Genomic DNA, 233438 nt, shown 5'->3' on the forward strand with positions numbered 1-233438 from the left:
TATTGTAATTCCTCGTTTAACGAGGTTGATACGTTCCTAAAATGGGTAGCATTAGGTGAAAATCGCCTTTGGTGAAAACAATTGCCAGTCTTACGCGATATTATCATTGACTGTGAGGTTTGTTACATTAATCGTGGTTTGTATTCACGTTGTCCAGCGAAACGTCTATTACTCTTAACCTTTGGTATAACGAGTGTGATGCCACGCTCGTTCCATGCATCAATGCACCGTTGCCTCGCGGCGACGTGAATGAAGATGCTCACCGCAACTCCTCCAAATGCCGTCCTCCCTTGGCCAGACTCTCCGCCAGATGCCTCATGCCGAGGTCCGCAAACTCATTCCTGTCCAGGCTGTAAAGAATAATATAGTGGACAAAAATTAGTGTGAGCTAGCCGGGTGGAAGTATCTCATCATCAACATCATCATCACGATCCATGGGCAGATAGCCCGTAGGTGTCTACTGCACATGTTGTTATTTGGCGGTATCTACACGAATGCTGAGATTTATTTACGCGCTCCCATTCCACATTTGGCCAATCCGTTCCCTTCCACAACTCCGGGTCCCGGGTTACAAACCCCTCACTGTTCCCCTCTGGCCTGAGTTTGGGTCGTGCTGTATCGGTGTTATTTAGCTCCTAGGACTCTCCGGGTCAAACCCAATTATGGTTGACACAAATTAGATTTTTGGGTCATGAAGTTGTCGCATGATGAACCAACGCACCAATGTTTTACTGCATCGGCAGCACCGGCACGTTGGTGACCATTCGAAGCATCCCAACATCAATTAAAAATCGTAATATTGCGTCGCAAAAGCCTATGGTTGAATTTCAGAATCAAAATGTTTACTTATCCTGGAGAAATCCGATGACCTATGAAGCTCTTTTTCATAGGTGTCCAGTAGGGGGTAGAAAGTTACTCGAGGTGGGTCGAAAAGTGACCAAAAAATTAACAAAAAGGGGGCCGTCATCACATGTCCATGTCAAAGCAGAAGATTCGTGCTGGATACAGCCACATCTGCCAATGTAATTTCTAAAATGTATCCTTAACAATGTAATGAGAATTAAATTTTAACGTACAATTGTTATTGAGTGACTGTGTGTTATCTTTGTGTGGTTTGGGACTGCTTTTGCTGTTATTTTACTGCCTTTCCAAAGCTTGGGAAATGAGGATGCAATGTGAACTTATATACTTGATTTATCTAAGAGGCACCATGGTGGTGAGATGTTATCTTCTTCGCCTGGAATGTAGGAAGTTGGGGGTTCGATCCCGAACCTGACCACCTCTATGTTTGGAGTTTGCATGTCTCTCTCCCTGTGGTCGCGTGCTATTTTTTCTCTGTGTCCTGTTTTTCCCTCCACATTTAGAAACATGCATTTAGTCTATTTGGATAATTTTGCTGCTATAAATGTCCAAATGATAGGCCACTTTGTTGAGCTGTTATTTGCGGCCAGGTCGCTTTTGAAACATACGTTAATACACCAGTGGGCTTTTGCTTGGTAGGATGAGGATGGTTTAGTTTTATTTGTTTGTGTTTGGGTGATTTGTGTACCTTTCTCGTACTTTGCACTCCGATCGTGTTTTTGTACTGTTTGTTGTTGTGACGTTCTTACCCTGTGGCCCTATTGGACATCTGTGAAAAAGAACTTTATAGCTCATCGGATTCCTCCTGCAGAAGTAAATATTCTGATTCTGAAAAAAATATTCTGAGGTGGCAACCCCTATTTGACCACTTGTGTGGTTTGAGTGCCGACAAAGTCGCAAACAACGCAGGGAGGGCCACCTTACCTCAATTCCTTGCACATGTTCATTGCGGGAACAAGTTCCTTCACCTCCCGTTGCCGGAGGCCACAGTTGTTCAACGCGAGGGTCTCCAAAGGGTTGCTCCGGCTCTTCACGGCGTAGGAGATCGTGGTGCAGTCCATGGGGGACAAACGCGTGTTCGACAGGTTAATCTTTGCCGTCACTTCCGCTATGTTCTGTGCGGTTTGTGGATCCTGCAGCTCAAACAGGCAATGGAGCAGATTAACCACCTTGTTGTTTTCCTCTTCAAATTCCTTCACTCCCTCCGCAATCCAATTGAGGGTGTGTTTCTGGGATTCCTTAGACGGAGGTCCAATACAATCTTTCAGGATTTTCCAAGGCTTTGGCGATGCAAGGCCACAAATAAACCTTTTGACCATTTCATATCGGCCGTCACGGGAAATCTGAATCTTCTTGATGACCTCAGATGCTGTGTGCTGAGGAATGCTTTGTTGCTTAATTAACTTTGAAGAAGGATTCCGATGAAGGTACATGGCCAGTGATGCAAAGTACTCCTGAATCGTCAGGTGGGAAAAGGAGTACATTTTGACTGAATTAAACTCCTCATTTTTGAACAACTCACTGATGAATGTGCCTTTCAGGCTACTGACATTGACGTTAGCATCTTGCAAGTCGCGATAGCTGAACAATTGAATGTGCTTTTCAATTCCCCACAAGGCGAGTTTTGCAAGTTCTGCAACAGTCTTCCTCGGATTAGTAATCTTTCCCCTGTGATGAGTGATGAGCACATACAAAAACTTGGAGAAGAGATCAGTCATTGTCAGTGTAGCAGACTCTGAGTCGAATTGTTTGTCTCGGCTTATAAAAGGCTTCAACGCTGTGCCGGCTATGTAGCAGAATGCTGGGATGTAGCACAGATTAAATACATTTTCATACTTTTCCAGCGATGACGCAATCTCTGACCCAAGACCATCTTCCGGATACAGTTTGCAAAGGTACCCTTTGATCTCTGCCCTTGTAAAGCCCGAAATTTCCACAAATCGATCGACCTTCACACCGCGCAACTGGTCAATTGCAATGGGACGAGTTGTCAGCAACACAGAGGCCTCGGGCAGCAGTTTTCCTATCACTAGTCCGCCAACAATGGCTTCTATGCTTCCCTTGTCGTCGAGGCCGCTGCAGGCATTTGCAATGTCGAGGGGGTTCCTGAACTCATCCAGCCCGTCCAGGACCAGGAGGACGTCACGAGGGTCGTGAAACATGCTGTTGGCCATACTGCCCAGGTCCGAGTGCTGCCTCCGTAAAATTTCACGAAGTGAAATGATTCGGGGATAGCTATTCAGCTCTCGCAACTGGATGTACACGATGATCTTAAAATTGACGTGAAAAAATGTTTCAACCGACAAGAGTTCGTTTATCATCATTTTAGTCAAGGTGGTTTTCCCAATGCCCGGCACGCCAACCAACACAATCAGGTGGGGAAGCTCTGAACTGTTTTTACATGGATCAAACAGTTGCCTACAATAGAACCCAGTATTCTTCAAATCCTCCAATATACGCTCCTGATTCTTCACCGCCGTAATGACCGCGTGATCCTTGGCGCTGTCTTGGTAGTGATAGTCGAGCAGGAGAGGTTGCACAAATCTCTCTTTGATGAGCGTGCTTTGTCCAGGATTGGAATTATAGTCGATTATGTATGACGTTCGTCGTTTTAAGTACTCATAATATATCTGCAGTGCATTATCTGAGGGAAGATCGAAAAGGAGTTTAAAATTGTAAGTCTTATTATTACGGCAAGTAAATTACATTTACAATTACAGTGGACTTCTGATTATCCGCGTGCGGTTTATCTGATTTGCGGATTAACCGCGCACCTGAGATTTTGACGTAAATTAATAACTCATGGATTCTCCCTTCCAAAGTAATCATCTAAAACACTTATACATTGTTATTCTTGGAAATATGTATTACAAGTCACATGATTAAACCAAACAAATGTGTGCTCCGGTTAATCCGAAATACACGTAATTGCCTCTACAGTACAGTAGTTGCATGACAACAGTGGGCGGAGTTTGATTTTGATTGGCATGGCTCTGCTATCCACTCGTTGGATGATTCTTCTGCATGGGAGCAGGAAAGTGTTATCACTGAGCAACTCAATTTTCTTAACCTAAACGGAATTTATAACAACACATTTATATATTCACATGATCTAACCCCAAAAAAACCTGTATTATGAACAATGTATACCTATATTAGTGTTTTTTGACAGAGATTCGCGGTAAATGATTATAGTTTTGGATTATCCGGGATTTTGAATTACCCACGGCCATCCTCCCCGTCATTAGCGTGGATAATCGAAAGCCTACTGTACAATATGCACGCATTTCTATTTTCGCACATTGATTTGCAATGCAATGTTGACGAGTGTCAAGTACCTCGTTCGTTAGTTGTGTAATATTCCTAAAGGACTCTATACTCGTTCTCTCCAATGTCGATGTTTTTGTGTGTGTTGTTGCCGCTGCTGCTGCTGCACTCACGCACCACGCTTCTCCCTTGTAAGAAAAAAAGCTGAGAAACTGGCTAAACGGGAGATCGTTCGTGCAACAAATCGAATGCACTTCAACTTTGTTGTCTGGGGCCTCGAGGAAAGGTCCTTATCAGGTTGCAGACTGTGCAGAGCGCGAGCAGCCACATGGCGCTTGCTTGTACCTCGTCGCTGCAGCAACGCGTCTCTCTCCTGTTTTGGCACCGTTGCTTTGGCTCTCCCCATCTCTAAACCAGTCGAATTTAAAGCCGCGTTGCTCATATTTAAGGCCTTGCGAGGGGTTTGCTTCACTTCATATTCAGGAGCTGATGTAACCTTTCGCCCCGGCGTAGTCTTTTTAAGGTCTGCCGATGATGCCTCTTTTATGCAAACCCTCGATCTCGGCTGCGTCCTTGCGATGGTCTGAGAGTTTAGGGCGGTGGCCCCCGAATTGTGGAACTCCATATTGGTGCCCCCCCAAAACCCGGTTGTGGAACAATCGACTGGCGCCCAGAGAAAACTCCACGCATTCGAGGGGGAAATACAACTATCCCATACATTTTTTGCTGTGCCGCTTTCTCCTGGCAAGCCAGCGTTATGACACCTCCATGCCCACAGGAAGAAAGCTTCGCAACATTTTGTGCGCTCCACCAACACTCCCCTCCTCAGTTGCTCGATTACAGGCATGCGCCACCCACCACCACCACTACCACCACCCGGCACCCTCGGTAAACAGGAGTCGTGAAAAGTCGGTGCAATAACGGAACTGACCTGCATTGGGCATCGGTCCATCTGTGTGTGAATCTCTTCCAGCAGCTTTGTACGTATAGCGGCCCGGTGGCTGAGAGTTGTTTTTCCGTTTCCATGCAATGTAGACTCCGACCAGCAGGATTCCAGCAACGACAACAGAGCAGATGACGATGACCGCCATGGCTGCTTTTGAGAGTCCTAATGAATAAAAACAACTTTGCGCTATCTCACCGTTCATTGTCCAACTGCACAAGCGGACACAGAGCCTCGTCCAACTAAAACCTTTGAGGGCTTTTTTTGTTAATTTCACGAAATAAAAATACTAAAGTTCGCATCAAATTAAAATGTGCAAGAACATATAATATGAAACGCGAATACATTCTGGGGTGCAGTGGGGGCCACAGCGCGTTGTGTATTATTAGCCCAGTGAATGGGAACAACCAAACGACAAAGTTGCTTAATGGAGCTGGCGAGAAATCACCCAACCCCCCTTCCCCCAGTGAGGAGCTCGCATCTGGCTCCAATTCCAAAGGCTTACATGGCAGAGCCTAAACAGACTGAGAGTGGGTTTTCGGCAGATGCAGCTCTCTCATGAAATCATGGGGGGGGGGGGGTGGGGGGGGCTTCTACACAACCGACCAATGTGTTTGTCAGGAAAGCAAACCGTGGACCAGCTCCTGAGATGCCCTGCAGCAACCACAATGCACTACCTCAGGGAGACGTGCGATGAGGGGTGATTGATGGCCTGACAGGCGCCAGCCTGTCTGGCCCTAAAGAGACACAAGGGAGGAGCTGGACAATTGGGAGGGGAATATAAGGACGTGTGTGAGAGTGGAGCGGGAGTTCGTGTTGCTGGGGACAAGAGAGAGAAGACGTCTCGCCGCTGCCACTCAAGCTAGGGATGGACCGCAGCCCTCACGAGTCGCCGGGCGGGTGTTGGCTGATCCCCCCCCGCCCGGATCGGACGAGTGAGTGGGTCTGAGGGAACGTAGGCGAGGGCAGCGGCGCTGGAGGAGAAGCTGTGTGAGAGCTGCTGAGCACAAGCCTCTGTGTGAGCGTTGCTGTGTACAAGCCTCTGTGTGAGCGTTGCTGTGTACAAGCCTCTGTGTGAGCGTTGCTGTGTGCAAGCCTCTGTGTGAGCGTTGCTGAGCACAAGCCTCTGTGTGAGCGTTGCTGTGTGCAAGCCTCTGTGTGAGCGTTGCTGTGTACAAGCCTCTGTGTGAGCGTTGCTGAGCACAAGCCTCTGTGTGAGCGTTGCTGTGTGCAAGCCTCTGTGTGAGCGTTGCTGTGTACAAGCCTCTGTGTGAGCGTTGCTGTGTACAAGCCTCTGTGTGAGCGCCGCTGTGTGCAAGCCTCTGTGTGAGCGTTGCTGTGTGCAAGCCTCTGTGTGAGTGCTGCTGTGTACAAGCCTCTGTGTGAGCGTTGCTGTGTGCAAGCCTCTGTGTGAGCGTTGCTGTGTACAAGCCTCTGTGTGAGCGTTGCTGTGTGCTAGCCTCTGCGTGAGCGTTGCTGTGTGCAAGCCTCTGTGTGAGTGCTGCTGTGTACAAGCCTCTGTGTGAGTGCTGCTGTGTACAAGCCTCTGTGTGAGCGCCGCTGTGTACAAGCCTCTGTGCGAGCGCTGCTGTGTACAAGCTCTGTGTGAGCGCTGCTGTGTACAAGCTCTGTGTGAGCGCCGCTGTGTACAAGCCTCTGTGTGAGCGCTGCTGTGTACAAGCTCTGTGTGAGTGCCGCTGTGTATAAGCCTCTGTGTGAGTGCTGCTGTGTACAAGCCTCTGTGTGAGCGTTGCTGTGTACAAGCTCTGTGTGAGCACCGCTGTGTACAAGCTCTGTGTGAGCGCCGCTGTGTACAAGCCTCTGTGTGAGTGCTGCTGTGTGCAAGCTCTGTGTGAGCGCTGCTGTGTGCAAGCTCTGTGTGAGCGCTGCTATGTACAAGCCTCTGTGTGAGCGTTGCTGTGTGCAAGCCTCTGTGTGAGCGTTGCTGTGTGCAAGCCTCTGTGTGAGCGTTGCTGTGTGCAAGCCTCTGTGTGATTGCTGCTGTGTACAAGCCTCTGTGTGAGCGCCGCTGAGTGCAAGCCTCTGTGCGAGCGCTGCTGTGTTTGAAGCCTTGAGTGCGGAGCTGCGGAGAGCAAGAGCTGCTGTGTGTAGGTTAGCGAGGTGTAACGTAGATAAGAGTGGGAATTGGTTAACAGAAGTGACTGTAGCAACAGTGATAGGAGTGCCTACAACTGGTGCAAGAATAGGCTAATAAAGTGTAAGCAGGTGACCTGCTTACACTGAGCGATTTTACACGATACTACACTACTATAGACTTAGTAGATACTACTGTAGAGTCAGAATATACTACTGTAGTCAATAGATACTACTATAGAGTTAGTAGATACTGCTATAGAGTCAGTAGATACTGATATAGAATCAATAGATACTACTATAGTCAGTAGATACTACTATACAGTCAGTAGATACTACTGTAGAGTCAGTGGAGACTACTATAGAGTCACTAGATACTACTGACTCTATTGTATGTAGGGTGTGTAGGTATATATGCCTACAAAATAAAAATTGGCTGGGGGGTTAAAAAGATGTTTGGAGTGGGGGGGGGGTTGACAATTTTTGTAAATCTTTTAGATCAACTATGTACCCCCCACTTTCTATTACTTTTTGATTCAGGACTTCTGCAAGCCTCTTATAATTTTGTTGACGGACAAATGGACAGACAAACGGAACGCCGGGCTTTCACAATAGCTGAGTATTTGTGTATGTATATGTTATGTTTTTAAGAGAAGGCAAGTTTTGAAAAATCTACGAGAAGAAATTGTTCAATTGCTGGGTTTGTAAGATTTCACCCCATTCACCTGTGGCCTCACAGGTTGATGAGGAGCTGGAACGTTGGAACCCCTCCTTACAGTCACAAGTAGTGTCGTGTGTACTGTTGCAGGGTGAGAGGATCTCTTCATCTGTCGGGAAATAAAAAAAAACAGAAACATTCCAGTGGTGAAGCTCCACCCCCCCCCCTAATCCCTGAGACTCACTGATGAATGGGCCGTAGTCCCCAAATCTGCCCTGGGACTTACTGATGAATGAGCCCTAGTCCCCCCAAAACTGCCCTGGGACTCACTGGCGAATAGGCCCTAGTCCCCAAAACTGCCCTGGGTCTCAGTGGTGTTTCCCAAGGTTGCCCAGCTCTTTCTGGGGAACGTTGATGGCGGTGATGTGATTTTTGGTGGCATACGCAGCAGAGGGCCATACGATTCTGGACGCATGACACTTATGGAGTATCATATGGACACCGGGGGAATGTGATGCCAATTCGTCTGAACTCGTACAAGATGAGTCAAATTGAGAGAATCCATATAAAATTCGACACAAGGCTGATCTTGCGTCGAATTTTCCACTGGCACATCTGAGCTGAGGCAGTGCGGGGCCTGCGCATTGTGACGTCAGTTCGTATCGTCTAAGGCACGGCGGCTTTACCTTTATACATCTCTACTCTTTCAATGCAAGTGACATCAGTGGCACAGCTCAACTTTTGCAGTGAAAAAAAAAACAACTGTGCGCCTCTGCGTCTGGCTGACTCAGCACGGCTCGGTTGTGCGGTGGAACCCGTGGTCAAAGTTATGGGGGAAACGACGAAAACTTACTGGCACCACACGAGCTGCACTTTTTACATTGATGTTCCTGGGTGGGGATGTCCATGTAGTAGCCATCTTCACAATGAGAACAAAATGGGAAGTTTCCATTCGACGTACAATCACTTACGAAAGATTCACCTGTAAAATGAAAAAAATAAAAGAGTAAACTTTAAATAAAAAAAACAACAAAAAACACATTGTAATCAAGCAAGTGGACGATGACCCCGCAAAAGTGGATTGCATGGAGACAACGCCACAGTGACTTAACACTTAAGTCAGTAATGGGGCCCACCAGTAACAGAAAAACATCTGAGATGCGCAATTATTACACAAAGCATGGACAGGAAGACGGGTTAAAGGCCCCCCCTCATGCGTGCAGGTTGGGTGTGGAAAGTTGTTCATGCAGATACGGTCGATGACCTTGGCCCACGGATCCAGTTTGATTGCCGAGCGTTCAGAATCAGAATATGTATTTACACAGGAGGAATCTGTTGAGCCATTAAGCTCTTTTTCACAGATGTCCAGTAGGGGTGGGTAAGAACGTCACAACAACAAACACAATGCTAAAATCTAATAGTAGTGCAAAGCACAATAAAAGTTAACAAATCACCCAAACACATGCAAATAAAAAAAACCATCCCCATCCTACCAGTCAAAGGCGAGCTGGCCACAAGTGATAGCTCAACAAAGTGGCCCATCATTTGCATATTTATAGCAGCAAAATAATCTAAATCATCTCAATGCGTGTTTCTTAATGTGGAGGGAAGACCCGGAGGACCTAGAGAAAAAATCCACGTGACCACGGGGAGAGAGACATACAAACTCCAAATATACAGGCGTCAGGGTCAGGATCGAACCCACAATCTCCCGCATACCAGGCGATGTAGTTAACATCTCACCACCATTCACTACAGCGGGCAGCTCTCAGGCCCGGTCTCGTTACTAACAAGCCTAAATCAGCATCGCACGAGTTAAGCAAGTGTAGTGTAATAGCGCTGGATGGTGGACAGCGGCGGCAACTGTGGTGGACAGACAGTACACACGCCGGTGAGGGTGTGCACAGTGTGTTGGCAAAGAGGAGGAACTAGGGCAAGGGTCACGGCGGACCCCATCTGGAGGCCCCTGGAATCTGCCGGCGGGTTCGAGAAGAGGCGCGGTCAGGGCGGAGCCAGGCCGCGCTGGGAGCATAAAAGGAGTCGAGAGCGGGAGCTCGAGGTTGCTGGTTCTGGGAGTGGACTTGTTTTGTCGTTGCTGTCATCTCGTCGCCATCGTCGCTAACGTTTCCGCTAGATATTGCGCTACGAAGGAGAGTAGTCGGCTGTCTCAGTCAGCGACGTCAGTGTTAGACCGCTAGTGTTGTGTACAGGTTAGGCTAAGCTGCTGTGGAGAGTGTGTGGACAAGACCGTGGAAGTTGTTAATAAAGAAGGTGCCTCCTATAAACTCTGTCTCTGAATCGTTGATACTACACAAGTATAAAGTGTGCCCTTGAAATACCGGGATAATCCAGGTGGTGGGGGTTTTACGGTGGTATCGGGCATTTTCTCGTACAAAATCCCATTATTTCCATGGAGACCGATTTGCTCATGTGTAGGGGATCTGCGAGCCACCCTCACGCACCACGCAAACACGACGTCACCTGGACCAAGGCGTGCCAGACGGGAGTGTGTATTGGAGATGCGTTAAAGGGCGGAATGCGCGGGACAGGGGTCAGGGGTCAAAGGGCAGTGACGTCACCCGGACCAAAGCGTGCCAGACGGGGATTTGTATTGGAGATGGTTTAAAGGGCGCTGTGGGACGAGTGTTCGAGGTTGGTTGTGGAACGAGTGTAGCTGTTCATTGGTGAATTAAAGAAGTGCTTCAAACCATTCTCGACTCCTCTTCACATGTATAATTTGTGGGATTTCTCCTCCAGGGTCCTCCAGTGTTTCCCCTCCACACTTAGAATCAATATCACACATTTAAAGTATTTGGCTGCTGCTATAAATTTCATACGTGATGATGATAAGCCACGCCATTGAGCCTATCATTTGTGATAGCCAGGTTATTTCTGAAAATAGCTATGGAGCCCAGTGGGCCTTACCTGGTAAAATAAAAACATAGTAAATAATAATGTTACCTATTGATTTTTAATACGAACAAAAGCGTAAAAAAACACCACTTAAACGACTGAAAATCACAATCCAATTGTCGAGTATATAGTCCCATCGACTGCTACAGTGGTTAACTGTGCGGTACAGGACTGAGCTGGGATTGCCTGGCAAACCAGCCATGAAAGACGTAACAAGAGACCAAAAAATGTATGAAGACATTAACCCACTAAGTGAGCGTAAAAAGGTGACTTTTTAAGTTGGTCAGAGAGGCAGAGACTGAGAGAGATGCCCCCAGGGTAAGTTTTAGCAATCGGAGTGAGGAACAAAGAGTAGTGAGTTCACAACCATTCTGGCAGCTATGCGAGTTGTGAGTGAATGTGTGTAGTTTCCCTAAGTGCTGCTACTCGCTAACAGCACGTGCCCCAACGGTATGTTAATACAATAGGTGGGACCTTTGCCTTTTTTGTTTTTCATAGGCGCTTCTCACTAACAGCACTTGCCCCAACAGTCAGTTGAGGCGAAGCGGGGGATCGTTTTCGCTTGTATGTTCCTCCCCTATGTTTTGCGTGCATTTCCTCCTCCCATAGCTAAACAAACAAATAAACATACAATACAGTGTAACCCGAAAATACCCGAAATAGCGCCATGTTGAAAAATGTACCCGCAAATAACTCAATTGGGTTTTTACACGTTTTAGCGACCAATATTATCCATAATAGAGGGGTTTTTATTGGGTTAGATTGCGTAAACAAAACGTGCCAATTCGTTACTAGTTCAGAACACCGGTTGTGTGTTGGAGAGTAAACCCACAACATTTACAATTTGAATACGACGTTTCGCTGGTAATTACATCAAGCAACTTCTTTCGCACCATACGTAGCCAACCGTGCAAATCGGAGGTGCGGTGTGTATGTACGTTGAACTTCTTTCGCACTGTACGTAGCCAACCGTGCTAATGAGAGGTTGCGTGGGGTGAACAGGATCACACACTACTCTTCATTCAGCAGGCTCAAGCAGGGTTTGCCACCTGTTCTGATTTGATCTGGACAGTCTGGGATTTCAGGTTATGTGTTTGGATGGCGGCAGCAATTGATTTGTAACCAAGATCTGGTACCTTTATTGTGTTGAACTTGCATCAGTAAACTGCACAGGTTTAACAATGTGCCTGAGAACTATGTCCCGTGTATCGTCAGTACGTTTACAGCCTCCAGCTTGGTCCATACGGCGGTCAGTCCAGGTCATGTCGTCTTTAAGAATGTGTTGTTTTGTCAGACTTGCACTAGCCTGTTGTAACTCACACATGCATGAGCATTCAATCGATGCACAAAAGTATCCAACACGTTTCAAAAATAACGTTGATGCGTGAGACATCATCATAAATTAGCAAAATATGGACCAAAACAAATACAGCCCTACATCGGTCGGACATCTTCATTCATACGAAATTCAGAACATCTTGTGAATATGATTAAAGATATTAAACTTAACCCTAATGATGTTCTGTTAAGCTTTCATTTAAGTGATCTATTTACGAAGTTTTTGGTTAACGAGTCAATTACATTATTCGATACACGAGTCAATAAGACAGGTTTACCAAAAGATATTCCAAAACTAGCTGACAATTATCTAAATAACACTTATTTCCTATGGAGAGGTCATTTCTTTAAACAAAAGGAAGGAGCAGCATTGGGCTTTCCTTTGTTTCCTGCTATTGCAAATCTGTACATGGAAAACTTTGAAGCAAGAGTACTTGCTTCAAATACACTAAAACCATCTTTTTGTCTTCTTCTTGGTTCTTTCGGTAAAGTCACGTAGAAGGGAAATAATAAAATAATAAAAATAAAACATAATAAAATTATTCTCACGACGTTTCGGCCACAACGCAAGCAGCCGTCCTCAGGTGAAGAACAGGTCTGTCGGAAAGACAGCGTCTGAATGGGCACCACCAGGCTTGGCAGCGTATATTTAAGCTGGGTTGGAGGGGGAGGGGGCGCCTTGACAAAGGAATTTGCATATCAAGAGGAATTTAGCATATTTATGGGAAATGCAGATATGGGATTAGTCACTACTTGTGGAATGCGTAGGAGGTGGGGGGGAGGGGTTTCAAAGTCATATTATGCCCGTGCATTATGCAGTATGCAGGATTAGCAGCATCAAAGGGAGGGAGTAGGGTTAGCAGTAATAGAGGGAAGGAATTTTAATAGTAAGGAGCTGCAGCAGCTAAACCACCACGTAAAAAACTAAAATATGAACTACATCAGTATCATCAATATACTAAATATACTCTCCAATAAGCTGTTTAAATGCATGCCTATACAGGGCAGCATACTTCAATACGGATTACCGTTGGTACGGCTATTTTAATTTCTCTCTCTCTCTTGTTCATCCATTATAGTTGATGATGACCATGGCACGTTTGTCATTTTGTTGGGTTTTGACGAGTGCGCAGATGGTTGAACAGGCCAATCCGAGCCCGGAATTCCCTGTGGCACACTGGACAGGTCAGGGAAGATGTAGAGCTCTGAGGTGCAGCCACAATTCCTCCCCTGGTAGTTCTCATCAAACCAATCTTGATGTGTACGTATGGGAACACCAAGTAATTCAAGGGCTGTAGAATGCAACACGGTCCTGAGAGCAGTCCAGTCTGCCTCAGCGTCTGTATGCTCGAAGCTTAGAGACTCCAGGTGATGGTTTAGAGCAGGGGTCCTCAAACTACGGCCCGCGGGCCACATGCGGCCCACCGAGGGCATTTATCCGGCCCATGGTCACTAATTGGGCTGCGCTTGTGAGCACTAATTGGGCTGCGCTGGTGAGCACTAATTGGGCTGCGCTGGTGAGCACTCATTGGGCTGCGGTGGTGGGCACTGATTGGGCTGCGGTGGCGAGCACTGATTTGGCTGCGCTGGTGAGCACTGATTGAGCTGCGGCGGTGGGCAATGATTGAGCTGCGGCGGTGGGCACTCATTGGGCTGCGCTGGTGAATGGTTCAATGGGCCAATTGACTGGACTTGCCCCCCAGGCCTAAGGCTGCCAGCCCTCCCCTGGCTGCGCTTGACTGGCTCTCCCTCCCTCAGCTCCCTCACTTGCCCCTCGGCTCCACTCCCAGTGATATTCCCGTGTGCTGAGTAAATGATAGAGGGGTAATAACAGAGTGATCTCTGATCCCTGGAGGGGCTGCCTGCTGTTTTCCCATGCTGGTCAGTGACAGACAGCCGAGGAGTAGGAAACCCAATTTAAATGACAGTAAGTGCATTTATATTCTGATTGCTATTCAATTATATGAGGTTATATGTTGTATGTTGTGTAAGCCCCGGTTCATACTGTTGCGATCTCTGAGCAGTGCGAGTTCAGCCATATGCATGTATGGCTGAACTTGCATTAGATTCGGAAGAAAAAAGGCACATGTGCCTTCTTTTTTCCTGCAGTGGAATCGGATCGCATGGGTCTTCTCCCCCATGCGATCAGATTCCTATGCGAGTTCGCAGATCGCACTGCGATCTGTGAACAAAACTGCAGGTGTAATTAACTTTTTAATGGCACCCGCACCAGTGTGAGCCTGGGGTAAAAGCGGAGTTCCCCCAATCAGACTGCATTGATCGGCAGTGCAGTCTGTATGTCTCTGTGTGGGCAAAGTTATTGCTGGTATATTGTTTTTGTAGCGCTGTATATATATTGGTATTTTACTAATAGCAATTTTGACTCCTTAGGAAACAATGATGTCAAGAAAGAGAAAAATTTATTCGGAGTGTAGGATATTCAAAAAACAGTGGACTTATGATTACGTTTTCATGCAGTACAAGGAAAGAGCTGTGTGTCTGATATGCCAGAATATAGTGTCTGTGTTCAAAGAATACAATTTACGTCGACACTATGAAACTCAACATAAAGATAAATATGATTGTTTGGTCGGAGAAGTGAGAAAAGATAAAATATTAAAACTGAAAAATACATTAACAACTCAGCAAAATACTTTTGTGAAGCAGAAGCAGCTAAATATTTCATCACTGCGAGCAAGTTTTCAAGTTGCCAAGCTAATAATGTGCACTGGCAGACCATTCGTTGAGGGAGAATTTGTTAAAGAATGCTTCTTTCTGTTGCCAAAGAGATGTGTCCAGAGAAGGCCGATTTATTTAGTACAGTGAGTCTTTCAGGACCTACAATTACACGGAGGATTGAAGAAATGGGAGACAATTTCCATCAGCATTTGCAAAACTCCACAAAAAACTTTCCTATTTTTCCTTGGCACTCGACGAAAGCAATGATGTTCGTGATTCTGCACAACTTCTAATTTTTATTCGTGGGACGAATGACTATTTCGAAGTCACAGAAGAGCTTGCTGCACTGCAAAGCATCAAAGGAACAACTACAGGAGAGGATATCTATGAAAAGGTTTGCCAAACTGTGAATGGTTTGGAGCTGAACTGGGCTAAACTAGCCAGTGTGACAACTGATGGTGCTCCTAGCATGGTGGGGTCTAAGAAAGGAGTAATTGCTCGCATTAACCAAGAGATGGACAAACATAACCATTCTCATCCAATAGCCATACACTGCCTCATCCACCAACAAGCGCTGTGTAGTAAATCACTGAAGTGGGACTCTGTTAACTTCATTAGAGCTCATGCACTAAACCAGACAATTTCAGGAATTTCTGTCTGAGCTAAATGTTGACTATGAAGATGTTCTGTACCACACAGAAGTCCGTTGGCTGAGTCGAGGGAGAGTTTTGAAACGTTTCTATGACTTACTTCCACAGATTACAGCTTTTCTGTTTTCAAAAAACAAAGAAGTACCAGAGCTCAATGATGCAGAATGGAAATGGCACCTTGCCTTTCTGACAGATGTAACAGAGCTACTCAACAGTTTCAATGTGCAACTTCAAGGAAAGGGGAAGCTCATCTGTGATATGCAATCACATGTCAAAGCATTTGAAGTAAAATTAGGCCTCCTCATCAAACAAGTGAAGGAGGAAAACTTCTGCCATCTCCCCACAACTCAAAATCTGTTAGCGGAAAAACCATTGGTTGCATTCCTAAACAAAACATGTGTGGATTCACTGGAAAAATTGCAAAAGGAGTTCCAATTTAGATTTAAAGAGCTTCATCTCCATGAACATGACATACAGCTTTTCCGTAACCCATTTTCTATTGACATTGAAAATGTGGATACAATTTACCAAATGGAACTGGCTGAACTGCAGAATTGTGACTCTCTGAAAGACGCATTCAAGTCAAGCAGCCTTCATCATTTCTATGCATTTCTCCCCTCTGAGACATATCCTCATCTCAGGAACCATGCACTCAAAATGGCAACCATCTTTGGCAGCGCTTATGTCTGTGAACAAACTTTTTCCAGAATGAAACATTTGAAATCTCCAACCAGATCTAGACTAACGGATGCACACTTGCATCACTTGTTATGACTAGCAGTAACAAATATGGAACCGGACATTGACCATCTCATTAGCCAAAAGCAGGTCCATAGTTCCCATTGAAATACTGGCAAGTTTGTTGATTTAACTTTACTGTTCTTCATTTTAAATATTGTATTTGTTCCCGTTTTGTTTCTTCACTTCAAAATAAGATATATGCAGTGTGCATAGGAATTTGTTCATAGTTTTTTTTTAAACTATAGTCCGGCCCTCCAACGGTCTGAGGGACAGTGAACTGGCCCCCTGTTTAAAAAGTTTGAGGACCCCTGGTCTAGAGCCTCAACAAAGGCCAGTCTGGTGTGTTCCTGTTGCAGGCGAGTGATGTTTAGACGCTTGACACGTTTTTTTCCTTGTGGGCATCTGGGAGGCTGAATCCGGATGTTAAGTTTGGAAATGATGAGACGATGGTCAGTCCAACATTCAGCAGCACACATTGCCTTGGTCACCCTGATATCGTGCCGGTCGCTCCTCCTCATGATGACGTAGTGAATCAAGTGCCAGTGGTGTGAACGAGGATGCATACATGAGGTTTTCTTGCGCTTTGGTAGTTGGAATATCGTGTTGGTGATGAGCAGGTCAAATTCAGAGCATGTTTTCAGCAGCAGAAGACCGTTGCTGTTACAATTTCCAATGCCGTGTGCACCTATGACTCCATTCCATGATTGATGGTCACTTCCAACTCTGGCATTGAAGTCACCAAGTATCAGGAGTTTGTCAGAGCTGGCTGTGACGGCAATAATGACTTCCAGGTCATTATAAAGCTTGGTTTTGATCTCGTCAGAGTTGGTCATGGTAGAGGCATAGGCACTGATGATGGTGGCCGCCTTTTTACCCAATAGGTGGAGCTTTAAGGTCATTAAACGGTCGTTTATCCCCTTGGGTTGGCTTGCCAGTTGGTTGATCAGGTGTTTTTTTACTGCAAAACCAACACCAGCATCACGTCTCTCCTCCTGGGTTCGTCCGCTCCAGAAGAATGTGTAACCTGCACCCACTTCAGTCACCTGTCCAGTATTGGCCAGTCGGGTCTGACTAAGGGCAGCAACATCCACATTGTATCTGGCGAGCGCTCTGCCCACGAGGGCGGTGCGTCTCTCAGGTCTTTTTGATCCAGATGTGTCCATCAAAGTGCGCACATTCTAGGTGCCAACAGTGAGTGGTATCACTTTGGTCTTTTTAATTTTATTTGTTTTTCTTTTTGTTTTTCGACCGCAAGTATGGGATCCCGCCAGCTGCGGTAGGCTGGCCAGGATGTTTTGAAGCAGGCAATGTTTAGGGTACCTTTTCTAACCCTTTCCTCACTACAGAGGTGAGCAGTGTGATCCTGAATAGGGCTGCTAAGTCACTCAGGGTGCTGCCGGACTTCACTGCTGCTTCGGTCCAGTGAGGGAACGACCAATAACCTGAGCCGCCTGCGTGCAAGTTTGCGGCTACAGCTTCCAGCATATCCGTGCCTGCTGCTTTGTCGCTCACCCATCGCCACAGGACTTGGATAATGACGATTGTAAATAAAGTTCCATGACTTGCGCAGATAACTTGGATTGAAGTGAGGGTGATTTGCGCAGCGTAAACCTCACTCTCTCGACCAGCCGCATCTGTACCCAGTAGCAAGACGTAGTCAAGACGACTGGAGATAGTCCTGGTTGCAGTGGAAGGTCCAAAGACCCTTTTGGTGGAATTTTCTCCACCAGGGGTTCCACACACCCAGGCTCAGATAAGCTGAGTTTTCCGGGTTAGTTAACCGCCGCTCGGGGTTCGGCGTTGGCAGCTGCTGATTGTACCGACTCACCAGGGATGTTGAGCCTGGTGTGTTGTCAGCTGCTGACTTTACCGACTCACCAGGGATGTTGAGCCTGGTGTGTTGTCAGCTGCTGACTGTACCGACTCACCAGGGATGTTGAGCCTGGTGTGCACCTACGGTGGCAGATAGAGGGCCGGGCCAGATGGAACAAGCCTGAGGCACAACTAGCTGGTCAGACAACAACGGCTATTTTAATACAATAGACAAAAAGCACAAGGTCAAAGGGGTCGCATAATGCGCATGCATAATGTACGTTGACCCATTAATCCCCCCCCCCCCCCCCCCACTTTGCGCAAGATCGCAGAAGGGTGTTCACCACATCTCTGCCTCTATATAAGGAACGAAACAGGTGGACTTCTCCACAAATCTGGCTATCGCCTGATGAAGCTAGTGGTAATTACTGGCGAAACGTCGTACTCTGTAAATGTTGTGGCTTGGCTCTCCAACATGCCGGTGTGCTGTACTAGTAACAATTGGCACGTTCTGTTTACGTGACAAACCTTCCTAGTTGGCTGTGTCGGGTGGTGGAGGTTTTTAACGACACATTTATATATTTATGCGATCTAACCAATATAAAACCTCTATTATGGCCCAAAAACTTTATTATGAATGCGTTTATAGCGTCTGGCGATTGCTATAAATGTCCACGTGATAAGCCTCTGCATTGGGCTATAATTTGTGATGGTCAGGTCCTTTCTGAAAAAGAGCTCCATAGCTCAGTGGGCCTTCTCTGGTAAGATAAGACATTGTTTTTTATTTAAAGGCGTTGCTGGGCCTTGTTTATTTTATGCAATGAAATGGATGTAAAACTGGAAGCCTACATTCAGAGAGTCACATGTAAGGCATTATTTTTGCTGGCACGTGGTGCAGTAGCTAGCACAATGTGCCCTGAACCTGGACCATTCCGAGTTCGATTCCCTGTCACGGCCCAACATCTGTGATGAGCGATATCTGAACCGGGTTCTTGTGCCTCGCTTGCACCAACCCACACTGACCAGTATGGTGAAGTATGGTCAAAGAACCCCCTTAACTGCTTCGACCAACAGTGAATTAAGAAAGGGTTGCTAAGTTACGTATTATTACGGGGTATGGTGATTATGTCGACTATGTTTACAATTGAAAATGTCCGTATTGGGATTGTCACAAGACGTATTAGCGTTGCGATCGCGCTATTCAAAACAAAACTTGTATTTAAAAGTGTCAAATTGTCACATACATGCTTGTTTGTGAACATTCTGCCTTGCTGAAACACCAAATCGGTTGGGATATATTTATCCACATTAAGCGAGAAGCACCCTCCCCGTCTCATTTCCTCTCCTCCCTCAAGACCCACCTCGTCTCCCTGGCCCATCCTTCCCTTCGTCCCGAGGTACCCAACATAATTCCCGTACCCACTAACTTTCCTCCCCATACCTCCATCCCTATTCACCATATCACTTTTAGCTACCCTAATTGTACCACTCATAACCCTTGTAAAGCACCTTGGATAAAAATGCTACGTGATAGCAGGTACCACCACAGTCAGTATGCACTGCTGTTAGATTTTTAGGGGTAGGTTTGAATATTTTTTTGACCCGGGTACTTCCCGCTAGTATAAGATAAGATGTGACAATTGGTTTTGACTGGGTTCCATCAGGAGGTAGAATGTCTATAGAGGTTGAAGAAAGACAGACTTGACACGATCTGGAAATCAAAAGAAACCACAATTCTAAAGATTAAAAAAACCCCGTGTGGTAGTGAACTTTACCTGGCGGGCAGCGCATGCAGCAGAATCCCGAGGAGGAGGCCAAGTACATTCCATCAGAGCACGCCTTCACTGCCGCTGAAACTGCAATGCCCTGTAAAACACAAGATATGTATTTAGACTGCAGGAGCAATCCGATGAGCTATGAAGCTCTTTGTTCACAGATGTCCAGTCGGGGCACGGGGTGAGAACGTTACAACAACAAACAGTGCAACACACACGATAGGAGTGCAAAGTACAAGAAAGGTAAACAAATCACCAGAACACAAAAACATACAACACTAAACATCCTCAACCTACCAGGCAAAGCCCACTGAGGTATTAACCTAATCATAACAACCATTTACAGCCTTCAGCCAGGAAAGTCACAAAAAAGTTGCACACTAACGACGAATTAGATAATTGTATTTCTTCATTAAAAGCTCATATCGTTTTACATCTGGAAGACTGCATTGAAAAGGACATTTCGTGTGAATTTTGGTGAGCGTTTGTGGTATCGATTAAACGGTAATTGGCCGATTCTAAAGCAATCTACATCCTTCGATCCCTTTTCGCGCGATTTAAAGAATGGAATCTTGGCGCGCGAGCGTAAGTTTTTATTTCCACCGCGCGATGGGTTTTATTTTAATTGATGAGGTAATGATACAAGTTTTATTTTCATTTGTCTATGTTATGTTTTTAAGAGTTTTGAGAAGTTTTAAAATATATTCCCCCCACGGGCAACGCCGGGTACTTCCCGCTAGTAAGAGTATATAATATGATGCTGGATGTAATTACCAGCGAAACGTCACAGTACTCAAATTGTAAACGTTGTGGATTTACTCCCCAACACACCGGTGGGCTGAAGTAGCAAACTAATTGGCGCGTTTTGTTTACGGGACAAACCTTACTGGCAATGTCGGGTGGTGGCGGGTTGAACGACACATTCATACTTACGCGATCTCACCCAAACAACCGATATCATGGATTCTCATTCCGATCTGCCGACAGCTCAATCCCAGATATTCATTCACCAGACTAACAACCGCATGGCTCGCTCGCCGACCCGACACGCACAGCCACCGCAAGCAGCAGCAGCAGCCACTCACCAGGGAGAGGAGCAACGTGTACGAGGCGAGGGAGCACTTGATGATAAACCTCTTGCCGTGGAACTGCGTCATCGTGAACAATCATCGGGTCGCAGGTCCGATTAAAGCACGCGCGAGACGGCGCCAGACGGATAAACTTTGTTGGCGAGCTCTTGGGTGAGCCTGCGAGCGTGACTCACCTGCTCCCTCTCAGTCACTCGGCAGCGGTAAGAAATGCGGTCGTGATGTCAGACCTCACCACCCTGCTGGGCAGGCAAGGTGAGTCTGTTTCGGGCTCTATTGTTGAGAAAAAGAGGAAGCGTGGGTGTGTGTTTTCGCTGGGCGGGTGACGCCGTGCCGCGATTAAAGACGGACTGCGTTTCGTCCCGACAGAGAGCCATTCACGTATAACTTGAGAAATTAGTGGAAGACGCCTTGAAAATACAAGAAATTTAATGTATTCTTAATTTACGCAGAGTTTGAGATGTTTGGGCACTGCTATTGTAAATAAAGGAGCGGGTTTACTTCGTGTTGGAGGAAACCACACACACACAAAAGTCCAAAGTTCACATACTATTGTCCATACACACACACACAACATAAAGATGCCTAATATAGCCTGCACAGACTGATGGGGCAAGTGCTGTTAGCGAGCACCTACGAAGGGTAGGCACAGCACTAAACTGAAGTATTTATTGTTTCACCAGGTCAGCCCCACTGAGCTATTTTTTAGAAGCGACCTAGCCACAAATAATAGCTCAACGAAGTGGCTTATCACGTGGACATTTAAAGCGGTCAAATACTGAGGGTCCAACACCATGCACGGCCGCCTTTGTCTCCCCGGTGCTGATATTTGCACACACCATCGAGTGTAGGTTAACTGGAGGTTTTGAGAATGTCTTGGCCACTGGAGCAGCAAGCGTGTCGATGGACAGCAGAGACTAGCGAGGGGGGCAGGAGTAGGAGGGCACGAGTTCGTGGAGAATCTTGAAGCTGTTGAGGGTGAATATTGTGGTTGACCCAGGACTGGATGGGGAGCCAGTGGTGGGACCTCAGGAGCAGGGGGTGGGGGACATTGTGGTTCCCTCAACGGGTGCGGGTGGGGTGTCTTGTGGTGACATGGCGTTTTTCAGACGAGACTCGAGAGAGGGGGACACAGGGGAAGGCATTGCTATTGTCAAGGTGATGGATGATGAACGCACGGGTAAAGGGCCTCTGCAGGAGATGGGGCAAGGAAGCTGCGGATGCAGATGTCGCATAGGTTGAGGTCCTACAGAGTTTGAACAGTCGATAGGTCTTTCAAGTACTGCCCCTTAACCTCCTCACCACCACCATCAGGCTTGAGATCGGTGGTTCTTAACCTTCACTACAGCCATGCACCCCTTTGGTTCTCGGTTAAAACATGTGTAGTGCCGTAGGTCTCTTCTCCCTCGAGGCGTGTGTATGCGGGTGGCGTGCGGCGCACACACTCGGAGACGAGGTAGTCGCAGGAGGCACCGTCTTTTGTTAAGTTCACACCACCAACTCCGGCCTCCTCTCTCACGACCACACTGCCGTACGGCCCGGCCCAGACACGACCCTGTACGCGTTGCACCGACGGCGTCGACCGAGACAGCCAATAGCTGTCCGGCCGCACAACGATCAGGCAAAGGTGACAGCGACGAAGGCGGCGACGACAACGAGACGAGACCACTCACACAACTGGCAGCCCTAAGCTCTCGCGCTTCACTTTTATTCCCCTCGGCGCTGCTTGGCTCCGTGTTAGCCGCGCCTCCCATCTCGAACCCACCAGAGGGTTCCAGGGGCTTCCCCACAAGGTCTATCGTGACCCTTGCCCCAGTTCCTCCGCCCTGCCAGGACACACACACACCGTGGATATGCTCAGCGGCGTGTGCGCCAAGTGTCCACCTGCAGTTGCTGCTGCTGTACAGCAGTCGGTGCTGTCACTACACATGTATAATGTTAATGCTGTACATAGGCTTTGGGTCTTTCGGTAAAGCCACGAAGATAGAAAAATAATAAAATTATCACGTTTTGATCGCAACAATCGTCGCTAAAGAATATGAATTCCTGCAGTCACGAAAGCTTTAAGATTAACTGTACAAAGGTTGGATTCAACAAAGTAAGTTGTACTTAGGTGCCCGTGCTGAATTTACGTTGATGATTTACCTTTAAAAATATATGGCCATGTCTCGCACTCCCAGGGGGTGCGTGCAGCCCAGGTGAAGAAGAACCACTACTTGAGATCATGCCTTCGTTACACAGTCGACCCCGTCCTTAGTCTCATCTCCACGACCAACAAAGTGAGGCCCTTAGGTTCAAGTCCCGCATGAATCCCTCCACACACACACACACGGATACGCCGCACACAAATGCATAGTTGCGAGTTTTTTATTACATCATGCAATTTGTCATCGCTGTCTGTACCATTGTTACCAACATTTTCTGCCACTGGAATTGCGACCAAAAGCCATTGAGGGAACCGGCACGGGTAACGTTGGTTTATCTGGCTGGGTCAGCCAATCCCTCATCCCATCCTCGTCCTTTGCAGCGAGCTCTTAAAATAATGTCGCTCATTAAAAAAAATCATCACCGACTCTTTTCTATTGTCACAACTTTGCTACCAGTACTGTTTGTTGCTGGCCGCTTGACGTTTTGGCTGTTTTTTTGTGCCCCGTGCCGAACTGTTCTAAAATCAAAAAATATTCATCGTTAAAACAAAACTGGAATCTTTAAGCAAGAGCAGATAAAGTAAACCGCGTGTGCGTGCCGCTGCTGCAGCATCAGCACACGGTGCATTAGAGCTTCACCTCCCTCCTACAGCGGAGAGCGAACTTTGGTGCAGCAAGGGCCCGCACCAGCAGAGCGAACTATCTGGTGCAGCAAGGACCCGCACCAGCAGAGCGCACTACCTGGTGCAGCAAGGGCCCGCACCAGCAGAGCGAGCTCTCTGGTGCAGCAAGGACCCGCACCAGCAGAGCGCACTACCTGGCGCAGCAAGGGCCCGCACCAGCAGAGCGAACTATCTGGTGCAGCAAGGACCCGCACCAGCAGAGCGCACTACCTGGTGCAGCAAGGGCCCGCACCAGCAGAGCGAACTCTCTGGTGCAGCAAGAGCCCGCACCAGCTGAGCGAACTATCTGGTGCAGCAAGGGCCCGCACCAGCAGAGCGAGCTCTCTGGTGCAGCAAGGGCCTGCACCAGCAGAGCGAACTCTCTGGTGCAGCAAGAGCCCGCACCAGCAGAGCGAGCTCTCTGGTGCAGCAAGGGCCCGCACCAGCAGAGCGAGCTCTCTGGTGCAGCAAGAGCCCGCACCAGCAGAGCGAGCTCTCTGGTGCAGCAAGAGCCCGCACCAGCAGAGCGAGCTCTCTGGTGCAGCAAGGGCCCGCACCAGCAGAGCGAGCTCTCTGGTGCAGCAAGAGCCCGCACCAGCAGAGCGAGCTCTCTGGTGCAGCAAGGGCCCCCATCCGCCGTGTGGGCCGGCGAGGCGAGAGGTCAGCGGCAAGGCACGCACACACACAAGACAAAGATCCCCCGTATAGCCTGAACAGACTGTAGGGGCAAGTGCCGTTAGCGAGCACCTATTAAGGCCAGCACGCCACACGAAGGGGGTGGGTGGCCAGCACCACGCCTTTGTCTCCCTAGTGGCGAAGTTTACACACCGCACCAGGTACTCATTTGAGGCTGAGTCGACCTAGCAGATGCCCAAGACCGGTTCAGATATATAATCGTCACTGGTGTTGGCCGTGCGTGGGGATCGAACTCGGGTCGCCAGGTTCGTAGTGCGGCACGCCAACTGCTACACTACCGCTCCCCACACACAATCGGAATCAGTCACACACCTCTGTCATACACTCAAATATACAACAAAAGACAATAATCCCCTGTAAAGCCTCAGACTTTTTTTAGGAAAGTGCATCTGCCCACACACTCATTTGCACACATTCACGTAAAAGAGAGATTCCGACACGCAGCCTCCACACACTGTTGGGGCGAGTGCCGTCACGTTAGTCTCCCCCAGCGTCGATGTCCACAAGTAGAACCCCTCTCAGCGGCCACCCTGTTGTTCACGACCAATCCCTTCACGACGCGCCTCCCGAGAGCCCAATGTGTTCGCATACCGAACACTCCCCGTTAACGATGGGCTGTTTAAGGTGCAGTAAATATCAATGAATGCATTGATTAACCATGTTTATTTTTATATTGTTTATCACGTCGTTAGTATCTGTATGTATTGATATCAATTGTTTAAGTATTATAAAGTATGTTTTTTGGGTGAAAAGGGTAACTTTCGATGCTATCGGAACGAATTAGGCCTTTAACGTGCATCTCCTATCCTCGCTTCATGACCGAATCACTTAACGACCGATTTCGTGGAAACCAATTACCGTCGTTGAGAGGGCTTCTTCTACACACCGCACCAGGCACCCATTTAAGGCTGAGTCGGCCTAGGGGAGGGCCCGGGACCGCTTCAGTTATCCAGCACCGATGTTGGTGGCCGTGAGTGGGGGGAACTGAACGTGGGTTACTGGGTTTCGTGGGGGGCAGTGTGCGCTCGTCACTACGCCACCGCCGCTCCCCCACAGTCGCGCACATTGCAGGGTCAGGCCAACAGATTAGAAAAGATCGTGATGGGGGTGGAGCTTGGAATAAACATCTTGTGTTTGGGTGAAATGAGTATTAGGTTTTTAGATTAGGAATAGTTAAGCGTAGGGTTTGGGGTTTCAATTACGTCTAGGGGTAGGGTTAAAGTTAAGCTTAGGAAAAGCATTTGAGGTGAAGTAAAGATTAATATATCGGGTTAAGATTAGGCACAATTTGAGAGGACGAGTATGGACTGGATTAGGCGGTCACAAGGCTCGGCGTGGGGTTAACAACAGGATTAGCGACAGGGCGAGGGGAGAAATATAGATTTTTTAAGCAGCACGCTTTTCCGAAGGGCTCCGCCCGGTGGCAACAGACATTCGTCTGTTACACACGAGTCCTTCCCACGACCAGAACACAGCAAAGTTCTACGCATCGATTCGTTCTGCGAGCAAACAGAAAATGAGGGCTGAACATCTGGCGCTTGATCCCATCACCCAGAGCTGAAGCATCTGCAGCAATAATTATTTGTAGTCGCGTGACTACGTCAGGCGGTTGTGGAGATGCGCACACCCAACAGATGAAATGCACTTCATTAAGGGTACACGATCGTACTAAATTACAGCAACGTGTTAACAGTGGTATAGCTCACTATTATATTGAAACCAAAGGTCACGGAGCTTTACGCTCCTTTTCAGAGGCGACCGAGCAACACGTGATAGCTCATCCAAGTGGCTTATATCGTCACTTCGGGGAATTATAGCATCAGCCAAATAACGGCAAAGCATGTTTCGAAATGTGGAGTAGAGGGTGCAGGACCGAGGAAGCCAGAGAACAATTCACGCAACCACCACGGGAAGCGAGAACACGCAGACGCCAAATATACCACAACAGGCATCCCCAGATCGGGGATTGAACCCATGACCTCCTACGTGCCAGACGAGCGAGATAACTAACATCTCCTCGCCAGCGTGGGTGCCCTGCTTCATATTGCGGGCAAAGTCAAGATAAGATGTACACCATCTGCTTCAGAGGAGACTTTAAATGTCCTCTGACATCTTCCGAAAACAAGTTGGCCAAGTGTTGCCCCCTGCCGCGGTGACAAGAAGGTAACTACCCTACCTGGTGGGCAGGAGGTCGTGGGTTCGATCCTAACCCTGACACCTGCTCTATATTTGGGGTTTGCATGTCTCTCTCCCCGTGATCGCGTGGATTTTTCTCCAGCTCCTCCGGGTTTCCCTGCATATTTAGAAACACGCGTTTTAGAGTATTTGGCCGCTCTAAATGTCCACGTGATGATACGCCGCTTCGTTGAGCTGTCATTTGTGATAGCAAAGTCGCTTCTGAAAAATAGCTACATAGCTCAGTGGGCCTCACCTGGTGAAATAACAAGTTTAGTTTATTTTTTATTTGAAAACATAACGTGCAAATGAGTTAAATTTCGATTTAAAGCTTTCGTGACTGCAGGGATTAATCTTCTTGGTTCTTTCGGTAAAGTCACGTAGAAGGGAAATAATAAAAAGATGCAAATGAGTTGTTTGTAACGTTACAATGCAAGCTCGACAACGATGCGTCGCACGCATTTCGGGGATGCGTTGTTGGACTTTGCGTGCAATGTCAAGCTGCGGGAGCTCCTGGACTGTCGGCGCGACTACCTGGGGGATGCAAGATCAGCATCGCACCTCGGGGCGAGGGCGTCTGGCGTTAACGGGTATCTTGCTCGAACTGAACGATGCACATTTTTCATTTCTTTAAAACTGATTTTTGTGTTCAGTTGATTGCGTTTCCCCCCGCCGCACCTCCGATTAGCACGGTTAGCCACGTACGGCGGTGCGTAAGAAGTTCTACGCACCCACGTACGCACCCACGTACGCACACACGTACGCACACACAGGGCTCGTTTTGGTTTTAGGGCCTGCGGGCACTCACTGGGTGCGAAATCGTCGCCCGTGGAAATGTGACGGTAACTAGCCCAGCGGCGAGGACGAAATGAAAGACAATTGCCCTCGGACGTTGTGAAATACCCTGTCAGAGTGGCTGGCTCTCTTGCACCCCCAGAACTTAACCTGGAGGATGCGTTGCGAAAAACGCGTAGGGTGAAGATTAGGGATAGAGTTAAGCATAGGAATCGGCTTAAAATCAGGATTAAGATTAGGAATAGAGTTAGAGGTAGGATTATGAATATGGTTAGGAATCAGGGTTTAAGGTTATGGATCGGTGCTTGTTAACTTTGATGAAGGTTGTGCTCAGTGGTGAGGGGACAGATGAGGTATATGGTTATATCTCAGAGAAGCCAAGGTGCAGCTTTGTACTGGCAAGTGCAGGTGAGTAGAGAGGAGTGAGGGATGGTAACTGCTGGCATGTGAGTCAAGGTGAGTCAAGGTGAGTTCACGCGAGTGTAGGCAGGTTACAGGTGAGTGGAGGCGATTGCCAGTAAGAGCTCGTGAGATTATGACCGTGCAGGTAAGTTAACAGGCATGTGGATGCAAGAACAACAAGTCACTGGCGAGCACTAATCATTACACAGGCGAGTGCATGTAAGCATAGCCGAGGTCCGCTGAGTAGAAATGAAAGGAGTGCAGGTGACTCACAGGTGAGTACTGGCTGCCGGGGGGGGGGGGGGGGGGGCCTGTGAGACGGGGGGGGGGGGGGGGTGCACGCAGCACGATGCCTCTTCACGATGATGCCACGGCGGTTGTGGCGGAGGTCGTGGTCGCGACGTCGCCGGGTTTGGCAGAATCCTCCGCGCAGATGATGCGCAGGTACTCCTCCTCGACGCCTTGCTCCTGCCAGAAGCAAATACAGTGTCCTCCGTTTCACTGACGAGGCCCCAAAAAACACTGAAACGGCTCTTCGCCTTCATTATAAAAGGCAACACTATTGAATGAAGGTGAAAAGTCGTTTTCGTTTTTGGTAAAATATCACAAACCCCATTAAAAACGGGACAATCCAACGAGCAGGCTGGAAACAGTTTTAATAAACACACAACGGTGTGCTGCTGCTGCTGCCGCCGCTGCTTGCCGCTCCCAAGCGGCAGGCAGGCGCGAGACTCCCATCCGTACGCTTTGCGTGTGTGCGCCTTGTGAGCACCGCATTGCATGTTCAACGCTCTCAGCCTGTGAAACAGTGACGGGTCCCCGAAAGAGGAAATCTCCAGTTCACAGCTGTCCCAATGATTTGCGACGGCCATATTTCCTATTTATTTTAGTGTTGGTGCTCTTTAAACAATAATAAAGGCACACACGTTCGGCTCTTTTGAGTTGGTGGTCTAGACGAGGCCGAGAGCATTATGCGTGCGATGTGGGGCGGCGGGTCGGGGTGGGGGGGGGTCACGTGACGGGCAGCGGTACCAGGGCGCATCTCTCGGCCATGTAGAACAGATCGGTGAGCGCCCTCTGCAGCTGGGGGAGCAGCCTGCGCCTCAGCGGCACGCTCCCCTCCTGCTCCCGGTGCTCCCAGCCGGCGCCGTCCCCCGTGCCGCGCTCCTCCAGCTCCAACAGCAAGCTCCAGAGCGGGCGCAGGTGCAGCAGGTGGCAGGTCCTGGGTGGCACGGGGAGCGGACGCGGGCGTGAGTGGAGCGGTTGGCCCTGCCAGCGATCCGCCCTCCCTCCCAGTGATGAGAGGAATTGTCCCGGTCTGGGATCGTGGTCGTGGTGGCGGTGGTCGTTACGGCAGTGGTCATGGCGGTTGATGCTAGGCACCCTGACGGTGCTGCTGTAGTTGATGGTGGTAGTCGCGGTGGTAGTGGTCATGGAGGTGGTAGTGATGTTGGTTGTGATGACGATAGACACACTGACGGTGGAGTGGTAGTGATGTAGGTAGTAGGATTGTGGGTTCTGCTGCTGTGGTTGATGATGGTTGTTACGTAGGTGAAAGTGATGTTAGTATTGATGACGAGACACACTGACGGTGGAGGTGTTGATGGTCGTTATGACAGCAGCAATGTCGGTCATTGTGATGGAAATGGTGGTGGCGGTCGTGACGATTCTAGACACACCGACGGTCGTGGTCGTGGTGGTGGTGGCGATATTGGTTCTGCTGCTGCCGTTGCTGTAGGTCTATCCGGGCCCCTGTGGGCCTCTTACCCTCGCTCGTGCTGCAGCATCTCCAGCAGCCCCTGCAGGAGGTGCACGGCCTGCAGCCGCTGCTCGCCCGTGTGGCCGCACGCCGCGGCCGCCACCCAGGCCCACAGCTCGCCGGCCACTCGGGGCACCAGCGGCGCCACCGCTCGCAGGATGGCGAAGCCTGCAGCGGCGCGACAGACATCGATGCACCGGCGCACGTGGGACACGCGGCACCCCATGCCGTACTACGATTAAAAACAATCGATGCCTCGAGTTGCCTGGCTGGCTGCTGGCTGGGCTACTCTCCACCCCAACGATAACTCTGTTGTTAGTGGCTGTGGGCCCTTGCCTCCGAAACTAGCTGGGTAAGTGGCTCCACGAGATGTTCTGCGCAACGTATTAAAAACACTTGGATTGTAATGGCGGAAGAAGTTTGGAAGACGTTAAATAATCGATAGCGATGCCACAGAGGTGGGAATGAGGAATGCAGAAGGCTGACAGGGTTAATTTGAAATAGCTCTAACTTTTACATTTGGGGTCCTATTAATGGAATAATTTCACCCTGCATCGATTGTGATGTTTCTGGAACCTAATTTTACTATGAACGGTTAATACAAGTAATTTTACCAAGCCAGGTTTTTTGTCGCACGAAATGTATTCCATTTGTTACAGATTTATATTCCTGCATGCCTGTAAATGTCTTCTGTAACACACGCGATTGTTTTTAGCACTCATTTCGATTTACTTTATTGTCTTTACACAAATGCTTTTGCCACTGTGGTGACCCGGGGTCACTTCTTGCAAAATGAGACTCATCATCACCTGCGTCTCTAAACTTCTCGACCGGTTCAACAAAACCTGACACCGCCATCCGCGAGCCGCACACACGCACTTGCTCGCCGTAAACATTGCCGAAATGGACGGCGGTCTCAAGGCACGGCGTGGCAGCAGTACCTGCGTAGAAAAGTCCGTAGGACTTGGCCACCACCGTGAACTGATAGCCCCAGTCCTGCTGCCGGCTGCCTGTGAACTTGTAGCACAGCATGTCCCCTGTAGGGGGAGCACGAGGGTCAGGATCCCACCCTTGTGAACTTGCACGTGTTGACGGGGGGGGGGGGGGCACGTGCTGTTAATGCTGGCAGGGCGCACGAGCGGGTGGGGTGTGGCCGGCACCACGCCCGGCCGCCCCTCGCCTCTCCAATTCCGATGTTGACACACCGCACCGACGATGATACGCCGCACCGACGATGATACGCCGCCCCGACGATGACACGCCGCCCCGACGACTCGCGGAAGTCCGAGTCGACCCGGGGAAGGCCCATGACCAGCTCGGGTAATTACCGGTTATGTTAAACCCTGAGCGGGAATCGGAACTCTGTTGGCCAGGTGTTATGCGCTAACCACTGCACCACCAATCCTCGCTCACACACACACCCCCATTATTGGCACATCTGATGGAGCAGAGGTGGACACCCATCAGTGTGTGCCCCACCCCCCCACACTGACTCCCCCCACCCCACCTGATGGACCCCACAGACCCCACTGTGGCACCCCACTCGGCCTCACCCCCCCTAATGAGCTACTCAACACACCCTTACTTTAAAGCGAGATTGAAAACTCATTTCTTCAAAAGTGATTTTGTCTTTAGTTTGTTGTCCTTCCCCCGCACCTCCGATTAGCATGGGTGGCTACGTATGGTGCGAAAGAAGTTCAATATACACACACACACCTACTGCCACCGCCACCGTCAACCCACAACGGCACCGCCCACTCCACCCACTAGCACCGCCCACCCCACACTGGCACCGCCCTCCCCACTCACTCGGCAGCGCCCACCCCACACTCGCACGGGCCTCACCGGCGATGCTGAAGGGCTCCCAGTAGTCTGCGGGGCCGCAGCGTTCGTGGCGGTGAAGGTCGTGGGTTGGCACGGTGGAGACGATGAGCTGGTCGTTGGTGGAGCCAGTGCTGCAGCACGGGTGCAGGCACACTGACAGGAACGCCGCCCCCGGGAAGTAGAGACTCTCCTGCGAGAGGAGGGAACAGCCGCAGCAGCAGCAATAGCAGCAGCAGCAGCTTCTGTTACATTTTTTATTTAGGATTTGTCTCGCGCGCAGTTTTCGGTCACTGTTGGAGAGAGCGATGGGTTTCGCGGCGCCTCTGAATCGGACAAGCTGGAAGCGGCGCCAACAATTTCCCAAGCTCTGCGGTCCCAACATTGTGATGATTGGGTTGTTTACGCATGTGGCAGAAAGCCGCAGTACCTGCAGAAAACCCACGTGTGCAAAGGGGGGGGGGGTGTAACACAGATGGAATACAGGTGGAAATTAATCCGCTTGCTGGGCTGCGATCGTACCCTGGCAAGCCAGTTGGTGACCGACGCCCATGGGTAGCGGAGAGAGTTTCACAAATCTGTGGTGATCCACCAACTCCCGCTGCCTCCACAGTGCTGGATTACAGGCCGCCGGTTCAATCTCCCGGCACGGCAGTTCAAACTACGGAGCAAGTTTCTTAAATCTCCCCAATCCGGCCACTGCCTGCATCTCTCCAGCAGCACAAATTGGTCCACCAGTCGATCAGCGACCACGTCGAATGGTTCGAATGGTTCCACAGGTGGACATTCGGTGGCAGGGTCGGTGAGCAGGTGAATGTGTGGCTGGGCGAGCGGGTGAGTGAGCGAGTGGGTCAACAGAGTGAACAAGTGGGCGTGTGAGCGGGTGGTGGATGAGAGGCCGAGCGGGCGAGCGGGTGACGCACCTCACGCTTGTACTCGCTTGGGTAGGGGTGCGGCGATTCCCGCATGCGCTGCACCACCACGGGCTCCGCCAGGAAGCGAGCGGCAGTAAGCGCCAGGGCCTCCAGCAGGGGAGGGTCGCAGTGTGGCACCACCTCCTCCAGTATCTAGACCCCCACCATCGTCATCATCATCGTCGTCGCCAGCCATTGGCATCAGTGACAACATCACCATCTCCCATCAACAGCAGCACGAACCGCAACCACCATCATCGCCGCCGCCGTCGTCGTCGTCATCATCACCACGACCACAACCGTCATCACCACTTACGGATCATTATGTGAGTAAATGGATCTCTATGCGAATCTCTGTGTCTATGTAAGGCTGTCTAAGCTATTGGTGACTGGGCTAAGACTTTTTTAGCTAAAAAAATTAGTAAATGTTGTGGTTTCACGCTTAAACACACCCGTGGGCTAAAAAACACACCCGTGGGCTAAACTATTTGTCTTTTGTCAACGTGACACTTTTGTTGCTGATTGGCCGTGTCGGCTGGTGGAGGGTTACGACACATTTATAAATAACGCGATCTAACCCAAAAACGTTGATTACGAGTTTATTTTGTTTAACGGTTCAGAACTCAAGAGACGCGGATGAGTCTCGTATGCAAGTGACTTGGGGTACTACTCTCCCAGTAGGGGGCAAAGATTACTGCTGTGGGTATGATCCAAATTGAGTAATTTGCAGTGTAATTGTCGAATTTGGCCAATTCGGACCCTGACGCCAGCACACAATGGGCTACCCTTGCCATCTTTACCGTCCACTTCGAAGCAGACGCGGCGTAGTGTCAGTACGATTAACGCGCACCGCACTAATAACCAGGGCGGCCTGCCGGATTTGAAACCGTGAACCTCCGAAAGCAAGCGGCGAACGCGCTACCGCTGGGCCGGTGGTCACCGCCAAGTTTCAGCGGCGGATTTATCGGACCAAAACCCGGATTCGAACCCAGGGTCTCCGTGGCGCCGGCTCCGTGCTCCGACCCCTGGACCACCTTCAGGTTATAAGCTGACAAGACATTTTTAACAGGGGGCCCACGACGCCGGGCGACGTCATCGCAACAACCGCCTCACCTTCTGAAGCTTCTCCGGGCCATCTTGCTTCAGGAGTATATCGAGCAGGTAGGCCATGTGACTCGGCTCGGCCAATCCCAGCGCTTCGTGAACGGCTCGGACCCCGAAGGCCGACCAGTGGCACAGCAGGTGCGAGATCATGTGACGTGCGCACAGGGTGGCGAAGGCGTGGGTGATCTGCGAGCGGGAGGACCCCGCGGTGGAGCCCGAAGTCGCCCCCTTGCGTGGTTGCAGGGCCCTGAGTGTGTGGGGACACAGGGAGGCCAGGTCAACAACAACAACAACGACGACAATGGGATCAACAATAACAATGGGATAAACAATGGGATAAACAACGGCAGAGGAGAGGAGTAGAGAGTAGAGGAGAGTAAAGTAGAAGAGTGCTGTAGGAGAGAGTAGAGTTGTACAGATTACACAGGTGGGGGAGGAGAGATGAGGAGTGAATAGTGGTGGAGTGAATAATAAAGGAAGGAGTACAGTTTATGTCGACCTGGGATTTCCCTCCTCCACTCACTGCTGCAGGGCATGGTAGAGTAGGCAAGTGGACAGTAGAGTAGAGGAGAAGGTGGATAGTAGAGTAATGTAGATTAGAGTGGTCTAGAGTAGAGTGATGTAGGGCGATTCAGATCTGGGTGCCCCCTCCGCTTACTTGTGCAGGATCTGGAACACTTGGGTAGAGTGGAGATCAGGGTACAGAGAGTAGCGGAGGGTGATGTAGATATTGGTGCGACACTCTCTGCTGCAGGAGCTGCACGAGTACAGGCTGGTGGAGAGTGGAGGATTGTGCAGAGTACAGGAGAGTAGCGAGATGGGTAGAGTGGAGTGATGTCGACACGTGGCACTCACTGCTGCAGGAGCTGGGCGCTGCGCTGGCGGACGATCTTGCCCGCCGTCGCGGTGAGCACCGGCTCCTCACTGCACACCGCGACCGGCACGGCCGCCACGGCGTTGTAGGGCACCACCCGGCGGCATACCCCCGGCACCGGCTACACCGCACACACAGGATTAGCTGCTCGGATAATCCTCTCATCGCTCGGCATCGTCAGCAGCGTCATCGTCGACAGCATCGGAATCTTGGTTAAGTTGCATCAAAACCATCATCATCGGTGTCATTGTCGACATCGCCACCACCATCAGTGTTATCATCGGTTATTGTCACGATCATCATCGTCGTCATCAACAACAACGTTGAGTGTAATGTTTTTTTTTTTACAGCGTCGTCAATTGCAAAATCGCTGTGGAACCACAGATGCCGAGCTGGAAGGCAGCAGCCAGGCGGTGAGCCGGCGCGACCAACAATTGCCCAAGCTCCGCCGCCCTCTCTATATTAAGATGATTTCAGGAAATGAATGACGAGCGTGTATACATGTGGGAGTAAACCAGAGAAAACCCACGCGTGCAAGCGGGCAACGCTCGATCCCGTGAGAGAAGCGACAGATGGAGATCAGCCCGCAATTTGCTGTACCGCCCCCGGCTCGTGGCGACCCAAGCAACAATGCGGGTCACCGTCTAGAAGAAGGCCTCCCCACGTGTCACAATGGGTAATGTGCACCGATTGGCAGCATTGCTGCACGGCCACAGCGGCTCACTGCCGTCAGGGACCCCCCCCCAACCCCCGGCGGGGCTCACCTTGGCGGGCAGCACCACGGCGCCGCGGTCCAAGTGGGTTTCCCAGGGCACCTGGGGGGCCGAGGCATCGACAGGAGCCGCCCGCGCCATGCCCTCCTCCTCCCCCCCCGTCAGCGATGAGCCCCCCAACCTGAACCGCGTGGCGACAAAGGCAAAGATCCCCCGTGTAGCCTTGAACAGACTGTTGGTGCAAGTGCCGTTCAGCGAGCGCCTATGAAGGCCGACAGCACGTGGGGAGGTGGTGACTAGCACCATGCCTTGGCGATGTTTACACACTGCACCAGATACTCGTTATGAGGCTGAGACGACTTAGGACTGGTACAGATCATCATCACTGGTGTTGGCCATGAGCGGAAATTGAACTCTGGTCGACGGGTTCATAGCACAATGTGTTAACCGCTACACTACGGCGTGGTGACAGGGAGGCAGGCGGGGCAGGCGGGGCAGGCGGGGCAGGCGGGGCAGGGGAGGGAGTTTGAGTGGAGGAGGATGAGCTCACTGTTTGTGCAGCTCGAGTGCGAACGAGTGGAGCGGGCCGGAGTGGCGCTCCCACAGCGCTCGCAGGTCATGCGGCTCGGCGCCCAGAGAATCCCGGCACAGCTGCAGGCGGGGGAGGGGGGGGAGAGAACCGCATGCTTCCTCACCATTCCCAATGTCAGAGCTTGCACAACAAGCGGCTGGTTGTCATGCCGACGACGATGGCGACGACAATGACGACCAAAATGACGATGGCAAAGACAATAATGTTGAGAAAGATGAAGACAATGATGACTTTGATGTTGATGACAATTATGACGAAGATAACGCATATGATGACAGACACAGGTTGAAGATGACTATAATGATGCTGCCAAATATGAAGGCACAGGCGCACAGATGACTGTGATGAGATCAATAATGATGCCAAGGATGATGATGATTCATGATGATAACCGATGATGGCTAAGACCATCGTCACAGGCTAGCGACGCCGAATGCGCTGAAGGCACCGTGCGTGCTCCAAGCGTCCTCACACACCTTGAGTAAGACTTTGGTGGGCTCCGGCAGGTTCTCCAGGGGGTCTTCAGGACTCGCACCAGCACTGTCCACCTCCTCATCGTCTTCCTCCTCCTCCACCCCATCTCCCTGTGGTCTCCCCTTGGGATCCTGCTCCTCCGCAGGCTGGGCCGAGGGGGTCACTGGAGAATTCCCGGGGTCCCCTACACCGGGGTCCCTTACACCGGGGTCCCTTACACCGGGGTCCCTTACACCGGGGTCCCTTACACCGGGGTCCCTTACACCGGGGTCCCTTACACCGCGATCCCCTACACCGGGGTCCCCTACACCGGGGTCCCCTACACCGGGGTCCCCCCCTTCACTGGGGTCTCCTTCTCCGAGGTACTGCATCAGGGATAGCATCTGGGGTAGAGAACAGCGAGAGGGACACTCCCCATTAACGACGCGCCACCAGCAGCAGCGTCAGTAACAACAGCATCAGTACCAGCAAAGCCAGCACTACCAGCACCAGCTGCCAAGCCGCAATAATCAACAACAGCCTCACCACCACCACCACCACCCTCGTCTTTCTAACCACCAGCATCCTCGCCACCCTTACCAGGCTCACCACCCCTCCCACCAACCGTATCACCCTTGCGAGCCTCACCACGCCAATCACTCTCTCCGCCATGCTGACCACCCGTATACCGGCCTCGCGCCACCCTCACCGCGCTCACCACCCTCGCCACGCTCGCCACCCTCGCCACGCTCGCCACCCTCGCCACGCTCGCCACGCTCGCCACCCTCGCCACGCTCGCCACGCTCGCCACCCTCGCCACGCTCGCCACGCTCGCCACGCTCGCCACGCTCGCCACGCTCGCCACGCTCGCCACGCTCGCCACGCTCGCCACCCTCGCCACGCTCGCCACCCTCGCCACGCTCGCCACCCTCGCCACGCTCACCACGCTCGCCACGCTCACCACCCTCGCCACGCTCACCGCCCTCGCCACGCTCACCGCGCTCGCCACGCTCACCACGCTCACTACCCTCGCCACGCTCACCACCCTCGCCACGCTCACCACCCTCGCCACGCTCACCGCCCTCGCCACGCTCACCACGCTCACCAGCCTCGCCACGCTCACCGTGCTCGCCACGCTCACCACCCTCACCACGCTCATCACCCTCACCACGCTCACCACCCTCGCCACGCTCACCACACTCACCACGCTCACCGCGCTCGCCACGCTCACCACCCTCACCACGCTCACCACCCTCACCGCGCTCGCCACGCTCACCACCCTCGCCACGCTCACCACGCTCACCACGCTCGCCACGCTCACCACCCTCACCGCGCTCGCCACGCTCACCACCCTCACCGCGCTCGCCACCCTCGCCGCGCTCTCCACGCTCACCACCCTCGCCGGGTGGCCTCACCTGGAGCTCGGGCAGGAGCCAGGCCGAGCTCAACCCCGTGCCCCTCAGCGCCAGCGGCCCCAGCTGCGGCAGGAGGCTGGATCGGAAGATGGCGGCCAGTGCCTCGCCCTGCGCCTCACCGTCCTGTGAGCTCTGAGTCGGCATGGGCACCACAGAATACATGTGATGTGTGTATAGATGTGTATACTGGTGTGTATATAGATGTGTATACTGGTGTGTGTAGGGTACGTGTGTGTGTGTGTAGGGTGTGTGTGTGTGTGTGTGGTGGTGTACAAGACACGTGTGTGCGGTGGTGTACAGGACATGTGTGTGTGTGTGTGTAGGGTGTGTGTGTGGTGGTGTACAGGACGTGTGTGTGTGTGTAGGGTGTGTGTGTGTGGTGTACAGGACACGTGTGTGTGTGTGTAGGGTATGTGTGTGGTGGTGTACAGGACGTGTGTGTGTGTGTAGGGTATGTGTGTGGTGGTGTACAGGACACGTGTGTGTGTGTGTGTGTAGGGTATGTGTGTGGTGGTGTACAGGACACGAGTGTGTGTGTGTGCAGTACAGCAGTTATGTTCTTCGGTCCCCATATCCTCCATCACCCCTCTACCCATTGCCCGCCGCCCTCCCCATCAACCATCAACAACAACGGCCACCATGCGCCACCAAGTGGCGGTGACATCATCATGAAGCTTGTGCCAGGCTAGGTGCACTTTGAGGCCACGCGAAGTGTTGAAGGCTCGCTGGCAGGTCACGGGACACACTCAGGTGCCGTGGGTTGACCATCTCAAACCACCCACCCCACATCCCCCTCTGCCCTCCCCCATCGCCCATCTCTCCCAATACCCTCCCCCATCGCCCATCTCCAGTGGTCGCCGGTTCAGTTCCATCATCCCGACGCAACAGCTGAAGCAATGGAGCAAGTTTCTTAAATCGCCTTCTCCTCCATATACCCGGCAGTACAATTTGGTTACACCACAGCTTGTGATGTCAGCTTAGCAAGAGTACTCCAAATACCCTCCAGAGCTCCTTCCAGCGGATGCCTTTCTGTCAGCAGGTGGCACGAGCAGGGAATTGTCGGGCTGCGCCATCACCGCCTCTTCATGTGAACCCTGCTGGTGCCTCGTGGCTACCTGACCTGCAGCAGGTGCAGGATTGCCTTGAGGCTCAGGGCCAGCACCAGGGACTCGTTGTAGCTCAGCGCCACCCCCTCCGTCGCTCCCACAATCCTTTGCGGCAGAGAGGGCGGCTTGCCGGCCCGCTGCAGCAGGAGGCCGGCGATGCCGGTGAAGAGGAGGAGCCGCTCGGTGTGCTCGCTGACGCCCGGCGCCGCCATCACCACGTCCAGCGGGGCCCGTCCCTGCGGCGCCAGCTTCAGCGAGTCGTCGTCCACTGACGGCGCCGGTGGCGGCAAGAAGACAACGGGGTCGGCGAGAAACACGGTGAGAAGCCGCGAGCAAATCCTCGCCGACCGCTCACCATTATCCCCAAGTCCAGTATCCAAGCCGATCTGTATCTCTATTCCCGGCCCTAACCGAAACCCGAACCCCATCCTGAACCCCAACCCCCAAAGATCAGTTGCTTATCTCTAAGAAGACAAACAGAACCCAAACCCTAACTCTTCATAACCCTGTCGCCAAGCCTCTCCACATCCCTATCCAAAACCATAACTGTATCATCCCTGACCCTATCCATAACTCTAACCCTATCCATATGCATATCCCCTGAAGATTATCCATATCCAATTCACTAACCCCAACCCTATCACTGACCAACTCTTATCATAACTCTAACCCTATCCTTAACCCAAACCCCAACCTTTACCCCAAACCAAATCCCAAACTGATTCCCTATCCCTAACCCACTGACAACCCTCTTTTGTGAGTACGAAGACGAGTAAAAATGTTACATCTTGCAAATGATCCCAAAATACAAGGATTCAAAATTATCCTTAAAAATACGAAATACAATTTTATTTATCCAAAACTCACCCCCACCACACTGCATTGTATCATCTACCTGTGTCTGACCATAGGCTTTAGTATGTGATATTAATTTAACACGTAAAATATCACGATTCATAATTAACTTTTGGGTCAGGCCACGTGATGATCTGACCACTGAGACCGCTCCCACCACCCGACACGGCCAAAGCAAATTAAACGAGTCACTTTTGCGTGCAATCGTTTTAACGATGCGCCAATTGTCATCTTTTCAGCTCGCCCACCGAACTTGATCGATTTGAAAAGCGACGTTTTGATCGCAACTGCACAAAGCACATTCAGGACGAGATCCGGGAAGTGAGAATGAGCCGCGTGGGTGGTAGCGGCGGCGTGCACTCGCTTTCTCTCACCCTTGCAGAAGAGGCGCGTGCGACAATCCACTACGACGCTCTCCCGCTTCTCCGTGAAACGCCTGACCGCGACGACGTCATGCCGATGGCCGCTCGCGTCCTCCCGCTGGGCTCGCACGCCCAAACCCAGCACGCGCAGCTGGGTCACGGGGTCATGGGGTCACAGCGCACGTGGGGGTGGGGTCGAGAGGTCAGCGAGCAGGGTCACCGGGTCCGGGATAAAGGATCACGGCGTTAAGGTTGTCGGCAGGTGTGTTCACAAGGTGAGCACGTGAGGTCACAAGGTGAGCACGCGGGGAGACAGGGTCAGTAAATGGGGTCAAGGGGTCGGGGCAGATCGCACGTCTGCCTCAACTGCTCACAATTGGTTGTTCACGTGTAAGTAACGTCACCTCGCCAGCCCCATGAAGTTGCCTCCCTGACTTTACCTCCCTAGCCCTCCCTAGCCCCGTGACGTCACCTGCCTAGCCCCGTGACGTCACCTGCCTAGCCCCGTGACGTCACCTCGCTCGGGATGGCCGTTAAGAGCAGGTAGCTGATGTTGTCCCAGGAGAGGTCGCTGGGCAGACACGAGAGACGGTCGCTGCAGAACGAGCAGAGCGCTGGGCTCCAGCGGGGCTGCGCTGCGAGCGCGTGTAGAATAGCAGTGATGGCGCTAGCCCAGTCCAGCCGGCCAGTCCTGCGGGCATCAACCACGCACAGGTGGAGTCGGGGAGGTAAAGATACCGCTGCGGTTGGCAATTGCTTCATAACAGATTTTTGGGCTATGCCACTTAGCCATCTGGGCCAAGTTTGCATCGTAAGACTCTCCTGCCACCCAATATTTTAAAATTAAATTGCCTTGTGTACAAGCGTTTTTGTTTTTTAGATCACACCAGATAAAGAACAATTCTCTGAACCAAATGTCTCCATGAGATTCGACATTTCGTTTGAATCTGCCAGTGGAACGTTTTGCACGAGGAGAGAGCTCTGGTGCTGGCCCTTCCCAGGCGTCCAGGAAGAAGTGGGAGTACCCACGCCTTACCCCACCACACGCGACGGGCACAAGCGACTCCCTGCGGCGAACCCACTGCTGGGTGGACAGAGGCGTCGCGACGGACTTTAAGGAACTTGCACCGTTGTTTCAACTGTCGCGCCGGGAGATGGAATTGCCCTGGCGACCTCTGGTTTTATAAGTCTGGTGCTCTACTGACCGTTACACCACTGTGGAAGCTGCCCAGAGTATGGCAGAAGCGTGAGGCATTTATAGAGCCGCCTGCCAGGTGGCTCAAGAAGTCAGAGCGCCGGACCGGTACGCCTTCGATCCTGGTGCACACTCTGGGTTTTTGGCCGATTGTGAGCGAACTGAGCTCGATTCCCCACCACGGCCAACACCAGGGGCGATTGTCATCGGAGCTGGTGCTGGATCTCTCCCCCTCCCTTCATCATCCTGCAATGACCAATGTGGAGCATGGCAGCGACATGGGCCAGCGGTTCACGGGTCAAATTCGGCAGGCCACCAGAGTGAATTCGACGGTGTGTAGAACCCCTACGCAGCAGTGCCAATCAAAATCTGCTTCGGACACCAAGGTCATGTCGGTTCTCTGCCATCGCCCCCTCCGTGTGGAACTCTATCCCTTTGCACATCCACAACATCAAATGCACTCAGACTTTCAAGAAACATCTAAAGGCCTCTATCTGTTTGGTCAGGCTGATGGCCGCCCTGAGCGTGGCTCCGTGCTTCTGAGTTGACTTGTCTGCAAAATCTGACACGTTACGTCATTATTATTAATATATACGCAGTCATTTGCTTCACAGAGGAGATCAAGACCCTGTGACGTCGTTATGAAAGAGTAGGCCCATCGTGTGCCGCCATCACGGACCAAATTTTACAAAACTTGAAAATGTACCAAAAAAAAACTCAATTTGTAAACGCATAGCAACATATCACCCCCCCTTACTGCGAAACTACAGCAGACTGCGTCCGTGACACACGGCACCGTCGCTAGAGATGGCCTTGCGCCACAAAAATGACGCGAATACCGAACGTGCCCACGACGATTATCGCTCCCGTAGCCGCCGGCGCCCAACCCACCCACCCGTTGGTGACGGTGGCCCCCAGGCCGATGAGGTGAGCGAGGGCCGCCCATCCGTCCGGCGGCGACGGCGCGGCCGACTGCGCCGTCGTCGTCGCTGCCGCCGCCGCCCTCACCGCCGTGGCAGAGTCGGCCTGCGCCGGCGCCACGAAGGGCAGCGTGCGTCCCAGCAGCGCCAGCGCCATGTGGGGAAGCCCGGGCCCCGAGCGCCAGCCGCTCCTGGGGGACACCGCGTCGAGCAGCAGCGGCACCAGCGGAGACAGCGCCTCGGGGAGCGGCTGGGAGTCAGGAGAGGAAGTGTTGGGTGGGCGGGGGGGGGGGCAGTCTTAATTGTAGTCGCGATGCCATAATATCATTATTTACGATACGATACCCCAATTTATTATGACAGTTATCGCGATAGCAGTAAGCCCAAACTTTCCATTCTACATTTTATTGTATTGGTTTTGCACTTTGCTGTACTTACAGTATGAATAAAGATTACTTAAATCCTTTAACTGCAGTTCATGCGACGTAAGCCTGGAATACGGCTGCTGACAGTTTTTAACACTCCTAGCGCCCGTGGCTGTCAGTTACACGCAAGAAAGAATTGGTTTAAATTAACTTCTGCAAATACTCTCGGCTCACTTTAAGTTGTGATGTGGGAAAAGAAGCGTGGTTATAGCTATTTATTTACAACACAGTACAACCCGAAAACACATCGGACAGCTGTAAAGCGCAACTGCGGACACCTACTTAGGAATGCGAATCTTCCAGGGAAGGAACAGATTAGCCATGGGGGAACACAGATTTCTCTGACACCGACACCAGCAGGACATCGGCACTGCAAAAATCGGCGCAGTCTCACACGGGCCTGCGGCGTCACCGCCGGTCAACCGTTACCTCCGTGGGTGGTGGCAACATGGCTGCCAGCAGTCCCAGAATCCTCTGCTGCCGGCTCTGGCGCACGAGTGCCGCCGCCTCGTCCCCGTGCTCCTCCTCCTCCTCGCCCGTGCTGCGCAAGCGCTGGATGAGGAGCTGAGCACAGCGGGCGGAGGGCGCGGGGAGCCGGGAGGCGAAGCCGCTGGGAGTGCCCCTGAGCGCGAGCACGGAGAGCGCATGCCAGGCGAGCGTCTGCAGGTAGGGCCAGCCCGACTCGTCGCTCGTAAGGAACACCGCGGAGTGCTCCGTGTCCACCGCGTGCTGCGCCGTGTGCCTGCGGGGGCAAGGGGGGCGAGCAGTTACGCTCTGTCTGTCTTGAATCATTTCCCACAAACGTACAGGATGCTGCCACAGCGGTTTAACGTTTAGACGCGGTCGACACGCAATCCATCTCGACTCCATCTCATCTACCAGAGTTAACGTGGTGGGTTTTTTTCTTTCCCTCCACCCTCCCCCCCGAGTCAGTTTTTATTTGGAGGCCTGGCTGAGACCATTCGCACACGCATCTTACACCGCGGAGTGGGGGGGGGATGGGTCACGAGGTCCGCTACTGCCGTTACCCAGGAGGGAACTTGCTGTGGGTCTGGCAGCCCAGGCAGAGCAAGAGGCCGGGGCAGGAGAAGCAGGAGACGCGGCTGCGCAGCAGGAGGCCCCTGCACGACGCGCACGCCGCCTCCAGGCGCAGCAGCTCGTGCGACGAGTCGTGGCCGCTGGGCTTCACCCCGCCTGCGTGAGGACATGCACGGCGCCACCGCCAAGTGTGGGTACGTGCACACACGTGTATGTGTACACGTGTATGTGTACACGCGCAATGCCACCACGCACAAGTGTGCGTGTCTGTACGCGCGCAGCATCACTGTTAAACGTGGGTACATGCACACACACGGCGAGAGAGATAATTCCGTTTTGGAAAACAGTATAAGTTGCTCAACTTGTAGGGATACATTTCGTTTCGAATGAATCAGATTATTTTCTCTCACTGTTTTAATCTTTCCTGATTCGCATCTCAATTGCGCAATTGGCGTCACATCACGAGATGAAGATTCCATTGGCAGCTCGCGCAGAGCGCTGCCGACCCTTCGTTTGAGAGGACGGCCCGCAGAACCGGATATCACAGAGCTACCTCTGAGAGAACTCTTGTTGAAGTGTGAAGACTCGGGCCCACCACATCGATCGCTTCAGCTCATCTACACGGTGTTCAACCACCACACTGCAGGCCACAATACTTATGGAGCCACTCATTTACCCACCCACTCAGTCACCTACTCACTCACTCACCACACTGCAGGTCACAACACTTATTTTCGTGCTTCGTTCCTCACACTGCTCCACTTTTGAATTCCCTCCTCCCATCATCATCATCATCGTCTCTTTGCTCAATGCAAGGAACGTATTACATTCTTTATCTGTGACAAATTATTTGACAGTGCCGTTTGTAGCTGGCAGCTTTGCAATTTAGCCATTTGTCCAGCAAAAGTGACCTCTGTTCCACGGCGCACTCTGCCACTGCGTTACAGCGTATGTCACGTGACATTTTTAAGCCGACATTTTTTTACTTAATATTTTCTCCCACGGGTTTACAACAGCCGAGTTGCGGCTCACCGACGAAGCAGTCGATGCACAGGGTGCAGTCGGTGCACTGCAGGCAGCGGAAGCAGCCGTGCAGCGGCAGGGAACGGCACGCGCTGCAGAGGGTCTCGCGGTGCAGCCGCTCCCCGTACTTCACCAGAAACGCCTGCTCGCAGCACGCACGCACACACACACGCGCGCACACACACACACGCACACACAAGCACTCTTATACACGTGTATAGATCTACCCCTAATCCTTACCACACAACCTGAACACCTCGAGCTCTACCCATAACCCTAACTGTACCCCGACACTAACCCTACCCCCTAGCTCTACCCATAACCCTAGCTGTACCCCAACACTAACCCTACCCCTATCCATATCCCTTGGTTCCCCCCCCTGGCTCTACCCCCAACCCCTAACGGCTGGGCCGAGCTTCTCCCCCCCCCCCTCACCTTCTTGCACTTGTCCGGCTTGGCATCGTGGAGTTGGCGGAGCCAATCGGCGCTGTCGGACGAGAACTCCTGGAGCCAGCGCTGCTCCTTCTCCCAGGCAGCCAGCTCCTCCGCTGCGTCTGCCGACTCGCTAGGTGAGGGGCGGTGGGGTGGTTGTGAGCGAGCGTTAGGCGCAGGTTCACGTGGTGCTTCAACGAGTCCCAAGGTTTACAGAGCGGCCGTGACACTCGCGATCCCTTGGCGTTTCCCCAGGTCACCCCCCACGGCCCCACGTTACCATGGCAGCGAGAGGACGGTAGCGGTGGTCCCGAGGGCGATGCCGACGAGGATCTCGGGGAGTTCGGCCTCCATGAGCAGCGAGGCCTCGCTGGGCTCCCAGTCGAGGCACAGCAGGTGCAGGGCGGCCGTAGCCAGCGCCACGCGCGAGCTGCAGGGAGCAGACATCCAAGCGTCACCGCAGAGACGCGGCCGGGGTCACCGCAGAGACGCGCGTGGGGCGGCCGAATCGGTGGGCGGGCGTGTGACGGCCACGGTGGCTGACCTGTCGGCGTGCAGCGATGGCAGTCGCAGCGTTTGCGTGAGGGTGCCGAGCAGCTCGCGGTACCGCTCCTGCATGGCGGCCGCCAGCTCCGGCCCACACGTCCTCACCCCCTCAAGTGGGTACCTACGCCACGACACACAAACCATCATCACGGCAATACAACCCCACCGCTACCACAACTTAGCCACAGCCATCAAGACATCCACAACATACAACCATAAACCCAACCACAACTCTACCGCTACCACAAACGGTTTGTCTGAGAAGGGGTCACCAATTTATGAGGGGGGCACAAAGTTAAGGGAAGATTAAGAAAGTTCAGGAGGAATTGGGGGGGGGGTGGGGGGTAAACAAAGGTGGGAAACAAATAGTGAGCTGTGAGGTTCCCGGCGTCCTGGCCAGGGACGTCACTGCGGCAGTCGGTGCCACTGACGTTTAACTCCTTGCGAGAAGGGGAGGGAAGGGAGGGAGGTGAGACATAAACCGTGGGACGGATTCCGAGGGGGGGCAGCCAAACGGCTCAAAGGAGCCGGGCTTGTACCGCGGCAGCGCGAGCTGATGAGCAAGCAGGCCCTGCAGGTAGGCGAGCGCCGGGGCCACCATCTCGAGATCGTAGAGAGCCGAGCGCAGGCTGCCATTGACGCGCGCCAGGGACGCCGCGCGTTTCTGCGCCAAGGCTGCCTGCTGTGTCACCGCCTGCAGCACACTGCACGCACGCACACACGCACACACGCACGCGCGCGCGCACAGCACGGTGGTGAAATGTCAATGTCTGGAACCTATTCGTCCTGCAGCAGCTGACGCTCACTGACAACACAAAGAGAAAAATCCCCCCGTGTAGCCTTAACAGACTGTTGGGGCAAGTGCTGTTAGAGAGCACCAATGACACTCGCTCACACACAAGCACACCCTCACTCGCGCATGCACACAGCGACACCAACAGCCACCTATTCACTAAGTGGTGGTGACGTGAAGTGTGGAAGGGTCCGCTGGTAGGAGGTTATGGATTCACCGAGATGACTTACAAGAGGCATCACGTTTGTGACCACCCTCTTGCCCGCCTACCTACCGCCCCTCGGCCACACTCTCCCTGCTGTGCCCACCGCTGCCCTCACCCGTCCGGGGTCGCCTTCTTGTCCTTGACGAAGGCCAGGATGTCACCAACCCAGGGGTAGAGGCTCTCCTCGCGGACGGCAGGGCGGACGTGGGCAGCGCCTGGTGAAGTTTGGGGAGAGGGGCGACGCCGTGTGAGGTTGGGGGGCCGCCTGTGCCGGCCGGTGAAACCCCGGCAGCGGCGGTGGCCTGGCTACGACGGCGCGGCCGGCACGGTCCCGCCAAGGCCCATGCGGTCACGGTGGCCAGAACAGAGCGTGTTTCTTGTTTTATTGTAATTGCATACGTCTTATTACAAGAGCAAACATCATCATTATTATAACGCTTGTTTACCCAGGAGAACCTCCGGGTCTTTTAAGAGAAGGGTCCTGCCACGTTTTGCCAGAAGTAGAGCGATGCTGCCGGTGCTATTGCTTGTGATCCCAACTGAGTGATGTGCAGGTAATTTTCAGCACGTGGATGTTTGGCTAACACCGGCCAACGTTGCACGTTGTGTGTGTGTGTGGGGGTTTTCAGCTACTAATGAAAATGGGAAAGGGAACAAGCACCCCCATGTGGATTCGGTGACTTCACCATGGTTAAAACGCGGAGACATTTTAGATTGGTACATCGTGGAAATTATCTGTAAAAGCAAAAAAGAATGAAAATTCTTCTTAAAAAATCTAAAACAAATGTCACCCGAAAATCATAAACTCATCCCTGCTACCCAAAGTGCCGTCCCTTACCCACAACGCCCCTCGCTCACCTGCACTGCCCGAGGCTGAGTCCTCGCACGAGTCTTCGGCGGCATTACGGACGCCCGAAATAAAATCGCAGCTGGGGTCGAAGTTCACGGGCGGCAGTTTCAGCAGGAAGAGGCATTTGCGGATGGATATTTCGGCTGCGAAAGTGTTAGCAAAAAATAAGAAATTAAACAATAATAATTAACCCATTCACTTTTCAACAAGTTCTTGTCATTAATTGCACATTGTAAATTATGCGTAGTTTATCTTCTTGGTTCTTTCGGTAAAGTCACGTAGAAGGAAAATAATAAAAATAAAACATAATAAAATAATTCTCACGACGTTTCGGCCACAACGCAAGCAGCCGTCCTCAGGTGGAGAACAGGTCTGTCTGACTCTGTCTACTTGACAGACCTGTTCTCCACCTGAGGACGGCTGCTTGCGTTGTGGCCGAAACGTCGTGAGAATTATTTTATTATGTTTTATTTTTATTATTTTATTATTTTCCTTCTACGTGACTTTACCGAAAGAACCAAGAAGATGAACCCCTGCGGTCACGAAAGCTTTAAATCGAAAAATTATGCGTAGTTTTTTTCTGCGACACAGAAAAAGGCAGAGCCCACACGAGTGAGAAAACTTTGAAGCAGTCGGATTTGTTCCACATTCTGACGACCGCCACTCACCCAAGGAGTCCAACTTCTGTCCACCCTTCTCCTCGCCATCCTCCTCCTTGGCATCCTCCTTCTCGCCACCCTCCTTCTCGCCACCCTCCTTCTCGCCACCCTCCTTCTCGCCACCCTCCTTCTTGGCATCCTCCTTCTCGCCACCCTCCTTCTCGCCACCCTCCTCCACGCCACTCTCCTCCACAAGCTCCACAATGCTATCCTGCCTCTGTGCCAGCTGACACCGCCGTCCATGCAACGGTGAACAACATGCATACATCATGCATACATCATGCATACATTGCTGACACGTTAAAGATGTGGGTTGTCATTGGTGGCGTCGTGAAGTGGACTTTTACTCGGCCATAATATTTTGTGGGCAGGAAAGGGCAGTGTGGCAAAATCAGTCTTGAACTTCCGTCTTTGTTAAGTTTTCCGCAACACCACGCATCACACATCAGGGAATCGCTCCGTTCAGGCGCCACTCCGAACCCCCTACTATCCCTCCTTTTATTCTCTTCACCATCCTTTCTGGAACAATCCATGACTCTTCGCCAATCGCATGATTTTATCCTAACGGTCTCCCAACCAACCCCCGAAACTGATTGAAACGTTGCTTGCCATTTTTTTGCCAGCAGCAAAAAAAAAGGAGTTAAATACTTTAAATAAAATCGTCAGCACAAAACTGTAATATATGTTTGCCTTGCAAAGGGGGGAAATCGTTACATATGCTTAATGGCTTGGTCATGACGTGCGATGCATGCTGGGAGCCGGGACGACAGTTACATCACCACACGCAGTGCATGCTGGGATCCTGCACTATGTTCACCCCTTGGGTTGAACTCCAGGCGACCCTCCCACCGTCCCTCCCTCCGAACCCTCCCTCCTCCTGCACTCCCCCACCATCTCCCCTCTCTCCCCCCCCTCTGTTATTCCTTCCTGCACCCTCCTCTCCTTACCAGCCAGCTCCGGACGGTGCGGGCTTGAGCGTAAATCCAGCGCAGGTCCTCGGTAACCACCGCCGGCGCCACCTCACCCGCTGCTGCAACCACAGGGAGGCGAAGCGCCTCGTGAACGGCCAACTTGGAGAAACGCGATTCGGGCCCGAGTCACCGAGCCGTGGCCTCGTTGCGGGCAGCTATAGAAATATTGTGCCCAACATAAAAAGCTTGATATTTTGGGCCTGCTCCTCCCCTAACGCCCCAAGCCTTCCCCTTGACCCACCATAAAAATGTGTTTTAATAATGTGGTGAAATGAGAAAAAATTGATTCCATAAATTAGTTTATAAAATACAAAAGTGGATATTTTTAATAATTTGATAATTTATTTGCATTTCGAATCCATTCGGATACATATAGAACAGAATCAAACAAAACCGAAATATGGGGCCGCTGGTTCTCATTGTCCGATTCAAACCATTCCCACTGAATGCCACAATGAAGCGAATCATTCCGGCCCTGCCCAATAGAAAGCTGCCGTTCCTAGTTCACTGGCATAGGGGACAGCTCCACACACAAATGGACTTCCCACCTCCCTCCAACACTACCCCATCATCGGTCGCCCCTCATCCACCACCCCACTAAAAATGTGGCCGACCGGCCGTGCGCGCGTATGTGCGCGTGTGTGCGCGTGTGTGTGCGTGCATGCGTGCCTACGTGTGCGCGTTCCCACGCGCGCGTGTGCCCGCGTGTGTGTGCGCGCGTCAACGCCTCTCCTGCCGCTGCTCTCACCGTACGGTGCGAGCTGCTGCTGCAGCGGCCGCGTGTGGTGCAGCAACGCCGCGAGGACGGCGCGCGTGGCCACCTCGATGGTGTCGGTGGCGCCAGCACCACCAGCGCTACCACGAGCGGCACCCCCCTCGCACGCCGAAAGCAGCGCCAGCGCCGCCTTGGAGCCGTGCGCCGACGCCAGCGCCAGCAGCAGCTCGTGAACTTGCTTGTCCGCCGGAGCGGCCTGCGGTGAAACCCGGGCGGTGTAGCGATGAGGGTTGCCAATCGGTAACCGGACACAGTTTTGAGAATCGATTATGGGTCTCTGAAAGTCAGGAACCAGATAAATCCATTGCCGTGTAGTTTTAGGAGGAAGAGGTGGACGTACCCACACTTTACCACAAGTGTGGTGAACCCACTCGTGCTTCTGGGCGGAATGGGTTGGCGAGGGCGATTTGAGAAACGTGCACCGTTGTTTCAACTGCCGCGACGGGAGATTGAATCGAACCGGCGACCTCCTGGTTCCAAGTCCGGCGTGATAACCATTCCACCGTAGCAGCAACCCATTGCTAATGGAATAAATGATCACAGTCCCTCTCTGGGCTGTGTCTTCCCTTTAACGATGAATACAAATCTGTTACGTTTGGTTTTTTCGCGATTCTTAAGAGCGCAAGGCGATGGAAGGCTCCGTCGTGTTTCATAAACATCGTCTGGCAAGTGCCTCACAGTAGGCGGCGATGTTGCCACGTGTAATCTCAATTCGGTGATTGTTTCCAATATGGCAAAAATGTAGACTATTGTGCCGACATACACAGCAGGCAACTGTTTACAAATTACATCACGAAGTCTTTCACGTGCGCTGCGAAACAGATGGCGCGCAGTATTTTACGGCAAATGGACCGGCACAATTAACCAGGGCGGTCAGCCCAGTTCGAATGCAAATCCTCTGCAACCAGTGGGGAAAGCACTACTGCCAAGCCACGCCACTGCCCACGATAGAAAGGCAATTCAGCCCTGACGCAGACTTGAACCCTCCTCCCTGGGTGCGAGGATCACCGTGTATTCCACTCCCGCGAGGTGCAGCGCCTCCGACCAGTACGTCGCGCCCAGAGCTCCCAGCATGCACGGCATCTGCTTCCCACTCTCGCCGGCAGCTGCTGGGGAAAAATGCACAACACAAGGGTGAGCGTCTACGTCGCGTCCGTGCGAGCGGTGAGCGTCCGTGCGAGCGGTGAGCGTTGATGCTTTGTCTACGCTAGTGGTGTCTATGCTTGTGGCGAGCGTCTATGCTACGTCTGCGAGTGGTGAGCGTTGATGCGAACGATGTCTATGCGACTGGCGAGCGTCCGTGCTACGCCCGTACGAACGGCGACGATCGACATTGCGTCCCTGCGGTCGGCGAACATTGCGTTCCCGCATGCGACCCCGACCCCCTAACCTGGGGCCCTCTCCACCGTGGTGGCGACCTCCGCTCCGTGCAGCCTGCCCAGCAGGCGCAGGCTCAGCAGGTGCAGATCGTGCAGCCAGGGCACGGGCCGGTGGTGCGGTGCCCCACGAGCCGTCACCGTGAAGCGGTAGTACATCTCGCTGCCGTGCTGCTGAAAGACCAGCGTGGGCCCGCACTTCATCGTCACCCCCTTGGAAGTCGCCGCGGAGGGGAGGGGGGGGCAATGGGGGGGGAGTTAGAGGTCACATGGGAAGGGTCACAAACGGTTTAGGGTCCATGGTTCATAACCCATGCACAAAAAGCAGCATTTCTATAAACTATTTGTAGGATGGAGCACAGGCTGCGGAATGGATACCGTGCAGGATAATGTTTTTGAATACGCGTGGGGAACGTGCACCTAACCACATCTCTCCCCCAGTCCTCTGCTGTGTTCCTCAATCAGCTCATCTATCCGGCCACCAGACCTCTGCCCCTACCACCCTTCACCTACCCTCATCCATGCCCAGCCAAAGCACCCATCTATCTTACCACTTCATGCACGAGCTCCATTCCCCGCTGCCTCTCGTCCACGTTGCACCCACGTGTCGCCCTCATTCACCATTATTCTGGTTGTGTGTTCAGCTTGAGCCTCCCAGAAACGGCAGGTTTGCTCTGCTCACCATCAGCAGCTGCTCCTCGTTGTAATTGTCGGAGAAGCGCAGATACGCGCCGTGGCCGTCCATGAACTCCATGCAACTGTTCCTGCGTGACGGCACGGATGGCGGAGCGTCGCGACGAGTTACGCACGGACCCAGCCGGGTCGAGCGCCGTGGCAGAGAGCCAAAACGAGGACTAAAATCACGCCGGGGATTCCGTAACGCCTTCCCAATGCTGTGTTTGTCCTTACAAAAGTTTTTTTTTTTATGATTATTATTTAGTACCAGGAACCCGCACACGTCCTTTGGATGCGGCTATCCTTCCCGGCCATCTGTCCCAGCCAATAAGCCAGGTAAGCCAGGCAAACTGTTTTGTATGTAGTATGATGTGGAATACATGCAGGCTAATGCAAAACAACAAAATTATTTCAACAAAAACAGTGTGTGCAGCCTTAAAAGAAAAACATGTGCAACCGGCAACGTTTTGGGCAATAGCCCTTCATCATGATGCAGTGTTATTGACGAATGTGTTCCGTTTCTTTCTTTGTAGTGCTTGCGCATCAACGCCAACGCAGCAGCAACAACAACTTAATTTTCTAAGTTAATGACGCCATTCCCATGGTTGAGAGCAGGGGGCGGCTCAGGCAGGATACGACGCTAGAAGTCACGATGGCAGACGGGTCGGTGTTGCGGTGTTGCCGCACCGCGGCGTGTCGTGCTGTTGTGGTTTTGCGCAGTTGTGCCAAGTTGTGACGTTGAGGTTTGTGATGGTGTTGTCCTGTTGCTGTGTTGTGGTGTCGTGCCGTGTTGCGTTGCCGTGTGGTAATATTATAGTGTTGTGCAGTTGCCGTGTTGCGGTGTTATGCCGTGTTGTGACGTTAGTGTTATGCCGTTGCCGTGTTGCGGTGTCGTGCTGCGTTGTGTTACCGTGTGGCAATGTTATCGTGTTGTGCCACTGCTGTGTTGCCGTGTTGTGCCGTGGGGTTGTGTCGTGTTGCGATGCGTCTGGCACCAATACGTGGGCGAGTGTTTGTCGAACTCGATGGTGAAGGAGTGGGCGCCGGGGCAGAGGAACGTGGCGGCGTTAGTGGGGAACTCCACCAGCCAGCGGCCCAGCACCACCGACTCACCGCCACCACCACCAGCATCCTGCTCCTCACACTGAGACACGGACAATGGGACATGGGGACACAGGCACACCAAGACATTGGGACATGGGGACACAGGCACACCAAGACATTGGGACATGGGGACACAGGCACACCAAGACATTGGGACATGGGGACACAGGCACGCCAAGACACAGGGACACGGTGATACGGGAACACAGACAAGGTGACAAAGAGATAGAGTTAAACTGGTAAGGGAGCACTATGCATGTACAGTAAAACCTTGGATTGTGAGTAACTTGGTCTGCAAGTGTTTTGCAAGACGAGCATTTTTTTTTTATAAATATAAATTTGATAAACGAGCGAGGTCTTGCAATACGAGTAGCACGTGTATACGCTTTGTCTGCCGAGCGTCACGTGATCCCAACTGATATACGAGTACTTTGGATTACAAACACGTTTCCGGAACGAATTATGCTCGCAATCCAAGGTTTTACTGTACTATGGTTTAACTTCTTTCGCACCGTATGTAGCCAACCGTGCTCATTGGAGTACCTCCTTGAAGTATCCCTTGTGCCGATTGGCCAGATCAAACAGGCAGGTGACCAACGGCATCAGCTCTTGCTGCAGCGTGCACGAGAATTCCAGATCCACCAGCTCCAGCAGGAATGCGAGCTGCAAAAGTTGGGCAGAAATTGTAAACACCGCAATGAGCCGGTCAGCAACCACCTCGTTTCCACCGCACGATCATTTGAGTCGTAGACTGGCATTCACTCAATTGGCCCGATCGCTCAATTGACCCGATTTCTCCTGTCCCATTTTCCACTCGTGGCACATCCGAGCCGATCCAGCGCAGGGTTGGGGCCTTGCGTTCTCTACGAGCGTATAAAAAAAAGCTCAAGAAATATTACCGGTGACAACTTATTAAACTTCACTATGCTAGTCAGTTGTCTTTCTTCATGTGGCCGATGTAGGTGCAGAGCAACAGATATGGTTTACATTGAGGTGGTTGAGCCAGATAAATGGGTCAGGAGTAGCAGAGTGCACCGCTGGATGAATGCCTCACCACAGTGTTTGTGAATTGGGCGCCGAGTCGTCGTTATCTATTCCATGGTGTGCTCTGGTGACCAGAGTCACCAGAGCACACTGTCGGAGAGTTAAAATTTCCATCTGTGCACCAAGTGTCTGCATCTGCCGCTGCCATGGGTTGTGCAGAGGATGCGGTTTAGGGCTGTGGTCCATGAGCTGAGTGGAAGCTCAAGGCGAGGGATCGCCTGCATTGGGTCTTTGGAGAAGGGTGAGGGGGAGGCACAGGACCGGATCAGACACCACTCACCACCCGAAGTTAGCCGTGGCCGGGAATCAAACTCATGTTGCCAGGTTCATAGCAGCAAAGTGCAGTGCACTAACCAATGGAGCGCCGCCACTCCGACAGCTTTGGGAGGCCATCGTGGCCAATCATAATGATGACGACGATGATGACGACGATGATGACGAGGACGACGATCGTGTTGCTCACCAGGTGCCTGGTTGCCACGGCAACAAACGAGTGCTGGAGGTGGCTCACGGAGTCCGCGAATCGGTCCGAGGGCAAAGCAGCGAGGGCGGTGAGAGAAGCGACCGCCATCACCACCTGCCTCTTCACGTCTGCATCAAGCATAGACAAAAAATCCCCCGCTTAGCCTCCTCAAGCTGTTGGGACAAGTGCAGTGCTGTTCACGAGCGCTTATTAAGGCCAGAACGGCGCATGACGAGATGGTGTGGCAAACACCGTGCCCGGCGGCCTGAGTCAACCTTGAGTAAGGCCTGGGATTAGTTCAGATATCACTTGTCAGCTATGTCAGTCACACAAAGGATCCCCGTATAGCCACAACAGACTTTGCTGTGAGCGAGTAGCACCTATGAAGGCTGGCACGGCACAGGAGCCGGCGAGTGGCCAGCACAACAGCCTTCGTCTCCCTCGTGGTGATGTTTAAACACCGCACCAGGTCCTCATTTGAGGCCGAGTTGACCTAGGGGAGGCCCAAGACTAGTTCAAAGTGTGCTGTGTAGATGGCACAAGCAGCGCCAGTGTGTTGTGTATAGTTGGCACCAGCAGCAGCGTCAGTGTGTTGTGTATAGTTGACACAAGGAGCGTCAGTGTGTTGTGTATAGTTAGCACCAGCAGCGTCAGTGTGTTGTGTAGAGTTGGCACAAGCGGCATCAGTGTGTTGTGTAGAGTTGGCACCAGCAGCGTCAATGTGTTGTGTATAGTTGACACAAGGAGCGTCAGTGTGTTGTGTATAGGCGGTGGCGCCAGCAAGGCAGAGGCTATGCTCACACGCCAGCATCACAGCCCGGGCCACATCGGCCACCCCTTGGTTGCCGCCCTTGAGCGCCAGGTGGCACCAGCTCATGTGCTGGCGCTGCACCTCCACCAGCAGCTGCAGCAGGGCGGATGGCTCGTGCCAGCGGCGCCCGCTCTCCTGCTGCACGCCCCAACAACAAAGTGTGCACAGCGCCAGCCAGCAAGTGAGTCGGTCAGCAAAGGGGGCGAAGTTGATATTGGGTCTTTCGGTAAAGTTAAGTAGTTAGAAATAAAATAAAATAGAACCAAAGAGTATAGATTCCTGCAGTCACGAAAGCTTCAAATCAAGATTGATATTGGGTTTTTTCTAATTTACGAGATATCGAATCATTTTATTTGGTAGTCACGCTTTTCTCAGAGTTCAAGGCTATCACAAAGGAAAGCGCTGTTTCACAGATGTAGTCTGCAGTAGATTTCCAGGGAGGGGGGGGGGGGAGCAATGTTGCTTTGCATAACCTCAAACGAGTCATTAAGCCCAACCCATTTACGAGTGTATTTTTAAATTGGCAAACCTGGACTGTGACACGAGCACACAATGGCCGACTCTCTTTCCAATAACGCCACAGGCTCCTTATCATGCTGCTGTGAAAGTAGACTGCACGTAGTATTTTAGGGCTAATACGCAACGTGGTATAAACCAGGGCAGCCCACTGGGCTCGAACCATGAAACCCCTCATCAAAGGGGCGACTGCTTGGCCCTGACGTTACCACCCCGGCGATGTACAAGAAGCGCGGTTCGAGCGTAAAGTTACGTCAGCCAATTAGACGGTCCACAGATGGTCGGTCCAAGAATAGAGCAGTCGGAGAGTTGGTCCGATGCTCAGTTAGTCAGTGAGTCGAACAGCAAGTCAGATGGAAAACCAGTCAGACCGTCACTCAACACTTCAACAGTAACTTTATAAGAGGACAAAGTCAATCAATATATTGCCGTGAGTTACTCGGCTAGTCAGCCAGGCATTCAGTCAATCAGAAAGTCTGTCAGACACAGAGTAAATGATCGTCAGTCAAACAGGCCGACGGGTCAGTCAGACTCAATCGCTCTATTGTGTAGGTTCTCAGTTGCACCGTGTGGCTCTGCTGTGTTTTAGAGTTGATGTGTTGTTCGGTACGGGGAGGGTGGAGTGAAACGTTGGACGTCGTGCGGAACAATACGCGGAGAGAGCTGGACAACCAATCAGCGCACGAGTCCGTACACCCCGTTGCGTCGTTAGTCCCAGACCTCACGACCCCCGCGACCCCCGCGAGTGACCTCTCACACCTGTGCCTGCGCGAGGTCGAGGAGCGTGTGGATGACCCTCAGCAGTGGCTCCGAGCGTTGGGACTGCGTCGCCGATGGGGGAGGCAGTGGGCAGAGCAACTCGGGAAACCTGCTGCTCCGCGTAGGACGGGAAGAACGGATCAGCGCACGGCGATCCTCCCCACCTCTCGCCCCATCGCAACTCGAGGTCGCGACTCAACTCAAGCATCGATTCTCTGCCATTTGACGGTAGTCCCTCGGTTTACGATGCCATCGATTAACGATATTTCAATTTCCGATCCGCCTCCCATAGGGTCTCATTGTTTCTATAAGCAATACATATTTTAACGATGTTTACAATATCACGCGGCCGCCAATTTTGGCCAATCGGAGCGCTCCTTTAGTGGACTCGGCAGCAGATTTCAGCCAATCAGCGACGCCCTTTTATTAGCGTTTTGAAACCAACAATCCCTTTTCAACGATTGATGTGCGTTGCTTATGGAAAAAGCTTTCTTGAATACTTAATTGATATTGTTTTAAACCTCCAGAGATTCTAATGGAAGCAGAATCTCCTTCTAAAAAGTGAATTTCTCCCAACCCAACCTCTCCATCAACCTCTTAAGTCAATCATCTTCTTAGCCTAAGGTTATTATTTGTATTTTATGCTCTATTTATGCACCTTTTTATGCTCTATTCATTATTTATACATGTTTATATTAATGCTTTAAAGATGTTGTTATAACGTTCATTTATTAAAATTGCACGTTTAACTATTATAAACTATGTGTGTAGGGTGAAAAAGGGCAACTTCCAATCATCTTGGAACAAATTAAGCCTTTAATATGCATTTCCTATGCTCGATTAATGAAAAATTCAATTAACAATGGTTTTCGTGGAACCAATTAATAGCGTTAACCGAGGGACCACTGTATTTTGTTTCTAATGTCTCATCACAAATATTCTGTTGCTCTTGCTCTGTCTTGCAATGTCTGTTATCTGTAAGGGTCTCATCTCGACTATCCACACCATCTTATCTGTACCGTCTCATCTGTACCGTGTGTACTGCCCTGGTCCACCTCCGTCTCTCTACCTGAAGCGACTGCAGAGGGAGCGCAGGGTGAGCGACACGGACTTGGGCAGCCGCTCCTCGTCCCGCGATGGGGCACCCTGCACAGCGACACGGAGGGTGAGGGTTAGACTCTGGGCGAGGGTCAGGGTCCGGCTTATAGGTTGAGAGCCTACGTCAGGGTTTCAAAGTTTGAAGCTTATTTTGTTTGAGTCTCATTCGCAAGAGTAGCCTGCTGGGACATTAGCGTGCCAGACGATTGCTATGCATAGCCTCAATTGAGTTATTTGCGATGTGATTTTTTTTCTTCTAAAAATGTTGTCCCGAACGCAGGAACACAACGGGTCGACTATTGCAGATGACGCGAGGAGATCTCTCACGTCCGCCGTGGAACAGACTGCGCACAGCGTTACTACCGCGGTCACTACACCCCCCAGTAATAACCAGGGCGGCTGCTGCTTGCGAACCGTGAACCTCTGTAACAAGGGATCAACACGGCAAGGCCATGTCACCACCCGGGTTAGAGTCTGGGATACTTGTAAGCGCTAGGCATTAGGGGTGAAGATTAGGGTTAAGAGCTAAGTGTTAAGGTCAGCGTATAGAATAGGGGTTAGAGTATGAACTAGGGGTTCAGGATAAGAGCCAAGGGTCAGGGTGCGAGTCCGAGTTCGGTGTGCACCAGCATCGTGAAGAGCTTCTCTCGCGCTTCTTCCCCCGGGAAGAAAACAGCGGTGGCATCGCCCAGCGTCTCCTCCTCCTGCCGCCGCTCCGCAGCCTGCAGCTCCTTCAGTGGCCCCTCGTTCTTCGCCAGTTCCTCCTGCGGCTTCCCAGGCGGCAACGCCGCCTTGTCCACAGCTATGCGGAGGAACGAGCGCAACGATAATTAACGATTCACCGCCTGGATTCTGTGACCAAGATGCTCGCGCAGTTGCAAGCAAAACACCGTCGTGTCCAACCGCTTGCCATACTCGGCTGCGAGAATCGATGTTCAACTCTGACGCACCGTCGCACAGGTGCCGGTAGAACTCGGCAAGGCAGGCGCGTGCCGCCCCTTTGTCGGGCCCCGCGAGATCGTGGGTAGCCAGGACGGGCGCCAGGCAGCGCAGGAGGCGGAGGAGGATGATGCGAGCTGCGGTGCTCTCCGCAGAGTGGCTACGGCAAACGTACGGTGCAGAAGAAGTGCAACATACATAGGTACAGACAGGGAGGAGCAAGTGGCACCATCAGGTGTGGCACAATCCCACGTGGACCCATAGGAGCCACTGGCAATTCTCAGTCATTCGCAACACCCCCAAACAAAGCAGCCGTGTCAGAAGTAATGGAATGTTTCTGCCACTATTCATAGGATCTTTGCTTTGTTTATCTGCAGTTCTAGAGCGATAGGCAATTTGCAGCGACCCATAGTTCTTACATGCACAGGTTGTCAAGGGATCTTCATTTTATTTTAAACGTTTTATCGTCATTAGCAGTATTACGCACATGCAGTGTGTGGATGCGTAATCGTGCTCCCGGTAGATTCACATCTTTTATGAGCATTTGGATGCAGTGGAAATGTCTAAAGCGTGATACTAAAACTCGACAGATGTTTATAGGCAAGGACCTTCTATGGTAAATGTGGGCCATAGTTCGAGGCTTGGGCGGTGGCATCAACTCAGCTGCGCAGCTTCTGACATTGATAACAACTCACCTGTGATGAACATCACCCGTGAATGTTCTCACCTGGGCAGCAGCTTGCTGTAGAGCAGCCAGAAGGGCTCAATCGTGAGGTCAGACACGTCCAGGAAGGGGCAGGGGTCACGCTCACTCATGGCGCCCTGCACGGCGACGAGACACGTGGAAGGAGGACACGGGCAGGGAGACGCGGGGAGGGAGGACGTAGGGACGAAAGAAGATATAATCAAGTCCTCGCTTAACGTGTTTTCATACAAAGCGTTTTTGCTATGACATGGTTCTTCAATTCGGGAACACTTTTCGCACAACGTGGAATGCACACCATTATAACGCGGAACACGTGCTGTTATAAACATGAAACGTACCACCGTTATAGCGCGAAGCATGCCTCATTATATCACGAAACACACACCGTTATAACGCAGTTTCTGGGCGGTCGACGACTAACTACTTTCGTGAGCTGTGCGGCTGAGCGATACAGGAATTCAGGGTAACCGCACGGAGTAGGTACAGTACGCGGTGGCGTAGCCTCATCACTCACCCCTCCAACTCCACCCAGAAACACAACAAGCAACCACCACCACCATCTCAGGTAAGTGACATTTTGTTGCATTCATAATTTTTATATATATAAAAATAATAATCGTTATATGTGATATATTTATCTTCTCTTCCCTATCTCTCTCTCTCTCACACACACACATAGCATATTCTTAAAAGCCACTCATGTGAAATTCTGGCCCAGAAGGCAACCCCCCACCTTTAACATTATTTATCGGGAAAATGTTTTCGCTTAACGTGGCATTTTTGAGCACCGAGTTCTACGTGGAATAGCCGCGTGAGACTATTTATTTAGATGGTTGTGGCATCGGCGTCACGTCACAAAACAAAGAACCACTTTGTGTGAATGTCGTGGGGAACGGAGGCTGCGTCGGGTACCAGGTCGTCCTGAACCAGCAGCAGGAACCTCAGCGTGGCCTCCACGAGCTCGGCGCTCCGTAGGGGCCTCCCGTCCACCCAGCCTGGCGGTCCCAGCGGCCAGCACTCACTCTCCGACCTCAGGGAGCCGTGGAGCCGTGACCCCTGAACTTTGATCCCCGTGCTACCGTGCGGGCACAGGTACTTGATGAGGATGAACTGTGGAAAGGGGGGGGGGGGCAGGGGGGAGTAGGAAGCATGGATAAGGGTCAAAGGGTGGCTCCTGCGATTCGCGTGGAATTGCGAGATGAAGAATCCGTTCGGAAATCTCACAGCGGTGCCACATTCTGTGAAGATGATAGTCCACGTTAGCGGATACCACAGAGCTACCTCTGAGAGCTCGAGTGACCTCTGACCTACACGATGAATACACAGACAATACACGCCTACTCTCCTTATTTGTCTATCCACGTAATAGATGAAGGCTGTTTTTTTTACTTACACAACCCATAGGCCGCACGGCCTTCCGAGTCCATGTTTTCAACAGCAAACACTCTGGACCAGTTTCAATATTCAGTGTCTTATCAGCCGGGGCAGGCTTGCTTGAACCAACCCTTGTGAGAACTCCCAGAGGCTTCTAGGTAAGGACCTTCTATGGTAAATGTTGGCCCTAGTTCGAGGCTTTGGCAGAACACGCGATGGAATGCCTGGATGATGACCGGTGCGGGTTGAGACTAATGTGGGAGTGGCAGCCAATGGGGGGTGGGGGGGGGGGGCAGAGAGGACGTCCATCACGGAGATGGAGCAATGAAATCAGTTGGTGTGCAGCTGCTAGATTAAGATTCTGACAAGGCTTGGGGAGGCCTTCACCCAGCGGTGGGGGGCTGAGCACGGACGATGACGATGACAATGACGATGACAATGACGATGACAATGACGATGACAATGACGATGACGATGATTGCACCTTCTTGGGTAGGGGCATCTCCAGCTCCACGTATATGTCAGAGTCGGTGAAGGAATCTCGCACCACGGTCCAGCCAATCAGATCACTGTACGGCCACACGCCCTGCTCCCTGAAACACGGCACGCGCGCACACACCGATAGACAACGATCGCCCCCGCGTAGCCGTACGGACCGGCAGTTCCCAGCCTGCGGTACTCGTACCCTCCATGGCCCAGCCTTGGCGCATTCCGAGTACGTATGCATGTTAAACTTCGTTCGCACCGTACGCAGCCAACCGTACTAGCGGAGGTGCTTGCCGCTCGTTGCAGAGGTTCGCCATTCGGATCTGGCCACCCGCCTTGGTTAATACTGCAGGCACACCAATTGTTAAATTTCTACGCGCCGCCCTTTCGTGGTGGACGTAAATGATGTCCGTGACGTCGTTCGGAAAGTCGCCCGTTGTGCCGGCATCATGGTTAAAATTTGCCACATTAAAAAAATTCGCTCCGCAAACTACTACAGCTTTTGTCTGTGAAAACACAGCGGCTTCCTTGATGAGAGCCGTTCGATATATGAATGGCGCGAACACCAATTGTATTCAATTATTAATACTACACGTGGAAGCTCGAGGGGTGAGACAATTCACTTCATGGCAGTGGTCACGTGGGGTTACGAAGCAGTTTCGTTTCGTCTCAACCAGTGTTCACGATCGGGATATAGGGGTCAACACGCGGCTGGTAGGGGAACGTAGTAGGTGACAGGCCTATAGGGGTACACAAGTAGTAGGGGGTAAATAAATAGATGATACACTTTTTTACTGATTTTAAATCAAAAGATACATCGAAGAATCGCCACGACGCAGCACATCTACAATCGACCAACACAGGTGGATTGTGGGTAGTAACACCCGTACTAAAAAGCCACACAATTCCCAGCATCGCACCTCTTGCTGGAGGCGTCCGTCACGGCGGCGGGCTTCCACGCGTCGCACTCCGAGTAGCGCTGCAGCAGCTCCGCGGCCGAGAGCGGGCCGCCGTCGGGGCCGTCCGCACCGTCGAGCGCAAACACCAGGCACAGCCCCGGGTAGCCGTAGTCGTTGGCCGTGATCTGACGCACCGCAGCGCACCACCACACCGCAAACCGCGCCACAACGCACCAGACACGTTGTCGCGCCACGCAACACACCACGCAACGCGTCACACCCCATGGCCAAGCCTTCGTCCGGTAATTGATAGGTCACGGCGGATGACGATTGGCTGCTCCCACCTGGACGTGCAGGCGCACGGCCTGGGCCCTGAAGCCCTGAGGAGCGGCGAGCAGCACCGTGGCTGCCATGTCCTGCTCGCCTGCCTGTAGCGCTGCAGGGGCAGGACGGCACACGAGGTGTCAGCACCAGCAGAAGCACCGCCAGTGTCACTACCACTAGCAGCAGCACAGCAGCACAGCAGCAGGATTACCGGTAGCATCAAACATCACCAGCATCATTATCACAGTTCGATCTCCAGAACCAGCACCAGCAGAAGCATCACCAGTAATAGTAGAAACAGTCCATAATCAACGTTTTTGGGTTTAGATCGCCTACGTGTTAACTAGAAAAAGCGCCAGCATCCGCAACATCATCACAAGCAGTAGAGGCAACATCATTAGTACAAGCAGCATGGATATATGTTGCACTTTTTTTGCACCGTACGTAGCCAAACGTATTAATGGGGAGTAGAGCAGTACCAGGAGAAGCACCAGCAGCAGTAGCATGACCAGCAACATCATCACCATCATCATCAGGACCAGCAGCATCATCAGAATGACCATCACCAGAGGTCAGTGTGAGAATGACCGTGTGCCCCAGGGGCTGAATGCCATTATGATCCCACAGAGAGGGGATTGGAAAATTGCAGCCGCCCCAAACCTTTTGGAGCTACACAGTGAATGTATTATTACCTAACACAGTTAGTAGGCGTTCAGCAGCCACTATTACGATTCATAATTGAGGTATGGGGAAGTCCACGTATCATTGGCTGAGCTAAATTAGAATTAATGTGTAAAGGTTAAGATCTAGTTTAAATAGGATTGGCTGTCCTGGTGATGTCAATTTATTTTGTTTCATATTTTTTTTTATGTAAGAAGCCAAGTCAGGTGACACTGTTATTCAGACTTCCTGGTTTGCTATTCTGACTTCCTGGATCTCGTCCGGATGCTGTTTGACACAGTTTAAAACTAAATCTCGTGTATCTAATTGCTGATAAATTTGGTTGTAAGAATCGTTCTTCAACTCTACCAGCGAGCGAGCCGTGATTTAAACGCTCGTACACAAGGTGGCAATTGTATTGGTTAGGCAGTGTCAGGGGGTGAAGGGTTCTTAACGGCAGAATTTGGCCGGATCATTAATTGGCCTAATGCCAAAAAAAATCAACGATGAATCACGTATTGTTACAGACGATGATCATGATGATAATGACGATGATGATCGAGTCACAGGTATTTATGTCAAGCAGGTGAGAAGTCAAGAGACGATTCTGATGATAGTGATCGTTTTGTGCGTCAGTGCGACACCTCCGACGTTGAGAGGTCCGATGAGGAGGTCGTCGGTGTCCGAGATCGGGCCACTGTCCCCAAATGACCAGCAAAGCAGCCGTAGAGGCAGGGGGTTGCCTGTAACACACAACAAACACAGACAAAGTTCACCCCTAGAGCCTCAACAGGCTGTTTGGGGCAAGTGCCGTCAGCAGGCACCTATGGCGGTCGGTACGGCACATGAGGGGGAGGTGTGGCCAGCACCACGTATGGCCGCCTTTGTCTCCCCAGCAGGCGATGTTTACACACCACATCAGGTCCTCATGTAAGGCTGAGTCGATCTAGGGGAGGCACAAGACTGGTTCAGGAACGGTTCATTGATTACCGATGTTGGCCATGAGCGGGAATCAGACTTAGTTTGCTGGGTTTGTAGCGCAGTGCGCTAAAACGCAACACTGCCGCTCCCCTGTAACAACTAAAACAACAACAACCATCGTCACACACTAGCATACACCACACAAATATACTATATACTCACCAGCACACACATAAAAATAATACTAAGAATGTTGTGTTTCTATGCGGCATCACAGTCATAGTGATAATTATAATGATGATAACAATGCTGTCATAAGGATGATAATGACAATGACCACGATGTTGGTAATGATAATGGTTGTGAAAATGATAAATGACGATGCCGGTGATAATGATGATGCTGATGGTGGTAGGTAATGATCATGAAGATATTAGTGATAAGGATGACAATGATAATGATGGTGATGACAATGATCACGATGATGACGGTGATAATGACAATGATCACGATGATGACGGTGATAATGACAAAGGTGATGACGATGATGGTGATGACGATGACGGTGATGATGATGTGAAGCACCCACAGACGCGACGAGTGTGCCCGGCCAACGCGGAGCGCAGCGCCGTAAGCGCCCACCCCGCGTCCAACTCCTGGCGCTCGCTCTGCACCACAAGCGCCAGTCCCTGCAGCGCATGGGCCACGTTGCCACGCGCCAGCGCCAGCGCCAGCACATCCAGCTTCACCTCCCCGTCGGGACGGCGCCTGCGGGTACACCGCGGCGGGACACGGGTCAGCGGTGCCGGCAGCACCAGCGGCGGCGATGCCCTCGTCATCGTCATTATCATCATCACCGGCAGCAGTCGGAGCAGGTTCATTGTTGTCATAATCATTACCATCGGCAGCAGCAAGAGCAACAGTGGCAGAAGCAGATTCATCATCGTCGTCATCATCATCATCAGCAAGGGCGGTCTCATCATCGTCATCAACAGCAGCTGAACGAGCAGCAATGTAAGTGGTCTCAGTCTTCATAACCAACAGCAGCCGCAGTAGAAGCAGATTCATCGTCGACATCAGCAGCAGCAAGGGCAGTCTCATCATCGTCATCGTCGTCATCATCATCAACTGAATGTGCAGTACCATTTTATATTTTATATATATTACGTGCGCTTACCCAGGATAGCTTCACCGAGTCTAATGACTCTCTCACGAGGGTTCTGCCACGTTTTTGCACAACTATCACCACCATCAGCAGCATCACTACCATCAGCAGCATCACTACCATCACCAGCAGCAGTACAACCAGCGCCACAATGACCAGCACCATCAGCACCACCAGCAGCAGAAACATCACCACCATCGACATCATCACCAGCACCATCAGAACCAGCAGCAGCAGAAACATCACCACCATCAACATCATCACCAGCACGACCAGCGCCACGATGACCAGCACCACCAGCAGCAGCAGCAGAAACATCACCACCATCGACATCATCACCAGCAGCAGCAGAAACATCACCACCATCAACATCATCACCAGCACGACCACCGCCACAATGACTAGCACCACCAGCACCAGCAGCACTAGAAACATCACCACCACCATCAACATCATCACCAGCACGACCAGAGCCACGATGACCAGCACCATCAGCACCACCAGCAGCAGGGCCACCTGTGTAACGTGCGGAGCAGCTCGCCGAGTCGGTGCAGAGCGGAAGCCACGGCGTCGTCTGGCGCAAGGTCCATGGCCGGCAGCAGCGCGAGCGGAGGCAGCTGCCGCAGCGCCGAGCTGAGCGACACACGCACCAAGGGGAGCCATCGTTGGGCTGCCTTCATCATAAACTTCCTCTTAAACAAATCCAGCAATTATCCAAAGTACCACTTAGAAGTGCCTCCTCATTCATAGACAAAAAATCATCCGTTTGTTCGTGACATTATTTAGTACAAATTTCATTTGTCACTCTTCCTTTTGTTGGTCCCTGAATAACCCCACACAGAGCTTGCAAGCCCCTGTTCCGAACTTGTTTTTCTGGTGCCTCTTGCTCTCATTACATTAGCACACTGCCTTTTTCCCCCATTCACGAGTGTTTCATTTACGACCGTTAAAACAGCTTGTTTTTTTTGTGCAACATTCCTTAAGGACCCGGGACTCGTTATCCGCAATGTCGACGTTATTCTATTTTGTTTTTGTTGCTGCTGCTGTGCTCACGCTCTACGCATCTCCATCGTAAAATAGCTGGGCAACTTTATAAATGGCACCATCATCCACGTAACAAATTAAATAAACTAAAACTCAAATAAACTCCGCCATTGGACTTACGTAGAGACCCATCACCTGACACTGCGATTCATAGACTTACACAGAGATCCAATAACTTATGCAGTCTCGTATACTTTCAGAGACCCACAGACTTACAAAGAGACGCACAGACTCACCAATTAAGGAGGCGGTAATCCTATTATGAACCATGATTTCCCCCACATGCCTTTGACATTGCAGATCGCAGATTTTCCGATTGAGCCATTCTCAAGAACGTAACCCCCGCAATGAGCAAGTTTTTGTGTACATATATTTTTTTCCTTTTGAGGCGATACAAACTGTGTTACTGACAGATGTGTTGAGCGTTTTTGTCAACTGCGTTTGTGCACCACCGCCAACGCAGCAACAGCAGCAGCATCACCGAACAATCTGTTTCTATTACTAAGTTCACTTTGCCAAAAAAGTGCTCTTCCACCCTCTGCTTGTACACCTCGATTTCACGGTTCTGATCCCGGTCCACATGAAACAAGTGCCCTCGGTGCATATAAAAAGACAAAGATCCCCCCCTATAGCCTGAACAGACTGTTGGGGCAAGTGGTGTTAGCGAGCACCTATAAAGGCCAGCAACGGCACACGAGGGGGTGGGTGGCCAACAACACGCCCGGCCGCCTTTGTCTTCCGAGTGGCAATGTTTACACAACGGACCAGGTACTAATTTAAGGCCGAGTCGACCTAGGAGAGGCCCAGGACCAGTTCAGATAATCGTCACTGGTGTTGGCCATGAGCGAGAATCGAATTCAGGATCCCGGGTTCGTAGTGCTGCGTGCTAACCACGTATGTATGTGTATGCACATACATACAGCAACCACGTATGTATGAGTATGCACATACAAACACATGCGCTCTGCTTTGGTTTCCAGGCTCGTGTCTGCCAAGGGAATTAGCAGCCAGAATGCCTGAGCTGATGGCAACCTTGGCAGTATTGGCTTGTACATACTGATCAATAGTTATTTCCGCAGCCACTAATATATTGCAAAGTAGATATTAAACAGAGGTAAATAAATAAATAGAGACATAATTCAAGTAAAAATTACAGTGAGGCACAAAAAAATGGTCACACGTGGATTAGAAAACGTAAGTAGGCTCAAGATATCATCTTGACTTGAAAGCGGTGGCTGAACATGGGCAGTACCGAGTGTCTTAACTACAGACGCGACACTCACCACATTGACATTTACCACATTGACACTCGCCACACCCATCACCTTCACCTTAGCTGTGTGGCGAGTGTTTGTGCGTGACACCACGCTCACCGGAGCTGGGTGGCAAGTGCGTGGGCAGCGTCGATGCTCTGTTCGGCGCTCTGCGACGCCTGAAGCGCCAGCGTGACCACACAGTGTGCTGTCACAGCCTCGATGGCCTTGGAGAGGGGGCCCGGGCCCCCCATGTGGCCCCCCACCAGCAGCCCTCGCACCCTCATGCGGCCCTCCGGGAATGAGTTCTGCACTATCTCCAGCTTCACCACTGCTGAGACAAGGGGGAGATGCACGAGGGGGGAGACACGGGCGGACACATGGGGGAGAAACACGGGTGGCAGACGGGGGGGGGGGGGGGGGGGAGACACATGGGGGAGAGACACAGAGGAGGTGATATCCTCTTACTTGGGTCATTTCTACCATGAAAGTTCGCACTGCTCTGATGACATTCTGCCAAAAAAACAAATGCCCGGTCCTCCTTCCCCCTCTCTCCCACTCCCCCCTCCACTACAACCACTCTTCTGCTCTGCACTACCGCCCCCCGCCCGCCTGCCCCACCGCTGCACGCCACCCACCCTCTGCGGTGATCTCCTTCCCCTGCAGTAACTCCACGTAGCCCGTGCTGGCAAAGGGGACGAGCGTGGAGGTGACGGGCTCCAGGCGCCCCGGTCTTCCCGCCAGCACCTCCACTTTGGCCGGTATGCTGGAGCCGTCGCTTGCCACCACGCCGATGGCCAGGCGCGTGAGCACCACACCGGGCCACGGCCACATCCTGCCGGGTGATTGGGTACAAGTACAAAAGGTAAGAGACAAAGATCCCCTGCTTAGCTTACACCGACTGGTGGGGCAAGTGCTGCTGGCGGGCACCTACGAAGGCCCGGATGGCGCATGAGGAAACGGTGTAGGCCACCTCTCCCCCCACGCCACGCTCGGCCGCCTTTGTTTCCCCAATTCTGACGTTGGCACACCACACCAGGTACTCATTGAAGTTTGAGGCTCAGGATCAGTTTAGATCAATCACCAGCCGTGGCAGGGAAAGGAACTCTGGAAGCTGGGTTGGTAACACAGCACGCTAACCACTATGCCACTGCTCTGCACACACAATGAGCACTAAAGCTACTTAAGTTGAAACAATTAGCTGTTTAAGTAGACTCTGTAAAGTTTAAAGTGCAGTCCTGCTATTGCTTGTTCATGTTCCCCACTCTTCCACGCTGGCCGGACATGTGAAACGAGGTGGGTGCACCCATACTTCACCCCACCACTCTCATTTATGCTACCGGATGGACAGAGGTGGTGGCAGCCACCTTAATTCCTCAGTTAACGAGGTGAACACGTCACATTTGGTGCTCGACACATTTCTGTACGTGCGACAAACAGTTTTTTCATTCATGCCGTTTACCGGGAATGCAAAAACTAAAACGAACGTAACCAGCATCGCCATCACGTACCCGATGGATAAGCTATGCTCAGTCTTCCAAAAGGTCTGCAGTGTCCCATCCGTCAGGTTGTCCAGTGTCAAGTTGTTGCACGAAGCCTCCAGGCGGCTGAAGCACTGGGTCAGCAGCCTCCTCCCTCTCCTCCTCCCAGCACCAGCGGTGGAAGCATCATCATCGTCGGCGCTAGGGTCACCGTCCCCTTCCATTAACTTGGCCCAAGCATCATCCTCTGTGGGGCACGGGCGGTGCGGAGTGTGCAGAGGTGTGTCTTGATTCGTCAAAATGTGTGGTTGCAGATTCCGTTGTGCAGTAGGGTGCTCTGGCTGGGGCCACCTCAACGTGTGAAGCGGTGGGAGTTCAGTAAGTGTGGTGTGACAAATGTCACCCAAAGCTGTGGTGTGGCCAATGTTCAGCGGCGTGGCCGTCGTTGTGGTAAGAAAAAATTTCACCCAAACGTGCCGTGTGGTTGGCGATCAGTAGTGTGATGCGGCTTGGGGCCATGTAAACATACGGCGTGGCTGACACCACCTACACACGTTGCATGGTGTGGCAGGATTCAGTGGCGGTGTCCCGGGTAGCCTGGCCACCGCCACGACAACTCGGTCTCCTACCGGCCTGGTCGAGTTCGGCCTGCGCCAAGGTCTCCTGCACCAGCGTGGAGCGCACGAGCCACAGCGTCTCGGCGGCCGTGGCCGGGGCCCACTGAGAGCCAGGGCCGCGGGGAGCCACGTGGTCGCCGGGCACGCGGTGCTGCCACAGGGCCTGCGCCATGCGCCCCACCAGCTCCTCCCGGAACGTGGTGGTGCAGTCCTTCCCGTACACGTCCACTAGGCCTGAGGGTGGCGCAATAATGGCGGGCGTCACGCGACGGCAGATGCAATCGCACCGCGCCGGACGAACCCGCACCGTGTAATTCTGCGCCGGCGACAGAGCACGTCACATACCCTTGCCACGCCACAACATGCCACCGCAAACGAATGTTCTTTGTTTTTAACGCATTCCAACGAAGGTTTAAAGTGTCAATGCATTTGCTCTGTCCGTCTGTCTGCCATCCTGAAGTGATGGTGGGACAGGGGACGGGCTTATGATAATTCTCTTAAAGATGATCGAACATCAATTAACTTTTTCGTAAAATAAAATTTTTATTTCTATTTAGAGCTTACCCAATAGAAAACTGGACAAATTGATCAAAAGGTTGTCTAAAAAATTGTAAACGCGGGTTAACATACTTTTGGATAAAATGCAAACATACTTTGTGCTGACAGCCACCCGTCAGCTCCAGTCATTCGAATTAAACACTTCCTAGGACTAACACATGTTGGGATGGGTTACAGAATCCGTGCGTAATCAAAAGTGAGTGTGTGCTAGTGCGGGACGTGTCATGCTTAAAAGTAATGATGGCCCGTGCCCGAGATGACATCCACAGCACACATGGAGCAATGAGATAAGCTCCTGTAGAGAAGGGAGATGGATTTTGATTTCGCAGGACTCTAAGTGGTTTGATCATGGCTGACGATTACAATGCTCAAAATGTCCAACTATAAAAATCCAGCCCTGTAAGAGACTGTGCGTGCCAATCGGTGCATTACTTCCTTGTGCACTCCGATATGATAATCCCTCCGGTGACTCACCATTCGATATTCGAGTACGAAACCAATTACAGTATCGACTTATCAACAACTCTTTAACGACCATCGTCCCTGGGCACAGCGCCCACCGGTGGAGAAGGTGGCGCGGCTCAGCATGGCAATGGCGCGCTCCTTCTCTCCCAGCGACGTCGTCTCGTACGCCAGCATCATGGCCCCGTACAGGGCCTGTATGTCCACGCGTCCCTCCAGCTCCAGGTCAAAGCTGCTCAACGCCTGCGTGGGCACAGAGAGACATGGCTCCGATACCCACAGCGCTCACACCCAAGATGCAGAAACTACCCCCCCTCTAACACAGCCCTGGGCCTCATTGGTGAAGTACCCTCGCCCCACATGGATGACCTGGTAATCATTGGTGGATAGGCACCAACCCTTCATGAGATTAAGATGCCTTGGGACTAATTGGTGAAGGAAGCCCCATTGCCCCAAAGACTGCCCTGGGGGTTACTGGTGCTGCCCTCGGGGTCATTGGGGTTGTTGTGGTTTTTGTTGATGCTGGGCCCCAGTTGCTTTGACTCGGGCTGTATGGCGGTGTTGTTCTCTTGCAACATTATCATATTGCCCTGTCCTCTCCCATGCCCCCCCTTGCACCTAATGAGAACCAAGTTAAACACAACTATGGGTCTCCATAAGAGTTATTGGTGATCAGGCTGATAACATCTTGAGAACCTGGTAGTCAAGGGTGGCTTAAACCCAGAATCAAATCCAGTTGCTCAGCAAAGCCGGCTCAGCGTCTCAGACCAGTGGGACCACACAGGCACCACCTTATTTTCGTTAAAAATTATAACTTTTTAAAATGATTAACTTCACATTCATAAATATCTGACAAATCACCATAAACGTGCCCGAATCTCGTCTCAATACCAACGAGGCTCAAAAATCCTGATGAGTTTCCGCGACCTGACCGAGACTGGATGAATGATTTTCAGGTTTATTCGAAACAACCGCTGCATGCGCTACGCATGGCCAAAGGTGGCAGGGCGTGCTTCCTCGGTCTCGGCATGTCACAGCCTCCTCGCCCACAACCCGAGGGCATTGGGTAACATTTAATTAACTCGTTTGACTTGCGCCGACTGAAAATAGCCATCGAAGGAAACTGCACCCACAATTTATTTGAGCCTGCTGCATAGGCATTCACAGTTGCGCTCCTGTGGAGCTCTCAGACATGCTTTCGTGTTGTTGTTGTTGTACCCCAAGTTGTTGGTCAGCACGATGCCTGCTGACGTTTAGTTCGACGTGCTGGCCGGCAGCTTCCTCACCAACTCAATAGCTTTCTTCTGAAACCAATGGTGCCACGATCCCTCTCATCCACGTGTCCCCTGGGTGCCCACACCCCCCAGTTCCTTCTCACTCCCTTGGGTGCCCCCCTTAGCTTGCTTAGTCCCCTGCCAGGTCCCCTCATTCCCCCCTTGGTTCTTTTAGTACCCTGGAAGTGACAAGCGTCCCAATTCAACCCCTCCATCTTCAGGAGGTGAAAGGTGCCCCCCTTGACATCGTAAGTGACAGATGGCCTTCCCCACCCCCTTGGTCCCTTCAATGCCCCCGCGGGGGTCCTCTTCGTGTCAGGAAAACACATTCCTGCGGAGGGAGCTGGTCGGAACGTTGGGTTGCTCGGTCAATGGCCAGGGTCAACGGCGGCGTGGAGTATTCCGCAAATATGCCCGACTGTGAGGGCGGGCACAAGCCGGCGTGAGTAGGTTAAACGTTGCGTTTTATAAGGGCACCACGGGGTGACCAGCCCCTCCCCACCCAGCCCCACCCCACTCTCCCCTCTCCACCCAGCCCCACACCTCCCATTTTTGGATGCACGACGGACACAATAATCCCCTGTGGGCTGGTGGAACCATGTGGTTCCTACCCGTACGAGAAACTCAGAATCTGAAGATGTATTTATACTGCAGGAGGAGGAATCCGATGAGCTACAGAGCTCTTTTCTACAGGTGTCCAGTAGGGGCGGTGAAGAACGTTACGTTGTACTATCATGCAAAAACATGATAACAGTACAAAGTACAAGAAAGGTAAATCAATCACTCAAACAAAAACAAATACAACACTAAACCATCTATGAACTTATTTTTCAGAAGCGACCTGGCCACAAATGATAGCGCATTAAAGTGGCCTGTCATTTGGGCATCTATAGCAGCAAAAACATCTAAATAACCTCAATGCATGTTTCTGAATGTGGAGGGACATACATGAGTTTCCCATGAATCCCCACGGAATTTCGAGATGAACTAAACTAATTTAATTTGACCAGGTAGCTCGACAAATGACAGCTCAACAGAGTGGCTTATCACGTGCAACTTTATAGCAGCCAAATACTCTTAAACGCACGTTTGTAAACAAGGGCAGGGGTGAGAAGGAAACACGCAAACTCCACACACGTGGAGCAGCAGCAGCAGCGGCAGCGGGCGTCGTGGTTGGGATCGAGCCAACGACCTCTGGTACACCACGAGAGGCAATGAACATCTCCACCCACAGCGTGGCGGTGACGGCAAGTGTCTCCCTCTCTCACCACCACCACCACCCCTCACCACCAGCCCTCACCACCACCACGACCACCCCTCACCTCCACCACCCCTCACCACCACCACCACCCCTCACCACCACCCCTCACCACCCCTCACCGCCACCACCACCCCTCACCACCACCCCTCACCACCACCACCACCCCTCACCACCACCCTCACCACCACCACCACCCCTCACCGTCACCCCTCACCTCTTCCACGTCCCTCATCTGCACCCGGTCCAGCTCCACGCTCCTGCAGCGGCCGAGGATCTCCCGGAGCGGCAGGGCGACGCGGCCACGTCCCAGGGCCTCGTCCAGCAGGTTGCGCACGCCGTACTCGCGGCCTATCGCGAACAGCAGCTGCTGCGACACGGACCGCCCGCCTCGCAGGCCGCTCGCGTCCTTCAGCCGCAGAGCGCGGCGGGCCGAGTTCGTGTCCAGTGCCGGGAAGCCGCCGCCGCCGCCGGCGGGCGAGGCGGCCTCGTCCGTCTTCGCTTTTGGCGGCCGCGTCGCCCCATCGGCCCGGGCCGCGCTGCCACCCGCAGCGGCGGCGGCTGCGGCGGCAGCGGGGACGGCGGCTGTCTGCGCGGGCGGTAAGCGCGCTCTCTGAGGAGCCCATGACGGGACGGGGGGACGTGCGAGCAGACAGCGGAGGGAGAGAGACGAAGGCGGCCGCGCTGTTTCAGTGACAGGCGCTGACGGGCGGCGGCCAACCCACGGGGATGGGCGGGGGGAGGTTTGTTTGGTGTGGGGCCTGACGTCACGGTGGACATGTTGGGTGGGGGTTGCGGTCAGCCAATGCGAAGGCGGTGAAGCTGTGGATGGCCATGTTGGGTAAGGAGGGGGGTCAGGCAATGAGAAAGCGGTGACGCCGGGGCGGCCATGTTGAGTGGGGGAGTCAGCCAATGAGTAGGCAGTGGAGCCGTGGCGGCCATGTTGATTAGGGGGCGGCGGCGCGGGAGTTGCAGGATAAGCAGCCTATGGCATGATTCAGACTTCTGCCTTCTCGACAGACCTGTTCTCCACCTGAAGACGGCTGCTTGCGTTGTGGCCGAAACGTCGTGAGAATTATTTTATGTTTTATTTTTGTTATTTTATTATTTTCCTTCTACGTGACTTTACCGAAAGAACCAAGAAGATGATTTGGTTCCATTGTTAATTCCTAAAATTTATGTTCGATGTCTCCGGTAATTATGGGCATTAAGTTATTTAATTACGTCGATAATTGAACATGTATTGAACACGTTTTAAATAGCGATTATTTGGTTCTTTTGGTAAAGTCACGTCGATCAAAAAACAATAATAAAAAGAAAGTGAATACAAAAAAAATAACACATAAATATACGTAATAAAAAACACGAACGTCGACTGTAGCCTGGTTTTCTTGTCCACCTCCACCGTCAGCAGTGTGGCTGTGTGGAGCGAGGTGCAATGCTCTGATTGGTGTAGACCTCCTGCCGGTGTGGAGCCCGCTCCCTCATTAACATAAGCTGCCCCGCCCCTCTCTGAACCTTTATAAGCAGCTCTCTGATTGGTGTAGACCTCCTGCCGGTGGTTGTGGAGCCCTCTCCCTCATTAACATAAGCTGCCCCGCCCCTCTCTAAACCTTTATAAACGGCAATAGATCACGAAGTTTCGATCGCAACACAAGCAATCCCACCTGATGACGATTGCTTGTGTTGCGATCGAAACGTCGAGATATGTTGATTATTTAGTATTCACTTATTTTTTTTTTATCTACGTGACTTTACCGAAAGAACCACCGAATATGAATTCCTGCAGTCACGAAAGTTTTAAGTCAAAATGTAGCCTGGTTCTTAATCGAAGTGAGTGTACTGGCAGTCTATAATGTAGACTGTAGCCTGGTTATTAAGCTGAGTGAGTGTACTGGTAGTCTATAATGTAGACTGTAGCCTGGTTATTAAGCTAGGTGAGTGTACTGGCAGTCTATAATGTAGACTGTAGCCTGGTTATTAAACTGAGTGAGTGTACTGACAGTCTATAATGAAGATTGTAGCCTGGTTTTTAAGCTGGTGAGCGTATTTGCAGTTTATGACGTAGACTGTGTGAGTTTGTCTGTTACTCTGGCCAGATATTTTATTTAAAGCCCATCCTTGAGCGCATAACATTTGCGAAACACATTCAATTAAGCATTGCATTTTTGGTATTTTTAAATGTCAGTAAAAATGTTCATTTATAGTTTGAGAAACATTACATCCGGTTTATGACTGTCAGATTTACCATATACATTTATGACGCCAATATAGAGGGACTCCTCTATTTACGAACACTCGACTTACGAACTTTCAGAGATACGAACAAACTTGTCCGTATGTCGAGTTGCCTGTTCGGACCGAGAGTCATAAGTTCAACCGCCCGCGCAGTAGATGGCGGTGGTGACATCTACATCTGCAGAAGATGAAGAAACAGTGCCATCTACACCTACGGGAGATTATACAACCTTTGAAGCCATTTCCCTTGTTTCGTGTACGTGTTTGGAATTGGCAGGAGTAAAGTTGGACTTTGGAACAAATTAACTTATGATTCATAAGTAGAGGAGTGCCTGTAAGCCCACAATCGATCGACACAGAGACGTAATGTACGACCCATCTTCCAACACGACTTCAAACACATTTGAACAGCGGTGTTTCCACCGTGCGACGGAGTAGAAAGTCCGTGATTTTTTTTCTCAATAGGCCAAGTCACTTCAGCAGAGGAATGAAAAATACAATGTAAGAAAAAAATATTTTTTACATAAAAATAGATTTGTGTCAATTTCAAAAATAAAATTCATGTACACTTTGCACTATTGGCCCTATTGAGAGCACTAACGGATTGTTATCTAACATGTTATTAAGAATGGTTCATACGTTGTTTTTAAATTAAACAAAGATTCCTCAATGCTTTTGTCTTTTCATTTCTTAGAGTAGGTTAGATGTTACTATTGCATACCTCCACAGGACCGAGGAGATGTGAGGGCTCATAAGGCCGGAAATCTTCAAGTTACGGTCATTCAGTTGTTTTTGTTTCGTTTCTATTTTCCTCATTGCTGAACTTTGTTTTGTTGCTGTTGTTATATTTGGTGACTCGGGTCACTCTTGCAAATTATACTTATCCTCGGTCTCTTGAAATCTCACCTAATTAAACAAAATCATCTCGAATTAGATTTGTTTTGGTTAGTTACTCTGCATGCTTTAAAAAATGTCGGCTTCACCAACACCCTTCAACCCAAAGGCAGGAAACCCCCTACAAGCCACTCCCAGTTAGACACACCTGATGATGCCGATGACATCACGAAGCCCCAAGCATCACCTCCCGTCCAGTGGCACACAACTATTTCACTGTTATCCCATTAGTCTGGTAATCAAATAGATGCTCCATAGAGTCATTGATAACTTAGGCATAGGCAATGTTATTTATGCTGGAAAATCCCAATGAGCTGTGAAGATATGTCCACAGGAGTGAATAATTCAGCCTAACTCCTTTTACACATTATACATGCAAGATTCCCATCGCTGCTGAGCTTTCTGAGAATCTATAGGCTGATTTGGATCAGCTTAATTTCAGCCGGGTTTGTCCGACTCACTGCCCCCTGGCCTTGGCCTGGCTCCCCGAGCCAGATTGAGATGTCCTTGTGTGGGAGCAGCGCATCACGTTTGGTTTCGTTCCAGTTTGGCACGTAAAGTATCCAGTCGAAGTCAACCCATGCCGTTGGCTCCGCTCGGATGTGCCGGTGGGTAAGGGTTTTGTATAGGCGCACAAGCACACACGTGGCTTCAGGTTTATGCGTGTAGGTTTATTAGCGTCAAACCAACCGACTAGACCGCACCACCAAACCCCACCGCAGCGCAAGCAGCCGACTGCCACAGACCACGTTCACAATCGCGGAGCACCGGTCAGTCCGTATCAAGAACGCGACAGAAGTGAAACGTGAACAGGAAGGGGAGGTGGGCCCATGCGCCAGTGGTGCAGCTGAGTTAGGGTTTGGGATAGGAGTAGCATTAGACCCTGATTGACTGCTTAGCTCGTGTGGATAGAGCTAAAGGTAGTCCCAGTGTCTGATTGGCTAGCGTCCTCCGCCCCCTAATTGCTTGTCCCCTCCTACTGTTTACCAGCTATTGACGTTTCACTGTAGCTCTTTAATTGCTCTTTGCCTTTCAGTGTTTGGTGGCGAAGAGCTCCAAACGTGGTCTAGTGGGGGCGCAGCCGTCGGTGGTGTGTGTGGGGGGTAAGGTGCCCCCCCTCCTGCCACGATCGGCGTAAAACATGTCCCCCCTAACCCCGGACATGCGGACCCAAGCATGTGTATATTAGCCCCAAGTGGAAAGGAATTACACATTTCGCTAATGTACATGCTGCAGGGAGCCTTGAGCTTTGCGTTGTCGAAGGAAAACTCGGGTGGCGTTTGGAGTGTTTGGGGTTTTCACGTTGCGTTAATTTGATCGATCTCCGAAACGTTTTTCCTTTGTTCGTGTAAAAAACAAACGGGACGACGGCTCGCGGTCAAAATCCGTTCGCCGCTCATCCCATGAGGGTCGACGAGAGCGCTGCGGAAAACAGGCACACACAACAGAAAAACAAGGTCATCGTCCAGCCATCGTTCACGCCCCCAATGCCACAATCATTCCAATAGGAGAAAACAAGAGTGCGTCCCTAACCCTAACGCACTCATGTTAGACCCCTTCCTCCCTGCTCCCTTGAATGTACCCTGGGTGTTGCAGGCGTGCGTCTTACAGCAACAAGGACCTTGGTTCCTGATTTGGGCGCATTTCTGCATGCTGTTAGTAAGCTGTACACCTGCCCTGCACGGGTTTTCCCTGGGTTCTCTGGTTGCCTCCCATAGCCAAACACGTACAATGTCCTTGGTGATGGCCAAACATCCCAATGCTGGACCCTCCTGAAACTTGAGTCTTCGGGTTGAGTGTGGCTTTCCTGGGTAGATGAGTAATTATTATGAGTAGAGTTTCGATAATAATTGTTCCCGTGGTCTCGGGTCATGAGACGAAATGTCTGTTTGAAATTCTATCAATGAGCAGGGCATCATCCCGTGCAGTAGAGAAAAGCCCGCTGAAGCAGATATCACAGAACTGCTTCTGACATTTCTTCGAGATGGTGGTAAAAATGTAATATCTTTTAAGTCTCAGAGCCAGATTAAGTGACAAAGCAAACTACATATTACTTTTTTGGAACAGTCATTGGTGACCGGGCTGAAACCATTAACTCCACTACACTTGAGAATCCAATTCAACCACAATTGGGCCCAGATCTCAGCTGTGCCGATTCAGCGTCTTTGACCCCCCAAGCCACACCCAGGCTATACAAAATTATCTTCAAGTGATGCCCTCTTTAGTTAATAAAAATAATCATCACATTCGTCAGTGTTTAGTTTCAATGTTTGCTGGTTTACTCTTTTGTCCCGGTGTTCATCTCACCGTGTCCACCTCCAAAACTGGTGCTCATGCTGCTGCTGCCTCCACCGCTGCTGTAATTTCCGAAGGAGCTACTTCCACCACCGCCGCCTGAGCTGAATCCACCGCCGCCAGAGCTGAATCCCCCACCGCCAAATCCACCACCGCCAGAGCTGAATCCACCACCGCCAAATCCGCCACCGCCACCACCACCACCCAATCCGAGACCCAGCCCGAATCCGCCACCGCCACCACCGCCGCCACCACCACCACCACCACCACCCAATCCGAGACCCAGCCCAAATCCACCACCGCCACCGCCACCACCACCAGACATGGTCGTGGACTTGGACATGGAGATGGTGATGCCGCCCCCGCTGCTGATCCTGCGTGGCCACGGGGAAGGGTGCGGGTTAGCAGGAACAGTGGTAGTGGTGGAAGGTGAGTCGGTTGTGCACACCCAAGTCGGGGAGAGCACACTGCATTGATGTTGGAGCACAGTACAAAACAACAATGGGATTTGCAGCACTGCCCTCTGCTGATAATATAGCCCTACAGAACATTCAAGCGCTACCCAGGCTCAAGCCTGTTAGCTTCTGAGATCAGACAGGATTGCGTGCATTCCAGGTGATTTGATCACAGGCTATTAAAGAATGACGCTGCACTGGTGACAACTGCAACCACTTTGTCCACATCTGAGTAAGCAGTTATGCAACCAGATAACTCTCGAAATCACACAACTCAATCATCGCCTGCAACTGCTTTGTCCGCGTCTGAGCGAGCGGTTGCACAGCGAGGAAATTCAACAGCACATTCAGGATCATAACGACCAATCGTAGTTCGCAAATATGTCACATGACGATGAACCGCAATCGATGCAAATCGCTGAGCAGATCGCTAGGAAGTGGCCGCTCGGCAACTGTTTTGCAGAGGCTTCCACATTGTTAGCAACTTGGTTGCATGCAACTGAGTTATACATGGTGCAATGTACATTTTTATTACCGCTTTAGTGGAAACGCAACGAGAATCTGGACATTTCTGCTGGTGAGCTGGGTGGCCATTTGACTATTGGCGTCAACACTGCCAGTGGAGCTGACTGTCACTTGAAGATAGCAGCAGAAAGATTCACAACAGCAGGGACGCGTCACCACGATAAGCCCGTCAAGGGGACCTCACCTCGCCTCCTCGCTGTCCAGGAGTTTCCTGTAGGCCGCGATCTCAATGTCCAGCGCCATCTTGTTGGCCAGCAGTTCCTGGTATTCCTGTGCGTACTGCGCGATTTGCTGCAGGGGGGGAGGGGTTCAGACGTCACGGAATGCCGTTAGACAAAAAAAAATCTACAAGTCCAAATTGGATAGTTATTCTATGGGCGTGTGGCAGTGGTCACTCGGCATGAAGTCATCACTCGCACTGCACCAATCGGCTGCAAGCGAAACAGCCTCGTGCAAAATGGCTAGTGTGACGTCACTCGTGCAACATGGCCGCCGGGACGTCATTGTTTTATGCTTCAGCCAGTCTGTGGCTGAGGTAAGTGCATTTGCGTTATCAATATTGATCATATTCGTCAAGAATAATTGGTAATAACATTAATAATCACGAAATTTAATTTATTATCGATTAACTTTTTAGCTACTTTGACAATCGACACAAGAGTGGTCCTGACCACTCCAAGGTTCTCTGCTCGTGTCACGAGCTTCATTTGTCTTAACTCGCGAAAGGAATTGGAGTTGTGGCAAGTCGTCCCGAGGCTATAGCGCAACGTGCAAAAGTGATGCTGGTTGTCGCAGACACCCCTGCTCACCTTCTTGATGTCGTCGAGCTCACGTTTGAGCACGGCCAGCTTGTCCTGCCACTGCTCCAGCTGCGCGTGGCCGTTCGCCTCTGCCTCCTGGATCTGTGTCTCCAGCTCCGCGTTCTGGTGCACGCGGCGCGGAGATGGAGTCGGGATTGAGAACCGAGACCACCAACGATCAAGATGGCAATCTAAACTAAACTGAAAACTAAGCTATTTTTAGTTTACCAGCTAAGGCCTACTGAACTATATAATAGCTCTTTTTCAGAAGCGACCTGGCTATCACAAATGATAACTCCGCGATGTGGCTTATCACGTGGAAATTCATAGCAGCCAAATACTCTAAACGCGTGATGTTCATTCTAAACGCTGAGGGAAAAACCGGAGGACCCGGAGAAAGTCCACGTGACCAAGTGGATAACATCCAAATATACAGCAGCAGGCGTCAGGGTCGGGATCGAATCCACGACCTCCTGCACACCAGGCGAGGTAGCTAACATCTCCTAGCCACCGTGGTGCCCAAATCAAGACTGAGATCGGAGGAGGGGGGCGGTAGGGGGTGCACGCACGTCAAAGCGATAGCGAAGGCATTGGGCCACGATGACGCACGGTGGCGCCGTCGGCTGAAAAGGTGTCTCCGGCCCTTTCCTTACCGAGGGCTGAACAGGACTTTCAAAATTGGCCAAGCTGTGTGACCCTATATTGGGATGTTAACAAGGTGTTTTGTGCATGTGGGAGAAAACTGCAGTTTCCAGAGAAAACCCCATGCTTGCCGAGGCGGGGGTGGGGTGTAACACTCAATTCCCCTATGTATGGAATGCAGAAGGGAATTAATCCACATGCTTTACTGCCATAATGTCCCTAGCCAGCCAGGAGGTGGCGACCTCAAGTTTGAGGTGTGTGATGCACCAAACCTCACTGCATTCACAGTGCTGGAATACAGGCCACGCATGGCCACCACATTAACACACACACACACACACTTAAGTCACTTCTGTCACTGCTAAGAGGCCCTTGCAGATGTATCTGCTGTTTGGTCAACACGCGAATCTGGCCTGAGATATTTTTTATTTTGGGGCTAAATCCGTTGTTTATTTAATTATTCGCAACGTTAGAAACCTCGGTTGTTCGTGCACGAGTCTGTTGGTCAAAGTCCCGGCGCTTAGGCAACTTTCAAATGACAGAATCGAGTAAAATCGCGTTGGGACTGCAGGGAACTATGGTACTGAATATGACCATTGAACTTCTTACGTTCTTTCACCTGCATCAACAAGAGAATGACAATTTTTTGTGGTGCCGATCTTATGCCGTTTTTTGTTTGTTACAATTCTCTTAAAACTGCCGTGAGAAGATAACGACGTTTCGTTTTACAAGTGGCTCAACGGCAGACGACCCCGGAAGGGACGATTGTGGAACGCGTGTCTGGTCTCGCTTGGGAGGAGGCGCGCTTACCGCCTCCCGGATCTTGTCGATCTCGCGACGCAGGCCATCCATCTGCATCTTGAGCGAGCGCAGCTCCTGCTTAGCCTCGCCGAGGACCTGGTTTCCGGGCTGGACGGCGCCGACCACCTGTATGATCTGCGGGACAAGGGTGGTGACAGCAACAGCGAGGAGGGGGTAGGAGGAGTGAACATCAAAACGGACAAATGGACGAGATGTGAAGTGACCGGAGTCTCCCGTCCGTTACTGAAGCAGCCCCGGGGGTGCGGCCTGTATCACAGAAATGTTAAACTGGGACATCTAGATTTTTACAAAAGCCTCATGGGGGACAGAGGGATGGACATCCCTGCCAAACGGGGATGTTTGGCAGCTTTGGATTCAAGTGCAGAATCAAGAGGCCCTTATGTTTCCAAGTGTCCTGGATAGCGAAGATTCTTCGCGGCTGCACTTAGCAAGGATTGGAAAGTGCTACCCCTCATGTCCCTGTGTCCCCATGTCTTCCCGTGGTGTCTCTCCACGTCTCCTCGTGTGTGTGTGTGTCCCCGCGTCTCACCCGCGACTGCACGGATGAGAAGGCGTCCTCCTTGCTCTTGGCGGCCAAAGCCTCGTAGTGCCCGCGGACCTCGTTGAGCGCCGTGGTGAGGTCCAGTGCCTGGTTGTAGTTGTCCACCGTGATGGAGACGGCGGCGTTGGTCGAAACGCCCATGAAAGCTGACTGCACCTCCTTGACGCGCTGCACAGATGGATTGAAGGAGGAGGAGAGGTTTCAGGAGGAAAGTGGTAAATGGGGGGGGGGGGGGGCTTCGGGTGATGAAGATGACTATGATCTCATTCACTACTAAGCAGATAATAAAAGTCATATTTACACATCTCATCAGCCACGTGCCCTTCCGTCTGGGAGTGCATAATTCCAGCAGAATTGGTTAAACAAGCAAACTCTAGACCAGTCTTGACACTCAGCAGGGTCTGACTTGCTTGAACCTTCGCTGGTGAAAGTCCCTTGCTTATAAACATCTGGCAGTTTACCAGCACTGGTTCAAGCGAGCCTCGCGCTGTTGTTTACTGCATGGCTTCGCTTTTCCCCAAGCCTTCAGAAGGATACGTGCTTCACCCGCTTACAGATTAGATGAACTGTGAGATGACGGCGATGATTGATGATGATGATGATGAAGGTGGTGATGCTGGGGACGATTCTGGTCACGATCATGATGATTTTGGTGATGATGATTTTGGTGATGATGATGTTGGTGATGATGATTTTGGTGATGATGATGTTGGTGATGATGATTTTGGTGATGATGATGTTGGTGATGATGATTTTGGTGAGGCTTCACAAACCGCGTTGTAGAGTTTCTTCATGAGGTCAATCTGATCCTCCACGCCCTGCACCTTGGTCTGCAGCTCCACAATGGAGAGGTATGTCTTGTCCACCTCCTGTGTGGGCACCAATGTAGAGCAGTGCATAACGAAGTCCACCACTACCATCAACGACATCGACATCACCTCAAACATCGACACCTTCACGTCCACCCCAACCTTTACAGCCACAAAATATCCATCACCACCATCACTTCCATCATCAGCACTTCCTTTTCTATCACTACCTTACAACCATCTCGATCTTCATTTGCACCACGACCATCTATTTACTCCACCGAAACTACCATCACACAACCTCCTCCACCACCTTCACCACCATCTCGTCCTTCACCACCACTACCATCATCTCCACCAACTCCACCGTTATCTCCACCAACACCACCTCCATCACCTCAACCAGCACCGTCACCACCTTCCCAACTTCACCATCACCTGCACTTCACTATCACCACCACCTCAATCATCACCATCTCCACCAACTCAATTATCATCACCACCTCCACCACCTCAATTATCACCATCTCCACCACCTCAATTGTCATCACCACCTCCACTTTCTCGGTGCTTACATCTTTCAAGGTGTTCCACTCGTTCTCCAGGCTCTTGTTTGACTCCGCCTCCTCTTCATACCTGGCAGCAAGGTGAGGTAAAGAATAATGTGAGCTCCAAAAACCTCTCCTTCATCCCCATACCTTCCACCCACCCCCCTCTTCTCACGGGGACCAGGGTTATCTCCTTACATCCAGTGGCCAGGTCAGAGCGGGTTTACAAAGTTCACCCAAGTAAGCACTTAAGTCACACGAGCACGTTTTCAAATTGCATCCAGAAATGTTGTTACGCCACACCCAGAAATATTTGCAAAGTGCACCCAGAAATATTGATATGGCCACACCCATTGCGCATTGGCAAAGTGCACCCAGAAATATTGACATGGCCACACCCAGTGCGCATTGGCAAAGTGCACCCAGAAATATTGCTTACGGCCACACCCAGGGCGCATTTTGCAAAGTGCACCCATAAATATTTGATTTAATCACCTTTTGTGTGGATTTTCAAAGTGTACCCATGAATAAAGGTAAGGCCAAACCCATCAACACGTTTACATAGCTACACATATATATGTAAATGTGTGGCAACTACGAATAACACATTTTAAAAGCATACCCAGTATGGTATGGTTATATTCGAGAATGTGTTTAAAAAGTGTGCATTTTCAAGGTGCATCCAGAAATATCGGTACAGTCACACTCACACAAACATGTGCATAATTTTCAAGGCTTCTTGGGATTCCGTCATTCTAAGTGGCTTTATTAAAATCAAAGAATGAATTTCATGAGGCGTTTAATTTCCAAAATGCACCCCAAAAACACGCACTGCCACACACTGAAGCTCCATTTATAAAGTACACTCAAAAATAAAGTTATGACCACGTCCAAGAGCTCGTTTTCAAAGTGCACCCAGAATTCCACAGCCAAATTGTGTATTTTCAAAGTGCACCCAAAAATAAACCCGCAGCCACACCTAAAAGCTCGTATTCACAGTTCACCCAAAAAGAAAGCCATAACCACATCCGACATTTGCAAAGTGTACCTCACAAACTAAGGCACCCGCAAACAATACTACAGCCTGAACCAAGAGCTCGTTTTCAAAATGCACCCAGAAATATGCACACCGAAAAGTACACTTACAAAGTGCACCCAGAAATAATTTAACAAATACAGGCGAGAGCACATTTCCAAAATGCACCCAGAAATCAATGTTGCAGCTACACCCCACTGCACACTTACACAGTGCACCCATTTTACAGCCGCGGACAAGAGCACATTTTCAAGATGCACCCAATCGGTGAGTGTGCGAAGCTCTTACTTGGCCGTGTACTCCTGGATCACGCCCTTCCAGTAGTCGATCTCGGCCTCGAGCGCCGCCTTGAGCTGCCGCAGGCCATCGATCTGCGAGTTGAGGGCCCCCGTGACGGAGCCGATGAGCACTGTAGTGTTGGCCGGGCCGCCCGATTCCGTGTTGGTGTACATGGAGATCTGCGCCTTCAGGATCGCATTCTGCTGCTCCAAGTGGCGCACCTGTGGGAGGAGGGGCGGGTGGCCAGGGGTGGCAACCGTGGTCATGGTGGTGGCGGCATGGTTAGAGATACAGTGGTGGTGGGGTCAGAGATGTGGTGGTAGAGATGATGGCAGTGGTCGTGTTTATTTGAAATGTGAATATGATGGTGGTGATGATAACGTGTCCTGGCCAACACACTGGCGGAAGATCCGTTTCTCACAATTAATTAGCTAAGTCTCGCATCTCCTCGCGGGCATCACTTCACCATAACTCCACAGTCTACCAGAATCCTCAACTAAAGGGGGCCCTGATCCGCGTAATAGCTCGCCACAGGCGTTAACTTCGTACCCTATAGTTTTGAAGGGGGCCTTTGTGGCTGTGAGATAAAGGGATTACTGTGGAGATACTGAAATGTCACCGTTACTGGTAATTCAGGGGTCCCTTTATTTGACGAATTCCTGTGACTGAACAATCATGGGGACCCCTTATCTCATCTGGGGTTTCAGGGGTGCGTCTATGGGATGCGTGGTCCGGCGAGATCGAGACCCCCTGAGTCTGTCCTATCAACGTGGCCACACGTCCCCGCGGAGTGTCCCGCTCGTCATCGTCTACTGTGTGGAGGGTCAGCTGTAGCCCAGGGGATTGGAGAGAAACTACAGCCGAAGGGCTGGAACGGGCGGTGGCTTTGTTGAACTGTGCGGAGGGGCTGCCACCCCTCCATGTGCTCAGTGCCCCCCCCCTCACGCACCCCCAGGTGTCCGCCCAGGTGCCCCCCATCCGTCGTACCTTATCCACGAACCCGGCGAAGCGGTCGTTGAGGACCTGGAGTTCCTGCTTCTCGCGGATTCTGGTTCCCTGCACCGAGTCGATGGAAGGGAACGAGGCCGGGTCCACCTCCACCATGCCGGGCCCCGCGCCCAGCGAGCCGGAGTGCACCGACGTGACGGCGTGCGAGGTCGACTGCAGGAACGAGGGGTTGACCCCGTACGTGCCCACGTTGATGTTGGCGCCGACGCGGTTCCTGAAGTTGGTGGACAGCAGCCGGAGAGCGGCGGACGCACCGCCCCCCCTCGCTCCGAACCCGCCGGCTGCGAAGCCGCCCGCTCCACCGCCTCCTCCGCCGAACGAGAAGGAGGACCCGCTGTAGCCGCCGCCGCCGCCGTAGCCGCCACCGCCGCCGTAGCCACCGCCGTAGCCGCCACCGCCGCCGCCACAGTGGCCTCCTCCGAAGCCGCCGCCCATTCCGCGCGCCAGACCTACGCCGCCAAACTTGGAAGAACGAGAGCCGCCGCCGCCGCCAAAGTTGGACAGCACCCCGCCAAGGCCGGCACCGGAGTACTGCGCTCCATAGCGCACCGAGTGCACCGTGCGCGAGGAACGCGCCTCCGACATCGTCGCGGTGGTGGTGGTGGTGGGAGAGAGGTCAAGGAGGTAGCGGTGCTGGTGGTGCTGCTGGTGGACGATACGGAGGTGCCACTGCTGGTGCAGTTGAACGAGGAGGAGGAGGAAGATCGAAGCCGGAGGAAGTTGACGGAGGATGGAGGGGAGGTGATGGAGCCAGGTGGAGCAAGAGAGACCGCGCGTTGTGTGTCTCGGCCCCGCCACCTTTTAAAGGGCCAGCTCAGCCCCAGGCGAGGGGATGGGCTCACCGCTGCTTTCACGGGCGGGACAGTTATTTATTTAATATTAATGCTATTTGATATTTTTTTTACCTGGTGTTAACCAACCCCAGTTATTTATTTATTAACTTTCATTATTTGTCTTGTCCGTGCAGGAATGCGCGGTGTCTAAGACGGTGCGCGTGTGTGTGCGCCCGCGCCTTCACTGCGCTACCGCCACCCGAGTTCGATTCCCATTCACGACCAATAACGCTGGTGGTCAACATTTGAACCGCTCCTCAAATGGATATCGTGCGCGGTGTGTAAACATCGCCACGAGGGAAACAAAGGCGGCCGGGCGTCACGTGCCGGCTTTCATAGGTGCTCGCTAACAACACTTGCCTCACCAGTGTGTTAAAGGCTATACGGGGGACCTTTGTATTTGCACTTGCCAAACAGCACTTGCCCCAACAGTCGTGTTATGTGCAGCGATTGGATGTGTGTGTGATTGTGTCCGTGGGTGCGTCTGCGTTTGTGTGGGGAGTGGCAGCGTGGTGGTTGGCACGCTGCGCCACCAACACGGCACGAGAGTTCGACTCCCGCTCACGGCCAACGCCAGTGGCGACTCAGATGCAGCGCCTGGTGCGGTGCCTCCAACACACAGCAGCCCCTGGCGAGGGAAAGAGGTCTACTCTTCCACGCCGAGTGTTCGTCTCGGAAGGGTCTGGGCGCACGCACGCGCTTACTCCACCGCGCGCGACCTGCCGATCGCAGACTGTGCTGTGCCCGTTTATACTAAATTACTTTTTATTTTGCCACGTAAGGCTCACTCGATCGATATCACTCTTTTTTTAGACGCGACCTGGCCACATATGATAGCCCAACGAAGTGGACATTTTACAGCAGCCAAATACTCTAAAGCGTGATGTTTATTCTGAATGTGGAGGAGAAAACCGGAGGTCCCGGAGAAAAATCCACGCCACCACGGGGAGAGAGAGAGAGAGACACGAAAACTCCAAATATACAGCAGGCATCAGGGTCGGGATCGAACCCACGACCTCCTGTATACCAGGCGAGGTAGTTAACATCTCCTAGCCACCTTGATGATGATGATGAGAGAGACACGCAAACTGCAAATATACAGCAGCAGGCGTCAGAGTCGGGATCGAACCCACGACCTCCTGTATACCAGGCGAGGTAGTTAACATCTCCAAGCCACCGCGGCGCCCCATGCTACTGGGTGGACAGAGGCGGGCTGAAGATGTAAGAAACTTGGCACATTGTTTCAGCTGCCGCGCAGGAGATGGAGTCGAGCGGGCGACTCCAGGATTGTGTCGGCTCCCTTAATTTATTCGGCTAAATGCAAGTTTCTGCGTGTGCGACAAACCGGTAACCGTGTAGACCGCGGGGTATACAGACTCTACTCACACACACATACACACACGCATACACACGACTGCAGAACGGGGAGAACATTCAATATTCCACCCAGAAAGGCGTCTGAGTCGCGAATCGAACCCGGGTCCTTCATACTGTGAGGCACGAGCGTGAACCACTGCTCCTTGGCGCGTGTGAGTGAATGTGCGTGTGAGTGAATGTGCGTGTGAGTGTGTGCGCGTGTGAGTGAGTGCGCGTGTGAGTGAGTGCGCGTGTGAGTGAGTGTGGGGAGCGGTAGTGTAGTGGTTAGCGCGCTGCACTACGAACCTGGCGACCCAGGTTCGATTCCCGCTCACGGAAAACACCAGTGACGATTATCTGAACCGGTCCTGGGCCTCCCCTAGGTCGACTCAGCCTCAAATGAGTACCTGGTGCGGTGTGTAAACATCGCCGCTAGGGAGACAAAGGCGGTCGGGCGTGGTGCTGGCCACCCACCCCCTCGTGTACCGTTCTGGCCTTCATAGGTGCTCGCTAACAGCACTTGCCCCTACAGTCTGGTAAGGCTATACGGGGGATCTTTGTCTATCTTTGTGTGCGTGAGTGCGCGTGTGCGTGAGTGCGCGTGTGAGTGTGTGCGCGTGTGAGTGAATTCGCGTGTGAGTGAATTCGCGTGTAAGTGCGCGAGTGAGTGTGCGAGTGAGTGCGCGTGCGAGTGAGTGTGAGTGCGCGTGTGAGTGAGTGCGCGTGTGAGTGAGTGCGCGTGTGAGTGAATTCGCGTGTGAGTGAGTGCGCGTGTGAGTGAGTGCGCGAGTGAATGTGTGCGCGTGTGAGTGAGTGTGCGAGTGTGAGTGCGCGAGTGAATTAGCGTGTGAGTGAGTGCGCGTGTGAGTGAGTGCGCGAGTAAATGTGTGCGTGTGCGAGTGTGAGTGCGCGAGTGAATTAGCGTGTGAGTGAGTACGCGTGTGAGTGAGTGCGCGAGTGAATGTGTGCGCGTGTGAGTGAGTGTGCGAGTGTGAGTGCGCGAGTGAATTAGCGTGTGAGTGAGTGCGCGTGTGAGTGAGTGCGCGAGTAAATGTGTGCGTGTGCGAGTGTGAGTGCGCGAGTGAATTAGCGTGTGAGTGAGTACGCGTGTGAGTGAGTGCGCGAGTGAATGTGTGCGCGTGTGAGTGAGTGTGCGAGTGTGAGTGCGCGAGTGAATTAGCGTGTGAGTGAGCGCGCGTCTGCTTTGGGCGTGGTGCTGGCCCCCACCCCCTCGTGTGCCCTCCAGGCCTTCGTGGGATGCTCGCTAGCCGCACTTGTCTCTCAAGGCTATACGGGGGGGGGGGGGCTTTGTCTTGTGTGTGGGGAGTGGTGGGGCTGTGGTTAGCGCTTTGGGCTATAAATCCGGCGACCCGATTTCGATTCCCACTCGCAGCTTTTATGAGTGATGTTTATCTAAACCGGTCTTGTGTCCCCCTAGGTCGACTCAGCCTCAATAAGTACCTGGTGCGGTGTGTAAAAATCGCCACTGGGGAGACAAAGGCGGTCGGGTGTGGTACTCGCCACACCAACATGACCTGGTGGAGCCTTCCAGAAATGTGGAAGCTTATTTGAGTCAGGACACACACTAAATATCGACAGCACATTCACATCAAAACCAACAAATACAACCGCGATTGGCCACTAAGTGGCTATGACGTCACCACGACGCCTGTGCCAGGCCAGGTGCACTTTGAGGCTCGCTGACAGGTTATGAAATAGACCCAGCAGGTGCCATGGGTTGGCTAGGATGACTGGTAAATGCACTAGCTGAACCCCCTATTGTGCCAACATACTGAATTTTATCCGCCCTGCCCTCCGCTCGTTGTTGTGAGCGTCGCTCCTCTACCTTCCGTTGTTGCTGGAGGGCGACTGCCTCCAACTGCCCAGTAGCGTCCTTCACGAGCCTCCTCCACAGAGGCCGATCTTGACACCGCTGGTATCAGTCATCGGCAAGTCCACTCAGCTCCACATCCTCCTGTACCACATCACTCCATCTCTTCTCTAGCCCGTCCGTGCCCGTTTAGCCCCCTCGATCCGGCCAAACAAAAGCTGCTTGGGCATGATTGATTGGGCATGCGGGCTACATGACCCAGCCAACGCAGCCTTGCCTGCCGGAGGAGCTCACTGATGGGAATGTGTCCGGATATTTCAAGGATTTGTGAGCTCCTCACACAATCCAGCCAGGATGGATCGTTTCTAATCGGCAAAGATGTTCCATTAGAGGGGCCCACGTTTCACAAGCATAGAGAAGGGAGGGAATGACCGTGGCCGAGAAGACCCGAAGCTTCGTGCCGAGTGACAGACCAGGTAGCTTCCACACAGCGTTACGTAGCCGATGAAAAGTTTATGCCGCCCGACTGATTAGGAGTGAGACTTCGGGTGTAAAACCGCCGCACATACACACACACAACACGTATAGACAGCACATGGACACAAGACGTGTAGACACAGCACAGCCATAGAATGAACGATGTAAAGTCAAGAACACATTGCGCATAGACGGCATATATATGAAGTAGACTGCACAAATAGACATAGCACACACACATAGTTTGTTGTCATTTCCCCCGCACCTCCGATTAGCACCACGGTTGGCTACGTACGATGTGGAATAAGTTAAACATACATACATACAACAAATATACTCAGCATAGATACAACACACAAACATAGCACTATACACAACACACAGCACATAGACACAGCGCAGACACAGCAAATAGACACAGCATAGATACAACACACACATACAGCACTGTATACACAACACACAGCACATAGACACAGCGCATATATAGCGAATATACACAGCATAGATACAACACACACATACAGCACTCTATACACAACACACAGCACATAGACACAGTGCAAACACAGCACATAGACACAGCATAGATACAACACACAAACACAGCACTGTATACACAACACACAGCACATAGACACAGCGCAGACATAGCGAATATACACAGCATAGATACAACACACAAACACAACACTGTATACACAACACACAGCACATAGACAGTGCAAACACAGCACATAGACACAGCATAGATATAACACACAAACACAGCACTGTATACACAACACACAGCACATAGACACAGCGCAGACACAGCACATAGACACAGCGCAGACATAGCACATAGACATAGCATAGACACAACATACAAACACAGCACTGTATACACAACACACAGGACATAGACACAGCGCAGACATAGCACATACACACAGCGCTCAGACACAACGCGGGGAGGGCAGACCAAGTGTCTTTATTTGTCACGGGTGCGGGGGCCCACAGGGGTCCCAGCAGGGGCCCCCCGGGGGTACAGGAGGGCCGTGAGTGTTGACAGCGCTGGGAGCCCTGGAGCTGGGGGGGGGGGGGGGTGCGAGGCAGGAGGAGCACGTGGCCGCGGAGTCCCTCGCTAGATGAACGTGGAGGAGAGCACTGTGGGCGACAGTCATTGACGAGCAGGGTCACGTGGTGTGAGATCCATTAGCATTGCTTACACAGTGTTCGATCGTCATGGTCAGGTGGGTGTGCGGTTGGTTTTGGTTACTGAACCACCCCACACGGAATCATTCAAAGTCGAAGTGATTTCCTGCTCAAATTAGCATTGAGAGGCTGATTATTTCCCCAATTAGAGCCCAGTGGCAGAAATTCCATGTTCCTATGGTGGCAGCAAGTATATTCATAGGACAAGCACCATATCTATACATTGTATCGCCACCATATCGTGACAACCCAATCGGTAACGCTGCGTGACCTCAAAACGACGACGGGAGACTCGTCAAACGCAGACTATTGGAACTTACTGGAGTTGCTGCCTCCTCCTCCGTATGACGTCCCAGCAGACGATGAGATGAAGCTTGCTCCACCGCCACGACTGCCACCACCACCACCACCGTAACCACCTCCCAGGCCAATGGCTCTGCCAGTGAAGCCACCGCCGCCACCGATGCCGCCGCCGATGCCACCGCCACCGCCGCCGCCACCGCCGCCACCACCTAGACCATAGCCACCACCTAGACCATAGCCACCACCTAGACCATAGCCACCACCTAGACCATAGCCACCACCTAGACCATAAGCACTGGACACTGCGCCTGACTTGTAGCTCTTGCTCGCCATGCTGTACCCCCCTCCAAGACCCCCCGACGAGTAGACGCCCCCGGCCGGACCCCCTAGGCCGCTGTAGCCGCCCCCCAGGCCGCTCGTGCCAAAGTCCCCGCCGAAGGACCCCGGCGCGCCCCCCAGAGGGATCCCGTAGGCCCCGTGGCCCAGCGAGCCCAAGCCAGGGATCATGCTCGTGCTGGACGCCATGGAGACGGTGATGCCGCCACCGCTGTTGATCCTGGAGGGAAAGTGAGTGGGAGATGAGGAGGGTTGCCATTATGGCGCTGGTGGTGGTTGATGATGAATACTGATGATGATGTTAGGGGAGGAGGTGTGGTAATCAATGATAAGTGGTGATGATGCTCATCGTGATGATCATATTGATAATGGAGGTGATGGAAGACATGGCTGTGGTGATAATGGTGGTGGTGATGATTTAACAAAGACAATGAAGATGGAGATAATCATGATCGTCACCACGGTGCTAGACATGATGACAACAATGATGATGTGGTGGTGGTGAGCTGCAGAGAATCAGATCGAAAATCGATTCAGTAACTCGTGGCGTGACTCGGTCTCACCCACACACACAGATCTGGGACCTCACCTCGCCTCCTCGCTGTCCAGGAGTTTCCTGTAGGCCGCGATCTCAATGTCCAGCGCCATCTTGGTGGCCAGGAGGTTCTGGTATTCCTGCGAGTACTGCGCGATTCTCTGCAATGTTAATTGTCAACGTTAATCCTACATCACACGTCCACTTTGGTGAACATGAGGGTCTCAGGGCAGAGCCGAATCAATCCATAACCTAAAAAGACCTTAGGCCCTCATATTTTGTAGGCCCTCCTTTAGGTCCTCCGTGCTAAAGTAACAGCTGAGAGATGGTAACGAGGCCCTCGGAAATATTTTGTTTTTTAATAATGATATCATTGATGACTTTTCCCCAGCTAAAGCTAGAAAGAATGTTATTAGTTTGATTAAATTAGTGTAGTGAGTGATTTATGTCTGGTGAATTTACCTTGAGTTGAATAAATGTGTTAATTTTACACAGGTAAATGAATTTTTTTTATGAATCTATCATTTTTTTTACAAAACGTAATACATACTTAGGCCCATCCCTGCTATTAACCTTAGGCCCTTCATAACATTCATCCGACTCCGTCTTAGGGTCCCACTTGAGACCTCACCCCGGTGGTTAAATGTCAGGGCCTCGCCTTGTCCTCACATCGAGGACCCCCAGCCCCTCACCTTCTTGATGGTCTCGAGCTCCGTGCGCAGGCTCGTCACACGCTCCTGGTACTGATCCACGTGGGTCTCGCTGCTCACCTCCGCCTCCGCAACCTGGATCTCCATCTCCGAATTCTGCCGGGGAAGCCGGTTAAACATCATCATCGTTATCATTAGCGGCTGTGATCAATCAACTTCTGGATGACGACCTCCCCAAAGCCTTCGCCTTCCCGTAAGATCCCGCGATGTCAACATTCATAAAGCTCTTGCAAATCAGCTTGTTTCATCGCTCCATCTCTGTGATGGGCGTTCTCTCGGACGCATTCCAGCCCTTGGTTGCCAATCAAAATCCGTCGTTGTACTGTACTTCTATGTTTATGCTCCCCGGCATTATTGACCTGCAAAGACCAGCGTAGGTAAAGAATTATCCCAATTATCCCCACGACCTGCGCGATGTGGGAACGCCTTCATCCAGCAGTGGCTTGAAAAGAAAAGAGGGAGACAGAAGAAGGGAGTTCTGAAGATGGACCGACCGACCGACCGACCATCACTCGGACCATGTGCGATAAGGTGGGGTCAGGTGGGAGCAGGTGGTAGCAGGTTAAATCAGCTGGGAGTAGGTGGGATCAGAACATGGGCCTTTCATGCCAGTATCAAAGTATAAGAATAGGTTTCACCCTTTCAGGCAATTAAACAGTTGTGTTAAAATGTGCAAACACCAAACAGAAGCCTTTTGCAAGGAATCATAACTGCATTAACCACACATACTTGCGGTGAACATGCAAACAAAAACATGCTCTGGCAATATATACATTGTCTTTGAAACGGATTGTCGACACCAGAGACAGCATTCTTTAAGGTTTTTTTGTTTAGTGTTTGAACTATTTTTTTTATACCTACACTGTACGTGACTTCACCGAAAGAACCAAAGAGTTGGTTTGAACATCTTAACACCTGTCAGGTGAGAGCAGGTGGGATCAGCTGGGAGTAAGTGGGAGCACACGGGAGCAAGTGGGGATGCGTTAGGAATCAGTTGCGAGCGTGTGACAGCAGGTGGCAACAGCTGGGATGAGGTGTGGGACAGGCCCCCCCCCCATACCTGCACGCGCAGGCGTTCAATCTCGCGCTTGAGGGTGTCCGTCTGCAGCTTGAGGCTGCGCACCTCCTCCCTCACCTGCGTCAGGGCCATGGAGCTCGTCTGGGTCGTGCCCGCAACCTGGTGGATCTAGGAGCCAACGATTGGGAGCAAAGGGGGTCGTGGTGGTGGTGGGGGGGTTCATTGAGAGGGTGGTGGTGGTGGTGGGGTTCAGAGGGGGTGGTGGTGGTGGTGGTGGTGGGGGGGGGGGTCATTGAGAGGGTGGTGGTGGTGGGGGGGGGGGGTCATTGAGAGGGTGGTGGTGGTGGGGTTCATTGAGAGGGTGGTGGGTGGTGGTGGTGGGGTTCAGAGGGGGTGGTGGGTGGGGGGGTAACATTGAGAGGGTGGTGAGTGGTGGTGGTGGTGGGGTTCATTGAGAGGGTGGTGGGTGGTGGTGGTGGTGGGGTTCAGAGGGGGTGGTGAGTGGTGGTGGTGGGGGGGTTCATTGAGAGGGTGGTGGTGGTGGGGTTCATTGAGAGGGTGGTGGGTGGTGGTGGTGGTGGGGTTCAGAGGGGGTGGTGGGTGGTGGTGGTGGGGGGGTTCATTGAGAGGGTGGTGGGTGGTGGTGGTGGAGTTCATTGAGATGGTGGTGGGTGGTGGTGGTGGGGTTCATTGAGAGGGTGGTGGGTGGTGGTGGTGGTGGGGTTCAGAGGGGGTGGTGGGTGGTGGTGGTGGGGGGGTTCATTGAGAGGGTGGTGGGTGGTGGTGGTGGTGGGGGAGTTCATTGAGATGGTTCGCAACGGACCGGCGAGGCCCACGTCGGCCACTCTTCACTCGACCGACTCGAATGAACCCCCGTCCATCCACTCAAGCAACCAAGGGGGCACGCTGCGCGAGGTTGTGAGCAGGACATGTATAGACGAGTCGCGCGTGGCGGGGTGAAGAGTGGGATCCCAGCTCTCCCAAGAACTCTGGCCAGCGGGGAAGAGTAGGCCAAAAACAACCTGGCTAGAGCTCCCTTCTAGCGGAGGCCCTTCCACCAGCAGCGGCGTGAACAAGACGTCTCAGTGCTGCGCCTTGACTCGACTCGCTGCCTTTACGTTGTGAGCAGGGGGGCTGGAGAGCGAATGACACCGTTGTGTTGTACTGTACTGCTAAGCCGCCACGACTGCTCCCTTAACGTCTCCAACCCGCACTCACCGTGGACCCCCCCCCCCCCGCCTGTGTCTGTGTGTCCCCGTGTCTCCACTCATCTCCCTGCCTCACCACGAACACCTCCGCGTCCCTCGGTGTCCCCGCTCACGTCCCCCTCATGTCCCCGTGTCCCCCCCCACCTCAGCCCCCCCCTCCCCGCGTCTCACCCCCTCAGCACCCCCCCCCCCACCTCAGCACCCCCCCCTCAGCGCCCCCCCCACCCCAGCCCCCCCCCCTCAGCACCCCCCCCCTCAGCGCCCCCCTCACCCCAGCCCCCCCCCCTCAGCGCCCCACCCCCCGCGTCTCACCCCCTCAGCACCCCCCCCCACCTCAGCACCCCCCCCCTCAGCGCCCCCCCCACCCCAGCCCCCCCCCCTCAGCGCCCCCCCCACCCCAGCCCCCCCCCCCTCAGCGCCCCACCCCCCGCGTCTCACCCCCTCAGCGCCCCCCCCCACCCCAGCCCCCCCCCCCTCAGCGCCCCACCCCCCGCGTCTCACCCCCTCAGCACCCCCCCCCACCTCAGCACCCCCCCCCTCAGCGCCCCCCCCACCCCAGCCCCCCCCCCTCAGCGCCCCCCCCCTCAGCGCCCCCCCCACCCCAGCCCCCCCCCCCTCAGCGCCCCACCCCCCGCGTCTCACCCCCTCAGCGCCCCCCCCCACCCCAGCCCCCCCCCCCTCAGCGCCCCACCCCCCGCGTCTCACCCCCTCAGCGCCCCCCCCCACCCCAGCCCCCCCCCCTCAGCGCCCCACCCCCCGCGTCTCACCCCCTCAGCGCCCCCCCCCCTCAGCGCCCCCCCCTCAGCGCCCCACCCCCCGCGTCTCACCCCCTCAGCGCCCCCCCCCCTCAGAGCCCCCCCCACCCCAGCCCCCCCGCGTCTCACCCGCGACTCCACGGTGGTGAAGGCGTCCTCCTTGCTCTTGGCGGCCAGGGCCTCGTAGTGCGCGCGGACCTCGTTGAGCGCCGCGGAGAGGTCGAGCGCCTGATCGTAGTTGTCCACCGTGATGGAGACGGCGGCCGAGGAGCCTCCGGCGAGCGCCGCCTGCACCTCCTTGACCCTCTGCGGGGAGACGGGAGACGCGCAAAATGTTCACAGTCACGCACACGGTGGCACTACTCTGTGCTACACACAACACGCACTACTATATAGAGTACACACGCACAGGACGCAACTATATATTACAGTCGCCTCGTGGTGGTTAATTAGCGCGGCCCCCCTGATTAGCCCTGGTTGGGGCACTAATTGGCGGTGCGGTGAGGACGGGGTGTGCTCACCGCCGTGTAGATGTTCTTGGTGAGCGTGATCTGGTCCTGCACCGCCTGCACGTTCGTCTGCAGCTCCACGATGGACACGTACGTCTTGTCCACCTCCTGCGGGGTCGGACACGGCGTGTCGGTGGTCAGCGGCCTGCCGGATTCGATCTCCCGGCGCGGCAGTTTGAACAATGGCCCAGGTTTGTGATGTTGTCTCTGGTCCACTCACCGCTCCCGTCAGAAATCAGTGGTGGGGTACGGTGTGGGTGCTCACGCCTCTTCCAAGACCGTCTGGCCAGCGTGGAAGAGTAGGCCAGTAGAGGCACAACATAACTTGCTATTGTTCATATTAAAACAATTACCAAAATAATCCTGGCTAATCGCCTGATGAAGCTGGTTGTAATCGCCAGCGAACATTGCACTCGAACTGTAAATGTGATTTACTCTCCAACGTGTACCGGTGTGTTGAAGTAGTTACTAATTGGCACGTTTTGTTTACACGTCAAACCTTAAATATTGTCTGTCAGGTGGTGGTGGGTTTAACAACATGTTTACACGATCTAACCCAAAAAAACTTTATCAGGCACTATCCCCATCGTGCTGGGCTTCAGCACGTGGGCTATCGTGCTATCAATATCGTGCTATCAATATCGTGCTATCAATATCGTGCTCGTAATATCGTGCTATCAATATCATGCTATCAATATCGTGCTATCAATATCGTGCTATCAATATCGTGCTATCAATATCGTGCTCGTAATATCGTGCTATCAATATCATGCTATCAATATCGTGCTATCAATATCGTGCTATCAATATCGTGCTCGTAATATCGTGCTATCAATATCATGCTATCAATACCGTGCTATCAATATCGTGCTATCAATATCGTGCTATCAATATCGTGCTATCAATATCGTGCTATCAATATCGTGCTCGTAATATCGTGCTATCAATATTGTGCTATCAATTTCGTGCTATCAATATCGTGCTATCAATATCGTGCTATCAATATCGTGCTATCAATATCGTGCTATTAATATCGTGCTCGTAATATCGTGCTATCAATATCGTGCTATCAATATCGTGCTATCAATATCGTGCTATCAATATCGTGCTATCAATATCGTGCTATCAATATCGTGCTATCACGTACGTCCTTCAGGGTGTTCCACTCGGCCTCCAGCGTGCGCGTCACCTCGTTCTCCTGCTCGTACCTGTGCACGGTAATTGCCAATGGTGGGGGGGGGGGCATTATTATCAGAGGGTGGGGAGCCAAACCAACACAACCCTGACCCTGGCTGAAACCATGACATCAGCTTTACCCAAGCCATGACGCTAACCCTGACTGTAATCTTGATTGATCTCCGATCTAAACCCTGATTCTCAACATAACCCAGATCCTGACCATGACCATGACAATAATCCTGACTCTACCGATGATCATAGCCCTTACCCTGACCTCAATCCTAACCCTGACTCCAACCATGACTGCAATTATGACCAAACCACGGTCTTATTCCAAACTCTGAATTTAGTGAAGATCTTAAACCCTGACCCTTAACCCATGACTTTAACCCTACCCTGATGATAATGATGGCAATGTTGATGATGACTATGATGAGCTGAGACAAGCCAAATTTAATTACAGGACGTTTTTAGGTAATTTACTGGGCTGAATCCATCAACTTGCTACGCATGAAAGCCCGGTTTAATAACGGCCGGCTAAAACACAGGATCTCGATGGTGCCAGATCAGCATCTGTCTCGGACATGGCCATTGTGAACCTCCTGAGGCATGAGGCCACTGCAGCTGTTTGTTGTTTGGATTCTGTATTTTTTTTAGGCTGCCACGGTTGAGACATGAGTATAGATACATACCTCGAGTAATGAGGCTTGGGGGGAAAAAAAGATTTGCCTTATTAAAAACCGACTACATTGATCAAAGGGTTCCCCAAGACTTTGGAGATGCAAACCAGGACAAAGAGGACTATTTAAAAACCTGCGAAGATATTTTGCCCTGACTGCTTTCCACGAGCTATCACACAGCTAATTCAATATACTGCCGCTGATGTTGGAAGGCATTACTTAATCGATGAGAATGCAATATGTATCCTAACTTGTTTAATCTGGGACCACGCTGCGTTCCCACAGCCACATGAAGTTGGCTGCCATGGCTGGTGAATTGGCATGGTGTGGCCGACTTGTTTCCTGTAATAGCCGGTCGCTCAACTTACATGGAACGGCCAACACGGGTTGAGTTAATTTCTCCCAGAATTCCGAGTTGCAAGACAATGGGAGTTGTTAAAAAACAAAAAACTTGGTATTTATACGATGTTTTAAAGTTGACTTATTCAGAAAGTTTTGGCAGGGCATTCCCAGGAATATTTATGAGTTTTCCAGAAAATAATGCCAAAATGTAGCTAAATATAAATGGCAACAAATAACTTTTTTTTTATTTTAGTTTGGAATAACATAAGCTATCTCAATGCTCATGAAACGGAGTTGATTTTTTCTGATTTTCACTTCCTTCTGGCTATGTAGAGGAAGGAGAGGGATGGCCCAGCCATTACGGACGGCAAGCCCCAATCCCAGCCGGCACACAGCTTGGATCTGGTTTCCAATGGCCATGGAAACACTGCGTGAGATAAACTGACTTAAAGCCACAGCTCCATCGTACAAGGTAGTCCCTGAAGGCATTCTCCTGGCAACAACCATGCTATTTTCTGTCATTTTAAAGAGCCATCCTTTAAATGGTGTAAAGCTTACGAGGCGCTTTGTTTTCGGGTCCTAACTTGAACTACATGTGTCCAGGCCGGTGGTACAGAGAATATTCCGCACTCGACACACCACATCCAGTATACCTGTCGCTATGGCTCTGGCTGCGAGTCGCGTAGTCCTTCTGCAGTCTACCAGTGGCAAATATTCCCACGACAAATGAAGCTCTCTCTCTGCTCACACATTGTCTGTATCTTCCACGACTTTGCGTCCCTTGCCGCCCACCCCCCAATGCCAGACCAATGTCCTCACTTGAACGTGTACTCCTGGATGGCGGTGTGGAGGTGGTCTCTCTCTGACACCAGGGCTGTCTTATTGGCAATCAGCGTGTCGAGTTGGCCCTGGTACGAGCTGGTGATGGCCCCGATCACCACGGCCGTGTTGGCGGGGCCCGTGGGGTCCGAGTTGGTGTACATGGCGATCTGGGCTTTGAGGATGGCGTTGCGCTTCTCCAGGTCTCGCACCTGACTCGCACGCACGGGGGAGGGAGGGAGAGTCAGGGTCAGCATGGGAGGGGGGACGCCGGGCATGCTGCGTGTGTCTGTGTCAGGGCTTGTATGTGTGTGTCGGTGTAATTGTGAATGTGTGTCGGTGTAAGGGTGTGTGTGTATTGGGAGCGGAGCGCCGGATGGCTAAAGCACAGCAAATAAAACATCAAAATAAAATAAAAATAAAAAATCACGACGTTTCGGAGGCAACACAAGTCTCCGAAACGTCGTGATTTTTTTTTTGATGTTTTACTTACGTGACTTAACCGAAAAAACCTAATAATATGAATCTTTGCAGTCACGAAAGCTTCAAATCTAGAATTAAAGCACAGCAAGTTGGCACAGTAGGGCGCACAGATGGTGCATCAGCCAGTCATCTCGGTCATCTCGCTCAGTCGACCCGTGGCACCTGGGTCTGCCCCGTGACCTCCTGGCAGCGGGTGTTCGACACCTCACGTGGCCTCAAGGTGCACATGGCCTGGCACAAGCGTCGTGGTGACGTCACCGCCACTTAGTGGCGAATGGCGATTGTTGTTGTGTATTGGGAGCGGTGGCACAGTGGTTGTCGCTAAGTGACACGAATACGGCCACCCGAGATCGATATCCACTCACAGCCAATATCAGTGACGAATATCTGAAGCGGTTCTGGGTCTCCAATCGGTTGACCCAACCTTAAATGAGTACATTGTGTGGTGTGTAAACATTAACACTAGGAGACAAAGGCGGCCGGGCTTGGTACGAGCCACACCATCCCCTCACAAGTGTGCGATTCTGACCTTCATAGGAGTTCACTAACAGCACTTGCCCTAACAGCCTATTAAGGCTATGTGGGGAATTTTTTCTCTTTGCTTTTGCTTGTATGAGTGTTTTGGTGTCCGGATGTATTGTCTGTGAATGTGCGCGAGAGTAAATGTGTGAATCTTTAGGTGTGCATGTCTATGGATGTGTGTGTGTGTGAACATGTGTGCATGTCTATGAGTGTGTGTGTGTGAACGTGTGTGTAAGTATGTGCTCGTGTGACGCTGCATGTGTGTGTGTGTGTGTGTCTGTGAATGTGTGTGTGTAAACGCGTGTGTGTAAATGTATGTTAGAGTGCCTCTGATGTTCACTGTCACTGCAGGTCCTGCGTTTCTCACTCGCTCAGAGGTTTTTTAACAAAAAATTTGGACAAATCCCAGAATTCACAAAACCCGTGACTGAGCCCCCAGCCTCATGCAGATGCTCGCACCCCCCCCCAGACACCACTCCCCTCGCTATGCACACAGATGAGTGCAGCACACGCTGCAAACAAAAGACAAAGATCCCCAGTATAGCCTTTGATAGGCTTCTGGGGCAAGTGCTGTTAAGAAGCATCGATTAAGATGCACACATTCACACACACGCGTTTAAAGTCAAATACCCCCTTCTAGCCGGCTGGGACGATGCACCAAAGGGTTGGTGTGGCTATCACCACGCCCAGCCTGTTTGTCTCCCCCCCCCCCCCCCCATTGCTAATGTTTGCACACCGCACGAGGTACTCTTTTGAGCCTGAGTCGGCCAAAGTTAAGCCCAGCATCGGTTCTGATTTCACTTGCCACTAATGTTAGTCATGGCCAGGAATTGAACTGGGGATCTTCCAAGTTTGTACCGTAATGCCCTCACCACTGCTCCCACACACATCAATGCACTCACCACCGCTCCCACACACACACACATTACCAGGAAAGTTGTTGGGAGTGGCACCCAGGGTAAGAGAAGACCTAAAGCCAGGTTGTGGCGATTGGACCGTAAGAGTCATCGTCCTTAAAGGACTTGTTAACTTGATAACAAGGTGAAGAGCCAGAGCGAGATGGTGGCAGCGGTGATGGTAGTGGTGATGATGATGATGCTGGGGCTGTAGGAACTGTTCTTGGAGGTCACACGTAGACTGTGCAACAGCTGCCATATCTAGCAAAAGGAAGGTGATTGCGAAGTGTTGTGGTGGTGGCTGCAGTTTTCACCGATGGCCTCCAGACGTTGGCCTGCACAGAGCTCCTAGCCTCACTCCTGATGGCTTTATAGCTCAGCTCAGTCCATGTGAATAGGGCAAAATTATAGTATGTTTTTTTTGCAGGTAAACCACAAGTTTAAGCGCTTAGCTAATTTTCAGAGGCGATCTTGGCCACACGTGATAGGTTCTAGATTTGGTTGATAGCATCATCACACCTGGGAATTATAATAGCAGCAAAAAGAATGTCTACGCACGTGCACAGTGTATATGAGTACACCTGTACATGTAATGCTGTGGAGTGACTAAAACTGTGAACTTTGGCGGCACATTCCAGACGACGGCATATATTTAGCGATGCCCTCCCCCATTGACTTAACAATTCGAATTTTCACCATTCCAATAGCACAAGGGCATCATGATAGTAATATGTTTCACAGACGAGCATCATCTGCCATTGGGACACAATGTTGCCCATGTTGTTTTACCCAATGATGTAATTTTCTGGTAGCTTTCTAAAGCTTTCTTGGAACATTTTGACCATGAGACCGGCACACGTCACGGGATCTCTAAGTAGACGGTGCGTGATGTTTCATGATTCACACCCGCGGCATTAACCAGCGCAGTGGTTGAGCTCGGCAAGTGGCTAACACGCTACCGCTGGGCCACGTCAGTGCCCCAGTGTCACGGTACCGAGATATTAATTACCTCTCCTGGTATACAGGAGGTCGTGGGTTTAATCTCGACCCTGACACCTGTTTTATATTTGGAGTTTGCGCGTTCTCCCCGTGGTCCCGTGGCTTTTTCTCCGGGTCCTATGGGTTGTCCCTCCACATGTAGAATCAACATGCGTTTAGAGTATTTTGTCGCTATAAATTTCTAGGCGATAGGCCGCTTCGTTGAGCTGTCATTTGTGATAGCCAAGTCGCTTCTGAAAAAGAGCTACATAGCTCGGTGGGCCTTACCTGGTGAAATAAACATCGTAAAATAAATCTAGTGTCCACTCGGACGCCGCCTCACCCTGTCCACGAAGCCGGCGAAGCGGTCGTTCAACTTCTGCAGCTCCTCCTTCTCACGGAGACGCGGGCCTTGCACCATGTCCAGTGGTGGGAAGGACGCGGGGTCGATGTTCGGGAGCCCCAGGGTGCTGAGTCCATGGGGGGCTCCCCCGACGGGAGCGGCCCCCCCCAGGGGTGCAAACCCCACGGGGACGATGCCCGCGGGCCCCCTGCCGGGCTGGTCGCTCCCCCACGAGGGGTTGACGCCGTAGCTCCCGACCGAGATTGGCCTGCCCAAGCGCGACCGGAACGGAGCGGTGATGTTGTGCAGCGCGCTGACGGAGGCCGTGCCCCGCGATCCGATCCCCAGGCCTCCCGGCACCATCCCCGCCGGACCGGACCCCAGAGGTCCCAGCTGGCCCGGATGCATGGCACCGATGTACCCCCCGAACAGAGGGCCGGACCCAAACCCTAAGCCATAGCCACCCGTGGCCCCCAGACCGGTCATGCCGCCACCTCCGGCGATTCTGGAGAGGCCGATGCCGCCGCTGCTTCTGCCGGCACCGAAACCGGCGATCCGGGATGCGGTGACCCCGGCGCCGGTCCCCAGGGCGAATCCGCCCTGCCCCGTGCCAAAGGACTTCTGCCGCAGCGTAGCGAGTCCCTTGCCCGTGTAGACGGCGCCTTGGCGCACGGACCGCGCGCTGGCGTGCGCGGCCGTGGCGCCGCCGGCACTGCCGCCAACAGCACCGCCGCCAACAGCACCGATCAGTCTGCTGCCGACCGCAGCGCTGCCGACCGCAGCGCTGCCGACCGCAGCACTGCCGACGGTGCTGCTGCTCGCGCTGGCGCTGCTGGCGCTGCTCATGCTGGCGCTGCTCATGCTTGCGCCGCTCACGCTTGCGCCGCCAGCAACGGCGGTGGCGACCCTCTCCATCTCTCGGAGGTGGCGAGAGATCACAGGAGGCACGAAGAAGTGTCTCACTAAAGCCCGATGGGAGGGAGGTGAGAGATGCGGGACTGCCGGACCGAGCACCAAGTAAGGGGGGCCACAGAGAGCGGCCGCATTTATATCGGCGAGTCGGGGGCGAGGGGGTGTGAGTCGGGGGCGAGGGGGTGTGAGTCGGGGGCGAGGGGGTGTGAGTCGGGGGCCGTGGGGTGTGCGTGCAGGTGGCCTTGGCAGGGGAGCGGGGAATTGTGCGATTAACATCCCCACGTGCGGTTGTATTTGCAGGTGGGTTCAGGGGACGCTTGATTTGGAACCCTCGGGCTAAATGTCCCTATGACATGAGGCCCAAAAAACCATGGCATCATCGCCACCACGCCGTGAAATAGTTTGCCACTGAATGAAACTGCAAGCGCACGTATAAATTTTGCTCAACAAATGGCACGGCGACACGTGTGACTTCACTGGACTGTCAACGTATCGGCAAAGCTCGGCAGAACTTTGGCGAATGCTGCTTCTCGACAGAATTTTTTGTAAACCCTTGCCGATGTCTTCCATCGTTGACAACGTGGCAAATCGAGCACGGCAGTGTTTAAGCCCTTATTATCATGAATGGGAACGTGGTGCCTGAAAATCCACAGTGTGGTTAAATGTAACGGATTTTTCTGTCACCGAATACGGCCAGTAAGTAAAGTGGCCTCCCCTGCATTCCCGTCTCGCAGAGCCACGATCTTCTACGATCGGAAACCTCGTCAGGCAAAGCTGCAGGCTTCAGGTATTATCAGTCGAGAAAAATGCCACCCAAGGTGAATAAGGTTGGACATTGTGCATGGCCACTCAGTATGAGGTGTTCTGTGACCTGTATATGGCAGCACGTGGTGGTCCTGCTACGTTGATCTTGAAAGAACAGTGCAGCGATGAATAATACATAACTGACCAGCCGGACAAAACTTGCATTACATTTTTTTAATTTGTGTTCGTTCCTTATTTCAGAATGTCTTCATTAGTATTGCATTGCACCGTAAAATATTTAAACTGTGATTGCCCATTTGTATCTGACATATATCACTAAACAATATTTACAGTGGGGGGTGTTTTCATCTAGGATACAGGGTTATGGTTGATGTCTGGCTTAGTGGAGCTCAGAGGCTCATTATCAGTCCAATCGGCACAGTCATGGACCAGACAGCCTCAATCGTCCACTGCTCCAGGCAGGCCAGCGAGTCTCTGTTCGTCTCGAGCAGGAGTGGCCAAACCGCGTAAATATAAATGTGTCGTTAAACCCGCCACCACCCGATACAGCCAACTAGTAAGGTTTGTCACGTAAATAAAACATGCCAGGTGGTGGCGGGTTTAACGACGCATTTATTTTTACAAGATCTAACACCAAAAACTTTCTGTTATGGATATTGTTCGCAAAATCATAAGTGTTATTCACATGCATTGCGGCTCTTGAAAGAGTTTTTTTTTTTTACAAAATCCTAAAAAAAGAATGGCTCTTGTTATTTTAGTTACCGACTTCTGGACCACAGGAAGACCGACGTGCCTTTATTTGCAGGAGGATCATGCTACACGCGGCAGGGACGATGGCTAACGCCGCTGGGAGAGCGGCTCCCTCCCTTGCCCCTGTGAATTGCCAGCTTTGTTGTAGGCCAGTGAGCACCTGGAGATGGAGGGTCTTTGGGAACATTTCGAGTGGGCTCCGTGGAACGCGAGCTCGCTCGGGCGTGGTCCAGTCCAGAGGGATGATACGCACCTGGGCAGCAGACGTCACTTACAGCGCCACCTGCACCACCGCTCGCGGAATGTATTCAAACAAGGAGATGGACGCGCGATTTTTTTGTCCAACGCGCGCACGCACGCACGCTCGCTCCATTTGACTCGTTAATGTGCGGTCGCGTTGTCGACTTGTGTCAGACACCGAGCTCGAGCACTGTCGAGATCCTAGGTTCGAATCCGGGTTTTTGGCCGACTTGACTGATTAAAGTGGATTCTCGAGTGAAGCAACTGGATGGTCACAGTCCAAGTCGCCAATGATTTGTGTAAATACTCACAGGCCTTGCAGACAGACCCCATATACTTACACAGAGACTCAAAGACTCACTCAGAGCCCCATAGCCATTCAACGTATTTGGTGCTGCTGCTGCTGTATTGGCAGTGGTGCACCAGCACAAATAAGATAATTCAGCATTATTGTCAAAAACACTGCGGAGTTAAAAAACTAAAAGTAATATATTAGTTGACGTTTCAGGCAATGGTCCTTCACAGCATGTAGTGGACCATCGCGACACAGACCCATAGACTCGCGTAGAGCGACATAGCCCCACAGAGACCCATAGACTCGCGTAGAGACACACGCATGAACCGACTTGCGATTCAACCGGATTCCCGAGTGTGACAGTTGATGTTATTTGGTTGCCAAGCGCAAATGACAAAAACAAACTCAACACATTCCATGTCAATATCACTGTATGGCCTTAAAAGGAAATACATAAATATAATAGGCAACTTATTGGGCAAATAGCCCTTGGTCACAGCAGACAACGGGTAATATGCAAGGATTACGGGCGGTCTTCAAGGCCAGTGCTACGACGCTTGTCATCAGGTTCAGTTGTTCAACAGGACATGCAATCGCCCACCTTTGTTTTAGCTTCATAGGTAGCTGTATAGGCAGCTGCATATCTGGCTGTAGAGGTAGCTGCTTAGCTGGCTGTATAGGTAGCTGTGAAGCTCAAGAGCTCTGCAGAGATAACATCTGGCACAGGGTTGGAACAACTCTCCCTGAAGCCTCTGGTCTCACCACGACGTCCCACGCACCGGCCAGAGAACCAAATGTTGATAACAATGAGATGAGAGGGGGGGGGGGGGAGTTCCTCGTGGACTTCAATGGTGGACATGGCAGAGGCGCTACCTCCTGCGGTCAACCGGGGTTTAAAGGACAGCAGGCCAGGCCAATGGAAATCGTGAAGCTCGAATTGAATGCCTTAATGGGACTTGTGATTTGGAATCGTGAGTTGACGACGATCTAGGTAAAGTTGTTACACTGCTTGGACAATCACCAACGTGACAGGATTCATGTGAGTGTCCTTTCCCCAGGGCTTACCCACGTGACTTTACCGAAAAAACCTAAGAATATACTTACCCACACACTCTTGACCGATTTTACTTCGACGTGGTGGGATAAACTAAGAGGCGACCATCCTGGGGTCAGCTGCAGATGAAGAGCAAAAGCTCACACGGAGACCCACAGACTTGCACGGGAATCCAGACTCGGCACGGAGACATCACTCTGGATACCTGGCTCCCCTCGCCGGGGTTTAGCCCACCGAGCAGAACGGTGTATGGGGAGTTTCCACTGCCACACACAACGAGCTACTACGACTTGGAACTCCACTGGCACCTCCGAGTTGTGGTGTGGCCGCCCTGAGCCAGCCTGAAACAGGTCGGGGGAGCAGGGTTGCTTTCCACTGCACGAGTCTAAACGTCCCACTGACGTTACAAATGTCGCGCCGTAGATGGGCCGCACTGCAATGGTAGACGGGGCTCATCTAGGGCGGTGCCTCGTACCGCCAGCGGAGGGGCTGCAGTGCCAGCCCAAGAGGGGAGGGGCTGCAGTGCCAGCCCAAGGGGGGAGGGGCTGCAGTGCCAGCCCAAGAGGGGAGGGGCTGCAGTGCCAGCCCAAGGGGGGAGGGGCTGCAGTGCCAGCCCAAGAGGGGAGGGGCTGCAGTGCCAGCCCAAGAGGGGAGGGGCTGCAGTGCCAGCCCAAGAGGGGAGGGGCTGCAGTGCCAGCCCAAGAGGGGAGGGGCTGCAGTGCCAGCCCAAGAGGGGAGGGGCTGCAGTGCCAGCCCAAGAGGGGAGGGGCTGCAGTGCCAGCCCAAGAGGGGAGGGGCTGCAGTGCCAGCCCAAGAGGGGAGGGGGCTGCAGTGCCAGCCCAAAAGGGGAGGGGCTGCAGTGCCAGCCCAAGAGGGGAGGGGCTACTGTGGGCTCAGGATCCACACAGCGAAGCCCCTTGGGCGCCCTCAGCTGGGGGTGGGGGCTGCGGGGGATCTGGGATCCCACGCAGCCCCACCCCTCGATGGGCAAGGGGCATAAAAGGGCACCTTCCCAGCCGATCTGGACCAGTTGAAGACCGAAGCCAAGAGCAGCTAGCTAGGACCCCGAGACCTCTAGCCCCACTGTCCTCGTTAGGGCCGGGACTCCTCTGTGCGGCTCAGTGGTGAGACCCTGGGAACCTCCCAGGCCCGACGTCCTTGTAAGGGCCGGGTCCAGTGGGTCAGTGGTCGGAACTCGCACCCTGGCGAGGGCGAGCTAGAATAGCGTCCCCCTAGGCACCCATAGCCGGAGGACCCCGAGTGTAGTCCTGTGTCAGGGTGAGTCAGCCCGGAGGCAGTACCTCCCCAGACAGTGGTACAGGATAGTAACCCTGAGTGTTCTGGGACTGTACTGCCGAGCGAGGCGTTTTAATAAAGTGTTGCCTCCAAGAACCGTCTCCGACGTCTCCTGAGTCTACAACACGACACACTGTGTGGTGAAGTCAAGATGTGCATAGATGCGGTGGCGCTGTTTGGAGTTCAACCGACTTGACGTCACACACATTGCAGATGTCATTAGCCCCATCCCTTGCTCATTTTGGACCAGGGACAGATTCGTATAAAGATTATTGTATAACCAGCTGAGAACTCAAGGGACCAGGATGAGTTCTCATTTGCAAGACAGACCTGGGGTGACCTGGATGTCTTGTAAGGCTAGCTTTTGGCTTGACCCGGTGAAATGCAAGTGGAAAAAACACCTGTGCCGTGCTTGCCCATGCTGCCGTGGCTCCGATGCGCCAGTGGAAAGGTGGTATGAGAATAGACGGCAGCTGAGTTTACAAAGCCAGTAAGGGGTTGTATATGGAGTGGCTAATTGGGTAGCACCTTCGATTAGCCGCGACTACATCCTGTGGGGTCACTTTGGAGGGCATTTGTCTCAACATTGACGATTACCAAACCAGATGAAATCCGCACGTGGTCCTGTAGAGTCGGTAGCGTGCCTTTAACAATTAACATGTTTTAACAGTCAACAATGATCACATTTCAGGGTCACAAATTCATATTTATTTTTTATATTGAGTTGAATCTGCAGTAGTTACATAAACGTATAAAATATACAATGGTGTAAACGTACAAGATTATATTCATAATATAATTTACAACCATTTCTCAATCCACTGCTGGATGAAGGCCTCTACAACTGTCGGTCGTGAGGGTTGTTTTGACGATGCTTGACCGCACTAATCAGTGCAGGCTGGCGAAGGGAGACGAGATTCAGTCGCTCGCCACTGATGTCAGCCGTGGCTGGGAAAGTGGCTGGGTAATTAGCACAGGTCGCCTTGTTCATGATGCAGTGCTGCACCAGCTCCTCGCACTGCATATTCATTGCGAAATAATGACGATTGCAAGTTTGATTCAACAGATGAATGTCAGAAGTAATTCTACTGGAAGAATTAGCATAGCGGCATCTGCAAGTAACCACATCTCAAGACAATACAGAAAGTAAGTTGGCTTATTTGTTTGGGAGAGGCAGTCGACCATAGGTGGAGAGAAAAGGGGATGGTCTTGAACCTGGACTTAAACAGGGAGTGGACAGATGGCTTGGGGAAGGGATTTCCAGACTGGGGACAGCAGAGGAGAATGAGCGACCTCCCACTGAGAAAAGGGGAGGGGTAGGAGAGCGAGAGTAGTAGGGCAAGAGGGGAGGGGTAGGAGAGTGTGTGGTGGGGAGCAGAGTGAGATGAGAGCGGAGGGGTAGGAGAGTGTTGGAGGGGAGTAGAATGAGAGGGGAGGGGTAGGATTGAGTGAAGTGTAGTAGGACAGGAGGGGTAAGCAAGTGTGTAGAGGGGAGTAGAGTGAGACGAGAGAGGGGGGGGTGTAGGCAGGCGTGAGTGCCGGGAGGATTTTGGACGCTGGGACTCCTCAGCGCCGCGAGGACACGGCCACATTCTACGAGGGGGTTCCCTGGTGCCCTCCCACACGGAGTACAACAACTCGCACACATGCTGAGAGCCGGCGAGGCTTCCTGGATAAATAAGAGACATTACATATAAAATACATTATTAATCATCAGATCCAAATGATACTAACATTTTTGTAATCGCACAATGGTCCGCTGTGGATACGCTGGGGGGCTCATTGGCACTGCCCTGCTTTCGATTTAAAGCTTTTGTGACTGCATGGTTGATATTCTTGTTTTTTTCGGTAAAGTCATGTAGAAGGGAAATAATGAAATCTTATTAGGTAAAATTTTTATTATTTTATTATTTCCCTTCTACGTGACTTTACCGAAAGAACCAAGAATACTGCCCTGGTTGCCCAAGGGGCTCGTCGTTGTGGTTCTTGTTGGGCCCATGGCTGCAGTGCCACGGTGTCGCCCTCCTTCCCGTGTTGTCCTGCCCTGGCTCCCTCCCTCCCCACCGACACCGCCTCTGCCTGCCACCCGAACGTAATTTTTTTGATCAATTATGTTATTTCAGTAAAGGGTCTAAAAAATCCGATTGCATGTAGAAAACCGATACGTTCCAATTATTGTTTACTTAACGCAGAGGCTTTCGCAGCCAATACTACCATTTATAATCGAATTTTGGGTTAAGGCCACGTAAAGACTTTGCCAGAATTCCGGTCTTCAACTCTAGCGGGAATCAATAATAATTGGCACATCGTTAAACAGCTTGTACATCATGTGACCGTTTAAATCGTTGGGTGGTCAAGAGTTTCGCAACAAATTGGACCAGATCATTCCAGTACATGGCATAACCCAAAAATATAAATTGTGAAATAATTACTGATGATGTTGATGTGTTCACAGTGATCGGCCTTCGCTCGAGTCCATCTCCCGGCCATACGTCCCCGCCGTGCCGACAAAAGGCTGCATGGCCGCTCGGCCTCTACTGGCGGAGCAGGTGCAGCACAAGTTCCTCGTCTTCGGCCAGAGACAGCCCCGTGTCCATCACCCTCCCGCCAGCATCATCATCAGTCGTCGTCGTTCGACTGTGCCCGTCGCCGCTTGCGGAGAGGGCCCGTGCCGCGGCGGTCCCCGCTCGTCGCCATTGCCGCCGTCTTTGGCTCTCCACCATCCTCGCCGCTCTCCTGCGACGAGCTGCGGTGGGGGAGGGGCGAGCAATAGGTCAGGACACGTGCAAGGAATCCGGCCAAATTTGTGTCGTAAAGGCCCTACAAGGCCCCGACACGGTCAATAAACTAAATTGTCACCTTGCGTGCAAGGGTTTAATGATGCACCAATTATTATATTATCAATTCTGCTCACTCACCGGTGGAGTTGAACAATTCTCACATCCAAAGTTAGTAGCAGTTACATTTAATTGACGTGGTTGTCCGATAGTGTCAGGTGGAGGGGAAGGGTCTTATGACAATAATTTGGCCAGATCATCATGGCGTAACCAAAAAAAACAATAATGACTCAATTCTTACTGGCTGCCAAACCCTAAGTGTTAGGTTATACAATGTGGCTTTAATGTGGAGTGTTGACGGAGCCACCGTCATCCCACAATCTTGTGATGTCTTAAATCCAACTTGCGACTGCCCGCAAACTAATCTCACTGCTCCATCTCCTCCACGTGATGGACGTCCCCTCGGACGCATTCCATACTTTGGCTATCACTCCGTTGCTAATCCTGTCCCAAGCCCACTCGCTTTGCTCAATAGCTTAGAGTGATGCCACTGTGGCCATCAAATGAATGTAATATACAATCTGTGACGTGTTGGGCAATGTCCATTCTGCATAGCACATCAACCGAGAGAGGCGAGACAGATGGAGTGGTTAATAAGAGTTGGAGTACTGCAATTGTAAACACTATGGGTGACAATATTTTAATTGTGCATATGAACATGTACCCAACACCCTTCACTGGTTACGGGGCAACGTAGCCCGAAGGCAGAGAGGACAGGCAAAACACAATCCGCCGCACGTCTGTGCTCCCCACCGTCACCGACCCGCGCCGACCAGCACGGTGAAGTCAAATAACTCCCGATACCCGAGCGCATGCGGAAGCTCTCATCCAGCAGTGGATTTGACAGAATGGCCAGGCGTGTGCACGTGCATTTGTCCAGTTGCTACGCGCGTACCTGTCGCCCTCGTCGGCGACTCCACGTTTCTCCCCCTCCTCATCGCGGTACTTGTCGGGGTCAGGCAGGGTGCTGGGGTCAAAGTCCTCTCGCTCGTCGTCGCTGTCGTCGCTGCGGCCGAGGACGGCGGTGCCCGCCTCATCCTGCAATGCACACGCGCGCAGGTAGGTAAATGTACAAAGATACCCCATATAGCCTTTGACAGACTGATAGGGCAAGTGCTGTTATGGAGCACCCATGAAGGGCGACACAGCACACAAGGGGGTGCTTGGCCGGCACCACCCCTGACCGTCTTTGTTACCCAGTGGCGATATTTACACACCACATCAGGTACTCATTTGAGACCGAGTCGACCTAGGGGTGGCCCAAAACTGGTTTCTATATCACTCTCCCAGTGTGGGTAGCTGTGGCTGGGAATCAGCTGCCCAGGTTGGTATCGGAGTGTGCTACCCACTACACATAGACTTAGGTACGTACTCGCACACCAATAGGCATGTACACACACACACAAAGACACAGATCCCCCGCATAGCCTTAACATAATGTTGGGGCAAGTGCTGTCAGCGAGCACAAGGACACACGAGCAAATGCAAGGACAGATGCACACGTCACACTCGTCACCCGCATCACACGCTGTCCCATCACACTCGTCCCATCACGCCCACCACACTCTCCACGCTCACTACCCTCCACGAGCGCCGGGCCCCACCTAGGGAGGGGTGCAGAGCGCAGCGGAACGCACACCGCTCCGCCAACCCCTCAGGCGGGGAGTGGAGAGAAAGGAGAGGGGAGGGGAATAGAGGAGAGAAGAAAGGAGGGGAGTGTAGTGGAGAAAAGAGTGGGGACGAGAAAAGGGGAGGGAAGAGGGGGAGGGGAGGGCGTAGAGGGGAGATGAGAGGGGAGAGAAGAAAGGAAGAGTGAAGGGGAGGAGAGTGGCGTGAGGCATGTGTGGATCTGTCTCGCCCCCAGGTGGGGTAGGGGATGGGAGCGAGTGGAGGGGAGAGGGCAAGTGAACAGGGGAAGAGGGGAGTGGAGCAGTGGAGGAGAGTGAGTTAGAGAGACAGAAGCGTGAGTCCAGGATGCATCACACGGGGAGGAGAGCTCATCGCCGAGTTCCAGGCGAGGGTCACTCGGAGCGACGCGCTGCGTCCACGGGCGCCGGGAGGGACGGTGCGGTGACCCCCACGCACACCACGTGGTGGATTCTCTCTGCTACATCGTAGGATGGCGAGAGACGCTCACGGCTTAGGGAGGCCGACAACCAGCAGTGGATTGGTCATGAGTGACGACCGATGATGAAGATGGTCACGATGCCACCTCATCACCCCCATTTCTTCAGCATGAATTAGTTTTTTGACCGACTGTTAAAGTTGCGTGAGGGCAAAAAGCATCACCAACTATGTAAACTATTTTTTAACCAATCAGGTCTCCAATTTGTGGCTGCTGGCATCATCACATGACTTGCAGTAAGCAGTGCACCACTTATAATTTGCACAAGTCGATCTCGGGTTTGCATCGAGTTGGGTGAGCCAGCATCCGTTACCACAGCGCATTTTTATGATAACGGTTGCTGAGCAAAGGCCCAAAGCGGCCAGCGACAAACAGCAATAAAGAGTTGTTACATTTCCTGAGTAGAGCAAGGTTATTATGAGGAGAGAGAGTGTTGTGACCTGCATTGCGGTGAGCGAGTGGGTAAGTGTGCTGTGACCCGAGTGTGTTGAGCGAGTTTGTGAGTTGGTGAGTGTGGTGTTGTGACTTAGTGTGGTGAGTGAGTGGGTGAATGAATGGGTGAGCGAGTGGGTAATTGTGTTTCTGTGATGGGAGTGTGGTGAGTGTGGTGTTGTGACTTAGTGTGGTGAGTGAGTGGGTGAATGAATGGGTGAGCGAGTGGGTAATTGTGTTTCTGTGATGGGAGTGTGGTGAGTGTGGTGTTGTGACTTGGTGTGGTGAGTGAGTGGGTGAATGAGTGGGTGAGCGAGTGGGTAATTGTGTTTCTGTGATCGGAGTGTGGTGAGTGAGTGGGTGAGCGTGTTACTGTGATCTGCAGCGCAGTGGTTGAACAGTGTGGTGGTGGATGAAATGAAATGATCGATCAGTCCTCAACACGACTGGCGGAATCAACAAGCGAAGTTCACGGGAAAAGCAACCACGGTAGTAGCAGTCGCAAAAGAAGAGTGACAAGGCGGTGACCGAGCCCTGGTGAGCGAGCGCAGCGAATCGGTGAGCGTTGGATTGTCAATACATGCCGGGCGTGTGAGAGCATTGTTCGGGTTTTAGGGGCAATGCCGTAAAACATTATGTTTGTTAAACATTATTTATGTTTTAATTAAACTTGCCAACACATGAACAGGGCAGGGTCCCCCACCACATAACTCACAACGCTGCCCCCCACAATGTCGCCCTGATCTACGTAATTGGCTTGTATCCAATTAACCCCTTCCACACCCAATTATTTATCACAATTATATATTTTTTATTTTATATTTGACACTGTGGTCAACGGCAAAGGCACAGCCCTGCAATTGCTCGCTCACGCCACTGCTGGCAGAAGGGCCTCGACCAGAGGGAGCCTCTAGAGATCCCGTCATCTTCCACGCTGGCCAAACATCTTGGAAGAGGTGGCGGGGTCCCCACACTTTACAACAACAAAAAACGCCATTCACAACTAGGTGGCGATGACATCACCACAGCACTTGTGCCAGGCCAAGTACACTTTAAGGCTACGTGAAGTGTCGAACGCTCGCTGGCAGGAGGTCACGGGACAGACCCAGGTGCGATGGGTTTATTGACAGAGATGAGTGGCTGATGCACCAGCTGTGCCCCCTACTGTGCCAACTTGCTGTGTTTTTTCCACGTGGCGCTTTGCTCATTGTTGTGAGCATCACTCCTCTGCCCTCCGTTGCTGGAGAGCGACTGCCTCCAACCGCCTGTAGCGTCCTTTACGAGCCTCTACAGAGGAAGATCTTGACACTGCTGGTACCAATCATTGGCAAGTCCAATCAGCTCTACATCCTCTTGTACCATATCACTCCATCTCTCCTCTAGCCTGTGCTGTGCCCATTTAGCCCCCTATATCTGACCGAACAAAAGCTGTTTAGGGCATGCGGTGGCTGGGCATGTGGGCTAAATAATCCAGCCAATGCAGCCTTGTCTGCCAGATTAGCACACTGCTCAGGTATGGAAAACTCTCCACTCTCTCCACAACTGCCCCATCGCCAATAGGGAGTTGAAGGGGTGGAGTGTTTGATGGCATAAAATACCCAGGCAGGTGCTAAGTTTTGGTGGAGCTGGTGGTAAGGCCCCACCTCGAAGTGGCATGCCCCAGGTTCAGCAGCAGCAACTCCTCTGAATTAGCGGCAATCACCAAATTATCACCATACATATGTAATGGCAGGGTGACACCTGCTCCTGGGTAGATAGTGGTTTGCCTGTGTTTGGACTTCCGTGACGGGAGATCAAACGGGCGACTGTGGAGCAGATAGAAGTTATGATGGCTGCAGTTTTTACAAATGTGCATGGCTTACGGGAACTAATTACGTGCCACATCAGCAACCATGAACTGTGATCTAATCACTGCGGGATGAAGGGCATCCCCAAACCGCCGCGCTCTCTCAAGGCCCTGCAAGACAACAATCCATCTCCTACCGCAGCTCATTTCATCGCCGCATCTCTGCCGTGGAAGGGCTCTCCGGCACGTCCCCTCCTTTGTGTGTCACTCGGTCGTTGGTCTCGACCACCACAGCCACCATCCCTTGCAGCGACATCATCTTTCTGGTATTTGCCACACACCTGTGAGGCCTGCTCCTCTTCCTCCACTCCTTCCCTTACTGGGCCAAAATATCCACCTCATCTTGGCCTCTCGGTCTCCACCCTGGAGGGCTTCCTCTCAGCGTGCCTGAGATGGACACCACTAGCCCCTACCCCACTAACCCTAACCCATTAATCCCTAACTCACTAATTCCAAACCCCGACTGATGCATGCAATTAAGTGCACGATTGACAAATTGCTGCGTTGTTAGATGCAGCCCCGTAGCATCGGTGCGTAGAATTAAGCGACGGGCGTCGCAGCCTTTGGTAATGCACACGTGGTGTGGGAGGGGGATGAGAGGCGGGTGAGAGGCGGAGTGCTCCGCTACCCATGCTGTTCACCGTTAAACCTGCGCTCCAAGTTCAAATTTGCCGGTGTGCCGTCTGTGCCCCCCATCCCCCCCGCCAAGTTTGTACCATGGATACCCTTTGCTGGCGAGACGTTCCATCTCGAGGGATTTCACCAGGTCGAATATTTCATGTAAAAGTATAAAAGTATGATCACACGTGCCCCCCTCCACACCTGGCCCTCCCCCCTCACGTGAAGCCGACTCGCGCAACAAGCCTGGGCGCATGCCTGCGGCGCTCGCACGTCCCGCGAGTTTTACGCACGACGGCTAAATTACCGAAAATTACGGCTCGCGACAGGGCCTGAGTGGGGTCGTGTGGGGTCGTGTGGGGTCGTGTGGGGTCGTGGTAATGCGGGGGGGGGGGGGTGTTTGGCACGTCTTGTGACCCGTGTTTTTGTCCTTTCCCCAAATTTCATTGATTTGACTGCGTTATCACCGTCGCGAAACACCAAGGGTCCGTCAGGGCCCTCGCGAGCGGTTGAGCGAGCGGTGCATGGCCCCCCGCGCGCCAGCGTATGGGCGGGTGGCGCACGGCGTCATCGGAGAAGTGACCTCTGTCAATCACACACTGGGGGCGCTGTGCCACCACCGCCACCACTTGCCACCTGGCTAGAGACGCGTTCGTGACACGCCAGTCACAATGTTAACTTGTGGCTCTTAGAGCAGGAATTTAGCCAAGTTAAATGTGACTTTTTGCGTGCAGTCATTGGTTACCTGGTTATGGACATCAATTCGCTACACACTTGTGAACCTGGTTTATAATCACAAGTCCGTCAATATAGGTCTGTGGATCTCTACGCAGAGTGTTTTCTTGTGTCCATGGATGTCTAGGTGAGGCTGTGGATGTCCGTTTGAGTGGACGTGTCTCTGTGTCAGTTAATGGCGACACATTAAAACCCGGTATAATCGCTGTGGTTAGGTGACTGAAACTGGATTCGAACCCTGGCTCTCAGCGTTGCCGGCTCAGCGTTGAAGAGCTTTGCAGAGCCAACCCGGTCACCTCCAGATTCAAGTGGAACTCCCTGCTGTTGGAAATCAGGCTCCCGTAAAGGAGTCAATATTTTTTCAACATTTCTCAGCTTCGTTCCTCTCTGGATCTCATTCTGCCACACGGCTCCATTATTATCTCTCCCATCCACACACGTGGCGCCTTGAGAAGCCGTGAAAGGCGCCTGTTAAGCGCAAATCCTTCCTACTACTACGTCTGAAACACACCTTGCATCAATGGTGCATCTATCGAGTGTGCAGGCGGTGTAACTGCGCCAGGGCCCCGCTCCCTCCCACCTCTCCATGGTAGCCTGCATGATGCGCTTGTGCTCACCTTGTTGCGTCCACGCTTGCTCAGCGCCCTGCGCTCCTCCTTGGCTCTCAGTCGTTGTTCCTGCAACAACAACAACAAAGCACGGCGCCCAGTTAGACCACTGAGCGTCGCCGGTTTACCGACTCCGATTAAAGTAATACTGGAAAATATATTTCAGTGCATTTGATATTCGCGCCGTTCGTACAGCGCGAGGCTATCGCGAAGGGGTTGCCGCATCATCGCCCAATACCTTATTGGCTTACACCGAGATTTCACGAACCACGGAACTCGTGGGCCCACTCAAAGTTCCGGCACCTGCAGCAGCACCCGCACCACCACCGGAACCACCACCCCCCGTTCCACTGTTTGCGCCAACTCGGGCAGGGGGCTTTAATTTTCTGACCCGATTTTGGTCTTGACGACACAAATTTGATAAAATCATTACGTGGCCCAACCCAAAATTTAATGACTTATCGTAACATAGGTTTATGAAATCCAGTGTCGTGGTTAACCATTGTCGGTCAATTATTTCTGTATACCTTGGCTACCGCTGATAATCCAAACAAACCACTCGGTAAGCCCTCTAAGCCGTGCTTGTTGGCTTGTGCGCCATGCCCCACCGCTCCACCAGTGTCACCTCAAATCACAACGATGGTGGCACCACCAAGCTCTCAGCTTAAACAAGCTAGCGCCTTGAATGGCCACGAACCGCGATCTACCCACGGCTGGGCGAAGGCCTCCCCCACGCCGTCGCCATCTCTCGCGATGCAACAAACCGTCCAAGCTCACTCACTTTTCTTAACGGCGAATACGATGTCTCTAATCTGCACACACGTTCTGTCGTTCGTACAGCCCCCCCCCCCCAGCCACCTTTTAACGCGATTCCAACAAACCATCTACGTAGCAGACGGAAACGCAGGAAAGTCGTCGTCTACTTCCCTGCTGCCATGTCCACGCTGCTCTCCACCGTCACTGACCGGCACTGACCAGCGGGCGTCTTCCTTCCAATTTAAGCTTTTACATTTTGTTTGTGAACGCCCGTCATGGCAAACCTCCGCTCGGCACATTGCCATGCCGCTTTGCCATGTGCACAGCTATTGTATTTATTGCAAGCAGCTGATTATTCTTACACGCACGCACATGCATGCGTGGCACGACTGTAAAACCGATTGGTGGGCCGCGCTGGCGCAAGCAACAGCGCCAGCCCCCCCGGCTCGACTGGTCGTCCTCCAGCCTCTCTCTTGTGAACCGCGCCTGGCGCGGCGGAGGGAGACGAACCGGGCGCCCGATTTAGCAGCGGCGTGCCCACGATTTGGCACCGCCACGTGGCGAGCACGGTGGAAACGCCCGAACCTGCCATGCCGTGAGGGGCGAGAGGCAAGCCAGCCGCCGTGGCAGCCTGCCACGGCTGCTACCTCTCAGCCACCCACCAGTCAGCGCCACCGCCCATAACAGATTGTGGCCACTACACACGGTCTGCCGCGGCCACTCCCTTGCAGCTTGCCACGGTCCTTGCCTACAGCAGGTAGTGGTCACCAGACACTACTTGCCACAGCCAAGGCCAAATACTTCCCAAGGCGAGTACCAAATAATACTTGCCATGGCTATGGTCCACAAGAGGCCACGGTTACTTGCTAATGCCCGCCACGGCCACGAATACTCTCTTCTTGCCAGAGCCACAACAGATAAAATCCACGGACCACCACCAACCCAGAAGCCCCATCTTAGTGCCCTAAAATTTGAGTGCTGAAGCATTTTGGTGGAGCCATGGCGCAGCAGGTTGTGCGTTGACCTATGAACCCGCTGATCTGGATTTGATTCCCTGTCACTGCTGGCATAGGTGGCGAGGGTGATACCTAAACCGGTTCTGGGCACTAAGCCGCATTGACCAGGATGGTGAAGTATGGTTAAACAACCAGTACCGAGTCAAACCCCTTTGGGAAATCGGGGGGAAAAAGTTACTTGACTGATATTGAACAAAAAAAAGCATGGCGAGTTTTATTTGCCGATCGATCGGATCTCACGCGACGGCATCCCCGGCTCTTCCCTGAAAAAATGATCCAATAAAAGAGATTTAATGAAAGTAAATTATGCGGCGACGCGCCTGAGCTGTAAAATCTCTGCCGTGGGCTGGCGGATGGAGCGGATTGAAACGAGACTTTTTGCAAGGGGTGGGGAGCACAGTCTGCTGCGGCTGCGATGCCCGGGGCCTGGCACGCCAGTGCACGTGGTGACAGTGCCGTGCTAATGCACACACGCACTAACATACACACACACATACACGCACCAACACTAACACGCGCACACGCTAACACACTCCGGTGCTTGACGTGCTAACAGACACAAAGACAAAAATCCCCGGTATAGCCTAAAGACTGTAGGGGCAAGTGCTGTTAGCGAGCACCTATGAAGGCCGGCACGGCACGCGAGGGGGTGGGTGGCCAGCACCACGCCCGACCACATTTGTCTCCCCAGTGGCGATAATTACACACTGCACCAGGTACTCATTGAAGGCTGAGTCGACCTAGGGGACACCCAGGACCGGTTCAGATAATCGTCACCGGTGTTGGCCGTGAGTGGGAATGGAAACTCGGGTCGTCGGGTTCATAGCGCAGCGTAGCGCTAACCACTACACTACCGCTCCCCACCTAACTCACACGCTAATACACACACACATACACGTGCTAACACTAACATGCACACACGCTAACACACACACAAACAGGTGCATGGCGCAGTGATAGCGCTGTTCCAACACACATACGCTCGCACAAATACACACGCTCACTCGCACACCCACTCAGCCATACATACGAATATAACAAACACACAGGCACCTTTATCTGACACCGAAGGCAAAGATCCCCCATATAGCCTTAACAGACTGTCAGGACAAGTGCCGTTAGAGAGTAGCACCTATGAAGGCACACGAGGGGGTGGCCAGCACCAAGCCCAACCGTCTTCGTCTCCCTAGTGGCGATGTTTACACATCGCACCAGGTACTCATTTGGGGCCGAGTCGACCTAGGGGAGGCCATCACCGGTGGTGGCCATGAACAGCAATCTAACTCAGGTTGCCATGTTCGTAGCGGTAGCGCGCTAACCACTGCGCCACCGCTCGGCCTTTATCGGACACCACACACACGCTTACACACATTCTCTCATACACGTAGACCCCAACAAACACTCGCACACAAAGTATGTGTAAATTGGCAGGCGGTGATGGCTATCCACGTGGCCTGTAATCGTGCACTGTGGAGGCGAGGGGAGGGTTAGTGGATCACAAAAATGTTGACAAAACCCCCACCCCGCGCGACTGCTGCGGCCTCCCCGCTCATCTGCGACTCCCTCCTCACGTCTCCGAGTCGTCTCTCTTTGAGAGCGAGCAAACACTGCGGCGTGGCGGCGCATCACAAGTCGATATTATTATTGTTCATTCACCATGGGACACGGTGAATGTATGTAAGCACGTATGTAGCACATGCACCCGCACGCTTACATACATTAGAGGCGTGACCATGGGTGGGTGGGGGGGATGACACCACCCCTAGCCCAGATCACCATATTCTACACCAGCACCACCACCTGCTGCACCAGCAGCAGTAGCAGGCAGCACACTCACCCTGTGCTTCTTCTTGACCTTCTCCCGGTAGAGCTCCTTGTCCACCTTGTCCTCCCGGTGCAGCCGCTTCCGCGCTTGCTGCACGTCGATGCCTCCCGGCCCCCCGTCGTCGTCGTCGTCCTCATCGTCGTCAAGCGCAGCCATGCTCTGCATCGGTGGCCAGGCCTGCACCTTCTGCACGTGTGTGCACGCACGCGACACACACACACTCATCGTCAGAATGGCCACCGTACGCTTTAGTCCGGGGAGGCTCGTGTAACAACAAAAACACCACCACCACTATCAGCACCAAAGACAAAGATCCCCCCCCGTGTAGCCTTTACAGACTGTAGGGGGCAAGGGGCTGTTTGCGAGTAGCACCTATTGAGGCGGGCACGGTACACGAGGGGGTGGGCGGCCAGCACCACGATCACCACCACAATCACCACCACCACCACGCGCAGCACCACCATGATCACCACCACCACAATCATCACCACCACAATGAGCAGCAGCACCACAATGATCACCACCACCACAATCACCAAAACCAGCAGCACCAACATGATCACCACCACAATCACCACCACAACCACAGTCACCACCACCACCACAAGTGGCACCACGAGCTGCAGGAGCTCCCACGTGCTGTCGTTTTGCGAATCTTTAAATGGATCCCTATATCGCACTGCACCGGCGATGGCGCTGGGCACGCACCTCGCCCTCGTCGGTGAACAGGACGCGAGTGTTCACTTTGAGCTTCTTTTTGAGCACGCGCTTGGCCTCGCGCACGCGGCTGTTACGGCCGCTGCCGCCGCCGGCCCTCCGCTCCTTCTTCTGCGATGTCACCTGGAGGCGAGGGGGGGGGAGGGGTCGCAGGGATCAGTAAATCCAATCAAGCAACGGTCTTTCTGTGACAATATTGGCCTCGTTGAAGTAGGCATCGGGGGCAGATTACAGCAGAATGCGGAAGGGTACAAGGGCACACAGCAACAGGAATGAATACGGGGAATGGAAATAGGGAAAACACAGCAACGGGGGACGTGGGCGAGGTCGGGCTCGAGATGCCATCGCAGCCAAAGCCGTCGATGCGACGACCGCACGACGTCACCAACGTCGTTCCTGCTGGCGGTTGGACCCCGCAGCGGCTGCGTCTTGGGCGATGGCGCAGCGACTTGAGGTCTGCCATCCTCGCAAAAACCCCCTCCACGTGCCCTCACACCAACTAGCACAGAGAACCATAGATCTGCCCGATCAGTATCAGGCCTGAGGGTCTTCTCTTCCCCTTGGTCGCCGGGACTATTGGAGACCACTCGAATGGGGTCAACGCTGGCCGCTAGCTCACGCGTATTGTGTGTGCGAGACGCGAGATGCTGAATTTCACGTGGCCTCAAAGTGCCCGTGCCCCTAGCACAGGTGCCGTGGTGATGTCACCTGTTGATGCTGAACTGGACACTCCCGTGCGGCAGGGTATATACATGATGCTTTTAAGCATACGGCTGTGTAGCCTTTAACAGATTGTTGGGGCAAGTGCTGTTAGCGAGCACCTATGAAGGCCGGCACAGCACACGAGGGGGTGGGTTACCGAGACCACGCCCATCCGCCTTTGTCTCCTTAGTGGCGATGGGTACACACTGCAACAACAGGTACTCATTTGAGGCTCAGTCGACCTAGGGGAGGCCCAGGACCAGTTCAGATAATCCTCACCGGTGTTGACCATGAGTGGGGATCGATCTCGGGTTACCAGGTTTGCACCCACACACACTCACAAGCATTGCCACACACACACACACACACCCGTGCATTCACACGCAGGAACACACACACACAAGACAAACATCTCCAGTTTCCCCACAGACAGTTGGGCTAAGTGCACTACGGCGCCCGAGGGGGTGGTGGAGTTGTGGCCAGCACCCCGCCCAGCTGCCTTTGTCTCCCCAGTAATGAAATGTATCTGTACCGGGTACTAATTTCCGACAGAGGTGACACAGGGAAGACCCGGGTCAAGTTCTGATTCCACTTGCCACTCACTCAATGTTCGCTAAGCCTGGGTATCAAACCCAGGTCATCGGTTCATAGCCCATTACGCAAACCACTGAAGCCACCGCTGACTACCCATACAAAGACCCCCCCCCCCCCCCCCCCCCCCCATATAGCCTGCAGAGACTGTTGGAACTCAGTGCTGTTAGCGAGCACCTAATAAAGCCGGAACGGCGCACCTTGGGGCTGGTGTCGTCAGCACCATGTCCAGATGCCTTTGTCTCCCCAGCACTGATGTCAGCACACTGCACCAGGTACTCATGTAAGGCTGCATCGACCGAGGGGAGGCCCGGGGCCGGTTCAGATATTCGTCACCGAACCCGGGACGCCGGGTTCGTAGCGCAGTGTGCTAACCACTGCGCCACCGCTCCCCCACAAAGCTACCTAATACACATACGTACTAACACACGTAATACGTCGAGTGAAATCAACATTCAGATCGAGCCTTCAATCAGAAAAACACTCCAAGGCACCGAAGAGTTAACCTTGACACGTGCATCATACATCACACTTAAGCCAAGGTGCAGCCCTGCAATTTCTTTACTTACTCATGCCACTTCTGGTGATTATGAGAGTGGTGTTCGATCTCCCGTTTTACACAGACCAGCAGTCTTTGGAAGTGGTGGGTGTACCCACACTTTACCCCACCAAGCTGCCTCGCCACCATCAGTCTTCGCCAGTGTGCCATCATCCTGCGCATGCCCACTTCGCTTCCTGGTCAATGCCGCTCTAAGCTGCGTACATTCCCTGGGCCCGTGCACTCCTCTTCCCGTCTCTCTTGAGCGGAATTGCGAGCAGGCGCAGGGTAGCGATGGAACGAGCCGGCGTGCGGGGGCGCTATGGACGCCATAGGACCGTGAAGAGACTGCGACAGCACGGGGAGGTATTCACCGAGCAGCGGACTGATCACGGCCGATGTGAACGACGCAATCTCTGCTCTCATCCAGCAGTGGATTGACGACGAGGCGCGTGCAAGGAAGACCGGCGGGAGGCCGCGAGGTCTCACCCAAATCGTGTGCCTTGCGCCGAACCCCCGACGATCACTTAGGGCGGCAGAAAACAAAGTGCGGAGGCGGCCAAACCTGTTTGAGCCACACCAAGACGGGGGAAAAATGTCCCGGGCTTGCTGCAGTGAGAACACGTGAACACGTGAACACGCGAAACACTGAAACTTCGACATATTCATCACGAACTGTAATAATAATAATTTTATTCACACCCCCTTCCTCGTATGTTGAACTTCTTTCGCACCATATGTAGCCAACCGTGCTAATCGGAGGTGTCGTGTGTGTGTATAAATGTGTGCTGGAATTCTTTTCCACCGTAAATAGGCAACCGTGCTAATCGGAGGTGCTGGGGAAAGACAACGAACTTAAACACACAAAAGCAGATCGCTGCGCTGACCCTCCACGGTCAATCCACGGCTGTGTGAAGACTCGCCGTGCCGGGTCAGTCACGGGAGGTTGTTTGACCACAAACCCGTAACACCTGGGGGGGGGGGGGGGTCTGCCACGTGACTTCCTGCTTGCGAGCCTTTGGCACCTTCACATGGGCTCCAAGTGCACCTCAAAAGGGCGCAAAAGCACTGTGCTGATACTGCGGTCACTTCGTGGCGAGCGGAAACTAATTCTTGTTGTTTGACCATACTTCACCACGATGGTCATGGTGGGATGGTAAAACTGGCGGGGGGGGTTGTGGACCTCGGGACCCGTTAAAAAGGCTTGCACATCTTTGAACGGCTTCCGCGGATTTCTATCAAGACCCCTTCAACAGTGCAAGCCCGGGGCGACAGGCTCAACCTTAGTGACAGCAGCAGCAGCAGCGCCCAGCCAACCACCGTGCTGGCATTGGCATGCCGGCACTTGTGCTGAAACACGCTCGTTAAACGCAGATTTTCGCCCCATCCCACCGCGCCGCCACCACCACGACCACACCCCCCCTCCCTCCCCCCCGCAGTCACCACGGGCCTCCTCGTGTTACCGGCAGCGGCGGCACGGTGCCAGCGTCAGGGCGATGGCATCTTTGGTGCCAGATACCCGGCACATGCTGGCTGGCGGCCCATGAATTATGGGACGACTTTAAAAGGATGCTTGGGTTGGGTTGGGCTTAGTTGGTCAGTGGGTCGATCAAGCAGGCCAGAGGGCTTGGCTAAACCCAAGCGATCGGCGTGTGCAACTTAGTTGCATGCAACCGAATCGCATGTGTGGAGTGGTGTCTGCACCCAGGAACGAGCAGTTGCACAGCTGGTTGCTTACAGGCTCTTTCCCTCTCCTGTCACGCGGCTTGCTCAGAGGTGTGCGGCGAAGTAAGTCCGTGGTCACGTGACGCACTTCCAACCACGATTCGCTCGTTGCGATCCTGAACACGCTGTTGACACTTGCCGCTGCGAAGCAGCGACTAATTAACGAGTAAAACCCGACCGATAACGAGCAAGAGAACGCGCCGGCGGTTTCCTGCGCGATTTCAACATCGATCGATGGTAACGAACGACGCCACCGCCGCCGTTAAAACGGACCGACGTGCACCGAAGGGGGGCAAGAGTCGTACGCCGCAGGTCCCGGCATCAACTCCGCGCACTCCTGACCACGTGGGAAATAATCCCGTCATGCGGCCGCTCGCTCAGACGCGGTTGCGAGGGCGAATTGGTTACGCATCCCGATCGCTCGGCTGACGCTTGGTCAGGTGGGGGGATGGATGGTCGGTGGATTCGTACCGCCAAAGACAAAGATTGTCCATAGTCTTAACAACAGACTGCTGGGGCAAGTGCTGTTAGCGAGCACACGCACACAGGCACACAGGGCAACGCCCGGTCCCCATTCAGACGTGGCCCCCGCAGCAAGGGGAAGTCTCGGCACGTGGCGAGGGAAAAAAGAGGATCGGTGGAAACGGGGAGGAGTGGCGGTGGCCGGCCCCCCGAGCGCCATCAATCACCGGCGACAACGCGGTGGCGTCCTTGCCGCGGGGCCCCGGCGATGGCGGCTTGCCGCGGGGGGCCCAGCGATGAACGGGCCTCTGTTTCGCGCCGCGTCTGCCGTCCGTCACTGCCCGTGACCCCCACCTCCCGCCCCGGGGGGGAATCCGCGGTCGCAGCAACACGATGGATTGAGAAATAGCGCCGGTGACACTTGTGAGCGGCGAGCAATGCGCGCGAGCCATCCGCGACGAGCCCCGGGCGGAGATGAGCAAAAGAAAAAACCGTACGTAGTTCTACCTTGTTGCGCAACAGCTCGCTCGGAGCCGGACAAAGTGATAGCGGCGGTGGACTTGAGAGTGATCCGCGTGCACTCGGCATGGCGCCCTCGAGCTACCGAGCACGCACGGCTCTTGTGACCCCCCCACCACCCCCCGCCCTCCTCCCACCACCTCACCATCCCTCCCTCCCCCCCCCGTCGCCGGTGGCGTCGTCGCGAGAGTCCGCGACGACGCTGACCCCGGTCATCCCGACGCTGCCGGGGGAGCGGGGGGGGGGGGTGGACCGCGCGTTCCGTGTTTTCCACCGAGCGGTTTAGATTTAAATGAAATCCAAACGCGGAGAATGCGATAAACCGCACGGCATGCTTGCGGTGGACATGAACTTTTGAAATATTTGACAATATAAAATAAATAAATCAAATTGTCTCTTCCCCCAGGGCAGAATGGTGTCCCGGTGGCCTCAACGCAATTCCAGCTCCGCAGAACTCACCTCGTCCTCCACCTCGTCCTCCACCTCGTCCGTCGCCTGCGACGCCCCCCGCACCCCAAACACGTCGCGCCGCTTCACGCTCAGCAGCTCCGCGCCCTCGTCATCGTCGTCGTCATCGTCCTCCTCCTGACCCAACGAGAACTTTGGTGGGGGGGCAGCGTCCACTGCCTCTTCATCATCGTCCTCCTCCTCCTCCGTGTCACCCCCTTCCTCCTCATCCTGCACCACAACACCAACACCAACATCATCATCATCATCATCCATGTCTCCCGCTTCCACCTCCCCCTACACATCATCACCACCATCCCACTCCGTGTCTCCCCCTTCCACCTCATCCTGCACATCATCACCACCATCCCACTCCCTGTCTCCCCCCCCTTCCACCTCATCCTGCACATCATCACCATCCCACTCCGTGTCTCCCCCCCCTTCCACCTCATCCTGCACATCATCACCATCCCACTCCGTGTCTCCCCCCCCTTCCACCTCATCCTGCACATCATCACCATCCCACTCCCTGTCTCCCCCCCCTTCCACCTCATCCTGCACATCATCACCATCCCACTCCGTGTCTCCCCCCCCTTCCACCTCATCCTGCACATCATCACCATCCCACTCCCTGTCTCCCCCCCCTTCCACCTCATCCTGCACATCATCACCATCCCACTCCCTGTCTCCCCCCCCTTCCACCTCATCCTGCACATCATCACCATCCCACTCCGTGTCTCCCCCCCCCTTCCACCTCATCCTGCACATCATCACCATCCCACTCCTTGTCTCCCCCCCCTTCCACCTCATCCTGCACATCATCACCATCCCACTCCCTGTCTCCCCCCCCTTCCACCTCATCCTGCACATCATCACCATCCCACTCCCTGTCTCCCCCCCCTTCCACCTCATCCTGCACATCATCATCACCATCCCACTCCGTGTCTCCCCCTCCTTCCACCTCAACCTACACATCATCATCACCAAGCGCACGAGTGATGGTTTATGTTCCTTGACGAGCACTTCGTGTGTAATGAGTGCGACCTCAATGTATTCGTTCAGCAACCGTAGTCCAACGCAGCTCAGCGAGCACTGGACAGACACGGTCAGATCTTGCAGAGTACCCATCACGATATGTGCCCCCTCACAGACGGAGCGAATGCATCGCCGCACTCAACCTGGGCCGCAAAGCGTTGGCGCGCAACAAACGTCGTCGTGAGTCGCGTGGCTGTCTAGTGCACCTCTTCGCTGGACGAGGAGTCGTGCGGCGGCGGCGCCGTCGTGGTGGTCTTGGTGGTCGTGGTCGTGGCTGGGCCGCCGCTCGCCGAGTGGCCCCGCTCCGCCCCCTGCCGCAGGTGCTCGCGGAACGCGTTCAGCTCCGTCTCCGAGTCGGACGCCCCTTCTGAACGCGGCGACGGGAACTGGGCGGCGCAAGCGCTACTCTGTTAGCACGCGTGGCACGATGATTACAATTATTATAATAACGTTAACTTGTATCGCGCGGGGAGGAGGAATCAAACGCACAGGGAAGGCGGCAGCAGCCAAGCGCTGCGCTGGTGCCAAATTCCGCCTCCAAGCTCTGCGGTCCTCTATATATATGAAGGTGTGAGCCAATTCACGAGCGATTGCAGGCGGGTGGTCGCGTTCGGCAATTGGAAGGGCATCGGTTTAATCGATTCAAGTCACGACAACGACAAATTGAATTGGCTAAATTCCAGCTCTGAGATTTTTTTAAAATGTTGATTTGATTGACGTGCCATGAACTGTGCTCCGCTGGGCTTGAGCGGGGAGCAGGCAGCGACGTCAAGAACCGCGACGGAGCGGCAGTCACGGAGCGGGGAGGCAGGAGAGGCCGTCCACCAGCGAGGAGGTGGCGGCGATCAAATAACGTTGTCCGCAGCAAGCAGCTGCTACTGTTGCTGCTTGCTAGGCGGATCGTTACGGCGCAGGGTCGCGAGAGATGGCGGCCACGCCTTGGGGAACCCTCCATCCAGCAGTGGAGTTGGTCAAGACTGATGATGATCTGATGATGATCATAACTTTCTTTATTTTATACACATAAAACAGATGAATCGATTATAATAAACAAATTTAACCAAATTATTGTTTAAGCTCAAGACAAGTCCGTGGGGGTTGAGCACGGGACACTTCGTGGCCGGAAGGGATACCAAACAACGCTAATTCATCGTACTGAAGCCAAATTTTTTTTTTATGGATACATTTCAAACAGTGCAACGATTGAAATTGTCACCACCATGCCACAGCTCTGATGTAAATAAGTTGCAAACACATTGTGAGAGTGGGAAGCCGAGGCGCGGCACCTTCTGACGCTCTCCGCTGGGGCGCGGCCTTCGTGCTGGCCCCCTCCGTTCCCAGCGTGCACTGGGCCGCCTCTTTCTGGGCGGCTGCCCTCCTTTGCTGCGCTTCCCTCTGCAGGAAGCGGATGCGGGGAGCCACGGCAAGTCCCAGAGACCTGCGCGAGAGGTGTTCAGAGGTCATGGCGGTCGAGTCGATCGCCCTCTCGTATTTCTCGCTCCGCTTGTGACCCGCGGCGCTGCACGTGCGCAGGAGCGAGACGGATTGCTGCTTCCCGAGACTGGGAGACGGTGGCGGCTTGGGAAGGCCTTCATCCGGCAGTGGATAGAGCATGGCTGACGATGTTGACAGCTCGCGTGATCAGACGTGCCAATCCAGTTTGTGGCTTTGGGTGGCCAATCACTGGTTTGCACAGGGAATGATCCGATGCTTAATAAAGCATCAGTCATCGCTAATGCACCTTCAAAGAGAAGCGCATTAAAACTAATAGACAATTATTTAAAACATATGAGTAATTTAATAAAAATAGAAAACCTTCATGCGATTTTTGGCAATGAACATCCGCGGTTAACACGAACAAAAGATTTAAAATACACGAATGAAGAATGATCTGTAACATCCGAGGCGTCGCATTGACATCTACGGAAAGCAACAGCGGCTTCGGAGAGGACGCGTCCGTGGCCAGAAGGCACGATGGCCGGCGGTCGAGACTAACGGCGGAGCAGCAGCCCAAGGCGGGATCGCGCCCACGAGGACGTTGCACGAAGACGACCCCCCACCCCCTCATCTTCTCAACGCAATACCTCACTTTTCTCGTGCCCACCCCCCCACCCCCCCACTAGGCCTACCCCGAACCCCTCCTTGACACTCCCGCCTGTTCTACTGTCACTCAAATGTCACCACCCCTTTTAGTAACCCCATTCTTCATCACAAAAGACCACTACCATCTTATCTACAATGTTATAAGAGCTGTAAAGCGCCTTGGAAAAGGCGCAATAAACATTTCAATAAGATGAAGAGGTTGATGATGACGCCGACGACGGTACGAATGCAGGAACCCGCACCGTGACCGTCTGCCTCTCGTTGTCGAAGTAGCGCCGTTCTCATCCCGGGGGGAACTGCGGTCTGGCTGTGCAGCAGCTGCCTTGGCCACAAGGTTTGGTTTCTGGGGCGTCCACTCTCAATCACCACCCCAAGAGTGCCACCACCTTGTGCCAAGATGGCCTGACTCACCCGAACCACAGAGGCCTCCACACCTATCGTGCACCCACTTTAATTGCCTTCAGTCTTATTTCAGTTTCATTAGGTACATTCGGTATCTGCGCCATTCTCACAATCCAAACCTATAGCTGAAGCATTATGTTTCACAGCCATAGGCTGAAGTTGATTCACACAGTATGGGGGGGGGGGGGGGTGACGTTGCTCTGCGAATTCCCAACCGAGTAATTAATCTGCAGCGGTAATTTTTAAAAATTTAGACCATGACACCGGCACGCATTGGCCTGCTCTTTTCGCGCAACGTCACGGGATCTTTAACGTCCACCGAGAGCAAAGTAGGTGGCGCAAATAACGTTTACTGTCAATACACCCTGAGTGGCGTTGACCGGGACCGACCGCCAGGATTGGAACCGCGGAATCCTCTGCGAAAAAACGTCGAACGCGACACAGCTGGGCAGCGCCACCACCCCAAGAAGTTTTCCATCCAACTCGGCCAAACAAACGGCATTTCACGAGGACAAAGAATCCATTTGGAAATCTCACAGCGCAATAAGGGGGACGGGGGCTCTCTCTTACACACTCTGCTATGCGACCGGCATCCGTAACACGACGGTCGAACCAATATCTGTAACTGCACGTGGATGATTTGGTTAACGAAGCTGCACACTCATGTCGGACAATTGGGGACGCCGCAGGCTGCGGCCATGAGACATGAGTTTCAGATTTAAACGTTTCCGCTTGTGTATTTTTAAGGACAAATGAAACATCTTTGTCAAGACCTTCACATAATTTCACGCATTTCCAAGCAAAACAGAGGGAGATCCTGCTGCTCAAATGAGCACCAAGGCATTTTGCTCATCTCCTGTTGACAGCCACGAACCGGTGATGGAAATTCCACATTCCTATGGTGGGGGGAGGGAGGGTCTATCTGTCAGTGCGCTGAACCCACCGCCTGTAACTCGCTGTTGCTGAAACAACTGAAGGACGACGATGTCTCTCTCTCACACCTCAAACGTGACCCGAAGACTCAACCGAAGACTCAACCGAAGACTCAAACCGAAGACTCAAACCGAAGACTCAAACCGAAGACTCAACCGAAGACTCAACCGAAGACTCAACCGAAGACTCAACCGAAGACTCAAACCGAAGACTCAAACCGCGGCCTCGCGGCTGCACGGCGGGCGAGAGGGGCGTGACGACAGCGCGCTCTTTCAATGTCTAACCATCGTCACTTATCTCCGCTCGATTTTTCCAGACCGATCCGACAAGCGTGACTCTGAACGCCCTCTTCGCGAGGGAGGTGGCGGAGGGGTACTCACAGTGCGTACTGCGGGAGCGGCAGCCGCGTGACATCGAACACCTCCTTGTTCTTCATGAGGTAGACGGCACGGAGGTACGACATGAAGCACTGCGCACGCGCACACAAACACCCCACCCCGCTGTAGACACGAGCGCTGCTGGGGCAAGCGCTACTTGCGAGCACTGACAACGGCCGGCATGGCGCAGGAGGGCGACAGGACCATGCCACGTGATGGTTTGGTTGAGGGAAAACCCAGGACAGGGTCCAAATATACGCCACTGATGTTAGTGCAGCGCCGAGTTGGTGGACTCAGACTGGTCACCGATGACTGCACGACAAACGCCATCGAGTTAAATCTGTTTTTGCACTTAAATTTGACTAAATTCCAGCCCTGAAAATATAAAAAATACTTTTACCGCCATGCGACAAACATGACTTTCAGTGGCAGGGCCGGTGGGGAAAGTGGTATTACCCCTTGATAGTGTGGACAACAGGCGGCTTTAAGAGATCTCAGAGGTAGCTCTGTGGTATCCGCTTCCACAGTGCGTTCTGGAACACTAAGGGCCACACGGCTCAAGGCCAATAGCACAGCCGAGATTTTATCTTTGGAGAAGACGTTTAAACACCATCAATAACAGGACTACACAAAGATCCCCCGTATAGCCTTTAACAGCCTGTTGGGGCAAGTGCGCTTAATAAGCACAGATGAAGGCCAGCACGGCACACGAGGGGGCGGGTGGCCAACACCACGAGCGGCCGCCTTTGTCTTCCAAGTGCCGATGCTTGCACAACGCAACGTGTATTCATTTAAGGCTGAGTCAGCCTAGGGGAGGCCCTGGACCGGTCCAGATAATCATTACTGATGTTGGCCGTGAGCGGGCATCGACAGCTCGTCGAGGGATGACTTCATCCAGCAGTGGACTGAACAGTGCACTCGCCACGACGCTACCACTCGCACACATGACGATGTGCACACTCGCACTTACGCATTCTCTCTCTCCGGTGCCGCCGGGTTTTACCGCGTGCTCGTCGGCGCGACGTCTCGCTCCACATGGTGGGTGGCTCATTCAGGAACTCACTCAGGCACTCTCACTTGCTCTCGTGCTCATTGTCAGACGGGCGGCTCATTCAGGAACTCACTCAGGCACTCTCTCTTGCTCTCTTGCTCATTGTCAGACGGGCGGCTCATTCAGGAACTCGCTCAGGCACTCTCTCTTGCTCTCTTGCTCATTGTCAGACGGGCGGCTCATTCAGGAACTCACTCAGGCACTCTCTCTTGCTCTCTTGCTCATTGTCAGACGGGCGGCTCATTCAGGAACTCACTCAGGCACTCTCTCTTGCTCTTGCTCATTGTCAGACGGGTGGCTCATTCAGGAACTCACTCAGGCACTCTCTCTTGCACTCGTGCTCATTGTCGCACGTCACCGTGACGTCACCGTGACGTCAACGCCCGCCGCGCCGCTTACCCGCTGAGCCCGCTCCTTCAGTTCCTTCTCCTGCGCCAGGAAGCCCTCCAGCTTTCCGCGCACATCCTTCAGTTTATCCGGGTTGACCCTGCACACACGCGAGAGAGCGTCACACGCGCGTCAACCCAGTCAGTCATGTTCACTCCACTGCTGGATGAAGGCAGTCCTCCACGAGCTATAGTAATCCTTCCCCCCCCCCCCGACCCTGCGTGGCACCGATCCCCGGCGATCGCATCGCTCCGAGCTCGAGTATGGTTAGTGCTGCGGTGGGGAACTGCCGGGGATACCAGGTGTTATAGGCTTGTGCTGAGAGAGGCGACCCGGAGATGGCAGCACAACAATGGATTCATAAATCCATCTGTGTGGAGCAATGTTATTATCCTCGTGTGTGTGTGTGTGGGTAGTCTCCAGGTTCTCCAGTTCCTGCCACATGAAGCCAAACTCTCACTGCTTGCGGAATTCATGGCCACACATCCCGCTGGAAGAGCACCCTCTGTTGACAAGGAGCCTTGAGACCCAAGCGACGTTTTCATGGATAAACACGGGCGTGGGGAGGCCTACGGCGAGCAGCAAACTTGACAAAACGGTTGTACATGAGACATGGGACACCTGTACATGCATGGAAGTGTGGAAGTGTAACCCAGCGGCCCGAGTTCAATGTCCGGTCAAGACCGATAACAACGGTGAATATTTAAAACGTTCCTGGGCCTTCTTGTCCGAGGTTGACTCAGCCTTGCGAGGTTTGTAAACGTCAGCACTGGACAGACAAAATGTGGCCGGGCACAGCATTGGCGACGCCACTGCCCACTCGCGCTCCGTGCTGCCCTTCATGAGGCGCTCGCTGACAGAATGGCCCCAGCAGCCTGTGTCGGCTACACAAGGGGGCCTTCTGTGTGTCTGCGTGGCCTCCCCTCCCCTACCCCCCCCAAGCACCACGGGTGTCGTTGGAGCGCCTGTCCACGCAGGCTCCCACCCAGAGCCGGGCCCCGCTCCGCCGCACCCTCAAAGCCGCAGGTCGACAAGGGTTTTATCGCCGCGTCAAAATCTGCATTCCGACTGTGGAAATTGCTGGAGGCGTGGCTGTCATCCCATCCATCTCCCGCTCTCCGCGGCTGCAGAGCGGCATTGTAATTTTGTGTTTCACAATTGACTTCTTTTGCACGTTCAATGTCTCGCGAAGAGAGACAGGCCGGAATGCACGCTGAGGCGGATCAATAGATTGGGAATAAACGCATGCGACCATAGGTGGGGCCCTGGGCTGTGATCGATGTAAAAATCGAAAGGCTGAAGGAAAGAGAAAGATAATAAGAGGAATGATAAAATGAACAACGTTGTGTGGTAATTACAATGGGGTGAACGGATGAAACCAATCGATACAAGGGGACCACACCTTCCTGTAGGCCAGATTGTGAACTCGGAGACAGAGCCCACTGGATATCGCGTGCCTCAAATCAGCCACAGGCTGTGCTCGAGCGACCATGTGGCCAAGCGGTGGTGCGTTCCCTGCTTGTTGAAGAGGTTCGCAGTTCGAATCCGACAGGCCGCCCTTGCTATTCCTGCGGTCGCGTGTAAATTACCCGCACGCACGCGCTCCATCTGCTTCGCAGCGGAGGTTAAAGATTCCGTGACGGAATTCAAAACCCGCGGGCCACTGTGTGCTGGAGTCACGGTGCCAATTTGCCGAGTTTGAGAAGATTTTACACCGAAAAATACTCAACCGGGATTACACACGGCAGCATCGCCGCCTGCTGCCAAACTACAGCAGGCGACGCCTGCGAAACACGACAGCACGCCTTTCCCTCGCGACGGTCGCCCCGCCCTATAAGGACGGCGCCGATAGCAAATGTACCAAATTATTTTAATTATTTTCAACCGCCCGAACCGCAAGGGGCACCCGGATGAATCAGAGGGGTGGGGGGGGGGACTAACGCGCGATCAATCACGACCGTCCCGCCGCAGACCGCGACGGGCCCCGTGTTTGTCAACGGCGTTGTTACGGGCCCCGTGTTTGTCAACAGCCTTGTTACGGGCCCCGTGTTTGTCAACAGCGTTGTTACGGGCCCCGTGTTTGTCAACAGCGTTGTTACGGGCCCCGTGTTTGTCAACAGCGTCGTTGCGGGCCCCGTGTTTGTTAACAGCATTGTTACGGGCCCCGTGTTTGTCAACAGCCTTGTTACGGGCCCCGTGTTTGTCAACAGCGTTGTTACGGGCCCCGTGTTTGTCAACAGCGTTGTTACGGGCCCCGTGTTTGTCAACAGCGCTGTTACGGGCCCCGTGTTTGTCAACAGCCTTGTTACGGGCCCCGTGTTTGTCAACAGCGTTGTTACGGGCCCCGTGTTTGTCAACAGCGTTGTTACGGGCCCCGTGTTTGTCAACAGCCTTGTTACGGGCCCCGTGTTTGTCAACAGCGTTGTTGCGGGCCCCGTGTTTGTCAACAGCGTTGTTACGGGCCCCGTGTTTGTCAACAGCGTTGTTACGGGCCCCGTGTTTGTCAACAGCGTTGTTGCGGGCCCCGTGTTTGTCAACAGCGTTGTTGCGGGCCCCGTGTTTGTCAACAGCGTTGTTACGGGCCCCGTGTTTGTCAACAGCGTGGTTACGGGCCCCGTGTTTGTCAACAGCGTTGTTGTGGGCCCCGTGTTTGTCAACAGCGTTGTTGCGGGCCCCGTGTTTGTCAACAGCGTTGTTACGGGCCCCGTGTTTGTCAACAGCGTTGTTGCGGGCCTCGTGTTTGTCAACAGCGTGGTTACGGGCCCCGTGTTTGTCAACAGCGTTGTTACGGGCCCCGTGTTTGTCAACAGCGTTGTTACGGGCCCCGTGTTTGTCAACAGCGTTGTTACAGGCCCCGTGTTTGTCAACAGCGTTGTTACGGGCCCCGTGTTTGTCAACAGCGTTGTTGTGGGCCCCGTGTTTGTCGCCATTGCCATGTCCGCGCCGTCTGTTTGGTCACGCGTTCGTTCCCAAAGCGGCCGCCGCCGCTGCCTCCGCTGGCGCTGCGCACACCGGAGTTGGGCATTGCGCTCGCGAACCGAGAGGCGACCGAGCCGCGTGCCAAAGAGGTAACGGTGTTTAAGGAAACGGTGTTTACGTGTTCCCCTGGAGAGCCGAGCCGAGTCTCAAGACCCGTGTTCAGGACCTGCCTGCATTAGGATGTCCCTCTGTACGAATGAATGTGGAACTTCCTTCGTGCCGTACGTAGCCAACCAACTCATCGGAGGTGCCAGTTACTTCTCTGGCCAGTTGCTTTTAATTTAACATTTACCAGCCAGAGTGTACAGCGTTGTTACGCGAGATCTGTGCGTGTGTGCGTGTCCGTCAATCCGTCTGCAACTGGGGGGGGAGGGTGGTGGGGGGGTGGTCATGTTACCTCTAGTAAACGTGATCAAATACGAGCAAAACTTTTTGTGTTGCTGTTCGGGAATTACCCCAATTGCCAACGGGACAAATTGATCAAAGCGTGGCCCAAAACTTGGAGACCTGAAAGAAAATTCTTTTGCAATATTTGTAAATTAATTTTGCCTCGACAACTGTCTCGTCAACTTTTGCAGCGAGAATTAAACACTTCCCAAGACAAACGCATGGCGGGAAGCCGGAGAAAACCAAGACACACGAAGACAAAGATCCCCCTACAGCCATACAGACACTTGGGGGTAAGAGCTGTTATCTAGCACCTATTAAGCACACGAAAGGGTGCCACGGCCATCGCCACAGCCAACAGTTTTCGCCTCCCCGGCACTTCACATAATACTACAATGGCCGCCATTCGCCACTAAGTGGCGGCGACGTCGCCACAAGCGCTTGCGCCAGACTAGGTCCACCTTCAGGCTACGTGAAGTGTCAAATGGTCACTGGCAGGAGGTCACGGGCCAGACCCAGGTGCCATGGGTTGACAGAGATCAATGGTACAGATGCACCGCCTGTGCTGCTCACTCTGCTAACTCTTTGCGTTTTATTCGCCCGGTGCTCCGCTCGTTGTGAGCCAACTCCTCCACCCGGCTACAAAAACGTCTCCACACTCTTCAAAACTGCCTCATCATTAATAGAAAATGGAGGAGGGGGGGGGAAGTATTTGATGACATAAAACACCCAGGTAGGTGCTTTGTTTTTGTAGAGCTGATGGTAAGGCCCCACCTCTTATTGCCATCCTCCAGGTTTCCAACGCATTCTCAAAGTGAGCAGCAATGACCAGATCATCAGCATATATGATAACATGTTTGACCAGAAGGCAGCCATCCCTTGACTGCACACAGGCATCGACAAGCCTCTCATTATAACTGGACCAGATAAACATTCCTCTGTTAAAGCCATAGGAATAACTAAATGGTCAAAAAAAGATGTAAACTCATTTAGGAGCCAGATGACATTCCTGTCGCACCCCAAGGTGACCACACATAACAAAACAAAAAAGATCTCCCCTATCGCCTTAACAGACTTTTTGGGGCAAGCGCTCTTAGCGAGCACCTATCAAGGCCGGCACCTAGCCCGACAACCTTGGTCTCCCCAGTGGCGATATTTACACACCGCACCAGGTACTGATTTGAGGCCGAGTTGACATAGGGAGGCCTAGGACTGGTTTGGTTGTCAATAGTGTTGACCTTGAGTGGGAATCGAACTCAGGTCTCTGGGTTTGGAGCGCAACGCGCTAGATTCTACAAAGATAAAGACGCCCCACCGTATAGCCTTAACAGACTATTGGGGCAAGTGCTGTTAGCGAGCAGCCGTGAAGACCAGAAGGGTACACGAGGGGGTGGGTGGCCAGCACCACGCCCGACCGCCTTTATCTCTCCAGTGGCGATGTTTTTACACACCGCACCAGGTATTCATTTGAGGCTGAGTCCACCTAGGGGAGGCTCTGGACCGGTTCAGATAATCGCCATTGGTAGTTGGCCGTGAGCGGGAATTGAACTGTGGTCACCGGGTTCGTAGCGCAGCATAGCGCGAACCGCTACACTACCGCTCACACACGACACACACTCACTTCGAGCAGTGCGGACACGCCCTGGACGCCAGCAGCTGCAGCCGCACTTCACACCCACACACAGCACGGGCGCCCCCTGGCGAGGCCCATCCGGCCACCTGGTTTCACCGATTCCCTCCACCCGTGTCGAGGACTCGCTCCACCCTGCCTAGCTCCACCCTCCCTAGCTCCACCCTGTCTCGCTCCATCCCACCAAGTTCCACCCTCCTGCGGGTGCCGGCTGGTGCTCACCGGATCTTGTTGATGGGAACCTTGCGCTCCTGCAGCTGCTTCACCATGCCGGCCTCCTCAGAGGGCAGCAGCATGAGCAGCGCCTCGCCATCCTCCTGGTACCTGCACCGGCGGAAACGAGGGCGGCGACACGGGCAAGCAGGCGGACATCACACACAGCTGGCGCATGCATCTGCCTGTCATCTCGGTCAGTCAACACCTGGGTCTGTACCCGGTGACCTCCTGTATCGAGCCTGCCACAGTAGGGGGCGCAGCTGGTGCATTTGCCAATCATCTCCGTCAGTCAACCCACGGCACCACCTGGGTCTGTACCCGTGACCTCCTGCTAGCAGTGAGCCTTGAACACTTCACGTGGGCTCAAAAGTGCACCTGGCCTGGCACAGATGTGGTGATGTAATCGCCTCTTAGTGGCAAATGGCGGGTACTGGTATTGGTGCAGTAGTGTGGAGCAGTGGTGCAGTGGTTAGCGCACTGCGCTGCTGACCCGGTGACCCGAGTTCGATTCCCAATCATGACCAAACTCTGGTGAGGACTATCTATTTATAGGGTGCTAGGCCTCCCCTAGATCAACTCAGCCTCAAAAGGAGTACCTAGTGCGACATGTAAACAACATCACTTGGAAGACAAAGACGTGGTGGTGCTGGGCGTGGTGCTGGCCACCAACTCCCTCGTGTACCGCGCCAGCCTTCATAGGTGCTCGCAAACAGCACTTGCCCCAACGGTGTGCACAAGGCTACATGGGGGTTCTTTGCGTGCGTGCGTGCGGGAGCTACCGGGCTGTGCGCCCCGCGCGGTGGATGTAGGTGCTGGCGTCCTCAGGGCAGTCGAACTGCAGCACCCAGCTGACGGCCGGGAAATCTGAGCGCGTCGACAACACAACGACCACATATCGGCACCGTCACTCCCCGCAAGCCCAGCAGAAACACGAACCTGGTTACTGTACGGCTGGCAGGTAGCTCGAGCCTATAACACCTGGTAATCACGCGCAGAGCGGTGGACAGGTGATGGCGGTACAGCAGTGGACAAATCATGCCTCATCTCAGTCGCATCTCGCAAGCCCAGCAGGGAACTGAACCTACTCCGTGATTGGATGAGCGACGGCCGAGGAATACATTTTTATTTAAAGCTTTCGTGACTGCAGGGATCATATTCTTGGTTCTTTCGGTAAAGTCACGTAGAAGGGAAATAATAAATAAATACAAATATAAAACAACACACCTGATGATGATTGCTTGTGTTGCAGTCGAAACGTTGTGAGAATTTTTATTGGTTTATATTAATATTATTTTATTATTTCCCTTCTACGTGACTTTATCGAAAGAACCAAGAATATGGCCTAGGAATACTTTGGCCAGGAGATGGGTGTATAGCAATGGATTCTTGAATCCACCTGTGCTGAAATATCAAGTGCTATCCCCGTCAAATGTGTTTTACGTTTTTTTTTCTCTCCAGGCACACACGCCGGTGGCCTTCACAAACCCGCACGGACCAGTTGGGTGAAGTACGGTCAATCAGCGGCCACGACCCGCACGGCATGGGGAGGCTGTCATCCAGCAGTGGATTGACAGAAGGGCGGTACAATAACAAAAACAACAAACTCTTGAAAAAGAGTCTTGAGGGTCTGCGAGGCTTTCCTTGTTGATCTTAGTAAGCGGCGACACAAGGACGAGACACGCAACACACACACACCCCGGTAACACACTTCACGGCATTGTAAGAAGTGCGCAAGTTCGGCAGCATTGGGTTCAACACAAGAGTACTCTGGACCGGTTTCGATATTCAGTGTCTCATCAACACAGTCGCCAGGCTTGCTTGAACCAAAGCTGGTGGACTGCCAGATGTTTACATCTCTGTTAGATGGGGTCTCCACTTCAACACGAAACTACATCATACGTCACAGTAACAATAAGACACAACACACACACGCACAACAAGACGCAAGGGCAAGCCGGGGAGGTGAGGGGGGGCAATAGGTGCCTCATTGTCAGAGTGTAACAGCAGTGGTGGCAAAGGGGGTGTTTGTGTGGTGGCGGTGGTCGGGTACCGAGGCCTCGAGCAGCGATGTCGGTGGCGAAGAGGGCGGCTGACTTCTTGCGGCAGAAGTCCTGGTACACATCCATCCGCTTCATCTGCTGCTGCTTGCCGTGCAGCGCCAGGATGGGCATTCCTGGCCGCAGGCGGCAGAAAGCGTGGAACAGGAACTGCACCTGCGGGATGGAGCAGCACAGCGAGGAGGGGCGCGTCACAGCGAGTGGGGCAGGAAGCGGCGTGGTGAGCGGCGAGGCACAGCGAGCGGCACAGCGAGCGGCGTGGCGCAGCTTAACAGGTTTGTCACGTGACCGACTAAGTAACAACACGCAATAATAAATGTAAATAATATAATTCAGTGCTTTGCCAATCAACTTTTGGATGAAGGCCGACAGAGGAATGCATGGATTCGTTTTGGACATTTCATAACACAAAATTGGGGAGAACACACGGCGCCGATTATTGTGTGTTGTGTACAAGTTTTGTGTTTGACCTGCACAGAACAAGACCGGCTCTTTCCTTGCTTACAAACATCTGGCAGTCCACCAGCTTTGGTTCAAGTAAGCCTGGCGACTGTGTTGATGAGACACTCAATGCCTAAACCTCCCCAGAGTACTGTTGTGTTGAACCAATGCTGATAAACGTATGCACTTCCAGAATGCCGTGCGGCTGCTGAGATGTGTCGTTTTTTACGTTGAGCGACTATTATGAAAACGTGGGCTTGGGTAGGACACGTCACTAGAGCTACGACGCACTGCGGTCATGACTAATGGCGCAGTGGTGACGCAAGCAGCTCGCACGCTAGACGGACCGTGACAGCGCGGGACCGTGATAGTTTGGGAATCATTACAGCGTGGGACCGCGAGAGACGGCCATGCCTTGGGGAGGGCCTTCCCGGCAGCCCAAGGAGAGAGAACGCGTCTCAGACCGCGAGCACCGCGGAGACGGAGCGATGAAATCAGTTCACGTGCAGCAGCGAGACGGACGGGTAAAGCGCTGGACCGCCGGGGGACAACGACGATGACCACAGATGTCACTTATCCAGCAGTGGATGGATCATGACACGCAGGGCCATGTGCCACACCTGCTTGCAGCTGGAGAAGAAGACGATGACCTTCTTGGTGAGGTGGCTCTTGATGAAGGAGTAGAGCATGTTCACCTTCTGGTGGAGCTCACACACCACGTAGTTCTGCTCCAGGGTGGCTGGGGTGCTGCCAGAAAGACAAAGATCCCCCATATAGCCTTAACAGACTTCAGGAGCAAGTGCTGTTAGCAACAACCTATGAAGGCCAGCATGGCACATGAGGGGGTGGGTGGCCAGCATCACATCCAGCCAACTGACGCCCCATTCGCAATGTTTACACCCCGCACAAGGTACTAATTTGAGGCTGAATAGACCTCTGGGAGGTCCAGAATCGGTTCATATAATTGTCACTGGATTTGGCCGCGAGGGGGAATCAAACTCGGGTCGCCAGGTTCAAAGCAAGGTGCCACCACTCCACCACACACCACAATCCCACCTCGCTCTCACTCCACCTGTCTCACTCGCCTGAACCTGTGCACCCCACACACCTGTACTCGTGCTCCCCCCCAACACACCTGTATGAGCCCCCACACACCTGTAGACGCCCCACACACCTTTACCTATATGTGCCCCGCACACCTGTAATATGGTACCCCCCCACACACCTGTAACTATGCTCCCCCCCACACACACCTGTACACGACCTACCGACCTGTACCGGTGCTCCCCCTCACACCTGTCCTGGCCCCACACACCTGTACCTGGCTGTCCCCCCTCCCCACACACCTGTACTTGGCCTGTTCGTGCACCCACACGTAGGCGGGGTCGCGCAGGCTGAGCCGTGCGAGGTCGCGCACGGACTTGGTCTGCGTGGCGGAGAAGAGTAGCGTCTGCCTGCCGGCCGGGAGGTTCTCCACCACCGCGTTCACCGTCACCGCAAAGCCCAGGTCCAGGATGCGGTCAGCCTCGTCCAGAACTGCCGGGGGACAGCACCGCCACCACCGCCGCCGTCAAGTCATCGCCAACATTAACAATGACCAGCAAATTCTTTCCGAATAAATGTTTTTGGGTTAGGTCTCGTAAGAGGAATCTGTGTCGTTAAAAACCCTCCACCACCCGACATGGCCAAACAAATTTAGTCGTCACCTTGCGAGCTAGTGTTTAACGACACGTCAATTATTATCGTTTCAGTTTGCCGCCCGGTATTCTCACGACCAAATTTGACGATTAAATCTTCACGCTCTTGGCCGAGAAATTAAGAGAGCTGTCGTGGTGTGGCAGTGAGCACGCTGGAATTGGAGAATGGTTTCCGGTTTACTGGCTGTTCTGGTTTCACAACGCCCGCCGGAGTAATCCACCGACCCTTGGTGCCCTTCACCCGGCGGTAGCAGATGGACAAAAGCAGGTTGTTAGATCACGGCGAGTGTCCCGTGCGCGCGGCCCCACTCACCGAGCAGCTGGAGGTTGTTGGCATAGAAGTAGCTCGTTTCGTCCATGTGCTGCAGCAGCCGCCCCGGCGTGCAGATGATGACGTTGGTCCGATGGATCCTCTCAGACTCCTCCTTCACGTCCTGCGCTCGCGGGTGGGAGACGCGGGCGGGAGACACGCACGACGCTTGCTTCAGCTGCCAGGGAGGGTGAAGCGTTTGCAAAAGCGGCGGCCGAAAACCGTGGCTCGACAGAAATTCAGGCCGCTGGTAACCTTTCTGAGCTGTAACTTGACGTGAAACGGGGAGAAATTTGCGGAAGCGCCCATATCGTTCACACCTGGCAGGCAGTGCCCGACGTGCGAGTACTCCCCGGACGCTCACTCCCGCAGATTTCCAAATTCAAAACGCCACAGCCAAAGTGGTAGGTTGCACGTGGACCCCACGGGCCATTATCAAGTTAAGTCGGGGGCTGGATAAAACCGCGCATGCCGCAGGTTCCTCGCGTCGTAACGACGACGTGCCTGCCGTCGGGCGGGCGTCACAGACGCCGCCCTCCCGCTCCTGCTCCTCACCTTGCCCCCGATGATGAGGCCCGCTGAGAACTCGTGGTACTTGCCGACCTTGCGCAGGACCTCGAAGGTCTGGAAGGCGAGCTCCCGCGTCGGGGAGATGATGAGCACGCCCAGACCATCGTCTGCCGTCCACTGCTTCCGGTACAGGCACTCCAGAGCCTGGGGCGGGTGGGCGGGCGAGCCAGGGGTGAAGTGTTAAGTTTCAAGTTGATTTCATTTCACCAGGCGAGAACTCAGAGAGACCGGGCGAAGCCTCGCATGCCAGAGTAACTGACCGGGGTTGCATAAATAACACAGGCAATAACGTAAAACCAAATACAACAACGAAGCAACTATAAATCATATCAAAAACAAGCAAATAAAAATCATTACAAAAGCAACCTAGGGTAGGCTCTGGACAGGTTCAGATATAGTCATCAATGTTTGCCGTGCCCTGGTACAGGTTCGCTAGTATTGAATCACTCTCCGAGTTATCGTGCCTTCCCGTTTAAAGACGGGCCGAGCTTTAGTTGGGAAGCGTAAAAAATCATCAGCCCAGCGGTGCTGGCGGCGCAGGCGGCAAAGTCGCACAGGTGGCACAGGCGGTAAAGCGAGTACAGGCGGGCAGCGCTCACGGGGATGAGAAAGGCGAGGGTTTTGCCGGATCCGGTCTTGGCTGCTCCAAGGACGTCTTGGCCTTGTAGCGCCAGCCCCACCGTCCTGCGCTGGATCTCCGTCGGCAAGCGGTACTCCGCATTCTGCAGACCTGCGACACAAACCGATTTTACTTCATCGACACAACCGAAAGTGACAGCGGAATAAACCAATACGTCGAAGGCACAGCCAATACGGGGCAACTGCACAACCGATACAGCATTGGCAGCATAACCGACAAGCGAGCACGCCATAGTAACGAGCGAGATGTCAACGGCGCACGATGTGGCTTGTGCGTGACGGGCTTAGAAGCCAATCCACATGGGTCGGGTCAAGCGACGACCACAACCCCCATCCCGGAATCGCTAAATCTCAATGCAATTCTTTGAAACGAACACCATTCCTGAGTGGGTGGACGGGTCATGGAATTGGGGATCGCCAGTAAATTCTATAGAGAATTGCCGAAGCGTATCCTCCGGTGGCAATCACTTAGACTTCTTCCTCCTCCGTGTTGCCTATGAAAAGCACCTCTGAGAGATTCAGTTGCAAGTGATTTTTATTTTATTTTTATTTTACTTTTATTAATTTTTATTTTTTACCTACGTGACTTTACCGAAAAAACCTAAGAATATGAGTAAGTGTAGTGCTGCGGGTGCTGGAGCAGCGTCACTCACCTTTAAGCGTCTTCTTGGACAGCGGGAAATCGGAAAACTTCACAACGTCCGCGACATTGATCTGTAACAACAAGAACGGCGACAATTACACCCGCCACTAAGCTACGTTGGTCACCAGTCACCAGTCACCCCACCAGACATTCGCATTGACAAGACACCCACATCACTAACTGCTCACCAATCTCCCACCACTCACTTCACCCGATCCTCACCTACACCTCACACTCACCAGACACTCACTACTTACCTGATACCACTGACCACTCACCATACACAACACACGCAATGCGGAGTTTATAATAGACCAGTGACTGGGGACTCCAAAATGCGGGACCAGGAACCCCTGGTACAGGGACCTGTGACCACATTGTGCCTCAGGCTTACGCTCGAAACTCACCACCCACCCACCCACTCACTCACCCCTCACCACTCAACACTTCACAAATCACCACCCACCCACTCACCACTCTACTACCCACCCACTCAACACTCACCCACCACTCTACCACTCACCAAACACCACTCACCAAACATTCACCAGAGACCTGGCGCATACAACTCACCAAGCAACACACACTCACCGCTCACCAAACATCCACCCTCACCTGTTTCTCACCAATTACCAGACGTAACTCGCTCACCTGAGCCACTCACACTCACCCAACACTTCCTAACACAACACACTCACTTGACAATTACCTAATAATCACCATTCACACTGAGTGGACACTCACCACTCCCCAGAGAACGATCCTCAACAATTCCACACCGGACACGGGGGGCTAAGTATAAATTTCGATTTAAAGCTTTCGTGACTGCAGGGATTCATCTTCTTGGTTCTTTCGGTAAAGTCACGTAGAATGGAAATAATAAAATAATAAAAATTTAACATAATAAAGAGATTTATTTTATTATTTCCATTCTACATGACTTTACCGAAAGAACCAAGAAGAAGAAACATCTAAGTGTGTACAGTGTACTGGAGGAATCCGATTAGCGAAGCAGCTCTTTATCCACAGGGCCGGATCAGCAATTTACAATACAAACACAATCGGAGTTCAAAATAGAGCAAAGGGTAAGCAAGTCACCAAATATAACCAAACACAAAAAGTATAAATATGAACAAACACAAAAAGTATCAATAAAAGACCGCACACAAGTCCGCTCCTGCACCCTCCCCAGGCCACCCACGTGTGCCGCTCGGGCCCCCGAGAAGCCGGCGTCCAAACCTGCGCGTATCTGTCGGTGAGCTTGGCGATGGCCTCCTGCTCCACGACGTACTCGGGCCGCTTCTCCGCCTTCCTCCTCGTCTGCAGCTTGCGCCGCTTCTTCAGATCCTTCTCCTTCCACTGCTGCAGGTCCTGCACGGCGCGCTCCCTGGACGCCGCCATCGCTGCTCGTCTCGCTCGGCGTGCGTGATGACGTCACGACGCACGGAACGGCGCGGCACAGCGGGACGATGACGTCATGACGCACGGGACAGCGTGGCACAGCGGGACGATGACGTCATGACGCACGGGACGGCGTGGCCCAGCGGGCCGATGACGTCATGACGCAGGGACTTTTAAGTCGCGCCGCGCGGAACGGCGACGTCACGACGCAAAGGGACGTGACGTCACGACGCACGGGACGGCGACTATATGACGCACGGGACGGCGACGTCACGACGCAAAGTGAAATGACGTCACGACGCAAGGGGAAAACGACGTCACCGCGCATCGTGCGCGGTCGGCGTCCAGTGCCAAGCGCTTTCCGGTCGGTGTTGCCATGACGACCGACTTTAGGAATTAGAATATTTACATGAATTCTAGATTTGAAGCTTTCGTGACTGCAAGAATTCATACTTGCAGTTACACCTTAAGACGGAGGCTTGAGTGGCTTCCGAAACGTCGTGATTTAATTGAGTTATTTTAATTATCATTTTATTATTATAACTTTTTACCTACGTAACTTTACCGAAAAAAACCGAAGAGTATATTTACATGACCCAATATTTAAAGTGCAGAAGGAATCCGATGACCTATAAAGAAATTGTGTTCATCGGATGTTCAGTAGGGGCGGGTAAGGAACGCTCCAACAACAACGAATACAAAAAAAACAGCAGTGCAAAGTACAATAAAGATAAACAAATCATCCAAATAAAACAAATAATCCAAACAAAACGGAAGCATCCCCATCCGACTACCAGGCAAAGCCCACAGAGGTATTGAATTACTTTTCAAAGCGACCTGGCCATCATAAATGAGAGCTAAACAAGTATAACCCGTAAAAACAAAGTTTTTCACTCTAAATCCTTTATATGCGTGGCGGCTCGAGTCCTCTCGTCCTCTGGCTTGAGATGGCTGCCACCTATGGGTCAGATGATTGCATTGCACCATAAAGCAATTGGTAATTAAATATAATATTTTTGTCCTAAAAAGTGTAACATTTTGGAAAAAATTTTTCACGAAAATTAATTGTCACGCACAACGAGTCTGTGTGCAAAATGTCAGCTCGATTGGATCACGGAAAGTGGGTTAAAAACGACCGAAAGATTTGCACGGTCGTAAGCAAGCAAGCGAACTTAATATAAAGGATTTTAAAAAGTGGCTTTTCACGTGGACATTTATAGCAGAAACGAGTGGTAAGGCCATGCCGTGTCCACCCACAGGGTTTACTCCGTATTCTTGTACAGGGAAATTGAGTTTTCAGGTCCATGGTTTGTGTTTCTCCCTTGTGGCGGGACTTTGTAAGACGAACTTTGAGATGTATAAGCGCCAATACGGCCTGAATTGGTCTGTAATAAGGTAGGCACTGATCAGGGGTTCGCAGGTGTCTATTATTGTATTATAGATCATAATTCATGCAATCCTGGAACAAGTGCGAGTTTTTCGTTTGCTCAGTCACCTGATGTTAGGGGCCGTCCATAAATGACGTCACGCGATTTTGGACGATTTTTAACCCCCCCCTCCCCTTCGTCACAAATATGACGTCACAAAGCTCTGCCCTCCCCCCCAAAATAAAACATGCTTCAAATCTCTTTAAACTATTGTCATTGTAGTGCGTATTTAATGTGGCGCTGCACTCTGATGTTGTAGGATAATTTTTTTATTAAAAAGTATATTTAATTAAATGGAACGTGTTGTCTATATTTATTTAAAGTTGCGCATTTTGATGTGACGTCACACATCGTCACAAATGTCTGACCCCCCCTAGGTGCGTGACGTAATTTATGGACGGCCCCCAACCGTGCGGTGCGAGTGACGGTGGTGGCAGCGCACACTCCACACACACAGAACACACACACACCACACACACTACACACACTACAACACACACACAACACACACACACACACACCACACACACACACTACACACACACACCACACACACACTACACACACACACCACACACACTACACACACACCACACACACACACTACACACACTACACACAGAACACGCACACTACACACACACACCACACACACAGAACACACACACTCCACACACACTACACACACACACACACCACACACACTACACACACACCACACACACACACCACACACCACACACACTACACACACACCACACACAGAATACACACACATACACACACACACCACACACAGAATACACACACATACACCACACACACCACACACACCACACACACATACACGCTACACACACAAACCACACACACATACACTACATACACACACTACACACAGAACACACACAAACCACACACAACACACACTACATACACCACACACACACACTACACACACAGAACACACACACCACACACACACACCACACACACACTCACCACACACACACCACACACACACCACACACACCACACACACCACACACACACAACACACCACACACACAGAACACACACACACACACTACACACACACTACACACACACCACACACACACACCACACACACTACACACACTACACACAAACCACACACACACACACCACGCACACACACCACACACACCACACACACAACACACACTACATATCTTCTTGGTTCTTTCGGTAAAGTCACGCAGAAGGGAAGTAACAAAACAACAAAAACAAAACACAATAAAATAAAATAATTATCACGACGTTTCGGCTACAACGCAAGCAGCCGTTGTAGCCGAAACGTCGTGAGAATTATTTTATTTTATTGTGTTTTGTTTTTGTTGTTTTGTTACTTCCCTTCTGCGTGACTTTACCGAAAGAACCAAGAAGATGAATTCCTGCAGTCACGAAAGCTTTAAATCGAAACACACTACATACACACACACTACACACACACTACACATACACTACACACCACACACACTACACACACGACACACAGACTAGACCACACACACCACACACACACCATCAATCATCAGCCTCCACCCACTGCGAATCTCTGCTGGCTCGCAACGTTACAGAGGCACCTGCCCGCCTCATCATACACCTGCCCGCCTCATCATACACCTGCCCGCCTCATCATACACCTGCCCGCGTCATCATACACCTGCCCGCCTCATCATACACCTGCCCGCCTCATCATACACCTGCCCGCGTCATCATACACCTGCCCGCCTCATCATACACCTGCCCGCCTCATCATACACCTGCCCGCGTCATACATCTGCCCGCATGGTGGCGCTTAAATACATTTTCCCTCGGCGAAACAATTCCGAACACGGTCAAACACTTCCTCTCTCTCGCAAATATTCTGGATGTTATCGCGGGCGCGCACACACGCACGCACACTTCATCCGAATGCAGCTCTATTATTCTCGTCGGAGGCTTTTCTGAAAACAACCTTCCGATATTGTCGCTCTTGCAAACCCTAGCGCGGACACAACGACCCATCGTCACCGAGTGCTGTGACCCTCCACGGCAGCACGCTCCGCGATTTCAAACTCCAACCGCGCGCGACATCCTCGATTTCGACATCGTCAAAAGCTCCCCAACCCACCACCACCACCAACGCCATCATCACCACCACCACCAGCACAGATACTCATCACGCGGCCATGGCTCAGCACTTTGCGACCGCGCTGAAACTCGCGAAGGCTCAAAGAGCCGTGCTCGGGAACAGCGCGGTGGCTCTGCTGACCGGATCGTTCGAGCAGATCTACCAGAGCGCCACCTTCAAGTGCCCCTGTTCGCCGGGCGTCAGCCAAATCTACGCCGCCACCTCGCTGCTCGTGCCGGCCCTCGTCCTCCTCGCCATGGGCTACTCGGCCAACGCGAGGACGTGGAAGCTGGTGACCGGCTGCTGCTCCTTCAGACCCCTCCGAGGCTTCGGTGGTCTGCGGAGGTTCCTGCGGATCCTGCTGTCGGTCACGGGCAGGGCGCTCGTGGCGCCCGGCGCGTGGCTGCTCGTGGCGCTGTTCGACGGCAGCTACTTCGTGTGCGGAGCGAGCCCGTACGCCGCGCAGGTCCGTGTCGCAGCAACAGCATCCATCTGTGCGGAGCTTGCAGCCTCGCCGTGTGCGGGGAGGGGGTGGGGGTCCGTCACATTTTCTACGTTTCTCAATTGTCACGAGGTAGCTGTGGGCAAAGTTGCACACCTCGGCACGAATTAGACTCTCTTGCCCTTGCCAGCCGGTGACTCTGAGATGTTGACTACCTCGCCGGGTGTGCAGAACGTCGTGGGTTCGATCCCGACCCTGCGACGCCTGCTGCTGCTGTTGTATACTTGGAGTTTGCGGTGTTTCTCTCTCTCTCTCTCCCCGTGGTGGCGTGGAACCCACTCCGGGTTGTTTCCCCCTCCACACTTGGAATCGACATCACGCGTTTGTTGTATTTGGCTGCTATAAATGTCCACACGGTGTGCAATGTCGTTGAGCTATTATCATTCGCGATGGCCAGCTCAGCTTCTCAAACAAAAGCTCTACAGCTCAGGGGACCTTACCTGGTGAAATAGAAACAAAAAAACCGGTTTAGTTTGTTCACTTTACCGATGCCCGTTCCTGGACTGTGCGGGTCAAACTCCACCTGGTCGACGCGGTGGCCTCAGCGGGAGCGCGTTCACCGCTTGCTGCAGAGAGGGGGACGCGGTTCGACTCCAGCAGCCGCCCCGATTAATACTATTCACCATTCTTTAGACAAGCAGCAGCGTATCTCTGGGACAACACTCGTAACATGTTCTAACATGGTGGTGGGGGGGGTGGTGGTGGGGAGGTGGTGGTGGGGGTGGTGGTGGTGGGGGGTGGTGGGGGGGGTGGTGGGGTGGTGGTGGTGGGGGGGTGGGTGGGCGCGGTGGTGGGGGGGGTGTCCCTATTTACGTGATTGAGACCTTGATGTAATTTCGTCTTCCACGTGTTCCACACACAGCAGCCCAGCTCGCTGCTCACCTTGACTCTGGCCACGTGGTTCCATCTGTCCTCTCGCCTCTCAGAACCTGCTTTTCCCCAACCCCCTTTCACTCTGCAGGTTGACCACACCCTACCCAATGTACAAGGCGCTGCTACAAAGAAATATTAACGCTTTTGAGAAGATTCCAGGCACGCGTTGACAATGATGGCGGAGAAGTGGAGACCCTTTTAACTTTTTGAAGCTATGAACAATCATTTATTGTCATTGTGTTATCCGCTCTTTTCCCATTCACAACGATAGTCCGATAGACGCGTTAACACTTTTTAAGCATCCTGTATCTTTGGGAGTTATTTGTACCACGTGACAAGGCTTTCCCAGAGTAAACAACAACAACCACCACCAGCAGCTTATTATCGCTGAGGGTTTGTGGCACACGCTGTTGTTGTTTACTCGACGCAGGTGCAGAGCGGCTTCCTGGGAGGGTGGCTGCCGACGGTGGTGGACGGCCTCTCCCACCTGCCCGAGCCTCTGGCCAAGATGAACCACTCGCAGCTGGCGCCGCTCTTGGCGGCCCTGCCGTGCCGGAGGCCGGAGGGCATCTCTGCGTCTTCGAGTGACCAATTCTTGAGGCAGCTGGCGATCCAGTCTCAGGTGAGCGTGGGCGAGTGCTGTTGTTGTTGTTGTCGTCAACTTGAAACGTGGGTGTTTTGTCGCCAGTATATAATGATCCATATTTGTGTGTTTTGGTTGAGGCCACGTGGTGCTCTTTATGCCAGCATGCCCGTTCGTTAGCCCTGCGGCTCGAGCACAGAGTTTGAGGTGAAGCAGCCCACGCGAGTCTCCAGTCCGTCACCCAGCGGAGCTCGCGGCAGGCCGAGAGGAACGAGGTAGGAGGAAGGAGGAGGGGGAGGAAGGGAGGGTAAGGAAGGGGGTGAGGGGTCAGAAGGGAGGAGTAGGTGAGAAGAAGGAGGAGGGCAAGGAGGAGCTCTGTCACTCAAGACCTGATTGATGCATTGTCCGTACGCGCTTGTGAATAATCCCTGCTGTGAAAAGCGTGCAATTCTGTCGGGTGGTGGAGAGTTAGCAACAGGAATGTTGGCATCAAACCACCCCCACTACCACTAAATGCCCCGACCCAAACACGGACGGTTGTCGCAATTCCCCAACGTTATCTCGGTCGCGCTATCGGCCTCGTCACGAGACGGAGAATCCATCGGCAGCTCTCGCCGAGCCGAGCTCGGCCGCCCTCCACCGGCTCTCCGTGTGAGTCGATTGGCCTCGATGCCTCATCAACTCGCCACGTTTGAGAACGCGCGGATCTCAGACCTAACGCCATTGCCCCGACGGTCTGGTGAATACAAAGGGGCTTTGAAAATTAAACTATTAAAAATTTTCCCAGGTAAGGCCCACTGAGCTATGTAGCTCTTAATTCACCTGGCCAACATGAATGATGGCTCATTTGTGTCGCCAGGGCGTGGGTGCTGAACGTTGTCCGAACTTGTCCGCGTGGGGAGCGGTGCAGGGCTTTCAGGTCACGTGGCGTGTCGACATCGCCTCTGTTGCGCGCAAAAATGCGCAGCAATTTGTGAACCGTGCTGTCAAAACCCGAGCTCTGAGTTTCAAGTTAAATTCGTGCCCATGGCTCCCATCTGGGTGGCAGTGATGCTTGAACCTGACCTTGCCACCACTGCTGCCTTACCGTGCCCTCCACCACCCTGCATAGTAAACCCATTGATGGGGGATGGTTCCGTTTTATCTGTATGCGTGTGCGAGATTTGTTTGCCTTGTAGTTTGCACTACGGTCGTGTTTCTGTCCTGTTTGCTGGTGTAATGATCTCATCCGCCCCGACTGGACATCTGTGAAAAAGAGCTGAATAGCTCATCGGATTCCTCCAGTATGAATAAAGATTCTGATGGTTATTCCATAGAGACCCATGGACATATATAGACAAACTGGTGAGAACTCAATTACACCCCGAGTTTTTCATTTCATGAAAAAAATTACAAAGATCCCCCATATTACCTCAACACACAAGTGCTGTTAGCAAGTAGCTATGAAGGCCGGCACGGCACACGTAGGTGGTGGGTGGCCAGCACCACGCCTGGCCACCTTTGTCTCCCTTGCAGTGATCTTTACACATCGCACCAGGTACTCCGTTGAGGCTCAGCCTGGGACTGGTTCACATAATCGCCCCTGGCATTAGCCGTAAGCAGGAATCGAACTTGGGTCGCTGGGTTCATGGCACAGTGCAACTAACCCACTCCATTTTTTTGGCATTTCACAAACCCACACTGGCCAGCATGGGTGAAGTATGGGGTCAGTAGGCCTTCATCCAGCAGTGGATTGACAAACAGCTATGCAGACAGTCATCGACTTCCGAACACCTGCGCTAACGAACACCGCTCACGCTTACGAACATGTACAATATTTCTACTTATTAGTTTAACAATGCGTCCCTTTTTATTGAACCATAACACATTTCATAACACTCACCGTATGGGCATTTCATTGCAGTGCATTGTTGTTCTCCGACTTACGAAATATTCCCACGAGGAAGCTTCACAGTGTGTTGCCCTATGGCAGCACCCAGCCTGGTGACGATTGGCTGCTCCATGTTTGGATTCCTCGTGCCCTAGACAGATGTGTCCCCGTGCCCTCGTCTTGGTCTCACGGTTCCTAACCCGAACCCCAAGGCATTCACAAGAAGTACAACACGATCCCAACGCTCTGCCTGCCTTACTATCCACCGGCGGTTCAAGACGACGAAGATGACGACGCTCCAGTCCCACCTCAGCCTCAGAAGGCAACGCAAGGAAGCTGCTGCCCCTGCTGCTCCAGGCGGTCGCCCTCTTGATCGGCCCAAAAAATCGCGTGACCCCAGAGCCAAATCAAGTCAATATTGACTATGGTTAACAAGTCTCAGTCGACTGAATAAACCTTTGATTCGCGTCAAACTTTGCGACAGGGTATATTAAACGTTGATAGAACAGATTTTCTGATGCAAAAATTAGATTTCAGACTGTTTTTATCAGGACTGGTATGTCATGGTTCACCGGTGCATGGCCAATACTTCTAAATCTAACAATGACATTTCGCGGGTATTTAATCGGCATCCAAGGACGATGCTAATATAACCACGACCGAGTGCCTGGCAGAGGAGCAGAATGAGAGGACTCCGCTGAGGAGACCGAGCGGATGAACACTGGGTTCGTGTTGGATTCGTGTTGGGCTCACGTGTTGGATTCATGTTGCCAGGGGGCGGCTGGGTGAACCGTCGGCCCCGTGGGATCTTGGAGAGGTGGCGGCGGTCTGGGGGCAAAGCGCGTGTGCTCCCGTCTCTTCCAGGACGTGAGGCTCGCGTGGAAGAGTAGGCCAAACATAACACGGTGAATAACAGAACCGTCACGAGCGGAGGTGGGGTGGGGCCCCCGATCGCACAAATAGGGGATATACCATTAATTCCGAGAGCTGAAAAAGAAAAGTAGGTTTCCCCAGAAGCCGTGCCCGGGAAAGTTAGAAAATAAGAACAGACAGGGGGGGAGGGGGGTGGGTGTGAGGAAGCGAAACAAGGAAGTTGGTGGCGGGGGGGGCTTGCGTGCTCGTGTTTTGTGCGTTGTTGTTTTGCAGAGGCGTTTCGCTATCGCACGCAGCTCTGCGGGAAACCGCGGTTCACCGTATCTGCGGTTGCTGCCTCTTTACCAAGGAAACACAACCAAGTAGTGGCAGAGGCAGAGGAGGGATAGAAGTTGCCATATTCACGGCGCTTTTTTTTTACGCAAGAAAGCCTCACCCCAGGCCTTTGCAGTTGATGGGGGATTTCCCAATTGACGGGGAGTTTCATTGGCTCTCATTTTTTTTCCTCCTCGCTTAAAAGCCGCCGTCGGTTGTTATCTCTAGTGGCTGCGGGGGGTTGGGGGGGGGGGGTAAATGTATCTTCCTGACGATAAAGTATTACTTAGAATTAAACCTGCGCAAATAAATCTCGAGAGACGACGAATCCCAACGGGTCAACGGTTAAATAAAGGTGAAGAAGGAATTTCGCACGGTTAGTTAAGCGTCAGCCATAGAGAATGCTGACAACAACACCAGCGGCATCGGCAGCACAGTGTACAATATCAGCAATAAGTAGTTCGTAAAGTTCTAGTAATGGCGTCAAATTGGCCTGATCGTTCTTCAGGATCGTTCAGGCCTAGCCGAATGTGGCGTTGACACGTGAACCCTCTGTCTGGTTGTTTCAATGTTTTATCCCCACCACCACCGCCGCCGCCGCCCCAATTGCAAACCTGACCATTCTACCATTCTACTAGCGGTGTCTGTTCAAGCTCCTTACGCGAGTATTTAACACATTCCTGTGGAGGGAGCTGGTAGGAACGTTGGGTTGCTCGGTCAATGGCCTGCAGGGTCAACGGCGGCGTGGTGTATTCCGCAAATATGCCCGACTGTGAGGGCGGGCACAAGCCGGCGTGTAGGTTAAACGTTGAGTTTTATAAGGGCACCACGGGGTGACCAGCCCCTCCCCACCCTCCCCACCCAGCCCCTCCCCACCCAGCCCCTCCCTCCCCACCCAGCCCCTCCCTGCACGACGGACGGACGGACACAATAATTCCCTGTGGGCTGGTGTAACCAGGAGGTTCATACCAGTAACTCTCTTCATTGTCTTGCCCCACCGTACCTCACTTCCCTCATCTCGTCCTATGTCGCCCTCCCGCCTGCTCCGCTCCCAATCTCTCCCACTCCTCCTTGTGCCCAATCCCGTTCACACTCCTTTTGCCTGCTTGCCCCCTTGCAAGTGAGCAACCTGTCGAGTTTCCGCTCCTCCCTCAAGACCCACCTCAACTCCCTGGCCCATCCCTCCCTCCATCCTTAGGCACCCACCGTAATTCAATAAACACCCACTAACCCCCATCCCCATGTTCCCGTCCCTATTCACCATATCACTTTTAGCTACCCTCATTGTACCACTTATAACCCTTGTAAAGCGCCTTGGATGGAGGCGCTCTATCAATATAAGATGGCATTCGTACCCCCGCTGTGCTTGAGACGCACCAAATAACGACGGTGACCCTGACGTGAGACTCGCCCCCCCCCCCCCCATGTGCGCACGTAGCTCTGGGGCTGGTTCCTGCTGGCCACGGCCGTCGTGCTCGTGATGAGCTGCAGCTGCCTGGCGCACTGCACGGCGCCCGTCAGCTACCTGCACCTGCAGTACTGGCGGGGGTACATCGAGGCGGAGGGAGAGCTCTTTCAGAAGCGGGCATCGGAGCACTCCAGAGAGCTTGCCTCGAAGAACGTGGACAGGTAACGGGGCGGCGGCGGAGTGGTTGACGTTTGCGCCGCATGGCAAGGAGGGGCCTGGGTTCGATTCCCGACTTGGGCTCTCCGTATGTTCCCCCACTGCTCCGCAGAGCGTGAGTCTGGGTTTTTTTTCCAAACGTAGGAATGAAATAGTACGCAGATTTCTGATTCTCGTTGTTCCTTCGTGGATCTCGCCAGCAGGATAGAGACTCGTAATTCCGTGAACGTAGCACACCGACTGGTAACACCAGACCAAGGCCCACGGCACGTCTCATCTCAGCACTTGGATAACGCCAAAATGTCAGCCGGAGACAAAACCAAATCCCCACGCACGACATGAACGCACACAATGTGACCGAGTCCAATCACCAATCATTGTACATCTCATCGTCGTCATCGTATATGTCTACATCTCTTCGTCTATCCATAACAACCATTTAACAACTATTTTTATTTTACCAGTTAAGGCCCACCGAGGCTATGGCGCTCTTTGTCAGAAGCGACTTGGGCCACAAATGATAGCTCAACCATCTCCGTGTGGAGATGTACAGCAGTTGCCAAATTCTCTGAACGCACGTGTCTACGCCACTGCTCCACCCATAGAATACGACTAAACGTAACCTTTAATAAACATATGCGTCCACAGATGGGATATTTGCTACATGATACTAAATGTGGAGGGGAAAATCCGGAGGGAGAGAGAAACATGCAAACTCAAAAAATATACAGCAGCTGGCGTCAGGGTCGGGATCGAACCCACGACACCTGCATACCAGGCGAGGTAGTTAACATCTCCTAACCACCGCCGTGCTCCACTGCTGGATGAAGGCCCTCCCCGTGCCGTCGGTCGCAGGACCTCTGTGCCACCCGGCCGCCCCTGTGTGGATAAAACACTTCTTGCCGTCTCGTTTTCTACTTTATAATCTTGAGTCCTCTGCTCACACGCACACATCGTGCTTCGTGTGAATACGGATTGATAATTCCCAGGCTCGGATTTACCACAACCATCACCACCATCACCACCACAACCATCACCACCACAACCATCACCACCACAACCATCACCACCACAACCATCACAACCATCACCACCACAACCACCACAACCACAACCATCACAACCACAACCATCACAACCATCACCACCACAACCATCACCACCATCACCACAACCACCACAACCACAACCATCACAACCATCACCACCACAACCATCACCACCACAACCATCACCACCAAAGACAAAGATCCCCCGTGTAGCCTTAACAGACCGTTGGAGCAAGTGTTGTTAGCGAGCACCTAAAAAGGCTAGAATGGCATGCGAGGGGGGGGTGGCCAGCACCACACCCGGCCGCCTTTGTCTCCCCAGTGGCGATATTTACTACACAGGCTGAGACGACCTAGGGGAGGCCCAAGACCGGTTCAAATAATCGTCACCGGTATTGGCCGTGAGCAGGAATTGAACTCGGGTCGCCGGGTTCGTAACCCAGCGCGCTAACCGCTGCACCACCGCTCCTCGCCACCATCACCACCACAACCACCGTCATGATCCACCACGCAATCCCCCCTTCCCAGGTTCTTCCAAAGGGACGTGGGGGGCAGCCCCTTGGCCTCGAGCCCCAGCATCGACGACTGGAGCTCCGTGTCGCGCCTCTACGTCTTCCACGAGAGACAGCCGCTGCGCTACAGCACCCTGGACAGCTGGGCGCAGAGTGGCGCCCCGCAGAAGGGCGCCCCGCAGAAGGGCGGCGCGGCCTCGCCCGACGGGGAGATCGAGCCCTCGCTGGCGTTCGTGGACGGCACGCGGCTCCTCCGGCTCCGAGACGCCCTCTCGGTGGACAGCGAGACGGAGCCGCTCAACGGCGACGCCAAAAACAGACTTACATAGAAGCAGAGACCTCACAGACTTACATAGAAGCAGAGACCACCACAGACTTACATAGAACCAGAGACCACCACGGACTTGCGTAGAACCAGAGACCACCACAGACTTACATAGAAGCAGAGACCACCACAGACTTACATAGAACCAGAGACCCCACAGACTTACATAGAACCAGAGACCACCACATACTTACATAGAACCAGAGACCACCACAGACTTACATAGAACTAGAGACCACCACAGACTTACATAGAAGCAGAGACCACCACATACTTAGATAGAACCAGAGACCACCACAGACTTACATAGAACCAGAGACCACCACAGACTTACATAGAAGCAGAGACCACCACAGACTTACATAGAAGCAGAGACCCCACAGACTTACATAGAACCAGAGACCACCACAGACTTACATAGAAGCAGAGACCCCACAGACTTACATAGAACCAGAGACCACCACAGACTTACATAGAAGCAGAGACCCCACAGACTTACATAGAAGCAGAGACCCCACAGACTTACATAGAACCAGAGACCACCACAGACTTACATAGAACCAGAGACCACCACAGACTTACATAGAAGCAGAGACCCCACAGACTTACATAGAAGCAGAGACCACCACAGACTTACATAGAAGCAGAGACCACCACGGACTTACATAGAAGCAGAGACCCCACAGACTTACATAGAAGCAGAGACCACCACAGACTTACATAGAACCAGAGACCACCACATACTTAGATAGAACCAGAGACCACCACAGACTTACATAGAACCAGAGACCACCACAGACTTACGTAGAACCAGAGACCACCACAGACTTACATAGAAGCAGAGACCCCACAGACGTATATAGAACCAGAGACCACCACAGACTTACATAGAACCAGAGACCACCACAGACTTACATAGAACCAGAGACCACCACAGACTTACATAGAACCAGAGACCACCACAGACTTACATAGAACCAGAGACCGCACAGACTTACATAGAAGCAGAGACCACCACATACTTACATAGAACCAGAGACCCCACAGACTTACATAGAACCAGAGACCACCACAGACTTACATAGAACCAGAGACCACCACAGACTTACATAGAAGCAGAGACCACCACATACTTAGATAGAACCAGAGACCACCACAGACTTACATAGAACCAGAGACCCCACAGACTTACATAGAACCAGAGACCGCACAGACTTACATAGAACCAGAGACCACCACAGACTTACATAGAAGCAGAGACCACCACAGACTTACATAGAACCAGAGACCACCACAGACTTACATAGAACCAGAGACCGCACATACTTAGATAGAACCAGAGACCACCACAGACTTACATAGAAGCAGAGACCACCACAGACTTACATAGAACCAGAGACCACCACAGACTTACATAGAACCAGAGACCCCACAGACTTACATAGAACCAGAGACCGCACAGACTTACATAGAAGCAGAGACCACCACATACTTACATAGAACCAGAGACCCCACAGACTTACATAGAACCAGAGACCACCACAGACTTACATAGAACCAGAGACCACCACAGACTTACATAGAAGCAGAGACCACCACATACTTAGATAGAACCAGAGACCACCACAGACTTACATAGAACCAGAGACCACCACAGACTTACATAGAACCAGAGACCACCACAGACTTACATAGAAGCAGAGGCCCCCAACGGACTTAGATCCGTCACTGAAGTAAACGAAGCCCAATGTTTAATGTGAAAATGTGAAATGTATCGAAGTTGTTTTTCAGTGTTTTAAGATAACGTATATCATTTCTAGGTTGATGTGTTGTTGTTGTTGTTGTTTTAAACTGCATATATTTGCACGCTGTCTGGGTGTTCACGTGACCTCTGTGAGTCACGTGGGCCGAGGAGAGAAGCCACTGGCTTTGCGAATGTTGCTGGGAATTCAGTGGCCGGTTGAAGGGTAAACACCTCGGAGGTTGGGCACGGAAGGTGGCAGGGGGGAGGGCAATGCTCATGCAGTCGCTTAGAGGGTTGCAGGCGACCGAGATAGGCAATGGAGTTTTTTTTAATTAACTTTTTTATTCACTTTATTTTTAATTATTGTGCTTCTATGTACGTGACTTAAACGAAAGAACCAAATAATATTTTAAACTTTTTTTTACTTTTTGTATTTTAGCAGGTAAGGCCACCCTGAGCTATGGAGCTATTTTTCAGAAGCGCCCTTGCTATTGCAAATGATAGCCCAACGAAGCGGCTTATCGTCGTGTGGAAACGTAGAGAAGCCAAATGCTCTTAAACGCGCGCCGTTGATTTATAAATGTGGAGGGGGAAAAGCCGGAGGACCCGGGGAAACATCCACGCGGCCACATTGGGAGAGAGACGCACACGCACCGCAAACTCCAAATACAGTATACAGCAGCAGCAGGCGTCAGGGTCGGGATCGAACCCACGACCTTCTGTAGACCAGGCGAGGTGGTTAACATCTCCTAGCCACCGTGATGATGAGAGAGAGATACGCAAACTCCAGATATACAGGTGTCAGGGTCGGGATCGAACCCACGACCTCCTGTAGACCGGGCGAGGTAGTTAACATCTCCTAGCCACCGTGGCGCCCCTTTGAGTGGCATCTATAAGGTCGGCGACCAAGGGGAAGAGAAGACCAAAAGCCAGTCGGTGGCGGTGAGACTGAAGCAAGTTGTGGAGGTCGGATGTCGACTGTGCAACACGTGTTGGCTCTCGCAGAGGAAGGAAGTGATGGCGAGTTGTGGTGGCATTGACTGATGCCCTCTTCACCTTGACGTCTGTGTATGGCGCAACTGCAATGCTACAAAGTGTAATCGTGAGTAAATTGTAAAGAACTTTTACCAAAAAAAGTTTTGTAACGTCTATTTTATGTTGATTCGTACACTCCCAGTGTCAGGTGCACGAATGAAAAATGTGCATCCCTGAAGTGAATTTCATCTCCTTTAACCCAGAAACTCCCCCCGACCCCCCCCCCCCCCGCAGTCTCATCGTGGAGCCCAAACACTGCGGCGGACTGGGCCACTGAGAGCTGTCACCACAGCACACACAGGGGGGGGTGGGGGGATGGGGGGGATGGGGGGGGAGCCATTCGTGCAGATGTCACGAGCCACTGGGTGTCGTGAAGCCCTCGCTCTGGCTCGCTCAGAAACATCAACGGGGACTCACACAGACACGCGGGGGGGGGGCTGGGGAGGGGGCTGGGGGGGGGGTGTCTGAGGGGGGCTGGTGGGGGGGCAGTGGAAAGCACCGTCACTCACGCGCTCGTCTGACGCTCGTCTGACGTCCCACTGTGTCATGCCACTTCCCTATCTGAGACTTTCCCCTCCCCTCCCTCCCCCTTTAAAACGAAGTCACGCCGCTCCGGGGATGCTGCATTGACATTTGGGGTGGGAGAGGGGGGGTCATCCAGCAGTGGAAAAAGGGTGGTGAATGTACGAGAATAGGTTTACGAGTCTGACACGTGACGTGAGTCTAACACGTGGCGTGAGTCTGACACGTGACGCGAGTCTTCTGACACGTGGTGTCTGACACGCGGCGTCTGACAAGTGAGTCTGACACGTGATCGGCTTTCGCGACCAATATTCTCCATAAAAGGTTTTTGGGTTGATCACGTAAATATCTAAATGTGTTGTTAAACCCGACACCACTCGACACATCCAATGAGTGAGGTTTGTCGCGTAAACAGAACGTTACTAGTACAGCAACACCGGTAGTGTTGGAGAGTAAATCAACATTGACAATTCGACTACGACGTTTCGCCAGTAACTGCAACTAGCATCATCAGGAGACATCCACAGCTGGTGTGCTCGACGAGTAACCAATTGGCGCGTTCCGTTCACGTGATAAACCTCGCTCATTGGCTGCGTGGGGTCGTGTCGGTTTAGCGCCACTTTTGTATTAACGCGACCACCACCCAACGCCTCTGCTATGGAAGCAGAGAGTCGAGCGGAGACACCGTGAGGATCCCACGTGAAGACCCCACGCTGAGAGGCATCTTTGTTGAGGAGGCGAACCCCAGAGGCACGAACGCCGTCACCATCGACCCCAGAAAGTTGCCCGCGTCACTCTTTAATAGGGGGAAACTTTCCTTTCAACCGCTGTACAAATATGACACAACTATTATACAAATATATATTTATATTTGCATATGGTGACGCCGTATGCGAGATGAAGTGTTATATTTGAGCGCTTACATCATTACAATGCTCCTCTTTCATAACCACGGTAATTGCAACACACGCTGCGTATCCTACATTCCCATTCGATGTCTGTGTGTGTGTGTCTGTGTGTGTGTGTCTCTGTGTGTGTGTGTCTGTGTGTGTCTGTGTCTGTGTATGTGTCTGTGTGTGTGTCTGTGTGTCTGTGTGTGTCTGTGTGTGTGTCTGTGTGTGTGTCTGTGTGTCTGTGTGTGTCTGTGTGTGTCTGTGTATGTGTCTGTGTGTGTGTGTCTGTGTGTGTCTGTGTGTGTGTCTGTGTGTGTGTCTGTGTGTGTGTCTGTGTGTGTCTGTGTCTGTCTGTGTGTGTCTGTGTGTGTGTGTGTCTGTGTGTGTGTCTCTGTGTGTGTCTGTGTGTGTCTGTGTATGTCTGTGTGTGTCTGTGTGTGTGTGTGTCTGTGTGTGTGTGTCTGTGTGTGTCTGTGTGTCTGTGTGCATGTCCTTGCCTGCCTTTGTGTCTGTTTGGTGTCTGTGTACGTGTGTCAATAGGTGCTCGCTAACAGCACTTGCCCCAACAGTCTGTTAAAGGCTATACGGGGAATCTTTGCCTGTGTGTGTGTGTACAATGGTAAACGCGTTGCGCTATGAACCCTGCGATTCCCAGCCCACGGCGAACGTGAGTGCATCTGGACCGGTCCCGGTGCCTTTATCCATCATGTAGTCAAACGAACCCCTTTGACACGGCGTAGGGAGGGAGGCCTTCGTCCAGCAGTGGATTGAGCAAGGGACGAAAGCAGAGCCCAGCGTGATGTGGTGATTGACACTCGATCACAAAACAGAGCACGCGCAGAGAATCATATGCATCACGCGTTACAGAAATCACCCTAACTTTGATCATTTCAACAACAACAAAATATATATCTTTGGCCAAAATATACATACAACAAAAATAAACGCAGTACACATATTTCAAGTTTAAAATGAATTGTAAGGGAATCATCATCGGCACGCGCGACATGTTTAAACACGCCATGTGGAGCAGAAATGTGCGCTACGCCGCACAACACACAAGGTCTCAGGATTCGCCTGCCCAGCGAAGCCTCACAGAGTCTCAAGACGCTTGTCCAGGAGGGTCCTGCCAGGTATTTGCACAAGGGTTGATGTTGCTGTTACCGTTGCTTGTGATCCCAAATGAGTCAATTGCAGGTAACCTTTGAGCGTTGGGTTGTTTTAGCCAATTCCAGTTCGTGTTGCACGTTTAGCACCCCCGATTAGCACGGTTGGCTAAGCTATGTTTATTTTTGTTTATTTGACCAGGTAAGGCTCACTGAGTTATGTAGCTCTGTTTCAGAAGCGACCTGCCCACAAATGATAGCTCAACGAAGTGGCTTATCGTGTGGACAAATACTCTAAATGTGGAGTGAAAACCCGGGGGATCTGGAGGAAAATCCACGCGACCACGGAGAGAGAGAGAGACATGCAAACTCATTCTTTCGCACCGTACGTAGCCAACCGCGCTAATCGGAGGTGCTGGGGGGAAGGACAACAAACTAAACGCACCAAAAATGTTTTAGTGAACGGCAGTCGGAAGTCGGTGCACAGCACAAAATATTTTAAGAATAAAATTGACAAATATATCGTGATAATTGCCATCGCACAACCCCACATCGTAGTAACGCCAGATATCCCTGGCTGATTAAGCACTCAAGACTTTCGTTAATAGGCGCTCGCAAACAGTACCTTACATTCACGCGCGCGCGTGTATTTGGTGAATGCCCGCTTGTAAAAAAATAGAAAAACTTTGTTTAAGTTGAGAATTGAATTTTCGCTGGAAACTGCCGGCCGATGACAATGTTGGACCCGTCGCGACACCACGAACCGATTGTCACCTGTGCAAGAACCGAAGAACGTGGCTGGGAATTCAATCAAGTGGGTGAGGGGGGATTGGGTTCAGAATCATCAGAATATGTATTTATAGCGGAGTAATCCGATCAGCTACAAAGCTCTTTCTCACAGAAGTCCAGTCGATGGCCGGGCCGGAGGCACGGAGCGGCGGGCCCCGCACACCGCCGTGTGAGGAGGAGGAGGAGGGAGGCGAGATCCCGAGTCGAGCAGCACTCAGTGCTCTGTCTCTGTCATTGACTGGAAAATAAATAGTCCACGTTTTAAAATGTGTAATGTCGTTTGAGCCATTTTATTAAACTAGACCAAATGGTTGTATACATTTTCAGGTCACAGTGCCTCCTAAGGGTGAAGCAAAGAAAAATGTATAATTCTCACTGACCACAGTTCAGTCTTTAAAGTTGAATAGAGGCAGCCTCTGGTTTACGACGGTCCAATTTTACGACGAACCACATTCAAATAATGCCACCGTGGATCGATTCACGACGCGGGCACCTGATTTACGACACGTCTTCCGACACGACCCCCGAACGCATTTGAACAGTCGGTTGGTCCGGTTTCCGACGCTGCTTGGCGGTGGAAGTTTCGTTATTTCTCGAGTGTTTGTGTGGATGTTCACCTCTTAAGCACGGTTTAAATACGGCTGATGAAAGGTCAGACGCGAGTGACGCTTCTACTTTCTTCTCCTGTCCCTGGGAAAACAAGGGTCGGATTTTCGACGATCCGATTTACGACCGCGGGGTTTCCAGGAACCCGCTGCGACGTCGTGGAAAGCGGGGACCGCCTGTGTGTACAAGGGTGCTTTGTCGTTTTCTGAATCAGTGTCTTGAGAGCGAGTCCCCTGGTGAATGTTTAAATGTTACCGTTCAGAGAATTCTGATGTCAAGCGACGGACATCGCTTTCCTTAGTAGGGCAGCGTGGAGAGTGCTGCCCTCTACCGAGCGCGTGGGTCAGAGGTCGCTCGAAGGAGGGATCTCAGAGGCGGCTCTGCGGTGTCCGCTTCCGCGGGTTCCCTTCTCTAACGGATTCTTCGTCGCGTGACGGTGCGAAGCCGACAGCGGTGCAATCGCGACGAGCCTGACGAGTGAAACCTCGCTCCCGCGGATCTCCGAGGTCGCTCCTCCTCCTCGACCCCCCCCCCCCTCCCCGGCCCGTGACGCCGCCCTGGGTCGCCGGCTCAGCCGAAGGACTCCTTGTTGTAGTGGAAGCTCGTGCCGTGCGCGCTACATCGGTTGCAAGTCCGGTGCACGGCTCTCGACATCTTCTGGGGTCCACAGCAGAAGACGCCGACCGACGTCCTGGCGATTGAGATCACGAGCAGAAGCAAACATTCCCCCCCCACGTAAGGCCTTTAGCAGAGTGTTGGGGCGAGCGCAGTTAGCGAGCGCCTGTTAAGGCCGGCACGGCACACGATGGAGTGGGTGGCCAGCAGCACCACGCCCCGCCTCGGTTTCCCCAGGTGCTTGCTTAGCGACGAGTCGACCGCGTGGCAGGCGCAGGACCGGCTCAGATAATCGTCACCGGTGTTGGTGGCCGTGAGCGCTGCGAACCCGGCGACCTGAGGTGTTAACATCTTCTAGCCACCGTGATGATGAGAGAGAGACACGCAGACTCCAAATATACAGTAGCAGGCGTCAGGGTCGGGATCGAACCCACGACCTCCTGTGTACCAGGCGAGGGAGTTAACATCTCCTGGCCACCGTGATGATGATGAGAGAGAGAGACACGCAAACTCCAAATATACAGCAGCAGGCGTCAGGGTCGGGATCGAACCCACAACCTCCTGTGTACCAGGCGAGGTAGTTAACATCTCCTAGCCACCGTGATGATGATGAGAGAGAGACACGCAAACTCCAAATATACAGCAGCAGGCATCAGGGTTGGGATCGAGCCCACGACCTCCTGTGTACCAGGCAAGGTAGTTAACATCTCCTAGCCACCGTGGCACCCCCAAACATCCTAACGTGGCAGGACACCCCTGAAAAGGGCTCTGGGGGACATCGTTGCCACCGTACCTTTGGTTGCACTGTGCGATCTCGTTGAAGAGCGCCCTCCAGCAGGGTCTGCCCACGGACATGCGTGAATTCAGAGCGTGATATTTCTCTTCCAGTCTCTATGAATACACACAAAGACAAAGATCCTCGTAATCGCCTGAACAGATAGTTGGGGCAAGCGCTGCTGATGAAGGACGGCACTGCGGCACACGAGGGGGTGGGTGGCCAGCACCACGCCCGGCCGCCTTTGTCTCCCTCGTGGCGATATTTATACTGTACACCGCGCCAGGTACTTGTTTGAGGCTGAGTCGATCTAGGGGAGGCCCAGGACCGGTTCAAAAAATTGTCAGCGCGCACACAAAACAAAGACAAAGATCCCCCTTATAGTCTTAACAGACTGTTGGGGCAAGTGCTGTTAGCGAGCGCCTATGAAGGCCGGCACGGCACACGAGGGGTGGGTGGCCAGTGGCGATGTTTACACACTACACCCCGTACTTATTTTAGGCTGAGTCGACCTAAGGGAGGCCAATGACCGGTTCATATAATCGTCGCACGTTGTTAGACGTGAGCGTAAATTGAACTCGGGTGGCCAGATTCGTAACGCAGCGCGCTAACCGCTACAAGACCACTCCCCACATAAATACACACGCACACACGCACGCCTGTACACACACACACACATTTGGAGGTGCATATCTGGTGTGTATATAATAAGAATGTTAACTTCGAACACGGACAGGAGTCTGATCACTCTTGAAGCCGGAGGAAGACACAAGAGGCGCGAAGGAGGAACCACGGACGAGCGGGAAGGCAGCCGCGCGGTTAGGAGCCGGCACCAAAGAACCCCTCAAGCTCTGCAGTCCTACATATATACGAAAGTATTTCTAGCCAATTAATGTGTGTTCAGGTGTGGGAGGAAACTTAACTCTTTTTTTATTTATTTTACCAGGTAAGGCCTACTGAGCTATGTGGCTCTTGTTAAGCAGCGAACTGGCCACAAATGATCGCTCAACGAAGTGGTTTATCATCATGTTGACATTTATAGCAACCAAATACTCTCAATGCATGTTTATAAACGCGTAGAGCAAAACCGGAGGACCCAGAGAAAAATCCACACCGCCAGGGGAAGAGAGAGAGAGACATGCAAACTCCAAACATCCAGCAGGGTCGGGATCAAGCCCAGGACATCCTGTAAGCCAGGCGACGGTGTTAACATCTCCTGGCCACCGTGGCACCCCCAGGAACCAGCGCACCCAGAGAAAAGCCCACAGGAGGGACGGCTAGAGTCCACATTGTGCTGCACCGCCTCCTCCCGGCGAGCCGGGGTACGCCTCCTCGACATCGACGGAGAGTTCCCCGACATGTGCGCGACCCACCACATGACCACACTCTCGCTGTGTCCGCAGTGCCGGCTCAAGGGGGTTAAGGGTCGTGGGGGATCACGAGTGAGTGGACGAGCACCAATAACACTCGACACGTTTGTCAGTAACACTTTGTGCGTGTAGGGCCTTAAAAGGATTGGAGATATAATAGGTGACGTTTCGGGCAATGGCCCTTCTTCAGAGCACGTGAGTTTAATGGCAAAATTCGAACTATTCAAAGTGGGGCCCCGTGGGCAGGAGATGTCACGGCTAGGATGGAATTAAAATAAGGGAGCGAAAGAACCAAGAAGATGAATCCCTGCAGTCACGGAAGCTTTAAATCGAAAAATGTTACAGGGTGTTATCCGTTCTTTTTCGATTAAAAACGGTAGTCCCATATAAGTGTTAACATTTTTTTAAGCACCCTGTATAAATCTGTCGCCTACATAGTGTTTGTAAACGGGGTTAAAAACCATCCTGAGCTATTTCAGTTAAAAGTGAGCCGGGAGAAAGGAGGGAGGGAGCCCACAGTCGGATCTTGCATCGCCACCCCGGTGACATCTGTGAAAAAAGAGCTTTATAGCTCATCGGATTCCTCCAGTATAGGTGAATATTCTGATTCTAAAATATGTCGCTGTGCCCCTGCCCAGCTGTGTCTGGGACAGGGCCCGTGCCTGCAGACAGCTGCTGTCGCCCGCTGTTGGTGTGGGCACTGTGAGACCCGCTCCGCAGTCTGCTCGTGCTGACCCCCGTGCTGCTACTGCGAGCACAGCACTCACAGACGGCACTGTAGGTCGTCGCCGCCACCTGCAATGAACGAACGTGAGAAGCCACGGACGGGAAATGGGACTCACCTCAAGCGCGCCGGACCTCGTGGTGAAAAGCCTCACGCTGAAGAAGTCCGGCCGGTTCTCCCGCCAGAGCTGCGGCACAAACCACCGCGGCGAAGCAGCGTCGGTCAAGCGGGCACCTTGCACGTGGCCACCGTGCACATTCACTGGCCTTGCCCACGCTTCACAGGCCTTACACGTCAGGGCCCGGCCCGGCTCGGCTCTTGCCAAAAAAAAAACACTGGCTCGTAACGAAACACTCAGCCCATACATCATCATCATCATCCCTCCAGGGTCGATCACAACGAGTACCACTTTGCGGGGGGGGGGGGGTAAGGCAACAGCGGGTTGTCCCTATGGGGGTAGAATTATGGCCCCTGCCCGTAAAAAATGTGGAATTTCCACCGCTGGCCTCCGCAGGGCTGTAAAGGGGAGAAGAGGCACGGATAGCGGTCGCCACCGCTCGTGGGGGAGGCAGGAGGGCGGAGAGCCGCACACGCACACACGCACACGCACACACGCACACACGCACACGCACACACGCACAACGACAACGATCCCCCGTATAGCACACGCACACACACACGCACACACGCACACACGCACGCACACGCACACACACGTGGCACGACGATAGAGTTTCACTTTCACTACGGTGGCAGACGGGCAGCTGTCTGGGTTAACACGCGTCTGTATACTGCAATTCAACGTACGGTTTGTCCTCGATGAGCGCGTGGTGTTCACGCGATAACGCGCTTTTGCTACAACACCGTTATGACGCGGGACGCGCTCCGTTATAAGGCGGAGCGCGTCCGTTATAGCGCCATCACAATCCCACCCCACCACCATCCCACCCCATCACAATCCCACCCCACCACAATCCCACCCCATCACAATCCCACCCCACCACAATCCCACCCATCACAATCCCACCCCATCACCATCCCACCCATCACAATCCCACCCCACCACAATCCCACCCCACCACCATCCCGCCACATCACCATCCCACCCCATCACAATCCCACCCCATCACAATTCCACCCCACCACCATCCCACCCCACCACCATCCCACCCATCACCATCCCACCCCATCACCATCCCACCCCACCACCATCCCACCCCACCACCATCCCACCCCATCACAATCCCACCCCACCACCATCCCACCCCACCACCATCCCACCCATCACCATCCCACCCCACCACCATCCCACCCATCACCATCCCACCCCACCACCATCCCACCCCACCACCATCCCACCCATCACCATCCCACCCACCACCATCCCACCCCATCACCATCCCACCCACCACCATCCCACCCCACCACCATCCCACCCCACCACCATCCCACCCCATCACCATCCCACGGCACTCCGCTCCATGGCACACAGCAGCCACTGTTCACCACTGAGTTACCACAGCGCTTGTGCCAGGCTAGGTGCACTTTAAGGCCATCACGTGCGGTGTGGAAGGCTCGCTGCTGCTGCTGCTACAGACACGAGGTCACGGGACAGATGTCCAGTGCTGAGCGCTGGCGGTCTCGACGGCAGCTGTAGCCTCGCCAGGCCGCCAGAGGGCGCGAGAGCCTCACGACTCAGAGACGTAAAATTCCTTTTTTTTTACAAAGAAATCCTCAACAGCTCCGTCATTAACGCTTCGCGTGCGGCCCTTCAGATTAAACAAACAAGCGACGTGGTGTGTCGCGATGTCAATGCCTGTCAACCCCTTCTCAGTGGCCCGCTTGTTACAGACCAATTCAGACCGTATTGGTCACCCCGTGCCCCTAATTAATCTCAACGTTCACCCAACAAAGTCCCATCACAAGGGAGAAACACAAAGAAATTGACTTTTTTTTGCCCGTATTGAAACGGCTGTGCGCCGTATGGACCTCACAGCTCAACTCCCCTGTACAAGAATGCGGGGTAAGGCGTGTGGGTTGATGGCGATGCGATGATAACTGACCGTTTCATTTTTTTCACTTTACATGAAACATCGTTTCCTGACAAATCAGCACATCCAGCAGAATTGGCCAAATCGCCCCATGTCGGGTGGGTGGGGGCCGTCCATAAATGACGTCACGCACCGAGAGGGGGGAGGGGGGTCAGACATTTGTGACGATGTGTGACGAGGGGGGGAGGGGGGGGGGTTGGAGAAATGTGATGTCACATCAAAATGCGCAATTTTAAATAAATATTAATTGAATAGAATTGTTATAATAACACAAATTTGGATTTCATTATTAACTATTTCATTATTTAAATTTACTAAGGTCACCTTTTATTTATTCCATAAAGGAGCATTTTGCTTCTCAATGGGAGAACTGAGAAACATACATTTTGTAAAAATTTTTTTTATGATTGTTATTAAACATTTTGTTTCTAATGATTCTACCGGGGCTTTTCATTCTGTGGAATGAATATGTGATTGTTATAACTGTACTCTCCAGTTTGCTTCGTTCTACTACAAAATTTCAAGTATTTTTTAATAGTTATAATTACTGTTAATATTCTGAACATCTGCAGTTTTAGTTAGACGTTGAATATTTTCAAGTGAATTTTATGCAAAATTTCAGCTTTCCAACGCCTCCTTTTCAATAAATGTTTTCTCCTACAACATCGGAGTGCAGCGCCACATTAAATACACACTACAATGACATTAGTTTAAGTTTAAAATGATTTGAAGCATGTTTTATTTTCAAAATGGAAATATGGTTTTGGGGGGGGGGGCAGAGCTTTGCGACGTCATATTTAGGGGGGGGTCTGACTTTTTATGACGCCGTGTGACGAGGGGGGAGGGGGGGGGTCAGAAATCGTCCAACAATCGCGTGACGTCATTTATGGACGGCTCTTGGCGGGTTAACGACACATTTATATTTACGCGATCTAACCGAAAAAAAAGGCCAATTATGAATAATATTTGTCGCAAAAGCCTCCTACGTGCGTGTTAAGGCGGCAACTTTAGTTGGGCCACGTCGTCGGGTGGAGGAGGGCTTAGTACGACGCGGACGTTGGCGTGTTCAGTCGCGTGAACAACAGACCCGGGGTGGGATCGCGATTTCGCACCCACCCCATTCCTTCCCACCCGACCCCCACCGCGGTGGTCCGCGCAAACGAACGAGCGAACGAACGAACAGGCAAGCGAACGAACGAGTGAACGGGAAAATGAATGAGCGAACGAATGAGCGAGTTGAACGAGTGAGGGAACGAGCGAACGAGCAAACGAGCAAAATATCTAATGAGCATGCGAACGAACAAGCAAACGATTGAGCGAGCGAACGAGCAAATGAGCGAGCGAACGAGCGAGCGAACGAGCGAATGAGCGAGCGAACGAGCGAGCAAATGAGCGAGCGAACGAGCGAATGAGCGAGCGAATGAACAAACAAACGAGTGAATGAGCGAGCGAACGAGCGAGTGAACGAGCGAATGAGCGAGCGAACGAACAAACAAACGAGCGAATGAGCGAGCGAACGAGCGAATGAGTGAGCGAACGAACAAGCGAATGAGCGAGCGAACGAGCGAGCGAACGAGCGAATGAGCGAGCGAACGAGCGAGCAAATGAGCGAGCGAACGAGCGAATGAGCGAGCGAATGAACAAACAAACGAGTGAATGAGCGAGCGAACGAGCGAGTGAACGAGCGAATGAGCGAGCGAACGAACAAACAAACGAGCAAATGAGCGAGCGAACGAGCGAATGAGCGAGCGAACGAACAAGCGAATGAGCGAGCGAACGAGCGAGCGAACGAGCGAATGAGCGAGCGAACGAACGAGCGAACGAGCGAGCGAACGAGCGAGCGAGCGAATGAGCGAGCGAGTGCCCACCGCCCCCCCCCACCCACCCACCTTGCCGTGCAGCGCCGTGAGCACGGCCGCCAGCCAGCCGAAGTCGCGCGCCTCCTTGCACACCCAGACGAGGTAGAGGCGCCGCAGACGCACGCCGCCCCACTGCTGCCTGCACCAACCGACGCCGCCTCACGGGGGAGGGGGGGAGGGGGTGGGGGAGGGGTGGGGGCGGGGGAAGGGGGGGGGCGAGGGGAGGTCAGAATGAAAATAATTTAATTTAGACTGCAGGAGGAAATCTGATGAGCTATGAAGCTCTTCAGATTTGCAGGAAGTGATCGAGGGGGGAGGGGAGGAGGCGACGCGACCAGCGATGCTGCGACAGCCGCTTGTTTTTAATGGCATCATCATCATCGTGATTATTCTGCTCGTTTTGTGCGGGAAAGTCTGACCGAGTCTCTGATTTTCATCTGGAGCCTCCTGCCAAGTGTTCTCAGGATGTGGGGGGGGGGAGATGTTGCTGTTGCTGCTGCTGCTCTGAGTGATCAAATTGAGTGATTTGCAGGGAACTGTTGCAGCTTATTGGGACATTTTGGCCAATACCGGTTCCCTTGTATGGGTGGGGGTGGTTTTTAGCTGTGGAAGGAACCCAGAGAAACCCCCCCCGTGCAGAACAGGGGAAGAACGCGCCAACTCCACGCAGGACGGCACCCGAGCCGGGAACGGGACCCAGGGACGCAGGGTGTTACCGCTGCGCCAGCCTGCTGCACCGAACGTCAGACATCGTGCCACAAACACGGCAAAGCGGCAAAGACGCTTGCTAGCCAGCCGCCCGGCAGCACGACTGTGCCCCTTAAGGGGCGCCAAATTATTACGTCAATGTTCCTTTTATACTACGCAGTACACACCACCGGTGTCGTACCGCCAATACGTACAAATATACAGCAGCAGGCGTCAGGGTCAGGATAGAAGCCACGACCTCCTGTATACCAGGCGAGGTAGTTAACATCTCCTAGCTACCGTGATGATGAGAGAGAGAGACACGCAGACTCCAGATATACAGCAGCAGGCGTCACAGGGTGGGGATGGACCCCACGACCTCCTGTAGACCAGGCGAGGTAGTTAACATCTCCTAGCCACCATGATGATGATGAGAGAGAGAGACACGCAAACTCTAAATATACAGCAGCAGGCGTCAGGGTCAGGATGGAACCCACGACCTCCTGTATACCAGGCGAGGTAGTTAACATCTCCTAGCCACCATGATGATGATGAGAGAGAGAGACACGCAAACTCTAAATATACAGCAGCAGGCGTCAGGGTCAGGATGGAACCCACGACCTCCTGTGTACCGGGCGTGTTTTTGGGTGCCACTCACAGCAGCGCGTTGAGCACGGCGGCGAATGGCGTCACCCCGATCCCCCCGGCGACGCACAGGCTCACGCGGTAGTTGAACACCTCCTCCGCTGGGCTCCCAAACGGCCCGTCTATGTACAGCCTTGGGTGACATCATCATCATCGCCGTCGTCAGCATTAGTCGTCACCGTCATTGACATCAGCAGCAGCGGTGGCAGCGGCGTCACCACGAGAGCATGGTCAGTGCTGGCTCCACTCGTGCAGCACGTGGATTACATGAAGCCGTTGTGTCAACAACAACCACCGCCATTCGCCACTAAGTGGTTGTGACGTCACCACGGCGCTTGTGCCAGGCTAGGTGCACGTTGAGGCCACGTGAAAGTGTCGAACGCCCGCTGGCAGGAGGTCACGGGGCAGACCCAGCAGGTGCCACGGGTCGACTGACTGAGACGAGTGGGTGATGCACCACCTGTGCCCCCTACTGTGCCAACTTGCTGTGCTTTAGCCACCCGGCGCTCTGCTCGTTGTTGTGAGCGTCGCTCCTGTGCCCTCCGTTGTTGTTGTGTTAAACACACACACATACATACACGGGTATCGTTTGCCAATAGCGGGCGACCTTGTGATGCTGTTTTTACCCGATTCAATAGTCGGCATCATCGTCATCGTCAGCAGCAGCAGCGCCGTTATGAGCATGAGCAGATTCATTATCAGCAACAGCATCGCCGTGAGCAGTAGCATGGTCATCGTTAATGTCATCGTCAGCAGCAGCACCACCACCACCACGGCTAAGATCCGTGATGTCACCTTGTGGAGGGCCGCTCCCCTGCACATGGCGGTGCCGTCCACGGCGGGGGACGTCTCTGCCTCGTGGCTTGATGCCGCGCGAGGCGCACGTGGCGATGCGAGCGCGGGATGTTGATGGGCAGACAGGTTCACAGACAAGCGAACAGCGTCGCTACGAAGTCATCGCATCGCGAGCGGTGGCTCGGCGGTCGAGCGAGCGGCTCGGCCATCCGACGGCCGCGAGTTTGTAATCGCCCTTGTGGGCGTCGCCCATTGTCCACCAGGCAGGTCAACGCGGTTGACCCTTGGATATACTCGCCCCCCCCCGCCACATGAATGCGGAATCTCCGCCCGCTGCACGCGGAAATGAGCACCCCGATGCCTCAATGCTCGCCGGAGCGGGAATCCGTCGTAAGCGTCATCCGGACGGCAACACACCACTTACTTTGGGTGCTGACGAGGAGGAGTGGGGCTTGTGCGTAGATACTCCATATTTGGGTTCTGGTTTGTGATCAGCTGATCTCGGAGAGAAGCTGGATTAGAGTACAAAGTAATAGAGAAATGTAAACTCTCGTACACACATGTTATTAAAAGAAACGTACAAATAATCTCGGCGAAATGTTGATGAATTCGCAGCGTGGTCACACTTGCCTGTCCAGTCGCCAAGCACTCGCAAATGAATAGCAAAGTTCCCTTTCGAGTCTGGCGGGCACTGCAAAGACAAAGACGAAGATCCCCCATGTAGCCTCTGACAGAATACCTGGGCAAGTGCCGTTATCGAGCACCCACGAATGCTTGCAAGGCACACGAGGTGGCTGTTGTGGCCATAGCCCTCGTCTCCCCAAACGCCGATGTTTACCCACCGCACCGGGGACTCATTTCGGGCTGAGCCGACCTCGGCGTGTACCCAGCCGCTGTTATTTCGCCATGGGTGGGAGTCCAACTCGCGTCGCCGGCTTCGAGAGCGCGGCGGCGCTACCCGCTAAGCCCGCGAGGGCGCAACGCTGTATCCCGCGCGGAAGAATCAACGGATCGCGTTGGTCGGCACGTTGCCGTGAGGAGCCACCGCCTTCTCCCGGAGAGCCAGGGGCATGGCGCCTCCGCACGCGACGCCCCCACGGGGACAGGCAGCTCCGCAGACATTTGCGTGAACCACCAACCCTCGCCGCCGCCGCTGCTGCTGCCGCCTCCACAGGTGACAGGCGGCCACGCTCATCGTAAGCCACCAACAGACAAAGAAGAAGGTTTTTACCCTCCCCTTGACCAATCACCAACCCGCACTGGCCATGGTAGTGAATTGCTGTCCGTTCTCCTGTAATCCTGCGTGTGTTCAGAACGCGAATTGGGTATAACGCGATTCACGTACGAGGGAACGCATTTTTTGAAGAAGGCGGTTGTGAATTGGTCATGGCACGGCCCTTTTGCCGGTATCCAAAATGATTAAGAATAACAAACGGTTTTACCCTTCCTGGCAATAAAACAGGAGTTGTGTTTAGATGTTAAAACACCAAACAGAAACCATTTGCAAGGAATCCTGTCTGCATTAACACCACACGTTACTTGTGGTGAACATGCAAACACAAAACATGCTTTGGTAGTATAATGTATTGTCTTTGAGACTGATTGCTCCACACCAGAGACAGCTTTCTTTAACCCCCGTGTAGCCTTAACAGGCTGTTGGGGCAAGTGCTGTTAGCGAGTAGCAGCATCTATGAAGGCCGACACGGCACACGAGAGGGTGGTTGGCCAGCACCACGCTCGACCGCCTTTGTCTCCCCAGTAGGCGTCAGCGGTGTTGGCCGTGAGCGGGAATCAAACTCGGGTCGCCGGGTTCGTAGCGCAGTGTGCTAACCGCTACACCACTACCGGTGCCACAAACATCGTCTGAGAAGCCGCTAGCATGCCGACGGGATACACCATCCATACTACAGGCGGGTGAGATCGCGTAACAATATAAATGTGTCGTTAAACCCGCCACCACCCGACACAGCCAATTAGTAAGGTTTGTCACGTAAACACAACGTGCCAATTCGTTACTAGTTCAGCACACCGGTGTGTTGGAGAGCAAATCCACAACCATCGTGGTGTTAACATCTCCTAGCCATCGTGGAGTTAACATCTCCTCGCCATCGTGGAGTTAACATCTCCTAGCCATTGTGGAGTTACCATCTCCTAGCCATCGTGGAGTTAACATCTCCTAGCCATCGTGTAGTTACCATCTCCTAGCCATTGTGGAGTTAACATCTCCTAGCCATCGTGTAGTTACCATCTCCTAGCCATCGTGTAGTTAACATCTCCTCGCCATTGTGGAGTTAACATCTCCTCGCCATCGTGGCGTTAACATCTCCTAGCCATCGTGTAGTTAACATCTCCTCGCCATCGTGGCGTTAACATCTCCTCGCCATCGTGTAGTTAACATCTCCTAGCCATTGTGGAGTTAACATCTCCTCGCCATCGTGGCGTTAACATCTCCTAGCCATCGTGTAGTTAACATCTCCTCGCCATCGTGGCGTTAACATCTCCTCGCCATTGTGGAGTTAACATCTCCTAGCCGTCGTGGCGCCCCTTCAGGGCCACAGTCGTGCTGCCGGGCGGCTGGCGAGCAAGCGTCTTTGGGTGGCGCCGCTTTGTCGTGTTGGTGGCACGATGTCTGACGTTCCGGGCGGTAGGCTGGCACAGCGGTAACATCCTGCGCCTCACGGAAAGGTGCCGTCCTGTGCGCGTTCTTCGCCTGTTCTGCACGGGTTTTTATTTGGGTCCTCTGGTCTCCTCCCATAGCTGAACCCCACCGCACCCACACAAGGTGACTTGGGTAGAACCCAACCCTCCTGTATACCAGGCGAGGGAGTTAACGTCGCATAGCCACCGCTGCGCCACATTTAGGAGGTCAGGGGCAGAGCTGAGACCGCGATCGCTGCTGCGCTGGAGCCAGACACGAGACGTGAATGTGTTCTTGATGGATGTTTGTTTTTCTTGGATGTTTGTGCTGGGTTACAGACCCCTCTAGGGTCCATTCTGGAAATCCTCCACACTATCTCGGTTTTCGGATGACAGTGGTGGATATGATTTTGATTATTTTTTTGTATGATTTAAAACTAATAAAAATCGTGGCAGTTTAGGAAGTCAGAATGAGCAAACCAGTGCAATAAAGCTATTTTCATTTCAAGCTCATGTTGCTAAAACACACACTTGGTATGTTGGTATAATACTCTCAGTAACCAGTCTGTGTGTCACTGTGTAGAGACCCCCATCAGAGACAACTCTGTCTGTGACTGTGTAGAGACTCCATCAGAGACAACTCTGTCTGTGACTGTGTAGAGACTCCATCAGAGACAAGTCTGTCCGTGTGTCTCTGTGTAGAGACTCCATCAGAGACAACTCTGTCTGTGTGTCTCTGTGTAGAGACTCCATCAGAGACAAGTCTGTTTGTGTGTCACTGTGTAGAGACAGAGACAGACAGCTGTAGTAGAACACGCGTGCCAACAAGGGCACTCAATTGATTTGGATAATGTTTAAGTTGCGTGCAAAACTAGTGACTACTGGCCAAGACTAATTAGAGAATCTATCGAAATTTAGAGAAGTAAAAATAATTGTAACCATTCGGATAGCTACAGACTTAGTGCTGCTTGGAAGCAACATGTGCATGCATAATGTGCGTTGATCACCATGTAAATAACACACACGGCAATGGATAGCCATAGTCATTAATACACATTCATTAACCCCCCCCCCCCCCACTTCGCGCAGGAAGAGCACACAAGTGACGTCATCACATCTACCACTCCATTTAAGGAACGAAGCAGGTGGACTTCTCCACAAATCTGGCCGTCGCCTGATGAAGCTGGTTGTAATTACTGGCGAAACGTCGTACTCAGATTGTAAATGTTGTGCCTTGGCTCTCCAACACACCGGTGTGCTGTACTAGTGACGAATTGGCCACGTTCTGTTTACGTGACAAACCTTACTAGTTGGCTGTGTCGGGTGGTGGCGGGCTTAACGACACATTTATATATTTACACGATCTCACCCAAAAAACCTTGAAGATGAACGGCAGGGCGACCTGAGCAGTGGGCGGAGCTACCTGAGCAGTGGGCGGAGCTACCTGGGTAGTGGGCGGAGCTACCTGAGCAGTGGGCGGAGCTACCTGGGTAGTGGGCGGAGCTACCTGGGTAGTGGGCGGAGCTACCTGAGCAGTGGGCGGAGCTACCTGAGTAGTGGGCGGAGCTACCCGGGTAGTGGGCGGAGCTACCTGAGCAGTGGGCGGAGCTACCTGGGCAGTGGGCGGAGCTACCTGGGTAGTGGGCGGAGCTACCTGAGCAGTGGGCGGAGCTACCTGGGTAGTGGGCGGAGCTACCTGCGGAGTCGTTGGGGCTATCTGGCGACCGAGCATCCATTGTTAAGAGGGAAGGCCACTCACTCAAACTACGAAACAATGTTGTATTTTGCCAGGTAATGCCCAGTGAGCTATGCAAATATTTTCAGAAGCGACCTGGCTACAAATGTTAACTCAACAAAGTGGCTCATCGTGCGGAAACGTGTAGCAGCCCAATACTCTAAACGCGTGATGTTGGTTCGAAATGTGGAGGGAAAAACCGGAGGACCCGGAGAAAAGTCCACGCGACCACGTGGGGAGAGAGACACGCAAACTCCAAATATACAACGGGCATCAGGGTCGGGATCAAACCGACAACCTCCTGTACACGAGGCGAGGTAGTTAACATCTCCTAGCCACCGTGATGATGATGAGAGACACGCAAACTCCAAATATACAACGGGCATCAGGGTCGGGATCGAACCCACGACCTCCTGTATACCGGGCGAGGTAGTTAACATCTACTAGCCACCGTGATGATGATGAGAGAGACACGCAAACTCCAAATATACAGCAGGCGTCAGGGTCGGGATGGAACCCACAACCTCCTGTATACCAGGCGAGGTAGTCAACATCTGTGTGGGGGCGGTGCTAGCGGTCGGGTTGGCGTGGCTATGTTTAACGAAAGTGGGAGGGGAGGGCGGCTGCCGCCAGCTGCACGCCGTGTCCCCGGGTTGAGCGTCCCAGAATAAGCTTCAAGTGGTGCGGCAGGGACACGCGAAAGCGCCGCCACCTGGAGAAAGCCCCGGCGTGTTGAGCTCGGCGTGAAGACGCGAGCGAGCGAGCACGCCGCGAGCGCGCCGCTCCGTCTCTGCGGTTCACCTTCCTGCCGCAGACAGCTGTGAAGAGCGGCCATGCGTTGAGAGACATCTGGAAGCACTTAACCCTCAAACATAACCCCCTGAGTGGGGGGGTTGTTAAGTGGGTGGATTGTTGTGGGGGGGGTGGGTGGGGGGTGGCGAGGCTGGGAGAGGGGATTTCCTGTGCGCCTGCTGCTGCTGCCTTCACAGAGATGCAGGGGCAGCCCTGCAACTGCCTCCTCATGCCACTGCTGGGCGGCAGGGCCTCAAGTGGAGGGGCAGTTCCCTCTTGTAAGGCTCTAGGGGGCTGGACATGTCACGGCTCGAATGAGATAAAAATAACGGAATGGAACGCGACCGCGGGGTTCACGCCCGCCCAGGAGACGGAGCGGTGACATCAGCTGGCGAGCCAGTGCCGTGAGAGGTGGCGGTGGCTGGGCTCTCATGCAGCAGTGGAGTGAACATGGCTGCCGACGATGAGGATACGCTGGCATCACATTGCACACCGACGGCATGAACGCAGAGCCGCAACTTTGGTGGGGTATGTGGCGGCGTTATGCAACACATCGAATCGGAATCAGAATATTTATTTATGGCGGAGGAATCCGATGAGTTATGAAGGTCTCTTTCACAGATGTCCAGTCGGGGCCCAGTCGGCCACAAGGGGGGTCCCGAATCAACAAATAGTACGAACATGTTCAGAAAAATTATTTCGAAAAAATGTGGATTCGTTAAAAATAACCTCCATGGATGGACCAAACCCCATTTAGGCATCTGGCTATCGTATCAATGAGAGCGGCACAAATTCGCGCGATCCACCCCCTTTGAGGAAATCCTAGAGCGGTGGGGCTGGCAAGAAAGCAAGACGCACGATAACTTAATCCTGATTTGAAGCTTAATCGTGAGCATTGCACCATTAAACGTGTTATTAGTACTGTTACTGTGAGCCTGTCTTCTTCTAAACCCAGCACACGGTGCAACTAAACTTAATATATATAGTTATATCCAACATATTGTTGTATAAGGGTTAACAAAAAAAACATCCGTAGCAAATCCGGTAAAAGTGAGTCAAGGAGAATGGACGTGGGCCCACAGTCGTGTCCCCCGTTGGCAATAGGCCGTTGTGCCCCTGCTCGAGACCAGGGCGGCCGCTGTGCGTGCTTGGTCCAGGCCGCACTGCTGCCCCTGACACGGGCACCGCCCCGGCCTGACGCTTGCCCACGGCACTTTACAAGCGACTGAGCGTCGTCGACGTCATCGTCCCTTTGGGTCGATCAATCGAGCAGCGGTACATAAACTGCCCCCCCACCCGCCACACCACCAACCCCTGCCACGGGAATGTGGAATGTCCACCGCTGTCTCCGGTGCGGCCGTCGGAGATGATCCCCACCTCGTCGCTCGTTTGCACGGGGAGACGGCAGGCCGCGTCGTCTGGACTGAGAGCCGATTGAGATGTCAGCCGATGTTTGTACCGAGCCCCAGGGTGGCAGAGCAGCGCAGCGGTGACGCTCGCGGCGACGCAGCGAGAAGGTGCCGGGGTTCAACTCCCGACTCGGGCGCCTCTCCCTGTGTGGAGTTTGTGCTCTCTCTCTCTCTCCCCTACAGGGAGCCGACTGTCGATCGGATCAGAGACCGGTGGGGCCATGCGGCCGATTGTGGCCACCCGATACACAAACGGTGCGTCGAAGATCCAGGAATGGACGAAATCTGCTTTGCTGAGTGGACAAGAACATCTAAACTTACATTTTTAATCCGCCATTATGAATCCATACGAAAGAAGCTAACGATGAAAGCGAAGCGAATTAGCACGGTAACTGGTATTGGCCAAACATCCAATGCTCAGATATCACCTGCAATTTGCCCAATAGGGATCACATGCAGCAACATCGCCCTCTACTGCAAAAAACTGCCTCCTGAAAAATGATTTTACGAATGGAAAGAAAGTTAAAACTAAACTATTTTTCTTGTTCCAGGTAAGGCCCACTGAGCTATGTAGCTTTTTTTCTAAGCAACCTGGATATCGCAAATAATTGCTCAACGAAGTGGCTTATCGCATGGAAATATATCGCGGCCAAACGCTCTAAACGCCTGCCGTTGATTCTAAATGTGGAGGGAAAAACCGGAGAACCCGGAGAAAAATCCACATGACCACGGGGAGAACACGTAAACTCCAAATATACAGCAGCAGGTGTCAGGGTTGGGATCGAACCCACGATCTCCTGCATAGCAGGCGAGGTAGTTAACATCTCATAGCCACCGTGATGATGATGAGAGAAAGAGAGACATGCCAACTCCAAATATACAGCAGGCATCAGCGTTGGGATCGAACCCACGACCTCCTGCATAGCAGGCGAGGCAGTTAACATCTCCTAGCCACCGTGGCGACCTCAGTGAGGTTGCCCTGGAGAAATATAAACAAGCGCAGTAATAATATTTCTCGACGTCGTATGAGCTCATTCCAGGCTGGCGAGCGTCTTGGAGGCGGCTGGCGGCCAGCGCGGGGCTCCGAGCGAGGTTCTGGTTTCTCGCGCGGGGGTTCTGGAGATCGGTCCGGGACACTGAGCCAACATTCCCTCTGGAACGGCGCAAGTCTCGCCTTCTTCGGCCCGAACACCAACGCGGCGCGCTCGCTCTGTGGTGACGCAACCCGCTCGCTCTGTGGCAGAGGTCGCAACCAGGTACCCGATACCCGTACCCTACCCGATACCCGGCTACCCGTACCCGGCCGGGTACGGGTACGGGTACCCGTTTGCGACCCTGGTGCGGCCGGGTACGGGTACCTGGTGTGGCCGGGTACGGGTACGGGTAAGGAATCAAAACCCGTTTGCGACCTCTGCTCTGTGGTGACGTGACGCGCAAGGCGTGCAGACGGACAGGCTGACAACGTGGGACCTTTCTTGCCAGGATCAAAGTATAAGAATAGGTTTGACCCTTTCTGGCAATAAAAATTGTTGTGTTGAGATGTTAAGATGTCTTTGCGCTGTCCGCCTTTTGACGTGCTCTGGTCTAACACTGATTGAGACTTGGCCCTAAAGAAGGCTGTCTCTGGTGTAGACCAACCAGTTTCAAAGAGAATGCACCGCACAATGCCAGGGAATGTTTTTGTTTGCATGTTCACCACAAGAACGCGTGGTTAATGCAGACACAATTACTTGCAGAAGGTTTCTGTTTGGTGTTTGGACATCTTGGCAGCTGTCTTATTTACAGAAAGGGTCAAAACTCTTGTTACAAACAGCCTGATAGACAGACTGACTGGCTGACAGACAGACAACAGGTTTATAGACAGACAGGCTGATAGACTGGCCGAGAGACAGATTGACTGATAGACAGACTGGCTGATAGACAGACAGACTGACTGATAGACAGACAGACTGGCTGATAGACAGACTGACTGATAGACAGACAGACAGACTGACAGATAGACAGACAGACTGGCTGATAGACAGACTGACTGATAGACAGGCAGACAGACTGGCTGATAGACTGACTGACAGACTGGCTGATAGACAGACAGACTGACTGATAGACAGACAGACTGACTGATAAACAGACAGACTGACTGATAGACAGACTGATAGACAGACTGACAGATAGACAGACAGACTGGCTGATAGACAGACTGACTGATAGACAGACAGACAGACTGACAGACAGAGTGGGTGATAGATAGACTGACTGATAGACAGACAGACAGGCTGATAGACAGACTGGCCGAGAGACAGATTGACTGATAGACAGACTGACTGATAGACAGACTGACTGATAGACAGACAGACTGACTGATAGACAGACAGACTGGCTGGCTGATAGACAGACTGACTGATAGACAGACAGACAGACTGACAGATAGACAGACAGATAGCCTGACAGACTGGCTGATAGACAGACTGACTAATAGACAGACAGACAGACTGGCTGATAGACTGACTGACACACTGGCTGGCAGGCGAGCGCCCGGCAACTCGCGGTGTCGTTCCACCGTGGCTCGTGCGGCATAGCGGTGAGCAGGGACGCAAGGGGGGGGGGGTGCCCGCAGGGTTATGCGACGCATCAGGGCCCAGTCGGCCACAAGGTGGTGGGGGGGGGGGGGCGATTCAAACAGATAAACAAGTAATAAAAAGTGTTTTTCCAACAATTAAACATAAATGTCAAAAAAATTAAAACATTTACAAGTGAAAAATAACAGTTCCCGAAGACGTATATCGTCAACTACAGTCGGCGCACACTGGTTGGTGTTTGTTCCTGCACTCCGGGCGTTTTGTCAAACTCGCACGCAGTGTCGCTGTGAGACGATCTTCTTCTAAACCCAATTCACACCGGGGCAACTAAAATGATATATAGAGTTATAGCCTCACATATTCTTTGTATGCGAGGTTAAAAACCATCCGTAGCTATTTCAGTAAAATAGGTCGTTGCGCTCTTGGCGGCTGGAGTCCAAGACCACCATGGACCATTTGTAAACCTCGCAACAGCAACAAATATCGAGTCGTGATTGACGACAATATTTACCCAACAATGTCAGTGTGTAACGCGCGTGACGTCACTCCACGTCGACCAGCCCCCCTCATTAATAATCATGAGCAGGTGACGTCCTCCAAATGGACACCCCCCCTCATTAATAATCATGAGTGGGTGACGTCACTCGACATGGGGGTAGGGGGCGAGGCGCCTCCTCCCCGCTGCTCAGCGTCAACTCACAACCCTCACTATGAAGGCAGAACCCTCACGTCACGCGGTCTCCGTAACGCTGTTGTTGAGACATCGAAGTAAAAAGGACGTCGTGATGAACAAGGGATTATAACCTTAAAATGTAATAGGTCTATGTCACCGCGGCCTTACAAACTGCACACAAATTGATGCAATGAATATATTACGTGGCACTCTGCTTTTCGCTTGCAAGTTTCAGATTTACTGCAATACGCCCGTCGTTTGACAGGCAAAAGGCTCGTAGTAGTAGTAATAATAATGATGATGACGGTGATACCAATGATGGCTGAGAGGGAACTATCACAGCAGCGGTGGTGATCAGTACACTCGACTCATCAACAGGAGGTCGTCGGCTCGATTCCATTTCCCGGCACGGCAGTTTTAAAAATAAAGTTTCTAAAGTCCACCCACCACAGTAAAGTTTAGGAGTTTCTTTGGGTTAGATCGCGTGAATATTTAAATCTGGTCGATAACCCCGCCACCGCCAGCCGACACAGCCGATCAGTAAGGCTTGTCACGTTAACAAAACGAGTCCAGTTAGTGACTAGTTTAGCACAAACCGGTTGTGTGTTTCAGAGTAAACCCACGACATTTGCAGCTGTGAGTAGCGTGACGCTTCGCTGGTGATTGTTGTTGTTGTTTGGGCGTGCCGTGCGAGTGGCTCTCTTACCTCTGTGAGGGTAAATGGATGAGACTCAAACGTTGAGACACTTGGGCAATGTAGCAGCACGTACTAACTCACGCGCGCACACACACACGCACACGTGCGCACGCACAAAGACAAAGGTTCCTCCGTTTAGCCTTACGGAGCATTTGCTGTTTGTTAGCGAGCACCTATTAAGGCCGGCACGGGAGGCGCCGGCGGTGGGGCCAGCGCCACGCCCGGCTCTGCCTTTGTCTGACGTGGACATCGGGCAGCAGCACTCGTTAAAGGCTGCATCATCCGTGGGGAGGTCAAGGACACTGATGGTTTGGCCATGGCCGGAAACGGAAGCCATAAATAAGAGCAGAGAATGGCTCATCCCTCACGTAGCAGTGGCAACCGCGGATGGGACGAGGCATCTTTGTCTGCCAAGTTATCTTGTCGCGTGTATTCTCCATAACGACGCGAATTATGATTATCATCACCTTCATTGTTTTGCGTCTCGCTCAAATGAGCGTGGAGGCGGCGGTGAGCCAACCTCGCTGCATCTGGGTACGAAGTCTGCGTTTGTTTGTTGTTCACCGGTTGGTTCTATTGCGAAGGTTCACACGGTGTCACAAGTCCGACTGCTGTCAGGCTCTCCGCCCGCTAGTGCTTGAGCCGAGGAATCCTCCAGGCTGTGGCTTCTGCCGACCATCGCCGGTGTTTACATGACTACGGCTCAACCCTGGTAGGCTTCTCGTAAATTTTTGGCGTGTTCTTGCCGATGAGAAGTTTTCCTTGGGGGCGTTCCTCTCCGATGGGAATCGCAGCTCTACATCCTGAAGTTCTGATGTCGGAAATTTGAATCTTGTCGGAACTTTTTTTCTGATGCTTCAAAGGAATGTTAACTCTCACGAGAATTTGCAACAACACCACAATAAACGTGCCTCCAGGCTCTGGAGACCACCTGGAGAAGATTCCAGGCGCGCGTTGACAATGATGGCGAACAAGTGGAGACTCTTTGATTTTTGAAGCTATTAACATGCATTTGTTATCATGTTACGGTGTAGTATCCATTCTTTTTCCATGAAAAACGATAGTCCCATATAAGTGTTAACATTCTTTTGACGCACGCTGTAGTTTGAGGCGTTGTGATGGCTCAAAATTGCCGCAGTGCCGTTTGCACGAATGACGCCGTGTAAATGCGAACCATTAATTATTTTAATTACGATTAAGAGCCCCGGATTGGCGACACGGGGGTTCGTCTGCTTACCTGGCCCGGCCGGGCGGTGAAGCCCGGCCTGAGCATGCGGATCTCCAGGACGTTGCCCGGGTGCTGGGCGGCCGAGGTGACGGTGACCGCCCGGCTGCTGCGGATGAAGCGGTAGACTCGCTCGGCGCAGTAGAGGCACAAGGGGCCCGACACCCACAGCCAGGCCTGCCGACACCGCCACCGCCGATCGGCCGGGAGATTGACGCAGCACAGGCAGTGGAGATGGAGGGAGAGGCAAGCGGGAGACAGGTGGAGGGGTCAACCTGCAATGTAGGTTTCCATAGCGGCCGCTGCTACTACGATTGAGTCCGTTGTTGGTGTCCGGGCTGGGCCACGTGGTGGTGGGTGGTTTAATTCGAACGTTCTTGTCGTGAACCCTCCACCGCCCGACGCGATTTTGGCATTCACAGATATTATTAGCGCGGGAACAGCTGCAGACCGCGGTTAAAGCACCAAGATGCACGCACAGAGCGGGGGGAAACCTTCCCACACCCACCTCGGGAATTTGCGACTGAAATCTGGGCAGCTCACGGCATTCCACCCCGGATTTCTTCGCCATCCCTGGCTCCGGCTCGGCAAATCCCTCGGGAAGGGGCTCAGGAATGCCGACGCCGGGAAGCGATGTGGCGTTGCCGGGCCGCCCGTGGGTATCGCATCCCGGCGGATGTTCCAGGAGGTTTGTTTGCACTTTGAGAACTCCACTGTAATAGACAAGGGAGATGCATTCATTCATTTGTTATAATCATTACTGTTGCTGCGCCTGTGTGCCCGGGAAGCCTCGCGTAGTCTCAAGCCTCGCTCTCAGCAGGGTCCTGCCAGGTCTCTGTGGTAGGGGACCATGGTTGCAATGTGTCATCACTAATTGAGTAATTGTAAAGCACATTTTAAAATTGTATTCGTGATGAAGGTTTTCTGGGTTAGATCGGCGTAAATATAAATGTGTCGTGAAACCCACTACCATCCGACACAGCCAGCTAGTAAGGTTTGTTATGTAACTAAAAACATGCCACTTAGTTACTACTTCAGCCCACTGGTGTGGTGGAGAGTAAATCCACGACATTCACAATTTGAATGACGTTTCCCTGGTAATTACATACAGCATTATCGGGTGATTTAGCCGGACAAAATACGTGACAAACGTTACTAATTGGCTATGTCGGGTGGTGGCGGGTTTACAACACACTTATACTTACGCGATCTAACCCGTAAAACCTTTATTATGAAGAATATTGGTCGCTAAATATTCAAATTTGGCAACATTTTGATCGGGACCAACGTCACAATGATGCCACCGCACCTTCACAGTCGCCTCCTCTCCTCCTGCCAGACGCCTTGGCTGTTACAAGCCGGCTCCTGATCTCCAGGGGTCACTCTCACAGTCTCATCAACAACAACAACCGCCATTCGCCACTAAGTGACGGTGACATCACCACGGCGCTTGTGCCAGAGCTGTGTGCACTGTAAGGCCACGTGAAGTGTCGAACACCTGCCGGCAGGAGGTCACGGGTCGACTGAGATGACTGACCGAGGCACTACTTGTGCTCCCTACTGTGCCAACTTGCTGTGTTTTAGCCACCCCTGTGCTCCGCTCGTTGTTTTGAGCGTCGCTCCTCTGCCCTCCGTTGTTGCTGGAGGGCGACTGCCTACAACTGCCCACCACCTACAACTGCCCCTTGGTCGTTGAGCTCTGTGGGTGCCACTCCTGCCCTCCTCCTCCTCCACCATGCACCCACGTCCCACCCATCCCGATCATGTGTGTCTCTCCCCGTGGTCGCGTGGATGTTTTCTCCGGGTCCCGCGGGTTTTTCCCACCACGCGTTTCGAGGATTTGGCCGCTGTACATTTCCACGTGGACGTAAGCCACTTGGTCGAGCTCTCAATTGTGATAGCCAGGTCGCTTCTAGAACCATAGAGCTGTGTAGTGGCGTAGAGAGGCCTTACATGGTGATATAAAACATTAAAGTTCGGCGAGCTTAGTTCAGTACTTTCCTGCCCATACGTTCTACTCACAACCTCCAAATTGCCTGCCCTATCCTCTGTGACGTCAAGGACGGTGTTCCGTGTCGGTTCACCCGGTCGCGTGCAGCAGCAACAGCAGGAAGAAGACGAGGTAGAGGCTGTGGGTGTACCAGAAGACGTTGTAGGAAGTCACTCTGCAAGTCAAAGGGGACAGCAAGCCGTCAGGTGGTTACAAGCTTTCACAGCATGTGGAGTCATCGTCAGTATCGTCGTCGTTGTCGTCGTCGTCGTCGTCACCAGCAATGGTCGATCCACTGAGCTACCATTTGTGGCCAGGTCGCTTTTGAACAATACGTGAACACCTCAGTGGGCTTTGTCTGGTAGGATGGGGATGGTTGAGTGTGTATTGTGTGGTGTTTGGGTGATTTGTTAACCTTTCTTGTACTCTCCTATCGTGTGTTTGTACTGTTTGTTGTTGTGACTTCCTTACCCCATGCCCCGACTGGACATCTGTGTAAAAGAGCTTCATATCTCATCGGATTCCTACAGGGTAAATAAATATTCTGATTCTGGATGAAGGCCTCCTCACCAAGCCATGCAGAGCTATATCACGCAGTGGGCCTTGCCTGGTAAACCAAAATACAATAGTTCATAGAATGTAACAATCCACGCGGGGCGTTCTCTCCTCGCGAGTTGATCTCATCGTCGTCGCTCCGTCTCCTGCTTGGGCATCACGTCCCCTCGTGCGCGTTCCGTTCCTGGGCTGGCGCCCGGCGATTATTGTTCTTGGCCCATCGGCAAACATCCCCCCTAGAAGTGGCGCGCCCGGCTGTTTGTGCAGCAGTGGTCAATGGAGGTGAGGCTCTCGGCACCAGCGTCAGTGTAATGGTCTCAGTGTAATGGTCTCAGTGTTAGATCCCTAGTAATAGAATCTCAGTGTAATGGTCTCAGTGTGAGGATCTCAGTGTAATGGTCTCAATGTGAGGATCTCAGTGTGAGGATCTCAGTGTGAGGATCTCAGTGTGAGGATCTCAGTGTAAAGATCTCAGTGTTGGGATCTCAGCGTTAGGATCTGAGGTGTAGCGGTCTGAGTGACTTTCAGCGGCAGGAGTGAGTCCACCACCTGATCTGTCGAGTGGATGAAGTTCCGATCAGGAAGAGGATGACGACCATGAGGATCCCCGTAACACCTGGGACTGAGTGACACAAAGACAAACATCCCCCGTGTAGCCTTAACAGACTGTTGGGGCAAGTCAGCGAGTCGCACCTATGAAGGCCGGCACGGCACACGAGCGGGTGTGTGGCCAGCACCACGCCTGCCCACCTTTGTCTCCCCGGTGCTGATATTTCAGAATCAGAATATGTATTTATACTGGAGGAATCCGAAGAACTACAAAGCTCTATTTCACAGAGGTCAATTCACTGATGTTGGTTGTGAGCGTGAATGGGACTTGTGTCGCCGGGTTCGAAGCACACTCCGCTAACCAACGCGCCGCCGCTCACCATTAACATAAACACACGCGTGCACAAACGTTCGTTTTGCATTTGTTTTAAATGTGAATCCAAAAACATACCCGTTGTGAAAAGGATTTTCCTTGGATCCTGAAAATAGATGCATATTGTGTCAATTGAGCTGTATTCACTGCCACTCACAAAACGCCGAGCAGAGTGAATCACCGTGCGCTGATTCGCGCTGCTGCTGCTGCTGCAGCGGCTCTCTCCGACGTTTTGCGACGCAGAATAACAACGCCTCCCCCCCGCATGCAATGCAGCTTTGTTTGACCAAATGCGGCGTCTGTTCCCCTGCAACGCTGTAGTCGTTCGTGTTCCTGAAGAACACGGCGTTATGGAACTATCGCGTTACAATAAATACAATATGTAATGTAGGGGTAGAGCACAGTCCGCGATAGCGCGTGAGATGCGTACGCAGGCCGAACAAAGACTGAGTCGCCTGGGTAGCATCTAGAATCATCCAGCAACATCCCAATGCCTTGTTGTGTGACGCTAGGCAGCATCTAGACACATCCAGCAGCATCCCAACGCCTTGTTGTGACGCTAGGTAGCATCTAGAATCATCCAGCAGCATCCCAACGCCTTGTTGTGATGCTAGGTAGCATCTAGACACATCCAGTAGCATCCCAACGCCTTGTTGTGACGCTAGGTAGCATCTAGACACATCCAGCAGCATCCCAACGCCTTGTTGTGACGCTAGGCCGAGGCAGCCGTACGACTGCTCATTCCTGTTTGCACGACGTAGTTCCGTCCGCTCAATCGCATTATAACCAAATTGATGAAAAAACAAGAATAGGTTTTACCATTTTTGGCAAAAAAATAGCTGTTAAGGGTAAACCATATTCTTATTCTTAATCATTTTGGATACCGGCAAAAGGGCCGCGCCATAACCAATTCACAACCGCGCTCTTCAAAAAATGCGTTCCCTCGTACGTGAATCGCGTTATACCCAATTCGGGTTCTGAACGCACGCAGGATTACAGGATTACAACGGACATCACTTCGCTACGATGGCAGTGCGGGTTGGTGAAGGGGAGGGGTATCAAGGTAGAGTACAACTATGGATGTCGCTGGACTGCCCGCAGCGTCGTACTCGTACCCGGCGCGTGTGCGTGGGGAGGGCAGGAGCCGATTCGGATCTCGCTCGCCACCCACGTCACAGCCGTGGCCGGGAATGCAATCGGACTCTTCGCATCATTTGCACGAAGCATCGAGAATAGATTTGTGAGCGCGAGAGTCAATTCGAATTCACAATCCAATGCGATCTTGATTTCACTCCTAAATATTCTCCCCCTCCAAACTGCTCACCTCGTTTCGATATCGCACGACATTGATTTCGGGAAACTGCAATGAGTGATGGGCGGAGAAGTTCCAGGCATTGACCATGTGTGCTGCGCAGTGCAAGCCTGCAGGGAGGAGCGAGAGGGGGGGGAGAGTCGGGGGCGTGAGGTCACATGGCCACGGCCTCCAGAAGTTTGTGGGAGGGGCTGAGACGGAGTCGGGGGGGAGGGGGCACGTGTTGGTCTGACAGCACCTCCCTCACTCTCCATGCACGGCGGTGGTGCATCGGGTGTCTACGGATGAAATTCACCACTTTACAAGTGTAAATTATCGTTGAAAAATTCTAATATGTTTTAACCTTTCTAGCAATAACACAGGTGGTGTTAGGATGTTCAATTAGCAAATATAAACCTTTTTGCAAGGCATCAAGTCTGCATTAATCACACGTTACTTGTGGCAAAAATGCAAACAAGCATGCTCTGATAATTATATATTCATTGGCGTGGGCCAATCAGTTCCAAGGGCAATGCAGATCTATTATCAGAGCAGACTTGATGCCTTGCAAAAGGTGTCTATTGGATGTTGGAACATCTTAACACAACTCCAGTTGTATTTCCAGAAAGGGTCAAACCCGATTTTTATTTTCCATCATTTTTGAAACTGTCAAGAAGTTACTATGTCATTGGCATAGCCTGGCTTGAGCAGTGAAAAAAACCAAACGGCCTCCACACACACGCACACACACACTCACATACACACACATACACACACTCACATACACACACACTCACATACACACACACTCACATACACACATACACACACTCACATACAAAGACAAAGATCCCCCGTATAGCCTGAACAGACTGTAGGGGCAAGTGCTGTTAGCGAGCACCTATGAAGGCCGGAACGGTACACGAGGGGGTGGGTGGCCAGCACCACGCCCGACCGCCTTTGTCTCCCTAGTGGCGATGTTTACACACCGCACCAGGTACCCATTTAAGACTGAGTCGACCTAGGGGAGGCCCAGGACCGGTTCAGATAATCGTCACTGGTGTTGGCCGTGAGCGGGAATCGAACCCGGGTCGCCAGGTTCATAGCGCAGCGCGCTAACCGCTACACCACCGCTCCCCACACACACACACTCACATACACACACACACTCACATACACACGCGCACACACACTCACATACACACATACACACACTCGCATACACACACATACACTCACATACACACACACTCACATACACACATACACACACTCACATACACACGCACTCACATACACACACATACACACACACACTCACATACGCACACTCACACACACACTCACACACTCACACACACACGTGCACACACACTTACACACACACGGGGATGGTGCGATGGTTTTTGAAAGGGTGGCGGTACGTCACCTGTGAACAGGGCGATGGCGATCCCACACGCGACGTGGAATGATTTGTTCCGATCCAGAAGCCTCCGGGTTCCACGACTCGTCACCTGCCCAGGCGAGGCACACGGTCAGCAGGTTGGCTACGTATGGTGCGATAGAAGTTCACCGTGTGTACGTACACAAACATGTACACAAACACGTACACAAACACGTACACAAACACGTACGTACACACGTACGCACACACGTACACAAACACGTACACAAACACGTACGCACCGGGGCTCACGGTGGCGGAAGCCACAACCCAAGGCATGAAAACAAAGCACCTCCTCCCGTGGCCGTGACCTCGTGGGTTGTACCTCGTGTTGGCCGCAGTGTGACATTGGTTTAAACTCACGACTTCCAGGACGTTATAAACTATGATGTTTGATTTACCAGGTAAGGCCCACTGAGCGATGTAGATTTGTTTTTCATAAGCGATCTGGCTATCACTTTTAATAGCTCAACGAAGTGGCTTATCATCACGCGGACATCTAGAGCAGCAGCCAAATACTGTAAATCGTACGATGATTCTAAATGTGGAGGGGAAAACCGGAGGCCCGGGAGAAGGATCCACACGACCACGGTGAGAAGATGCATTGGTGGTGGTTTGTGGTTGGTGGTGGTGGTTGGTGGTCGTGGTTGGTGGTGGTTGGTGGTGGTTGGTGGTCGTGGTTGGTGGTTGGTGGTGGTTGGTGGTGGTTGGTGGTTGGTGGTGGTTGGTGGTGGTGGTGGTTTGAGGTTGGTGGAGACTCACCCTCCGTGATCCCCGCAGCAGCGCCAGCGTGGTGCGGCACATGGGCAGCAGGATGAGGGCGCAGTTGAGGTTGATTGCGGAAGCCGAGGCACGGCTAAGGCACAATCCTAGCTGATGGAAGGAGACCCCCCCATTGAGACACCGACACGCACGGGCACCCCACCCACCCACCCACCCACCCCCCCAACTGCGACAAATACCCCCCTGTAGCAACACCTACCCCGAGGGGCTGTCAAGACAGAGCCGTGGGGCAAGTGGCGCTGCCGAGCACCGATGGAGGTCGTCACGGCACACTGATGAAGGTCGTCACGGCACACTGATGAAGGTCGTCACGGCACACTGATGAAGGTCGTCACGGCACACTGATGAAGGTCGTCACGGCACACTGATGAAGGTCGTCACGGCACACTGATGAAGGTCGTCACGGCACACTGATGAAGGTCGTCACGGCACACTGATGAAGGTCGTCACGGCACACCGATGAAGGTCGTCACGGCACACCGATGAAGGTCGTCACGGCACACCGATGAAGGTCGTCACGGCACACCGATGAAGTGGCGGGTGGCCAATGTCACCCGCGCCCGGTGCTCGTTTCAGGCCGAGCCGATCTAGGGGGAGACCCACTACGCCGCCTCTCCCCACACACACAAAGATCCCCCGTGTAGCCTTAAGACTGCAGGGGCAAGTGCTGTTAGCGAGCACCTATAAAGGCCGGCACAGCACACGAGGGGTGGGTAGCCAACGCCATTCCCGGCCGCCTTTGTCTCCCCAGTGGCGATGTTTACACACCGCACCAGGTTACTCATTTGAGGCTGAGTCGACCTAGGGGAGGCCCAGGACCCGTTAAGACAATCGCCACCGGTGTTTGCCGTGAGCAGGAATCGAACCCGGGTCGCCGGGTTCGCAGCGCTGCGTAGCGCTAACCGCTGCACCACCGCTCCCCACGGACACAGCCGCAGACACATTCCACGCACACACTCGCGCAGACACTTGACACAAACATGAATCCCACTGGGACACGCGATGACAGGTGAGGGCCTTGATGCTGCTGGGTTGTGTCTCTCTACGTGGCCCCTAGAAGTGCAATGCACTTGGTCCATCATCATCGTCATCATAGTCGTCGTCATCACCATCATCATCATCACCATCATCATCACCATCATCACCATCATCATCAGCATCATCACCATCATCACCATCATCATCAGCATCATCACCATCATCACCATCATCATCACCATTATCACCATCATCATCACCATCATCAATGTCACCATCGTCACCGTCCACGTCCCAGGGCTGTCGTCACCCCGGGCCCAGAACGTCCCTCCCCGCGTCTCGCTCCTCAGGCCCCACGTCGCTTCACCCTCACGGGGACTCCTCTCCCGCTCCTCCTCCTCCTCGTCACGCGAGGGGCGATGCTGCGGCTGGGAGACGCCAGGTGGTGGTGGATGCCACTCGGGAGCCGGCTCTGCTGAGTTTCTCCAGATCTCTCCGATTTATATCAACATTTAATGGGATTGTCTCAGATTTTTTTCTTCAAGATATCCCAGAATGCTCTGAGAATTTTTTTCTCTCCAAGATTTCTCCAGATTGAGAATTTATTTGATTTCCCAGAATTTTCTTGGACTTTTTCTCCACATTTCTGTGATCGCTCTTCATTTGTTCCCCCCAAATTCTCTCGGATATAATTCTGTTTTTTTTCTACTTTCAAATAAAAGATCTCCAGATTTCGATGAATCTCATTGAACTCTCCTCCCAGATTCATTCCAAACTTCCAGAATTCTTGTCCAGATATCTCAGAATTTCCCCGCATTTTTGTGCAGATTCATTTGCTCACAATTTTAAGTTTCCTTTAAAAATTTCCTCGCAAAAGTAATTAGTTTCAAATCTTTTCCAACGACCTCAGGCAATGCATTAAAAAACCAGGCCACTGTCAGACAGCCCTCCCTACTCCTCAAGACTCAAGCAACGACGCATCTCGCTAAAACAATCGCCCCACACCGTCTCGCTCCTCCATCTAGGACAGGGCTGGGGAACCTTTTTTCTGCCAAGGGCCATTTGGATATTTATAACATCATTCGCGGGCCAGACAAAATTATCAACTTTAAAATTAGCCCGTGAGATTTGGTTAAACATTTAATTAACTCGCCCCTAATGCGATGGCTGGAACTGCTTCTCTTTGGCGAGGCATGTGATGTTAGCTGGTATCGATGATGTTGCTGCTACTCGCAACTGCTTTTCCAGGTTTGCTCCTAGATTTGTTGAATTTCGAGTCCCGCCTGCGGTTGCCTTGGCAGGGCCACACCAAGTTGATTTCGCGGGCCTCATACGGCCCGCGGGCCGGACGTTCCCCACCCCTGATCTAGAAGAAGCCCGCTGACTTCCCCATGGCTCCCACGTGGGTTAACAACGAAAATAAATGTCTCGGCAGCTGCAGCGGCACGAAAAACCAGTTCCGGACAGCTAAAGTGTCAAGGGGCGAACGCAGGTTGGGGGAGAGCGTTCAGGCGCATCGGCAGGTCTCACCCCCAGCATCTTGTGCAGGTAGTAGTACTCGGGGCCGTAGTAATAGAGCAGGAACGTGCGGCAGAAGACGAAGGTGGTGGCAGCCATCCACAGCATCTGTGCGGACACCGACACGCGCGGCACACAACCACAGAGGGGAGCGGTGCGAGCGGATTGCACGAGCGAGCGGAGGATACCCGATTATCGTCTCCCGACACTCAACCGACCCGACGCGTGCCGCTGGACGGGAGGTGATGGGAGGGGCTTGGTGATGTCATCGGCTTACGGGGGGTGGGGGGAGGGGTCCTGCCGTGGGTGGGTGAAGGAAGCCGCTATTTTTCAAGGGGAACCCGAGTAATTGATGACCAAAGAGAGAGCGTAGTCGATTATATTGCCACGACTCTCTCTTTTCACGGCGGCTCTTGGCGGCGTCTGGAAGGCTCTTCCTTCCGTACGTAACATTGACACGATGAATCGACTAAAGCAGTGGTTCTTCACCTTTTCTGCAGCCTGGACCCCTTTGGTTCTTAATTGTCACAAGACGCACAATGTTCATAGCCACGTGGGGTTTGATGAAACAAAAGTAAGCTGCAGCTAACATGCCCGGGCTTAATTTGTGTTTTTGATGATTTACCCTCAACAAAAGATCTGGCCACGTCTCGCACCCCCAGAAAGGGCATCTCGCACCCCAGGGTAGTAAGAAGAAGAAGAACCACTGCACTAAAGATATGCGGGGACATTGTCATTGTGGTGAGTCGGGGGACCTCTCTGGGAACCGAGTCTCGAGGAGTCTCTGAGCCTCTCGCGAGACCCACGGCGGCGAGCACCTCACTCCAGCAGGCGGCCCGGCTCTAGCTCCAGGCCACGGCAACTGCAGCAGCAGCATCAGCAGCAGCATCATCATCAGCAGCATCATCATCAGCAGCATCATCAGCATCATCAGCAGCAGCAGCATCATCATCAGCAGCATCATCATCAGCAGCAGCATCATCATCATCATCAGCAGCAGCATCATCATCAGCAGCAGCATCATCAGCATCATCATCATCAGCAGCAGCATCATCATCAGCATCATGATCATCAGCAGCATCATGATCATCAGCAGCATCATCAGCAGCATCATCAGCATCATGATCATCATCAGCATCATCAGCAGCAGCAGCTTGTGCTGTCACGCCCCACAGCCGCGGGCTGTGGAATCCGGCACAAGAACAAAGACAAAGCTCCCCCGTGTAGCCTTGCGCACACTCTGTTAGGGGCAAGTGCTGTCAGCGAGCTCCTGTGGAGTCCGGAACGGGGTAGGGGGGGGGGCAGCACCACGCCAGGCTCCAGGTACTCATTTGAGGCTGAGTCGACCTAGGGGAGGACCAGGACCGGCGCAGATCGCCGTCGTCCTCACTCGTGGTGGTGGCCGGGACTCTCACCCGGGGCTGTGTGTATGTGTGTGTGTGTCTGTGTGTGTGTACACGCTGTGTGTGTGTGTACACGCTATGCGTGTGTGTACACGCTGTGTGTGTCTGTGTGTGTGTACACGCTGTGTGTGTGTGTCTGTGTATGCGTGTGTGTCTGTGTCTGTGTGTGTGTACACGCTGTGTGTGTGTGTCTGTGTATGTGTGTGTGTCTGTGTATGTGTGTGTGTACACGCTGTGTGTGTGTCTGTGTATGTGTGTCTGTGTATGTGTGTGTGTACACGCTGTGTGTGTGTCTGTGTATGTGTGTGTGTCTGTGTGTGTGTACACGCTGTGTGTGTGTGTCTGTGTGTGTGTGTACACGCGGTGTGTGTGTCTGTGTATGTGTGTGTGTCTGTGTGTGTGTACACGCTGTGTGTGTGTGTGTGTCTGTGTGTGTGTCTGTGTGTGTGTGTACACGCTGTGTATGTGTGTGTGTCTGTGTATGTGTGTGTGTACACGCTGTGTGTGTGTGTCTGTGTGTGTGTGTGTACACGCGGTGTGTGTGTGTACACGCTGTGTGTGTGTGTACACGCTGTGTGTATGTGTCTGTGTGTTGTCTGTGTGTGTCTCTGTGTGTCTGTGTGTGTGTCTGTGTGTTGTCTGTGTGTGTCTGTGTGTGTGGTCTGTGTGTTGTCTGTGTGTGTGTCTGTGTGTTGTCTGTGTCCGTGTGTTGTCTGTGTGTCCGTGTGTGTGTTTGTGTGTGTCTGTGTGTCTCTATGTGTCTGTGTGTATGTGTGTTGTCTGTGTGTGTGTCTGTGTGTGACTGTGTGTGTCTGTGTGTTGTCTGTGTGTGTCTGTGTGTTCGTAGGTGCACGCCCCAACTCGCCGTGTCGGGGAGCCATTCCCTGCGAGTGATCCTTACCAGGCAGCAGTGCTTCCACACTTCGTTGAAGACCCAACTCCTGAGCGGCATAGCCATTGTTGCGGGCCGGCCCCTCTCTCTCTCCCCCCTGTCTCCCCGCTGTCTCTCTGCCCGTCTCCTGCGCGCCGCGTGGGTGCGGCAAAAGTGTCCGTGTGCGTGCCGACTGCGCTGCTGCGTCCCACAGGGTCGAGTATCAGCAGCACACTGACCAACACCACCCCAGCCCTCATCTCCTCCCCTCCCCATCTCCCTCCCCTCCCCTCCCCCCAGCCTCACTTCCCCTACCCCCGCACCGAGACAAAGGACGTCAGAGGGCTTTCATCCTGGCCACGATGTTCGGCTGGCTGCTGTTAGCGAGCGCCTGTTGAGTCGTGCGTTGGGTGCCGATGGTGATTGACGGCCTTAGTGACGGCGGTGTGTCCGGCCTTCGTAAGCTGCTCGCCGACGTCGCACTTGCCCCAAGCAGTTTGTGGAGGTTATACGGGGGATCTTTATCTTTCTCTGGTGTGTGTGCCCCTTGTGCCTGGGGGTCAAGGGGAGCGGTGGCGCAGCGGTTAGCGTCACGCCGCGCTACGAACCAGGCGCGTCCCGAGTTCGATTCCCGCTGCCGGCCAACAGCAGTGGCGATTATCTGAACCGGTCCTGGGCCTCTCCTAGGTCGACTCAGCCTCAAACGCGGTGCGTAAACGTTGGCACTGGGGAGACAAAGGCGGCCGGGCGTTGTGCTGGCCACCTACCCCCTCGTGTGCCGTGCTGTCCTTAGGTACTCCGTAACAGCACTTGCCCCTGAAGTCTGTAGAGGCTATATGGGCGATCTTTATCTCTGGGATCACCAAGTGGAGAGCGGTGGCGCAGTGGTTAGCGCACCGCGCTACGAACCCGGCGACCGCAGTTCGATTCCCGCTCGCGACCAAAGTTAGTGGCGAATATCTGAACCGGTCCCGGGCCCCCCTCCTAGGTCGACTCGGCCTCAAATGGGTACCCGGTGGAGTTGGCCACACCATCCCCCAGTGGACGCACTCCGCATGCATACGGGGGCTACATAGATCGATACACGCACCAGGGCACACACAGCGAACACACACACAGCGAACACACACACACACAGCGAACACGCACACACAGCGAACACACACACACACAGCGAACACACACACACACAGCGAACACGCACACAGCGAACACACACACAGCGAACACACACACACAGCGAACACACACACAGCGAACACGCACGGCTACACACAGCGAACACACACACACAGCGAACACACACACAGCGAACACGCACGGCTACACACAGCGAACACACACACACAGCGAACACACACACAGCGAACACACACACAGCGAACACACACACAGCGAACACGCACACACAGCGAACACGCATACACACACAGCGTACACACACACATACAGCGAACACGCACGGCTACACACAGCGAACACACACACACAGCGAACACACACACAGCGAACACGCACGGCTACACACAGCGAACACACACACACAGCGAACACACACACAGCGAACACACACACACAGCGAACACACACACAGCGAACACGCACACACACAGCGAACACGCATACACACACAGCGTACACACACACAGCGAACACGCACGGCTACACACAGCGAACACACACAGCGAACACACACACATGCACAGCGTACACACACACAGCGAACACGCACGGCTACACACAGCGAACACGCACACACACAGTGGCGGATTGTATTATTATCCTTGTAGCACGAGTAGCTACACATGCAGCTACGGGCCCCGCACTTTCAAGGGCCCCGCGCTAAAAGCTTTCAAGCTATCGATTCCGGTTCAGTGATTCTACACTTGCTCTATTACTATAGTACTATACCGCTTTCAACTTTTAAGAACGAGTGGGTGTTTAAGGTGATCGATTTGTCGTATTATCTGGCTGACTCGCACCCACCACTCACCCACCCACTCACTCACCCACTCACTCACCCACCACTCACTCACCCACCCACTCACCCACCACTCACTCAACCACTCACCCACAAACTCACCCACAACTCACTCACCCACTCACTCACCCAGCAACAACCTCGAGTCGCCACTAAGTGGCGGTGACGTCACCACGGCGCTTGTGCCAGGCTAGGTGCACCTTGAGGCCACGTGAAGTGTCGAACGCCCGCTGGCAGGAGGTCACGGGAGAGACCCAGCAGGTGTCATTGGTTGACTGACTGAAATGACTGGCAGATGCACCACCTGTGCCCCCTACTATGCCAACGTGGTGTGTTTTAGCCGCCCGGCCCTTTACGCGTTGTTGTGAGCGTCGCTCCTCTGTACTCCGTTGTTGTTGGAGGGTGACTGCCTCCAACCGCCCAGTAGCAGCGTCCTTCACGAGCCTCCTCCTCCACAGAGGGCCATCTTGACACCGCTGGTACCAGTTCTTGGCAAGTCCACTCAAATCTAGAATTAAGTCCACTCAGCTCCATATCGTCTCGTACCACATCACTCCATCTCTTCTCTAGCCCGTGCCGCGCCCGTTTATCCGGCCGAACAAAAGCTGTTTGGGCATGCGGTGGCTGGGCATGCGGGCTACGTGACCCAGCCAACGCAGATCGTTCGAGGATTTGTGAGCTCCTCACACAATCCAGCCTGCTGGTTAAACTCAGGATGGATCGTAGGCGGGCCAGCTTTAATGTTTATAACCGGCGAAGATGTTCCATTGGGGAGGGGGAAGCGTAGAGAAGTAAGGGTATGACCGTGGCCGACAAGACCCGAATCTGTGTGGAGCGACAGACCAGGTAGCTTCCATGCAGCGTTGCGCAGCCGATGAAAATATCCCGCTCGACTGATTCGGAGTGAGACCTTTGCTGTCAAACCACTCACTCACCCACTCACTCGCTCACTCACCCACTCACTCACTCACCCACTCACTCACCCACTAACTCACCCACTAACTCACCCACTCACTCACCCACTAACTCACCCACTCACTCACTCACCCACTAACTCACCCACTAACTCACCCACTAACTCACCCACTCACTCGCTCACCCACTCACTCACTCACCACCCCCTCACCCACTCACCCACCCACTCACCCACCCACTCACCCACTCACCACCCCCTCACACACCCACTCACTCACCCACTCACCCACTCACCACCCCCTCACCCACTCACCCACCCACTCACCCACCCACCCACTCACCACGCTGTGTGTCACCTCACTTCTCTCTCTCTCTCTGCTGCTTTCCCTGCGCTGTTCCCCTCTGGAACCCGCTCCTCCCATCATCGCCTCTCTCCGCAAGCTCTTATCATCACCTGGCACGACTCAAGAAACGCGTTACACTCGCGTCTGTTACAACTGCCATCGTGCTATTTGTTGCTGACCGCTTGTCGTCTGGGCCCCATGTGCTCATCAGCCACAGTGATTGTTTTTTAACCACAGGAAATCCACACACATCCACACACACACATCACTCGCGCCACCACGAACATGAACACAGCATTGTAATATCAACACAGCATCGACTCGTGCCCAGTCAGTCTAAACACGCGTCGTTATAGACAGCGCCAGCTCGACTCACATGAGGCAGCAGTGGTGGTGGTTGTTGGTGTTGTTGTTGGTGGTGAGAGCTGGATGTTGGCGACCGACGTTTACAGCAGAACCCGGCCCTGCCGCTTCTGCCACGGTGGTGGTGGTGGTGGCCCCGCTAGGAGATGTTAACTACCTCGCCTGGTGTGCAGGAGGTCGTGGGTTCGATCCCGACCCTGATGCCTGCTGTTGTGTATTTGGAGTGTGTGTGTCTCTGTCTCTCATCATCATCATCACGGTGGCTATGAGATGTTAACTACCTCGCCTGGTGTGCAGGAGGTCGTGGGTTCGATCCCGACCCTGACGCCTGCTGCTGCTGCTGTATATTTGGAGTTTGCGTGTCTCTCTCTCTCATCATCATCATCATCACGGTGGCTAGGAGATGTTAACTACCTCGCCTGGTATGCAGGAGGTCGTGGGTTCGATCCCGAACCTGACGCTTGCTGTTGTGTATTTGGAGTGTGTGTGTCTCTGTCTCTCATCATCATCATCACGCTGGCTATGAGATGTTGGCCACCTCGCCTGGTGTACAGGAGGTCGTGGGTTCGATCCCGACCCTGACGCCTGCTGTTGTGTATTTGGAGTGTGTGTGTCTCTGTCTCTCATCATCATCATCACGCTGGCTATGAGATGTTGGCCACCTCGCCTGGTATGCAGGAGGTCGTGGGTTCGATCCCGACCCTGACGCCTGCTGCTGCTGCTGTATATTTGGAGTTTGCGTGTCTCTCTCTCTCATCATCATCATCACGGTGGCTAGGAGATGTTAACTACCTCGCCTGGTATGCAGGAGGTCGTGGGTTCGATCCCGAACCTGACGCTTGCTGCTGCTGCTGTATATTTGGAGTTTGCGTGTCTCTGTCTCTCTCCACGTGGTCGCGTGAATTTCTACGCTGGGTCCTCCGGTTGTTTCCCCTCCACACGTAGACACGTCACGCGTGGAGGTTGTTTAGGTGATGCTGCTGCTGCTATTAATGGCCAAATGCTGGGCCACTTTGTTGAGCTTTCATTTGTGGTCAGGTCGCTTCTGAAAAACAAGTTAATACCTCGGTGGGCTTTGTCTGGAAAGATGTGGGTGGTTTAGTGTTGTATCGTGTTTGTGTCTGGGTGATGTGTGTTGTCGTTCTTGTACTGTGCACGACGATCGTGTGTGTGTACTGTGTGTGTACTGTGTGTGTGTACTGTGTGTGTACTGTGTGTGTACTATGTGTGTGTGTACTGTGTCTGTGTACTGTGTTTGTGTACTGTGTATGTGTACTATGTGTGTGTGTACTGTGCGTGTGCACTGTGTGTGTGTACTGTGCGTGTGTACTGTGTCTGTGTAGTGTCTGTGTGTGTACTGTGTGTGTACTGTGTTTGTGTACTGTGTGTGTACTGTGTATGTGTGTACTGTGTGTGTGTACTGTGGTTGTGTACTGTGTGTGTACTGTGTTGTTGTTGTAACGTTCCTACCCCGTGCCCTTACTGGACATCTGTGGACAAAGAGCTTTATAGCTCATCGGATTTCTCCTGCAGCCTAAATAAATAAATAAAGACTCTGACTCTCCGGGCGAGGATGTGCACGCCGCTTACGTCACCAGCCGCTCTCTCTCTCTCGTTAGTTACCGGAAAGGACTTCGCCAAACATCCCAATGGAGCAGAAGCCTCCTGAAATAAACGGTGTTGTTGTTGTTACCTTATATAGATTGATCAAGCGCCTTCATCCGAGGCGCTTTACAACAATTATAAACTTGTACGTGCAGATGACAGCGGTTCAAATCGAGCGTGTGGTTGTTATTACCAAGTGGTGGTGTAGACGTGGTGACAGCTGGGCAGGCGGAGTGGTTAAGGAGCGGTAGGGGTGGTGATAGGGGTGGTGATAGTGATAGGGGTAGGGGTGGTCATAGGGGTAGTGATAGGGGTAGGGGTGGTGATAAGGGTGGTGATAGGGGTAGGGGTGGTGATAGGGGTAGTGGTAGGGGCAGTGGTAGTGATAGGGGTAGGGGTAGTGATAGGGGTAGGGGTGGTCATAGGGGTGGTGATAGGGGTAGTGATAGGGGTGGTGATAGGGGTAGTGATAGGGGTAGTGATAGGGGTGGTGATAGGGGTAGGGGTGGTGATAGGGGTGGTGATAGGGGTGGTGATAGTGATAGGGGTGGTCATAGGGGTAGTGATAGGGGTAGGGGTGGTGATAAGGGTGGTGATAGGGGTAGGGGTGGTGATAGGGGTAGTGGTAGGGGCAGTGGTAGTGATAGGGGTAGGGGTAGTGATAGGGGTAGGGGTGGTCATAGGGGTGGTGATAGGGGTAGTGATAGGGGTGGTGATAGGGGTAGTGATAGGGGTAGTGATAGGGGTGGTGATAGGGGTAGGGGTGGTGATAGGGGTAGTGGTAGGGGTGGTGATAGGGGTAGTGATAGGGGTGGTGACAGGGGTTGTGATAGGGGTAGTGGTAGGGGTGGTGACAGGGGTGGTGATAGAGGTGGTGATAGGGGTAGTGATAGGGGTGGTGACAGGGGTTGTGATAGGGGTAGTGGTAGGGGTGGTGATAGGGGTGGTGATAGGGGTGGTGATAGGGGTAGTGGTAGGGGTGGTGATAGGGGTAGTGGTAGGGGCAGTGGTAGTGATAGGGGTGGTCATAGGGGTGGTGATAGGGGTGGTGATAGGGGTAGTGATAGGGGTGGCGATAGGGGTAGGGGTGGTGATAGGGGTAGTGGTAGGGGTGGTGATAGGGGTGGTGACAGGGGTTGTGATAGGGGTAGTGGTAGGGGTGGTGACAGGGGTAGGGGTGGTGATAGGGGTAGTGATAGGGGTGGTGATAGGGGGTGATAGGGTAGTGATAGGGGTGGTGATAGGGGTAGTGGTAGGGGCAGTGGTAGTGATAGGGGTGGTGATAGGGGTGGTGATAGGGGTAGTGATAGGGGTAGTGATAGGGGTAGTGATAGGGGTGGTGACAGGGGTGGTGATAGGGGCAGTGATAGGGGTAGTGATAGGGGTAGTGGTAGGGGTAGTGATAGGGGTAGGGGTGGTGATAGGGGTAGTGGTAGAGGTGGTGATAGGGGTGGTGATAGGGGTAGTGATAGGGGTGGTGATAGGGGTGGTGATAGGGGTAGTGTTAGGGGTGGTGATAGGGGTGGTGATGGGGGTGGTGATGGGGGTGGTGATGGGGGTAGTGATAGGGGTGGTGATAGGGGTGGTGATGGGGGTGGTGATGGGGGTAGTGATGGGGATAGTGGTAGGGGTGGTGGTAGGGGTGGTGATAGGGGTGGTGATAGGGGTGGTCTTAGGGGTAGTGGTAGGGGTGGTGATGGGGGTGGTGATGGGGGTAGTGATGGGGGTGGTGGTGGGGGTGGTGATGGGGGTGGTAATGGGAGTAGTGATGGGGGTAGTGATAGGGGTAGTGGTAGGGGTGGTGATGGGGGTGGTGATGGGGGTAGTGATAGGGGTGGTGATAGGGGTAGTGGTAGGGGTGGTGATGGGGGTAGTGATAGGGGTAGGGGTGGTGATAGGGGTAGGTTTGGTCGTAGCTTGGCGTGCGGGGGCAGGCCGTAGCAGGATGATGATGCTGGGCTAGAGGAGGAGAGATGGGGGGGGGGGTATAAATTTTGACTTAAAGTTTTCGTGACTGCAGGAATCCACCCAAAGAATATGAGATGGGGGTTGTTTTAACGCAGGACCGGAAGCTGGTGGTAGTTATTATCGTGAAGATGATTGCTCTGCGTGCTGCAGTGCAGGGGAGCAGGAGGGGAAATGAGCGAGCGAGCGAGACTGGGCACAGGGCGAGGGGGGCACAGGGAGGGCGAGTTGAGATTGGGAGCGTAGAGGGCGGAATGGGACAGAGTCGTAAGAGATGGAGAAGCATGATAAGGTAGGGCAAGACCACAGAGCGAGTTGTGTACGCACACAGTCTGTGCTGTGAACTTATTGATGTCCTTCCCCCGCACCTCCGATCAGCACGGTTGGCTACGTACGGTGCGAAAGAAGTTCAACACACGTACGTAGCCCAAGCGTGCTCGTCGCTTGGGCTACGCAATCGTTGGGCGAGAGTGAGAACATTAAACAGACAGCGATGACGTTGACATTCAGCGAGGCTCTCCTAGGATCGAGGAACGTTCAGCCAAACATCGCAACGTTATAGGACCACAGAGTGTGGGCAATCGTTGGCGCTGACTCTGGTGCCATTCCGCTTGTCGGGGGGTCCCCCCCCCCAACGTCCTCCTCTCTCTCTCTCGACGCGCGAGTCTTCTTCGGACGCTGGGGGGGGGGGGGGCCGGAAGAGCCCTCGGTGCCGGCGTGAACGGCACCCTCCTCGTCACCTTCTCACGTGCTCGGTGGTGGGTCGTGGCGTCACGTCACGTGACGTTTTTGTGTCGTGCGTGGCGCGTGCAGCACCACGTACCGTAGCACGTGACTTTTTTCGACTGTGTTTGGTTATTTGTTGCTGGTGACTTTGTTTCGTATCGAAATCGGCTCCAGGGCTGTTGCTGCTGGCAGCAATAAAAGTTATTTACAAGTCAAACGTCTCTCTCTCTCTCTGTGCACCATTCCCTCCCCCGTGAGCGCCACGTGAGTGAAGCACGTTCTGCATGGATGATGCAGAACGTGCCTTCTTGTTTGTCTTCTATCTACGTAACTTTACCGAAAGAACCAAGAACATGGCTTATGATAGTCTTGGTTCTTTTGGCAAAGTCACGTAGAAGGGAAATAATAAAATAATATAAATATAAAACAATAACAATTCTCACGACCTTTCGACTGCAACACAAGCAATCATCAGTCGAAACGTCGTGAGAATTTTTATTGTATATGTTTATTATTTTATTATTTCCCTTCTACGTGACTTTACCGAAAGAACCAAGAACATGGCTTATGATGTTGTCATTCTGCAGCATTACGATTCACCACGAGGAGTGAGAATTACGCGCCTCCTCGATCACAATTATGAACAATTTATTCGACAAGCTGACGGTAGAATTAGCCAAATATATTCGCGTGTTTCTTCGCATGTTTTGCCACAATCACGTGTGGTCAATGCAGACGTGATGCCTTGCAAGAAGGTTTCTATTTGGTGTTTGTACATCTTAACACAACTCCTGTTTTATTGCCAGAAAGGATCAAAAACGACTCTTATTTTTCATCATTTTTGATACTCGCAAAACAGTGTCATTGATCTAACTGCTCGACCCAAGCTGTAAGTGTTCTGATACTGGCATCGTCTTTGTCCTGTTCGCCCTTTGCTGTTCTCTGGTCTAACACTGGCAGTGAGACTTGGCCATAAAGAAAGCTGTCTCTGGGGTAGACCAATCAGTTTCAAAGACAATGCGTTTATTATTATTATCCGAGCATATTTGCATGTTTTTCCACAAGTAACGTGTGGTCAATGCAGACTTGATGCCTTGCAAAAGGGTTTCTGATTGGAGTTTGAACATCTTAACGCAACTCCTATTTGACTGCCAAAAAGGGTAGAAACCTCTTATTTTTCACCAACTAAATATTATTCACTCAACGCACAGCGCTTTGAAATCGTCCGTTGTGGAAAGCTGTCCGTCGTCTTGTCACCACCGCGAATTCGCTTCACAGGGATTCGTTTGATTGCACTGCGCGAGCGATGCGACGGATGTTGAAACCCCCCTCCACCACTTGTTCTCATCACGGTAAAGACCTCGATCAATGAACCTCGCCGCCATCGCAAGCCCCCCATCCCCCTTCTGGAATGCCACCGCCAGAGGCGTAGCTGGGGGGGGGCAGGGGGGTACATGTGTCCCCGGGCGCCAAGGTAAAGGGGCGCTAAAGTTGTAATCGGCCGGGAGCTGAGCAAGAGTCGCTGAAGAACTTGCCGTGCATGTGTCAGGGTCTGTCTGCCATGGGGAAGAAATGGCCATAGCCCGAAACGTCGCCTGTGCGAGAGAGTACGGGAGAGAGAGAAAGCACGCGGTGGCAAGGAACAGTTTGGGGGGAGGATGGGGGGGGCTGTGGCAGGATTAGAGGGGAATTGTTTTTTAAAAACCCAAATGCCCCTCGCTTAAGTGAAGCCATGAAATTACTTCCGTAGGAAATAGTCTGCAGAGGTGGTAAAGTGTGGTTTGTGTGTGTCGTGTGTCATGTGTGTGTGTCGTGTGTGTGTGTCGCGTGTGTAGTGTGTGTGTAGTGTGTGTGTGTCGTGTGTGTGTGTCGTGTGTGTAGTGTGTGTGTAGTGTGTGTAGTGTGTGTGTAGTGTGTGTGTAGTGTGTGTCTGTGTGTCGTGTGTGTAGTGCGTGTGTGTCGTGTGTGTAGTGTGTCGTGTGTGTGTCTGTGTGTGTAGTGTGTGTGTCGCGTGTGTAGTGTGTGTGTCGTGTGTGTGTGTAGTGTGTGTGTGTGTCTGTTTGGGGTGTGTGTGGTGTGTGTGGTGTGTGTGTGTCGTGTGTGTGTGTGTGTGTCGAGTGTGTGTGTAGTGTGTGGTGTGTGTAGTGTGTGTATGTCTGTGTGGGGTGTGTGTGTGTGTAGTGTGTGTGTCGTGTGTGTGTGTAGTGTGTGTGTGTAGTGTGTCCTGTCGGGAGCGGTAGTGTAGCGGTTCGCTCGCTGCGCTACGAACCTGGCGACCCGGGTTCGATTCCCGCTCAGTGACGATTATCTGAACCCTAGGTCGACTCAGCCTCAAATGAGTACCTGGTGCGGTGTGTAATAAACATCGCCACTGGGGAGACAAAGACGGCCGGGCGTGGTGTTGGCCACCCACCCCTTCACGTGCTGTGCTCGCCCGGCCGCCTTTGTATCCCTAGTGACAATATTTACGCACCACCCCAGGTACCAATTTGAGGCTGAGTCGGCCTAGGGGAGGCCTAGGACCGGTTCTGATATTCGTCACCGTGAGCGGGAATCGAACTCGGGTGGCTGACTTCGTAGCGTGGGGCGAAGCGCTGCACTCAGATCGGTTTCGGTGCTAATGACTCGCTGTGTATCACACATTCTAGATGATAGATTTACATTCTAGATGATCGATTTACATTCTAGATTATCGATTCACATTCTAGATGATCGATTCACATTCTAGATTATCGATTCACATTCTGGTATCTCGTGTCACATTCTGGATTCTAGATTTACGTTCCGGATTCTCGTAGGTTTGCGCAGCGCAGAAGCTGTTGTCCAATGAATGATCTCGCGTAGCTCCAGCACCTGCTGTCAACCATGACCAGATCTGTCTCTCCATTGTGCAGTCTCTGCAGTCGGTGTGCTGCACCTCAGTGTCACACATTCGCGTGTTCTGAAGCGAATTCGAGCAATGTCTCACCTCCTTCATCCCCATCTCCATACTTCTTGCACGAAGCGTTCCCATCCGGCGTTATCCTTCCCAAATGTTTCGCATTCCAATCTCCCACAATTAGCTTCACGTCTTTCCGAGCCAGTTTCTTCAGCGAGCTTTTCAGCGTCGCGTACAACTCCCAACACTCCTCTCGCACCGTGCTGTCTGATGCCGGTGCTTGCATTTGGGGTGACATATTTAGGGAGCGGTCATTGTATCCCGCCTCGAGATCACCGGTCTCTGTCCCAGTCACGATGCTGTCGCTTTAGCGCTCAACAAGAGCCACCTCGCGCCTCTGGCGTGTCAACTCTGCCTGGCCCTCACCGCCAGCTGCTGCACTGCTGCAGCTTCTGCAGCTGCTGCCCTGCTGCAGATGCTGCCCTGCTGCCCTGCTGCCCTGCTGCCCTGCTGCCCTGCTGCAGCTGCTACCCTGCTGCAGCTGCTACCCTGCTGCAGCTGCTACCCTGCTGCAGCTGCTACCCTGCTGCAGCTGCTACCCTGCTGCAGCTGCTACCCTGCTGCAGCTGCTACCCTGCTGCAGCTGCTACCCTGCTGCAGCTGCTACCCTGCTGCAGCTGCTACCCTGCTGCAGCTGCTACCCTGCTGCAGCTACTACCCTGCTGCAGCTGCTGCCCTGCTGCCCTGCTGCAGCTGCTGCCCTGCTGCAGCTACTGCCCTGCTGCCCTGCTGCTTGATGTTTGAATATCTTAACACCTCCAGTTGTATTGCCATGAAGGGTAAACACGATTATTCTTATTTGTCCATCCTGTGATACTGTCTAAAAGGTCCCAAGTATGAACACGTTAAGAGAAATTACTCGACATTTTTTCTCGACCTAAAAATTAAACATTATTGCCACAAAAAAATTGTTACAAATGAACAAAAATTACTGTTTCCAAAACTACACACAGCGTCAAATATCGTAGCCGCTACTAGTTGTTTGTCACTGAACGCCGTGGGCCTTGTTGACGACTGACACATGCATGGGAGGCGCACGATAACTTCATTGTGAGTATTGTACCATTCAATATTGTGTTTTATCAATACCGTCACTCTGGGACTGTCTTCTTCTAAACCCAATACACGGTGCAACTAGAATAATATAAATATAATGATCGCCTAACATATTGTTGTACATTATGGGGTAAAACCCATCCTGAGCTATTGCAGTTAAAAGTGAGCCGGGAGAAAGGAGGGAGCGGGCCCACAGTCGGATCTTGCATCGCCACCACGTTGACATCCGTGGAAAAAGAGCTTTATACCTCATCGGATTCCTCCAGTATAGGTGAATATTCTGTGTCTGGGACAGGGCCCGTGCCCTGCAGACATGTGCAGTCGCCCGCTGTTGGTGTGGGCACTGTGAGACCCGCCCCGCACTCTGCTCGTGCTGACCCCCGTGCTGCTGCTGCTGCCGCGAGAAGAGACCTCACGGGGGGCCGCGTGGCCCACGTGGAGGGGAGGGGGGGACTCTGTGAGTTCACGAGCAGAGATTGCTGACGTGGATTAGAACCAAGAGACATCCTCCGCATGTGAGACCCGCGACCCTGATCGCAGCGATGATGATGTCACGCCGGAGATACACACACACGCACACACACGCACGCACACACACGCCCACACATACACGCGCACACACTCACACACACACTCACGCACACGCGCACACACGCACACACACGCACACACACACACACGCGCGCACACACACTCACACACGCACGCACACACACACTCACGCGCACACACTCACACACGCACGCACACACGCACACACTCACACACGCACACACACACACGCGCACACACTCACGCACACACACGCACACACACTCACACACGCACACACACACTCACACACGCACACACACACTCACACACACGCACACGGTGAGCGGCCGTGCACAGGATGGCTGGGCAGGACGCGGCGTGTGTGGTCCAGGCTCCCACCACCACCGATGGCGGGATGAGCTGAACCCTGAAGACGGCGTGGAGGGGGCCAGGCGGTGACTTTGATCAGCGCGCGAGGATGTTTGCAAGTGGCCGTGGTGACGCGCACGGCGCCTGTAATTCATTGGCGGGGGGTTGGTGGACCACGAGAAGATGCGCTCGCAGTTCGCCTCGCGTCGGGCACTGGCGTGTGCTGCGGTGTTCATGGCACTGGCGTGTGCTGCGGTGTTCATGGCACTGGCGTGTGTTGCGGTGTTCATGGCACTGGCGTGTGCTGCGGTGTTCATGGCACTGGCGTGTGCTGCGGTGTTCATGACATTGGCGTGTGCTGCGGTGTTCATGACACTGGCGTGTGCTGCGGTGTTCATGGCACTGGCGTGTGCTGCGGTGTTCATGACACTGGCGTGTGCTGCGGTGTTCATGACACTGGCGTGTGTTGCGGTGTTCATGGCACTGGCGTGTGCTGCGGTGTTCATGGCACTGGCGTGTGCTGCGGTGTTCATGACACTGGCGTGTGCTGCGGTGTTCATGGCACTGGCGTGTGCTGCGGTGTTCATGGCACTGGCGTGTGTTGCGGTGTTCATGGCACTGGCGTGTGCTGCGGTGTTCATGGCACTGGCGTGTGCTGCGGTGTTCATGACACTGGCGTGTGCTGCGGTGTTCATGACACTGGCGTGTGTTGCGGTGTTCATGGCACTGGCGTGTGCTGCGGTGTTCATGACACTGGCGTGTGCTGCGGTGTTCATGGCACTGGCGTGTGCTGCGGTGTTCATGGCACTGGCGTGTGCTGCGGTGTTCATGACACTGGCGTGTGCTGCGGTGTTCATGACACTGGCGTGTGCTGCGGTGTTCATGGCACTGGCGTGTGCTGCGGTGTTCATGGCACTGGCGTGTGCTGCGGTGTTCATGACACTGGCGTGTGCTGCGGTGTTCATGGCACTGGCGTGTGCTGCGGTGTTCATGACACTGGCGTGTGCTGCGGTGTTCATGGCACTGGCGTGTGCTGCGGTGTTCATGACACTGGCGTGTGCTGCGGTGTTCATGGCACTGGCGTGTGCTGCGGTGTTCATGACATCGCGGTGTCGTGGGCACAGGCCCCAGAAGGCGAAGCAGCCAGCGACAATCAGGAGCGCTGTGCTCGTGGTGTCGTCGCGGGCAGCGAGAGGCGTGACGATGCGTGGCACTCTGGGATTGACTCTCGATATCCGAATGACTCCTCGTCGTCATCACCAGACGTGGCCAATCCACTGCTGGATGAGAGCCCCCCCCCCTCTCCCCCTAAGCCGTCGCCATCTATCGCAGTCCAGCCGGCACCTGCACGCGAGCCGATTTCATCGCTCCATCTCCAGAGCGGACTTGCCCCCTTGGGCTGCCGCTCCGTCACCAGTCTTGACCACCCAAGGCAACCCTCGCCTTCCTTCCCTCGCCGCTAACCTGCGCGTGTCCTCTGGGTCCACGCCATCTCGCTCGCTCTCTCGTCTGTCTACCTCTTAAATGGAGTTGCAACCACGCGTATCTGAACACTCCTCTCCTTGTTGTTCCGTTTTGTCGTCCGTCAGTGTCCACGTCCCAGGCTACGAGGTCACCGGACGGCTCGGAGGTCGGAGACTCGGAGCCGACTCCGCCGAGAGCCTGGCCTCAAATCCGGCTCGTAGCCACCGCCCGTGAGTCAACCGAGTGGTCAAGCCGAGCGAGTCGGTGGCCTCAACCCGCTCACCAACGACTTAGAGACTCAGAGGCTCACGTGGAAACCCGTAGAGAGTCACGCGGGAGCCTGTAGACTCACACAGAGACTCATAGACGCACACAGAGACTCATAGACTCACACAGAGACCCACAGACTCACATAGAGACCCACAGACTCACACAGAGACCCACAGACTCACATAGAGACCCACAGACTCACACAGAGACCCACAGACTCACACAGAGACTCATAGACTCACACGGAGAGCCACAGACTCACATAGACACCCACAGACTCACACGGAGACCCACAGACTCACATAGAGACCCACAGACTCACACAGAGACCCACAGACTCACACGGAGACCCACAGACTCACACGGAGAACCACAGACTCACATAGACACCCACAGACTCACACGGAGACCCACAGACTCACATAGACACCCACAGACTCACACAGAGACCCACAGACTCACACGGAGACCCACAGACTCACATAGACACCCACAGACTCACACAGAGACCCACAGACTCACACGGAGACCCACAGACTCACATAGACACCCACAGACTCACACAGAGACCCACAGACTCACACGGAGACCCACAGACTCACACGGAGACCCACAGACTCACACGGAGACCCACAGACTCACACAGAGACCCACAGACTCACACAGAGACCCACAGACTCACACGGAGACCCACAGACTCACACAGAGACCCACAGACTCACACAGAGACCCACAGACTCACGGAGACTGAGTTGTGATGATACCGGGTTGCTCAAGTGTCGCGAGTTGGTGCTCTCAGCCCGGTCACAAGCCAGCACATTCACTTTGGTTTTTGCAATCTAATTAGGTTCAGTTCTATCTCTGAGAATTTAAAAATATCAAAAAATCAGTTTTACCGTCACGCAACAATCAATCTCACAGCACACTTCGTGGGGCGGTGCGCCACCGACTGTGTAAGAGACCTCCCTCACACGGCGGTAACGTATTTTATCAACCCCAGGGGGGGATTGTGATGATTGGTTGATAATGACGCCTCCCCAACCAGGAGTCGAGCTCACAACCCTCCGATCGCTGCGAGCCGCGCGCCGTCCCGAGCCACCTTGGCTGGGTGAAACAGAAAATCAAAGAGACGTCAAGACATTTTTTTTCATTAAACTGCGATCAGTGTTTCATCCCCCTGCCTCTCTCGCAAATCTCGAGACTCGGCAGAGTCTCTGGGCCTGCGCTGAGCGCGGCGGTGGTTGCGGTGGTTGCGGTGGCGTTGGTGGCGGTGGTGGCGGTGGTGGCGGTGGTTGCGGTGGTTGCGGTGGTGGCGGTGGTTGCGGTGGTGGCGGTGGTTGCGGTGGTTGCGGTGGTGGCGGTGGTTGCGGTGGTGGCGGTGGTTGCGGTGGTGGCGGTGGTGGCGGTGGTTGCGGTGGTGGCGGTGGTTGCGGTGGTGGCGGTGGTGGCGGTGGTGGCGGTGGTTGCGGTGGTGGCGGTGGTTGCGGTGGTGGCGGTGGTGGCGGTGGTTGTGGTGGTGGCGGTGGTTGCGGTGGTTGCGGTGGTTGTGGTGGTTGCGGTGGTGGCGGTAGTTGCGGTGGTGGCAGTGGTGGCGGTGGTGGCGGTGGTGGCGGTGATGGTGGTGGTTGCGGTGGTTGCGTAGCCGTGCAGAGAAACAGCCGTGGAGTTGGGCACGGACCTCGAAGGCGCGGCGTGTTTTAGATTAGGGGCTGAGAGGAGAGAGGATATGAACTCATGTGGATTCAAGTCACTGGCTCAATTCCAAAGCCAGGCCATATTTTTGTCCCAAGAAATTCCATCATGTTGACTCCTCTTGGCCATTGCCGCGTCTTGCTGGGCTGGGGCTCATCGCCGTTCTCAGTAAAGGCCGTCCTCCTATCACGCCACGTGGTGATTGGGGACGCGAATTGGATGTGATGCGATGAATGCGATGAATGCTGTAAAGTTTTTCTTTATATAACGCGGACACGAATAGATTACACAGCGTGCTTCAAAAAAATGTTAACACTTACATGGGATTTAGTTTTTAATGGGGAAAAAAACGATAACACTCTGTAACATGATAACAAGTAGATGTTGATAACTTCAAAGCGTCTCCACTTGTTCCCCGTCGTTGTCAACGCGCGTCTGGAACCTTCTCCAGGTGGTATGCACAGTCCCGAGGCACGTTTCTTCGCGTTACTGTTGCAAATTCTCCAAAGTGTTCACATTAAATGTTGATTTAAAGCTTTCGTGACTGCAGGAATTCGTATTCTTAGTACTTTCGGTAAAGTCACGTAGAAGGGAAATAATAAAAAAAGAAAAATATAGTTTAAAATTAGTTTATTTTTTTATTATTTAAATATTTATTCTTTATTTTATTTTATTATTTCCCTTCTACGTGACTTTACCGAGAGCAGCAATAATACGTGGTGTTCACATTGTTTTGAAGCAGCACCCCCCCTGCCGCCACGCGCGATCTCGCGAAGGCAGCGAACGGCGTCACGCGGGGAGGGAGCGAGCGGCGGTCGCACGGCGGCTGCCTCGGGCAGAGCAGCCTCCTCGTCGTCGTCGCACCAGGCAAGTTGGGAGCCTGCTGCTGCTGCTGCTCCTGCTGCTGCTTGCTGCTCCTGCTGCTGTTGCTGCTGCTGTAACTGCTGCTGCTGCCATTGCTGTTGCTACTACTGCTGCTGCTGCTCCTGCTGCTGCTGCTGTTGCTGCTGCTGTAACTGCTGCTGCCATTGCTGTTGCTACTACTGCTGCTGCTGCTGTTGCTGCCTGCTGTTGCTGCTGTTGCTACTGCTACTGCTGCTGCTCCTGCTGCTGACTGCTGCTGCCTGCTGCTGCTGACTGCTGCTGCCTGCTGTTGCTGCTGTTGCTACTACTACTGCTGCTGCTCCTGCTGCTGCCTGCTGCTGCCTGCTGCTGCCTGCTGTTGCTGCTGTTGCTGGACAGGCGCCTCGCCCTTCGCTCGGCCTCTTCGCGCGTCTCACGCGTCGTCGTCGTGTCCACGACAGCTTCACATCGAGATTGTCGTTCTTCTTCTCGCCGTCAAGGGGAAACCCTCACGTGGAGGACGGCGTTACAGAATCCAAGGGCACGATTCGTCCCATACCTCCTGTCAGCCCGTGGCTTAGCTGACTCCGGCTTCGCTGCCCGTGGAGTGGAAGTCCGCAGCAGCGAGGAAGGGCGACGCCGGGCCGCACCATCTGCCGCCGCTGCCTCGACCCCGACGCTTTGCCCGTCTTCTTGTGCGGGGACATCGCGGTTTTGTCCAACTGTTTCTGTGCCTCTCCTCGCGATGTGTTAGGGGCACGCGGGTGACCGATGCGGTCTGAATTGGCCAGTAATGAGGTCGGGCACTCACAAGGGGCTGACAGGTTTTGGCTTCTTGTTGCTGAGCGAGGCTCTGCCGTTCGGCCCCTCGGCTGAGTCCGGGTTGTCTGGACAAGGGGGGGGGGGGGGGGGGGGGGCTGCGTACTTCTATGCTCCCGCTGCCCGAGCAATCCGCGTGGCCAGCGTGGTGACGTGTGCTCTAATAATTCCCGATGGTCCCACGCCGCACGGGCAGGCCCTCATCCAGCAGTGGAGCGGCATGCGGCGCACGGGCCCGGCGACAGATCACCAGCCGCGGGGCGATAAACCTCACGTCGCGAGGGACAAGGTTGCGCAATTGTCGTGCGCAACTTTGCGGGTAACCGTTTTTTTTGGACCTCGACTTACAATTCCCGAATCCGTGATTTCAGCTCTCGGTGCCATGGCAACCCACGGCGGATTGTGTCGAAGACAAACAAACAAAAGGGGTGAGGCTCAACCAATGCGCAGATAGATTAACAAGATCTTCGTCGATAGAACCGCACACGAGCGCGGCTGGGCTGCTTGGAGATGACGCTCGTGGTTGTACGTCACGTGACTGACGAACGGGCACATTCACAAAATAAAAAATGCAAAGTTATTCTTCTTCTTTGTGGCGTTTGCCGCGGCTTCATTTCTCATTCAGTCATTTCCCGAAACGCCGCCGCTGTCGGTCGGCTGGCTCGGAGTGGGGATCATCGGCGTAAGGCACTACTACTACCACGAGAGGTCCAACCTCTCACACGGCTAGATTATTGTGCCCTATGCTCCTGCACACTGGCGTAAGGCACTACTACTACCACTGGAGGTCCAACCTCTCACACGGCTAGATTATTGTGCCCTATGCTCCTGCACACTGGCGTAAGGCACTACTACTACCACTGGAGGTCCAACCTCTCACACGGCTAGATTATTGTGCCCTATGCTCCTGCACACTGGCGTAAGGCACTACTACTACCACTGGAGGTCCAACCTCTCACACGCCTAGATTATTGCACCCTATGCTCCTGCACATCGGCGCAGGATCGCGAGGACACGCGAGGTGGATGGATGTGGGGGGGGGGTGCTAAAATCATCCCCGTGGACTTTGCTCCGGACTGAACCGGGTGAAATGAAGTTCTCCGTGCTGCGAATCGGCCGGTGGTAAACGTTGCGCCTTGCGACCATTTGGCAGAAAGTTTTCACAATAAACGTTTTGCTCCTTTTGACGTCATCGCGAACGCAACGATCGCCGTCGTTTCGCGACACGAAGAATCCGCCCGGATTTCGCGGAGCTGCGCAGACCGCCTGTTGGAGGATGTCCCGCGGAAGTGGATGTCGCAGAACTGCCACTGAGATCCCTTCTCCAAGTGACATTTGGTTCATACTCAGCCGCTGAGAGCAATGCGCATCGCGTCACAAACTGCTGTTTTTCATTCTCAGAGCTGGACTTTAGCCAAGTTAAGTGCAGAACCCAATTTAACGCGATTTGGTTTTTTTTGTGTGCAGTCATCGGTGACCGGGGTGAGAACATCAACTCACTCGACTTGAAGAATCTGGTTTAATCACAGGCAGCTGCATGACATCGATCCCAGGACCTCAGAGGAAACTCGTGTTCGACTCCCTGCCACGGCCAACATCAATGGTGAATTATATCTGGAACGGCCCTACGCTCATCCCTTTCACCAACCCGCAGTGACCAGCGTAGTGAAATATGGTCAAACAACCCCCTTGGCCGATGGGGCAAACAGAGGTCTTCATCCACCTCGGATTATCACGGTTGGCTACGTAAGGTGCGAAAGAAGTTCAACAAACATACATCCAGCAGTAGATCGACGAAGGTTTGTGAATCATTGGCGTGATTTTATTTACGACGTCCTTCTGAATCACAATGCACAGACACATTGCACCACTCTGATGCATGCTTTGGGACGATCTTAACCCAGGCGTGGATTTATAATGGGCTCTACATTAGTTTAAGATGCACTTTTGACCCCTGTATTTTAAAGCAAATGTTGGGTGCGTCTTATCATCCGGTATGTGTGTGTGTCAGTGTGTGCACGTGTGCTGTGCTGGCCTTAATAGGTGCTCACTAACAGCACTTGCCCCGACAGTCTGTTTAAGGTTACATGGGGGATCGCTGTGTGTGTGTGACCTGTGTGTGTGTGAGACCAGATCTGGTTTGGGGTGCGTCTAACTTTCTGGAGCGTCCCATAATCCGGAGAATTGTGGCAAATATTTCATTGCCAATGCACAGATGCAAACACCATCGCAACGGCAAACAAAAAAGTTAAATAATTTAAACTTGTATGTACGGAACGCAGCTGGCACAAGCAAGAAATCTGCAAACAATTATGTGTAGCTGGAGTTTAAAATATATATAATGTTCTCGTGAATTTGTTAGCCACTGGCCATCTGGAAGATCTGGAGTGGCTCTGTGCTCCACGTGGACCCGGAGTGGGGTTTTTCCTGTCCATTGCTGGGTGACAATGGCATCTCGAAGTGGGAATTGTTTGTGCATGGTGGGTTTTTTAAACGTTGCTATGTCCTTTTTGTTGACAGGGCTGAGCGTTCACCGCTGAGATCCTTGGGGTTCGATTCCGGGCAACCGCCGTTTGATTAAAACCGGGTTTTATCGAGTGTAGTTTAACTGGATGCTCTAAGCCCAATCGCCAATGAATACACAAAAAAAAAACATGTAAAATGTGGCGGTTCTGCACTTGACTTTTGTCTAAAGTGCAGCTCTGAAAATTTAAAGAAATTCGTCAGTTTGTGCTGCGATAAACATTGCTCTTCGTGGCAGAGCGGCTGTGAAAGTGCTGCCCCCTTCTGTGCGTGGAGCAGAGGTCACTTGAAGAATGGATCTCGGGCGTAGTTCTGTGATATCCGCTTCCACGGGCCATTCTCCCACACGAGGGGGGGGGGGGTGTCGCACTGCGCTGCGAGATTCCAAAACCGGATTCTTTTTGTCTCGTGGCGATGCGATCTGAAAAAAACTTGTCAAAAACGTAGACCTGATTGTCAATTGGAGAATTAATCGTCACGCTGTTCATGCCTCTCAGATGAAGCAAACAGCTGACGGATGGGAGGGTAGGTGCCCAGGACGGACAGCGCCTGCCTTTTGGTTTGTATATGTATATACTGTATATATATATGTGTTTGTATATTTATAAACTGTATATATGTGTGTGTTTGTATATTTATATGCTGTATATATATGTGTATTTATATACTGTATATATATGTGTGTGTGTTTTTTTAGCGCTGGTGACGTTGGCAAGCCGGAGTATTCCCAGCGTAGGCAGCAAACGTTGAAGAATGCATGACCTCATCATAGGAATCACTCGGATAATGATTACTGACCCCCACTGCATGCAGTGCTCACCAGAGGGGGACCATCACTGCGCGGCTGTGCGTGTCAAGGATGTCAGGCGTGATGCACGCATTGCAATGGACCCGCGGGGGAGTTCATCACGAGTCGTGTTTAATCAGGACATGAATACATGGATGTTTAATTATTTTTGTAAACATTTTTTTTAAACCTAAATTATTTCTATTATTGCGCGTGATGGAAGCAGCAGCAGCAGCAGCGCTGTGAGTCGTGAGCTCCACACTCATGTTGAGGTCTCCTGTTGTGAGTGGTGAACTCCACACTCATGTTGAGGTCTCCTGCTGTGAGTCGTGAGCTCCACACTCATGTTGAGGTCTCCTGTTGTGAGTGGTGAACTCCACACTCATGTTGAGGTCTCCTGCTGTGAGTCGTGAGCTCCACACTCATGTTGAGGTCTCCTGCTGTGAGTGGTGAGCTCCACACTCATGTTGAGGTCTCCTGCTGTGAGTCGTGAGCTCCACACTCATGTTGAGGTCTCCTGCTGTGAGTGGTGAACTCCACACTCGTGTTGAGGTCTCCTGCTGTGAGTCGTGAGCTCCACACTCGTGTTGAGGTCTCCTGCTGTGAGTCGTGAGCTCCACACTCATGTTGAAGTCTCCTGCTGTGAGTCGTGAGCTCCACACTCATGTTGAGGTCTCCTGCTGTGAGTCGTGAGCTCCACACTCATGTTGAGGTCTCCTGCTGTGAGTCGTGAGCTCCACACTCATGTTGAGGTCTCCTGCTGCGAGTGGTGAGCTCCACACTCATGTTGAGGTCTCCTGCTGTGAGTCGTGAGCTCCACACTCATGTTGAGGTCTCCTGCTGTGAGTGGTGAACTCCACACTCGTGTTGAGGTCTCCTGCTGTGAGTCGTGAGCTCCACACTCGTGTTGAGGTCTCCTGCTGTGAGTCGTGAGCTCCACACTCATGTTGAAGTCTCCTGCTGTGAGTCGTGAGCTCCACACTCATGTTGAGGTCTCCTGCTGTGAGTCGTGAGCTCCACACTCATGTTGAGGTCTCCTGCTGTGAGTCGTGAGCTCCACACTCATGTTGAGGTCTCCTGCTGCGAGTGGTGAGCTCCACACTCATGTTGAGGTCTCCTGCTGTGAGTCGTGAACTCCACACTCATGTTGAGGTCTCCTGTTGCGGGTCGTGAGCTCCACACTCATGTTGAGGTCTCCTGTTGTGAGTCGTGAGCTCCACACTCATGTTGAGGTCTCCTGTTGTGAGTCGTGAGCTCCACACTCATGTTGAGGTCTCCTGCTGTGAGTCGTGAGCTCCACACTCATGTTGAGGTCTCCTGCTGCGAGTGGTGAGCTCCACACTCATGTTGAGGTCTCCTGCTGTGAGTCGTGAACTCCACACTCATGTTGAGGTCTCCTGTTGCGGGTCGTGAGCTCCACACTCATGTTGAGGTCTCCTGTTGTGAGTCGTGAGCTCCACACTCATGTTGAGGTCTCCTGCTGTGAGTCGTGAGCTCCACACTCATGTTGAGGTCTCCTGCTGTGAGTCGTGAGCTCCACACTCATGTTGAGGTCTCCTGCTTGAGTCTGAGCTCCACACTCATGTTGAGGCTCCTGCTGTGAGTCGTGAGCTCACACTCTGTTGAGGTCTCCTGTTGTGAGTCGTGAGCTCCACACTCATGTTGAGGTCTCCTGCTGTGAGTCGTGAGCTCCACACTCATGTTGAGGTCTCCTGCTGTGAGTCGTGAGCTCCACACTCATGTTGAGGTCTCCTGCTGCGAGTCGTGAGCTCCACACTCATGTTGAGGTCTCCTGTTGCGGGTCGTGAGCTCCACACTCATGTTGAGGTCTCCTGTTGTGAGTCGTGAGCTCCACACTCATGTTGAGGTCTCCTGTTGTGAGTCGTGAGCTCCACACTCATGTTGAGGTCTCCTGCTGTGAGTCGTGAGCTCCACACTCATGTTGAGGTCTCCTGCTGCGAGTGGTGAGCTCCACACTCATGTTGAGGTCTCCTGCTGTGAGTCGTGAACTCCACACTCATGTTGAGGTCTCCTGTTGCGGGTCGTGAGCTCCACACTCATGTTGAGGTCTCCTGTTGTGAGTCGTGAGCTCCACACTCATGTTGAGGTCTCCTGCTGTGAGTCGTGAGCTCCACACTCATGTTGAGGTCTCCTGCTGTGAGTCGTGAGCTCCACACTCATGTTGAGGTCTCCTGTTGCGGGTCGTGAGCTCCACACTCATGTTGAGGTCTCCTGCTGTGAGTCGTGAGCTCCACACTCATGTTGAGGTCTCCTGCTGTGAGTCGTGAGCTCCACACTCATGTTGAGGTCTCCTGCTGCGAGTCGTGAGCTCCACACTCATGTTGAGGTCTCCTGTTGCGGGTCGTGAGCTCCACACTCATGTTGAGGTCTCCTGTTGTGAGTCGTGAGCTCCACACTCATGTTGAGGTCTCCTGTTGTGAGTCGTGAGCTCCACACTCATGTTGAGGTCTCCTGCTGTGAGTCGTGAGCTCCACACTCATGTTGAGGTCTCCTGCTGCGAGTGGTGAGCTCCACACTCATGTTGAGGTCTCCTGCTGTGAGTCGTGAACTCCACACTCATGTTGAGGTCTCCTGTTGCGGGTCGTGAGCTCCACACTCATGTTGAGGTCTCCTGTTGTGAGTCGTGAGCTCCACACTCATGTTGAGGTCTCCTGCTGTGAGTCGTGAGCTCCACACTCATGTTGAGGTCTCCTGTTGTGAGTCGTGAGCTCCACACTCATGTTGAGGTCTCCTGCTGTGAGTCGTGAGCTCCACACTCATGTTGAGGTCTCCTGCTGCGAGTCGTGAGCTCCACACTCATGTTGAGGTCTCCTGCTGCGAGTCGTGAGCTCCACACTCATGTTGAGGTCTCCTGCTGTGAGTCGTGAGCTCCACACTCATGTTGAGGTCTCCTGCTGTGAGTCGTGAGCTCCACACTCATGTTGAGGTCTCCTGCTGTGAGTCGTGAGCTCCACACTCATGTTGAGGTCTCCTGCTGAGAGTCGTGAGCTCCACACTCATGTTGAGGTCTCCTCCTGCTGCTGCCGCCACGACTACGAGAGGGCTTCAGCAGACAGAGAGTTCTCGTCGTGTTGCCATTCATCGTCAACACAGCGGTTTACTACATAGAGCGCAGTCTACCACAGTGGGTTTACTGCACTACGTATCGCTACGTGTGTTCATGGATTTATTGTGTAGTCCATTGTTTAGGTTGCATGTCCAGAATTGCACGACTGTGGCTTGTGTCTTTCATGTGTCTCTATATCGGTCTTCCCCACGTATCTCTGTGTATCACGATTGGTCTCCATACATCTCCACGTGTCTCTGTGTATCACGGTTGGTCTTCATACATCTCCAGTGTCTCTGTGTATCACGATTGGTCTCCATACATCTCCACGTGTCTCTGTGTATCACGATACGGTGAGCGCTGCACTACAACCCTAGCGACCCGGGTTCGACTTCCGCTCACGGCCAATAACAGTGACGATTATCTGAACCGGTTCTGGGCCTCCCCTAGGTCGACTCAGCCTCAAACGAGTACCTGGTGCGGTGCGTGAAAACATCGCCACTAGGGAGACAAAGGCGGCCGCCCGTGGTGCTGGCCACCCATCTCCTCGCGTGCCGTTCTGGCTTTCATAGGTGTTCGCTAACAGCACTTGCCCCTACAGTCTGTTAAGGCTATAGGGGGATCTTTGTCTTTTTTTACTAGACGGTCCACAGTTTGAACATCTCGTTTGCAAGGCGTTCCAGGGTGTCAGGCGACACACGCAAAGCATACGCGTAATGAACACGTGTACACACATGTTCATTCTACAACTCATACAGTCGACGTTTATAGAATGTAAACCAAAACAACGATGCACAGCCGAGGGCATGAATCAGACAGCGAGGGGCAATGCGCTGAACACTGCCCAGCGGTCACACGCACGGACGGGCGGTGCACAGCGCAAGGAGTTGCAGGGGGCTGGCGGCGGTGGCTACCCCAGGGTTGGTGGACCACGCACAGATGTCGTGGAACTCCCAAATCGCACACGGGCCTCGAGGGGGCGGAGTTCCCTGGCTGGCCAGAAGGTGGCACAGCGGAGTGCGGACGACGACTCCAGCTCCGACTGTCCCTTCTGTCATGGAATCGAGTGCTGCGCCTCGCGTGCTTGGGCTTTCACCCAAAACATCAAATCATCAACTGGCTGAAACCAATGTTCCTCTCTGCGCACCTTCAACTTAAACATGTTTATTTTGCCAAGTAAGGCCCCCTGAGCTATATGGCTCGTTTTCAGAAGCGACCTGGCGATCACAAATGATAGCCCAACGAAGTGGCTTATACCATGTGGATATTTATAGCAGCCAAATACTCTAAACTCGTGATGTTGATTCTAAATGTGAAGGGAACAACCGGAGGACCCTGAGAAAAATGCACGTGACCACGGAGAGAGAGAGAAACATCGCAAACTCCAAATATACAGCAGCAGCAGGCGTCAGGGTCCGGGATCGCACACACGACCTTCTGCATACCAGCTTAAATAGACGCTCCAATCGTGGTGGTGTTTCATTTAGACGCTGTCGCCTCGACAGACCTGGTCTTCACCTGAGGACGGCTGCTTGTGTTGTGGCCGAAACGTCGTGAGAATTATTTTATTATGTTTTATTTTTATTATTTTATTACAGGCGAGGTAGTTAACATCTCCTAGCCACCTTGATGTTGATGAGAGGCAGAGACACACACTCCAAATATACAGCAGCAGGCGTCAGGGTTGGGGTCGCACCCACGACCTCCTCCATACCAGGCGAGGTAGTTAACATCTCCTAGCCACCTTGATCTTGATGAGAGAGAGACACACACACTCCAAATATACAGCAGCAGGCGTCAGGGTTGGGATCGCACCCACGACCTCCTCCATACCTGGCGAGGTAGTTAACATCTCCTAGCCACCTTGATCTTGATGAGAGAGAGACACACACACTCCTAATATACAGCAGCAGGCGTCAGGGTTGGGGTCGCACCCACGACCTCCTCCATACCAGGCGAGGTAGTTAACATCTCCTAGCCACCGTGGCGCAACCCTCGTGTGTTGCGGATTGTGCCGTGCTGTGCGACGTGGTGAGCATCAAGGCTGCTGCTGCATAAACACTTCACAATAATAATGATGGTGTTGTTGTGTTGTGCAAGGGCGTGTTCACGCATGCTTCATCACGCGGGGCTCATGATTTGTATCTAACTGTAATTCAGCTTAGCGGTTATAGGGTGTCCTATGGATGGACTGATCTCCTTGGTATGGGAATGTGGAGTCTGCACCGCTGGCTCACGCTCGCCCAATGGGGGTGATTTGAGTTTGATTGGGCGGTGGCGTGGCCATGACCACGCCTTGGCGGCCGCCTTTGTCTTCCCAGGCAGTGCTGATTGTGTGCTCAAATTGCCCCTGGGACTCATTTCAGGCTGAGTTGACCTAGGGGAGCCCCAAAACGCATTCAAATTCCGGCTGCCACTGTTGATGTGTGCTGCGATTCAGGGATACGTTCCAGGCGAACGCCACACACACGCACAGACACACACACAAACACACACACAGACACACACACACGGGTGGATACTCACGAATAGGCACACATTCCCACAGACACAAACACAGACACTCACACTGACACACAAAGACACACAGACACACAGACACACAGACACACACACAGACACACACACAGACGCACACGCACGGGTGGATATTCACGAATAGACACACATTCCCACAGACACACAGACACACACACAGACACACACGCAGACACACACGGGTGGATACTCATTAATAGACACACATTCCCACAGACACACAGACACACACACAGACACACACACAGACACACACACGGGTGGACACTCATGAATAGACATATTCCCACAGACACACTGACACGCACACACGAGGGTTTATATACACGCACATAACACGGACACATGCATGCATGCACGCATACAAAATAAAAGTAAGACAGAGATTTTCAATATTGCCTTTAGCAGATTGCTGTGCCAAGTGTTGTTAGCGGGACACGTGGTGCATAGTCATAACCACTGCACCACCACTCCCCGCATGCATACAGACAGAAATCCTCCTTAAATAGTGTTACACAGACTACACACAAACACACACATACCTACACAAACGTGCATACTTACAAACGCACACTGCTACATATACATTCAGACTCACACACACACACGGAGGCACACACACACACGTACACACTATGGGGCAAGTTTGGTGACATACATGCATAAAGACCGACACACACACGCGGCAGAGTCCACGCACATCCGCAGCGCGCCTCTCCCGAGACTGCGCGCGCTGCACTCACTCGGCGTGCTCTACAGGGCGACTTACCTCGCCTGAACCAGAGTTCACATCTCACGAGTTCTTTCCCGTGGAAATACATAAAAACACACAAATCCTTGAACGCTGCGTTTCTCTACAAGCCGAGTGGTGGTGCCTCGAGCCTGGGTTCAGCCCCGGGACTGGTGGTCTTGCTTCAATAGACAAAGATAAAGACAAAGACCCCCCGTATAGCCTTTGCATACTGTTGGGGCAAGTGCTGTTAGCGAGCACCTATGAAGGCCGGCACGGCACACGAGGGGGTGGGTGGCCAGCACCACGCCCGGCCGCCTTTGTCTCCCCAGCGGCGATGTTTTTACGCACCGCATCAGGTGCTCATTAGAGGCCGAGTCGACCTAGGGGAGGCCCAGGACGGGTTCAGATAATCGTCACTGATGTTGGCCGTGAATCGAACTTGGGTCGCCGCGTTCGTAGCGCGGCGTAGCGCTGACCGCTAGACAGAAACGACGCCTCCTGCACGCGTCTGCGGCTACACGTGAACCTTGACAAGCACCGTGCAGTGCGCTCTGTGTTGTACATCTCACCAGGCCACGGGGCCTCCTGGGAGTGCAACGTTCAACATCAGCAGAACTCATAACACAGCTTGCTTGGGTTAATATGTCAATGTGTCGTTAACCCGCCACCACCCGACACAGCCAATGAGTCAGGTTTGTCACGTAAACAGAACGTGCCAATTCGTCACTAGTACAGCACAATCTGAGATTGTGTCGGGTGGTGTCGGATTAACGACACATTTATATATGTACGCGATCTAACCCAAAAATAAAACTGTATTATGGATGACATTGGTCGCGAAAGCCTTCGTGTTAAAATTAGCAGAACTCTGGACCGGTTTTGACGTATGGAGTCTCATCGGCATTCAGTCAGAAGATGTATTTATACTGCAGGAGGAATCCGATGAGATATAAAGCTTTTTTTCACTGATGTCCAGTCGGGGCACGGGGTAAGAATGTTACAACAACAAAAACACGATACGAGGGCAAAGTACAAGAAAGGTAAACAAATCACCCAACACACAAACACAATACTAAACCATCCCCATCCTGATAATTGTTTTTTTACCCTTTTATCTGGCAACAAAACTGACACATTTTTTTACAAAGAGTCATGTTTGCATAGACCACAATACCTGCAGCCATAATGCAAACAAAAAACATAACTCTGATAATATATGCACTGTCCTTAAAGTTGATTGGTCCACACCCGAGACAGCTTTCCTTAGAGCCTAGTCTACATTGGTGTTGGACCACATGACGCCAAAAGGCGCACAACTCAAAGACAATGCACCATCATAGTATGAGAGCTCGGGGTAAGCATTTACACCATCCCCATCCTATTTGGTTCTTTCAGTAAAGTCACGTGGGTATAAAATAAAAGAAATCATGACGTTTCGGGCGCAACACAAGCGTCCGTCACCAGGTGGGAAGGCATGGTCTGCTGCTGAGGCAGACTGTGTTAAAACTGTTGCGCCCGAAACGTCGTGATTGATTTTATTTTATACCTACGTGACTTTACCAAAAGAACCAAAGAGTATGGATTCCTGCAGTCACGAAAGCTTCAAATCAAGATCATCCCCATCCTACCAGGCAAAGCCCACCGAGGTATGAACTTGTTTTTCAGAAGCGACCTGGCCACAAATGACAGCTCAACAAAGTGGCCCATCATGTGGACATTTATAGCAGCAGAATAATCTAAATAATCTCAATGCATGTTTCTAAACCAATCACTGGCGGTGCATTACCAGACGTTTACCGTATAAGCAAGGACCCTCTCGGTCAGATTTGTGTCTAAGTGAAGTCGTTGGGGAAAATATTGGTTGAACGTAAAAAAAATCATCAGCAAACTGTCGTTCACATATCTCTGCAGGGATACATGTGTAGTGCCTGAAATACGCGCCACACGCGGGAGTGGGTGTAGCACGCGCAGAGCGCAGTGAGAGCAAACGAGGTCGAGGTTGTTGTTGTCGCGAGGCGTGAGGAGAAGGCCAGAGACGGGTAGGGGGCGATTAAGGACACAGGGCGCTGATTGGCTGGCAGTTGTTATTGTCTAAATGTGATGCCACGCTGTCTGAGGACAGTAACAGGTGGTAGGGGGCGATTAAGGACACACGGCGCTGATTGGCCGGGAAGTTGTTGTTGTCGCTAAGTGGCGCCGTGTTGTCTGGAAAACGTTGCAGGTGCCAGCGGGGGCTAGGGGCGTCGCGGGGGACGCCACCGATTAATTGGAGATTGATTGGCTTGGGGATTAAGAGAGGGGGTTTTGAAGCAGACGAGAGTTTGCGCCTGGGAGGAAAAGAAGAATGTTGGAGCTGAAGCAGCGGAGCCAGAAGCAGTGGAGAAGTGTAGGGTAGCAGTGGAGAAGTGTAGGGTAGCAGTGGAGAAGTGTAGGGTAGCAGTGGAGAAGTGTAGGGTAGCAGTGGAGAAGTGTAGGGTAGCAGTGGAGAAGTGTAGGGTAGCAGTGGAGAGGTATAGGGTAGCAGTGGAGAAGTGTAGGGTAGCAGTGGAGAAGTGTAGGGTAGCAGTGGAGAAGTGTAGGGTAGCAGTGGAGAAGTATAGGGTAGCAGTGGAGAGGTATAGGGTAGCAGTGGAGAGTGTAGGGTAGCAGTGGAGAAGTGTAGGGTAGCAGTGGAGAAGTGTAGGGTAGCAGTGGAGAAGTGTAGGGTAGCAGTGGAGAAGTGTAGGGTAGCAGTGGAGAAGTGTAGGGTAGCAGTGGAGAAGTGTAGGGTAGCAGTGGAGAAGTGTAGGGTAGCAGTGGAGAAGTGTAGGGTAGCAGTGGAGAAGTGTAGGGTAGCAGTGGAGAAGTGTAGGGTAGCAGTGGAGAAGTATAGGGTTGCAGTGGAGAAGTATAAGGTTGCAATGGCGAAGCCAGCAGAAGCGGCTGGAGTGTGACGGCGAAGCCAGCAGAAGCGGCTGGAGTGTGACGGCGAAGCCGGCAGAAAGCGGCTGGAGTGTGGCGGAGAAGCCGATAGAGATACGGCTGAGTGTGACGGGGGAGCCGATAAAGAGCGGCTGGACTGTGACGGGGAGAGTGGAGAGGAGAGTCGATGGAGGAGAGACGCGGAGCGAGCGAGGCCGGCGGAACGCGGCGAGCGAGCGGAGAGCGCGCGGGAGGAATGTTGATTGGTGTTGGCTGGAGGAATGTTGATCGGTATTAGCGAAATAAAGTGAGAGAGAAAAGCAAGAAGCTGTCGTGTCAAGTCGAGCACTCCACATGTGGTATTGGCGTGTGGTCTGTGTCGCCTGATGACTTGCAGGAGAACGCTCTAAATATGTTCTGTCTCACACTCGGAAAAAAATGAAAAGGCAACGCTTTTGCATTTTGTAGGCACGGCTTTGAAATAGCAGAGCACGACTTAACGCGTGGCCTCGGGGTGCCCAGGGCTCATGGTGACTACTCGCCACTGTACCAGGCAAGGCCCCCTCTCTCTCTCTCGTTTAAGATATTCATTGTGGTCGTGTCTGAGCGATACTGAGCCAGCACGGCTCACAGACGTGGGATCAAACCCTGGGACTGGGTGTTTGTCTCTCTCTCTATATTTATTTATTTATTGGAGGGTTCGTGAATGGCCGTGACACCGCTCGCTTGTGCTGCCAAATCCCGGCCCCGTCGCTAACACAACCGGCACTGATGATGGCATTGATGATGGCCTTGATGATGATGAGTTCTGAGTATTTGTCCGCTATAAATGTCCACATGATGAGCCACCTCGCCGAGCTGTAATTGTTGATGGCCAGGTAGCGTCTGAAACAGAGCGACAGAGCTCAGTGGAAAAATAAATAAATAGTTTAAATGGTTATAAAGTCTGAGTTAAATGGTTATAAAGACTGAGTCAAATGGTGACAAAGTCTTAGTTAACCGTGGCTTGATTTCAATATTCGAGCTCCCAACAGTCAACGTTTGCTGTTCAAACAGTAACATTGATATTTTAAGTGTCTATTGTTTATTTTAAAAATTCCAACTCCGCACAGCATCCTTTAAAAACAACACAAAAAACTGCACTGGCTCTGTGATAAGTGAAACTGTAGAAGAAAAAAATTGCAAACGGGAACTTTCTGAATTTTTTGTGTGTTAACCCCCGACGCTAACGAGGCCCAATTAGGTTGCTAACAACCCCCTGCAGCACGTGCTCACTGGGGGAGGGCCCGCCTTGACCACAGTTCACCTCGTTCCCTTGCACGGTGTGTTTGTGACCACGTCTTCTAGACTCATTATTTTTTGCAACACGAAACCCTTTGCTCTTGCTTATCCTGAATGCGACTCGTTTGTTTGTTTACGAAAGTGTCAAAAATCACACCGTGAAGGCCACGGTGTGATTTTTCTAAATGTTAAGGGTTAGCATGGAGACGTGCTAAGGGTTAGCATGGAGACGAAAAAAATCCATCGTCAGAGAATGGTACAGAATGAACCCACGATTTATAAACAACAAAACAAAGACAAAGATCCCCCCTTGCGTATAGCCTTAACAGACTGTAGGGGCAAGTGCTGCTACACCGCACCAGATACTCATTTGAGACTGAGTCGACCTAGGAGAGGCCCACGACTGACACAGATAATCGTCACACTGGTGTTGGCCGTGAGCGGGAATCGAACCCGGGCCCCCAGATGCATAGCGCAGCGCGCTCACCTCTACACCACCGCTCCCCACAACAACAACAACCGCCATTCGCCACTAAGTGGCGGTGACGTCACCACGACGCTTGTGCCAGGCCATGTGCACCTTGAGGCCACGTGAAGTGTCGAACGCCCGCTGGCAGGAGGTCACGGGGCAGACCCAGCAGGTGCCACGGGTCGACTGACCGAGATGACCGAGACGACTGGCTGATGCACCACTTGTGCCCCCTACTGTGCCAACTTGCTGTGCTTTAGCCACGCGGCGCTCCGCTCGTTGTTGTGAGCGTCGCTCCTCCACCCTCCGTTGTTGCTGGAGGGCGACTGCCTCCAACTTCCCAGTAGCGTCCTTCACGAGCCTCCTCCACAGAGGCCGATCTTGACACCGCTGGTACCAGTCATCGGCAAGTCCACTCAGCTCCACGTCCTCCTGGAGGCACACGCACACACACAGGCACACACACACAGGCACACACACACAGACACACACACAGGCACACACACACACACAGGCACACACACACAGGCACACACACACAGGCACACACACAGGCACACACACACACACACAGGCACACACACACAGGCACACACACACACACAGGCACAGGCACACACACAGGCACACACACACAGGCACACACACACAGGCACACACACACACACACAGGCACACACACAGGCACACACAGGCCACACACACACAGGCACACACACACAGGCACACACACACACACACAGGCACAGGCACACACACAGGCACACACACACAGGCACACACACACACAGGCACACACACACAGGCACACACACACACACAGGCACAGGCACACACACAGGCACACACACACACACAGGCACACACACACACAGGCACACACACACAGGCACACACACACACAGGCACACACACACACAGGCACACACACACACACAGGCACACACACACAGGCACACACACACACAGGCACACACACACACAGGCACACACACACAGGCACACACACACACAAAGGCACACACACACAGGCACACACACACACACAGGCACACACACACACACAGGCACACACACACAGGCACACACACACACAGGCACACACACACAGGCACACACACAGGCACACACACACACACAGGCACACACACACACAGGCACACACACACACAGGCACACACACACAGACACAGGCACACACACACAGGCACACACACACAGGCACACACACACAGGCACACACACACAGGCACACACAAACAGGCACACACACACAGGCACACACAACAGGCACACACACACACACAGGCACACACACACAGGCACACACACACACAGGCTCACAAACACACACAGACACACACACAGGCACACACACACACAGGCACACACACACACACAGGCACACACACACACACAGGCACACACACACAGGCACACACACACACAGGCACACACACACACAGACACAGGCACACACACACAGGCACACACACACAGGCACACACACACACAGGCACACACACACACAGGCACACACACACACAGGCACACACACACACAGGCACACATACACACAGGCACACACACACAGGCACACACACACACACAGGCACACACACACACAGGCACACACACACAGGCACACACACACACAGGCACACACACACACAGGCACACACACACAGGCACACACACACACAGGCACACACCACACACAGGCACACACACACACAGGCACACACACACACAGGCACACACACACACAGGCACACACACACACACAGGCACACACACACAGGCACACACACAGGCACACACACACACAGGCACACACACACACACAGGCACACACACACAGGCACACACACACACACAGGCACACACACACACAGGCGCACACACACAGGCACACACACACACAGGCACACACACACACAGGCACACACAGGCACACACACAGGCACACACACACAGGCACACACACACAGACACACACACACAGACACACACACAGGCACACACACAGGCACACACACACAGGCACACACACACACAGGCACACACACACACAGACACAGGCACACACACACACACAGGCACACACACACAGGCCAAACGATGCGCATTTCCTGCAGAAGTGTATCGCCGCTCCTTGCCTTAGGTAACCATCAACATAAGCTTGAACAGATGTGACCGGCTGACAGCAGCGGTGATTCAGTGAGAAGACAAATGTGGACCGGTTTCGATGTCATTTTGACTCATCAGGTTTTGCGTATGCACTGCGGTTGTGTGTGTGTCCGTGTTTCGCTGTGTTGTTGTTGTTCACAACCAGCACGTGTTTACACTGTAGGAGCAGGAATCCGATGAGCTGTGAAGCTCTTTTTCACAGATGTCCAGTCGGGGCGGTGAAGAACGTTACAACAACAAAGAACATGAAAAAAAACACGATAGGAGTGCAAAGCACACACAAATAAAACTCAACTTTCCCCTGATCACACCTGATAGCTCAACAAAGTGGCCCATCATTTGGGCATTTATAGCACCACAATAATCTAAATAATCTCAATGTATGTGTCTAAATGTGGAGGGAAACCCTAGAGGACCCGGAGAAAAATCCGCGCGATCACAGGGAGAACACGCAGACTCCAAATATACAGCAGCAGGCGTCAGGGTCGGGATCGAACCCACGACCTCCTGTAGACCAGGCGAGGTAGTTAACATCTCCTAGCCTTCGGGGGGGAGGGGGCACCGGTTATTAAAACACCGGATAATTGCTCATCATTATTTAAAATAGCTTATTTTTGCACATTCTTGTATGACATGTTTTTGGGTGTTATGTATATTTTGTATGAAATTGGTATACATAAACATACAAATAGACAAAAATCAATATCCCACTCGAATAAGTTACTGTATTTTCTGTACCGTACTTTTCTCTCCGATCTCGAAGACTCTACATGGGGTGTTGTGTATGCACGTGCAGTATTTTGATTAGGTTGTAAGTAGTGTATAATGTACCGTATACAATATTTAACACTGCAGTCAAGCATAGCTACTGGTTGTTTCGTCACGCACGTGGTGCCTGCCGATCGCCGGACTGGTTACGGCCTTTGGAGCGGTTTTGCCGGTACCTCCGGATAATGATGGAATCGGGATAATCGCGCAGTGCCGGATAATCGATTATCAACTGGACTGTATATGTACAGACAGTCCCCGGGTTACGGAAGACCCGACTTCGGGAAATCCGGCCTTACGGAAACGCTCCCATAAATCATGTTACAAAAAAATTCAATACGCGGAAACGTTTGCGTTAGTTACGTTAAGCGCAGCGCGGTGAGGTTGCGGGTGATTACTGCACAGCAGGCGTAAGGCGGGCAGCCTTACGCCTTGCT

At 52.9% G+C, this 233438-nt stretch overlaps 7 protein-coding genes across 11 annotated transcripts in view; 1 reads left to right on the forward strand and 6 right to left on the reverse strand.

The window, feature by feature from the left end:
• LOC133357040 (NACHT, LRR and PYD domains-containing protein 3-like) overlaps window positions 1-5187 on the reverse strand; it is a 9019-nt gene extending 3832 nt beyond the window's left edge. Inside the window, exons 1-3 of the mRNA XM_061574779.1 lie at window positions 5060-5187; window positions 1786-3505; window positions 264-350 (exon numbers count right to left, since the gene is read on the reverse strand). Of these exons, the coding sequence (XP_061430763.1) occupies window positions 264-350; window positions 1786-3505; window positions 5060-5072 (1820 nt within the window). The 5' untranslated portion in view covers window positions 5073-5187. The remainder of the gene's footprint in view (window positions 1-263; window positions 351-1785; window positions 3506-5059) is intronic.
• Window positions 5188-28019: 22832 nt separating this feature from the next.
• ZZEF1 (zinc finger ZZ-type and EF-hand domain containing 1) lies at window positions 28020-75754 on the reverse strand. Its single transcript, XM_061574780.1, has 54 exons — window positions 75723-75754; window positions 72981-73524; window positions 70330-70474; window positions 69224-69445; window positions 68625-68841; window positions 67752-67948; window positions 67234-67444; window positions 65333-65449; window positions 64241-64419; window positions 63375-63473; window positions 62091-62182; window positions 61768-61931; window positions 60846-60954; window positions 59900-60097; window positions 59009-59103; window positions 58293-58441; window positions 57969-58144; window positions 57314-57390; window positions 56245-56356; window positions 54960-55107; window positions 54159-54286; window positions 53195-53314; window positions 52543-52691; window positions 51555-51636; window positions 50887-51085; window positions 50505-50605; window positions 49470-49692; window positions 48698-48780; window positions 47760-47976; window positions 47100-47234; window positions 46357-46456; window positions 45783-45947; window positions 45242-45364; window positions 44978-45127; window positions 44701-44830; window positions 44275-44407; window positions 43233-43398; window positions 42634-42946; window positions 41755-42029; window positions 40181-40355; window positions 39677-39815; window positions 38462-38715; window positions 37342-37473; window positions 35950-36330; window positions 35432-35532; window positions 34933-35062; window positions 34150-34289; window positions 33304-33541; window positions 32200-32343; window positions 31301-31469; window positions 30397-30492; window positions 29464-29623; window positions 28729-28918; window positions 28020-28164 (listed from the first exon to the last, which is right to left on the reverse strand). The coding sequence occupies exons 1-54, from the start codon at window positions 75752-75754 to the stop codon at window positions 28054-28056; spliced, it is 8835 nt and encodes a 2944-aa protein (XP_061430764.1). The 3' UTR covers window positions 28020-28053.
• Window positions 75755-76545: 791 nt separating this feature from the next.
• LOC133356908 (thread biopolymer filament subunit alpha-like) lies at window positions 76546-86440 on the reverse strand. Its single transcript, XM_061574592.1, has 10 exons — window positions 85635-86440; window positions 84657-84868; window positions 83360-83420; window positions 82749-82844; window positions 81964-82143; window positions 81423-81548; window positions 79980-80093; window positions 79355-79461; window positions 78203-78564; window positions 76546-77317 (listed from the first exon to the last, which is right to left on the reverse strand). Exons 1-10 carry the CDS (start codon window positions 86238-86240, stop codon window positions 77292-77294), a joined length of 1890 nt encoding a protein of 629 aa, XP_061430576.1. The 5' UTR covers window positions 86241-86440; the 3' UTR covers window positions 76546-77291.
• Window positions 86441-91109: 4669 nt separating this feature from the next.
• LOC133356921 (thread biopolymer filament subunit alpha-like) lies at window positions 91110-103964 on the reverse strand. The gene is made up of 10 exons (XM_061574621.1): window positions 102966-103964; window positions 99744-99955; window positions 97871-97931; window positions 96736-96831; window positions 96344-96520; window positions 94294-94419; window positions 93216-93329; window positions 92578-92684; window positions 91670-92208; window positions 91110-91301 (listed from the first exon to the last, which is right to left on the reverse strand). The coding sequence occupies exons 1-10, from the start codon at window positions 103878-103880 to the stop codon at window positions 91279-91281; spliced, it is 2370 nt and encodes a 789-aa protein (XP_061430605.1). The 5' UTR covers window positions 103881-103964; the 3' UTR covers window positions 91110-91278.
• Window positions 103965-108968: 5004 nt separating this feature from the next.
• On the reverse strand, window positions 108969-146231 carry DDX10 (DEAD-box helicase 10). 2 transcript variants are annotated; one of them, XM_061574619.1, is made up of 20 exons: window positions 145873-146231; window positions 144644-144704; window positions 143951-144081; window positions 143337-143495; window positions 142785-142905; window positions 142121-142310; window positions 141395-141521; window positions 140327-140489; window positions 139056-139140; window positions 138283-138384; window positions 133077-133164; window positions 131630-131718; window positions 129098-129249; window positions 128018-128178; window positions 126801-127007; window positions 121784-121915; window positions 121088-121261; window positions 117488-117547; window positions 112010-112152; window positions 108969-111023 (listed from the first exon to the last, which is right to left on the reverse strand). In XM_061574619.1, the coding sequence occupies exons 1-20, from the start codon at window positions 146032-146034 to the stop codon at window positions 110897-110899; spliced, it is 2634 nt and encodes an 877-aa protein (XP_061430603.1). In that variant the 5' UTR covers window positions 146035-146231; the 3' UTR covers window positions 108969-110896. The 2 variants fall into 2 exon arrangements, with proteins under 2 accessions (XP_061430603.1, XP_061430602.1); XM_061574618.1 differs by having other exon boundaries at window positions 126789-127007; window positions 145873-146229.
• A 2563-nt stretch (window positions 146232-148794) lies between these two features.
• Window positions 148795-159604, forward strand: LOC133357105 (calcium homeostasis modulator protein 6-like). Of its 2 annotated transcripts, none has more exons than XM_061574885.1 (4): window positions 148795-150085; window positions 151425-151616; window positions 156074-156264; window positions 157837-159604. In XM_061574885.1, exons 1-4 carry the CDS (start codon window positions 149678-149680, stop codon window positions 158147-158149), a joined length of 1104 nt encoding a protein of 367 aa, XP_061430869.1. In that variant the 5' UTR covers window positions 148795-149677; the 3' UTR covers window positions 158150-159604. The 2 variants fall into 2 exon arrangements, with proteins under 2 accessions (XP_061430869.1, XP_061430870.1); XM_061574886.1 differs by lacking the exon at window positions 157837-159604 and adding an exon at window positions 156463-156944.
• A 2628-nt stretch (window positions 159605-162232) lies between these two features.
• NOX4 (NADPH oxidase 4) lies at window positions 162233-198029 on the reverse strand. 3 transcript variants are annotated; one of them, XM_061574616.1, is made up of 18 exons: window positions 197891-198029; window positions 195599-195694; window positions 193070-193176; window positions 192293-192377; window positions 190897-190994; window positions 189651-189678; window positions 189200-189272; window positions 188190-188270; window positions 186614-186818; window positions 186118-186282; window positions 184890-184952; window positions 174992-175052; window positions 174786-174873; window positions 173580-173699; window positions 172265-172373; window positions 168443-168511; window positions 166249-166346; window positions 162233-165531 (listed from the first exon to the last, which is right to left on the reverse strand). In XM_061574616.1, the coding sequence occupies exons 3-18, from the start codon at window positions 193109-193111 to the stop codon at window positions 165411-165413; spliced, it is 1506 nt and encodes a 501-aa protein (XP_061430600.1). In that variant the 5' UTR covers window positions 193112-193176; window positions 195599-195694; window positions 197891-198029; the 3' UTR covers window positions 162233-165410. The 3 variants fall into 3 exon arrangements, 2 of the variants coding, with proteins under 2 accessions (XP_061430600.1, XP_061430599.1); XM_061574615.1 differs by having other exon boundaries at window positions 193070-193180; XR_009756913.1 differs by having other exon boundaries at window positions 165456-165531; window positions 172265-172369; window positions 193070-193180.
• Between the last annotated feature and the right edge of the window lie 35409 nt (window positions 198030-233438).

The sequence above is a fragment of the Lethenteron reissneri genome, chromosome 56 (genome assembly GCF_015708825.2).
Source record: "Lethenteron reissneri isolate LAM-NWPU_2019-01 chromosome 56, ASM1570882v1, whole genome shotgun sequence".
NCBI lineage: Eukaryota > Metazoa > Chordata > Hyperoartia > Petromyzontiformes > Petromyzontidae > Lethenteron > Lethenteron reissneri.

What these genes read in the sequence shown, in the direction of transcription:
- LOC133356908 (XM_061574592.1), bottom strand. Translation starts at nt 86,240, where the DNA reads ATGTCGGAGGCGCGTTCCTCGCGCACGGTGCACTCGGTGCGCTATGGA. An exon ending in ATCCAGGAGTACACGGCCAA is followed by an intron (nt 83,421 to 84,656) that starts GTAAGAGCTTCG and finishes CCTTGCTGCCAG; the next exon opens with GTATGAAGAGGAGGCGGAGT. An exon ending in TCGACAAGATCCGGGAGGCG is followed by an intron (nt 80,094 to 81,422) that starts GTAAGCGCGCCT and finishes CGCGTGCACCAG; the next exon opens with AACGCGGAGCTGGAGACACA.
- LOC133356921 (XM_061574621.1), bottom strand. Translation starts at nt 103,880, where the DNA reads ATGGAGAGGGTCGCCACCGCCGTTGCTGGCGGCGCAAGCGTGAGCGGC. An exon ending in TCGCCGGCTTCGTGGACAGG is followed by an intron (nt 99,956 to 102,965) that starts GTGAGGCGGCGT and finishes CGTGCGAGTCAG; the next exon opens with GTGCGAGACCTGGAGAAGCG. An exon ending in TCACCACCGTGGAGTCGCGG is followed by an intron (nt 94,420 to 96,343) that starts GTGAGACGCGGG and finishes GTTGGCTCCTAG; the next exon opens with ATCCACCAGGTTGCGGGCAC.
- LOC133357105 (XM_061574885.1), top strand. Translation starts at nt 149,678, where the DNA reads ATGGCTCAGCACTTTGCGACCGCGCTGAAACTCGCGAAGGCTCAAAGA. An exon ending in AGCTGGCGATCCAGTCTCAG is followed by an intron (nt 151,617 to 156,073) that starts GTGAGCGTGGGC and finishes GTGCGCACGTAG; the next exon opens with CTCTGGGGCTGGTTCCTGCT. An exon ending in GCCTCGAAGAACGTGGACAG is followed by an intron (nt 156,265 to 157,836) that starts GTAACGGGGCGG and finishes CCCCCTTCCCAG; the next exon opens with GTTCTTCCAAAGGGACGTGG.
- DDX10 (XM_061574618.1), bottom strand. Translation starts at nt 146,034, where the DNA reads ATGGCGGCGTCCAGGGAGCGCGCCGTGCAGGACCTGCAGCAGTGGAAG. An exon ending in AGGTCAAGAAGAAGCACAGG is followed by an intron (nt 117,548 to 121,087) that starts GTGAGTGTGCTG and finishes TTGTTGTTGCAG; the next exon opens with GAACAACGACTGAGAGCCAA. An exon ending in GCAAGCGTGGACGCAACAAG is followed by an intron (nt 112,153 to 117,487) that starts GTGAGCACAAGC and finishes TGTGCATTGCAG; the next exon opens with GATGAGGCGGGCACCGCCGT.
- ZZEF1 (XM_061574780.1), bottom strand. Translation starts at nt 75,754, where the DNA reads ATGAGCCCTCACATCTCCTCGGTCCTGTGGAG. An exon ending in CCGTGCGCCTGCACGTCCAG is followed by an intron (nt 61,932 to 62,090) that starts GTGGGAGCAGCC and finishes GCGGTGCGTCAG; the next exon opens with ATCACGGCCAACGACTACGG. An exon ending in TCGCGGGAGTGGAATACACG is followed by an intron (nt 49,693 to 50,504) that starts GTGATCCTCGCA and finishes GTTTCACCGCAG; the next exon opens with GCCGCTCCGGCGGACAAGCA.
- NOX4 (XM_061574615.1), bottom strand. Translation starts at nt 197,947, where the DNA reads ATGGCTATGCCGCTCAGGAGTTGGGTCTTCAACGAAGTGTGGAAGCAC. An exon ending in TCGTGCGATATCGAAACGAG is followed by an intron (nt 189,679 to 190,896) that starts GTGAGCAGTTTG and finishes ATCTATTTTCAG; the next exon opens with GATCCAAGGAAAATCCTTTT. An exon ending in GAAAATCCTTTTCACAACGG is followed by an intron (nt 189,273 to 189,650) that starts GTATGTTTTTGG and finishes TGTGTCACTCAG; the next exon opens with TCCCAGGTGTTACGGGGATC.